The 255,652-nt window shown below is 40.2% G+C and overlaps 1 protein-coding gene, 1 long non-coding RNA gene, 1 other non-coding gene and 1 pseudogene across 7 annotated transcripts; 1 reads left to right on the top strand and 3 right to left on the bottom strand.

Annotated features, from left to right (window-relative positions):
* Positions 1-29,157: 29,157 nt before the first annotated feature.
* Positions 29,158-203,110, top strand: PLD1 (phospholipase D1). Of its 5 annotated transcripts, none has more exons than XM_043594900.1 (27): positions 29,160-29,275; positions 72,487-72,677; positions 72,938-73,065; positions 77,717-77,862; positions 78,114-78,219; positions 79,719-79,784; positions 87,882-87,940; positions 89,412-89,504; positions 97,722-97,874; positions 98,900-99,049; positions 99,756-99,839; positions 114,025-114,106; positions 122,561-122,671; positions 124,794-124,994; positions 126,011-126,224; positions 126,808-126,921; positions 132,127-132,255; positions 133,001-133,119; positions 134,751-134,864; positions 145,073-145,183; positions 147,609-147,697; positions 159,737-159,850; positions 162,090-162,139; positions 180,173-180,307; positions 187,886-188,039; positions 195,934-196,051; positions 197,949-203,110. In XM_043594900.1, exons 1-27 carry the CDS (start codon positions 29,214-29,216, stop codon positions 198,171-198,173), a joined length of 3,318 nt encoding a protein of 1,105 aa, XP_043450835.1. In that variant the 5' UTR covers positions 29,160-29,213; the 3' UTR covers positions 198,174-203,110. The 5 variants fall into 5 exon arrangements, with proteins under 5 accessions (XP_043450838.1, XP_043450835.1, XP_043450837.1 ...); XM_043594901.1 differs by lacking the exon at positions 29,160-29,275 and adding an exon at positions 34,355-34,493; XM_043594903.1 differs by lacking the exon at positions 195,934-196,051 and having other exon boundaries at positions 29,158-29,275; positions 197,949-198,106.
* Positions 56,753-56,825, bottom strand: TRNAK-CUU. Its single transcript has one exon. It is a non-coding gene; the product is annotated as a tRNA-Lys (tRNA).
* On the bottom strand, positions 105,348-108,513 carry LOC122492226 (annotated as a pseudogene).
* LOC122491731 lies at positions 180,106-182,428 on the bottom strand. The gene is made up of 2 exons (XR_006299427.1): positions 181,746-182,428; positions 180,106-180,479 (listed from the first exon to the last, which is right to left on the bottom strand). It is a non-coding gene; the product is annotated as an uncharacterized LOC122491731 (long non-coding RNA).
* Positions 203,111-255,652: the final 52,542 nt, after the last annotated feature.

The raw sequence follows: 255,652 nt of genomic DNA on the forward strand, positions 1-255,652 counted from the left end.
CTGACGCACAAAAGAGAATCAGCCAAGAGCAATATGGAAATAAAAATAACTTCATTTAGTCTGTTCTTTTGTTGACACACACACACACACACACACACACACACACACACACATCTAAGGGCATAAACTGACAAACTTTGTACTAAGAACAGGAAAATCAAAGTTCAGTATTCAACAGGGATTTTTTTTCAAAGTGAGCTTTTATAGACAGTACATCTGGATGAAGGAGAATAAGGAATAAACATGGGAAAAGAAAAGTGGTGGGCAGGGAGGGAGAAACAAATGTAGAGAGGAGGAAGCGAAAGAGGGGGCACAGAAGGACAGTGCTAAAACCTTGTCAGTTCCTACACAAGGCTGTGTTTTGGTGTGTTACCTCTTCATGCCCTTGGAGATGCCAGACGGAGTTGAAATTTATCTTTCCTTTGGTTTATCGTGAAGTGACTTCAATGTTGTTTAAAACCATTACTGATCGACAGAGGATGGGGAGGAGATACCCGGGGATACTTTAGCACTTGCTTGGGATCTTCATACCGATCCAGTCTGTTTTTCTCTATAGCACTTTGGTATGCGTGGACTTTATATAGAGCATGATCACTAGGAATCACTAGGTTTGCAATCTTTTTCTTTATTTCCTGTGTTTCCCATGAGAAGGTAAGATCCTTGGGGCCCTAGACTATATATTTTTTTCATTTTTGTCTCTCCAGTGTCCATTATGGTGAACAATAGTTGTGAACCGAATGAAAAGGTGCATTTAATAGATGAATGAAGATGGTATGATTCATTTCATTCAAAATGTATAGATATTTCCAGAAAAGAAGGTTTTTATGGCTAGCGTTTTACTTCGTTATTTGTTCTCCTGTGCCGTTGAACCACTCTTACAAATACGTTTGTAGATGTGGAGCGAGCCGTCTGTGGAATTTAGCAACTGTGCTCAATTTTTTGGCCTTTAAAGTTTTTTTTTTCAGTGTTCTGTACCCAAGTTTTGATGAAAGAGTCCTTTGAAATGAGATTGGAGAGGTAGCAATGGATTGGGATGGAGGTTCCATGGCTTGGAGCAGGAAAACACTTCCAGATGTATGAGGGAGAGGGGATGTGACAATGCAGAACCCAAAGTGGGAAATTTGATAAATGGGGCTAAGAGTAGGAAAAACAGCAAATTGAAGGTGAAATTTGACATTGTTTAAAAAATCTCACCATTGTTCCCACTTTGGAGTAAAAACCTGTAAGCTAAGCTAAGGGTAGAGGATTTGGAGATGAAGTATATTTGGGATGCTAACATGATTGTGATGCCAAAAAGAACAACAACAATAAAAATAGAGAAGGGAGGGGGGGAAATCCAGCCAGAATCCTATATCCTAAGGAAAAACCCACCTGTTGGGATACTTAAATATTTCAAAGCTAGGAACATGGAGCAAAGACTAACCCCAACTCTTACCTCCCCTCAATCCCAACACCGAGCTGCTACTCTTGTGACTGGAAGTGCAGGGTGATGGGGCAGTGACTAAGCAAAGTAGGTCTCTGAGGCTTCTGAGGCACAGTTGGGCTCCACAAAGTCCTCACTGGGAAAGATAATGACTAGGGGCCTCAGCCTAGTGCCAGAGAGCTGGGATTCACAGCTGAGGACTCCAGCACCCTGTGGCCTAAGACAACTAACATAAAAATCTTCTATGCCTTGGGGCGCCTGGGTGGCGCAGTCGGTTGAGCGTCCGACTTCGGCCAGGTCCCGATCTCGTCGTCTGTGAGTTCGAGCCCCGCGTTGGGCTCTGGGCTGATGGCTCAGAGCCTGGAGCCTGTTTCCGATTCTGTGTCTCCCTCTCTCTCTGCCCCTCCCCCGCTCATGCTCTGTCTCTCTCTGTCCCAAAAATAAATAAAAACGTTGAAAAAAAAAATTGAAAAAAAAAATCTTCTATGCCTTAATTTCTCCACTTGTAGAACAGGGATAAAAATAGTACCTATCTCATAGGATTGTTGTGAAGACAGCAAAACAACGCCTATAAAATGTTTAGCGTAGAGCCTGTAACATAGAAATGGCACAGTAAATGTTAGGCTCCCTTCTTTCACACATTTCCCTCCCCTCCCTCCCAAATTGTGTAAGAGTGACATCCATAAAAAACCGTGCAAATGGGAATTGCTGCTAGGACAGACATGGAGATGTAGCCCTATGGGAATACGACTGAGGGACTGAGGGAGAAATTAATTTTTCCTGGGAGGAAATCTTGAATGAGAGTGGATTTCCATGAGACCCAGTGATGAGAAAGCAGTGGACAGATTTCTGGCTACAAAGCTGGTTACAACTAGAGAGAATGAACTGTATGCCTTTGATAATTATTCTTTTGGGGTGTATGTTTAAAAAAATTTTTTTTAATGTTTGCTTATGAGAGAGAGAGAGAGAATGAACAGAGGAGGGGCAGAGAGAGGGAGACACAGACTCTGAAGCAGGCTCCAGGCTCTGGGATGTCAGCACAGAGCCCGACATGGGGCTTGAACTCATGAGGCATGAGATCATAACCTGAGCTGAAGTCAGATGTTCAACAAATTGAGCCACCCAGGTGCCCCTATTGGGGTGTATGTTTTGATGTTAGCTAGAAAATGTGATTTTTCTTTTTTTCTTTTATAAAAATTTTTTAAAAATGTTTCATTTATTTGAGAGAGAGAGAGAGAGAGAGAGAGAGAGCGAGCACATGAGCAGGGGAGGAGCAGAGAGAGAGGGAGACACAGAATCTGAAACAGTTTCCAGGCTCCAAGCTGTCCGCACAGAGCCTGATGCAGCACTCAAACACTGGAATGGCGAGATCATGACCTAGGCCGAAGTCGCTCACTTAACCAACTTAACCACCCAGGCACCCTGAAAATTTGATTTTTATTAATCCATTAGTGTAGCATGGCATGTAATAGAGGAACCCTGATTCATTTAGTAGAAGCATAGCATTTAATAGAAGCGTGATTCATTGCTCTTTACCAATGAGTATATGTATAGAGGTGTGATTTTTATTTTTATTTTTTTAAGTTTATTTATTTATTTTGAGAGAGAGAGGCAGAGAGAGCTGGCACAGGAGTAGGGGAGGGGCAGAGAGAGAGAGAGAGAGAGAGAGAGAGAGAGAATCCCAAGTAGGCTCCATGTTCAGCACAGAGCCTGACATGGGGCCCAATCCCACAAACTGAGTCATGAGATCATGACCTGAGTCATTTAACTGACTGAGCCACCCAGGCGCCCCTAGGGGTGTGTTTTTAAAATATATTTACAATTAAGAAGAACAATATACTTTCAAGATAAGAGTGAACTAGCTCATGCTATGTTGGCAAAACACCCTTCTTATCACATTCTCTTTTTTTTCCCCATCACGTTCTTTAGCTTCCCATTGTATGTGAGGAGGGCATTGCTGGCAGTGTAATGTTTATAGGGGTGTGGGTAATGCGTATCCACACAAATCATGAATGGAAGCAGAGACTGTCAATAATTTTGACCAGAAATTTTCACACTTAAAAAAAATGATGGGTACCATTCCCCACTCCCCAAGAACCACTTTTCTGAATGAGCTCTTCTGTGAAATCCCAGTATGTAAAATACCCAAAAGGAGAGCTGTTCTTATTGACAGTTCCTATGTGGGAACAGTGAGCTGGCTGCTTCTTCCAGCCTTCCCTCCCTGACTGCCACCTGGCACCAGCTGGCCCTCAGTCTGGAACCCCAGGGCTCCTAGGAGTAGATGTGAAGGCACTGCCATATCTTTATGGTAGGGAAGAGAAGACTAAGACACAAAAAGAGGAATGGAAAGGAAAGGCACTGGACTGCTCTTTCAAAGCTCTTGCCAGAGGTGTGCTAGAACTGGCTCATATGAAGAGGTGATTTTTAAATGTCCCAGGATTTTGTGAGCCCGTTGTTAAAGGTGCCATGATGATGATGATGATGATGATGATGATGATTTTAGAGAGAGAGAGAGCACAAGTGTGGGAAAGGGGCAGAGGGAGAGATTGAGAGAGAGAGAGAGAGAGAGAGAGAGAGAGAGAGAGAGAATCTTAAGTAGGATCCTCACTCAGCACAGAGCCCAAAGCAGAGTTTCATCTCACGACCCTGGGATCATGACCTGAGCTGAAATCAAGAGTTAGACACTCAACTGATTGAGCCACCCAGGCACCCCTAAAGATGCTATTATTAAAAATAAAATTATCTAAGATTTAGGTTTTATTGCATTAAATAAGTTATACTGAAAGCAAAGGCAATAAACACCACAAGTCCTCACTTACTGATTATATTCTACTGAATCTGTTATTTATGTCCTTGAAGTTGTTTACATCTGTTGGTTCCGTATGGCAAAAATGCTGTAACTATTGCCCATCTTTTCTCAAAATGCGTGTTCAGTGACATCATGTTAGGAGCTTGAAACTGGCCATGGTTTGAATATTTACACCATGGAGATAGGCAGCAGTACAGTTAGGGCTTCTCCCCTGCCCTCAGCACACCATTGTCTTTACCCCTGTGGAATATTAAAGTTTCTTTACTCCCTCCTTCTTTCTTACTGTGACCAAAGAGACTTGCTCAGTTTTTTTCTGCTGTGATAGTTCTCAATTGGATATGCGGTTGGAGGGAAAGAAATACACCGACTTATACAATGTGCTTATCTGTCTTTTTTCTATTACGTGGTACGATTGTGATTGGTTCCAAACATTTTAGATCACAACTGCATTCAATGTAATCCTTGACTCTATTCTTTTGCATAGGTAGGATTTTTCTGACTCTACCCTATTCATACCCTAGTCTTCCCTCCCCCCTCCCACGCCCCCACCCCCCAATGCCCTCTCCCTACCCTCCATCACAGTCATTCTAAGGTCTGCCTAAACAAAATCACCTGGGAACTATTTAAACTCAGATTCCCAGGTTCTATCACATACCTACTAAATTGGGATGCTTGGGGAAGGGGGCTACTTGGTGAGTTCCCATTCCATGCACCTGCTTGGCCCTGTGGGCCCTTGCTGCCCAACTCTGGTGTCTCATGTACTCTGTTTAGTGTCAGGCCAGTTGGGCCACTGGGCCCTGGTCACATGGGAGCTTTGATTTTTATGTTTGGCCTCAAATTCTCATTCCATGAAACTGCATTCAAAGGGTGACTCTTTGACCCATAAATCTATTTGTCAGAATTCAGTTCTGTTAAGTCCTGGATTCCTGGCTAGGGGGAAAGCTCTGTGTAGCACAGGAAGGCTAACAGGGGAGTCGCGGGTGCCGGGTCTATCTGTTAGCCTTCGTGTTTGCCTTTCTGAACTGCAGTTGCCCATCCCTTGGGGTTGCCAGGAGGGTTCTGTTTCTGGAACATACCACATTGGGTTCCACCTGGAGGCCTTTGCATGACGCCATTCCCTCTGCCTGGAACACCCTTCTCCTAAGTCCTTGCATGGCTTGTGTCTTTTTAACATTTAGGTCCAAGACAAGATGTTCAAATGTTACCTCCCTACAAAAGCTTTCCCTGACCATGAAATCTGCTTCCTCACTCAGTCTGCATTGCTTTGCCCACAGACTCATCCCTCTGAGCCCTTATTATGGGTTACTTTCATCCCAGCACTTAGCCCTATCTGAATTCTTCCTTGTGTCTTGTTTTCTTGAATTCAGAGTTTTCTACAAAAGAATGTAAACTCTGTGACATCAGGGTCTTGCCCGGCATGTAGTAGGTGCTCATTAATTACTTGTTGGCTGGATGCCTCTCCAAACTGCTATGTGAGTATATAATGGTAGCATGAACCCTGGCTTCTCAGATGGCTCAACTGCTTTCCTAATTGTTCTTTTCTGAACTTGCAGATGTTATCATATCTGTGGCAATGATTCTTTGTGGGGATATGACTGCCATTTGGAACAAGGGTCACTCTTGACCAATGGGAAATAAAATCTGTAGCTTTCTACGCGAAGGTCACCTTTCATTTTCGGAGAGCTTATAAAGATTTGATTCAGCTGCACCCATTTGCCCTGTGGGTGAATGATCTATGACAGAATGGAGCAACAAAAACATAAAAGTGATGTAAAGTAAGTCTGATTAATTTTGGGAAACTCCTGTTTCCCCTAAAGTCTTTTTGAGTTCTACCAGGAGCCATTTGGGCAGGGTGATGAGAATTAGGGGGTGTGCATCCCTCTGTAAGACACCAAGAGACCACAAATGCATGTGGGGGAGGTTTGTCCCATCCCATCTCACCAGGCTTGACTAATGGTGAGGTAATTTTTGCAGATCTGTTGCCAAGAAGGCTAACAGAGTTGACAGTGAAAGCCATCACCCTGTGTTTGCAATGGCTCTTGCTCATGCTGGCATTGGAGAATTTATTAAGCAAAGTCCTTTGAGTGCTCAGCATGTGCTTGTGGGGGTAAGATGTGGTTCGGCCTGCCTGGAGCTTGTGGTCCAAGTCATTCAGTCCGCTGGAGTCAGGACTATCCCACCATCTGGAATGGGCTGGCACTTGGTAATGATAACATGTTCCAGTTTTTCCACATAGTGGTTTTCAAACCGCTCTGTGTTTCAGGGGCAGGCTAGGATTGGAACTGGGGTGGGTTTGGAATGCAGAGAGCAGAGTTCTGGAACTTCTCTAAACCCCACTTTCTATAAAAGCATCTCATTAAAAACTAATTTTGTGTATTTTCCATTCAAAAAATAAGCTTTTTGTTCCAGATTTACAGAAAAGTTGCAAAGTTCCTCTGTTATTAACATCTTACATTGGAACGGTACATTTGTTAAAATTAACGAACTAATATTACTGCATTATTGTTAACTTAAAGTCCATACCTTACTCAGATTTCCTTAGTTTTCCCCTAACATCCTTTCTTTTCCGCCTTCTCTTGGCGATGATTGTTTCTCAGACTTTTCTGTGTTTTTGATGTCTTTGGCCGTTTGAAGGGGTACTGGTGTTTTGTAGAACGTCCCTCAGTCGTAACTTTTATGATGTTTTTCTCCTGATTAGACTGGCATCATGGCTTTTGAGAGGAAAACCACAGAGGTAAAATACCACTCTCATCGCATTGTATCAAGGACAAGAACAAATTGTCACTTAGATTTTTCTTTATTTTTTGCAGGAGTAAAGTTAAAATGTAGGTATTTCAGGTGTTTTTTGGAGTGGTGGAGGTCAAAAGGCACCTTTTTCCCCTATTGTATACTGACTTTGCACTCAGTACTTTAAATTATTGCTGAGATCAGCTATAGGGAAAGTTGTAGTCATTTGTTTTTTAAAAATTCTTTAGGATGTGGAATAACGTACAGGGGTTTAAGAATAACGTTTGGCTTTTCCATCTCTTTTTCTTTAAATTCTCCTTAAATAGAAACTTTGAAAATGCTACTCAGCATCTTCTTACCCTTCTTACTGCTGGAAGAATGGTAGACTTGTTACAGGAAGCCTCACGCCAATCTTGCATGTTTTCTGTTTTCTAAAACAAATTTCCTATGTATAGCATTTTTCTCTGCTGAAGAATAAAATTAAATAAATTGTATATAAACCTATATATCACCTTTTTTTAAAAGCATCTAAAAGCCTATCATATCCTAACATGCTTACGGACCTGGCTTAAAATAAAGGAAAAGCATCCTAAAAATATTTCATTCCCTTTACTTCTTTTACTGTTACAGATTTTCTTTTGTATTTCATTAGTCAATTTTGTTCTAAAATTCAGGGCTTTGACGTATTCTTGTTTCTGTGCCAGTTCACACATATAGAAATACTTTAGAGAGTGGTTTTAGTCATAGGCAAGTTCTCCTTTTTTAAAATCAAATTGGGGGCAATTATATGTGGAGACCAGATGACCTGGCCATTTGGGCCAGGTATTGGTTAGTGTTTCGGGGGGAGTGGGTTACCCATGTGGCCCCAGTGCTCTGATGCCCCATTGAGGACTCAGTCTTCCTACAGAGAGTATGAGGCCCATCTCAGCATGGCTGACCCCATAAGTGGCCAAGTGAACTCAGGCCTATGAGTCAGTTCCCAGCAGGATCAAGCAATAGGCCCAGAGCTGGACCTTGACATCTGGCTAGAGAGGCATGATGGGTTTACTGCTGCAATCAAATAAAGAGTAACAGTATTAATTTTGAACATGTTGAGAAGTCATTGTATTGCATGATAATTAAGCACAAGTTAAGCATAAAGGATAAACACTTCACTTGATTGACTATAATTAGAATTATTTTAACATAATGGGGCACCTGGGTGGCTCAATTGGTTAAGTGTCCGATTCTCAATTCTTGGTTTCAACTCAGGTCATGATCTCACGGTTTTGTGCGTTCGAATCCCACATCAGTCTCTGTGCTGACAGTGTGGAGCCTGCTTGGGTTTCTCTCTCTCTCTCCCTCTCTCTTTACCCCTCCCTCACTCACACTCTCTCAAAGTAAATAAATAAACTTAAAAAAATATTTTAACACAGCCAGATCAGACATTCAATTCTCATTATTTCTAATCAAACTGGTGCCTATATTCATACTGTCTTTTGATTCCACCCAGGATTTTTTTTTCTCCATTTATTTGTTTTTTCACTAAGTCATAGACTTACTGATTCATCTGATTACTTCTAGGTAGTAAAATTTTCCTTACACGGTGATTTCCTAGGGCCAAGGACCTAGAGAGGCTATGAAATTTGTCCATAACTAAAATGACCATGTGTTCAATGAGCAGGAATGACCAGAAACAATGAATATAATTTCTCTTCTTCATCATAGCACACAGATCAAGCTGGGTGTGGGGCAGGGATGGAGAGACACGGTTTTACATAAGGCCTAGGCTTCTTTAGCTTTGGAGTCTCTTCACCACAGCCCTCAGAGCTGATGTGCAAGGGAGGTGTCACTGCCCCAGGGCAGGGAGGATGGTGACACCCCCCACCCCCTCAACTGAGGGTCTTTAGGCCCTGAATTAACCTGTAGCCTCACCAGCTACCCTGAAACCTCTTCTCCTCAGAGGTTAGGCTTGAGGACATAGTTTCTCAAAACAGAGGCTTGGTTTTCTTCAAAATGTAGATCCACTGCTTAATGCTGCCAAAATGAGTTTAGAATTACATTAGCAGAGGATGTTTAAGTGATGGTAATTCACTGAGCACACTCTTCTCAGCTCTGCAATGCCTCCTATAGCATTGACCCGTCCTCTTTGATCTTATCCAGCCCACTTTCCTGTCTTTGCTGATTATATAACAAGAGGACAATCTTACTCGTGTGTGGGTGAGGTTACCTGGACTCAGTAGCCTGAGCACTTTCCCCTTCTCTTTAAAGTTTCTTTAGGTTTCACATTTTAAGGGGTCAGTGATACTTCCATTTATCTATCGTTTTACAAGTGAGTCATGAAAAAAATGGAAAATGGGTTTTCCCACGTGATGGCTCGCATGACAGCCATCACGAAACATAAGGAAGAATGGCACTTGAGGAGAAATCAGCCTTTAAGGATTCTAAAGATTGAAAGAGAAAGAATAAGCTCTCAAAAAATGTAGCCAACTTCAGGGTGCCTGGGTGGCTCAGTTGGTTAAGCGTCCAACTTTGGCTCGGGTCATGATCTCGCAGTTTGTGAATTTGAGCCCTGCATCGGGCTCTGTGCTAATAGCTCAGAGCCTGGAGCCAGCTTCAGATTCTGTGTCTCTCTCTTTCTCTGCCCTTCCCCCGTTCACTCTTTGTCTGTCTCATTCTCAAAAATAAACATTAAAAAAAAATGTAGCCAACTTTAGTCAATTTTAAATACGAGGCCCAAAATAAATAAGTGAGAAATTTAAAAACTTATTCATATTAGTAAATGCCAGCTTTTTTTTCACATTATTAAGATATTTGCAGATGTTTTGGTCAAAAGCTGCTTACTTGAAAAATGCATTTAAAAGAAAGATAGCTACAATAGGGTACGTTTTTAAAAAGACAGCCTCCTGAGTCTGCCTCTAAAGCCATTTGGTGAGCATAATTTACTTTTTCAGTCCTGCGAGACGTTTGAGGAACACAGATTCAGTGGCTGATTATTCTTCAGTTCCTGCAGGATCTCTCCTTTCATACAAGCAGGACATCTCTAAGTCAGCCTTCTTGACTAGCTCCACTAACTCATCCTTTTGAAGTTACAGACCAAAAATGACCTTATTTGTACAATTTGTCATTCTTAGGTAATTTAAGTGCATTTTCTACAACACGTGGGTGTTTATGCGTGAACTTAAATGGTCTATACTCACAATTAGAGACTGTGGCCATGCTGGAAAGAACCATGGTCTGATATTCACGATACCCCCGAGTTCTTGTTTTGTCTCTGCAACTGACTTAGTGTGACCCTGGGCAATTTATTTCCGGAAATTCCACTAGTGCTCTTGTCTGTTTCAGGCCCTTCCTCCAGAGCTGGGATAAATGAACTGTAGTCCTAGTCACTACCCTCGGGGGATTTACGGTCTAGTTCAGTGGTTCTCACACTCCACTGCGCATCAGAATCCCCTGGAGGGCTCATCAGAACGGAGTGCTGAGCCTCACCCTAGAGTTTCTGATTCAGTAGGTCTGGGCTGGGCAGAAAATTTGCATTTCTAACAAGTTCCCAGATGATGCTGATGCTGCTGGTTTGGGGACCATGATTTGAGAACCACTGACCTAATGGTTTAGCTGACACATCAGTAACCACAATTCAAAGATTAATGCTGTGAAATAAGTACAAGTAATGTGGACAACAGGGTGTGGAGAAGTGGATCAAAAGATGAATGAACTGGAGATCTAAGAGGACCTAATGGAAGCAAGAGAGGCCAAGCAGGATCTTGGCAAGTGGATAAAGCCTTGACAGGTAGGGCATTTGGGGGATGGCACCATCCCAGTCCTTTGATGCGAGGATGTGTGTGGGAGCTAGGGAGAGTCTAGCATCGGTGGGCTGAGTGTTGGTGTGGGGGAACAACAACCAGAAACAGATGGAATTGTTTCTGAGAGAAATGAGAGAATGAGAGAATGAGAATGAGAGAGCTAGAAAGTTAAACTAAACATGTTTTTGGTTTTTGGATCTTGTCAGCAAGGGAACAGCATGATCAGAGCCATGCTTAAGAATGGCACCACCTCTGGCATTGTGATGAATGGCTTTGGAAGTGACAGTGGTTTCAGGAATTATTGGGGCAGCCCGATCTCCAAGCAGGAGTGGAGCTGAAGAAGAGCGTGAAGGTGGGAAAGATACAGTGGTGGGATGGATCTATGCACAAGTCATAGATGTGGGAGTTGATTGGCTGCTGGGGATGAGGGAGGTGGAAAGGTCAAGAGAGACTGAGGATTCAAGTCTGAGTTGTTGCAGAAGAAGGAGTGTGGACAGATAGATCCCTCAGGGAAAATAGATTGGATAAGAAAACGAACAGGTGAAACCTTGGTTTCTTTAGGAGGGTGCTGGACCAGATGCCTTTTTAAAGGTCTCTTTTTGTTTGATTGTAATCAATGTTTTGGTTGCTTATTGTCTGAACATCACAGAATGTATTTGTGTGAAAAGCAAATGGCCTGTATGTAATAGGCACTAATTAATATATTTGCTAATTGGTTGATCCTGGATAATCATTGACTCGAAAATATTTACATCTGTAAGTAGTCTTCTTTTTGAACTTATAGTTTTGCTTAAAGTTTTCTAAGTATGTCTTTCTCCTATTTTATATACTATGCATGTGGACATTTTCTTCTTGTAATTCTATGCATGTATTTTAAATAACTATAGTAGATATTTTAAATCTTTTTGGCTTGTTCTCCTATTATAATACTCACAGCATATACTGGTATATTTGTGCACAAGCCTCTTTTTCCTCTGGATCATACACTCCTTTTGAGTAAAGAACATGTCTGATTCATTTTTGTGTTTCTCACTGAACTCATCATGAGTGATTGTATAAAGGGGCCAGCAAATGTTTGAGGAACTGGACTGAATCACTGAGTAAAAGTCAATTACTATCTGTTTCTTTAGTGAGAGATAAAATGGCTCAGGCAATAAAAAGTAGTAGTTTAAAGGGAATGGAAACCCGTGTATTTTGGGAGGTTGAAAGAGGAAACGATTCAGTAGACTTTCAGGACTCGAACGTAGCTATTCATGGACACAGTAGGAACCAGAAGCAGAAGCCCATACAAACCAGGACAGCTTTCAGATCTGTCTTAAATTAGCCATTGAAAACCTTGGGCCAGACCTTTCTACTCTGGGTCTCAATTTCTTCATTTGTAAGGTTGTGGATATAGTAAACTACAGAATTTTATGCCTCTCTGCATGCCCCTAGAATTCTAAGCAGGGAACAGCATGAGCAAAGCATCAGAGATGGAAAAGAGTATGTGTATTCTTGTGACCAGGGTGTGACATGCTAGGAAATGAAGCTGGAGAGGTAGCTGGAGGCCCCGTTTCAGAAGGGCGTTACTGTTCAGATAAGGAGCGTGGGCTCTATCCTGTAGGAATGTCTGTGTGAAGCAGTTTAATTGGGAATGCTCTCTGGGAGCAGGAGTGAGGGACCAGGGAGAGTCATACCAGGAAGCAGGCATTATGGAGTTGGCTATTGCCAGGGGCAACTGATTGCTTGATTCCAGGGGATCATCTCAGGAGAAGTCTTATGAAATGTATGTCGGCGCAGCTCACCTGGAGAAGGTGAAGGGAGAAGCTCTTATCGATTTCTTGTCTCCCGTTGATTAAAGGCAGCTCCACTTTTTCACTGGCTACCCCTAGCCTGACTGCTAGGTGGGTTCCCCCGGACACCTCATGAGGCAGTATTGGAGAAGCCTGGGCTGGAGAGGCCCTGTCAGGTTGCACTTAAACGAAGCTGGCCAGATTCTTCATGGGACTGGCTGCCATCACAATGGCAGGAATACGAGGTGAGTTTGAGAGGATTTAAAGCAGAGCATGAAAGGCAGCCGACCTAGGGAGCTATCAAGGGATTTTAAACAAAGGAATCACCTAGTCAGATTTCTGCAGTGGTGTGCTGGTAAATGTTTAACAACCAGCTCTACAGAAAAATAAATGTGCGTGTGTGTATACATACGTATGTATATATGTCTGTTTTAAAATGTCCTCACATAAAGGTTGTGTAGCACACAATTTACAAATAAATAATAAAACATACAATTTTCTTGATCGTAAAGTCCGTTTAGCTAATTGAGTCTGACAGGTTTCTGTTGGGTTTATGCTAAACTCTTGTATTTATAGCCAACCTATGATTACAATTGATAAAAGAGGGTAGTTGATTTTTTCCTGTTACAGTATGGAGTAAGATCAAAGTGAAACAATGAAGGCATATCCCAGACCTTCACTTGTTCATTATGCATCTTGTGAATTGGATAGTATTAGAAGAATTATTTGCTTAACTTTTCATTTAATTCACAACATAGTTACTACAGGCACCACATATTAACATTTTCTCCATCAGTTTAAAAAAAATTGTTTTTAACATTTATTTATTTTTGAGAGACAGAGCGAGATAGAGCACGAGTCAGGGAGGGGCATAGAGAGGGAGGAACATAGAATCCAAGGCAGGCTCCAGGCTCTGAGCTGTCAGCACAGAGCCCAACGCGGGGCTCGAACTCACGGACCGTGAGCTCATGACCTGAGCCGAAATTGAACGCTTAACCGACTGAGCCACCCAGGTGCCCCACTCCACCAGTTTTTTTAAGGCTAGACAATCGACAAAACAAAAATCAGACTATGATTTATAGGGTTTGTCAGTGTCCATGTGAAAACCCTCCCATTACAGCCAACTTCAAGTTGCTGTAGCACATTTCATGGTATTTTCACATGTGGGCAACATAGATCTAAATAACCTCAAGGTCATAGATCTTAGTGAAATGAATTAAAGTAGTCAAGAAGTTATGCGTTTTAAGTACTTACTATCTTTGGGTTTAATATAATTTATTTCACTGAAGTTTATATAATTTAGTCTTTCATAAATGTTATATTTAACAACTGATTCATAACATTTTTGAAAATTTACCAATGAGTTCTCAGGAGCCGGGATGAGCCAGCCTAGCACATGACTGGAGTTATAATTTTAGAAGATCACTTTGGTAGCGATCTGTAGAAATACTTTGAAAGGGGGTGTAGGGAAAAAGCATCTGAGTTATAGTAGGTATGAAAAGCAGAACACAGACGGGGAGAATGTCTTCAGACTCTACCGGCATGAGGATTCAAATGAAGTCAGGTTAATAGAGACAATGCAAATTTTACTGGTCTGTGTTCAAATGTGGATATGTAGGACCTTTATTAAGTCTCCTCCAGGTACTCTGGGAATGTTAGAGATATTTTACCTGTGCTTACAGAGCTTGTGTCCTTGGCTGTCTTTGGCTTTGGCTTCTTTGTTGATGACCATGGGCCAAAAGGATTTGAGGGTGAATCCCTACCCCTGCCATAGCTGTGGGTGCCTTCCTGGAGCCTGGGATCCATGCCAAGGAAGCCATGTGCCAGGCCTTATTTTCCTGTTTGCAAATCTGGGGGAGGAGACGCTAGAAAGATTTTGGAACCTGGTGTGTGCCTCACATGCCTTGCATAAATTTGTGTCAAGGAGCCTGAAGTTGCTGGGTGTGTTTTTCCGTGACTCACAGAGGCAAGGGGGAAGATTCTGCATTTCTTCAAGCAGCTGCTGACTGCAGCCCCTTTTCCCTCTCCTGGTTTGGCCCCCAGAAGTCACAGCGGTCTCCCTGTCCAAAGGCCCCCTTCTCCCCTTGCAGATTAGCTGGTGCAGATGAAGGCCTGAAGGCCAGGATCCCCCTGATCCATCCACACAGACGGATGAATTTCATTTTTGGGTCATCCAGCCCCCACTACTCTTAGTAGAAAAGTAAGGTAGAGTAGATGCAAGTGTGGTAATGGCCTTTGGGTGCACGGTGGTGCCAGTAACTGAGGTGTGGAATATGGAGGGCGGTGCATGTGTGGCCGGGCTGTGGGAAAGGGAAAGAGGATGCAACTGAGGTGTGAGGCATATTTGAATTGTGCTCAGTTTTGAACTTGATAAACTAGGTGCCTCTGGAACAATAAGTTCAGTGGGTTGTGGACATTTGGGAGAAAGAGAGGAAAGAAATGGCGATATTGAGAGTAGTAAAGCGGGTGAAGCCATGATGGAGACAAACACCTCTCCTGTGAGAATGGTGAATGGGAGACATTGACAGGTAGACTAGCCAGAGCTCAGAACCCCAAGGAACACCAGTGTTCAGGAATGGTGTCAGGGGTGAGGGGCCCCAGAACCAGACAGGGAGGAATGTCCAGGCAACTCTGAACGGAAGGAAATGGCACAAAGGACCTGAGGCACCACCGTTGTGGCTCATGCTGGGAACAGTTTGGCCCATTGTGTTCACACTTACAGTTTCCCAAGTTTATCTATTCAGACTTATGATTATGTTAACTCAGCTCCTTTCCTCCCTCTGAAAAAAAGGAGTCAGAGACTCTGCAGTATCATAAACGACCCAGGGTCAGGAAGACCTCTGACACTTTTGCACCACGTCAATACTTTGATCCGGCCTTTTATAGTCCGTGTGAGGAGCAAACAAACTTACTTTAAGTTAAAGGGAAATGTCAACTTTTTCCTGTTTGATGTTTCTTGCTATGTTTTCCATATTAATCACTTCATTTTCCCTTTGGTCATGGGCCTGATATTTTTTTTTTCTCTCACATTTGTCATCTGTGTGGTATGTCAGGCAGTTTTTCACCCTGAGAGAGTGACATGGTAGAGCTCAAGCAGGCAAGGCCACCACCAAAAGTGTGTGCGACCCTTCGTGGTTATGTTCATGAACATCCCAAAAGCCCAGTGCTACTGAACGGAATTATAGGCTTTGAAATGACCGTGTGGTTTCCATTCAGCAAAGAATCGACTCCAGGCCTGTTCAAGGGTTGTTGGTTTGGGAGACGTTAGATGACTCCAACATGAAAAGGCAGAGCCTATCTAAAGGGATAGTAGAGTGAATTTTCTACATCACAAATGTGTCGAATAAGTGGATTTGGATGTGACCACAGGCTCGCCATATGAAATTCTACTCTATGGGAATGAAAGTTAGTGGCTTCGTGAAGACATTTAGTGCAGACTGTGAAAACGTTCTCGTATTCTTTTGCCAGAGCATAGAAGCACGGAGAAATAAAGATGGACCTGCACTGTAACTGTTTGTCCGCTCTAATCCTCTTAAACACTTTGTGTCTCCATGCACATAGCGGTGGAATTAAATATAGCTATTCCTTCTAATGCACCAGCATGAATGTGTTAGTTTACTGCTCTGGGAAGAGGAAAACTGGAGAAAAAAGTCCTTGGATCAGTTAGGTATTGTGTTTAGCTACAAGTATCAGAGACCCACCCCAGATAGTGGCTTTACGTGTCCTGTAAGAGCAACCTGGAAGCAGGCAGTTGTGAGCTGGCCTGATGGTTGTGGGCACCCCCGGCTGGTGGCTCTCTCCAGCTCTCCAGTCTGCTCTCTCCAGGTTATGGCCCTTGTCCAAGATGGCTGCTGGAGCGCCAAACCTCATGTTTACAGAGCAGGCAGAGGGTGAAGAGGGGGAAGATGGGCCTGCTGTCTCATGCCTCAGAGTTCCAGGACTCCTTACTGTATCTCATTGGCCAGAGCTGAGGCACACTGGCCTAGCTGTGGCATTGTGTTTAATTCACTCCATCTCTAAATTATTATAAAACTCATTTTTTAAAATTAATTCACCTCCAATCTTCTGTTCTCCCATTGCATGAGATTGGGAGAGAGCTTATGGAATAGTCAGATTCTTTAGTGACAGAGCTAGTGGGTTACATGGATTAAGGGATTTATTATAAGGAATTGGCTTACTCAGTTGTGGGACTTGCTAAGCATGCTTAAAATCCATAGGTCTTGAAATTCAGGCAGTCAAGAAGAGTGTATCATGACCAGACTGGAACCCCAAGAGCAGGAGCTAATGCTTGGAGTCTCTGAATTCAGGAAGGGTTTAAGTATTTTTTTTTTTTTTTTTAGAGCTTTCAGCTAATTACGTCAGTCCCACTCAGTATTTCCTTTGACTAAATTCAACTGATTACATACATCTGCAAAATCCCTTCACAGCAGCACTAAATTAGTAATTGACTGAATAACTGGGAAAAGGTGTGTGCTTGCTTTAAAAAGGCTGCTGCCTCGCTTCTTTCCTCTAGCACTGGTGAGAGAATATCCGTGGCCACCAGCTCATGCTGGAAACATACAAGAAAGGTAATTTGGGGGCATGTATTTAGGCTAGCCAAGTAGACACATCACAAAGTCATCGAATGCCACAATTTAATTGTCACCTAGAGCGAGAGAGCTGGGGTGTTTCCTCATTTCTGATATTCTGGAAGAAGGTGGACTGATACCATCATTGGTAGCCAATGAGAGCCTGGTTTTGTGCATTTTAATTATTTTCCCTCTCTGTTTATTATAGATAGTTAAGACTTTATTTTTGATGTTTTCATTAAGCAAGTAAAGGGCTTTGAGGCTCATCAGCCACTGTGAACTCATCAGAGTTAACAGAACTTAAAATTCGCTTTTAAAACTAATGGCAAGATGTCCAATTTTTTTTCATAGCACTAATTATTTTTCTCACCTGTACCTTTTTTGTCTTTTTGTAGATAGAGATACGAATGGTGCCTTTCATTCTTTATTCAAGCTAATAATAGCTTTTGTAACTATAGGAAAAATTAGCATTGCAGATTTGTTTTTACTGATCAGATTGAGATGCTCACTAATCTGTTATTGGAAGAGTCCTCTATATTGTTTTGCAAAATAATGGTTCTATTGATATATGGTTGACATATGATAAAGTTCACCTTTTTAGAGTGATTTTTAGTGTATTCACAAAGTTTTGTATTAATTACCACTAATTCCAGAACTGCCATATTCTTTTGTATTAAATATAGATGTGAGTATCTTTAGACAGTGAAGAATTTGAAAAACTTAGTTCTGTTATCTGATTTAAATTCACTTGAAAAAAGAAATTGGTGACTTTTGGGAAGAGCAGAGTGACAAATGTTTGGGCTTAATTTTGTGGAAAGAATACACATAAAGTCTTCATTATGGGATTTTTCTACCAAATTTAAGTATATTATTCCCTCAGATGTAATTCAGAATTGGGCCTTTCGTTCATTTGTTCAGCAAATATTTGTTGAACTTTACTCTGTGCCAAGATAGTGTCCAATGAGACTTTCTCATAAACCTTGTGGTCAGGTGGGTGGAGGGATTGGTAAAGTCCCTGCGAGCCCAGGAGGCACGAAATTGCCAGAGCTAGTATAACCCATGAGTGGAGATTTCATAACTGTGGATTTGCAGGAGGGAACGGACTACAGGTTTTGAGAACACATCTGAACATTCCATGAGGAACCCAGATCTTCTTGGGGGCTGGTTTAACAGCAGATGGGAACAAAATTACTAAGGTCATAGACCTTAGTGGACATAGATTCTGAGAAGGGCAGTGAATGTTGCTACAGTTAATGAGATATGAATTGAAGGGTTCCCACTGCGATGTGGTTTATATCCTTCCTCTCTGCTTAAACATAACCTACCAGAGAGGCCTTCCCTGGCCATCTTTCCAAAGTAGGACCTTGTCCTGCTCCATCACTTGCTCTGCTCTTTCTTCTGAGCTCTATGCTGTATGTTTGCTATTGCAGCCTCCCTCCCCACTGCTGCCAACAATGACAGCCCCCTTAGAGCAGGTGCTGTGCTTTGTTTGCTGTGCTGTCTCCAGTATAACGTCTAGTACCATGTCTGGCACATAGTGCTGATAAAGAATTGTTGCATGCATGAGTGATGGATCTAAAAAAAAGTGTGTGACTTAAGGTCCCACCTCCTACGTGCATTTATCTTTGGTGGTTATAAGTTCAACATCTGAGTTCTGGGGGGGACACAAACAATCAGATCATAGCAAGACCTTTCTTAATGTGGCAGTCACGTGGCTTTATACACACATCCTCTCTACTTTGCTCTTTCTCCGCTCTGTGCCAAGATTCTCAGGGCCAGACCATGCCATGTGCTCTCTAGCCTTAGGGCTCTTTGAATAAGATGCCCTTCCTCCCTTGTCCACTTACAGATAAAAATATCCCATGCTTTCCTGGAGTCTTCCCTGACCACCCATTTTTCCTGCATGCTGGATCACTTCTGCCCCCCTCTGTTGTTCACACAGCCCTTTCATGCACAGCTTTGTGGGTGCACAGCATACTTTTGTTGTTGGGCCCCATAGGCAGCCTCCTTCATGAGTTTGCCAGGTTTTGAGGACAGTGTCTGTCTTACTCATTTTTGAATCCCCAGTGCCTAGCAAAGTGCATAACAGAGAGCAGCTATTCAGTAGATACTGGATGGAAGAAATAAAATTCAAATAAGCAGTCTTACTAATGGATGCAAACCAACCTCTATAAATGGCCACAGAGAATTTAAGTGCAGACAGAACCTTGGACTTGGCAATAGAAGTATATAAATAGAACTCTAGAAAGTGGGAGCGTCCTCGGAGGTGATGTGTTTTTGTGTATGTGGAGAACCACAGATCAGCAAATGTGTCAAAGCTATTTTTGTCTAGGACTGAACTGAGTTTCATCCTCATTTTGATGGTACTTTCCCGGGTCAGTGTTCAGGAGACATGAAAAGTTTTTTTAGAACCATTCAAAGAATGTGTAATCAAAGTTTGTTGTTTTGTTCTGTTTGTTGCTATGTTGTTTGTGTCTGCCGGGTTTTGTTCTTATTTGGGAAGTTAGAAAAGCAGAGGCAAGCTGTTTGGTTTCTTGACTGAATGGATTCAGCTGTATGAGTGATCAGAGCCTCCTGTGCATTAAGGGAAAGTTCATCCGTGCCACCTCCCTGGTGTTGTCAGCCTGTGGGCCTGACCTGGTTTCTCAGCAGTTGGTAAACTGATAATCCTGTTTATGTCTATCACCCATCGGCATCCTTCTTTTAGTCCTCACACAGAGAAAACGCAGGCGCACTCACAAACACAAAGGTTCCTTTTGTTCTTCAGGCTGGCAGTGATAATAATTAAAAAAATTGTTTTCTCTTTTTTTAGTCCAAATTTGTTCTTGTATTATCGGAATTTCATTCGATAATGAAAGAAAAGGTATTCCCTTTTCCCAAATCAAAATTCAGGCCCAGTGAATTTGCTGCCTCATAGGAAGAGTCTGCCCTCACCCTGTATCAGCTTGTGCGGTTTATACTGGAAACACCACTGCCCCCTCCCTGAAATACACACCGTACCGTGAACGTCAACCACCACATCCATGAAGACCCTACCATGAACATTGAAAAGGGAAAAATATCCTTAATTTTTTTTTTCTGGGCATGTTGACATCAGATACATTATAGTATGCAAATAGACTTTAGGTTCCTTTCCTGGTGCTTATTAAATTCATCCCCTTCTCACTTAGGTTAATATTATGGTTGTGAAGTTTTTCTTGGTTGCTGCATTTCGTCCTCAGTTCTTACAGTGTGAGAGAAGCATCAGCCACTTGGGGGCACCCAGGTATTTATTTAATGGAAAAAAAAAAAACCCAGCAGGAATTGCCAACAGAAAGTCATTTGATCTTAAGAAAAAAGGGTAAAAATACTCAGTGCAGATAGGCCGTTTCAACATATCTAATTTGGAAAGTCAGTCTGTGTTGAACACAGATGACCATAGTCTAAGGAAGGAAATTCACCAGACAGCCTAGTTTACTGTATACAGAGTCCGTAAAACCTTAGCCAGGTTCCTGTTAGTAGGTACTTCTGCACAGACCTGCAGCCTTGGGCATCTCAGAGAGAGACTAGCAGTGGAAAAGCAGAATGAGCTGTGAGAATTCGACTGTGAGCTTCCCTGGGGCCAAGACCACATTTTCTTACTCTCTGTGGTGTACTGGGGATGTGCATTCCATGACTGCTTGTTCAGTGAAGGGCTAGATGGATGCCTTGGGTGAATGTATAAGGAACAAAGAATGGATGGACAGAGAATGGAAGATTTAAGGCAATGATAACTTATTAATAAAGGGTTTAATTAGCAGGAGACATAACCATAAGGCAATGCATGTATTGTAAGATATATTTGCCTGGCTAGAATATTTGCATGGGAGACCAGAATTGGTAGAGAAATTCCCATGTTACCTATTCCAGTTGAAATTTTGTCAGGTTGAGCTATTATATATGTGATATAGATATAGATATATATACCTATATCATATATATGTGATTTCAGATATATATATATATCTGATAGATATATCAGATATATATATATATATATATATATATATAATATATGCATTTGAGTATGTAATCAAAATCACAGAAGCTCAAACAACACGAATGTTTAAATCATAATTTTTATGGTACCATCAAACATAAATTTACGATTATAATGTTTTGAGGCATAAGAGATTCTGAAATGCCTTTTGAATTCTTAAATAATAATTAATTATGTTAAGCATTTTTAGCGTTTTTACTTCTTTGCTCTATTCTAATTCCTTGAGAATTCAAGGTCCAAGTAATGGCTTCTGTGGCTCAGTTGCTTTATAAATCCCCGACCCAGTAATGGAGGGTCGGTCTGACCAGCCGTTTGAGATTGGCTCCAGCCTGGTTCTCACTTCCTGAATCTTTTCTTTAGCTCTGCAGCTTCCGAAATGCACTATCATTAATTCAGCCAGGGGTGAATGAACCCTGCATATCTGCTGGAAATCAAACTCACTGGGACTGATGAAGACCAGGATACTATTTTATTTATTTAAGAAATTATTATTTCTGTGTAGTTGGGATCGTTTATTGGTAGCTAGAATATTCTTATATTAGGAACACATGCCCTGAAGCCACATTAAGGTTACAAGTGTCACAAGGGCAGAGCAAAGAGAGCTTGATGGCCTTAATCCTGAAGCACCATTTCCACGTTGGAAGCTCAATCTCAGAAGCATTTGAGTGTCTGTTGCATGTAAAGGAAAGGGAAACGCTGTTGAACCCTTTCTATGCAGCAAGCATTGTGCTTGGTGCTTTTCCACATTTGATTTTAGCATGCTTGTGGCACTTAAATCACTGTGGAATGTGTAGGGTTGAAGGAAGCAGCCTCTGTCCTCAAGGACATTCTAGACCTGTGTTGTCTAGTTTGATAAGGATATGTGTGGCTATCAAGCACTGGAAATGTGGCCAATCCAAGCTGAGGTGTGTTCTAAGTGTAAAATGTACACTGGGTTTCTAAAATTGAGCACAAAAGAAATGTAAAATATGTCCTTAATAATTTTTGTATTGATCATATGTTGAAATTACATAGTATATTGGATATAAATTAGGTTAATAAAATGTCATGAAATTATTTTCACTTGTTTATTTTTACTTTTTAAAAACTGTTTGTTTCTTTTGAGAGAGAGAGCGAGAACATGAGTGCAAGAGCGGGCAGAGAGAGGGAGAGAGAGAATCCCAAGCAGGCACCATGCTGTCAGCACGGAGCCCAATGCAGGGCTTAATCTCACCGAGCCACCCAGGTTCACATCTGTGACCCACACTGTATATCTGATGGACAGTGCTGTTGTATAGGTAAGGCACGTACATAAATTGTTGGAACCTCATCATGGGCATTTCGGTTGGGGTAAACTTTTTGAAGGATAATTTGGCAGTAGCCCACGATTAAAAAATCTGGATCTCTAAGTGTATTAACTTACTACTGGACACAGAATGCTGAGCTTAAAAATAGGCACACCCACCATTGTGTTGAACTTTCCCTTATTAGTCCCTCTGAAATGTATACTTGTATTGTCAACAGCTGTTTATTGATTAGGTATTATGCCAGGCACTGTGGGAAGCATTCGGAGTCCAATACAAAGATAAATCGTGAAGAGTTCCAGATTGAAATAGTAGATGATTCTGTGTCAGAAGGGAGATTCTATGGGTACCCAACAGCTATACCAGCTACAACTGGATAGCCATCTTAAGAGGTGCAGATGCAGAGTTTTGGCAGTTCCAGAGGACTGTGGTCACTGTTTGGCTTGGAGTCTGTGTTTGAGATGGAACCTGATGGATGGATAAGAGGATGTGCATAGGCAGAGACTGGGCAAGTGGAAGGGATGGCCCAGGTGGAGGGAACGGCAGGAGCAGAAGATCAGAGGTGAGGCAGGAGGGGTCTTGTAGGAGGAAGGGGGCAGTCACATGCCTGGAACATGATGTTTGTGCAGGGGGTGGTAAAGGCCTGGACTTGAATAGAAGGCCGGGCTGGGGAATCTGGACTTTTTCATGTAGAGCTTAAATGCCAGTGAGTGTGTGGTGTCTTAAAACAGTTTCTAAAATACCCAATTAGTAGTCCATCCAAAATTCTGAATGCCTGGGGGTGCCTGGGTGGCTCAGTTAGTTAAGCATTCTACTTCAGCTCTGGTCATGATCTTGTGATTTGTGAGGTGGAATCCTACATTGGGCTCTGCTCTTAGCACAGAGCCTGCTTCAGATCCTCTGTCTCCCTCTCTCTCTGCCCCTACCCGGCTCATGTTCTATCTCTCTCTGTCTCTCTCTCTCTCAAAAATAAATACATGTTAAAAAATCATTAAAATTCTGAATGCCTGAAACAGTGACAGCATTTTTTTTTTCCTTGAGAGTGAGGTGACTTAATACTTAAATGTTTTTTCAAAAAAAAATTCTTTTGAAGGAATGACTTCAAGTTTAGGTTCTTCAGATCCTTCTAATGTGGTATTTAAGTAATAAGTCATTCTCTTTAGGATTGGGAAATATAAGACCAGAAGGGATGTGTTAAGACATAGGAGAATAGATTTTTCTCTCATAGTTTGTTGAGATGAAAAATCATACCAACTCCTTTAAAATTTTTGTTTGTTTATTTATTTTTGAGAGAGAAAGAGAAAGAGAGAGTGTGATTGAGGAAGAGGCAGAGAGAGAGGGAGACACAGAATCTGAAGCAGGCTCCAGGCTCTGAGCTGTCAGCACAGAGCCTGACATGGAGCTTGAACCCATGGACCATGAGATGATGACCTGAGCTGAAATCAGATGCTCAACTGGCTGAGCCACCCAGGCGTCCCTGTTTCTCATTTTCTTATTGATGGACATCTGAGCTTTTTCCAGTTCAGGTTATTATGAATAAACTTGCCATGAACAAACACAAAAGTCCTTTGTGGGTATGTGTTTTCTTTTCTCTTGACTAAACACTTAGGCCTGAAATTATTGAGTTATGGGTGTATGGGTGTATGTATAATATATATATATATATATATATATATATATATATATATATATATGTTTAGTTCTATAAGAAACTGCCAGAACTTTTTCTAAAATGGTTGTATTGTTTTACACTCAGATAAACAGTATATGAGAATTGATTGTTCTACATTCTTGCCAGCATTTGATTTTGTCCATTCTGGGGCATGTATATGTATATATATATATATATATATATATATATATATATATATATATACATATATATATAGTGATATTTCATTGTACTTTTTATTTAAATTTCTTTGATGAATATTAACATTAAGCACTCTTTCATGTGCTTACTAATCATTAGTTTATCTTCCTCTGTGAAATGTCCCATCAAATATTTAGCTCTCTTTTTATTGAATTGTAGTCCTTTTTCAGATATATGATTTGCATATATTTTCTTCCAGCCTGTGATTTACCTATTCATTTTCTTACTGGTGTCTTTTTGATGAATAGGAATTTTTAACTTGGATGAAGTCTAATTTTTCTCCTTTTGTGTTTATTGCTTTCTGTGTCATATCTAAAAGCTTTATAGTTTTAGCTTTAACATTTAGGGCAGTAATCCATATGAAATTAATTTTTTGTATGTGGTGTGAGGTTGGAGCTGAGATTTATCTATTTTTGTCATGCAGGTATTTAGTTGTTTTAGCATCATTTGTTATAAATTCTTTCTTTTTCTATTGGATTTCTCTGTTGATTGGTGAAAGTTCAAATGCCCTTGTACGTGTGGATCTGTTACTGAGCTCTCTGTTCTGTCTCATTGGTCTATTTGCTAATCCCATGTGAGTATCACACTGTCTTGATTATTGTAGACTCACTTGTCAAAGTCTTAAAGTCAGGTAATTTAGGCCCTCCAATTTTGGTCTTATTTTTTATGATTGCTTTGCCTAGTCTAGGTCATTTGCTTTTCTATACATATTTTAGAATTCGCTTGTCAATTTCTACAGAAAAGTCCAGTGAGATGTTTGTGATTGGGATTGTTGAATCTATTAGATAAGTTTGTGAAGAACTGACAATAATATTTAATTTTAAAATCCATGAACATGGTATATCCACTTATTTAGATCTTTAATTCCTCTCAGCAAGGTCTTATAGCCACATTCTCATTTGAACTCACTCCATTTGGCTTTTGGGGCCCCGTTCCCCTGAAACCACTCTTGTCTAGTCACCAGTGACCTCCATGCTGCTGTATCCAATGGCAAGTTCAGGCATCCTCTTTCTTCATTTCTCAGCTGCCTTTGACATAATTGATCATCCTGTTCTTGAAGCATTTTGTTCACCTGGCTTCTGTTCCTCAAGCTTTCCTGATTTTCTTCCCATCTAACTATCTGCCCCTTTTTGGCCTCCTTTGCTGTATCCTTCTCTTCTTCCAAACATTTAGATGTTAAAGGGCCTGAGCCTCAGTCCTTAGACTTCTATGCTTTATCCATTCTCAGTTAAATGGTATAAATATGTTATTTAAAGCCAACTGACTCCCAATTTTATATCTCAGTTCAGAATCGCAGACTTATAGATGCAAACCCCAGAGTTACATATACAGTTTCTTACTTATCCTCATTTGGGCATCTAAAAGGTATATCAAACAAACTTAATCTATGCATAATGGAGCTCTTAATTTGCCTCTGAAATGTATTGTTCCTCCTTACTCTCTATTATCCACTGTGCTGCCAGCTCAACAATGGGCTTTTCTCCCTGTTGCTTAGATGCCAATCTTATAGTTTTCCTGGACACCTCTTTTTCTTTTACACCCCACACAGAAGACCGGCAACCCACACCAGAAAATGCTCTTGGTTCTATCTTCACAATATACCTTAGATCTCTCTGTGTGGCTGTCCTTCTAGTCCAAGCCACCAACATCTCTCACCTGGCTTACTGTAGGATTCTCCTAAGTAGTCTTTGTCCCAGTCTGTTCGTTAGCCACACAACTGGAGTTTTAAAATGTCACAGTGTTGGGGCGCCTGGGTGGCTCAGTCGGTTAAGCGGCTGACTTCGGCTCAGGTCATGATCTCGCGGTCCGTGAGTTCAAGCCCCGCATCGGGCTCTGGGCTGACAGCTCAGAGCCTGGAGCCTGTTTCAGATTCTGTGTCTCCCTCTCTCTGACCCTCCCCCGTTCATCCCCTCTCTCTCTCTCTGTCTCAAAAATAAATAAAACATTAAAAAAAATCTTAAAATGTCACAGCATTTCATTCCCCTGATGGCTTCAGTCCCCTGAAACTTTCAGGGCTTCCCATTGTATTTAGGGGGAAAAATTGTGCAACGGTTTACAGAGACTTATGTGATCAGACCTCCCTGTTTTCTCTCTGACTTCATTCTCTTCTGTTGCTCTTTCTTTCACAGCACTCTGACTACACTGGCCTTTCTGTTCTTGAACACTCCAAGCTTATTTTGTTCAGGGCCTCTGCTATTTCTGTTTCTTCTGCCTGGAATTTTTCTCTCAGATAATTACCTGGCTTATTACCTTACTCCATTCAGATCTCTGCTTAAGTATCATTTCACCAGAGAGGTTTTTTCTGACTACCCTACCTAAGGGCGTTATCTGGTTTGATATTTAATTGTTGATAGTCTTTCTCTCCTAATAGAATACAAGCTCCCTGAGGATAAGGAATTTATGCTTGGAATTGTTAATGCTCTTAGCCATGCCTGTCATATAATAGGTGCTCCATAAATATTTGCTAGATGGATGATTGTGGGCAAGTTAACCTTGCTGGTCCCGTTCTCTTCTGAGAAATGGGAAAGTAATGGTACCTACCTCATAGGGCAGTAAAATATTGGGTGTAGTAAGATAGTGTTGGCTGTTATTATAATTACTATTTAATAATATGAATGATTTAAGTCTCATAAAACAACACAGAAATATGAATGCCATATAAGGTAGTATTAATTTCCCTGGCATATGCTTTTTACAATGGTTGATTTTAGAGGTATAATCTATGATCCAGTTATTGATCACTTAGTTGGAGGAGATAGATATAACTACATGAAACGCTAAATGCCATAGGATATTTAAATAACCAAACCAGACAATAATAGAAAAGCCATCAGGTATGACTAGTTTCCTAATGCACTTGCTGCTGATTGTTCTAGGTGTAGTAAATAAAAAATGTTTTTTTCCTAAGCCAGGTGGATCTGAGAAGGCTTTGGGGAGGATGTGGGTTTGGGCTGCCCCAGGAAAAGCTGGGGAGGATTTTAATCTTTTACTGGTCGTCAAGGGAAGGGCATCACAGATGGGGGCAATGGCACAAACCCAAAGGGGAGGAAGAACTTAGGGGGTTGGAAAAATTGAATAAGCCATTGGGACTGGTGGAAGATGTCTAATGAAGAAGCTGTTTGAGAGCAATGTGAAGAAAATAGGGTAGGAACAGAAGTAAGTGGCTTGAGGCTACAGGAAGTGCCACCACACAGGAATCCTTCCGTAGATTGGGCAAGCTAGGCAGGAAGTGCTTCTGGGTGGTTAGGAAAGAAGGTAACCTATCAGGGGCTTGTTGCTGCCAGATTCAGTCCTTCCTTCCCCTGCAGGGGAGGTGGCCAGGGAGTTACCCTCCAGGGCACTCACAGTGGATGGCTGTGCTGACTCCATGTGCCATGGGCAGGCAGCAGCAGCAGGAGGGCTCCATTCTTCCTTTCCAGGGTCTGGAAACCAATTTTGAACTTTCTTTTTTACTCACAAGAATTCCCATTCTAGTTCTTAGGTGATGGGAGTAGAAGGCAAGTGATCATTTTTACTATGGCTCCTTATTGAAGAAAGAAAGAATAGGGAACTTAGAAATTAAAGGCCCATTAATAAATATAATAATTTATGTTTTTTAAAATGTTGTTTATTTTTTTCAACGTTTATTTATTTTTGGGACAGAGAGAGACAGAGCATGAACGGGGGAGGGGCAGAGAGAGAGGGAGACACAGAATCGGAAACAGGCTCCAGGCTCTGAGCCATCAGCCCAGAGCCCGATGCGGGGCTCGAACTCACGGACCGTGAGATTGTGACCTGGCTGAAGTCAGATGCTTAACCGACTGCGCCACTCAGGTGCCCCTAAATGTGGTTTATTTTTGAGAGAGAGAGAGAGAGAGAGAGAGAGAGACAGAGTGCAAGCAGGAGAGGGGCAAAGAGAAGAGACACAGAACCTGAAGGAGGCTCCAGGCTCTGAGCTGTCAGCACAGAACCCGACATGGGGCTTGAACTCCCGGACCGCGAGATCATGACCTGAGCTGAAGTCAGACACTTAGCTGACTGAGCCACCCAGGCTCCCCATAATAATTTTTTTTTAACACGCATGTTAAGAAATAACTTGTTTTTCAGAAGACCATACTATATTGGTCATATAAAGCCATATTCTAAAAAAATTTTTTTTAACGTTTATTCATTTTTTGATAGAGACAGAGCGTGAGTGGGGGAGGGGGAGAGAGAGAGGGAGACACAGAATCCGAAGCAGGCTCCAGGCTCTGAACTGACAGCACAGAGCCTGACGCAGGGGCTCGAACTCACAGACTGTGAGATCATGACCTGAGCCACAGTCGGACGCCCAACCAACTGAGCCATCCAGGTGCCCCAAAGCCACGTTCAAAAAGGAAATGCATACATTGTATGAGAAGGGGCCAAGTATTCTGTGAATTGATCAGGTTATTAAAAAATAAAGATAGGTTATTTAGTCAACCATGAGATTAAATATATCATAAAATATTAATGATACAATTTTGTGTAAATTGCAGTAATGTAAAAGGGTGTACCGACACCTTAAGTTTCTTCTTATTACCAAGTTACAAAATGTTGTTACCTTTTGGGGGGTTAGAATATATTATAAAGCAATTTGTGGCAGTTAAGAAAATGACCCTATAAAAGTAAAAGAAGGAAAATAAATAAAATATAGACATGAGCCACGACAGATGTTGCAGAGTAGGGAGTGGATGTGAAGACAAAAAGCGATGTTGTTAAATGCAGCCCTGGCAACACGCGTCACAGATTAAATAATGAACGCCAGTTAGTGGGCACAGTGAGGAGGGAACAGAGAGGGTATTGTTTCGGCTTGTCTATCTAATTTCAGACTAATTGCTTAAGTACAGGCTTCTGTTCTGGTTATAGCCAAAGGAAAATTGAACAGTTGAAATACTGTAAATTTTGTAACTCACCCTGGATCGCCAATCAGAACTAAACGAAAGAGCTTTGAGCAAAGAATGCAAATCAGTTGTTACCCTTGCCTGCAGATGGAAGCCTGGAGAGAAGCAGGATGCACTCAGTAAGCTCTGTACTCGCTATTCCTTCCTCTCTGGATCGGATTCTAGCTGATTTGATACAAGGGATGGACTCTCATGTACTCTTCTGTGCTCAGGGCTGCAGCCCCATAGAGCAGGTGGCGGATGCCAAGTCCTCCCCACACCCCCACGCCCACCCTGCCCGGGAGTGGTGTCTTCCTGGGCTGCGGCCTCTCTGAAGTTTCAGGCAGTTGGGGTAGACTTTTCCTACTCTGGGTCTTTGTGACGAGCTACTGAGCTGATAAATGTGAAAGCACTTTGCTGACACAAATGAAGGGATGACTATTTTTAGGGTGTGCAGTTGGTGGAGGAAAGAACACAAGTCAGAGGTCCTGGGTTGAATCCTGGGTCATCTCATACCATGTCCCCCCTTTTCTGAATTCCTTTTTGAAATATCTTCCTGTGGTTTTTTTCTTTTCCTCCTTAAATCGGATAGAGGTTCTTTACTTCTGTGTGTGTGTGTGTGTGTGTGTGTGTGTGCGCGCGCGCGCCCTACGGGACACCTTTGGCATTCTAGTGAAGTTAATGTATCCCTTTTCAGAATAATGTTTAATGCGTAACTCAAATGTCTAAACTTAAATGCTTAAAATTCAAATGCACGGGATTACAAAGGAAGCCAATGATATGATATACAGTTATCTGTAGAGCAAAAGATATGTGGTATTGTTACATACATCCTTTATTAATGCATTCCACACCAAGAACTAGTGGCAGGTCTGGGAACTACTGTCATTTGGAAGTAGAGATGGGTGGAAATGTTACTTTGAGGTACTTGTAATAACCGTAATGTGATATGTAGATATCTTTTGATTTCTACTTGTGATAAGTTACCAGTATGGCTAATTTTAGCATGGATTGTTGCCTGCATTTGTAAAAGAAGGAAACCCTCAGTTTCAGTTGGAGGTTCGTAAAAACTAAAATGAAAATTTTCTCCCACTCACATTTTGAATTCTGGTCGAGATCCTCCGAAACACCTTGCCTTAGACTTTACCCTTGGGGCGCCTGGGTGGCTCAGTTGGTTAAGCGTCTGACTTCGGCTCAAGTCATGATCTCGTGGTTCCTGAGTTCAAGCCCCACATTGGACTTTTGCTGTCAGCATAGAGCCTGCTTCAGATCCTCTGTCCCCCTCTCTGCCCTCCTCGCCACTGCCTCTCAAAAATAAACATTAAAAAAAAAACCCTTGGGGTGCCTGGGTTGAGCGGCCAACTTCGGCTCAGGTCATGATCTCGCGGTCCGTGAGTTCGATCCCCGCTTCGGGCTCTGTGCTGACAGCTCAGAGCCTGGAGCCTGTTTTGGATTCTGTGTCTCCCTCTCTCTGACCCTCCCCTGTTCATGCTCTGTCTCTCCCTGTCTCAAAAATACATAAAAACTTAAAAAAATAAATAAAAAAAACCCAAATCCTTTACCCTTTACTCTTGTGGCTGGTGCTCTTGGGGCAGACCCCCTGTTGCTGCCCTCCAGCTGCAGCCATCCTTTCTCTGCAGTGCCTACTAGATGTGCACCTCTATCCAGGCAGGGGACTGGAGCTCCAGACCTGTATCTCCTGCACATCCACCCTGGATGGCCCGAGGGACCTCCCACTCGGCCTCCAGAGTCCCAACTCCTGGGCCCTTCCGTGCCCCTCTGCTCCTCCTCCCGTGTTCCCAGCTCTGCAGATGGCCTCAACAACCTGCACCTGACTCAGGCTCCAAACCCGGCTTGAGCAAGGGAACTAACTAGCAAGTGACACTGCTGCCTGCGTTACTGACCCAGCGTCCTTGGGGAAGCTTGGGAAAGTGTAAACTTTTACATTTGAAAGCACTGGTCTGCCCTTCCTTCTACTCGGAATGTCTTAATTTCTACCCCACCCACCCACTCCAAAAGGCCTCGATCCTTACTTTGTCTTTCCAGTGCACACATCTGGTCATTTTACCATTGAACCTCTCTCTCTTTCTCTCTTTTTTTTCTAAGAATTTTTTTTTTAAGTTTATATATTTGTTTATTTTGAGAGAGAGAGTGCACGTCCAAACACATGGGTCCAGAGGAGGGGCAGAGAGAGGGAGACAGAGGTTCCAAAGTGGGCTCCACACTGACAGCAGAGAGCCCAACGTGGGGCAGCAGAGAGCCTGTTGTAGGGCTTGAACTCAAGACCAGCGAGATCCTTACCTGAGATGAAGTCAAAGCTTAATGGACTGAACCACCCAGGCGCCCTCTGGTTTAAACTCTTTTGATGTCTCTTAGCCTCTGTGATATGACATCAGAGGGCTCCTGCCTCTCTTGCAGCATTTTCTTCTGCTCCCTGTGGTCCCTTCAATGGCCTGTTCACCATTTCGCCCTTTTCTTTGGAAGGCTGAATGGGTGCTCTCTGCCTGGGGATCCCTTACCTGCCATGTGGCCTTCTGTTTTCAGCTCTGTGGCTGCTTCCCTGCAAAGCCTTGCCTGGTCTACACCATCATGAGGACTGTCTACAGAGCATTTCTCCTCTCCCAACTCCCCCTCCCTTGTGTCTGACCAGAGTCTGGCAGGGTTTCCCAAGTGGTATGCACCTAGAAGGACAGAATGATTCAAGTACGTGGTTAGGAACACTTACTTCAGAGCCAGACTGCTTGGGTTCTAATCCCAGCTCCACCAAGGGCAAGGTACTTACCCTTTAGGTGCCTTGGTTTTCTCATCTGTAAGGCTGGTATTATAAGATAGTGGTGGGGGGGAAAAAAAACAGTGGTGAGATTTAAATGAGTTAATACTTGTAGAGCAGTTTAGAACCATGCCTACCTTATAGCAAGAACTTAAATATTAGCTATTAGCTTCAGTTTCAGTGATGTAGCTTGGGCTTATTAAGAAGTCACATCCTGCTTGGGGTGCCTGGGTGGCTCAGTTGGTTGAGTGTCCTACCCTTGATTTTGGCTCAGGTCATGATCCCAGGGGTCGTGGCATCGAGGTTCTCTCTCTTCCTCTTCTTCTCCTCCTCTCCCTTGCTCATGCACTTTCTCTCTCCCTAAAATAAAATAAAAAATTTAAAAAAGTCACATCCTACTATACTGTTTTTTCTGGGTTTTTACTCTAGTGCAATTTGAAACCAAGTATTTTTTCTTCATCTCCATTGACGTTGATATTGTACATGGATTTTTGGCAGAAATAATTTGTATGAGACAAAAGGAAATACTTTTGACAGGAAAAATCTTAGGGATATAGCCTTTTAACACAGTGATGGACACTGTCCCACCAGTACTTAGCTGGTTAAGTTGGGGGTTTATCCATATTTATTCCATTTCAGAGATTACGTTGACTGGCATTTTACTTGCAGATTTTTGGGTAAAGGAGGGATCAGCATTATTTATCAGAGGATTTTTCTGGGAATGTAAATCATTGTATATATTTGCAAACCAGAACTACCGAAGAGATGGTTTTGAGTGTAATCACTTTTTTTCTTTTTTGCATGAGCATTTTCATATCTTCAAGAAATATTCTGCTCTTGTAGGGGGGACAAACTTTCCTTGAACCTCACCACACACTTATATTGTATGTGACATTAATGCACCCTTATAACAGATCGTCTTCTGCTTTTATTGTGTTTTCTTCCAGCATCAAAGTTGTATTTCCCCTGAAACTTAATTGTTCCAGCCTTTTCTTGGTTTTGCCACCAGGTGGGGTTCTGGCTCCTTCTTAAGGCAAGGGCCGCATATCTAGAGGCCAGTTTTCTCATGGAGGTGATTGTCTTGATCCCCTCATTCTAAAGTGACCCCAGGAGAAACCATTGAGCTCACCTGGGAGTGGGTGGGGGAAGCAGGTGGGGCACGTGTGAGGTCTCTGGGGGTCTCCAGGTTTTTCATGCCTGATCTTGTGCTTATGTGCTAACGTCTTCTGTTGCACCGGTTTTTGAGAAACTTGATTTTACCAGCAATACCTATATAAATCTGTTTGGCAGGAAATGAATCCAGTGTTCCTTGGAATATTTGGTCCGATGTTATGTCTTAGAAGAAACAATAGAATTAGAGAATCTTGACCGTGAAATAGGTCTTTTTTTTTTTTTTTTTTTTAAATCAAGGTGAAGTCGTGAAGTAAGCCATTACAACTGACACGGTTCTTGGAGTTGAAAACTAGGGGTAAACTATGTATACGGTACTGTGAACACGTCGTGTTAAAAAGCGGAGTGTGGATTTTCATTATTTCTTCAGCAATATACTGGAACTTTATGGACTGTTTGGAGATAGAAATGCCTTTAGGAAATTATCAATTGTACTTTTCTAGAATGAGAAATGAGTTCACATTTCTTTGTTTGAAACCTAGCGAGTCCTATTCAGTTCCATTTTAAACTGTAAAGAACTATAATATGAGCAAAAAATCTTTTATCTTGTAAACATAACCTAAATATAGATGGTAAAACTGAATTATGAGTGATTTTCAGATTTACAGACACCAAGAGGGAGTCATAAGTTAGAATGATCCTCAGAGGGTAGCTACATTTGAGGCAAGCATAGCATAATATACAGAAATACTGAATCACTCACTGTGCTGGTCACCTCAAACTCATGTGACATTGTATGTTAACTGTATTAAAAAATTAGGTTTTTTTAACACATACTCCTCTCAAACATAAGTTGATTTTTAGACTTTAGTGATTAATGAGATAGTAGGCTTATTTAACGCTACCCCTCAAAATTTGAAAATGGTATGTAACTTTGATTCTTAGCAATGGTCCCTTCATGTGTCCCTCTTATGCAAAGTGAAATTGCAGTGCTATATGTTACACCGTCACCACCATTGAACTTCATCTCATGACCCTAATGGGGAGCGGATCGCATTCCTCCTGTTTAAAATGAATGAGTCACTTTACTGCAGCGTCTGAGAGAGAAGGGAGTAAGGGTTCTCTTTGTTTAAGTTTGTGTGTTATGGTTTTCTTAGGCAGCAAGTTCAAAATTGAAGCCTGAAGTCTTTGCTCATGGTGTACGTGGTTTTTATTTCTCACAGCAGCCCAGTGTCTATTTAACATATGGGGAGTGGTTTCAAGTTCATTACTAAAGCTTATAGGCTAAAGTGCTTTGTGGGCTTGGCTATGACTTAAGTTGCCAAGTTCCGAACAAACTGCTTTCCTTGTGTTTGTGGATTCCCTGGGTAGTCCGAGTCCTCCCCTCTGGGCTGGATCAGCTGCTTTGGAGATTAGTTTCATAGTAAAGATTCTTTCTGTAAAGCAGTATGGAGGGACTGCTTTCACAGGGGCACCAGGTTAGTAAATAACATTTTGAACTTCTCTGCTGCATGTGTCAGACTTTCTCTCTACTGACTGTGGGCGATGACATGACAGCATAGCATTTGTGCCGTCGCTGTGTTCTTGTAGAAAATGATGTGAGTTCGTGGAGGTTTGGAGGTTATGATTCTCCTTATCACATATGCGTTGTTTGGCAATATTATATACACATGGGAGCTAGAATGAAATGGCATTTATGTGGTGGATTTGTAGTCCGGAGATTTGGACTTGTTTGTAAGCATTTTTAGTTGCTTTTTCCGAATTCCTTTCTTTCTGCCCTCCTGTTAAGTCTTCTAGGCATAAGTGTGATTTTTATACATGGCTGATTGTACTGTTTTTGAACATGAGGTGGCCTTGTGCTACCCTCCAGCTAGCGATGTCGTACCTCACACCGTTGTGCAAAATTGCCTGGTGCCCAGTTTTCCCTTGGGCCTACTTAGAGTTATCATGAACCAGAATGCCGTTTTCATTTTCTCTTTGAAGAGTCTGACATTTTTCTAGAATGCCTCCTAAAATACCCACATAACTATTGATGTGGGCACCGTGTAGAAGTGCATAGCTGTCACTGTGTTCATTCTCGAGCAATTCCTCACGATCCGAGACTCCTTCTGGAGTAAATCTGATGGCAAAAATGGAGCGTGCCTTGTATTGCTAATAGTAATAACACGAAATTCAGTACGTAAGTACCAAGAGAGTGTCTTCTTTAATTTCATTAACTTAAAGACCTAGAGAGCAGTTTTACCTCAATTAATTTGTCACCAAAGCAATCCAGCAAGAAATTGTTCTGCACGAGTAAATTGGATGATGTTTTAAAGTTTGTAACACTCTATAAAATATTCTTGTGTTTATGTTACTTTAAGTGTGCTTTGGTTGGAAGTAATGTGCGAGTGTTTTAAAATAATGCTAATATGGCCCTGTTATTGCCCTTTTCTTCTGCTCTTCCCCCCCCCCCCGCCGCTGGGAAATACAGTGTATTGGAAGGGATCTGTTCTTCCCTGTTCTCCTCTGTTCAAAAAAAAAAAAAATTGAGGGAGAAGAGAGACAGAAAAAAGAACTTTGAAAAAATCTTTGTGGTGACATGCTAAATTTTAAGGACCCTACTTCCTTGAGGATCACAGTTTCCATATCTGCTGAGGCTGAAGTTATACAGTTATGACTGCATGCCATTTCAGGATCACAAATTTGACTGTACTTTATACCTCCAAGATACAATTGTACAGCTAATGATTGCCCCTGCCTCTGCAGGTCTTTTCTTGACAGCAAATCCACTGGGTCATTTTAGCTTTCAAAACAAAATAAGACAACAAGGCAGATTGCTGTAACTTGCTTAATATACACTCTTACTGCATATATGTACTCTTTATTATACTGTTATTAATAATTAAATGCTCTGAATTTAAAATTTAAAGAAGGACTTCTGTCAGCATGATTATTGCTGCCCAGTGATTTTTCAAGAACAATGTTAAGAACATTTTGCTCACTGCTTACTTACTTGTGTTTAGTCGGCATAGATAGAAGTCTTCAAAAGCTCACAGGAAACTCATTTGTGTCTGGTGGATCTCAATTTCTGTGTTCCCAAGTGCTTCACAGCCTTTCCTCTAGAGAAGATACCCAAACAAAATACCACTGAGTAGAAACACAAATAAACAAATGTAGTAAAGTATAGGAGAAACTCCCTGAAGGCCAGATTTTAGGGTTTTCCCAAAGAATATCCATTACGTTTCCTTCAAACATGGGTAGAAAAAAAAGACCATACATACAGTAGGGTGTTCGAAATCTGTAATTTGAGGATAAAGTAAGCAAATCTTATTCCTGATTCTAGGTTTGAAACTTGCATTATAATTCTTGTTCTCATCTTGCTGGACTAGGTTGGTTTTGTTACAACTCTGCCTTTTGCCTAGAATCAAGTAGAGACGGGTATTTTTCTCATTCCATACCATTAATTTTAAGCGAAGCTCTGAGCTGATTAATTTATATCAAACTGCTTTCTTGTTGGAATTCAAAGTACTCTAGATGTCTCATAAATCTCAGATGGCTTGTGAACCTAGCTGATAATGCATAAGCGTGTGATCCTTATTTTCTTTTAAAACGATTCAGAGCTTCGAGGTTGGAGACAAATCCTCAGGCAAACCATTTCAGTATGAACTGGCCCACACACTGGGAGAACCGACTGGCGGTAGAAGATAGGCACTCAGAGGAAAGAAACGAATACATAGAAGTAACTGTGATATCAAGAGTCGGTTGGTTTTCTGACTGCTGAACCTTGATAAATCTATTCATGGCCCAGGTGGCTCTCATTCCCATCCCTAGTCAGGATCTTTTCGGTGCCCCTTTGGGGAGGTGTTAGTCTGTGGTTTCTGGCCTTGGGTTCATGGTCTTTCTTGTGCCTAACCCCCAGGTTCTGGCTCAGCCCTGCTCACTGACGGTGACGATGCGCAGAAGTCCTGTGCTTGCGTGTCAGAAAGTGGGGAGGACTGTGGTGCCACCCACCCCAGACATTCAGTATTTAATAGTGACAGGAAAACTGACTTCCTGGGCGGATTTTACTCCCGAGGCTGATCTGACTGACCACAGTCCTCTCCATCCAGTTCCCTCTTTCGTTTGGAAAAACCCAATTTAAGTTTTACAGTCTGGCATTTCTTTTCTTTTTTTTCTTTTTAATATATTTTTAAATGTTTATTTTTGAGAGAGAGAGAAAGACAGAGTATGAGCAGGGGAGGGGCAGAGAGAGAGAGAGAGAGACAGAGACAGAGACAGAGTCTAACGCAGGCTCCAGGCTCCGAGCTGTCAGCACAGAGCTGGACGCGGGGCTCGAACTCATGGACCATGAGATCATGACCTGAGCCAAAGTCGGACGCTTTACTGACTGAGCCACCCAGGCACTCCTAAAGTCTGGCATTTCCGGAGGTAGAGTGGAAATAATGGTCCTAGCAGGAACGGTAGAGGTAGTGGTGGCAATAATAACATAGTAATAACAACAACAACTAATACCAAAACCATTCCCTAAGGGCAGTCCCTGTTCTGAGCCTCTTCTCTGTTTCTCACAACAACCCCAAGAGGCCAGTTGTCCTTATCCTCATTTTATAGTTGAGGAAACTGTCCCAGGAAGATTCTGTCACTTATCCCAAGTCATAGCGGATAGCAGCATTAACAGTGCTGTGCCTCAGAGAAGTGCTCTGGTGGGAAGAAAATTTAGTACAAGAAGTTTATGTTCTGGGGGCTATAATCCAATATTTGTTATTAATGAGAAACAAACAGGTGAGCACCGATACCTGTGTCACTCTTCACACTCAGAGATGCTTCTGTTGACTCACTGTCAACCAGTAAGGCATGTCCTTTGTGTTCTTACTCTACTGGGTGGGAGGTGGGCTTGTACTGTTTTCTCACCTGTTCTGCTGGTGACCATTGGCAACATACAGAGTTTGCCCATGGTCAGTGAATGAGACCAATGGCGACCATGGAGAGTCATGACCATGGAGAGTCAGCCCACAGCATTGAAAATTGTCTTTTGACTACATACTTAAGCTCATCTTGGAACTTCTGAGACCTTTAAAGGCTAAAATAATAAAACTGCTAAGGCTAGGAACTTGGATCTTCTGATTGTTTAACTTAATTTGGCCTGTGTGAGTGTCCTCCTCATTCCTGCCCAGTATGATTTCCTGCTGATAATCAAAGCTCTGGTTATTTTGTCCGTCCTGGAGGCTTTCTGAGGCCTAGTGGAAAGCCAAGAATATGAGACAAGTGTTTCCTTTAAAAACGTAAATGTGCATTTGAAAATGTTGGGCAAATAGCTTACTTTAGCTTTTGCTAAAACTTAGACGTGTGACAAGTTTGGAGTCCTTTTTTTAAAAATCTTTTTTTTTGTGTGTTTATTTATCTTTGAGAGACAGAGAGAGACAGAGAGAGACCGAGTGTGAGAGGGGGAGAGGCAGAAAGAGAGGGAGACACAGAATGCAGAGCAGACTCCAGGCATGAGCTGTCAGCACAGAGCCCGACGCGAGCTTGAACTCACAAACTGTGAGATCATGACCTGAGCCGAAATCGGGCGCTTAACCAACTGAGCCATCCAGTGCCACAAGTTTGGAGTCTTTAACAGTATTTGAAAACATAGCCCATAGATTAAGGAACTATGTTTAAAGAGAAAAGAAGGAAAGAAAAGAAGTCAAACAATAAAGATTTGGATCTTTGGATGGGGAAGCACTTTCTCATTCTAAAACCAATAGACAAATCACAAAAGGAACAGGGTAATAGATTGGAATTTTCCAGGTAGGAGTATAAAACATTTTAAGTACAAAAATACTAACGGAAACATTACTTATTATCATAAAAAGTTGGAAGTACTCAAAACATACAGTAGAAGAAAATTGTATGATGGACCATTATGCAACTATTACAATTTTGCAATGGTATGAAAAAAGTGTAATAGCAAGTAGTGATGACAGATATTTAATTTAAAACACTTAAAATTAAACTATTTGTGCACTATGTACTTGGCCCTATTTAAAATCTACGTATCTCTGTCTGTACTATGCTTAAGGCGATAGCAGAAATGATGGTCACCTTAAGTTAATAGAGGTTTAGGGATTATTTTGAAGTTGAGACTTTCTGGTAGTTTGTATTTTCTTCTCTATATACTTTTCTGCATATTAATATTTTTAAACATTATAGTTGAAGAAAAAAAAGAAAACTACTTATGAAGAGAAAAAAATGAGAACAATATGTACCAAAATTTAATTGCAGGTTAACATCACCCATATTCTATTTAATTAAGATGGCGGCTTTAAGAATGATTTTAATTTTCCTCAGTTTGTAAATCTAAGATTTCCTTTCATAAGAAATTATAGTTTTTATAATAAAAATTAAAATAGATTAGGAGTGACAGGTTAGATGAGGCAAGATCAATTTTTATAAAGAACGAGATAATTTTACTTTGGAGAACAATTATTTCACTACGTTTATGCATTATTTTAGGAAATTGCCTTTTGATTTTTATCTATCAGGTTTAAAGTTTTAGTCAGTGGTTATAGCCAATGCAATTTTAAGGTAGAGAGTTTATTTAATAAGGGATATGGGAGGAAGCTCACTTAAATACTTGAAACATCAGTCTAGGAATGACACTTTCATGGATTTCCATTGTGTCTCGAGAACACTTGCCTCCTCATCTTATACTGAAGCCTAGAATGATTGAGTCCTCATTTTATACCGAAGCCTAGAATGATTGAGTCCCAGAGGCCACAAGGTTCCAGTTGAGTTGGAGTCTTTGGGCCCTTTGAGGTCTTTTGACTCCCCAGTTATTGCTATTTCTAATACTCCATTCTGTCTACTTAAAAACATTTTAGTAATGATGAATGAATATTTCCATTTTTTCTGGTTTGGTAAAAATCAAAAGCTAATACCATTCAGCACTTACCTAGTGACATTCGAGAAAGAGGCTGAAGGCCCGTTAACTGCTTCCAAGGAAAACTCACCAGCTTCATAGGCATGGTCTTCATTCTCCTCATTGTTGAACATTTTGTTCCTGGGTAAGGCTTATTTACTACACATCTGGTTTTCATGTTTATTCTGGAAGACAGCAGCCACATGGAATGACTAGAGATCACTTGATACTGAACCCTGGAAAAGTAGTTTCTAATAGCTTTCTTGACATTTATATATCACAAAGTTAACCCCTTTAAAGTGTACAGCCCAATGATTTTTGGCGTATTTACAGAGTTGTGTGACCATCACCATAATGTAATTTTAGAACATTTTTGTCATTCCAAGAAGAGGCCTCGTACTCATTCCCTTGCTCCCGTTTTTTCCTCCCCCAGCCCTAGGTAACCCATATTCTACCTTCTGCCTCTCTAGATTTGCCCACTCAGAATATTTCATGTGAATGGAATCATACGTTATGTGAGAAAGCTGGACATTTTAATTTGATGCTCAAAGACTGCTTAGGTGAATGTGACCTGGTCGCTGTGGGGGCCCTTTCTTCTTCTTCTTCTTTTTTTTTTTTTAACGTTTATTTATTTTTGAGACAGAGAGACAGAGCATGAACAGGGGAGGGGCAGAGAGAGAGGGAGACACAGAATCTGAAACGGGCTCCAGGCTCCGAGCTGTCAGCACAGAGCCCGACGCGGGGCTTGAACTCACGGACCGTGAGATCATGACCTGAGCCGAAGTCAGATGCTTAACCGACCGAGCCACCCAGGAGCCCCAGCCCTTTCTTCTTAATAGTGTCCTGAGGCATGAGATTGAGACAAAATGAACTCAGTGTTGTTACCTGTTTATTAGATTAAGTGGCTTATTTGTGTTTTCTTTCCCTATATTCAGATTCAAATTAAAATCTTCTGTAATCAGATTTAAAAACTATGTGGGAGTATATAGCCGTTGATATGAAATTGTTGTCGACTATGTTGCAAAATTGTGAGGTTATACTAGTTAATAGTTGGGACCTTGAGTGAATCACTTGACTTCACTAAGACTTATTTTTTTTTAATCTATAAAATATGGGTTAAAATATAAATACTTCCCTTGTAAGGTTCTTATGAGAATTAACTAAAATAATGCATATAAAAGGCCTACTGTAGTTTGATGCTTCATAGGTGTTAAGTGATGTTAGCTATTGTTATTAGTGTCACTTATAATAAATTGTAGAAAGTTATTTTCCTTTGCTTTAAAAAAAACTTGTTTATGTTTACCCATTTTTGATAGAGCATGAGGGGTGGTGGCAGAGAGAGAGAGAGAGAGAGAGAGAGAGAGAGAGAGAGAGAGAATCCAAAGTAGGCTCCAGGCTGTGAGCTGTCAGCACAGAGCTTGATGCAGGGCTTGAACTCACAAACTGTGAGATCATGACCTGAGCTGAAGTTGGATGCTTAGCCGACTGAGCCACCCAGGTGCCCCTATTTTCCTTTGTTTTTTAATGACTACATCTATGCCCTCCTAAGCATTTGAGTTGGCTTGCAAGAATATTTGCATACCATTAAACACACATACAGATATTCACAGGGATGAAAGAAAACCAGAGCTGATAAAGTTAGTGAAAAATAATATCAGAAGAAAGTACAATAAGAATAGTAATGGGGGCGCCCGGGAGGCTCAGTCAGTTGAGTGTCCAACTCTTGATTTCGGCTCAGGTCATGATCTTGTGGATTGTGAGATTGATCCCTGCGTTGGGCTCCATCCTGACAGCGTGGAGCCTGCTTGGGATTCTTTCTCCCTCTGCCCCTCCCCTGCATGCACACAAATGCACGCACTCTCTCTCTCTCTCTCTCTCTGTAAATAAATAATAGTAACGATAGCTAACATTTAGGTAGCAGGTTTTCAATGGGCATTTCTGTAGCATCTTTCCTGGCGAATAGTGCCAGGGAATAATGCCAGATCAGAAATGGGCAGAGATAATCCAGGAGAGCTTCAGGCTGGGAGGCACCTTGAATGTTCTCTACTCCACCTTCCTACCCCATACATGAGACATTACCATCGATGACAACTCGGTGTGGTGTTGGAACTCAGTGTAAAGGTGAGTGTATTGTCTCATAATGTGTATAGCAACTGTTTATTAAGCATTTCCCATGAGCTAAGCTCAAATTAGAACCCAAACTGACTCCAAAATGATATAATTATGATGTAAACTCGTCTGCTCAAGGCAACCAGTTTCCTTGTTAATCGTTCTTTTTTTACAAAGTTCTTATACATATTAAAGTGCAGCGTGTACTATCATAGTGCCCCCTGCTCCGATTTTCATAGTACCTTCTACATGGAGAAGCAGACACCTAATCAGACAGTTCTCCTGATATCGGAAGGTAACTATCATTCTCTTGCTCAAACATGCGGGGTTACTTTTCCATTGTTCTTTTAGATTACATAGTCTAACACACTGCAACCATTCCTTTTTCCTGGAATGTGCCTTCTTTTCCAGTAAGCACAGTGAACTCCGAAGCGGTTCTTCAAGATTCCTTTCCACTGTACCTTCCCGGCAGTTACTTTCCCCAGCCCCCAGATCGAGCACTTCCTCCTCTAGGCTCCCACCACACTACCCTTCACACTCTGAGAATTAGTTCTTAAAAGTCTGTCCCCTCCCCTAGACCGTGAGCCTCTGTCAGAGAGCTGTTGACCTTTGTGCTCCTAAACTCCATCCTGGCACCTGACACGTGATGATTGCTCCAGACAGTAGAAGAGAGAATTTTGATCTCACGTCCTATAGATTCCTAACTATATCTGACTTTACAGATGATAGATGTCTTTGGATCAAGGGTGTGCAGGTACACTTTGATTACCTGAGGGCTGAGGTAGAAAACCAAAAAGCCATAGCCTGTGGCTTCTCTTAGACCCAAAGTAGCATCATCTTGGGAAGCAGACTGAAGGTTGGTCTCATTTGGCTCCTGTGCCATTCATTTTCACTTGGTCAAATTCTCCACTGACTGCCTGATGTAAGCATGGTCCTTGCTTGTGCGTTGGGCAAGGCTGCTACCCACACCTTTGCTCAGAGAGCTTTAGATAAAATGATTATGACTTTGACAGTGGGGTTGAATCACAAAGTTCACAGTAAACTTAATACCAGTATTCAAGTAAATGCTGATAAGAAGATACAGAACATTCTGTTTCAATGTGAAAATTATAGTAGTTTTTCATAGAGTGTGGAGTTTTCCTTAAAGCATGGATAGAAGGTTAATTTAAGAAAAAAATTTGTAACTGGGGCAGTAAGGGCCTGTCACTGGAGGAACGAATGTGGATGTCACCAAGGGTGACTGTAATTCAGAAAACCGGTCTGAGTCTTAAATGGATTCATTAGGCCCTAACTAGAACATTCTACATGTGGTAGGCGAGGTGCGGGTGTTATCTGGTCTCAGGAGTTGTGGAGTGCCTACTCTGAGGGCTACTCTGAGGGCTAGACCCTGGGGCCCTACCTCTTGCCATCTGAGTCTGGATTTGCCAGCCTTCTTTATCCACAATGAGTCTTCACCTCCTGTGTGGATTGTTACGATACCAGGCACCCCGGTGAATGTACCTTCTCCTTTAACTTTTTGCCACTTTTGTGCTAGCTTTTCCCTGGAGCTAGCTGGAGCCCGTGCCCTTGGAGGCCGTTGCTGCTCTGAATGGTCCCCAGAGGTCTGGCCTAGGTCTGGAGGAGGAAGACTGAGGCATAGGATTCTAGAGTTGACGTGGACACAGGGTGCAGCCGTTAAGAGCATGAAGGAGGCTTTTCTGGAGAGTGCTGACGTGGTGCCATCCAGGTGCTGATGGTGCACTTCCTATTTTAGGAAGCTTTCCATTTCCCAAGCCCCTTCCGTCCTAGAGAGCCCAAAGTGTTATGAAGTCCTCCTGTATGCTGACGTGACAAAGTCCTCTCTAGAGTAACCATCCTCGTGTGCCAGCTCCATTCCCTGGAACCACAGAGGAAACATCTACTTACATCCACTGGGCTTGATAGGTTTGAAAGGCTTCTCATTTTTGTTCAGCCTAAAAACTTCAGATTCTTTCGACTATTTCTCATACCATGTTTTTCAGACTCTTCTCCACACTTGTCCCTATTCTCTGAATGTCTGTGATTTACCCTTGTTCTGTGGTCCTCAAATTGAATGTAGTACTCCCAACTGTAGGCTGACTAGCAGGCTGGGATTATCGGCTGCTTTCCTGGATACTGCTCTTCTGATAATGTGTCCTAGGAATGCATTAGATCTTAAAAACAGCAATATATCTTTTAAAGTGTTTATTTTGAGAGAGAGAGAGAGAGAGAGAGAGAGAGAGAGAATGCGCATGCACCCATATGAGCGGGGAAGGGGCAGAGAGACAGGGGACATCGCAGATCCGAAGCAGGCTCAGCACTTACCACAGACAGCCCAATGCGGGGCTTGAACTGCGAGATCATGACCTGAGCCAAAGTCAGATGTTGAACCCACTGAGCCACCCAGGCTCCCACAAATAGGAATATTGACATGTGCCATTTTTGGACAGTTATTATATTTGAAGGCAGTGTGCCAAAGTGCCTTAAATATGTCACTCAATCTCCCCCACACTAAGGCCAGCATTACTGTTGTATTTCCTTGATTTGAAGGCACTGTTAAGGGCTAAATATACCATCAATTAAATTCCAGCTTTTCAGGGGAAAAAGAGGAAAGAAAATGCCATCACGTTGAATGTAGATGTCAAGTCCAGTAGTCATGCCAATTTCGGAAAAGTTAAAATGCGTGTGTGTTGGGGAAAGGGGGCAGAAAGTACATGTTGGAATCAAGGAAATATGGTATTTTCAGGCTACAGGTAAGGAGACTGAGCTTAAGGAATTTGAGTAACGGGCCACAGGCTGTAGAAGGGAGAACTAGGGCTCGGGTCCAGGTCTGCCGACTGCAGTGTGCGTCCCTACCGTTCACCCTGTTCCTGCCCAAGGCCTGGAAGGTGAAGTTAGCTCATCTCCAGTTCCCGGGGGAGGGGGGGTTTCCTCACAAAACAGCTGTCAATCTAAGCAGCCCAGCCTGTGCTTATAAGTGTATTTCAACTTAAATGCAGATATCTGCATTTATCCTTGGCAGCAAACAACTTTCTATGCATTCCTTTCCCCATATTTTAGTGTGTTGACCACAGCAAAGCATATAAATGTTTTTGTGGCTCTACAAACATTTACTTAGGTATGCCTGAGAGTGGTACGTTCATTAATGCTACCGGCGATGAGGTTGGTTTAGCACAATTGTTGTAATTTTTTAATACAATCCACTACTGGTCTCATCGGGCCTGGGAATTTGGTTCTGTTTGGGGAAACTCATGCATTTGATGGTCCCATGGCTCCCTGAAGCCCCCATCCTAGGCCGACTCAGGCCTGCGGGCTACCCTGTCAGTGCTCCTTCATAGTTAATATGTGTGCTTCTGTTTCTGTGGCCTCTGGACTTGGCCCTGAGTCAGAATCCATGAGGGCCACACTGCGCTAAACTTTGCTCTGCTTCTCACTTGCCCTCTGACTGCACATGCTCACATCTTTCTGTTTTTGTTTTTTGTAAAATCCTGCGTTATTTGATGCAGTTTATAGAAAATCTGTGAATCATGATGAAAATCTCTGAATCAGGATGATCATGACAGTAACAGAATAAGTGAGTTGGGAATTAAAAACACTTCTTTTTATAGCTCCATTGTGGTTGAAGGAAGAATATCTTGCGAACTTTCTAAGAGATATCTGGATGATTAATTAACAAGAAATCCAATCCAGTTGTTCTAGTTCTTTCTAGACGAAGACGGGGAGAAGTAGAAAGTGTCAAGAATGTATAATTGAAGGTTTTAAGAAAAAGAACCTGCCTAGTAGCTTTCAATGACAGAAAGCATAGAACTAAAGAAGATATCTTCAGTGTAGTCTCAGCTCCTGGAAGTGTAGATTTGTCTTTTTTTTTTAAGTTTATTTATTTTGAGAGTGAGAGAGCATGAGCAGGGGAAGGACAGAGAGAGAGAGAGAGACAGAGAGAGAGGATACCAAGCAGGCTCCACACTGCCAGTACAGAGCCTGACACGGGCTCGAACCCACAAACTGTGAGATCATGACCTGAGCCAAAATCCAGAGTCAGACGCTTAACTGACTGAGCCACCCAGGTGCTCCCTGGAAGTGTAGATTTGTCACTGGCAAACAGATTTAGTGTATTTTTTTAAAATGGGAATAAAGAAAAAAGTCAAATATACTCCAAACCTTTTACAAAGACTACTTTTAGTTATGTGCATGGCTTTTATAATGTGGAGTTATCAGACCTTCATAACTCTGTTTAAACAGGTAAGAAATATTGAGTAAAAGTTAACTCCATCAGATGCCTCTTTAGATTTTGACTCGTAGCCCAACATAACTCACACCTCTGGTGAGAGGATAGTTACTGTCCTGTACTTCTTGGCTAAAAATAGAAGCCACTTTCTGTCTAAAAATGAAGGTGTATGGCTTAAAAAGAAAACCATGTTGAAATAACTCAAGTTGAAATCAAGTTTAAACTCAACTTTAAGTTGACTTTAGTGTCGTACTCCAAAAATGTGATAAAGTTGCCTTGATAAGAATTGCCTCCTGGATCGTGAATGAAGGTGGTAATAGTATACAGATCTGGAGGTTTATCAACCCACAGCAGAGCTCTACTCTTTGCCTGATAAGCGATTCAGTATTTGCCACAGCCTTGGTGTGTTTTTATTTGCTACGTGGTAGATACTTCTAAAGACATAAGTTTGGAAATTTTAGAAGGGAGTGGGACTGTAGATCTACCCCTTATAGATTCAGCTTTTGCCTCTATTATCAGTTCCCTAGGGATCTTTATAGGTCCTTTAGAATATCTGTGGGCCATTATGCAGGTGAATTAAGGTCTTGATAGAGCCATAGCAAGCTGGTTTTGTTCTCACTGAGTATAACCCTTCTGCCATATTTTCCTTCCCAGAACTTCATTCCTCCTATCATTAAAGTAAATACGTAGTTTTGGAGTAGTCTAAACCCATGTCTTTCAAACTGATGCCCATATGAATCCCCTGGGTATCTTGTTAAAATGCAAATTCTGTTTCTGGGGTATGGCAAAGATTCTGTGTTACCAGCCATCCAACAGACTACACTTTGAGAACCCCAAATCTGAAGGTTTTCACTGTCCGTGCTCCCAGGGAGACAGGTGGTGGGAAAGGGTCAGTGATAAAACACACATTACATGGAGGAGCCTCATATGTTCATTGCTATGATTACTCTGGCATGTGACCGGCTGAGTTCAGAGAGACAGCAGTGTACATATTGAGAACCTTAAGGGGCGCCTAGGTGGCTCAGTCGGTCGAGTGTCTGACTTTGGCTCAGGTCATGATCTTGGGGTCTGTGAGGTCAAGCCCCACATCGGGCTTTGTGCTGACAGCTCAGCCTGCTTTGGATTTCGTGTCTCCTTCTCTCTCTGCCTCTCCCCCACTTGTGTTCTGTCTCTGTCTCAAAAATACATAAATGTTAAAAAAAAAAGTTAAAAAAAAAAAACCAACAACTTTGGGACCTGCAGTCCTCCCTCTGCCCTCCAGCAGTTGGATCACATGAGCACATTACTAATCTCTCTACACCTCAGTTTCTGAATTTGTGGCAGGCAGTTAATATGAAAACCTAGGTTTAAGGTTAAAAGATATAATGCATATAAAGTACTTAGTAAGTGCTTGCTATTCATAGCTATTGGTGGTAATAATTCAGAAAACATTTACTGAACACTTACTACATTCCTGGCGTGTTAAGATAGGTATGTAAGGATCAAAAGGCACCTCTTTCAACTGGGATTGAATTGGTTTATTTGGAGTCCCTGGAGGTGAGATTAGATCTAAAACTTTTAACTCTAAGTCCAAAGCCCTTCCTGTCTCATTCTTTCTGTGTGCTCACTGGCTGTTTCTTATGATGTGAAGCCACATTAAAACAAACCTGGTTTCAGACAACTTTAAGTAAGTAGAACCCATATACTGACTCTCCGTGAATTCAACATGATCTAACTTTTAAAACCAAAAGTGAGTCCTGTTTGGTTGCTTGGGTTTGCACGAGTTATCTGGGTGGGGGGGGGGGGGTTGAGACTGAAGTGTAGGTTTTTGTTTTGTTTCTTATCAGCTGAATTGTTTTGCTTGATCAGCGGGAAAGGAGTAATACCAGAGAATAGGTGTTATCGATTTCTATTCTGGTGGATCCTAAGCATTCATCTGCCTTCCATTTGCCATCCACTTTTTCAAGTGATTTCAAAAGGACTCTGTCTTTGCATGAACTAACTTGTTTTTCTCATACAGACTTAAAAAATATGCACCCTGCCTCTTTTGCAACAAGGCAGCGCAAATGCTGGGTTGCTGGGAGCTGGGTGTTTTCATTTGTCTTTGGTACCTTTCTTTGCAAAGGAAATGATCACTGCCTCAGAATTTATCTTTTCTTTATCTAATAGGTTTTTTAGTTATTGAGAAATGCGAGCTTTTTTCTGAGCTTACAATAGTTTGTGTGTATATGTGTGTGTGTGTGTGTTACATACCTTTGTAATTTTTTAAAAAGATACTGGTTTGGCAGAAACTTAAGTGTGACTATTGTGTTTGTTACAGCATGATAATCTCACTGAGCAGTCTATAGATAATGAAAACAATGGAATTTGAAAATGTTCATTGTAGGCATTGACAGATTGCTTTCTTTTAGTGCTTTGACAATGTCTTTTTCCTTTGTGCCTTTCTGTTTATAAGTTTATCTTATAACAAAAATTTGTCTAGTTTTGTTATAGAAACTGTAGAAGTGATTTTGGTACTGGCTAACTCTATAGGATCGTTGAAAATTACCTGCTCTTCTTTGAGTGTTGGTATATGTCGATCGATTTTTTTTTTTTTTACAACTTATTATTCCTGTGTCTTTGTAGATTTTTAAAAAATAACCACTTCATTGGGCTATAATTCACAAACCATAGAATTCACCCACTTGAAGTGTACAGTTCCAAGTTTTAAGTATATTCACAAAATTGTCTTTGCAGATTTTTGCCAGTCCATGTTTCTTTCCTCTTTGTCCTGTGTAGCCCAACCCCCTTCATTTTACCATTCCTTTAATGACTCTTCTTGCCACTTATAGTTTTGGGCATATATAGGTACCCTGACAATGCTAAGAAGCTACATACTTCCTGATTACACTGTGGTTTTTTATTAACTTTATATTAGTGCCATTTTAATGATGAATCATAATCTGTCAACCGTGTCCGTGCGTTGTTAAGCCTGGCATGTTTCTCGTTACTCCTCTATCCTTCCTTCCTGCAAACCTCACCCTCCACCATATCCAGTTTGGCTTGTTTACTTTAAATATTGCATTGATTCTAAAATGTGACAGAACTGAACTGGGATGGTTCCATTAAGACTTCACACAGTGGAGACTCCTCTGGAAATGGTTGTTCACTATAGTAACTGTATAAGCAGAGCCAGCTTTCTGTTCAGCTCAGTATCTTTTTTTATTTGTGAAAGAACACCGTTGGCTGGCTAATAAAAAAGCAACCAATTGAAAGCAATGTTACTTATCTGACAAAATTCTATTTGGGGCAGTCCACCTTATTATTATTGAATGCTTTTTAGCTCCAGGCCTTCAGCATCTAGAGGAGGGGATAGGGGATGGTGGGTAGAGACTTTGAGATAAAGTCTAAATGCGTTAATCACCTGCCTAGACCCTATGCTCATCTACATGGCACCTTTTTTCATTTCCTTATACCTGCCATGGTTTTGGATGTGAAATATAGTCATCATGTTGAAGAGATATTTAGAATCTGGCAGGACTTATTAATTGATTGGATATAGAGAATTAAGGAGAGATAATTGCTAAGGATGAGTTCCAGGATTCAGTTTTTCAGGGTAGATGATATTTGCAGTTCATTCAGAAAGGAAATACAAGATGAAGAAATGTTCTGGGATTTGGAAGATGATGGATTCTTTATTATAAACTTTTTTTAAATTTTTACTTATTTTTGAAGGAGAAAGAGAGAACATGAGCAGGGGAGGAGCAGAGAAAGAGGGAGACACAGAATCCAAAGCAGGCTCCAGGCTCTGAGCTGTCAGCACAGAGCCTGACGTGGGGCTCAAACTCACGAACCATGAGATCATGACCTGAGCTAAAGTCGGACGCTTAACCGACTGAGCCACCCAGGCGCCCCAAGATGATGAATTCTTTAAAAAAATGTTTATTTATTTTTGAGAGGGAGCGAGAGAGGGAGCGAGAGAGGGAGCGAGAGAGGCAGGCAGAGCATGAGCCAGGGAGGGGCAGAGAGAGAGAGGGAGACAGAATCTGAAGCAGGTTCCAGGCTCTGAGCATTAGCACAGAGCCTGACGTGGGGCTTGCACTCATAAACTGCGAGATCATGATCTGAGCCTAAGCCTGATGCTTAACCGACTGAGCCACCCAAGTGCCCTGGAAGATGATGAATTCTAATTTGATCATATTGAGTTCATCCAACGGGGAAGTTCTTAGGCAGATGGATATATAGTTCTGAAGCTTAGGAGAAAGAACAAGGCTGGAAACAGATATTGAGGGCCCAGTAGACACTGGTGACTAGGAATACAGAGATGGCTTCTGCCTTCAGGAAGCTTCCAGTCTTCCAGAAGAGGCAGAGGCATGGACTCTGTGAAGAGGAATGTACTCAATGGTGTTTTCCCCCATTAGCCATTGAAATACCAAAGAAAGGAAATCTCAGCATGCATTGTAACTGAGAGGTGGGTAGAGTGGAAAAGCATGATCCCAGGACTCTGGAAAAATACTAGCATATAAAATTGAGCAGAAGAATAGCCTCCAAGAAAATTCCATCTCAGTGGCTGGAGAAGGAGGAGGACCCCTGGAAGAATGTGGGAGCATGAAAGCCAAGAGAAGACATGGAGTCAAGAAGAATGGAGTGCAGGGTTATGCAACAGGAAGTTAGCAGAAAACAAGCACGGGGAGGTGACCTTTGGGTGGCACAGTATACGGGTGGTTCCGGACTTTGGTGAAAGCTGGCAGAGTATAGAGGTAGAAGCCAGGTGCAGTGGGTTGAAGGATGAAGGAGGAGGGAGGAGTGATGAAATACAAGGAGTAAGTAGACAACTTTCTGAAGCAGTTTGCCTCTAAACGGGGTGGGGGGGGGGGAGCTAGTAGGATAGAGTCAGCTGAGGTTGGAGTCCAGCTGAATGCTTCTTCTGCACCCATGTTTGAAAACCCCAGGGAGGGGGACACCTGGGTGACTCAGTCAGGTAAGCATCCAACTTTGGCTCAGGTCAGGATCTCCTAGTTCATGAGTTCGAGTCCTGCATCAGGCTCTCTGCCATCGGTGCAGAGCCCGCTTCAGATCCCCTGTCCCCCTCTGTCTGCACCTACCCTGCTTGCACGCGCTCTCTCTCTCTCTCTCTCTCTCAAAAAAAAAAATATATATATATGTGTGTGTATATATACGTGTGTGTATATATACGTGTGTGTATATATGTGTATATATATACGTGTGTGTGTATATATATGTATGTGTATGTATATATATATATGTATATATATGTATGTATACATGTATATATGTATGTGTATGTATGTATATGTATGTGTATATATATACATGTGTATATATATATGTGTATATATATATACACACACACGTATATATATACACATATAATCGTATATACATATACATATACGTATATATATTAAAAAAAAACAAACCTTGGGGAGGGGGCCAAGAAGTCAGAGAGTTGAATTGGCCCAGGGTTCGGTTTTTCAGGTGATTGCAACGGAAGGAAGGACAGTGGGACCATCAAGGAGAGGTTTTCAGCAAGAGAGGAGTTAGAGTCGTGGACCATGTGCTCTCAGCTAGATGAACAGGGGCATAAGGGCTGGCACGGGCTGTGGGAGCAGGAACAGCTTGTCTGAGGTGCAGTCGTTGCTGGGTGTCAAAGGTGTGTTTGGATACAAGTTGGATACAGGCACCTGTGAGGAGCCTGAATGCAAAGAGTTAATCAGGCAGTCTTGCTGCTATTCCACCAAAATAGATGGTGGTCTCCTGGTTTTAAGAATGAAAGAGTCACAGGGCAGATCTGTAGCCATTTCATCATGAGCCCTAAATTTGAGATGTTTTGTGGGCTTGGTGGGAGAATACGATGTCACTAATCATATGTGTTCGTCCATCCCACCAGAGGAAGATGGAAATGGTACCTCTATTGTCCTGGCTATGTTAGTTCTTTTTCTAGACTGACTTCTTTTGTTAAAAATTAAGTAAAATCTGTTTATGTCCCTTTTAATAAGTAGTTTGGTTAGGCACAAAGCATGTAGAACAGTTTCCAGCTATCAGGTTTTGATGAGGAGAGTTTATAGAGTATTGTGTCCCTCTGAATATGAAGATAGTAGCTTACAGGGAATGGACAGAGCAGGGAATGTGATGTTTAGGAGTCATGATATGATTCTCAGACCTAATACTTACACAGTATGACCCTGGTCGGACCTCTTGATCATTTTAAATCTTTGCTTCTTCAGCTGAAAAGAAGGTGAAAAATAATAGTTTGCCCGCAGAATGAGGAAAATCGGATATGATGTACATGTGAAAAATACTTTGTAATCTGGAAAGCAGTATGCTCACGTTCTCTGTTTTGCCCATATTGTGAGCTGTTCTAAGTCTTAATCCACATTTATTCATTCCTCCTTTGGTCTATAGTTACTGAGAGTCCAGAAGACACTAGGAACTGGGAATCTAGAGATGACCTCTCCCTTCAGGGAACTGAGAATCTTCTAGAGGAGGCAGAGGCCAAGCAGAAAGAGTGTTCTCAGTGGACTCCCCTAAATGCTGTAGAAGCAGTGAGGAGAGGCATCTAAAACAGCCTGGGAGGTCAGGGGAGGCTTCCTGGAGGAGGTGGCACCTGTGAGGAGCCTAAATACAAAGAGTTAATCAGGAAAAGAAGGAGGGTGGAAGCAGGCAAAGCTACAGAGGGAGCAGCCTTTTGGGAGGCTGAGAGGTCGGAGAGCATGGAGCATGTTTGGCTCAGTCCGGCTGAGCAGGGAAACATAATACCTTCCAAAGCTTGACTGTGAAATCACAGCAAAAGAGAAGCAAGAAGTACAGGTGACCATACATATAAATGAGGTGCTTTGAGGATGTTTTAAGTGGTAATAGGAAGAAACATGAGAGCAGGGAGGTTGATAAGGGAGTTGATTAATGGAAAGGAGGGTTTGAAAGAAGCCCGGGCTTGAGAGCTGGGCCAAGTGGGAAGAGGGGCCATCTTCTGGGGCTTTGGTGGGAAGGAGGCAAATACATGGAGTAAGGTGAGGAGCAACGAGAGGGTTCCTTCCTTAAAGTGCCTCTTCTCACAGTGTAGGAAGATACGTGAGGTATTTCCGGAGCCCAGCACGGTGGGTGCTCAGGACATTGTGGTTGCTCAGTAAATAGCTGCTGATTGAATTACCATCATCCTGGCCGCTTGAGAAGCCCCACAGACAGAGTGGCGTGACTGGAGAGCACAGTGATGTGCCAGTCTGGCTGGCACGTACTGCCTGTCTCCAGTGCACTGAAGTTGGGCAGCCTCTCTTGCAGTTTGCCATTGCTTGTTAGCGCCGATACGGTCCTTGTGCTTTTGATCCCCAGGGATGTTGCAGAGTCGGGTGTCGCTAGAAAATTCTGTTCCTTAGCGACAGTCACAGGAGTGACGGTTTCTTGAGCAATCCCACACTAGTTTTTTCCAGTGAGGCTGGCAGCCTGTCCACACCTACTGAGCAGAGTCTGGCTGCAGCCGAGACAAAAGCGGTTCATCCTGCCTATCTGGTCGTCCTTCTTACACATACTGGACGTGGTTCAGAGCTGCATTATGTGGAAACAAGCAGGCCACAAAACAGACTTGTGTGAGCATGCAGGGGACAAAAGAGGCCTGAGTTCTAGACTTGCCTCTGTTTTCTCTGCATGACCCTGGGCCTCTGTCTTCTCAGTGCATTGAAGGAGGTTGGACCAATGGATTGCACAGATCATCATCATCACTGACCAAGTTTTGTATCTGTTGGTTTCATTAGTCCGGAGATTGTATCCTCATTTCTTACTTCGTGTCTGCCACGAAATATATGTGCCACAGGTATATTGAATCAGATTGCATTAGCTTTCTTTCTTCTCAGATATGTGCAGATGCGCAAAGTAAAATAGTGCCCGTTGATCATGTAATTTACTTGTTCGTTCAGTTCATTTCTTCTCAACAAGTGCTAAAGATCTGAGACAGATCATACTTGACGTCTTTCAGAAATGGCAAGGAGCTTGAAACCCCTGAAGAGAGAGTTCAGAGGAATTGAGAAACTTTCCTGAGGCTCAGAGAAGACAGTGGCTATGCTCCCATAGTGGGGCTGGCCATGGGGATATGTCTAGAGAGTCTGTTACACAAGTTTGACACATGGTCATTCGGGGTCTCCAAGGAGCTTACAGCTCAGGAAGAATGAAACAGACACAAACAGATGACTTCACCTTAGCAAAAGACGTTGCATTTGTATGATGGCCACCAAAGGAACAGCAGATTTGCTAAGTTTTCTACTTTCCACAATTTGTTTGGCATTTAGGAAACATGTCTGTTACCAGGTTTTGTTTTTTCACTTCTCTTGGCTAGAATGTCAGTGGTTGATTGATGTACCTTTCCCATTAATGTGACTAATAGAGAACAGTAATATTTATAATATCAATTATGTATTGAGTTCTTACTCTGTGCCAGGTACCAGATTAAGTACTTTATTAGATCCTATTAGATAAGATCAGTCTCATTTAATAGATGATAGAACTGAGGCTCAGAGAGGCCCAGAGTAATGTAAGTAAAGCAAGAGGCTACTGGTTCTAAGACTCATAAGTGGCAGAACCAGGTAAGAGGCTCTGTCCTTTTTTTTTTTTTTTTTTTTTAATATTTCTTTAAGTTTATTTATTTTGAGAGAGAATGTGAGCAGGGGAGGGGCAGAGAGGGAGAGAGAATCCCAAGTAGGCTCCATGCTGTCAGCGCAGAGCCTGATGTGGGCTTGAACCCACACATGGTGAGATCATGGCCTGAGCCAAAAACAGGAGTCGGATGCTTAACCAAGTGAGCCACCCAGGTGCCCCAAGAACCTCTGTTTTTAAGCCAACTGGGCTCACTCAGCGTCTGTACATTGTTTTCAGATAGGCCAAAGGAATGAGTGAGGATAGATCATGGAAAATTAAGGAAGATGGGGGTCTTGTGACAGGCTAACCCTGGTGGATTCAAAGTTCTCACCTAATTTTTAATTTTTATTGACTGGGTTTGTTTTTGTTGTTGTTATTGTTGTTTGCTCAGAAAAGAGTTTTGAGTGCTTACTGTGCACTGTGGGGATGACCCAGTTGCCTGTCCCCAAGAGTTTACAACATCACAGAGGACATGAGGCGTGCCCCCAAACCTCTGAGATATAAGCGCCACCGAAAACTTAGAAACCAGATGATGCAAAGCTTAGTCAAGAGAGATGTTGTCTCTACCTGCAGGGGATGGGTTGGGGAGAGTCGGCAAAGTTTCAGTAAGAGGAAATGTGGAAAGTCTCAGCAGGCGAAGACGTGGAGGATGGGAGGGTATTTAAAGTGACAGAAGATGCCTGGGTGGGGAAAAGACCAGGGCCAAATGTAGAGTTATGTGCATAATTATAATTCAAACACTCAGGTAACCACTACTGAGATCAAGAAAAAGAACTGTGCCAGCCACTTCAGAAGCCGGCCTCATATGCCCCATCTCAGTGCCAACCTCTCAATCCCCAAAATTATCACTATCTTTGTATTTCTTGATAGTTTTATCACCTCAGTGTGCAGCCCTAGACACTAGGGTTTAATCTTGCTTGTTTTATCATTTTCTTACTTGGTATGTATTTTGAGCCCATTTTAATCTACAGATTCTCTTGCATCCTTTTCTTTTCCTTGTAATTTTTCTTGAATAAAATCTCAGGCTGTTTGACCTATAGACTTGCCCATGGTCTGAGTTTTGCTGGTTGTATCCTTATGGTACAGTTCAGTATGCCCCTCTGTATTTCCTTCTATAAATTGGGAGTTGGCTTCAGAGGCCTGATCAGATGGCGGCTCAATCCCTAGGACCCATTTGACCAGACAAATGAGTAGCAAGTGAGTATAACTTGAGTAGGAGCTTGGGCCAAAAAGGCATTTTGAGTAGAGATCAGAAATCCAAATGCTATAATCGTGATCTTGGGCTATGTATGGTCCAACTCTCTCTCTCTCTCTCTCTCTCTCTCTCTCTCTCTCTCTCTCTCTGTGTGTGTGTGTGTGTGTGTGTGTGTGTGTGTGTGTGTGTGTGTGTAGGGGGCAGGGAAACTAGAAGGGCCACTTTGTAGGTTTTGGAACCAGGGGACCGCATCTTCACAGGTATCTTTTCCAGCCACATATCTACATGGAAGTGACTCTATTGGTCACAATGTTAAAATGGTGGACTAAGGAGTGTCTGAGGTCTTGAAATATTATGCAGATGGTTGGTTGTCCTTTTCTTTAGTACTGTGCTATAAAGTTGCTAAGAATTTCCTATAAATGCTTTCTAAGTAAAACTATGTGATAGGGAATGGTAAGTTCATAGTATACATACTTTTGTGACTAGCATACAAATATCCTGAGTCTAGACAGAAATATGAGTCTTAAATCAAGAAGAATAAAAAGAACAAATCTAAGTAAAAGGAAGAAATCTAAGAAGGTTATATGTTGAAAGAGAGGGAGATTTGTACTTAAGAAAATCTGAAAATACTCACTTTTTCCAGATGGCTTATTGAAAACTGCTACCATAAGTAGAATTTATTCATTTTTATTATTTTTTAAAGTTTATTTATTTATTTATGTAATCTCTATACCCAACATGGGGCTTGAACCCATGACCCTGAGATCAAGAGTCACATGCTCTTCCGACTGAGCCAGCCAGGTGTCCCTACCATGAGTAAAATTTAAATAAGGCAGTGGTCTCACAAGTATTATTTCTTTATTTTTTTTTAAGTTTATTTACTTATCTTTGTGAGAGACAAGAGAGAGTGTGAGCAGGGAAGGGGCAGAGAGAGAGGGAAAGTCCCAAGCAGGCTCCGGGCTGTCAGTGCAGAGCCCGACATGGGGCTTGAACTCCTGAAACTGAGATCATGACCTGAGCTGAAATCAAGAGTTGGACGCTCAACCAGTTGGGCCACCCAGGTGTCCCTCACAAGTATTATTCCTTAGAGGAACTTCTCGGTGTCCTTATTCCCCTTGTGTTGCATTTGAAAAGTAAGAAGGCTAGTTTATAATAATGGCAACTAATATGCACATGGCACTTACTTTGGGCCAGATATTCCATTTTTAGCATTTTATATGTTAACTAATTTAATCTTAACAACAACCCAATAAGGTAGGCATTATGACTCTTCCCATTGTATGGACTGGGAATTGAGGCACAGAGAGGTTAAGTTACTTGTTTAAGTTTATACAGCCAGTAAGTGGGGAATGGACATACAAACTTAGGTAGCTGTATCATTCTAGAGCACTACCCCTAGGCTAGAATCCAGGTGGGAGCTGGGGCCAGTGGCTCAGGTATTTCTCTAATAGGGAGGCTACATATCTGTTTTCAGTCTGATATATCTGTTCTTAGTTTCAGGAGAGCTCAGAAGTAAGTCCTGGCCCCACTGCACACTGCAGACAAATGACCCAATACGTGGTCCCTCTTCTTTTTCTTTGAGCCTTGATTTACTCACCTCTGCTGTAGAAGGAATAATAATACTTCCCTTATAGAGTATTCTGAAGATCAGTGAGATTGAGTATTGGAGAATGTGTTAAAAGAAGTAAAATGCTTTGTTGGCTATAATTTTAATAATATGCATTATCATCATCACTTCTCTATTTTTGAGGAACTTGTGAAAAGAGCTTCATTTTATTTGAAATATGTGGACTTCTAGAATAAAGAGAGGGGACTTCCTAATTTGAAGTGTTAGACTACTTTGGTGTTAAGGAGAGGAAATTTTCAAATGAACATATTAAGGCTTTCCTGTTTTAAAAGTTTAATTGAAACAACTTTAATAACTCCTTCAAGAAGGCAAAAGCAAATTTAGCTTCAGTTTTGATGATTGTTTTCCCTCACCTGAGCATCACTATCATTAATAGTGGAAGCTCCAACGTTATAGATAAGAGCCATGGATCATCAAGGCTCCACTCGGAAGGTTTAGTTGCCTGAAAAGAGGCCAGGTTTGGGGTGCCTGAGTGGCTCAGTTGGTTGAGCGTTCAAGTCTTGATTTTGGCTCACGTCATGATCCTAGGGTTGTGGGATTGAGCCCCATGTTGAACTCTGTGCTGAACATGGAGCCTGCTTACGATTCTCTCTCTCTCTGTCTCTCTCTCTCTCTTTCTCTCCCCACCTCTCTCTCCCTCCCTCTGTCCCTTCCCCTCCGCCCCCACTCACACATGCGTTTTCTCTCTCTCTCTTCCCCCCCCTCCCCGCCTCTCAATAAAATAAAATAAAGGCCAGATTTGCTTTCAGTTCCAGTACAGGCCCATTTAACTTTATCTTTTTAGCATTGGTGTTGAACCAGTCCCCAAACATGGCCAACATTTGTGCATGCCAACTGTTGATTTTTAGGGTAAATCAGATTAGAGCTTACAAATATACAAGCATTCCCGAGGGTGGGTGAGGGATGTTGTGGAACAAAGCACTTCACAGTATTTTACATATTACCTTGTCAGTGGGTCCCCGGTATCGGCTGAATATAGAAAGAATAGTGAATTTCATTTTTGCAAAGAATGTAACAATAATTAACCAAGATTGGATTTAAAGACATCAGTAAAATGTCACTTATATTTGATAGTTTTTAAATTTGTCTTAAATGAAATGTTTCAAAAGTACAGATTAACATTTAGGAAACAAAAACCTATGTACCTATGACATCCAGATAGACCTATATCCTTCTGAATTGAAATAAGAAGCAAAGAAAATGTTACGGGTATATTAAATCCTCTCAGTACCCCTTCCTAATTGCACCCTTTCCCATCCTTGCTCTCTAAAGGTGACTACTCTTCTGAAGTTGTTGCATATTATTTCCTCAATTCCTTTTATGTCCTACTTCTACATATGCCAGTGGACAACATACAGGATTGTGCTGTGTATTTTTCAATCTTAAACAAAAATTCTAAGATGTCTTTGTTTTTCACCAAACTTTGTGTTGAGATTTATTCATGTTGATACATGTAGTTCTGATCCATTTATTTTCTCTGTTGTATAGTATTTCATTAAAAACATTATCTATTCATTCTCTGATAAATGGACACTCTCGTCCAGTTTTCTTTACCGTGAACAGTGCTTCAGTGCTCATTCACAATACATTTTCTTATGTAAACTCACCCATCGTTGAGTTTCTTGGGGAATATATTTAGGGGGAGAATTGCTGGCAGTAGTTGATGCCTTCTTCAAGTTTATTGCCAAATATCTTTCCAATGGGTTATTTTTTTTTTTAATTTTTTTTTTTTCAACGTTTATTTATTTTTGGGACAGAGAGAGACAGAGCATGAACGGGGGAGGGGCAGAGAGAGAGGGAGACACAGAATCTGAAACAGGCTCCAGGCTCTGAGCCATCAGCCCAGAGCCCGACGCGGGGCTCGAACTCACGGACCGCGAGATCGTGACCTGGCTGAAGTCGGACGCTTAACCGACTGCGCCACCCAGGCGCCCCTCCAATGGGTTATTTTAACTCCCATTTCTATCAAGCAGTGCATGAGAGTTCCATTACCTTACTGATACATTATAATTTCTGACTTGCAAAAATTTTCCTAATTCAATGGATATGAAAAAGTATCTTACTGTTTTAATATGACTTCTCTGATTACTGGAAAGGTTAAACATTTATAAAGATTCACTGTAAATTTAGAATTCTTCCTCTGTGAGTTGCCTGTGTATATTCCTGGTTTATTTCCTGTTGGCCTTTGGATCTTCTTCTTTATGTATTTATAGGAGTACTTTGTATATTCTATGTATATCTTCTCCAAACTTGGATTTGTTGTTTAATTTTGCCATTTGTGTAACAAGTTTTAAATTTTAGTGTAGTTAAATTTATTAGCTTTTCCTTCATGGTTTATGCCTTTTATGTCTTGTTAAGATTCTTTTGTGACCCTGAGGTCACAAAGACATTCTTCTGTAGGTTAATATTTTCCTTATTCATATTTAGGACATTAATCAACATAGAAATTATTCTTATGGGAGCTGTGAGATAGAGAACTAATTTTATTGTGTATTTCTTTGTGAATTGCTGGTAGTGCTAGCATTATTTATTGAGGGTTTATTCTTTCTTTACTAATTGTTTTCCATGCCACTCTCGTCATAAACCAAGACCTGTATATGCATAGGTTTGTTTTGGGGGTCACTATTTGGTTCTCTGTATCTCTTTCTCTGTTAGTACCATACCATTTTAATCTCTCCAGCTTTTTTTTTTTTAAGTTTATTTGTTGAGAGGAGAGAGAGAGAGAAAGAACTAGGGAGGGACAGAGAGAGAGAGAGAGAGAGAACTGGGGAGGGACAGAGAGAGAGAGAGAGAGAGAGAGCTGGGGAGGGACAGAGAGAGAGGAAGAAAGAACTGGAGAGGGACAGAGAGAGAGAGAGAGAGAGAGAGAGAGAGAGAGAGAACTGGGGAGGGACAGAGAGAGAGAGAGAGAGAGAGAGAGAGAGAGAGAGAACTGGGGAGGGACAGAGAGAGGGAGAGAGAATCCCAAACAGGCTCTTCCTTGTCAGTGCAGAGCCCAGTGTGGGGTTTGAACTCACAAAGTAAGATTGTGACCTGAGCCAAAACCAAGAGTTGGATGCTTAACTGACTGAGCCACCCAGGCACCCCTATAATAATTCTTGATATCTGGTTGGACAAGGCTTATTTGCCTATTCTTAATTCTCTTCTGTTATGAATTTTAGGGTCATATTGTCAAGTTCTCTGAGAAATTCTTTGAAATTTGAATTAGTAGATTAGTTTCAGGAAAAATAACATATATTCATTTATTTGGTTCCATATTTATCAAGTTTGGGGATATAATTTTATTGTCTTATAGCCTCCATTTGTTTCTGATGAGAGATGAGTGGTCCTTAGTATGGTTCTCTTAAATTTTGTAAGTCATTTTTGTCTGGCTGCTTTTGACATTCTCTTTTCTTTATATGCTAGCAGCTTGGCTTTATTGTGCATAGATGTGATTTTCTTTGTATTTATTCCTGCTTGGGATTCACCAAATTTCCTCAATCTGTAAATTTATTTTGTTTACCAAATTTGATAAAATTTGTGGCCATTATTTCTTTAAACTTTTTTTTTGCCCTCATTTTTTCTCTAGCCCAACTTTCTGGGCCTGAAATTACATGTATGTTGGATCTTTTGATGTTATCACATAAGTCACTGGGACTTTGCTCATTTATTAGAAACCTTCCCCTCCCCTTCATTTGTTCTTCAGATTGGATAATTTCTAGTGATCTGTCTTCAATTTCACGGATTCTTTCTTCTGTCATTGCTATTCTGTTAAGCCCATCCAATGAATTTTTCTTTTATTGAGATTCCCTTTACATTCTTGAGCTTATTATAATAGTTGCTTTAAAATCCTTATCAGTTGATTTTAACATCTTAGAATGAGTCTTCATTAACAATAGCCTTTTCTCTTCAGGATGAGTCACGTTTTTCTGTTTCTATATCCATGTCCAATAGTTTTAGGTGACATTATGACTGAGATATTGTAGAAGCTCAATTCAGTTCTGTTCAAGAGGTTTTTTTTTTTTTTGTTTGTTTGTTTGTTTTTGGTTTTTGAGTGGGCAGTTGATTTGGCTGGACTTAAACTCCAAACTCTGCCTTTCCTGTGGTGGGCAGCTGCAGAAACCTCTGTTGAAGTCACTTTGGTACTGAGTTGCTTTGGAGTGTACCCACGCCTGCATGGTTCAAAGTCAGCCTGTGCAGAATTTGACACTCCTCCTCTGTGGCTCTCCTTTCCAAGGTTTCCCACTTCAGTTTTCAGCTGCTGTGAAAGCCAGGAAGCCTGTTATCTGGTTCACCAAGCCAGCAGGATTATGGATTTTCTGAGTTTTAGTCACCCAACCTGGCTTGGACTTAGTCTGCCTTTAGACAAAAGCGGTGCCATTCTTTTCTTCCAAATGTAGATTACTTTCCATTTCCTGCTTCTTTCTGGTTGTTCTGTAGCCAGTTATTTTTTTTTATAATTGAGTTGGTAGTCCTCATCTGCGGGATGGCTGGCAGATCTAATAGGGGCTAGCTACACCACCATCAGTGAAAGCCAGAAATTGGAATCCTAGATCAGTTTTATATAAAGTTTCTCATTTTGTAGTTACCTCAGTTCCATGCAGTTTCTGCCCAGGGCTGCTGGGTACAGTTCTTCTAGTCTCTTTTAAACAGTGTAACTCTTTGAGGCTCTAGGTTATTCGGGGAGTCCAGCTTCCAGGCACCTGCCTCCTATCGTCCTGGGGTCATGTCTGCCAACATTCATGTGGGGACAGACCTGTAATCTCAGCTCTTTCATCCAAGACCAAAACCCCTGGGCGCCTTCAGCTTCAGTTCCAGTATACTCATCTGACTTTCATTTGTTTCTTCATCCTTGCAAATTGAAGGTTTTCCTTCATGATTGCTTTTGTTGTTGCTGCCTTAGCTTTTATCCTTAACTAAGTATTTTTAAAATATGATTACAGTTTATTCAGCAATTCTGTGTTTGTACTGGGAAAGAGACAGCTACATTAGCTTAATCCATTTTGTTTTCAGACATTTGTGGCAGTGTTTTCTTTTTAAAAATTTTTTTTTCAACGTTTATTTATTTTTGAGACAGAGAGAGACAGAGCATGAACGGGGGAGGGGCAGAGAGAGAGGGAGACACAGAATCGGAAACAGGCTCCAGGCTCTGAGCCATCAGCCCAGAGCCTGACGCGGGGCTCGAACTCACGGACTGCGAGATCGTGACCTGGCTGAAGTCGGACGCTTAACCGACTGCGCCCCCCAGGCGCCCCGTGGCAGTGTTTTCTATAGTGTGTGACATCAGACCATCCTCAGAATTCAATTCTGACTGCTAGTTCTTGTCCTCAGGAGAGGACTGGGCTCCGATGTGGGTACCAGGGACTCGGTCAGAGGCATAACTAACATTATTTCAGCATCTGTTAGAGCCCCAACTCCAAGCCACTCACTTTATATCATTTAATTCTTCCAATTCTTTACTTCCAACAGCATTACCCATTTATAGATTAGGAGACTGAGACTTAGAGATGTAGAGATTTAGAGACTTGTTTCAGCATAAGGAGATTCAGAATTCAAGCTGTTTGACTCAAAATCACATACCTTCAGTGATAGTCTGCTGCCTCCACAGACATTTTTTCTAAGTATGTGAATGGGTAAAAAAAAATAAGACTTTGCTGTGTTTATCAGCAGCCATGACAAAATTTGAGGGCTCATTAGCACGGGGGAATGTCTGGAGGAGTCTACACATGTGTTTGCCAGCTCCATTCTTCTCATTGGCGAGATTTGTGGGATATCACAGAAAATGCTCAGTTTTGCCTCAACTCACTCAGAAGGAAGTTGTTTCTTCCTTTGGAGAGAAGTGAAAGGGAGGATTCATAAGAAGTTTAGACAGCTGGAAAGAACTTTAATGACAAAGTCTACATGAGGGAATGCAGGTTCTTCCTGAATGGGGCTGCCATCATAAGATGCAAAGATCAGTTTTAAGAAAAAAGAAAGCAATTATAGTAGAAAATGATAAAGTCAAACCTTTGAATTCACAGTTTAGCTTCTTAATCAACATGTGTTCTTATCAAAACCAACATGCACCCACTAAAACTAATATTTAATATTTTGAGCCAGTGAAAGAAAAATGTTCTTAAAACCATTTTTATTTTGGAAAAAGTATGTATTTTTTTCATGTGCATGCACTGAATCATTGGTGGTCTAAGTCTACCTTACTGAGAAAAAGGTTTACTTAGTTTTTCAAGGAGCACATTATTTGTTCCTATAAATTCATGTATAGTTAGCTTCCTCTCCTATAGACCCAGCACAATACATAGGTATTCTGCTCTTGGCCATAAAAAAATTGCCCATAAACACAAGATGATGTTATTTTCAGAAGTCTGATCACAGTTTTTAAGCCGTGTTAATTACCTTTTTATTTTAATAAATAATATACCTTTATATTTTAATAAAGAATTTTCCCTGTGGGATTCTTATTGATTTAAGTCAATCTAGTGCTTATACAAAGTCTCTCACATACACTTAATAAACTTTGGAATTAAGAGGGGGCCCTCCCCTCCAAATACAATTGTTTATATGTATTGCCATTAATAGAAGCAGGAGCAAATCTTACTTAGCTGTTTGCTCAGAACATCTAAATTCCCTTGACATTTGGGGTAGGTTTTTATCTCCTGGATGGGGTTGCTTAGAATGTATTGTTTTCTCTGGCATTTAGTGATGCTGAAAGGGGAGTCTTTTTTCCAATAATGTCTCTGTTGTATTCATTTCAGTGTTTAGGTGAGGAAACTGAGCACTAAAGTGACTTTGTCCAGGTTAGTCAAGGCAACAATAGGAGCAAACGAGGCAGTTGTCTCCCGTCAGGTTTCTGTGTGACCTTGAGCTAGTCATTTAGCCTGTCTGTGCCCTCAGTTGCCTTGTCTGTCAAAAGGGGCTAGGAATAGTAAAGGCGGTGGAGTTAATGCAGGCGAACCTCCTAGATCAGTGTCTGACACAAAAGCGCCATGCAAGTTTTCTTTTTATTATTACCAGTAACTTCACAGAATGGATGTCTGCAGGAGGCAGGATGGTTCATGGTTCCTGTTGGTTTCAACACTACCCTAGTCCGAGTTTCCTGGATAATAGAGTCTGAGCTAAGGTTGCATGGTGGGCTTTATCCAGCAGCAAGAGTGAGGGTTGAAGGGAAGAGACAGGGAAGGAGCATGAAAGGTGGTGCATTGCCTGGCTGCCATAGCTTCACAAGAAAATCACCCCGTTGCTCAGTCACATAGAAAGCTTCTAGCTTGGCTGTGCTCAGTGCAGTCAGGCAGGGAGGGGAGGGTCATGTGTCCACCAGCACCTTAACTCCCCTGATCTCATAGGCTGTGTAACTCAGTTCCCCATGCTCCCTCTGCCCATACACACAACTCTGGAGGTGACTGGGTTCCAGCTCTAGTGTAGCACTGCTGCCTCAGAATCCAGAAGCCTGAGGATGAGCCAGTGTCTCTGTGGGTCTGGCCAGAGGTGGGTGGAGCTGGGGTGCTGGAGCCACACCAGTTTCTGCTGGACCATGTGCTGTGCATGCTGTGCAGGAGCCCTGCCCTCAGCCTGAAGGAGGCAGAGATGGATGGTGGTGTGAGGAGAAGAGGGGACAGTGGCAGTGATGTGTATCTCCGTGGAGCCCAATGGCAGAGGCTGGGGAGGCGGGCAGTGTGGAACCATCAGTGTGGCCTCTGCCCCGGGACCAGCCTTGCCACTCACCTCTGTGCAGCCTCAGTAAGCTTCTGTCCTCAATTCTAAGTGAGATTATCACGCGAATTAGAAGAAATATACGTAACGTGCCTTTAGTGCTTGGCCCAGAATAGGCAATAAATGACAGGGAATACTCTCCTATCTACCTATATTTGAAATAGAGATCACTTTCCCTTAACACTTGTATTTGCCTCTGGAAATAAAACATCCACTTGAATTCAAAGTTATGACTGAGATGAACCAAAGGAGGCTGGTACTACAGCAAAGGGGAATATTTAACCCTAGGGCATGTCAACGGAAATGGCTAAGAAAGCTTATGGCAGAGAAGAGAGGCCATCCAAGGAGGTTAAAGGATTCAGGGAAAATCATGAGAATCAAGAAATGATTCCACTCTAAAATTTGTTTTGTGTAATTATAGATTCTGTTTTTCTTTTTAACTAGGGAAAAGGGAGAACGCATGGTTTCCAACTCTTGTCCCGTGGGCACAGTGAGTCTAGGTTATTTAGCACCATCATCTGCAATCTTGACCCTCAGGGAGGATAGCAGTGTCAGTGTTAGACCAAATGGAGGCTGTGATAGGAAACCAGGAAGGAAGGATAAGCAAACGGGAGATTGCTAGGCTCTGGGGGCCCTAAGGTCAGATCAGATCTGAAACTCAGAGGGGGAGGATAGTGTTTGGGAATCATACTTATAGTTCCTGGAACCATAGAAGTGACAGCAAGTCTGAGTTCAAAGGCTATGCACAGAAGGGACTATGATTCCACAGAGCATCTCCTTTTCCTGATATGGGTACAAGCAGAACACGGAAGCAGAACAGGGGGATGGCTTTCGAGTCAGCCAGAGCTGTGCTGAGAGCTGACTTACTGACCTTCGGACTTGTCACCTTGGTCAGCCTGTCTTGTTATCTGTAAAGGGGGAATAGCAGCCATACCTCCATCATGACCTTGTTGTGAGGACACGTGAAAAGCTCTTGGTGGAAGCCTGGCACACAGTTAGCTCTGATAGCAGTTCACTGTCTTATTTGCTACTGCTTCAGCAGCCTGTGTATTTCTTGCAGGTTATATTCCTCTTGGAGTTCTTTCAACCAGATGGCTTTTCCATCTGAGAGTATCTGTGGTATATGAAGGAAATGTCTTTGTGGCATTCACTGGATAACCTGGAGCTGACTGGTTTCTCAGTAGATAGCTCACTGATGAAGTCATTTAATCAATAAATATTGATTGAGCAGGTGCTCAGCAAGGTGTCAGGAGTAAACAGTCTGGCTCTCACCCTCCCCCACCTTAGAGTGTCCTCATCTGGTGGGACGAGGGATGCATCAGCACCTCAGCTCATGATTACTGCTCAGTGGAAGGGCTTCTTAAACTAAGGTTTTGAAAGGGACATCCGTGAACCTATGAAAATATATGCAAAATACTGTGTGTCAGGATATATTCATTTTTTTTCTGGGGTTGGGGGTCCATAAATCTCATCAAAGCCACAAAGGGTACTGGACCTAAAAGGGAGCAGGAGTCACTGCCACAGACACAAGGGACACTGTAATGCCTTACCAGCCAGGGAGAGGAAGATGAGGCCAGGGAGATGTGCAGAGAATGGGAAATGCATTAACTGGGCTTGACTGCTTAATGCCTGGTGATTGTTTTTTTCACTCAAAGTCTTGGTGGCTTCTCTCCAAATGGGGGAATTGAGTCCAGAAAATTTCAGGACTGGTTAAATGGGAGAGCCCTAGTCTTAGAGGAGCCCATCCAGGAAGACAGTTGCTAGATGGTACATTAATTTGGGAGCTAACTAAGAGATGAAAGGCAGGATATTTCCTAGCCTGTCAGCCCTGAAAAATACTGAAATGAAAGAAACTTTCCTAAGGTTAATTTTCAGGGGCCACCTGTTAATAGAATTCAAGGGAATATTAGCAACCTAGATTACTTGGGCCTGCAGATGTGTGTGCATTATGACACTGGTTCCTCAAGCTTCCTGAGGTGGGAAGTATAGGTGGCACTGTTTACATTTTACAGATGAGATGCTGAAACCCTGGAGGCTGCGGGTTGCCCAGGTTACACTGATAAAAAGGGTAGAACAACCATGGTCATCTGGCCTGTCCCCTCCACCACGGACATTTAATTATCTGCCCAAGGTGCATAATAAGCCCTCCATTGATATTTGTGGAACTAATGTTCTTTTATTAAAAAAAAAAAATCAAAGATCCAAGTAAACACCAAGAATTTTTTTTTAAATTTTTTTGATGTGTTATTTTTCTCAAAATATATCATCTGGAATGTAAACTATGATAATATCATTTACTTTATCCAAAGTCAGCTCAACTAAAAAAATATTTATCCAAGGTTTACTGTGTCACCAGAGATTGAGTTCAGTACTTGAATCCACATTTACGATGTTTGCATTTCAAGGAACATCGAGTCAGTTCTGTACAAATCATTGCTATATAATGTGTTTGGGGGAGGTTATGTAGTATGGGTCCACCAATTAATTTCATCATAATGAAAAATGGGAAAACAAGAAATCCCCATGACTCAGTTTGGTTTTAAATGATCTAATTATAATTCATTTCACGTTCAAACATGATTCTTGGTTTGGAAATCCATTCCATTTATTTCTCTAGGTAAGCACAAATAATGTATTGGAAAAAAAAATGGGGAACTCTGCATGTTCTGTTAGAAAGGGAAACAAGAAGTAAATCGGTTACCTTCACAAAATGAGTGTTAAGTTTTGGGTTACTGTTGTTCCTTTTTGAACTGTTTTTATTCTATGAGCATGTAAAATGGGAGTGAAAGTCTTCAGTGTCTGTCCCTCCTGCTAGCCCCAGTTCTACTTCTGGCTGGTTAAGTAGCTGGACTTTGGAGCCAGATCGACCAGGGTTGGGTCCAGCTCCATCACTTCCCAGCTGCACGGCTCTGGGCAAGTTGCCCATCTAAGCTTCTCATCTTAAAAATGGGGGTAAGAATAGGACTCAGCTCCTAAGGTTATTGTGAGGATTCAAGGAGATCATGCGATTAATCTTTTTGAATAGTGGCTGGCATTTAGTATGTACTCAGCTAATATTGAGTAATGTTAATATTTATTTTAATATTAGTAGTTATATTTGATAGTCTGATTGTATTTTAGTGAAGGCATTGCATATATATATTATATATAGTGTCTTATTGTATTTTAGCGAAGGCATTGCATATATATATTATATATATATATTATTGTATATATATATGCATTGCCTTTGCTAAAATACAATAAGACTATCAAATATATATATATTTACTAATATATATACAAATATATATACATATATATATACATATATATACACATACATATGTATATACATACATATATATATGTGTGTGTGTATATATATATACACTATCAGATAGGAAAATATCTGCTTCCTTTGATGTCCTATTTTCCAGTGATGTTGAAAATGAAGATCAGAAAAAACTCTAGAGTTCTCTGATTTCACCCCTGAATGACGGGAAGTAATTAAATGTTCCCTGCAAAAAATTTTAATTCTAGTATTCGATACCAGAAAAGAAAAAAAACAACCCTATTTACTTTCCAGATAGAGATGCAAACAAAAATAAAACACAGCTGCCGTTACTGCTCCATGGGCACCATCTCTACTTGGTACCAAGAGAGATAATGATCTTGCAGTATAATTTTATAAGGAGATAATGAAATCAATTACATTATCTCAAGGGTAAACACTGAAGGCCTCATCCCATTGCTGGTTAAGATGGACTATAACTGTGGCAGCTGCTCACCCACCGTTATAGATTATTTTGGATGAGAGAAAACATCGGCTAATAAATTAAGATTTGACAACATAGGAGTGTCGATGGCCTTACAGTTTGATATTCAAGAATGAAAGCAGCAATACAATTGATGGATAAAAATTCAACACAAAGCAACCACGGACATGAGTGAAGGCAGTGATAGACAAACAATTTGGTTCATTTTGATTATTAAATTGTAAAGTTTTCACAAAAGCTTAGAAAAAAAATCTGCAAACCGTTTGGGTCCACTGAAACTCCATGTGATCTTATAAAATATTATGAACCACAAAAATAGGAGGCTGAGAAGAAATAGAAGAGACTTTGGGGTATGTTTCTATTAATTATAATGACTATAGAGTTAGTAGGATTCCTTCCAAGGTATAGTGGTTGAAGTAGATAACATCTTTTGTTGTTATGATACTTAAACTTTATAGAAAAGATTAATTTATAGACATTCAACCCATTAAATAAAATCAATAATTATGAACTTCTATAACCAAGTCCGTGAGATTTCAGGGCCAGAAAATCTGCTTTATAAATAAGTGAATTCAACACTGACACAAGTTGCGTGACCTTGGGCAAGTTCCTTATCTAACTCTTTCAGAATAATCATAAATACCAGGTAGTATTGTATTAAATAAGTGTGCTAAAATTGTGCTTATTAGCACATAGTAAAAACTTGAATATAAATGATAAGAGGCTTGCTTTCTGCTTCTTTTCTCACTCTTAAATTTTTTACAAGTTTATATGCTTTTCTTTCTTTTTGAAAAATGATTTTTATTTTAGCTTGATCTAGTGACTCTGTACTATTTATTCCAGTTATCTTGCAGTGTATAATTATTCTAGTCTCTATATCTTAAATTTAACATGCATTTTAACAGACACTCTGTCCAAGAGAAAAGTCATTGGAATAACCCTTGTTTTCCTTTGCTGTGCTAGGAAAGTTGGCAAAGTTAACCATAAGACAGTTTAATCAATAGAAAAGGGCTTACAAATTAATGAGTAGCAACGATATGATGTAATTTCTTACTTGTTTTTCCTTGTCTCATTTCCTTTAAGTTTCTCATTACCTTGTATTTTAAATAAAGCAAAACCTGGCTCACAGTTGGCATCTAGTAAGTGTTTGTTGAATCGAGAAGGAAGGAAATTAATATTTTAATTGTGACCAGAGGCAACAAGCTCCTCGATGGAAGCCGAACAGACAGTCATTAAATTATGCAGATTAGGAAACATCTGCCACCTGCTTCTCGTATTCATATGAAGAACTACTTGGGTTAATTTCTTAGGTTAAAGTAAGTACATTATAAGGGGAAGCTGAGTAATATATATAGCATTTTTTTGTCTATAGTTAAGGTTCCAGTGTTAAAAGGACCTTAGAGGAGATGGCTCAACCTCCTTAGTTTATTACCAAGAGGAGTTACCAAGGCCCTGAGAGTGTAAATGGGCCCATCCCGAGGTGCTGAGCATCAAGAGGAGGTCATTTCCTATTCTTCCCATTTGAATCTTGCCCAGAGCACTTGTTTTACTGAAACTTCCATCTGTTCCAGGGGCATTTACTTATCTACCAAAACTATATGGAAAGGTAAAGACTGTGGTTGAGAAGATCAGCTTTTGGGTCAGAGAGACCTGGTTTTTAAATCCATTCACTACTTACTAGCTCTGTGACTTTGGACGCAAATTACGTAATCTCTCTATGCCTCAGTGTTTTTATCTGTAAAGAGGGGTTGATAAACTTCCGTCATCTTCGATGGAAATAACAAAACTTCATAGATTATTATTGATGATAAACATGATAATGTATAAAAAGGAGTTATCACCAAGCCAGGTACATATGAAGTGATTGGTACACGTAAACTGTTATTATAATATAAATGAGAAGTGGAGAAGAAAGTTGAAGGGAAGTGATGTAGGCAAGGATAGGCCTGTGTTTTGCTAATAGTGGGCCATCGATACGGCTGCAAGCTTCCTTACAGCCAACGTGGAGAAAGAAACATGATTGATTACATACTTCACAGAGAACTTTGTCATATTAATTATGTATCTCTGGCCAAACCAGAGCCACATTCCTCCAGCCCAATCTTCTGAATTTCCAAACAAAATCTCTTTCTACCAGACACGGCAGTATAGGTTCCTGAGACTTGACGGATTACAGTAAGGGCTGTCCAAGTTTGGCCAAGACTCTCTTAGCGTTTCCCACAGAGACCCCCAGCTTCTTGATCACACCTGTAGGAGAGAACCTGGCCAAGGGTCTTCCACTCAGCACATGTCGTTCTCAGGAAGGCTTTGGACCTTGGAGGAGGCCAGGAATGAATTTGGGGTTATGTAGCTTATTCCTCTCACCCATGTCAGGAGCTCCTTAACTGCAGGGACCAGCCTTATTCATCTTTACAGATTTCCTCATTGCCTCTCACAGTGAATGGCAGACGCTCAGTAAATGTTTGTGATTTGCAGGAATGAATGGACATGTGTGGTGGAATTGCTGGTATGAAAAACCTGCTGTTTTAGGGCCGGGCTGTAACAGAGCGATTCTTTCCAGCAGTATGAATTTGTCACTCAGCTCTGAGGATGGCGCTCAAGGTTTAAATCTTAGTATTTTAAAGGAAAAATAAAATCTATATGAATATGAACTCTTCTTCCCTGGGTACTGATGTGTAAAGACTTGTGTTATTAAATGTCGAAATGAGATAGAACTGGTTTTCTTCAAAAAGGAGAGAAGTACGATTTGAGCACCTCCAGTATCTTTCAGAATAGGTAGACTAATCATTACCTTTCAAGACACGTACATTATTATAAGTCATGGAAAGTCACGGCCCGAACCTCATGTTTCGAAAAAATAGTATTTACACTTTGCTTGGGATATCACCTACAGAGGAAATGTGGAAAAGGTTATGCTGTCATGAAAATGTCTTAAATCTGCTTATTGAAATTGTTGTAAAATGCCCTAAAATGTCTTTAGAAAATATTTAAAGTTGCTTAATTTCACGTGATATTTTTCCGTGTGTTTGTTAGAGTTAAGTATCAATTTATTTTCTCTGAATAACCATGACCAAACCAGTCACCCTGGAGTCTCCTCATTTATCCGACTTAATGAAATTGGGTGAAAGCTATGCTGGCATTTATTCAATGTAGTGTTTCTCTTTCGTACTTGCTTGTGATTAAGGATCTCACTCCAATTTAATTTACAGGCTAGGAATCTTTTAAATGTTAAAGAGGAAAATAAATGAAAACATTGTTTGACTAAACTGGGGCTCACACAGAGCTAGTTGACTTGTTTCCATATGCTGTATCTAAGCCTGGATTCATATTGTAGAATAGGGTTTTATTTGACCAAAATAATAAATCCTTGTAACCCCCCTTTTTTTTTCCCAGCCCCTTTGCTCTTACCCTGTCTGAAGCCAACATGTCACTGAAAAATGAGCCAAGAGTAAATACCTCTGCACTGCAGAAAATCGCTGCTGACATGAGTAATTTGATAGAAAATCTGGACACACGGGAGCTGCACTTTGAGGGAGAAGAGGTGGATTATGATGTGTCTCCCAGCGATCCCAAGATACAGGAAGGTAAAGACTGGTGGTCTGAGCGAGAAGAGAGTTTCTCAGAGTTGCCTGGCAGAGAGCAGATTTGAAATAACCAGCAAATGATTGATCATCCTTGCTGATGTCCTACCCTGGGCTGAGACCATTTCACTAGCTGTATTCTTGTTGTAGCAGGTTATGATTCTTAAACAGATGCCCATAAAAGGCAAGTTATGCTAATATCGTGTATTCTTACAATATCATTGTGTCCTTGCAATAACTTTATTTACTTGTTTATTTTTTAGTGTGTATTCCTTTCTCTGCTATTTATAAGACTCAAGGATTTAAGGAGCCTAATATACAGACGTATCTCACCGGCTGTCCAATAAAAGCCCAAGTTCTGGAAGTGGAGCGCTTTACATCTACAACAAGGGTCAGAGCATTTATGGACTCACCTTGTATTGGTCCACGTATACCAATTAACACACTGACTTCCATTTTCCTTCCTCATAGCTATGATATGTTTTTAGCTTTTTTTTTTTTTTTTCCAAATCTCTTGTCAGTCCTATTCATCTCTCAAGAATTTGCTTTCCATTTAGTCTTGATTCTCATATGCCTTTTTCCTCATTCTGGAAAATGCTTTTTTTTTTTTTTAAATACACACCTAAGGCAATTTATAACTTTGATAAATTGCTGAGTGCCACTCCTAGTCCTCCTCTCTCCTCGATTTTCTGTTTAACGTGGGCTCTTGGGGCATCACCATTCCATCTAGACCGTCACATAGAAGCCAAGGAAGAGTTTAGCTTTCCTAATGCTGGTTTAGCAAGAAAATAATGATGCTGCCTGGCTCTTGAAAGAAAAAGAAAAAAAGCCAGGGTGTTGGACCGACCAGTGTCATTACCCAGAGATGGTGCTGAGAGAATACTGCTGGCATCTTCTACTGCTCTCTGATCTGCTCCTGGCACCTGTCCTTTAGGTCTGTTCGTGGGGCCTGAATGCTGGAAGGCGGCTTCCATGAAGATGACTTCATCAAGCAAAGCATCACTCTTTGGTGTGGATTAGACTAGGTTGTGAGGGGAGCCACCATTGCTCTGTTACTGACTGTACATCACAGTTGTCAGTCTGATAAGTAGAGGGCATTGCCACAGGCAGGTGGCCTTTGTCCCCTCAGGTTGAGCTCTGGCCATGGCAGACTAAGGCCACCTTTGCTCCTGCCTCAGGGGAAGTGTAGAACAGCCTTTCTCCAGAGACAGGTTCTGTCTGCCTTTCCTCCTTGTCTTTTGCAGAGTGGCATGTGTTACCTGGGTCCTGATAGTTTTGCTTAGTGGCCTGTCCTGACCTACCTGTGTGTATGTTCTGACTCCGAACACCCACCTTTGTGTGCAGCCTTTCCTTTAGGCCCTTTATATGAAGGGGGGTCTCTACCTCCCTGATATACCACTGAGCACAATGCACTCAGAAATGTCTCTAATGTGGCCTTTGCCTTCTTAGTTTGCCTACCAGCTTTTAGCTTCAGAGGGGGTACGCATGCTCAGAGGGTGAAATGCACAGACTTCAGAGCCAGACTGCATGGTTGAAATCCTGTCTTTGCTTTGTGATCTCCAACAAGTTACTTAATCTTTCTGTTTGTCAGTTTTCACATGTGAATAATGCTAAATAATGGATATAACGGTGCCCACCGTATAGGTTTCTTATGAGGACTTAATAATACACAGCATTATGCAAGGGTATTGCGTATTGTATTGTTAGGGTCAAGAATGTTCTGTCTGTTTCCAAGATCCTCCTAGCTGGACTAAGACTCAAATTGACATGAGACCCATTAACATGGGTCAAATTTGCTTTCGTTAAGTATGGGCAATCCACACAGACGTGGAAATTCCAAAGACAGGCACGTCTGGGACTTCAAAGAGAAGGAATGCAATTCACAGGGAGATGACAAAGAGCAAATGTTTGGTAACAAATGTTTACCAGGCCACTTGGAAATAGTGGGACATATGGAGGACTTTGATCAAACAGGCTTTGATAGTTCTTCCCTGTCTACCATAGCTGGTTCATCATATAATCTGTGATGGTGGCTCTCCTCCTGGAGCAGGTCCTCTAGCTCAATTCTTTCTAGGCGCTTGAGGGGGAGGTAAAGAGCTTTTCCTGGATCTGCTGGGTTTCGACTGGTTTTTAACTCAAAGTAGTCTTCATGACAAAGTGGCCCATCTTGGGGTGGCCCATCCTTGGCCCTTATAGTATTACATAAGCATACACTAATAGTACATATTATTATTAATAGTAGGTGTCTCCTAAGGTTTTTCACAAAGATAAATAAATATTCAAGACCCCCAAACCAGGGACTTCTCTGTGCTTGGACTCTTCTTCTGTTAGGTGAATTTGGTTTAGTCCTATTCTAATCTGAGTCTGTGTGAGAAAGCTAAGGATCATCTTTTTAATTTCTTTTTAATGTTTACTTATTTTGAGAGAAAACGAGAGACAGCACACACGTGCATGCAGGAGATGGGCAGAGAGAGAATCCTAAGCAGGTTCCGCACTCTTACTGCAGAGCCCGATGTGGGGCTTGATCTCACACTGTGAGATCCTGACCTGAGCTGAAATTAAGAGTCGGATGCTTAATTGACTGAGTCACTGAGGCGCCCCGCTAAGGATCATCGTTATCCTACTTCGTGTTTAGTTTACTAAGAAATATGAACTAAAGTCATGCAGTATAAATGTGATTCCAGGAAAATAAAAACACACTTTTTCGAATTACTGAACACATTCTATGTGCTAGCTCAAGGCAAGGCCCTTCTCTTTTCATTTCTGTGACAGCCCAATGAGGTAGGTGTTCTTCAGGCCCTCTCAGGCTGGAGATCTTCCATTTGCCCTCCAGTGCCTCCTCCTACCTTTTTCTACCATGTGCTCTGCCCCTCAGGGCTCTCTGCTTTTGTCCTCTGGTAGGGCTCAGACAGTGAAGAGCCCAGATAGGAGATTGGGGTTGCCTTGGGCTGACTGTGTCCCTTGACCAAAGGCACCCCTTTCCCCAAGGCAGCCATCCTTACATGGTTCTCCCCTTCTTGTTCCAGTACCTGGCCCTGCATCTTGTTCCTTCAGGACTAGGAATGCCTTCAGAGTCCCAGGTTACTGTCCTTCCTTTATGGTTTCCTTACCCCTATCACATCTTTATAAGCGGTCCCTTTATTAAAACTCTTCAGATTATTCCAATTCCAGAGAATTCCAATAATTCGGCTGGGATGTTGTCTGACAGAAGTGACGCTTGGCTGAGGCATCACAGCTGGTAGGCTGCACCACAGATTTCAGACCTTTAAAATCTTCAAGAAGGATGCGGCAGCTTGTTTTCATCGTATCATACCACCTCACAATTGCTAAGAAGTTTGGTGTACAAAGTCTTGGATTTATATGTGAGGGATAAAACTTGGCATTTGAAAAAGTTTTAAAGTATTCAGTTTTTGTAGATATAATCCTTGGAAATGTAGTAGCTTTCCTAAATTGTATAATTTTTCTTATTTATTTGGTTCATCTTAAATTGAGCATTTTTCACTTGAATGCAAAGTTTCTGGCCACTCCGATTTTTCCTGCATTCTTCTCTGTGACACATGATGGAGGATGACACCTGTAGTAATGTAAAAGTAAAAGTGAACGTAAAGTAAAAGGCAACATATAATATTGAACCCCAGAACTGTTTTTTTTTCTACTTCCAGTTGTAGTAATTGTCATGAATCCTAACTAGAACCGAAGCAAATGCTACATTTGAATATTTACCAGTGATATGGCCGGATTTCAGACTTAAGAGCACAAGTTGCATTGATACTCTTGCTCATATTTTATATAGTAAAGCATGGCCACTCTGTGTAGATGTAGAAGTTAGCAAAATAGGACTGTGGGGGACGCCTGGGTGGCTCAGTTGGTTAAGCATCCGACTTCAGCTCAGGTCATGATCTCGTGGTTCATGAGTTTGAGCCCCTCATCAGGCTCTGTGCAGACAGCTCAGAGCCTAGAGCCTGCTTTGGATTCTGTGTCTCCCTCTCTCTCTGCCCTCCCCAACTTGCTCTCTGTCTCGGTCTCTCTCTGTCTCTCTCAAAAACAAATGAACATTAAAAAAATTTTTTAAAGATTAAAAAAAAATAGGACTGAGGGCCAGGAATCACGCATGTGGTTGCTGACACCAGAGCCTGGATAAATAAAGTAGCAGAAGAGACATTTATTTTCTCCTATCCCCAACATCTTTGGTGCCTAAATCTTCCAGGAAGGGCCAGTGTCCTTTGGGTAGTCCAGAGTGCCCACTGCCTAGCCACCCTACACACCATCCCCCTGTTCATGGAACTTCCTTCAAGATCTCCTCTGCTTTATAAACATCCCTCAGTCTCCTAACACTTTGTACTATATCAAAACTATCCCCCAGGCCTGTTAGTTCTGATTGAAATCATTACCAAGATATATTTGCATTTTAATAAGAAATATTTTTTAAAATTTTAAATGGGGATTCATTTTAGTTAAGTAATTGGGAAAAATATTTTGTGCGTAGTCTTTCACTTTTTCCCTCTAATCATCCTGTACCTTGTTGCCCACTGGTGGTCCTTCAGAGCAAGGAGATGTTGTAGACAGGGGTGGACCTTGGAATATGTTTCAGAAGGAGAAGGCATTAATGTCATCTGTGAAGGACAAGTCGCTGGCTAAGATCATACTCCTGGAATCCATTTCCTCCAGCTTTCCTCTCACCCGCTCCAGTGGTCTGTTCACTGTTTATACTTTGGGACAAGCAAAATCACCGCTGATATCTAATTAGGGTCTTCACTCATTGTCTCCTTTACCTGATTTCTTGTTTCAGGGCTGTGTGTGTGTGTATTTAGAGCAATACGATTTGTGGAAGTTTATCTTTGGTGTGATTCAGAGTTTGTCTTATGTATATTATATACATTATACATATATATAATATATATATAATATATATATAATATATATATGGAAATTTTATTTCTGTAACCACTTGTTTTAGGAAACATTTTGTCTGAGCTATTGTTCATTGAAAGACTTTAGACTTTGTTATCTAAAATATCAATCATTTTTATTGATCACTGTAGGTACCAAGTATCAATCTTTACACTATTGAATTAACACATGGGGAATTTAAATGGCAAGTTAAGAGGAAATTCAAACACTTTCAAGAATTTCATAGAGAGCTGCTCAAGTACAAAGCTTTTATCCGAATCCCCATTCCCACCAGAAGGTAACTGTTTCAGAATTAATTATAAAGTTATCCCAGTATGCAAGCTGGATGGAAAGAGTATTTTATCTATATTATGGGCTAACTTGTCCGTTGTTGGTGGATATTTCTATTAAACAGGCTCTTCTAAAAACAAACATAAAATGCTTTTATGCTCATATTTATGCTTTCATTTAAATGAGAGTAATACTCAAAGAATAATAAATGTTTCCATTGTGTGTGTGTGTGTGTGTGTGTGTGTGTGTGTGTGTTAGGCACACGTTTAGAAGACAGAATGTCAAAGAAGAGCCTCGAGAGATGCCAAGTTTGCCCCGTTCATCTGAAAACATGATCAGAGAAGAACAATTCTTCGGTAGAAGGGTAAGCCCTTTCAGTCTTCTGTTGTTCAAAATATAATTTTGCAGTGCTGTAGAAACATGGCGGCTCCTGGGAGGTGAGGGGGACCTGGCTGCAACTTTTCTTTCCCCCTGATCCCTCACACAGGCTAGCTTAGCATCTTTGGAACTTGTTAGGCAGCCTTCTTCTCCAGGTCAGAATGGCTGCACTCAGAATGGTTGCATTTCCCAGAAGAGGAAGAGTGTTCTATGAAGAAGTTTTCCTCTGCAGGAACCTCTTTGGTCTGGTTGTGAGTCAAGCTTGAGCTCACCATTGAGGGTTTTGAGATATACTCCTTTAAAAGCATTTATTTCTACCCGTTTGCTCCAGACTTCATAGTAGCTTGTCCCAAGTATATGTGAAGTCTAATTACCAAACTATAAGTGGGCCCTTAGGGTCAGAGAAGAGTAGGGCAGAAGCCCCAGGAGCAGGTGCTCTGCCTCAGTGATATGGTGCCGCACAGGGTAGAAGATGAATTGTTTTTCAGTAGAAAATTAACAAGGAGGGGCGCCTGGGTGGCTCAGTCAGTTAAGCGGCTGACTTCGGCTCAGGTCATGATCTTGCGGTCCGTGAGTTCAAGCCCCGTGTCGGGCTCTGTGCTGACAGCTCAGAGCCTGGAGCCTGCTTCGGATTCTGTGTCTCCCCCTCTCTCTGACCCTCCCCTGTCATGTTCTGTCTCTCTCTGTCTCAAAAATAAATAAAAGTTAAAAAAAAAAAGAAAATTAACAAGGAAATATCAGCTCTGTTTTGTAATCTGAAACTTTTATCCTGAAAAGGATATTTGACTTCTCCTTTGTATAGTTGTCATCTTGTTTAAAATCCTTTTAGGGATCTAGAATACATATTGTCCATGTATCATGGAAAATGATACAGTTTGGGGTTACTGTGTGCACTTACATGAAAATGCAGCTGCAAATGAGAAGCTGTGGCTTTAACAGTGCATCCACACATCATCATAGTCGATGTGATTGTCATTAACCTCTCACATTTGACCATATTTGAAATCAAAATATAAGTACTAGAAAGTGTGTCTCTCTCTCTCTTTTTAAACTTCCCCCCTTTGCCCCTGAAGAGATGTTAAAAAAAACTGCAGTATATCTACCAGTAGTAAATTCAGTGTTGAAATTAAGGAAATCGAGGTTTTTGATAAAATCAACAAATGCCTTAAAACAGTCTACTATGGGCAAGTCCTGTGCTAGTAATTATGGAAGATTGAACGAATATACAGCTTGGGCCTCTTCAACAGTTTGTAAAAGACCTAAGCACATGAAAAGTTGAATAGCAGGAAGCAATTTAAATAAAAGTTCAGGGAAACTATGGAAATAACTCCTTAGTGCTCTTCAAGATTCCTTGTCCACTGACAATATGAACAAATAATTGAATAAATTGCAGAAGTAAAGATTGGATAATGGTCACACCACTGTCACTGTTTAAAATTTTAAGTATGAGGACATTATCTCTTATCTCCTATATTTGTGTTACAGAAACAACTGGAAGATTATTTGACAAAGCTACTGAAAATGCCCATGTATAGAAACTACCATGCAACAGTAAGTACCGTTCAGTGACTTAAATTTTGAAGTACTTTATAAAAGCATAAATCGGCTGCTAAATTTTGGATCATTTTATCAACACAAGTGCTTGTATCCACTTGTGTATTCCTCGGGTTAAAATTAGTGAAATGAATGCAAAGTTGATTTGACAGCAATAATCTAGTTCACAGTGATGCTGTTTTTAAAAATATCAACTATAGGGGCGCCTGGGTGGCGCAGTAGGTTAAGCGTCCGACTTCAGCCAGGTCACGATCTCGCGGTCCGTGAGTTCGAGCCCCGCGTCGGGCTCTGGGCTGATGGCTCAGAGCCTGGAGCCTGTTTCCGAGTCTGTGTCTCCCTCTCTCTCTCTGCCCCTTGCCCGTTCATGCTCTGTCTCTCTCTGTCCCAAAAATAAATAAACGTTGAAAAAAAATTAAAAAAAAAATATCAACTATAAATTGATGTGTCTAGATGAACTTGTAACACTGGTCTAGGCTAGATTATCTAGAAATCAATGCCCTTCTCTTCTCAGGTTTCCAGAATAATGCCCCCAAGCATTTCTAACCCTGAAGAAAAAAACCAAAAAAACACTGAGTATAAGTGATGAAAACAGCTGAGCCGAGTTGAATACCCAAAGATTAGACAGAGCGTACTGCTTGGTTGGCCATCTGATTGGCCTGCGATGCTTATAAAGGGCCTGTCTTTTCATGTGAAAGTGAGAAGCATGGGAAAAGCTAGGGAGAGAAAAAACTCCCGAGAAATAAGAGAAAAGAGGTGGTGGGGCTTAGAAGCAGCTGGGAGGCACACAGCTGGCAAACAGAAGGGGGTGGGCTTTTATAGAAGTTTTCAGAAAACAATAAGCTCAGCCCTTTTAGAGGCCTTGGAGGTGGGGTGTTTTTAAAGGGTTCACCTTCAATTATCAAAAGTCCAGGTAACTGAGACAATATTGGATTATTGTGTTTTTGTGTCTGTGTCTTATAAACTGTACGGCTGTGGGGTTGAACATACGCATGTGGTGTATGTGGAACTTAAGGACAGACACGGATATGTCCTACAAGATGTGGCCTCCAGTTTAGAGAGTGGTGTCACATAAGGGAAGTTGTCTGTGTATTGAGGAAAGGGAGCAAGAGCACCTGGACTCTTTGGAGTTTTCCGGTGACTTGCTGCCCGCCAGGGTATTATTTGGAGGCCGGGACATGTACCCGGCTGGTCCCCTTTACACACAAAGGATCCGGGGCCGAGCCACAGTCCCCCTTCTACAGCAGTTTGCTGTATGTCTGTTTGATGGACTTGAAGGAGCGTATGTGGTTTCGTAATCCTGGAGAAGTATTTTCCCAGGGAGACTGCCAACATGGGTCCAACCAGAGGATCTCAAGAGGAGGAGGGTGGGAGGGATTTCTTCCCTCCTAGGACTCAGGAATGTGCATCTTTGAAAGAGTATAACGAATAAGGATATCACTGCTATTATTTACAATTAGTTAACTGCTATTTCTCCTGCTAAAAATGCTGCTTCCTGTTGTGCTCTCTGAAATCACATATGCTGTTTTCTTTAATAGAGATTTATTTAAATGTGTACTAGTACCAGTATGCAATAATTTTCTATTTGTTTTACTGTTCTGCCTGCCTGTGACTTTACTTGTACTATTTCTTGTGGCTTTGAAACAGTGATTGCTGAGTTTAGTCTTCTCTTTCTATGGATAGTACTACATTTTGGATTCTAATGCTGATTAAATGATGATTACCTTTTTTTAAATGTTCATTTTAATTTATTTTCCAATCATAAAACATTTTCCAAAGTTGAGCCATAGTGTATCTAGAAATTCTAGAATGTCTTCTAAACATTTCCTTGGAGAGGGAAAAGCTGGTTACAGCTCACCTAATTTATGTTACTCCACATTTTTGATGGCAACTTATTTACCCCAAGAACAGAATTCTCCAAAATGATTCAAACTTTTGTAAGATACAGTTTGATTTATCTTAATTTTCTTTCTTTCTTTCTTTCTTTCTTTCTTTCTTTCTTTCTTTCTTTCTTTCTTTCTTTCTTTCTTTCTTTCTTTCTTTCTTTTTTTATCTTCTAACAGTATTTAACTTTCCTGTGAGGCACTCTGGCCTGGAGACTAGATTTATAGGCTTTTGCCTCATATTTGTCAAATTAGATTGGCATCTTTGTGTCTCCTTTGATAACTGTGAGAAATATTAAAACTCTTGTCTATAAAATCATATTAAAAGTTATTTTTATACAATCATATATAATTAACTTATTTTTATAAGTGTAAAGCAAACCTATTAGAAATTAATTTGGGTTTTTAGGCCAGAGGTCATGGATCATAGGTCAAGGGATCAGATAGGATCATATCTCAAATTTCAATAAAATTTCAGTGAAATTAGACATGGACAACTTCTCTTATATTCATATGGTCATTGGTTAAGTCGGTATTTAGATAAGTAACTTTTTTTTTTTTTTAATTTTTTTTCAACGTTTATTTATTTTTGGGACAGAGAGAGACAGAGCATGAACGGGGGAGGGGCAGAGAGAGAGGGAGACACAGAATCGGAAACAGGCTCCAGGCTCCGAGCCATCAGCCCAGAGCCTGATGCGGGGCTCAAACTCCCGGACCGCGAGATCGTGACCTGGCTGAAGTCAGACGCTTAACCGACTGCGCCACCCAGGCGCCCCTAGATAAGTAACTTTTTATTCAGGAGAATGACTTAAAAAAATTTTTTTAATGTTTGTTTATTTTTGAGAGACAGAATGTGAGTGGGGGCGGGGGCAGAGAGAGAGGGAGACACAGAATCTGAAACAGGCTCCAGGCTCTGAGCTGTCAGCACAGAACCTGATGTGGGGCTTGAACTCACGAACTGTGAGATCATGGCCTAGGCTGAAGTCAGACTGAGCCACCTAGGCACCCCAGAGAATGACTTTTTAAAAATTTCTTTTGATGGAAACCAATTTGACAATAAATTTCATATTAAAAAATAATAATAAAATAAAAGAAAATATTAAGTACATAAAAATAAAATAAAATTTCTTTTATACTCTTTGAGGTTCTGAAAAACAGAACATCTTAGTGTTTTAGTGGATTTAACATTAGATAGTTCCCTCAGAGATTATTGGTAATTCATTCTGTTTTCTTTACTCATTTATAAAATAGGGATAAATGTATTTTGACTCTCTTCAAGGCATAATATGCTAAAAAAAAAGAGAGTGATGTATTTACTCAATTAACATACAAAATCTCAAGCAGAATTCCTTTTGTGTTCTAAATTTTATTAGTGCTAGCTCTAGTATTGAACCTACTAGCTGGGCATTTTAATTAATAACTGGAAAATGCTTAGATTCCAGGGAATTTAAAGGAAGAGTCATTAGAAACAGTAAATGCACTATTTTTGTAGCTGAAGATTAAAATCTAGAAATGGAACAAAGTGCATAATTTCCAAGAGAAGGGTCCTAGGTTGATATGATGATGTTGCTAACTTCCGGTAAGTCATTTGACTGTCGTAACTCAGATTCCTTACCTCTGAGAGGCTAATTTCAAGCTAATTCCCCTGTTGGAAGGAAGGAATCTGAAGATAAACATCCTGTAGGTTAATAATACTGAGTTCACCCCTCCCGTGTTTTGTGAGGTGAATGAATTTAGTTTGAGGGGAAGAATGGGTAGAGATGAATAAAGGTGTTTCCATGCCAACAAAGAAGCTACTGTTAAACAGCTGCGCCTGCAAATTAAGGGAGGTGTTGTCATTCTCATGATTGAGTCTTGAGAGTTGGGAGAGTCCAGCCTCTCAGTTTCCTCCACAGATGAGCCATCTTCTCTTCTCTCTGGTGTGGTGTTAACCGTCTGACCGTGAAGGCAGTCTTTCCTGGCATAGTTGAGCCTACCTCCCAGCCTCACCATAAAGGCCCTGCCCAACCCAATGCTCTTGTGTCCCGTCTGAGAATTTCCTACTTTGGCACTTGCTAGAATTTTTGTTACCTCAGGCTTAAAGGGGACTGCTGAACACCTCCCTTCTCTTCTAGTACAAAGATGAGGTAGGACAGTAGTGTATATATGACTGCCAGGTAATTTCCAGGGTTTACTGTTACCCCTTGGGTTACTTGCTTGTCCCTTGTCATATACTTTCCTGTTTCTCTAATATTTAATTGTATTTTTCACAAGTTTCTTTGAAAAAAAACATTGATTAATGCATTATTCAAAAGATCAATAAGCCCAGTGGAATACTGTCCAGCTAAATTGATCATTAATTCATGTTCTTGAGTATCACTTGTGCAAATAGAAAATGGAATTATTATCACTAAAGATACACTGAAAAGTTTGGACAACACAATCTTTGTTAAATTTCAAAATGTATTATTGGGGTTTGCTTTTTTTATGTTTATTTTTGAGAGAAAGACAGAGACAGAGAGAGAGAGACAGAGAGACAGACAGAGAGAGAGACAGACAGAGAGACAGACAGAGAGAGAGAGAGAGAGAGAGAGAGAGAGAGAGAGAAGGGGAGGGACAGAAACAGAGGGAGACACAGAATCCAAAGCAGGCTTCAGGCTCCAAGCTGTCAGTAAAGAGCCCCACGTGGGGCTCGAACTCACAAACTGCAAGATCATGACCCAAGCTGAAGTCGGATGCTTAATTGACTGAGCCACGCAGGTGGCTATTGGGGTTTGCTTCTAAATTGACCTTGCCACATTCACTTTTAATCTGATAAATCTATTTTAGAGCATGCATAGCCAGAGATTTTTTTTTTTTTTTGTCTATAATAGAGCTAGTTTTTTTTCTTGAAATCTCACCCAGGTGCCCCTGGACAATTAACGTCTTTCTCCACACTAGGGGTTTCTAAAAAATATATATATATATTAGAGCATGCATGGCCAGAGATTTTTTTTTTTTTTGTCTATAATAGAGCTAGTTTTTTTTTTTTCTTGAAATCTCTCCCTAGTGAAACTAAAGTGATGAAGATCATTTTTCATTTTATATTGGTGCACAACTTTACATTTTCTGTATTACTAATACATATATTTTTAATTTACACTTAGCAGTTTTATTATGATATCTCAAGTTATGATTTTGGAATTATTTCAAAGAATACTTCCGGTGTTAACTCTATGATAAGAGCTATATGAATAAGAAATTATCCAGGTATTAGATAAATGGTTTCCTTGATTTCTGCTTTTCATTTCCTGTTCTACCATTTATCTGTTCTGTAGCTTTGCATAAATTAGTTACACCTCTGTCATAGTTTCTTCCAGTATAAACCAGGATTGATATTTTCTCTCTGCTCCCTAGAGATGAAATGAGAAGTTGTGGTTTAGGGTTTTGAAACAGTTTGGATTCCATGCTCAAAGTCTGTGATGTCACTTCTAATAAGTCATGCATTACTACATTCTCTAATTTGAAGCATTTCCACAAATCAGATAAAAAAATATGATACCAAATCGCCATCTTTTATGTAAGAAATGAAACATAAAGACTTTATATAAAATCTTTATGAAAAATTTAATTTGAGGATATGTTTGATTTGGGGTTTCTAAGTCTTTCTGAATTTTATTTTATTTTATTTTATTTTTTTAATTTTTTTAACGTTTTTTATTTATTTTTGAGGCAGAGAGAGACAGAGCATGAACGGGGGAGGGGCAGAGAGAGAGGGAGACACAGAATCGGAAGCAGGCTTCAGGCTCTGAGCCATCAGCCCAGAGCCCGACGCGGGGTTCGAACTCAGGGACCGCGAGATCGTGACCTGAGCTGAAGTCGGCTTAACCGACTGAGCCACCCAGGCGCCCCAGTCTTTCTGAATTTTAAATACTTCCTCAAACAACCCTAAGAAAGATATGGAAACAATTGGATAAAGACTGACAGCAGTGAAAGATTTGTAATTTTTTTCTTCCAAGGTTAATATTAGATTATTTTCCATCACATATACAAAACTTTAAAGGAAAACTGTTATGTTTCATTTTATTAATCCTGTTTACAAGCCTAGATCAAATGCCATTTCGTCTGAAGTGTCACATCAGCAAGGAAGTAGTCCCCTTTCCTCTATAACTACTTTGACATGTAATTGTTGTGGTTCTTCCCACAGAACTTTGTGGATATGGAGTGTTTTCCGTGTCTGGTCTCCCCTCTGCTTCTTGACCCCAGGAGCATATCTTTTTTGACTTCGAATTTTCTGTTAATGCTGTTACTGCATGGTTTGCAACCTCTGGTAGATCTGGGCTTACTGTGGCTGCTTTTAAAGAAAATACTGTAATTTAGGAACAAAATAATGTGTAACTCTAGTTGTTGCAAGGAATACATGAGATAAAACTCCTGCGTGTGCTGAGAATCACGTAATGTTCTTGGTTTTCCCCTCTGCACTTTCATATTTTCATCTAACACTCATGGGGAATGGCTTACAGCTTTTGCAGCTTTGTTTTGAGGAAACTGACTAGTCTGACCTAATTCTGAGTCTATCCCTTGCTAATTATTGATATTGGACAGTTTATTTAGCTTCTTTTTTTTAAGTTTATTTATTTTTTTTGAGACAAATAGAGCACAAGCAGAAAAGGGGCAGAGAGAGAAGGGGACAGAAGATCCAAAACGGGCTCTGTGCTGACAGCAGAGTGCCTGATGTGGGGCTCAATCTCACAAACTGTGAGATCATGACCTGAGCTGAAGTCAGACACTCAACCGACTGAGCCACCCAGGTGCCCCTGGACAATTAATGTCTTTCTCCACACTAGGGGTTTCTAAAAAAAAAAAAAAAAAAAAAAAAAAAAAATTAATGTTTATTTTTGAGAGAGAGAGACAGAGTGTGAGTGGGAGAGGGGCAGAGAGAGGGAGACACAGAATCTGAAGCAGGCTCCAGGCTCAGCTGTTAGCACAGAGCCTGATGCAGGGCTCGAACTCAAGAACTGTGAGATCATGACCTGAGTCATGAGTTGGATGAGCATGAGTTGGATGCTCAACCAACTGAGCCACCCAGGTGCCCCTCTACACCCGGGGCTTTTAAACTATGACCCATGGACCAAATCAAGCTCACTGCCTGTTTTTGTATGGTCCATGAGCTGAGAATAGTTTTTACATTTTAAATGTTTGAAAAAAATTTAAAAAGAGTAATATTTTGTGACATAAAAATTATATTAAATTTTGTATTTTAGTATGCATAAATTAAGTTTTAATGTAATGCGGTCATGCTTATTCATTTATGTATTGTCTATGGATGCTTTTATATTACAATAGTTAAAGTATATGATTCACAGAGCCTAAATTTTTTGTTGACTCTTTGCAGAGAAAGTTTACCTATTCCTGTTCTAATCCTCAGTTTCTTCTTCTGTACAATGGGAAAAATAGCACCTATTTCAGAGAGATTTGAGACAGTGTGTGAAAAATGCTTAGTAGGGGGCCAACGGATAGATACTAAGTACTTAGTAAATGTTAGCTATTGGTGTCATTATTATAATATTTGTAGTTTTTATCTTATAATTTGTATAGGAAAGATGGGCCTAAAATTCGCTTCCTTTGCTACTCAATAAAAATAGAATGACTTTTATATTATTGTTACATAAAATCATTTTATTTCATTTGTATTAAAATATTCTGGTATTCCTGATGTTCAAAGACCTCCCCAAACTCGCCTCAACCTACTCTGCCATTTAATTTCACGTAACTATCTTCATCTTCCTCACTCTAGCCCAAATGTACATCCCAAGAGCTCTTTACACCTTCCCTGTTCTGTTTCCCCCTTCATCTCCCACTTCCACATGCCAAGTCTAGCCCACCTTTCAGAAGCTGGCCCCAACATTGCCGCCTTCACACACCACTATTATTTGTGTGCACACTATGTGACACAGTCCCTCTTCTCCAGCAAAGAAAACACAGAAGAGTTTTGGGAGTAAATCCTCTCTCCTCAACTTTCTTCAACATTCTGTCTCTACGTGTGAGAGCAGACATCACTTTCTAGGTTGTGTTTGAATTATGTACACACTTCTGTTCTCTCGCAGAGGCGAAAACAGGGCAATGCCATTGTTCTGTGTAGTCCCCCAGATATGTTTACACATAGCGGTATCTAATGCATGTTTTTTTTCAAATGTGTACGTTTATCTTTTTTCCTTCTGACTTTCTAAAGTATGAATTTCTGGCCTCTTTTCAGACAGAATTCCTTGACATAAGCCAGCTGTCTTTCATCCATGATTTGGGACCAAAGGGCATGTAAGTTCCGTGTTGCATCTTAAAGAGAAGTGTGAAAGTTGATAAGCATTACCATTTGATTTGCCAGCATGCCATGGTGACAAAGCCTACCTGGCTTTCCTGCTACCTTCTTTTCTCCTCAACAGAGTCAGAGCCTCTCAGGGACTCTATTTATACACAGCGGTACCTTGCTATGTTGAACAAGGGAATCAACTGCTCCACTCTCTTATTACAGCCCAGATTTCCTCTGGCCCAGTAGTAGGAATGTTTAATACATGCGGCAAATATGAAATACGGGAGAAAGCATTAGAAATAAATATACACTATTGTATATTGGAAAGTGGCAAGAGAACAGATCTTAAAAGTCCTCATCACAAGGAAAAAATGTAGAACTGCATGTGGCGATGGAGGCTAACTAGACTTGCCGTGGTGATCATTTTGCAATATATACACATATTGAATCAATGTGTTGTATACCTGAAACTAGTATAATGTATGTGAATTGAAAAAAAAAATCAAATATGCCAGATCCCTTCTTTTAACAAGTTACAAAAGTTAGCTATTTCTCACTCATTTTCATGATTAAAAATAATACTGTGTAAAATTTGTTAGGTAACAAGATTGGAATTTACTTATTATTTTCCTTCATAATGAGAGAGCTTGATGTTATTTATATAGAGCCTACTTAGCTTCTTGAGTTAAGAGCATTGTTAGTAATTGTTTTAATTTTTTTCTTTCATTAAACCATTAGTATTTTTTTAATGTTTATTTATTTTTGAGAGAGAGAGAGAGAGAGATTGAGATCATAACTGGGGGAGGACAGAAAGAGAGGGAGAGAAAGCATCCTAAGCAGGCTCTGAGCTGTCAGTGCAGGGACCCACACAGAGCTCGATCTCATGAACCATGAAATCATGACCTGAGCTGAAGTCAAGAGTTGGTTGCTTAACCTCTCAGCCACCCAGGTGCCCCAAGCCATTATTATCATTATTTCTTGTCCTATCTTTCAAAATCAAGATATTTCTCTTTCCAAAGCTCTCATAGCTGTGCTCTACTCCTTTGGTATGACTTGGTCCTAGAACTGTAGGTGAAAAGATGCAGAAATCCCTGGGAACATGTGGGCGAGCACCTCCAGTGGTCTCAATGTGAGCTGAACCATTCCTTTGCAGGCATTTGGCAATGTGTGGGGTCTTTTTCAGCTTGTCACAATGACTAGAGGGTACAGTCAGCATTTGGAGCCAGAAGCAAGTATGCTTAAGGTCTGCAGTGTGAGTAAGAGAATGTTGCTGGCTTCAATCCGGCCAGGTGCATTTAGAGATCAGCTGCTAGAATATCCAGACTAGCGAATGTGACATTAAGCAATTTGAGAGTGAAGGAGGAAAGGGTGGGGAGGAGAGTTATGTAACAGTTTATTTAGTCCCAAGTTGCGGGGCTGTATCAGCTAAGTGTGAGCTGGAAATTTGAAGACGCCGGGTTAACTTGATGTGTCTTTCAGAGAAGGTATGATAATGAAGAGATCCGGGGGACACAGAATACCAGGCTTGAATTGCTGTGGTCAGGGAAGAGCCTGCTACCGCTGGTCAAAAAGGTAGGACTTGGCAGCTTTGTGTATTCGTTTTAACAGACTGGGTATTTGGGAAGTTTTCACCTACTAGTTTTCAATTATGAATCAATTATATATCCTTTGAAAGTCACAGCAGATCAAATTTTAAATTATTTTACGTTCCAGTCTTCAGCATCCATTTAACCATTAAAACTCAAACGTGGACTTGTAGGTAGAGGTTGCAAACTTTATTATATACATAAAGACCTGGTGGGCCACAGAACTCCACAACTGGTCGGCCAAAGGACACATACAAGTGGCCAATGAGCACAAGTAGATATCTCAACATCACTAGTCCTTAGGGGAATGTAAATCAAAACCAGAGCGAAGTTCAACTTCATACCCAGAAGGATGGCTGTCACGAGAAAGATGCACAAGAACAAGTGTTGACAAAGATGTAGGGAAATTGGAATACTCCTACGTTGCTGGTAGAAATATAAAATGGTGCAGCCACTGCAGAAAACAGTGCAGCAGTTCCTCAAAATATTAAACATAGGAAGTGAGATTACTGGGGCATATGGTAACTCTAGGTATTTACCCAAAAGCATTGAAAAAAATATGTCTGTACCAAAACTTGCAGATGAATGTTCATAGCAGCATTATTCAGAAGAGCCAAAAAGTAGGGACAACCCAAATGTCCATCACCTGATGTATGGTTAAATAAAACGTGGTTTATGCATACAGTGGAATATTTTGTGGCCATACAAAGGAGTGAAGAAGATTAATGGATATGGGGTTTCTTTCTGGGTTGATGAAAATATATAGTTGTACAACTTTTTTGAATATATTACAAACTGGTGAATAGATACAATTTTAAAGGGTTTTAAAGTATGTGAATAGATGTCTAAAAATTTTTAGTGGAAAAAAAGAGAAGTACTAATACATGCTATATTATGAATGAATCTTGAAAACATTATGCTAGGTGAAGAAAGCCAGACACAAAAGGCCACATATTGTATGATTCCATTCATATGCAATGTCCAGAACAAACAAATCTATAGAGATAGAGTCGGTGAGTGGCTTCCAGGGGCTGGGACGAACGGACAGTAGAAAGTGACTGCTAATGGATATGGGGTTTCTTTTGGGGGAGTGACAATATTCTGAAATTAGATATTAATGGTGATGGTGCACAACTTTATGAATATACTAAAAAGCCACTGAACTGTACACTTAAAAACTAAAAAAAGAAAAGAAAAATTGGTCAGACTTCAGGGATGATCATTTTAGATCTACATTTGTGAGGATGTGTATTATGGTAAGTGTGATATAGACAGAGAACTTTAATTCATACCCTACCCAACCAAAGACTCCTGTGGGTCAGTATTCTCATCTGATTCTGCTTTGTGTTCTCAAAGCATTTATCACAATGTTTTGGATATAATAGACAATAGTTACTGGTTACAATAATAATCTACTGGAGTTTTGGAAAAATATTAAGAACTATATATTATTTCTCCAATTTTGAAAAAGATCTATGAGCTCATGTGTAATTACGAAATTGAGCTAAGTGTGTATTAAAAATATATAAACCCTAAGATTTACTTTTATACATATTTACACTACCAACAAAAAATACTGCTAAGTCAGGCTCTTATTTTCTCAGTTTTGAAAGGATGGAAGAAGTTACACGGGAAAGATCAGGAGATTAGACTAGATAAAAATGGAAGATTCCTATGTTCTGACTAAACGATTATACTAAAATAAAAAAGGGAGTAATATACTAGAAAACACTTGTTTTCAAATAAACTGCTGTAACTTGCATAATCGCCCAGTAGGGGGCCCTGGTACAGATTCCTCCTGAGCAGTCCTCCCCGCTCACCAGCTTTGGTTGGGGCCAACCTCAAGGTTGCAGAGGGCAAGCCCTTGGGAATCTTTGAAGACACTCTGGGCAGTTAGGGTCTGCGTGCAGAGCAGAGTGGAAGCGTTCACAGCCCCCAGAAGCAGCCATTGCCAAGAGCTGGCAGGAGTCCGGTCCCCTCCACCCTCTGGTGGCATGACACTGCAGCAAGCCCTGCACTGTCTCCAGAGTCCCCTGGCAGGTTTGCAGCCCAGCTGCCCACAGTAAAGTACATGCAGACACAACAAAACACGACACATCCTTGATAGCTCCTTTCTTGCTCTACCTTCCCGTCCTTCCCTGCCAGGGCTCCTAACAACTCCCTAAGATGCCCCTCTTATAAACCACTTTTACTCACATCCTTTTCACAGAGTGGACGCGTGGGCCAGCCCAACCTGAGAGATCTACTCAGGAAATAGAAGCCTTGGTCTGGTCCATGCAGTCATTTAGTGAGTGCCTAACGTTGGCCGGATGTGCTCTAGCTCTTGTAACAGAGCATGCCCCCACAGAGCATTACCAGAGGAGCAGTGAAGGCAGTGACAAAGTGGACAGGCCGTGTAAACGGTATCTGTGCAGCAGGGGGCCGGAGCTTTGAAGGAAATCGAAGGCAACAGGATGGTGACGGACTTGAGGATGGGAGAGGGTGACTTTAGTTCCAGATGTCAAGGAACTGCTGTTGGAGTTGTCACCTCCATGAGAAAGGGCAGCCAGAAAAGATGGGGGCCAGACTTGATTATATAAAAGAATATACCTCCCTTACATCTTAAACTTTGTCTTGGTTGAAGCCTGATTTAATCCAATCTAAAGAGATATGATCCACTCTGGAAGGAAATGTGTCATCATTTTAAAATTGTGTAAATCTTTCCATGAAGATTGAAGCCTTGGTTCCTCCATTAATAAGTATTTCCTGAATCACATTTGTGGGATATAAAATATCAGTACCAAATAAAATGATAAGATAGAGCTGACAAAATTAGTTGAGAGATTTTCTCATGGTAGAAGCTATTGGCATCTAAATAGGAGTTACTTTTAAGGATGATACGCTCATGACTTGCTCTTTTTTATATTTAGACCCATAAAAAGCATTCTGACCACTTTCTCATTTATGCTATATTGACAAACCAGATAAAGCAAACCGGGCAATTAAACTTGCAATCAAGTCTCACGACGACCTTCTCTCAGGGACAAGTAAAAAGAAAAAGAAAGAAAGACAAACAGGGCAAACATTTCTTCCCACAATTTAAAACATCTGCTTTAACAGCTTATCTAGGGAGCAACTCCTCTGCATCTGGTAGTGGAGTAGATGAGAATCTTCTTACCTCAAATAATGTCTGAAGAGAGGGAGAGGTATAGATTTTACGAAATAAATGTAGGACTTATTTTGCTGAACTTTGAGCTATACCAAGAATTCAATGGACACTAACGAAGCAGAGAAATAATTTGAGGTAAGTGTTAGGAGGAAGCTAAACATGATGGAGCAGTGGACTGGGGTGGGCTGGGCTGGGTCGGGGACAGCTTTTTAAGATTGAGTAGCTTGGGAAGGCCTCCCTGTGGAGAAATGTTGAAGCAGGGAGTTGAGTAACAGGAAAGGACTGCCCATCGGAGGATCTAGAAGAAATCATATGTAGGGAGAGGGATAACAAATGTAGAAGGCCCAAAGAATAACCTTGGCAAGTCTGAGGAACAGCCAGACCTAGGAGGTGGGAGGGAACGGTAGAAGGTGAGGCTGAGAAGGTCATGGCTGGTTCCTGTGGTTTGGCCACATTTTAAAGCCCCAGCAAGTAGTGGCCCAGGCAGGAGGCATCTTGTTAGAACAGACTATGATCTCACCTACTTTGGAACAAGAATGTTTGTAAAAGTGCATATTTATTAGTGGGAGGCACGGTGCTGAGCTACTAGATGAATCATCTGTTACTTCTCACAAACGTGTCCGAGCTGCGCACTGCTGTTATCCCCATTGTATGGATTTAGACCTCAGGCTCAGTTACCCAAGTTCACACAGTCAGGCGGGTGGCAGAGCTGGGATCAGAGCCCAGGGAGCTGGGATCGGACTCCCAAAGGCTGGCTGACGAACTCCTTTCTTGCTGCATATCCTCCTATTGAGGAAAAAAATCAGTTGACGAAAGAGAAAGGAAAGAAATCAGGAGAGTTTTAATGAATGGCATAATTAAGAAGAGCTTTATATAAAGGCCAGGAGTCAATTTACCCTGATATCTAATGACTATTAAAGAGAATTTGTTACCAGAATAGAAATTACTATCTTTTGCACTCAGCGTTCAAAATCCAGCCGTCACTGCTACGCAGTTCTCTATTTCCAGGCTGCCGCCTCTTGGAGGGGTAGGGCAGGAATGCACGTAGGATGCCTGCACACGTGTGGCACCCCCAGCGCTGACCAGGGCTCTGGCCCTGCAGTCCACCAGCTGTCATTGCCATTGCTGAGGAACGCTGTTTACAGCCTGTACAGAGCCTCTGCAAATTAAAGAAAAGTACCCATTTCTGCAGGAAGACACAGCCTACCTCGGAGCCCCCCTTCCCCGGGGTATCCTGGTGCAGGCTACATCTGCACAGTGGTACCTGGTGGCCTGTTCCTATGGACGTGTTTTGCAGCCTTTGCCCTGGTGGTTGTGCCACCAGCCTCTGCTCCCAGAAGCATTTCTGAGATGTGTTTTGTCATGCCGACCATGGGAGCTGGTACACCTGGATAGGGGTCATCCCATCGTCATCCCACACTGTTGTCCGTGGCATGGAGCTCTGGCGAGAGCCAGCTCTGATGCCATTTGCGTATTCTGGACTTCCAGGTAGACAGGTTCACGGGTCTGCTGCGGGTCTTTCTTCTCAGATTGGCAAACCTGACAGCCGAGGGGTTCAAAGCCTCTGTGGCTCCTTCCCAGTCATCAGCATAGCACAGCAGTCCCATGGGGCTGTGGCGTGCCATGTGCCCACCAACTTGTACCACGAGTCAAGCCGGGACAAGGGACTGCCTTTAAAGAAGGAACTTTAACAGATATGTGATCCATCCACTCTCTTTTATCGCTAACCGAGTTTTATCAACAGGCAAGCTACATGTCTGCACTCATAACTCAGGCCCTCAGAACCACCGAGTCCTTGTTTATATCATGGCCTGGGCATTTTTATTGAGCAGTGCTATGAGAATTCTTATAAAGTGTATAATTTCTGCATTTGCTGACAGTTATTGAAAACGTTATCCATTATACTATTCAGTTGCCTTCTCTTAAGTCCCACATGAGAAACTTCTTTGGAATTTAATTTTTGAGGGATACTTTTTATTTCTTTAATTTATTCACTGGGTAAGAAAAACCGGGAAGCTCAGACCCACCCTGACATGCCATCACCATAATAATGTTGATGTTGTGGTTTGGTATTTGCTTTCTGTGACCTTGATGCTTTTCCTTTTTTTAACCATATCACATGTATGCCCTTTACTGTACATTATCCAAGATCCATCCCACCCACTTTTATTGGGTAGGAGTCAGCCTATATTAAAACACAAATGAATGAAATGAAACTACATGGAGATTAATGTAGATCTGTCTGTATTAAATCCCAAATTATAAAGCCACTAAATCGTAATGTGGTTAGCAAGTTCAGTAACAATTTATTATAGATTTACAGCATTGCTTAACCTGTGTTCCAGTGTTCTGGCCTTTCCTGTTCCACAATGTGCTTTACTTTGTCTAATATTTGATATAATATGCCCATTGATATTTTATTCAGTTATGAACTGATTTATTTGATCAGTATACAGTTGCAAGTAAACGTGATTATACGGTGGTGTATGCAGTGTGAGACAGTTGCCATCTGCATTCACTTTATTTAAAGTTTATTTATTTATTTTGAGAGAGACAGAGACAATGTGAGTAGGAGAGGGACAGAGAGAGAGGGAGAGAGAGAATCCCAAGCAGGCTCTGTGCTGTCAGTGCAGAGCCCAGTGTGGGGCTCAATTTCACAGATTGTGAGATCATGACCTGAACCGAAATCAAGAGTCGGATGCTTAACTGACCGAGCCACCCAGGCACCCCGTATAGTTGCCATCTGTCACATGCAAAGTTATTACAATATTATTGACTATATGCCTTATGCTGTATTTTGCATCCCTATGACTTATTTATTTTATAACTTGAAGCTTGTACCTCTTAATCCCCTTCACCTATTTTGCCTGTCCTTTCACCCCTCCTTGCTCTGGTAACTAATAGCTTGTTCTCTGTATTTATGAGTCTATTTCTATTTTGATTGTTTGGGTTTTTTTAGATTTCACATATAAGTGAAATCATATGGTATTTGTCTTTCTCTGACTTCTACTACTTAGTGTAATATCCTCTCTAGTTCCATCCATGTTGTCACAAATTGCAGGATCCCTTTTTTATGGCTGAGTAATAGTCTGCCACATTTTCTTTATTCTTTCATTGATAGACACTTAAGTTCCTTCCATATCTCAGCTATTGTAAATAATGCTGCAGTAAACTTGGGGTGCAGACATCTTTTCGAATTAGTGTTTTTGTTTTCTTCAGGCAAATACCTAGAAGTGGAAATGCTGGATCATTTGGTATTTCTGTTTTTATTTTTTAGAGGAATCTCCATACCGTTTTCCAGAGTGGCTGCACCAATTTACAGTCCCATTAGTAGTGCTCCAGGGGTCCCTTTTCTCCGCATCCTCACCAACACTTGTTATTTCTTGTCATTTTGATAAGACAAAGAATTTGTAGCCACAGAGTCTGCATTTTAACAGGATACCCACGTGATGCATATTCACAGCCAAGTAGAAGAATTCTTTTATGTTACTCTAGTAGCTTGCTAACCTGCACATTACATCTCTCTTTATCCTTCATACCTTTCTTTCTGAAACATAGTTATAATGATATTATCATCCTATTTCTTGCCTGGGCATGAGGATTCTCTTATTTAATAAGAACCCTGGTGGTGTGGTTTTTTTTTGTTTGTTTGTTTTTTGTTTCTTGTTTTTTTTTTTTTCTTTTTTTAAACACAGATTGTTAGGCCTTTTTAATGGATCTGTGGTGGGGCTTGGGAATCTATTATTTTTTTGAACAAACATCTCCAGATACTCTGATGGCAAAGCAGGTTTAGGAAACACTGGTTCAATGATATAAAATCAGCCTCCTGAGCATTTCCATCAGACCCTCCTTAATATGGCCTTTGTCCATTTTCCCCTTTCTCCACTCATTTGCTCATTTTTCTTTACTATACTCCGAGACCCTGGCCTCACCAAACTCTCTTCCAACACATGCTGCATTTCCACACCTCAGTGCCTTTTCCAACTCTTCCCTCAGTGTGGGATGCACACCTTGCCACCCTGCTTTGGGCTTTATTTAATAGGATCCTTTCTGGCCTTGCTGCGATCCATGTCTTTGGGAGAGTGCCTCTAGCCCTTTCTCTTAGAACTAAGGACTCCCTCCTCCTTACACCCATTACCTTTTCATTTTCTAGTACCTTGTTTGCACCCCACTAGCCTAGTAAGCTCTCTGGAAACCTCTGTGCTGTTTCCACCTCTGCCCTAACTCCCAGCTTATCACTGTATTTTTCCACTACGAAACTTTCAAATATATATCAAATTGAATACATACATACTTTGGAGAGATCATGTCCTATTGAATATCATTTATGAATAGTGCTTAAAACCACAAGTAATTTGAATTTTTTTGTGTTTATTTGTTTTTGAAAGAGAGAGAGAGAGAGAGAGCAGAAGCAGGGGCGGGGCAGAGAGACAGGGAGAGAGAGAATCCTAAGCAAGTTTTGAGCTATCGGCATGGAGCCTGATGCGAGGCTCGAACTCGCAAACTGTGAGATCATGAGCTGAGCCGAAACCAAGAGTCAGATGCTTACCTGACTGAGCCACCCAGGCGCCCCAAACCACAAGTAATTTGAAATGAAAAACAGAATATGTGGAGTATTCGATGCTCATTGGGTTATTTTCAAAGGATAATTTTTATCTACTGAGAGGCTTATTTACCTCTTTTATGATAGTTTATTTTAGTAAACATTTTTCCAGTGCATTTCCATTTTTCGAACAGCTTGGGCTCCTGCTGTACTTCCTGCAAGCATCACCTGCCGATGTTGGGGACATTCTTTCAGGCTTTGCCGTTAGTGTATAAAAAGCTAATGAATTACTTTGAATTGCTTGGTCCGAGTCCTTCTTAGGAAACTATGATAGACTTCTTATTAGTTTTCGTTGTTGTTTCATGGTGATTTTTAAAAAAAGAAATCCTCTGTGTAAAAAAAAACAATATTGCATCTACAGTCTGCTGGAATGTTTACCTAGCTTGTCATAATTTGTTGTTTTTGTTTCAGTAATTCAATACAGCTCTAAAATACTTATTACCTTCTTACAGGTGGTTGATAGTGAAAGATTCCTTTTTACTGTATATGAAACCAGACAGTGGTGCCATCGCCTTCGTCCTGCTGGTAGATAAAGAATTCAAAATCAAGGTGGGGAAGAAGGAGACAGAGACAAAATATGGGCTCCGAATTGATAATCTCTCAAGGTAGAAATTTCAAGTATTTTAAAAAGATTTCTCTCAAAAACAAAGTTTTTCTCCCAACCTTAAGTGAAGGAGGAGGTAAAATAATTTAAATGTTAGAACATTGTTATTTAGAACTCATCTTTGATCAAAAATTATGAAACTACTTTTCTTTATATAAATTTTTAAGAATTAAATATTCAGTGTGCAACAGAATAATCACATGTATTGATTTGTGTTTGTTTTAACAAAATGTATGCCTATTAATAAAATTAGCTACTCAATGGAACCAGTTTACCAAACAGATAAGCTAAGGAGTGATAGTTTCACATTTTTAAGAAACAAAACTTTATAAATTGATATCCTTTAGTTAACATAAAAATGTGATTTGATTTACAAAAATTCTATTTACACATAGATTTTAAGAAAGATCTCTTGAAAGGATACTCAAGCATACATTTACTATAGATTTTATTAGTGAGTGTGTGTGTTGATAAATGTTTCTTTCTGGAAGGCTATAGTTATGCAATACGTGTTGTCATTTTCTCCATATATACATTCGGCCTCATGTATATGAATATATTATAAATTTTTCTCTTTTTCACACATTGACTATATATGTGTATACATACACACACACACATGCACATCCTTTCTAATACACATTGGCATGTGTTTTGTGTGTCTGTGCATGTATGTATGTGAAAAGATGTTGACCTTCCTGATTTTCTCTGATGGTAAAAGGTTCAAGATTATCCCCCTCACAGTCTGGTACAGTTCTAGGTCATAGTAAATACCTTTATGCATGTTAGCTTGAAGGAGTGAGTAAATAACCTGAAAATTTATTTTTGTTATATTGCCATATATTGCTCTATATATACAGTTTAAAAGCTTGCTGAAAATGTTCAGAAGTCTGCTTTCTTGATAAAAGTAAGATGCTCTTTGCTTAAAATTTTCAACAATATGGCATGTGTTTAGTTGTTAATTTTTTTTTAAAGAGACAGAACACAGAGTGATCATTCTTTTCCACATTTTGCTTTTCTTTGAAGGACTCTTATTTTAAAATGCAACAGCTATAGACATGCTCGGTGGTGGGGAGGGGCTATAGAAGAATTCATCCAGAAATATGGTACCAACTTTCTCAAAGACCATCGATTCGGGTCCTATGCTGCTATCCAAGAGAATACATTAGCCAAATGGTAAGATCATTTTGCTCTAAGACTGTTGAGGTAGTCATAGTATCTAATATAATAGTAGGTATAAATTCATCTGGAATCAATTTTTGAGGCTGTGGTAAGATAATATGCATTATACTTAACAAGGGCCTTTCTTTATAGGACTACCTGAGCATAGATTAGTTTTCCAACTTTTGTTTTTAAGATTTTTACAGTGAGCTTGAGACAGCTAGCTTTAGATTTTGAAGTTTGGCTTTAAAAGCTTAACATCATACATTTTTTAATGATGCAAAGAAAATGTTTATTTAAGTTATTAGCCATAATCTAAGGACGAGAATTTACTTGCTAGGTATTTCTTTGAAATAAAAAGCATTGCGTGGTTTTCTGCCCATGGATTGGAAACTGGTCTGTTTTCAGTCTCAGAAGAACAATGGTGTGAGTTCAACAGGATGAGAGAATTCATCTGACTCATGTGATGATGAGACCAATTTGTTGTGCTCTCGGCAGAATCGGGTCACTTGCTTCCGTCTACTTACTGTGCTTCCTGCTAGTTCGTAGACAGAAGATGGTATTTTCAATCCTTGGTTTTCAGTTATGCAAAGTAAACTGGCGGCTTTGTAGAAACTCAGGCAGTGGCTTCGGTCTTTCACTTTGCCGTAAGATATGTTTGCTTTCTTTCTTTCTGTAAAACAGAAATAAATGACACACACACAAAACCCTTGTTTTTTAGGTACGTTAATGCCAAAGGATATTTTGAAGATGTGGCAAATGCAATGGAAGAGGCACAAGAAGAGATTTTTATCACGGATTGGTGGTTAGTATTTGTCTAGGGGGATTTGGTTCGGAGGCCTCTCTGTTTAGAAACGTAAAACAGTTGTGCTGTTCCAGAATCATACGTTATGAAAACCAGCAGTACCTGTAGATGGTCTGGCCAGAGTCTCAACCAATTAACTGGAATAGCCTTCAGTGAAAGGTCTTTTCAAAAAACTTGGCATCCAAATATATCCTTAAAATATTTAGTTTTAACAATTTTGGTTTGTCTTTCCAGTTGGAAGTAGACACTCAAATATTCATTTCAGTAAAGATTATTTTGCAGTGCAAACACAATTGTACAAGTGAGAGAAAATAATCTTCCTTGGGTGCCTTCCTCATTTGGCATTTCAGTCACCAGATTCAGTGAATATCGTTCTGGATTGTCCCTTTGAAGCTGGAAGAGTTCCATTTGCCAATTACTATTAAAATGTCCTTGGTATTGACTAGGCCTGTTCAGCTTTTTTGGAGATACATCAGATTTCAGCTTTTTGGCCCCCTTTACAAATCTCCATGAGAGCTATGATGCTTCACAGAGCCACTGGAAATCTTGTACCAAAAACTCATTTAGCTCTTGAGAAGTTGTTCTCTTGGAGTTGGTATATGCTTGATAGTTTGACTTTAGTTCCAGTTACCCATCTGCCTGGACAGTTAAAACCCACTGCAGATGCCAGAATTGACTGCAGTGGAAATGAACCTGTCTTGAATCTGTTTTCCTTCTAAGAACTTAGTTGTTGAAATACTCCTTATTTTTCCCTGTCCTGTTTCCTTCCAAATCCTACCTTTCACATCTAAGCTGTGAAAATATCATCATAATTTATTTCCTCCTCATTCTAGATTTTGCGGGGGAGGAAAGAAGAATTAGGAATATGAACTTATCCTCTTCTACTCTTTTGTCTTAGTGATGTGGAAATCTATAATTCTACAGCATGCTTTCCCAATCTGAGCACTATTGATATTTTAGACCAGATAATTCTCTTTGTTATGGGAGGTTTTTCTGTGCATTGTGGGATGGTTAGCACCATCAGCAGCCCTGGCTTTTATGGATTAGATGCCAAGTAGGCTCCTAGTCTGTGATAATGTCTTCAGACATTGCCAAATGTCTCCCTGAGGGCAGAGTCCTTCTTAGTTGAGAACCATTGATCTAGGGTCGATAGATGAGGTATGTGGGGGTGCCTGGGTCACTCAGTTGGTTAAGTGTCCAACTCTTGATTTTGGCTCAGGTCATGATCTCACAGTCCTCAAGTTTGAGCCCTGCATCGGACTCTGTGCTGGCAGTGCGGAGCCTGCTTGGGATTTTCTCCCTCCCTCTCTCTCTCTGACCCTCCCCTGCTCGTTTTCTCTCTCCCTCTCTCTCTCAAAATAAATAAACTTAAAAAAGATAAAGTATATGATGGTCAGTATCATGTCTGTGATGTTTATTCTCGTGTGCACGGAGGAGCTTAATCTTGGCCTTTATAGTCACATTTTGTCTCTCTACTCAGTTACCGGGAATAAAAGAAAGTTTCATACTTAAGAGCTATTTCTTTGGTTGAATACTTTATAAGCACTTATGTGAATAAATTCAAGCTTAAAATAGTACTATATTCCTTCAGAAAATATTTCTGAAAGTTTGATGAAGACATGAGAGAGACTGAAAATAGTGTTTCCATTGAGCCCATATTTTCATGTTTTATGCAAGAAAATAATATTCTTTTGAAGGTTCTGAACACTAAAATACAGGCTCTCATTTAAACATCTAAAGAGTTGGAGCCTTGAATGTTTTCTACTGTCGGCGAGAAAATAAACCAGGTTATTTCTTTTCTATGGCTGTCTAGGATAACATCTTATTACCACACTACCTTTGAAATAAAACCTTCGTTGTAACTTCCCTCGTGACAAGTGAAGAAAATTCTTGTCGTGCAAGTATATTGCAAAAGAGAGCATCAGAAACTGAACCAGTGCTGATATGTCCAGATCTGAGAGAGTGAAAAGCATAAGTAGAAGATGCACATGTCCTATAGCAGCTTCTGATCTAATTCAAGAGTTGCCACAAGCTTAAATGAAAACTGTACTAATAGGTTTATAAAATAATTCATGTGCAAACAAAGGGGGATATAGTGAAATGAGAAGCAACCTGGGACCTTTTAGTGCTTAGTTCCTTTGTTCATTAATTCATTTAACCACCCAGCCATTCACTCATTAACTTATTCACTCATTCATTCTAGATCTATTTAGTGAGCACCCACTCTGTGACAGGTACCTAACTAGGCTGTGCATATATAAAGATGACTGAGAAGCAGCCCCTACTCTGGAACAAGATAGAGTAAGGAAGTCCTATGGAAGACAACAGATTGGGGAAAACTGAGTGATGAGCATTAAGATAGCAGGAGGCTGTGAAGAAGGAGGGAGCCCTGAGGCAGGGCGATAACTGAGCCTACAAAGCTTCACCTAAGAGAAGGCTGGCCTGCGGCTTAGTGCTGGAGTTGACCAGATGGAGATAGGCAAATGTTTTCGGCAGAGGGATAGCCAGGACCAAGGCATAGAAGGGTGAGAGTGCACAGCAACTTTGGAGGAGGGTGGAGGTTGTGTGGAGCTGAAGCATAGCATCCTTTGGAATGGTGGGTGGAGATGGCCCCCAAAAGATGGTTCAGGGGAAAACTGTGAAGGGTGCTGGCTGAGCTGCTAAGGAGTTTGCACTTAGTCCTGTGAACACTGGGAACCACTGACAATTTTTAAGCATGGGGATTTTAATCAAATTTGTTTTCTAAAAGGGATCATTCTGGTAATAGTGTAGAAGAGGAATTAAACACTGGTTCTAGAGACCACTTGGCACGCTCTTGCTATAGTCCAGGAGAGAAATGGCAACGGTCTTTGCTCAGACCACCTTAGGGACCTGACGATTACAGACTTGGGACAAGTCCTGTTTATCTTTCTCAGGGGTAGTTTCTAAGGCACAAAGTAACATTGACAATAATAGTGATTATTTGTTAAATTCTTACAAGTGCCAGGGGCTATGTTATAGTTGAGAAAAGTGAGACCCATAAGGGGGAGGGGAAGGAAACTGCCCACAGTCACCCAGTTGGCAAGTGCCAGTGCCGGCTGGGCTCCAGGTGTGTCTGCTGTAGCGTCCCTGTGTCATGAAGCCACCTCTCAGGGGAGCCTGCCACTCGGATGGTGTCTGAAGTGCCTTTTATTTTTATTTATTTGTTTTTTTGAAGCTCCTTTTAGATCTAAGATTCTTTAAGTGCAGATTGAACTATTTTGAGGTACTAAATAAATTTGTAATCAGATTGGGATAGATTTAGTTAGGAAAAATTTTCTTTTTTTTTTAATTTTTAAAAAATGTTTTATTTATTTTTGAGACAGAGAGAGACAGGGCATGAGCAGGGGAGGGGCAGAGAGAGAGGGAGACACAGAATCTGAAGCAGGCTCCAGGGCCGTCAGCACAGAGCCCGACATGGGGCTCGAACTCACAAACCGCGAGATCATGACCTGAGCCGAAGTTGCACGCTTAACCGACTGAGCCACCCAGGCGCCCCAGGAGAAATTTTCTAAAGAGGTAAATTCTGAGGTAGGCTGTCCAGTTAGAAGAGGTAATGACTCATTAAACAGCCCAGACTATCTAAAAACTAAGAAGAGTACATTTCAGCTGGATGTGAAGGTGTCTTAAGAGATAGTTTCCATATAAAGATCAGTGAGCATTCTCTACTTCGTGTGTCTGGATTAACCACAAGAACATTTGTTTTCTGTCTTTTCTGTGCTTGGTGCTATTTCAAGGACTTAGCTCTTCAGTGTTCATTGAAGTATGTCCTTAAATGAGGTTGGACACCAAGAGGTAGCTCCGAGCTCCATTGGTACATGGCTAATTGCTCTTAGGACAGATCTGGAGAGTGTGGCTTAGCTCAGATTTCTTCTTGATGGTGGTGATTATAATTCATCAGGCATGTATCAGCAGGCACTTGTACGGTAGCATGTGGAATCTTCGCCGTGGTGGGTTCTCTCCCCAGCCTGTCAAGGTGAGGAGTGCAAGCCGCGTCTGCCGCAGCCTCTGTCCTGAGCCTATGCATGAACCATGTCAGAAATTGACAGGATTAGTAAAACTGAAGAGTTTTAAAGACCAGATTTTCTTTTTTTTTATTTATTTTTTTTAACGTTTTATTTATTTTTGAGACAGAGAGAGACAGAGCATGAATGGGGGAGGGGCAGAAAGAGAGGGAGACACAGAATCGGAAGCAGGCTCCAGGCTCTGAGCCATCAGCCCAGAGCCTGACGCGGGGCTCAAACTCATGGACCGCGAGATCGTGACCTGAGCTGAAGTCGGACGCCCAACCGACTGAGCCACCCAGGCGCCCAAGACCAGATTTTCTTAAGGTTTTAACTTTAATTCCAGTATAGGTAACATACAGTGTTACATTAGTTTCAAGTACACAATATAGCGACTCAACAGTTCTGTACATTACTCAGTGCTCATCATGGTAAGTGTCCTCTTTAATCTCTATCACCTATTTCATTCCTACCCCCCCTTCCCTCTGGTAACCATCAGGGTGTTCTCTGTAGTTAAGAGTCCGTGTTTTGGTTTATCTCTTTTTTTTTTTTTCCTTTACTCATTTGTTTTGTTTCTCAAATTCAACATATGAGTGAGATCATATGGTAGCTGGCTTTCTCTGGCTGATTTATTTCACTTAGCATTATACTCTCTAGCTCCATCCATGTTGTCGCAAATGGCAAGATTTCATTCTTTTTTATGGCTGAATAATATTCAATCACACACACACACACACACACACACACACACACACACACACACCATCCCACATCTTATCTACCCATTTATCTATAGATGGACACTTGGGCTGTTTCCATAATTTACCTATTGTCAATAATGCTGCTATAAACATAGGGTTGCATGTTTCCCTTTGAATTAGTGTTTTTGTATTTCTTGAGTAAATACCCAGTCGTATGATTACTGCATTGTAGGATAGTTCTATTTTTAACTTTTAAAAAAATTTTTGTTTATTTTTGAGAGAGAGAAAAATGGAGGCATAGGAGTTGAAGCAGGTTCTGTGCTGATTGAGAGCAGAGAGCTGGTGTGGGGCTCAAACTTATGAACCGTGAGATCATCACCTGAGCCAAAACCAAGAGTGGGACACTTAACTGACTGAGCCACCCAGGTGTCCGTAGTTTTAACATTTTGAGAAACCTCCATACTGTTTTCCACAGTGGCTACACCAGTTTGCATTCCCACCAACAGTGCTCGAGGGTTCTCCCTGCCAACACTTGTTACCTCTTATGTTTTTTTATTTTAGCCATTCTGACCATTGTGAGGTAATATCTCATTGTACTTTTGATTTGCATTCCCCTGATAATGAATGATATTGAACATCTTTTCATGTGTCTGTTGGTCATTTGTATGTCTTTTTTGGAGAAATGTCTGTTCATGTCTTCTGCCCATTTTTTAAAACTGGATTATTTGTTTTTTGGGTGTTGAGTTTTTCAGTTCTTTATTTTAGTTACTAAACCTTTATCATCAGATATGTCATTTGAAAATATCTTCTCCCATGCAGTAGGTTGCCTTTTAGGCTTTTTGTTTTGTTTTGTTTTTTACTTAGAAATAGTTGTATTTATATTCTACAATGTACTCAAATACTGGTTTTCTTACAAACTTTCTACAGGATGTTTTTTGAACAGATTCTTCACATTGTGTCTTGACTGTGTTCTTATGGAATTGCAGGGAAATAGTTTTGTGTGTTTCTATAGCTTAATTTGTACTAAAGGGATGACAGATGGTCACATGCAGTCCATGAAGGATTCTGACATGACGAATAGTCAGTTTTTTGACATAGGCCATCCATCTCTTTGATGCTGAAGGTAATGCATCTGTTGAAAGAAGTAATTATAGATTTGGATTACTGATCTCTGCCTCTTCCAGTTTTTCTATATTGTCTTCCCATATAATGTGAACTCTCGTGACTCTAGGATTAGATGCCAAAATGTTCCTTTGAAGCTTAGGAAAGTCTGGTTTTCCTGGCAAATTTTCCCATACTTCTGTCTCAATATATTCATTATTTACATAGCAGCCAACTCTAATAAATTCTTGCCCTCAATAGGTGCATGTAATTAGCACAACTGTTATACCTACTGCATCTACATCTGGAATGAGTCTTGGATTAGGTGCCTCAGCTGGAAATAAAACATGCCGTCCTGCAGAAACAGGGCCCACTAAGAGTCTAAAACTTAATCATATTCTTCACTTTCTGCAGAGCCCACATAGAAAATTTTCAATTCCAAGTCTTCAGACAGGTCCTCGATGCACTTGAAGGAGTTCTTGAACTGGAATGGGTTGTAGGAAGGAGAAGGATTATCCAGCACCACTACATTGTTCATTTGAACCTTTGGAAAAAAGCAAACAAACAATGGGAACAAGGGTCTTCTTGTGGCACAGTAAAGTCCAGTGTGCGGCTGCTAGAGACAGCGTAGACCCTGACCCTCGAAGCATCTGCCCCGTGTGGTGCAGCAGTGATTTGAGAAACTTTTTTCCTCTTTTTATTTATACCCAAGAACTCCACAGTGTTTTGTAGCTTTCCTGTTTTACTAAACTACAGCCCCCGATTGACTGCACCCAAGCTCTGACCCTCCTCCTCCAGCGAGGGCCTCACTGGGGAGCAAGATGGAGTCCCTCTCCCAGAATGGGTCACTTCAGCTCCACCTGCTGGTGTGGATTAGGACTGGTTACCTTTTCCTTTTGTTGATGATTTCCTTTGCTGTGGGGAAACTTTATTTTGATGTAGTCCTAACAGTTTATTTTTATTTTTATTTCCCTTGCCTCAGGAGACATATCTAGAAAAATGCTGCTAGGATTAATGTCAAAGAGATTACTGCCTGTGCTCTCTTTTAGGATTTTTATGGTTTCAGGTCTCACATTTAGGTCTTTAATCCATTTTGAGTTTATTCTGGTATAAAAGTGGTCCAGTTTCTTTCTTTTGCATGTGGCTGTCCAGTTTTCCCAACACCATTTACTAAAGACTGTCTCTTCCCATTTTATATTCTTGCCCCTTTGTCATAGATTAATTAATTCATTATATAAGTGTGGGTTTATTTCTGGACTCTATCCTGTTTTTCTGTGTCAGTACCATACTGTTTTGATTACTATAGCTTTGCAGTATAGCTTGAAATCTGGGGTTGTGATACCTCCAGCTTTGTTATTCTTTCTCAAGATTGCTTTGGCTATTTGGGGTCTTTCATGGTTCCATACAAATTTTAGGATTGTTTGTTCTAGCTTTGTGAAAAATGCTGTTGGTACTTTGATAGGAATAGTATAGACTTTTGACCATATTTATTCTTCTAATTCATGAACATGGAATGTCTTTGCATTTCTTTTTGTCATCTTGAATTTATTTTATCAATGTGTTACAGTTTTCAGAGTACAAGTCTTTTACCTTTTTGGTTAAGTTTATTCCTAGGTATTATATTATTTTTGGTAGAATTGTAAATGGGATTGTTTTCTTAATTTCTCTTTCTGCTGCTCCATTATTAGTGTATATAAAGGCAACAAATTTCTGTACATTGATTTTGTATCCTGTGACTTCACTGTACTTATTCATTAGTTCTAGTAGTTTTTCAATGGAGTCTTTAGGGTTTTCTATACGTAGTATCAGGTCATCTGCAAATAACGAAAATTTTGCTTCTTCCTTTCTGATTTGGATGCCTTTTATTTCATTTTCTTGTCTGATTGCTGTGGCTAGGACTTCTAATCTATGTTGAATAAAAGTAATGAGAGTAGACATCTTTATGTTGTTCCTGATCTAGAGGAAAAGCTCTGTTTTTCTCCACTGAGTGTGATGTTAGCTGCAAATTTTTCACAGATGATCTTTATTATGCTGAGGTATGTTGCCTCTAAACCTACTTGGTTGATGGGGTGCCTGGGTAGTGCAGTCGGTTAAGCGTCCGACTTCAGCCAGGTCACGATCTCGCGGTCCGGGAGTTCAAGCCCCGCGTCAGGCTCTGGGCTGATGGCTCAGAGCCTGGAGCCTGTTTCCGATTCTGTGTCTCCCTGTCTCTCTGCCCCTCCCTCGTTCATGCTCTGTCTCTCTCTGTCCCAAAAATAAATAAACATTGAAAAAAAAATTAAAAAAAAAATAAACCTACTTGGTTGAGTTTTTCTTTTTTTTAATCATGAAGGATGTTGAACTTTGTCAAATGCTTTTCTGCCCTATTGAAATGATTATATGGTTTTTATCCTTTCTGTTGTTAGTGTGATGTATCACACTGATTGATTTGCAAATATTGAATCATCCTTGCATGTTTGGAATAAGTCTCATTTGATTGTGGTGAATGATTTTTTAAAAAATATGTTGTTAGATTTGGCTTGCTAATATTTTTGTTAAGGATTTTTGCATTCTGTGTTCATCAGAGATATTAGCTTGTAGTTCTCTTTTTTAGTGGTATCTTTGTCTGGTTTTGGTATCAGGGTAATGCTGACTTCATTGAATGTATTTGGAAGCTTTCCTTCCTCTTACATTTTTTGGAATAGTTTGAGGAGAATGGGTATTAACTAATTTTTAAGTTTGGTAGTGTTCACGTATGAATCCATCTGGACTTTCATTTTTTGGTAGTTTTTTGATTACCAGTTCAAATTTGTTGCTTGTAATTGGTCTGTTCAGATTTTCTTCCTGGTTCAGTTTTAGAAGGCTATACATTTCTAAAAATGTATCCTTTTCTTCTAGGTTATCCATTTTGTTGCCATATAATTTTTCATAGTATTTTCTTGTAATCATTTGTATTTCTGTGGTATTATTTTCTTTCTTCTACTCATCTTAGGCTTTTTTTTTTCTAGTTCCTTTTGGTATAAGGTTAGTTTGTTTATTTGGGCTTTTTCTTATTTCTTGAGGTAGGCCTATATCACTATAATCTTTCCTCTTAGAACTGCTTTCACTGAGTGCCAAAGATTTTGTACCACTGCATTTTCATTTGCATTTGTCTCCATTTATTTATTTTTTTAATTTCTTCTTTGATTGCTTCATTGACCCATTGGTTGTTTAGTCTCCATGTGTTTGTGTTTTTTCCAGGTTTTTTTCTTGTGATTTATTTCTAGTTTAATGCCATGGTGATTAGAAAAGATGTATCATATGCTTTCAATCTTCTTAAATTTATTGAGACTTGTTTTCCGTCTAATATGTGATCTATTCTAGAGAATATTCCATATTCATTGAAAAGAATATGTATTCTGTTGTTTTTTCATGGAATGTCCTGTATGTATCTGTTATGTCTCTCAGGTCCAATGTTTCATTCAAATATATTCTTTCTTTATTGATCTTCTGTTCAAAGGATCAATCCATTGATGTGAATAGAGTGTTAAAGTCCCCTACCCTTTGTGTTACCATCAGTTTCTCTCTTTAAGTCCATTAATACTTGCTTTATGTATCTAGGTGCTCCGGTATTGGGTGTGTAGGATTGGTCCCTTTATTATGTAATGCCCTTCTCTGTTTCCTTGTTATAATCTTTGTTTGAATGTCTGTTTTGTCTGATATAAGATTGGTACCCTGGTTTTTTTGTTTTTGTTTTTGTTTTTTCCACTTCCGTTTGCCTGGTGAGTGTTTACTCATCTCTTGGCTGTGGTTTAATTCTCAGTTCAGTTCTCAAACTTTGGTATAATGTTTAGGATCAAATCCATGGAAGGGCAGCTTGGGAGTGAGCTAGAAGTTCATAATCTACTTAATAGGGTTGCTTTCCTAAGCTCTGCTTTCTTGAAGATCTCTCTACTACGTTTGGGTTTGCTGTAGCTTCCCTCTACCCCCCCGCCCAGTTCTCTAGAAAGGTGGGGCTTTATTTGCCCTGCCCTACTGCACACTTTCTGCAATGATACTTGTGTCTGGAGCCAAGCAATGGATATTTATTTACGTTGTCCTCTTGGAACACCAGCTCTTCTAGTTGGAGAAAAAAGTTCTAATCCCTCAGTGTTGTGGTGCCTGTGAGCCCCTGGCTGTCATCTGAATTCATTCTTTCTCTTGAAGCCTGAGGTAGAGAACTTCTACCTGAGTTCTCTGTACCTGTGCCAAACCCCATTTCTGGGTTCTCCTTCAGGTTGATGAATCAGATGGGGAAAAAAATGGTAAAGTCCCCATTGTTTAGATGGTACATCAGATTCTGTTCTTCCTGAATTCATGAACATCTCTCCTTTTGTTCAGATCTTAATTTTTTTCAACAACATTTTATACTTTCTACATCCAGTAGTCTCCCTTTGTCCATAGTTTTGCTTTCTGCAGTTTCAGTTACCTGAGATCAACCATGATCTAGCAGCAGATGATTCTCCTTCTTATCCATTGTCAGAGGGTGATAGTGGCCTAATGCTGCATCACAATGCCTACATCATTCGCCTCACTTTATCTCATCATTTAGGCATTTTATCATCTCATATCATCATCAGAAGGGGGAAAGAGTACAATAACATATTTTGAGAGAGGGAGAAACCACATTCACATAACTTTTATTACCATTTTATGTACAGTTTTACTTATTTTATTTTTTTATTACAGTTTTATCACAGTGTTGTAATTGCATTATTTTATTAGTACTATTGTTAATTTTTACTGTCCCTAATTTATAAATTAAACTTTATCATTGGCATGTGTGTATGGGATAAAACTTTGCTTATCTAATGAACTTTGCTTATCTAATAGTTGCTTAGTGAAGATCCTGAGATAATGATGCTTGTAAGTCATAACTCATATAGCTGCTTTTTCCTCATCAGTGAGACCATTGTTTATACTTTGTTTAAAGCATGAACGCTTGTTTTTTTACCTTCTTATGCATTATCCCCAAACTGAGGGTTCCTTGAGATCTATCTTAAGATTCTCCAGAGCATCTAATAGAATGTTCTACATCCAGGGTACACAAATGCTTGTAGGTTAAATAAAGAATGGTAAAGACTTAACTGCAGGGTATAGCATTACAAGTGGCCCCCAAATAGAAGGCCTCTGAATTTATAATTAATGTGCACATCAAAAAAATTTCAAGAATCTATGTTGTTTGGTATCTCTCACCTTCAGTGAACAAGCAGTGCATAGCAATGCACATTTCTACCTAAAACAGACCTTTTTTTTAATTTTTAAATTTTTAAAAATTTTATTTTTTATTTTTTAAAATTTACATCCAAATTAGTTAGCATATAGTGCAACAATGATTTCAGGGGTAGATTCCTTAGTGCCCCTTACCCACATAGCCCATCCCCCCTCCCACACTCCCTCCAGTAACCCTCTGTTTGTTCTTCATATTTATGAATCTCTTATGTTTTGTCCCCCTCCCTGTTTTTATATGATTTTTGTTTCCCTTCCCTTATGTTCATCTGTTTTGTCTCTTAAAGTCCTCATATGAGTGAAGTCATATGATTTTTGTCTTTGTCTGACTAATTTCACTTAGCATAAAACCCTCCAATTCCATCCATATAGTTGCAAATGGCAAGCTTTCATTCTTTTTGATTGCTGAGTCATACTCCATTGTATATATATGCCACATCTTCTTTATCCACTCATCCATCAATGGGCATTTGGGCTCTTTCCATGCTTTGGCTATTGTTGATAGTGCTGCTATAAACACGGGGGTGCGTGTGTCCCTTCGAAACAGCACACCTGTATCCCTTGGATAAATGCCTAGTAGTGCAATTTCTGGGTCATAGGGTAGTTCTATTTCTAGCTTTTTGAGGAACCTCCATACTATTTTCCAGAGTGGCTGCACCAGCTTGCATTCCCACCAGCAATGGAAACGAGATCCTCTTTCTCCGTATCCTCACCAATATCTGTTGTTGCCTGAGTTGTTAATGTGAGCCATTCTGACAGGTGTAAGGTGGCATCTCATTGTGGTTTTGATTTGTATTTCCCTGATGATGAGTGATGTGGAGCATTTTTTCATGTGTCGGTTGGCCATCTGGATGTCTTCTTTGGAGAAGTGTCTATTCATGTCTTTTGCCCATTTCTTCACCGGATTATTTGTTTTTTGGGTGTTGAGTTTGATAAATTCTTTATAGATTTTGGATACTAACCCTTTATCTGATATGTTGTTTGCAAATATCTTCTCCCATCCCGTCGGTTGCCTTTTAGTTTTGCTGATTGTTTCCTTCTCTGTGCAGAAGCTTTTTATTTTGATGAGGTCCCAGTAGTTCATTTTTGTTTTTGTTTCCCTTGCCTCCAGAGACGTGCTGAGTAAGAAGTTGCTGCGGCCAAGATCAAAGAGGTTTTTGCCTGCTTTCTCCATTTTGATGGCTTCCTGTAACAGACCTCTTTTTAATTCATTTTAGATCCTTTGCTAGCAATTGCTGCATTTTTTGTTTTTTTGTTTGGACATAGATTGCCTCTGTGTTCCTTTCCTACACTAAATTAAGTACTGCACACACCCCACCATTTGTCTGTTTTCTTATTTATCTTACACAGTATGTATTTCCTTAGGGTATTTTATCTTTGGGGCTTTATTTTTCTTTAGCTGAATAAAATAGAGCATAAAAAGAGTTTAAAAATATCTTTAGCTCCTTAGGCTAAATGCTCAGAGGCCTCTCTGGCAAGGCAGTTCTCCAGCCTGGTACTCTATAAGGCTTTAATCCTTGCAGTCTACTCCTGCTCCTCCAGGTCTAGCATTTCAGCAGATAAAGTTTCCTTTATTGTACATATTTTGTTCTGTTTTTCCTCGTCATAGAGTAGTTACATCATATATAGATTTAACTCAAACACTGACTTCAGATCTCACCCCATTTTTACATTGGAAAAAAAATGTCATCCATCAGCAAACCTGCCTTCTTCCCTGCTCAGAAAGCCCCAGGTCCTATGGACACTGCTCCTTGGTATAGAAAGTCAGTGTTTATGTTTATCAATTAGAATACGCTTGGCTTGGATTAACAGAATTCTCAACTAAAGGTGGCTTAAACAGTGAGGATTTATTTGTCTTGTTTAATGAGAAATCCAAAGTTAAGCAGTCCTAAAGTTGGCAAAATGGTCTAGTGATTTCAGGGTTCTGGTTTTCCCTTTAGAATTTCAATATAGCTATACCTGCCTAAGCATCATATCCCCAAACAACATCTGTTGTACAGCTACTTTTCCTGGTGTGTGTGTGTGTGTGTGTGTGTGTGCGTGCGTGTGTGTGTGTGTATATAAGAAAGAGAGATCAAAGAGGAAAAACTTTCCCATTAAACCCGTGTGTGCCTCCTCATATATCTCATTGTGGGAGGTAGACTCTGACTGAAGAAAGAAGGTGGAAAATGGCTGTTGTCTGGGCAATCACCAGTATCTGCATATGCGTATATATTTGCATGTGTGAGTAAGAGAGAGAGAGAAATCATAGTGATTTTTTTTTTTAATGGCTCAAGGCTGTTGTTCCCAGGTAAAGTTATATGTGAACTCCTAGCAGAGCTTTCAATGACCCGCCACACTGGAGGAGGAGGATGGTGGCATTTGTGCTAAAATTGCCTTTGCTTCCGATGGCACAATCAGAATTTTATATTTTGTCTTTTGATTGGAGCATTTAGTCTATTTACATTCAGAGTGATTACTGAAAGATATGAATTTAGTGCCATTGTGTTACCTGTAAAGCTGGTGTTTCTGGTGATGTTCTCTGTTCCTTTCTAGTCTGTTGCTTTTGGTATTTCTTTCTCACTCAAAGAGTCTCCTTTAATATTTCTTGCAGGGCTGGTTTAGTGGTCATGAAGTCCTTTAGTTTTTGTTTGTCTGGGAACTCTTTGTCTCAGTTTCCATTCTGAATGACAGCCTTGTTGGATAAAGAATCCTTGGCTGCCTGTTTTTCCCATCTAGCACGTTGACTATTTCTTGCCACTCCCTCTGACCTGACAGGTTTCTGTGGACAGATCTGCTGCAAGCCTGATCTATCTTCCCTTGTAAGTTAAGGACTTTTTTCCCTTGCTGCTTTCAGGATTCTTTCCTTGTCTGTGCGTTTTGTGAATTTGACTATATGATATGTCTAGGTGATGGCTGGCTTTTGTTGAATTTAATGGGAGTTTCCTGTGCTTCTTGGGTTTCGATGCCAGTGATCTTCTCCAGAGTAGGGAAGTTTTCAGTTATAATTTGCTCAGATAAACCTTCTTCCCCCTTTCTCTCTTTTCTTCTTCTGGGACTCCTGTGACATGCATGTTATTACATTTTAAGAAGTCACTGAGTTCTCTAAGTCTACCTTCATTTTACTTTTTAAAACTCTTGCTTTTGTGATTTCAGGTTGAGTCCAGAAATCTTCCTGAAACGCCCGGTGGTTGAAGGAAATCGTTGGAGGTTGGACTGCATTCTTAAACGAAAAGCAGTACGTATTCCAAACCTTGGCTGATATAATTTTTTCAATGTTTATTGTTTCTGAAATACCTTTTCTTTTTCAAAGCCCTTCATATGTAAGCATAGCTTTTTTCTTTAGAGTTTGATAAAAAGTGGAATATTTGTGGTTTTCAAGTTTATTTGGTTCTTTTTTTCCTGTTACTCTTGACTGCATAAATATGTTAGCCTAATTCACAGCATGGATTATATCAGGAACTCTAAGTTTTGATTTTTAATCAGTTATAGGCAGTTAATTTTATAGGCAAAAAAACTGTAACAAGATTTTATCATTGAATAATAAAGGGTGAAATGAAATGTAGCATTTTCTTTTTTATTCATTATTCTGCCATTTGATCAAAATACAAAGTCATTAGGAGAATGATTTCATTCAGTTAGGGCCAAGATAATGTAGAAGAATATCAAAAAGAAGGGCAGTAAGAATTGGTGTTGCTTTGGTTCCAGTTTTGAGACAGTTCATGGTAAAAATGTGGAATTGTCTCCTCTCCAGTTGACCCAGTAGATTCTGGGTAAGCATTGAGTGTATTCTTTTTGGTATAAAAAGTAACTGAAACAGTATAGGCTCATCAATGACTACTTTACATTCTTATTTCTAATGAATGTTTTTATATAGTTGGCTCTCAACCAAGGTAAATTAAGTAAAATTAGAATAGATCTGGATTTGTTATTAATCATGTCCAAATTAGCAAGTGCCAGCATTTTTCTACTATTACTTGAAATTGTCTTAAGCTTTTTTATTCTATCATTTTTTAAATGTTTATTTATTTTTTTTCATTTTTGAGAGAGAGTGCGTGTGAGTGAGAGAGAGTGAGTGCAAGTGGGTAAGCGCAGAGAGAGAGGGAGACACAGAATCCGAAGCAGGCTCCAGGCTCTGAGCCATCAGCACAGAGCCTGACGCGGGGCTCAGACTCACGAACCAGGAGATCATGACCTGAGCCGAAGTCAGATGCTTAAGTGAGCCACGCAGGCACCCCTTTATTATTCTATCATTAAACATTCTAACATAATTTGTAGATCCTGGGTAATTGGGTAAAAACAAGAATTTTTGTTTCTTATAGTTGTGACTCATTTCTTCTTTCCCATTCTCCACATTCTCTTATTGCTTTCCCCATTTACCCATCCTCCCTCTTTCAGTGTCTTTCCCCATGCCTTTAAGATTTCTAAAGATAATCCATAGATATAGTCAGACCTCACTAATACTGATGGAAAAAGAAGTTGATAAGCTTTATTTCAGACACATGTTCTGCCAAACAGCATTATTTTCACGGCTAGTCTAATTCATTGCCTCAAAAGAATTCCATTCACAAAATGGGAAATTCTGTCTTCAAAAGCGTTATTTGTATGTTCATTAAATAAATAATTCAGCATAAAGTTACTGAGTGTCTCCTAGGAGCCAAGTACTACACTAATTACTAAAGATGCCATGAATGTGAGTAGGACTCCATCCCTGCCCACGGAAGGCTTGCTGAAGGACTCGTGTCCCAGGTTTAGTCCTAGCCTTATCAAACTTCCTTCCACATATTGAATGGGCTATAGCCTTCTCCACGTTTCTCTCCACGAAACAGCGTTTTTTCCCATCTCTCCTCAAGATTCCATTTTAGTTAAGTTGTTCCAGTCTGGCCTAGCAATTGTCAACCATACTAGTAAATCCTCTCTTCATAGTACGTATCCAACACTTTACTTTGTAGGTTTCAATCAATATGTATTTGTTGAGTGCCTACTATGGGAAGCTCTGGTGGGGAAGTCCCTCACAATATGAGGAATTTAGGGCATTTAGGATGGGCAAAAAAATTTAAATGAAAGGAAGAAGTTTCTAGGTGTAGAAACTGTGGTGAGGAAACATTCCAGAGGCAGGAATTCCCAAGGCTTTGTCAGTCACAGTAAAGTGACAAGGCTAATTATAGCTGAGTGTTAGCGTAAGTACGATGAGGGATCAAGCTGGAAAGGCCATTGCAGCCAGATGTGGAGGCTTGCGAGCCAAGTCAGTCGTTTGGACTTTATGGAAGAAAGTAGGAAGTGACTGGGGAAGGTTCAAGTCTGGTAGAGGAGTCTGGTGATCTGATCAAATGGTGTATTAGGAAAGTGAGTCTGGCAATGGGAAGACGTGGAAAGAAGTCGGGTTCGATGAACTGAATTCCAGCTGACTTGAGTGTGAGGTGCCTACAGGACATCTTAGTAAATTCCAGAAAGCTAGCAAATGCATGAGCAGGGCTTAGGAGAAAGATTCTAAAGATCCTGCAGGCCTGGCCCTCGATGTTGTGTTAGCTCTCATATGTTTGTTTTCCCCTCAGGCTACTCTCTAGTTGACTTTTCTATCACTAGTGTGGGCTTTCTTTGCTTTTATGGCCCATGAACCCTGGTGAGGTCCTAGGTGAACACCATGGCCAAGTAAATACTATTGCCTGATAATGGTGCTTCATTTCAATTCCATCTGCTTTGTGAAACTTGGAATTTTTAAATTGCACGTAATGATTTTAAAAATTTCCTAAGGAGGGGTACCTGGGTGTCTCAGTTGGTTGAGTATCCTACTTGATTTCAGCTCAGGTTATGATCCCAGGGTCATAAGATCGAGCCCTATATCACTTTTTGAGCTGAGCATGGAGCCTTCTTGGGATTCTCTCTCTCCCTCTCCCTCTGGCCCTCTCTCCTGCTCTTGTGCTCGCTCTCTCTCTCTCTCTCTCAAAAAAACAACTTCCTAAGGAAATAGTAATATTATTAAATATTAATTTCTTAGTGGTACATTTGGCAGAATTGCTCTTCCTTAATTTAGCTATACCATATTATTTTGGTCATAAATTTTTAATACCCAGATCATTGTAAATTGTTATTTTCTATGCCTACAAACACTGTCTCACCTAAATTATTTAGTTTCTGAAAGCCACTACTTTCACAGAGTACTGGGTTGAAAAAATAACATTTATTCTTACATTAATGGATCCCAGAGATCCACAAGGTTGATTAAAATAAATACATTTTTTTCTTCTCATTGTGTAGATTTGGGGGGAGGAATTTTGTGTCTCTGCCTCATAGCCAAGATACAGGCAAACATCTCTTACAATGGCTGTTTTTATGGAAGAAATACAGTATTTTGTTTCTCTGGTGATAGCCAAACTGGTAATTTCCTATTTCTTTTGCCTTTTGAATAGCAGTGTTATCATTTAAAATAGCATAAGCCAACCTTGACTTAGAGGCTGATTATGGCTCAAGTCAGCATCGCAGGGTTTCCCACAGGTCTGCACGGACTGCCCCAAGAGTTGAAATAAAGTGCATCATAGTTATGGCAACTGTATTCATGTACCCAATGTGTATATTTCAATCTTAGAAATGTGATGATTCTTTTTTTTAAATTTTTAATGTTTATTTATTTTTGAGAGAGAAACACACGCACAGAGTGCGAGAGAGAGGGGGGGTCAGAGAGAGAGAGAGAGAGAGAGAGAGAGAGAGAGGGAGACATAGAATCCGAAGCAGGCTGTAGGCTCTGAGCTGTCAGCACAGAGCCCAACACAGGGCTCAAACTCACAAACGGTGAGATCATGACCTGAGCTGAAGCCAGACGATTAACTAGCTGAACCACCCAGGCGCCCTAGGAACATGATATTTCTGATGGGACTTGCACTGAAAAAAATCTTCAAATGCAGCCACCTGGAGACCTACAGAAAAGGGTTTAGGTCCTCAGGGGTGATTTTGTTGTGAGGTAGTTTCTTTCTGTCCTGGACCACAAGCCACATTCTAGAGCTGCAATCAGTGATCATTTAGGAGGAAAAGATGTTCAGGTTTGTCAAATGAGATAATCACATCTCCACACAGGAAAATAAAACAGGATCTTATCAAAGTGGTGGGCTAGAAGGGCATGTGTGGGAAAGGAAAAATAGATCTTCAACCTTGAAGACTATGCTTCAAATAGAACTGGTTCAAAAAAAAAAAAAAGGAGCATTTGTACTTTTTCACATTGCTTACATTGAATGGTGAGGATGTGATCTCCTGTCCTTTATTTTTCATTTTCCCCAAATATTGCACACTCTGCAGAAGTCCTTGACAAATGATAAAGTTGGTGATTATCCTGGGGATACATAAGTTAAGCTGTCTCGAGGCAGGAGACAAACCTGGCTGCATTTAGAAAATATTTTGACCACAGTATTTTGAGTAATCAGAGAGAAAACAATGGACTCAAAAAAGTCTCTTTGATGTCAACTATAAAATTTTTTTACTTTTTGTTGTCTTCACATGTATTTTGTATATGTGAAGTTCCTAAAAATTCCTACTATGTATACTCTGATGTCTGCTCTACTTGATTCAAAACTAATTAGAAAAGAGGTCAGAACTTTCAACTTTTGAAACGCCGGTTTTACGAAGTTTATACTGTGTTTATAGTGTGACATGTGTTCCGTTAACCTTTGGGTTACGTGACTTCAGCAGAGATGAGAAAGATGACATTGTGTAATCCCCTCCAGGCCATTCATTTTTCTACTTGGCCTATTAATACTTTACTTCCTCCTCTGTAATAAAAAGTAATTTCCCCTAGGGTCATGAAAAGGTATTGGTAAAACATTGGATGCTTCAGATGTGTATTCCTTAAATTACAGAATTCACATCAGTCCTTTTTTCTTTTCTAATTTGGCTTTCATTTTGCACAGTTATTTCTCACATTTTGTGTAAGTCTGCACTATTATGACCGGGAAAATGCCTTCATTGTCAGGAAACATTTTTCCTTTGCCCTTTGTAGTTTAGGGTTTATGATAGTGTTGTAATACTTTGACCAAAGAAGAGGAATTTATTGCTTTATGATCACAGAAACCTTGTCACTAATTAACTGTTCATTCTGATACAGATATAAGTAAATAATTGTAAACCAGATTACCTAAAATGAACTGGTTTCTTACTTCCTTATTAGTCTTTTGTATATAAGCTAAAAAGACTTAAAAGTCTCTACCCTATTTCCTTTGGAGTTAATTTATTTCAATGAGAAAAGACAAAATATAGAAGAAAGTGTAAGGTATTAATAAATGGAGGGTAATAATGTAATCCATTAGTGTTAACATCTCTATTATTTCAAAAATCCATTAGTTATGCAGGTCAGTAGAAAACTGTAAGAATCAGGCCAGGGTCTGGAACTAGAAGGTAGTATGCTAAGCAAAATTAGAGAAAGACAAATATCATATGACTTCACTCATATGAGGACTTTAAGAGACAAAACAGATGAACATAGGGGAAGGGAAGCAAAAATAATATAAAAACAGGGAGGGAGACAAAACATAAGAGACTCTTAAATATGGAGAACAAACAGAGGGTTACTGGAGGGGTTGTGGGAGGGGGGATGGGCTAAATGGGTAAGGGGCATAAAAGAATCTACTTGTAAAATCATTGTTGCACTATATACTAACTTGGATATAAATTAAAAAATTAATTAATTAAAAAATAAATAAATAAAAAATAAGAAAAAAAAAAGAATCAGGCCAGGGTCTAAATTGCAACTACTATCCTTCAAGAATGGTAATTTCATAAGCTGAAGAAGCACAATTTCATTCATTTAAAATAAACGTGACGAAAGATGTCAGGTATAATGTTTTATAATTTGGGTTGCAATTTTGGGTTTTAGACTTTATACTATATCTTTAAATGGGATGCTATTTTGTGTTACTATTATTCAGTACCGAATCCTAAAATACCCAAAGAGCAGAGTGTATATGAACACTAGAGGGAAAAAATAATGTTCTAGTTTGCATTTAGAGCTCTCCACCAGTGGTTCATTGCAGAGCACTAAGTGACTGAACTATTAGAAGCTAATCTGTTCATGTCTTGCCTACACTTTCACTTCCTTATTTCTTTATCTGGTCTGTCCTTATGCACTTGGTTGCAGTAATAGTTGCATAATTTTAATTACTAATAAGAAAATTCCAAAAGTCAGCTATTAACCAGAGAAATAGGATGACATATATTTTTTTTTATCCTATTTTTTTTCAGGGTCAGAATGCATTTTACTTTTCACATTCAAATTTAAATTTTAGTTAACATACTCTGCAATATTGGTTTCAGGAGTAGAATTTAGTGATTCTTCACTTACATACAATACCCAGTCTCATTACTACAGGTGCCCTCCTTAATATCCATCGCCCGTTTGACTTTCCTTAATGCAGCTCAGAACATATATTTAAGTATATTCCTCCAAAAATGTATGCACTTTTCAGATGTTACACCAAGAAATATAGAGTGTTAGTATTTTGAAATTTTTTTGAATGCTTATTTATTTGAGAGAGAGAGAGAGAGAGAGAGAGAGAGACAGAGTACAAGCGGGGGAGGGGCAAAGAGAGAGACAGAGACCCAGATTCCAAAACAGGCTCCAGGCTCTGAGCTGTCAGCAGAGCCTGATGTCGGGCTCAAACTCACAAGCCATGAGACCATGACCTGAGCCAAAGTCAGATGCTTCTCCTACTGAGTTACTCAGGCACACTGAGAGTGTTAGTATTTTGAAGGGATGTGTTCTTATAAGGATTTAATGGCCAAAATATGCTTCTTAATATTGGCAGACCAATATTGGGGAACTATATGTATATATATATATAGTTGGAGTACACCAAATTTTATATATATATTATATATATATATATATATAATTATATATATAACATATATATATATATATTTGGTGTATGTATGTATACATGTATACATATATGTATATGTATATATGTATATATATGTATTTTATATATATATAATATATATATTTGGTGTATATATGTATACATGTATACATATATGTATATGTATATATGTATATATGTATTTTATATATATATACATACATATATATATATATAATTTATATATCTTATAAGTTAGTTGCGTTCGACCCAGTTGGCTTCTTAATGACTCAAATTTCCATTATGAAGTATATCTAATTACCATGGATTGTTAATTTAAATTGTAATTAAATTACTCTTTGTCACTATAGTTTATTTCATATGCCAGTATCTCTAATGCTTTATAAAGTGCTGTACTGTGTACAAGTTCTTACCTTTTATCTCTAGGATTTTAAATGCCTAGGTGTAGATACATTATCCAATATGTATGCAGTATGCTTCAAAATGGCTTCAGAGCTGCTGGATATAGAGAATGCAAATTCAAATGTTGCAAATTGCACAGCAGTACTGAGGATAAAAACCTAAAAAGTAAAAAGGTCATATAAGAAGTGGGGGTAAATAAGATAAGAGTTTCCTGGAGGAATACATTCTTAACTGTATGTTGGTGAGGGGACTGTGTGACTAGACAGGGAGAAGAGGAAGGACATTCAGGTGTGGGGCAATTTAGCTAAAACCTTATCACTATCCAAACTAGCGGAGAAAATACTATTTTTTTTTGTACTACCAGCTATTAGACATTGTCTTTTTTTTTAAAGAATATTGCATTTATTTGTTTATTATAAAGTTGATTTATTTATTTTTGAGAGAGAGTGACAGAACCTGAGTGAGGGAGGGGCAGAGAGAGAGGGAGACACAGAATTCAAAGCAGGCTCCAGACTCTGAGCTGTCAGCACAGAGCCCAATGCAGGGCTCAAACCTGTGAACTGCAAGATCATGACCTGAGCAGAAGTTGGGCACTTAACCAACTGAACCACCCAGGCACCCCAACATTGTCTTTTTAATAGTTAATACTAATACAAATATTACTAACATAGCATGTTCAAGTTTATCAGGCACTTTTGATTTAATTTGACCTTCACAATGGCCTTATTTGTCTTCTTTTAAGTCCAAGGTCTAAGGTTGAATCGATGTTAATTTTGTGCTGCTGCTAAATCTTAGGGATTTTTGAACCTTAGAGAAAGTTCCAAAGAAGTCATGTCACAAATAGACATTAATGATGTAATTATGAGTTCCAAATGTGAATCACTATATTCATCTTTGAAGATAAAGAAATGTTTTTTTTTTACTTAAGTAATTTTTAATCAAGAAAAATTCTATTAAAATACTCCAGAAACATTTAAGGGATATTTAGTGTGATTTATTGCCATCAGAGTTTTTTGTCACTGCTATTTTAACTAATGGAAGTGTAATAAAAACAAACCAAAAACCCTAATCCTGCAACCTGAATCAGGCCAACACTTTCCTTAATGTTGTGTAAGTGTTTGAAGATGTTCACAGGTATAAGACCATCACTTTTCGCTGGTAAGTTTACCATTTCAGCCTTTTCAAATATTGACACTCTGTCTTGGCATGACAAGTCCTAAGAATGGAAGGGAGATACATTTTTGTTATATTTGTATCTTAATATATACTTATGTTTCACCTTCTCGTATTGCATTTTTCATTAAATATCTTATTATACTTGTTTATAGAAGAAACTTTATAATACACAGGCAAGAAAAAGACAAGAAAAAGCATAACCTACTTTCAGAAATTCTCATTCCTCCTTGTGTTCTCTCTTGTGACAGCAAGAGGGGGTGCGAATCTTCATAATGCTCTACAAAGAGGTGGAACTCGCTCTTGGCATCAACAGTGAATACAGCAAGAGGACTTTAATGCGTCTACACCCCAACATAAAGGTAATAGGTTCATCCTTCTGAACAACCTTTCTTCTGTATTATTCTGTAGTCTTTCAGGCGTGCTTTGCTTTGAGCAGTGGTAATTTGTAGAATTCCCTAATGTACAATTTTGAGTGAATAGCATTGGATCCTTCTCAGAAATAAAAACAAAAATACTTTCTTATACTTCTGATATCGATGGGGTCCGCAGAGTTCACATTTCTGTTTCTCCTAACCTGATAATTTAGCCAAGAACACACCTTCTACAATTGTTTCAATACTCAGGAGCTTCGTCAAGTTCCCTTGCTCCTCGTTGAGATTATCCTGGAATGTCTTAGATGTGGTCTCCTTGTGATGTCCCTTGAATGTTCATAGCAACAGAGAGCTCATCTAGGATTTAAAAAGCTTTTTCTTAATAGTGTGTTATATACAAAACTAATTAAAATAAATAAATACAATAAGCAATAAAAAAGAGCAATTTGATATTTACTAAAGACTGAAAAAGCTATCAATAATTATTGCCAAGTCCTTGAGATACACCAAGACATATGAATTAATAAATCTCCAGCAGGCTTACAGTATATAACAATTATGTGTTTTTATTTGGCTAAAAGAAGATGTTCCATGTAAATACTAATCAAAAGAGAGCAGCAGTGGCTATACTAGTATCAGATGATATTATAATAGAAAAAGTTTATAATATATAAGGAAGGACATTATATATTATTAAAAGTTTTAATGTAGCAAAAAGATACAGCAATTGTAAACATGTACATACCTGATAATGACTATCAAAATATAGAAAACAAACACCGACAGAATTGAAGGACCAAATAGACAATTGTACAATCAATTGTATAATAGTTGGACACTTTAATATCCCAATCTCAATAATGATTTGTATATACATACAGTGGAGTATATTTAAGTCTTAAAAAGAGATGAAATTCTGATGTATGCTAAAACATAGGTAAACCTTGAACACCTTATTCTAGATGAAATAAGCCAATCACAAAAAGGCAAATAGTAAGATACTTAGTCAAATTCATAGAGACATAGAATGGTGTTTGCCAGGGGTTACAGGGAGGAGGGAATGGGAAGTTATCGTTCATTGGATACAGCGTTCCAGTTTTGCAAAATGAAGCGTTCTGGAGATACATAATGGTGATGATTGAACAATATGCATGTATGTAATGCCACTGAACCGTCCATTTAAAAATGGTCAAAATGGTAAATTTTGTGTTACGTGTATTTTACTACACACAACAAATGTAGGTTACTAAGAACTTTAGTAGTCTCCAAAGTTTTTGGAATGCTTTACTTAAAGATATACAAAAATAGGATAGGTCAGTCTGGGATCATCTAAAGAGATTTCTCTTTAGGGGTGCCTGGGTGGCTCAGTCAGTTAAGCCTCCAACTTCAGCTCAGAACAGTTCGTGAGCTCGAGCTCTGCATCAGGCGCTGTGCTGACAGCTCAGAGCCTGGAGCCTGCTTTGGATTCTCTGTCTCCCTCGCTCTCTGCCCCTCTCCCACTTGCACTCTTTCTGTGTCTTTCAAAAAATAAATGAGCATTAAATTAAAAAAAAAATAAAGAGAATTCTCTTTGAAAGCAGGAGAATAATAACTCCTCAAAATATTTTTCAAATCAAGAGCTGCCAAAGTATGTATATCCCTATATCCATATGCTTGCAATTTCAACTCAGTGGCTGCCAAAATATCAATATACCTATTAAAAATTTTCTCAGAGGTAGATGTTGGTTAAACATTTTCAGAGTTTTTTGTTGTTTTTAAAATAAGATCAGGTATAGCATAAGCCTTTTAGGTGGAAAAAAGGAATCAGCTCTTACATTACAAAAGGTATTACAGCTTTTACTGAAATATGTGACCACATTTCTAGTTAAATGGCAGCTTCCCCCAAATGTGGTATGGGGCAGGGCTGGTGGGGAGGCTTAAAAAAGTAACCAGGAATCTTCCTCTTGTAAGCACTGAGAATGAAATTAGAAGTTTGGTGTATACAGAGCATATTCTGGTATTTGAATTATAGAAAATGCTATTCAGGGGATAAAACAGATATATTTTATTATAACATGAAGAACTTTTTAAAAAGTACATTACTCGTGGGTTTTTTCTTTTCCCTCCCAAGGTGATGAGGCACCCAGATCATGTATCATCCAGCGTGTATCTGTGGGCTCATCATGAGAAAATTGTTGTCATTGACCAGTCAGTGGCTTTTGTGGGTGGGATCGACCTGGCCTATGGAAGGTGGGATGACAACGAACACAGACTCACGGACGTGGGCAGCGTGAAGCGTGTCACTGTAGGACCATCTCTGAGTTCCTTCACAGTAAGTAAATCTCACCTTTATGGAACTGCATAGAAGGGACATGATTTGTATAAGTATGTGTTAATAGCATGACTGATTGATTGGTTCACTGGGGGGCAGCATATTCCTGGATGGACAGACCTGGTTTCAAAGACCACCTAGCAAGTCTGTAACTTTGCATCTCTTAATCTCTTTCTTCTCTTGTAAGAGAAAACAGATCCAACAGAGCATTTGCCAGCTCATAATTAACTCCTGTTTTCCATTTAAACGAGAGATTCATTTCCTATTTGGAAAAAAAAATGTTCATAAACAAAAATGTGCATCAGTTGAGCTTTAAGTTAAATAAGCAGCCTTACTACAAGTACCTGCAAAGGTTTTTGAAATATTCCTACTTAAAAACGTGCAAAAATAGGATAAGTCAGTCTGGAGTCATGGAGGGACTTCTTTTTGAAGGCAGGAGTTTAATAACTTCTCAAAGTACCTTTTAAATCAAGCGCTGCCAAAATACCCATATGGCCATATCCATAAACAGTGCTTAGTGGTTTAACTCTAATGGTTGCCAAAATATCAATACACTCATTAAAAATTTTGATGGTCTCCATTTTATCTTGCTGCTGTATATGCTGGTGACTTTTCTGGAAAAAATAGAGATTTAGTGAATACGTAGCAAGAAAAACAGTTGACAGAAAAAGCACTATTCACGTTTATCAGAGGAAGAAATTCAGTAGCTCAACGGTGAATATAACTCATGTAATTGTATTTGACGTAAAAAGGTTAACTGGTATGAAATTTCAAGAATTTAATCTACTGCAGGGGGATGTACAATGGAACGCCTGGTATTCCTTTGCCAGTATTTAAGCAGCTCACAAGAATCCTCCACTGCCCTGTGGCTGACCTCACACATTGTTGTGTGTCTATTAGACCATCATGTGTGAACTTTACACGTCAGCTCAACTAGAATTAAAGGGTCACATTGCAGCATATCCTATGTGGTATCTTTTTTCTTTCTTTTTTTTTTTTTTTAATAACTCTCTCAGGCTGAAACAACAGAGTCCATGGAATCCTTAAGCCTTCAAGATAAAAACAAAGCTAGTAACAATCCACCCACCCTGAGGAGCGTTGATGATATGGATTCAAAACTGAAAGGAGTAGGAAAATCCAGAAAGTTCTCCAAATTTAGCCTCTACAGACATCTCCACAGGCACCACCTGCACGATGCAGACAGCATCAGCAGCATCGACAGTGCCTCCAGTAAGTCTTCGTCTTTGCTAGGATTTATCTTGATGATGTGCTGTTCTTTCACAGCCGGACACTGTGGACCAGGTTTTAAACCTGTCTTTTTGTAATGGAGTAGTATGAGTAATGCTGAAAGGTGGCTATCACCTATTCAATATCATGCCGTTTTGTGGCTTTGTTTGCCTCATTTTAGAACAGAGTTATTGTTGTAGTCGCACAAGTAGCTGTGACAACCACAATTCATACTTCTGATGGTAGCAGGATGTCTAAGCATTTCTAAAATAATGCCAAGTTATAAAGAAAAAAAGAAAAGTATTAAGCATCCTTAACTTCTCATAGAAGAGATTTCCTGTCTCTTCCTCGCCAGAAATATATGAAGTTTTATCTTCAAACATTAGATTTTTCTACATCTTGTAAATTTACTCTTCTTTTCAAATTTGTCTTAAAGCTCTACAGTTTTCTGTAGCACAGAATTTGTGACTGGTTTTATAGCCTTGCCTAGTTTTAAAAATGATCGAGCCTGCTTTTCAGGGTAGCAAATTTGGTATATATCTATTTCTTTGTTTAAAAAAAAAAAAGAACTCTCAACTTTCTCCAGGTTATTGTAATCACTGTAGAAGTCGTCAGAATTTAATCCATGGTTTAAAACCCCACCTGAAACTCTTTCACTCTTCCAGTAAGTCTGAGCAGGGACTCACTAGACCTAATGTTGGTAAGTGATGTGTGAAGCCGCAGAATGTCCTTAGGCTTCAGCTTTTGCTGCATGAGCAGAGTGAGTGTGTTTCTGGATTGGCTTTCTGTTTGCACAGTTTTTACGCCACATGTATTATTTGAAATTGTTACCTGAGGAGCTTTTGTAAGAACTAGGTATTTGAATAAATAGGGCCTAAAATGTGGTGGTGGGGATGAAGAGGAATTTGGCAACGGATCAGGGGACAAGTAAAGGGACAAGTAATGTTCGTAATGAATGGCAACCATAGTAAAATCATAAGCTAGAGTTTATTGTGTGCAGACTTCCTGTTACTACCCTAAGCGCTGGTGGTGCTCGGCCATAATAGTGTTACAGATTGACTCCCTTTTACAGATGAGGAAACTCAGGGTTAGAGATCAAAAGTAACCTGCATAGTGCTGTTCCAGTTTATCAGCCTTCCAGAGCTCATAATTCAGGTTTGTGATTTAGCAAAAATGCAGATTACTACATCATGAGGTTTTGGCTGGATTCCGAGGCCACAGTTCTAGGGCACTACTTAGAAGACTTAGCTAGAGCCCAGCTACCATGGCTGGATATGAGTCACTCACTTGTGGACCCTGGTGTTTCTCAGGGGCTCTGAGGGGGTATGCCAAGCAGGTGAGCCCTGGATACTCCCGTCTCTATTGGTACTTGCTTCAACCAGAAAAATTCTGTGAGTGTGTGTATATATGTTTCTGTGTGTATATATGTTTCAGAAATATATATATACACACACACACATATACACACATATACACACACATATATACATATATACACACATATACACACATATATACACATATACACACATACACACACATATATACACATATACACACATACACACATATATACACATATACACATATATACACATATATACACATATACATATATATACATATATATACATATATACACACACAGAAACATATACACACATATATATACACATATATACATATATACATATATATATGTATATATATATATATATATATAAAAGCTTCATGTGAATTTGTGTTGAAAAAAAAAAGCAAGGTTCTGCTATTAATGAAAGGAGTTTAAAGAGCACAGCTCTACATTTAAATTATGTAATGATGGGGCGCCTGGGTGGCGCAGTCGGTTAAGCATCCGACTTCAGCCAGGTCACGATCTCGTGGTCCATGAGTTCGAGCCCCACATCAGGCTCTGGGCTGATGGCTCAGAGCCTGGAGCCTGTTTCCGATTCTGTGTCTCCCTCTCTCTCTGCCCCTCCCCCGTTCATGCTCTGTCTCTCTGTCCCCCCCCCCCAAAAAAAAAAGTTGAAAAAAAATATTAAAAAAAAAATAAAAAAATTATGTAATGATTTAAACATAGTGTCTCATAGGACTTGAAACCTGATTTAAGCACAGAGTAACTCTTCATAAGAAATCTGAAACTGAATATTTGCTTGAGTTAATAACTTCCTTTCCTGAGGCTACAAACTGGGTTAGCTTCTTAGTTCAAATCAGTTTTACTTGAACGTAAAAGACCACGATGACCTGGGCTCCTAGTGAACCTTACTGGCTGTGGACAGAAATTAGCGTGGAGCCATGTGCAAGATCACTATGGGTTAATTAGATAATGCACTAACAGGAGGATCCAAAGAGGGCTCTGTGCTGAGAACAAAGAGCTCAGTGTGGGGCTCCATCTCAAGAACCTTGAGATTGTGACTTGAGCTGAGGTCAGAAGCTTAACTGATTGAGCCACCCAGGTGCCCTGGTAGATGTTATATCTTAGGACATATATGTGGGAAGTGCCAAAAGTGTTTATTTCGTCATGTCAGATGTAGGTGTGGAATGAGGTAGATGCATAGAGGTCTATAATTTCTTATTCAAAATTCTAGGGGTCAGATGTGCTTCAGAAATTAGAAGATTGCAGATTTTAGAAAGGTAATGCAATACCTATACTCTATATTATGTTATACTGCTTGCAGGGTCTGGGAAACACCTAAACAGATCATTTATATTTGTGCAACACCAGGTGGGTTAAATAAAGATTATAACTTCTTGTCAGTTCAGGTCAGATTTTGCTAGCAAATGAGCTATGAGGAAACATTTGAATTTTCAGAGCTTTTGGGTTTTGGAATTATGGATAAGAGTTAGTAAATTTTGTGTATAGATTGGATTGGTGGGATAGATCTGTACCTGTAATGGAAGGTTTTGAAGGTCAGGCTGTGACCTTGAACTTCATCTATCAAATGTTGGAGAATCCCTGGTGGGTGAGGAATGGAGGTGGGATTTGGAGAAGACAGGTGGTGGGGAGTGGGTGGAGAGTTAAGGGTGGTGTTTTACTAAGTTACACTACAGACACAGAGAGTCTGACTAGCTTGTCCCAGGAATGAAGTGAATGGGTGAAACTTTTTCCAAAGGAAGAATCTGCAGAATTTCAATAGGATTTGGGAAGTGGCGACTGGGAGGTAGGTGGAGAAGAGATCAAGGAAAAGAAAGGAGCCAAAGTTGATCCTGAGGTTTGAGCTTGAGTAACTGTGAACAGAAAGCAGAAATCTCAAGGAAGACTTGATTTTGTGGGAATAATAATGATTCTAGTGTTAAGCACGTGGTTTTAAGGCCTGGTGGGACAACTGGGTGGAGAAGGTTGAGGGAGGCTTTGGAAGGGGCTGTGGATCTGAGAGCCAAAGGAGAAGCCAGAGCTCGAAGAGCACATTTAGAAGAAGATTAGGGAGAACTTTGTGAAGGAGGAGGGACTAGGAAAGAAGGTCAAGAAGCGGGGGTTGCAGTCATGGTGTAGGGGATGCAGCCTTGGCAGTCAAGAGACCATAAAAAGAAGAGAGGAAGAAGCAAAACCAGAAGACATGGGTGAAGGGCAGGAAGACACCCTTTCTGTGAACTTTACAGCCTGTGTCTGGGCCACTGAGGGATGAGGATTGCAGAAAACTGGCATAAAACCTATGCCAAAGACAAGGCCGGTGCAATTATGAAATCAGCCGGAAGCCAAATGCAGACTGAGGAGGACCCCTCAGATCAGCATGGCTGATGTAAAAAGCCTCTCTTCCTGCTCGTAGGTGCTCATGCACTTCTGGGCAGCAGTCACACTAACTATGAGTCCTTGGCTGTATTGCCTTAATATTTAATTTGTTCTGGGGAAGACTGACTTATTTGGAATAATTTAGGCCATGACTGAAACCAAAAACAAATTTGAATTATGAGCAGGTTGAATCCAATCAGTACCAACACAATTTTCTGAGATGAGAATTTGCTTTGTTTTGTTTTTCTTATCATAACTGATTGTTAGGTGAAAGTTAATTTTTAAACACATGTATGCATATAAATGTTAAGCTTTGGCTTATGTATATATTACCATATATATGTATATATTTTTTTTTTTTTGAATTTGACCCATGATTTACCTCATTCTTTGTTCCTTTTTCCTTTCTATCTCTCTTTAAAAAAAAAAATAAAATGCCATGCTTATTCTAAAGATTTTACAGGTGAGCAACCAGATTGCCAGTACTTTGGCCTTTCAGTCTCAACAGAGCAGGAAAATAAATCACTGGGAGAAGTCAATAGAATGCTATTTTTAACATTATTTAGTTTTGTTAATATTTAGCCCTTTTAAGACATTTTTCTTTTATAGATTATGTCAATAACCTTTGAAGGTTAATTATTCAGTTTAAGTTAGAATATAGCAGTGTGTGTGTGTGGTGATTGTTTAAAAACCTTTGTTCTGCAAGTACGTATTGATTGCCTACTGAATGCCAGGAGCTACACCACGCAGTGAAGGCACACTCTCCACCCCGAAGAGCTTCCAGATTCGTGGGGAGCATCCGTGCACAATTGTGTCACAGAGTCTGAGGCACCAGGGTGTGCAGCTACTGATGGTTCTACGGCAGTGCTGGTGGTAGCCTCACCCTTCTGGGATCTGGGAGGTACCTGTAGGGCAGGTGACAGCTATTGTAGCTCTAGAAAGATGTGGAGTTGAGGATGAGAGGGAGGGAAGGACATTCCGGACGGGAAGGAATAATGTGCCAACTGTACCAAGGCATAACAAACCACGCCTGTCGAAACACTGGGAGAAAGGTGGTGTGCACGGGGCCTGGGTTGGGGAAGAACAAAGGCCAGAAAGGGAGATTGGCATCAGTTTGGGAAGAACCTTCTATGCACACTCAACTTTTAGGACCTGACTCCCCGTGGGCAGGCAGCAGGTGATCTTAGAATGCTTTTAAGCCAATGGTATGCGTTTTAGAAAGACCATTCTGGGACATGTGGTGGTAGGGGGCTGGTCTGCTCCTCTCACTGGTATGTGCTACCATTTATTCATTCAATGAATAGTTTTGTACCCAGCATGTTTGTTAAGTGCCTCTTTTGTGCCAAGCGCTGCTTTGTGATTTGTAGCTCTGCTTGTCTTCCTGCTTAGTTGTTTATGTGGCTACCATATCCCATAAATGTACAAACTATTTAAGTCAGAATTAAGTAAAGTGGTCCCGACAAAGCTCTTTGTGAAATGCTGCGGTGGGTTGCTGCTTTTGCGCCTTATGTGATCATAAGCTCTGTGTGTTCTTGTGATATTTATTATGGATGTCATTTATGATGTTGGGAGTATGGAGTGTTAGAGCCAAAGATCTTAGATGCCATCTAGGCCAAATTCTTCCTTTTACATGTAAAGAATTTCTGACCCAAAAAGATGAAGCTCGGTGTCAGTCAGCTTGACAATCCCAGGGCAGGAACAGGGGCTGTGTGCTGATTTGAGGTTCTTGATTCTGAGATGCAAAAGACAAAATTATGTATTGGGCATGCGCCCTGTTGGTTGAAGAGAGCCAAGGGGATGACTTCTTCATGGCGTCTCCCATTCATGTTTCTCTGCCTGACCTGGCTTTATTGCTCTCTCATAGTCCCTCTCAGCAAGTTCTTTATTCATGGTTAACTTTGTGATCTGTTCTTCAGTCACCCAGTAGATGGGGAGAAGAACATTGAATTTCATTGTCAAGTAATGAACCTGGTTATAGCCCCCACTACTCACTAATGGTAAACTCATATGGATTATGAAACATCACCAGCCCACAGCCTCAGATAGAATGAACACATGCTACCCTAGTTCCAAGGCTTAAAGATAACAGTTCGGAAGTCTCTAGCCATTCAATAAATGAGACGTGAGCCTCCCTCCCTGGGGCCCACCTGAACACAGTCTCTGCTGCCTTCACAGACACCAGCTCCCTCCGCAGTTTACAGACAGGCATGGGAGAGCTCCATGGGGAAACCAGGTTCTGGCATGGAAAGGACTACTGCAATTTTGTCTTCAAAGACTGGGTTCAACTTGATAAACCTTTTGCTGGTGAGTACCATGGTCGTGGGTGGCTGCTTGTGTTTTGTCTTTTACTTGTCAGCATCTCAGCAAGTATGCATGTACAGGATATAATGTCCTTTATTCTGCTTTGTTTTGTTTTGAATATTTGGTAAAACTTTGGGGACTATGATCCAGTCATATACACAAGGACATTTCCTTGTAAGTATAATAAGAAAAGAGCATGAAACATAGCTTACTGTTTGAAACCTCCAGGTTCCATCAAGGCATATTTGGGGGGTAATAATCTGTAATTCTGCAAGAGGTGACTTCCTTTGATCTCCTTTTCTGCTTATCATCTTCATCTTCCAGCATTAAAATGACCCATTTTCAGATTATCACTGTGCTTATGTGTCTAAGAGAAGAGAAAGACAGAACTGTATATACAGCCTGAGGTTATTTCAACAGGATTTAGAAGAAAAATGTAATATTAACTACACAGCCTTAGATAATTTACACCAATTCACATCTTGCCTTGACTAGTGATTATGTTGTACTAAGTGAAATGGAAACCTGTTGGGGGAGGAACTTGGGGGACTGTGCTCCTCAATGTAATAGATAGCTATGTTTTTCTTGGCTATAAAGGTATTGCTCTACCCAAGCCAAGTAATATACGCATAGTGAACATTACCATGTTTCCTTTTACATATCATGGTTGGGGTGAGTGCTGGAATCAGATGGCTGTGTCTGTGGCACAGAAGTTAGTGATGATCCTTGCCCCGGGACACCTGGGCAGATTTCATTGACAGGCACTCCACTCCCCGGATGCCATGGCATGACATTGCCTCTGCAGTTCACGGGAAGGCAGCTCGTGACGTAGCACGTCACTTCATCCAGCGCTGGAACTTCACGAAGGTACGTGGATGGTTTTATCATGATTCAGTCCATGTGAAGAGAAATAGCCTGGAAGAGGAGGAGCCCAGAGGGTTGGCAAGAAGGGGCTGTGGTGGCCCGTCTGCTCTTCAGTGCCCGGTTGCCAGAGCGCCGGGGTCTGTGGGCAAAAGAAAAAGAAAATGTCCCTAAACTTTCACACCACAGGCAATTCGAGGCACGGAGAGATAGATGCTACTTTCAGGGCCTATTGTGATCTTTTTAACATTTTGGATGCTCAGTGTTGATTAAGCATCTGGTTTGGACTGATGGTCACCTAGAAGGCTGTTGTAGGGGGCAAGGGCCTTGTTTGGAGGAAAGAGCTCGAGCTTTCAAGTCCTTCCCGTCCTGGCGTTGTACTGGGTTCACACTGGTCCAGGCTTCTGGAAGGAGATTCTGAGCAAAGGGAAGCAGCGTGAGAAGATAGAGCCATTTTCCTTTTGTCCAGACTGTGACGTCTTTAGTACACCTTCATTACATAGAGGAAGAACTTAAGTGCCTACCATCCTGGTGTCATTAAGCTTCCGTTTTATTTACTATGAATTATGACAAGGCATTAGCGTCCTTGATAATTTGGGACAAAATTATTTTATCAACAGCTTAGAGTCTCCCCTTATTTTTCATTAATGTGAGCTTTCGTTTACATAAACTTGATAACCTCTTAGAAATGATGGAAATATTTTTAACCAAAATTAAGGGAGTATGAATGAATAAATGAAGGGACATTACTTTTAACCTGCTAGTAGCTGTGATTGGTTTGGGGATTTCTGTTGCTTGTATACTCTGTTCCTGGCAGGATAAATTGGTAAGCCCCAAAAAACTTTTTAAAAAGTATACAACCTTTATCTCAGAAAATCTTTTTTGGGTACTTATGTTAAAAAGTAATTCAACAAGGTAATTTATTTGGACATTGCTTCTAATAATTCTGATAAAATGGGAAATAACTGAAATGCACATTAATAGGAATTTATGACATATGGTTCTTCTATATAATTTTCTTGTGAAATTATTAAAATATAGGGGCGCCTGGGTGGCGCAGTCGGTTAAGCGTCCGACTTCAGCCAGGTCACGATCTCGCGGTCCGGGAGTTCGAGCCCCGCGTCAGGCTCTGGGCTGATGGCTCAGAGCCTGGAGCCTGTTTCCGATTCTGTGTTTCCCTCTCTCTCTGCCCCTCCCCCGTTCATGCTCTGTCTCTCTCTGTCCCAAAAATAAATAAACGTTGAGAAAAAAAAAATTTTAAAATATAGTATACAGTTATACATTGCTGTGGCAGGATAGTAAGAAATCAGTTTACAAAAAAATACAATTTTTGGAATTATATACCTCTATAACTCTAGATGACACTTAGGCTTTCTTTAAAAATATAAAACAGTACATGCCTTACTCCAAAAGGTAAAGGAAGAAGGGAAAAAGGAGTTCTCTGCCACTGGAAAATGGAAAGAGCACAAAAATAAATCATCTATTGCCTCTTCAACTAGAAACATTCACTGTTAACATTTTTCTTTTTCAAATGAATCTTAATTTCTTTTATAATCACAAAAGTAGGGAGGAATGGAGCTATTTTCTCATCTGGATCTGTTTTTTTTTTTTTTTTAATCTGTTTTTCTTCATTTTAGATAATGAAATCAAAGTATCGGTCCCTTTCGTACCCTTTTCTGCTTCCAAAATCTCAAACAACAGCCCATGAGCTGAAATATCAAGTGCCTGGGTCTGTCCATGCCAATGTACAGGTAAGTCTGGCTTTTCTTTTACACCAAATGCTCCTGGGTAGACTTACTCTTATTAGATCAAGTGCCTAATACATTGGCTTCATATGTTTCAGTGAGTGCCACTCCAAAACATATCTGAATGGTCTTGTAAAACTTAGTATTATATTTCCTGTTTAAAAATCTATTCCATTTATCCTCTTTTTAGAGCTCTTTTATAAATATGATCAATGCACATTTTTCCTTCCTCAGCACGTGTTACATCTGTCACTCGTCTTTTATTCTATACTGTAGGGTGTTCATCATTATCTTTACATGTCTATCTTATTTCATCTGTATTATCAGTTTCTTTAGTGACACACTCATGTCCTTTATGCCTCTGTTCCTCCTACTGTAGCTGTCATAGAGTCTTACACATGGTAGGTGATTGATAATTTTCTCAGCTGATATAAAACAATCATTAGGAAGCATGTCCCTTATGAGAGTGTCTCACAGAAAGCATAGTCATTCTTTTTTTGATTATTTTTTTAATGTTTATTTAACTTTGAGAGGAAGAGAGAGCATGAGCTGGGGAGGGGCAGAGAGAGAAGGAGACACAGAATCTGAGGCAGGCTCCAGGCTCTGAGCTGTCCGCACAGAGCCCGATGCGGGGCTTGAACCCGTGAACCGTGAGATCATGACCCGAGCTGAAGTCAGATGCTTAACTGACTGAGCCACCCAGGTGCCCCAAAAGCATGTGCATTCTTAATCTATATAATCTTTCATACATAAACTGTAAAAACATCAAATGCTCAAAAAAATTTATATTTCTGTCTTTTTGCTTCTTTTTTTTAAAATATGTTTGATATTATCACTGGTGGGTTGCAGAATGACTTAAAAGGGTTAATCAATCTGGAATAACTCACCTACTTTTACAAAATATGTTTAAAAGTTTCTTTGTCCTCCATTTATAACATTTGCTATAAAGGGCCTGGTTTTGGTTCCCTCAAAAATGTTTTAAGTTTACATGTAAATGAAGAAATCTTTATGTCACAAGGATTCTAATAAATGTGTTCATAATTGGAAAATGAGGAAATAAATAGCCGTAGAAAAGGCCAGTCAAGGAAAGGCTTGTCCTGTAATTCCTCCTGAAGTGACTCTAGCAACCTGACATGCAGTAAACCTGGGACTGATACCAGTTAAGCACCAGGAATGTGGCTGATCCTTCATATCTAAGAAGCTAATTATAGGTCAGTCTAATTTTAGTTCCCTCATTAACCAAAAGCCTTTTAGAGGCGTTTTTAATAGAACATGGAATTTGCTTATTGGAGTCGCATAATTTTACCATATCCCATCTAGCCATCTCAAACTACAAATTGGAAAATTAGGACCCAGTGGGGCTAGGGGACTTGTCTAGGGTCACCAGCTAGTTGGTCGCCAGTAGAGTCGGAGCTTGAAATCCTGTTATGGTCCATTGTTACCCCAGCTCAAGTAAATGAGATCATCAGGGGCAGAGCTCGGATGGGCCACCTTTGGCATTGCTTTTTGTTCAAGGTCATCACTATCAGCATCAAAAGTATTGTTTAAGTAAAGATCCAACAGTCTGCTCCTGGCATCGCTAATGTGGATTTATAGAATCTGGCCATGGACTCTAGTGAATATGATTATATATATGAATGAAATGCCTAAATTAGTTACTTTGTACTATATACAAGTAGAGGTATTTGTATTTAAGAAGTAAAAAGACTTTCAGGCCATAGATCAAATAATAGAACCATCAAAAAGATAAGCCACTTGAGAGAATATTTAGTTATCCCAGGCTATAGGAGACAACTAATTTAAACTTAGAGGCACAGATATATATATATATATACATTCATATGTAAGTTAATGAATATTTTATGAACCTGTTTAATTTTATTCTACTTGGAGGGAAGAATTACCCATGCTATAAGATAAAATAAGAGCCTTCATGTTAAGAAAATAAGATAATTTAAGATTTGAGACGGCATTAAAATTGACTCAGTGATCAACTTATCAAAGTCAGCAGATGCTAATTAAGCATCTGTTAAAAAGGAGTTTCTGGGAATTGTACATTTTTGTGATCACCAAAGGAAGTTTTATCCAATGTTGCATGTACCTACATCTTCTACTATCCCTCGTTAAAGCCCTGTTTTACATATTCTCATCTGGTCCCCCCAGCAAGGTAGATAGTTACTCTGCATGGTCTAGTCTATAAAATGTCTCCCTTAAGTCACTTCTCTGCATCACTGGATATGGTGTTAGAGGTGGGGCTGGATCTGTGATATCTCCTGATACGCTTGTATGTTCATCCTCAATCTGCTCTGGTTGGCCTGGACTCAGAAACCCGTAAAGCCAATTGATTTGAAAGGAAGTCCACCAAGACTTACTCATTAATGCATTTATTCAGGCAACATATGTTTATTAAGTGCCATCTGTTTGCACAGTGAAGTCGTCAATGCATACTTGAGTGCTGAGGAAGACAAAAGTTCTCTGCCTCTGGAAACATAGTTAGCTGAGGGAGAGAAAGCTGCCACGTGGAAATATTCAGTTAACAATGCTAGGTGTGGCCTAGGACTAAATGCCAGCCTGAGAGTTAGGCAGTAAGAGTGAGAGAACCACGTGGGTGTCTCCTGTATGGGATAAGCCTGCCTGCTCATCCATGGGGGAACTGACTGCCACAGGCCATTTGCTCTTGAAGAGGGAGTAGATGAAGTTGAGGTGGCATAAGGCCAGATTAGGGATGCCCTGGACTACTGACATGGTAAATTTGGACCCGATCCTGGAGGCATAAATGAACTTTGGAACATATTTTTCATCCAGGGAGAAGCACGATACAGGAATGCTTTATGAAAATTAACTTAGATCAGAATCTTACAAACCCAGTTTTACTCGTGAAATGCTAATAGCTCTTCCACAAAAAAAGATTCCACGGACAGATAAGTTTTTGCAGATTTTTCAAACCCAGGATTTCTTAATGCCTTTGTTATGCTAATATGCAGCATGGAATCACTAGGAATGAATGTGCTGTGAGAAACTTCCCAAGCTAAATTGACAGAGGATCTCTCTCATTTTGTCGCATGTCTATTTCCATCTCTGAACAAACACACTTTGGGACCTAAAGTTTTTACATGGGAAGAACTTAGATTAGAAAGAGAGCGGAAGCAAGGAGACCAGGAAGGAGGCTGTGACTTTCATTCTAGCATCTACAAAGTTTGCATTTATAAATTCGTGTTCCTTTTCTTAAAGAGGACTCCCCCCACAATTTCAAGTGTTAGAACTCACAAAACCTGGGTCTCTACTGGCTGCCAGGAGTTGTTTTTCAGACCTGCCAAAATAAGTTCAATTGTGAAAACAGTGGGCACAGCCAGACAGTGCAACTTTTTGAAGTCAGGAAAGTCTGAGATGACCAGAAACCAAAAAAAAAGAAAAGAAGTGACCCTGCTCCGTTTCTCCTTTCCCGTAAAGTTCTGACCACGGTGTTGTTTCACTTCACATTTACTGTCTCTAAATGGTATTCATCTTGTCTAGACATTATTGTTTTCAAGTCATGAGTGTATGGAGCTTAGAGGCCAAAGGCAATAATCTGGCTGAATCCCTGGTTTTCCAGAGAACCCAGGAGGGAGCCAGGAGATAGGACCTGGTTGTGAAGTAGGCAACTTGATTTTTTTTTTTTAATTGAAAAAAATTTTTTAAATGTTTATTTATTTTTGATAGAAAGAGAGAGAGGGACACAGAGCAGGAGCGGGGGAGGGGCAGAGAGAGAGGGAGACACAGAATCCAAAGCAGGCTCCAGGTTCTGAGCTGTCCACACAGAGCCCGATGTGGGGCTCGAACCCATGAACTGTGAGATCATGACCTGAGCCAAAGTCAGACGCTTAACTGACTGAACCACCCAGGCACCCCCGCAACTTGATTTTTAAAGGGTTTGTTGTCCTATTTCTAGACCCTCCACTCTCTCAGCTATTGTGTGGCAGTAGCCATATAACTCTTACATACTCTTGGTTGAGAAATTTAACACTGTTTAGTAAAGTTCTGTCTTAGGGCTATTCTTTTTAAACTTTTTATTTAATGTTTGTTTCTGAGAGAGAGGGAGAGAAGAGACTGAGCATGAGCAGGGGAGGGGCAGAGAGGGAGGGAGATAGGGAATCTGAAGCACGCTCCAGGCCCTGAGCTGTCAGCACAGAGCCCAACACACAGCTCAAACTCGTGAGCTGCGAGAGCATGACCTGAGCTGAGGTTGGATGCTTAACTGACCGAGCCATAGGGCTATTCTTTTTAACAAATTTTAATATGATTTCTAACATAGTTTATTGTTCATAATATAATTTAGAGACCACAAGGTTAATTAACTCAAAGGGAGCAAGGGGCTGGAGCAAGGGGAAGAGGTGGAATCTAGAGTCAGACTGTGTGCAAAGCCTAGATTTGCTACATGCTAGCTGTGCAACCTTGGGAAAATACTTCCCATCTCTGTTTGCATTTTCTTCATCAATAAAACAGAGACCATAATAGTCTCTGCTTCATAGGGTTGTGGTGATGGCTAAATAAGCAAACCCATGCAAACTACTTAGAGGAAGTGCACTCATTGTGGATTATATCGATACTACCTTCAGTCTTCAAGCTTTCCCTAGTGTTTTCAAGACTTTGGAACAAAGAAGTTGACATTTTTCTGGATGGGTCGCTAGGCTACTTCTGGATACAAAGTCTTTATACCATGTATTTATTGAAGGGGAGAGAAGCATTTGACATAATAAAGTAGATAAATCATAGGGGCAATTTGTGTTTTTTATTGGAAAAAGGGAACCCGATTATTTAATTTTTTTGACACACAACCATTGGGTCCAACCATCCTTGGTGATTCCACACCAGCCCTGACACATAGCCGTTACAGAAGGCTTGCCACAGCCTGCCCGGGAGACTGGAGCCAGGCCTACCCCCACCAACACAGATTTCTGCTACTGAAAAAAAGAAAGGGGAGGCGAGGCGAGGCGAGGGGAGGGGAGGGAAGGGGAGGGAAGGGAAGGGGAGGGAAGGGAAGGGAAGGAAGAAAAGAATTCATGCTGACTTCAGCAACTTCCACCAGCACTTTTAGAATAATTTTGGGTGTTTCCCCTCAGAGCTGGGCATTCTCAGAAGCCTGCCAAGAGCATTGAGAGAAGACAAAGCAGGACAAAGGCATGGGGCAGAGAATTGGAGGAAAGACAGTTCTGAAACTGCTTATGCATAGACTGTATAAAAGAACTTGTTTTCCCCCTAAAAAGAACAAACTAGATTCCTGAATGCTATCACTGCCACTTCAGGTAAATGACCTAGACAGAAGACATTCGACATGTCTATTAAGGTAAAAGAAAAAGCCTGATGCCAAATTGGCATCAATATGGAATCAATATAGGGAACAATCTTTTTTTATTAAGTTGGGCAGCTTCGTGCAGAAAAGCTATCCCTTAGACAGTCACTGTTGGGAAGTGTTGCCAAATTGAGGGAAATAATTCCACTGGAGTTAGGTCTTTGATCTCTTTGTCTGTTAAAAAATACATTAAACAGAAAAGAAACTAAACAGGCAAGTGTGAATGACATCCAAATTATATTACTGGAAAAATGTGTTTCTGCACTTGGGGAGAATGGCCAAATGACTCTCCAAAGGCTGTCAGTGTAGGAATCAGTGTAGATTTCAAAGGACCACAAGATGTTTTGTATTGTGAAAAAATAAAGTAGGTAGGTGAGGATAAAAAGAAAGCCACTTAAATTACTTCTAAGGCAGTTTCCTAACATGGAAGCTGTTTTCCATTTATGGACTGGGTCTTCATGCAGTAGCATTTCTGTACTTGCTACTTGGCTGGAGAAGCCCCGTGAGAGGGGAATGTTTACTCCCTGTCCAGCACTGCATTGAGCTTTTTGAGGATTATCTCCTTCAATACCAGAAGGAAGAGCCTGATAGTATGAGGCAAATTCTTGAACTAATTCCTATTTCTTGGTGCTCCTGGCCTGCTGTGCCCTCAGTATGGACTGGCAGAGTGAGGGCCAACAGTCTGAGTGCCTCCCTGGTCTCCTGGCCCAGGCCACCAGTGACCTCTGCTTGAGAGACATATGAAAAGTGCTCTGGTCCTAGCAGTCTCTGGTCCATGATTGACCTGGGAGTTTAGGGAAATAAAAAGAAATTAAGATATGTGCTGAATTTGTAGGGAAGCAAAGCATAATAGTAAGAGAAAAGCAACTTGGGACAAATACTAAGGAAGTTTTGAAAGTTTTCCTTCAAGAAGAGACTTCTGTATATTCAGCTTAGACCCACTGTATATAAGGGGATCAGGGCTTGTGGATAAAGAGAAGGTTATCTGTCTGTCTGTCTGTTTGTCTGTCTTTACAAAGTGATTCCACCATTCTGTACATTACTCAGTACTCACCGTGATAACTATGGTCACCATGTATCGCTGAACAACATTATTACAGTATCATTGACCATATGTGACTTATTTATTTTATAATTAGAAGTTTGACCTCTTAATCCCCTTCACCTATTTCACCTGAGAAGGCTATCTTTAAAGCTAAAAAAATAGGACATGGTACAATGGAAAATAACTGGGTCTAGTTACGGTTTTGAGGCTAAAACATAACATTAGAAATATGCTCTTTTTATATACTTTAAAATTGTGTATTCAAACTTGAGGTTTCAAAAGTGAGGGTTAGATTTGATTCTCAGTATATACTTGGGGTGGGGAGTAAGATGAGGCCCATTTCTGCATGTGTGAGCAAGGGTTTGAGGCTTGTCTCCATTACATTGGTTTAAAACAAAAATGCAGGCCAAGTTGGTCAGATCAGTTAAGAAAAAGGGGAGAGTAAATCTTAAATTTAAAAAGAGTAAATCTTAAATTTAAAAAATTGGTCAGTCACAATGTGTTTGACCTATGTGGCTCTTTATAAGCTTTCTAGACCATCAAGCGTTTCAAGCGGTCAAGCTGATTTATAGATCACCTCAGGGTCCCTGGTTCAGGGGTAGAGGCAGGACCAAAGGGAAATCTGTGTTTTTAGTATTTTTGTGGTGATAGATTTTAACTAATTAGGATAATAGTAAATGAATAGTAATCCCAAGTTATTTTTTCTTTGTGTCACTTGAAAGATATGTTCAAGTTTAATACAAAATGATGACTTGTTAAAGTTAGATGAGTTTTCAGGGTGAGAAAACAATGCAGGTCTGGACTCCGACAATCGAATTGGTAATGTGGAACCCCCCTGTATAGGGGGGCAGCCTCCACATGCTGAGGTTTAATAGGCATTAGGGGGCTCCCCTCCACCTTGCTTATGCTGTCCTTCACGTTCTTCTTTTGGCTTACAAACATACTTATTTTCGGGGCGCCTGGGTGGCTCAGTCGGTTGAGCATCGAACTTTGGCTCAGGTCATGATCTCATAATTTGTGAGTTCGAGCCCCGCGTCGGGCTTTCTGCTGTCAGTGTGGACCTGCCTTGGATCCTCTGTCCCCCTTCCTCTCTTGGCACCCCCTCTCAAAAAGAAATGAACATTACAAAAAACAAATATGTTTATTTTAAACATTTAAAGGCTTCCATGAACGGAAACATTTACCATTACTTTCACAGGAAAGATGGTAAATACATGACCTGCATATACATTGCCTTCATGGCAGCCATTGGCCATCAACCTTAGCTTCCCTCCCCAGTGTCTCTGGTTCCAAGGGAGACTCTTTTCAGCATAATTGTCCAGGAAGCCACTTTAATTAGACTTGAACCCTATTTGGCACTCCCAATTTATATCTTATGTTAATGGTTTGTTAAATCTTTGAATCGGGGCAAATTTTGAGAGTGAGAAAGGAAAGAAAAGTATAAGGTTTCAGGATTTGAGGGGAAGACTGAGAAGTTACCACCAAGGATGGTATATAAATTTTGCCTGGAAGTTTTTAGAGGTAGAAATCCCATACATCAAATAAATACTATGTGCCACATACCTACTTCTTTTTGTGTTTGTTATGACATTTATTTTTTTACCCAGTAGCTGTGGGGTGTGGGGGTGGGAGGAAGGGACTGGGAGAGAGAGAAAGAGAGAGAGAGAGAGAGAGGGATCTCATATCTCAGTTGTACAGTGGAGGAAACCGAGTCTCCCTGATATTAAAATGACTTGTTCAAGGGGAAAGAGCTAGTAAGGGCAGAGGTGTAACACAGATCTCCAGATTTCCTATCTGTCCAGTATACTCTGCAATTTCATACATTGTTCCCAGAGTTATATAGAATCAAATCATTATGTGTAGTGTAAGAATCTTGTCAAGGTGGCCTGCATTTTCAGGGCTATGCCCCTTAGCAATAAGATTCAACATAAATTTGAGTGGACTAACAATGGAAACTTCCATTTGTTCAACACTGTGTTATTTCTACTGATGGACAATAATGCAGTTCCTTAGAGGTTATGAATCAAGGTATTTTCCCCGTGTGGATCATATTTATTTAAATTTTCCTTAGGAGTTTTTTTTTTTTAAGAGAGAAAGAGAGAAAGCAAGTGGGCAGGGGCAGAGAGACAGGCAGAGAGAGAGAGAATTCCAAGCAGGTTCCACTGTCAGTGCAGAGCCTTTGCAGGGCTTGAACTCACGAACCATGAGATCATGACCTGAGCTGAAATCAAGAGTGGGATGCTTCACTGACTGAGCCACTCAGGTGTCCCCATTATGAGTTTTCTTTTGAGATATTTGCCTATTGCTGTTCACAATTAAATTTTCCAACTGTACATATTCATCTGATAAAATTAAGTAAATGTTTCGAGGAAAACTATTTTGTAATAAATACCTCATAGTAAATAAAGGAATAACATTTTGAGGATAACATAATCGATGATGTTAGTAAGTACTAGTTTGAATTTAATTAGTGTTATAGAGGCAATTTTTAAAGCTATTGATTAGATCAAGAATTTTACCAACTTTTATATATAACAGACATAAAACCAATTATGTACTAGATTGCTTTATACATTCCTAATAATGTGGAGCCATTCTTTTATTTTCAATTTCAGTTGACCTCATGAGAGACAGTTTCAATATTCATTTCAAATCAGGAGGAGCAAATAGTGATTCTTCTGCAATGTCATGCTACTGCTCAAGGAAGTAGTAATAAGTATCTATTTACTGAGCACCTACTGTATGCTTAACATAATATTTATTGAGCACCTACTGTATGCCTAACATTGTACTGAAGTCATAGTTAGAATGCTGGAAAAGTGACCAACAGTGGTTCTTAGTGCTGCAGGTTTGCATGTCCTCCAGACCACCCTCCTGTGCACAGCCCCAGTGTACTGTCCAGCGTCTCTGACATGATCTGCCAGAGCTCAAATGCATCCTCTAACGTTCTAATTAATAATAGCAATACCACATACTAGGTAACAGGCCTCCTGCACACTTCTCAGAGATTCATTTCATCCTCTCCACAACCCTATAAAATAGATATTCAACTTAATAAAACAGAAATATGAGGCACCAGGAGGTTGAGAAACTTGACCAGAATCAAAGCTACAAAGTGGTTGGGCTAAGCTTTGAACTAGCTGATCCCACTAGGTATCAGCGTACTTAACACATACTCAGGCACCTGAGCTGGAAGCTCTTGATGTAATCCAGGTGGGAGCAAGTGAGTGTCTGAATAGAGGGAGGCAGTAGGACTGAGAAAGATGAACAATGAAGAAGCACACCAAGAATCAGACAACCGATTAAAGCCACAGTCAAGATTATATATCTAAATGAATCTATTGGCATTTTAAAAGGTATTAATCTGAGCACTATTTGGGGAAAAAGGAATCAGCACATTATCACGTCAGAGCTAGGGTGACTATATCACGTGACTCAAACCAGGACACTTTGGAGAGTAACGGTGGTACTATTAATAAATAGTAATTGTGGAACCATCATGGAAAAAGAATACCAATGGTCACCCTACTCATAGCCCCCAAAAGAGCTACTTTTGAAAGACTCTTGGTAGAAACCACACTTTGTGGTTTGTAGTGTTGACAAAATAATTCTGGGTGGAGGAGGATATTTTCAGGATTTGATTTCTAGCTGGGCTCCTTCCTTATGGATTATGTCCAAGGACCAGTTTCCCACCCATCTACTCTACTTGGCCCACACATGACACCCACACCACTCACACACAATCATTCGGTTGTGTAGAAGAAAAAGGATTGATTTCATTGTATTAACACATCTGGTGTCATCTCAATTGTTTACTCATTTCTGATTGCTGCCTTACAGTTGCTCCGCTCTGCTGCTGATTGGTCAGCTGGTATAAAGTACCATGAAGAGTCCATCCATACTGCTTATATCCATGTGATAGAGAACAGCAAGCACTACATCTACATAGAGGTAAGTCCTGCTCATGTAAACTAGTAGGACAACCTGCCTTCCCATAAATAGCTCACAGACACTGCAGGGTCCCCAAACTCAGGATCTGCTACATTAATCAGCCTATGTTGAGATATGAATTCAGGTAACCTGAATTTTTACCTCCCCGGCATACCTGACACTCACTTTGTGTTTTCATTAACTCAGGACTCTAATAGGAGTCCCCCAAGTTCTTGTTATTAAAATGTATCAACTCACTATGATATTATTAGCCAGAAATACCATAACATGGATGAGTGCATTTTTTACTTGTCTTGAGTTGGAGGGTCCAAGTGTAAGCTGTGTGCTGCTTCAGGAGAGCACATACAAGGGTAATTTGCAAAAATGGAGACCACTGGATGCCTCTGGTTTGGCGATATTGGAATAGGGAGAGTATAAGGAAAGGAACATAGAAAAGGAAGATGTGAGAATATTGAAGGCATGTACCACTTTCTTCAATCCTCTATGAACCATTTAAAACTTTTGTCAGATGCCAGAGTTTGTGTTCAGAGAATAGGAGAAAATCTAGAGACACTGGGTTTAGACTGGGAACCTTAACTCAACTTCAAAGTAGATATAAAGCTAGCTCAGAGCATGTAGAAAATCCTGAAAAAAAAAGTCACGATAATGTAAAAGTAAGTCAGAGCACATCTTTTGTCTTTATTTTAGTCTTGTCTTTCCCATTGAACTTTTTTTTTCTTTTGTAATATGTGGAGGGAGATGAGTTTCCTGGAGAAAATCATCCTAACCCTATATTCCTTCCCATTGAGTCTGGGCCTCTGCCTTCCATGCAGTGACTACTCACTAAGGGTGAGTAGGAGAGAATTAGACCTCTATTTATTTCATAGTCCTGGAGAAAGAGAAGTTGATTACAAATATTAGCAGGCCGAATGCAATACAGTATTCTGGATGGGACTATGCAACAAAAAAAGGACTCTGAATATCAAAGTCTGGAGCTTTGTATTAATACTAATACAATTAGTATTATTAATTTCAACAATTATACCATAACAATATAAGATATTAATGGCTGCCTCATCCATTACCCAGAATCCTTTTGCTTTATCTCTTTTTAGTAGCATTAAGTCAGCCTTTCTTATTAATGCTACCACAGTCTTAAATGAGGTCAGTAATGCCATGTGGATACACATGGCTGTGGACACAAACCTTGTGGTTAACACCTCTAGCAGAGGTAAGTGGTTGGCATTTACCCTGCTCTCCCCAAAAAGGAAGAACAGGCCATGGCATGTGGCCATGTTTACAGCTGAGGAATGCTGAGCCTCTCTGTAATATGAATTCAGAAAAACAAACATGGTTTGGTTGCCGCTGAAATTTTTATTTGATGCCTTAAGGGGAAACGGATTCTCAAATGAATTCCTGCACAATGTCTTCTGGTAAGTTTGTCTTATGGAGGCAGTTTACAGACTTCTGTACTTAAGTATAAAAACACGTAAACTAGTAAAAGTGATGATGTTGCAAAGGGATGATAACCATAGTTTGAGTCATTGCTTATATGTCTCTTTAAGATGATTAGCAAAGATTACTTTGTGACGATGAGACTTATAAATCACAAATATATTACAACAGTGTATATAAATATGTAGTAGTGATAATATTTGTACCTAATTACTAACATCCCCTTTATGCAGCAACTAAATCTTTTATACCAATAATATGATGATAATGTCTTGCCCTAGTTTTTTGGTAAAAATTTTAAAGAATATTTTATAGGTAAATGAATAGTATAGATTACTTAAGCAAAAAGGAAAAATATTTCTTTTTCCGTTTTATTGGTTTATTTATATATATGAAATGTACTTGTGAAAGAGATTTGAAGCTACTTAAAATAGATGTTCAGAAATAATAAGAGAGCCAAACAAATGAGACAAGGCAAGATACTAGGAGATAATAGAGGATGGACGGAGAAAATTAGACCAGGATTCTGCCGTCTACCCTGCTAGAAAGGTAAACTTAGCACGAAACAGAATGCTTACCAATATAGGATTTTAAATCGTGAGCATTTACACAATACATGTATCTGTAAACCTAATATCCCTATTGATTAAATTTGGAATGTTCCTCCCTTTCTCAAAATGTAAGTGACAAAGAATTCACATGATGAAATACTAGTGCAGCCTCCCATTTGACTAAGGTATTAGATGTGGTGTTACATAGACGTGCATGAGACCCAGAGTTGAGAAGAGGCTTCTCTTATTCTCGGTGTCATTTACTTTTCTAAATGATTTTAGTAATAAGAACATGTCTGCTATGTGAAAAAATTTTTTGTAATATCAATGTAGTGTTCGTAATATAGCACACTGTCCATATATATATATATATGTATATATATATATATATATATTTACTAAGATAAGAAAGACTTATAGGATCACTCTATTTCTCGTAGAACCAGTTTTTCATAAGTTGTGCTGATGACAAAGTTGTGTTCAACAAGATAGGTGATGCCATTGCTCAGAGGATCCTGAAAGCTCACAGGTAACATTTTGGCATTTTGGTAAAAGTGGTTACTGCAAATGATTCTTGCGCTTACTACTAAAATGACTTTTGAAAGCCCATTTTAAAATACTGTCTTTTCCTAGCAGGCATAAATTGGGGTCAGCTAGCAGTAGGTTATTGGTTCCTTCAGTCTGATTTCAGTGGCTGAGAATTTTGAGTCCATTTTTGAAGGAATCTGAATTCTTCCAGGGCACAGTCATTTTTTCCTGGCCAGTCTCTTTCCCACGCCATTAGACTTGTGATTTGATTTATTTAATGGCACACAGTTACTGTGTTCACTTAAAAATCAAAGCAAGGGGCGCCTGGGTGGCGCAGTCGGTTAAGCGTCCGACTTCAGCCAGGTCACGATCTCGCGGTCCGTGAGTTTGTGCCCCGCGTCGGGCTCTGGGCTGATGGCTCAGAGCCTGGAGCCTGTTTCCGATTCTGTGTCTCCTTCTCTCTCTGCCCCTCCCCCGTTCATGCTCTGTCTCTCTCTGTCCCCCAAAAAATAAATAAACGTTGAAAAAAAATATATAAAAAAAAAATCAAAGCAAAATAGTCATCATATTTTTCCATGAGTTATATTTAAATTCTGGCTACCCTCTGTCCTATTTCTTCAGCTCATGGGACTATTTTTAAAATAGCAGTGTTTTTAAGATATGACCACACAATCCACCCACTTAAAGTGTACAATTCAGTGATTTTTAGTATACTTTTAGTATACTTAGTTTTAGAACATTTCATCACCCCAGAAAGAAACCCTTTATTTATTAGCAGTCGCTACCTAATTCCCCTTATCTTATCCCCTTGCAACCACTAAACTATTTTCTTTCCCCATAGATTTGCCTGGTCTGGGCATTTCATATTAAATGGAATCATACAGTATATGGTCTTTGTGACTGACTTCTTTCACTTAATTTAATGTTTCCAAGACTCATCTATGTTATAGAATGTTACCAGTATTTCATTTATATTTATTGCCAGGTAATATTCCATTTTCTGGATATACCACATTCTATTTATCCATTTGGGATGTTTCCACTGTTTGGCAATTGTGATTAATGCCGCTATAAACATCGTGTATTAGTTTTTATGCAGATATATCTTTATTATTCTAGGGGTAGAATTGCAGGGTTATATGGAAATTCTATGCTGAACATTTTGAGAAACTGCCAGGATATTTTCAAAAACAGCTACACCACTTTATATTTCCATAGTGTATGAGGGCACCAATTTCTGTATCACTGCCAGTAATTACTGTCCTCTCTGTTTTTTTATTATAACCATCTTAATAGGTGTGAAATGATATCTCATTGTGTGTTTGGTTTGAATTTACCTAATGACTAATGAATGATGTTGAGTATTTTTGTTTGTTTGTTGGCCATTCCGTGTATTATCTCTGGATAAATAGATGTTCAGATTTCTTGGCCATTTTTTAATTAGGTTGTCTTTTTATTGTTGAGTTGTGAGAGTTCTCTTATGTATTCTAGATACAAGTGTCCTATCAGATTTATGATTTGCAAGTATTTTCTCCTATTCAGGCTGTTTTCTTTTCTACTTTCTTCATACTACCTTTTTTTTTTTTCATACTACCTTTTGAAACACAAGTTTTTCATTTTGATAAAGTCTAGTTGATCTGTTTTTTCTTTTGTCACTTCTGCTTTGGTGCCAGGGCTACAAAATCACTGCCTAATCCAAGACCATGAAGACTTAACACCCCTTTTCTTCTGAGAATTTTGTAATTTTAGCCCTTACACTTAGGTCTTTGATTCATTTTGAGTTACTTTTCATACATGATGTGAGGTAGGTGTCCAACTTCATTCTTTTGCACAGGAATATTCACTTGTTCCAGGGCCGTTTGTTGAAAAGACTGTTCTTTCCCCACTGAATTGTCTTGGCTCCCAGGGTACTTCTTTTTACGGCTGATTTTAATTCTGTGTAGAAGCAGCAAAATACACAAACAATACCATTACATTTTATTATTTCAACTCATTAAACACAGGCAGTAGAGAATGGTAAGTACATACCCATTTGGGAATTCAAACATTTTTGTACTTTGAGCATAACATGGTACTTTAATATCCTCTTTTTAAACATAGTATGTGGGGGTTTTTAGATCTAAGAACATTTTATAACAGTAACTACCAGTATTTTATGTGATTTATGGTTTATATTTATACTGTTACTGAATCTTCACAAATACTCTTCAAAGTAGATCATATAGTCTTGTTGTTATTGTTGTTGCCGTCCCCATATGTAGAGTTAAAAACTAAGATTCAAGAGGTGATGTGGCTGGACTAAGCCACTAACAACAATAGGCAAACATGGCTTTAAGCTCAAATCTTTGGACTGCCAAGCCAGTGCCTTCTCCCATACCACGTAACTTCAGTTCATTGCCAGATAGATTTGAGACCCCTTCAGGGTTGCCACCTAAGTGGGTTGGGCCTTTATGTCCCCTCTTCCCATTGAACCAGTCATCAGGTACAGGCCCACTCGAGGAACATGACCTTGGGTGAGGCAGGTCGCTTTGACCAAGGAGTGCAAATCCGGGAGAAGGACTTCACTGTGAGTGAGTAGCCAGCAGCCAGCACTCTCCATAAGGGAGTGCTATCTTGAGCCCATGGTGAGGGCATTTAGGCAGCACACCACAGTACCCACCACATCCTGCAAGGTATACCATAGATCTCGCCATTTACTACACGTCAAAATCACCATTTGACTTTTACAAAAATCCAGGGAGCTGGACTCCATCCAGACTTGCTGGGTCAGAATTTCCTGGAGTGGGGCCCAGGCACTTGTATTTCATAATGGTCCACAGGTAACTCCAGGGCAAAGTCAAGACGGCTCAGTACTCACCTAGAACAGCACGTATAGCCATAAACATTGATGATCTGTGCTTTTACAGGTGACTTCTATCTTTTGCCTTCTCATATACTTTTTTTTTTAAAGACAGTTACCATGGCATCTGTTTCTGAGATAACTTAAAATCGGCTTGTTTACAGTTAAACGTAACCGCATACACCAAGATTTCTTGCATCGTGCCAGTCTCTCAATTCTGTGGGTCAATTTATGTCTAATTTACAAAATTAAATTATTCTCTTAACTCTTGCATTTCATTGATGCAGGGGTATCCGCTTTATCTATAAAGCACATTTGACAAAAGAGAAAAATATTTTTTTTTTCATGAAATTGATGTAAGTCGCAGAAATCCATTAAGTTGACAAATGAGCTCACTGGGCCGAGCAGTGAGTGGTAAATATTGTAACGGTGATCAGTTAATAAGGAGACTGGGCTGAATCTCAGCTTCACTCATCTGAGTTATTAGTTCCCTACAGTACATGTGTTAATAAGTACCTGCAAGATTTGTTTTCAAAGGCTTTGGGAGCCTGAAAGAACATTTTTCTTTACCATATTAATTTGTCTTTAAAAATCTGGACTTCTTCTAAAATCACAGTATTTCAGGACTGTAAAGAACTTGCAGTTATTTTCTGATTGACTATTTCCCAGTGATCCTATGAGCTGCTTCTGAAAGGAATGGGGATCTGTAGTGAGAGAGCATGGTAGGGTAGCATCTGCTGCAGATTGTATCTCACACTTGGAAGTTCACAGAGCACGTTAAAGATGCAATTTCAAGCCTACTCTGTAGAAAACGAGCAGCGAGTCCGTTGAATTGCATATTAACTGTGTGTTATTTAGCTCTGATGTCTCAGTGGTCTCCCTTTCTTTGACAGTCACATTTTAAAGGGCATGGATGTTGCACATAAAATTTTTCGTGGCGATCCATATGTATCCTGGAAATATATTTTACGTTTCCCCCCTTCTCTGCATCTCCACATTATTGTTCATCTCCTGTGTTCATTGTAGCTATAGAATATGTTTTAATAATTCCAAGTCTGTGACCTTGTATTCTTAGGAAAGGGAGGGGTGGGATTAAAAGGCTCATCTTGCAGCCTGCCTGCAACGGGGCTCCCTGCTTTCACTGAGGGCCGTGGTGTACCATGCCCAAGTTCACCCCCTTTCTTCCTTCATTGACTTCTCTGTGCTCCACTCTTCTGAGACTCCGAACTTCCCTGCCAAGGTCACATGCCTAGCAACAAGTATAATTTTGGCTGTTGGAAAAAGAATAGAATAAAGCACAAAGCAGATGGAGGGAAATGACAGTCAGCATTCAGCCAGGCCTGACCAAGGAACACAGGCTCTCTTCCAGGTCCCTCCCACCCTGGAAAGATCAGAGTCTTTGAATTGCCAACTCCCTCAACTGAGCTGAGACTTTATTTTTCTGCCAGTGCTGGACTCCAGGGAACACCAATTCCCTGTTGTGAGTTCTCTGCTTTCCTCACTTCCTCCTGGTTCCTTCTCAACAGCCATAATTCTTTGCAGAAATAGGTTTTTGCAAAGCTTTCACGCTCTGATCCATGACCTAGAGCCTCAGAACATTGCTCATTCCATGGTGAACTGAGAGTAGCTATGGGAATCTCTGCAGAAATCAAAAGGTCTGCTCTAATTAGTAAAACTGTCTTGGCTCCCAACCCGCTGGAAGCCCGTCTTTAACAACTCAAATCTGACTGGAGGTCAGGGAGAAGAAATCATTATTCGTTGTCTAGAGTCAACGGGTTTATGCCATATTTGAAGAAGCCAAGAGAAAGAGCTGGAACTGACTGATCCAGGTAGAAATTTTACGTGCCCTGAATGAATTGTTCCTGAGGATGAAACAGTTTTGCTTACGGAAACTTGACATGAATAATCCTGCTGCCTTGACAAACAGGAAGCGAGGGAGTGCATTTTGCACTGTTATCAACAGAGTTGATACATACAGTGAAGACAGGCAATGGATTTAACGCCTCAGCATTTTCATATTAAACTGCAGTGAGAGATACAATCTTACACTACGTTGAAAAATACCCAATTTTGAAAACTGTTCAAATTCTTCATGCTTCCTCTAACTGTAGAGTAGTGCCAGATAGTGCTTGCAGTTTGCCCACGAGTGAGTGGTATGGAAAATGTTCCTCTGGGGAATCTGAAATTATTTGGGGACCAGGTGTCTTGGGACTTGGCTTCTTTTCAACTCTGTTGTCTCCAGGTATGTGACCTTTTGAGCAATGTCCGTTTAACTTCCGGACGCTCTGTTCTTTTCACTAACAAAGAAAACAATACCTGTTCTGCCCAGCTTTGAAAACCATAGCACATCAATTTGTGGAAGAAACTCTTACATTATTTCCAGGAAATTCATCTTCTGGAAATATGCTAGCTCACCGTACAGTTGAACAAGGATCTAGAAGCACTATATTCAAATCAGCTGTTTCAGAAATACTATTTATGGTAGAAACAGAAATGTTTTAATTAAAGAGATGTTTAAAGTGACTTATTTTAAATTGTTAGATAGCAACTACTGGACAGGTAAGCTTTACTTTGGTTTTCTACCTCCGGTGCTTCATTATTGATGCAATAAACTTCCTCCCCCAGATATAAAATAAGGCACTCAGTAGCATAACATGAATTCAGTTCTGCTTTGTTTTAATTTCAGGTACTATTTCTTTATTACTCTTTGAAGGCGTGCAGGCTTTCTCATTGAAATCGGTGGTTGTAGATTGAATTAACGATGTTGCCCGGTAATTCTTGAGTCTCTCTACATCGGAGGTACTTTACATGCATTGCTTCATTTAATTCACACACCTACCTTATGAAGTGGATGCGTAAGCTTTCCCATTCTACAGATGAGGCAGTGGAGCCCAGTGAAGTGAGGTAACCCGCGTGAATCCGTCACACAGCTGTCGATGACGGGAACAGAGACTGAGACCTGAGACCGTGTCTCTAGGAACTTTACCTTGTACTCTCCACCACTCAGCTACAAAGCTTCCCTCATTTCAAGGGAAGTAGAAATGTTCGAGTACTAAGCCTCCCAGAAATCTATGAGAAACTTTATTTTAAAAATAAAGAAATCAGATGAACGTTTAATTTTTTTTAAGTAATTGCATGATAGATAAAAAGTTATTTGGCTTAAAGAAAAGTCTGCCTCCTACAATTACCCTGTCCTATAATTTGTGTACCATGCTGGGTATGTTTCAGAAGCACTGTCTTAAAGAAATTTAAACCGTGGTTCTAATAAAAAGAACACAAACCATGTAGAATAAGTATGCCGATGGCTGGTTTCACATTTTTTTTTTCTTGTAGGCTAACCTCCAAGCTTTGTAAAATACCTGGATGAGAGGTTACACTGGGGCAGAGATGACAGTCAATCATGGCAGGAGAACATTTGATTTAGATTATTTAACTGCTTTTATTTGATTCCAAGAATTATATAAATGGCAACCTCAGAAGATAGAGAGATGTAACGATTAGCACAGGGCAGAGGCCAGCCATCATTTTGTAGGATCTTATTTGGGGGCAACTGAAGGACCTGCCTGACAAAGCTTATCAAGTTGAGAGTGAAGTCTTAGTCAGACGTGCTGGGCTAACCTTCAGCGTCCTTACATTTAAAAGCTTTTGTTTCCAAAAGATAAGCAATGAAAATAATTATATGTGTGTGTGTGCACAATATGTATTATGCCATAATCTATAAAGTTGAACATGTAATATGCAAAGTCACTGCTAAATAGGGCCAGCATTTCTAGTGGACCAGCAGCGATTTTAGCCAACTCCCTCATTTACAGATAAGAAAACTAAAGCCTGGAAAGGGCTACTGCGCTTTATAAGATTTGCCAAACACACAATAAAATGGTTTATGTCCCAAACCACAGAGAAGGCTACGGATCCAGTTGTCACATAACCAATGCCACTACGGTATAATGTTCTCTCCACAAAAATACTACGCCCCGAGCACAGTCCTTAGTTCTGGCAGCATTCACTGCTGCAAAATCTACAATGATAGGATTTATACCAGCTGTCGAAGCTTATAGCAATGAAATATGATCTATAAATTCCAAATTCTCAAAAAGCAAAGCATCTCATCACTGGAGAAGCATGACGAGCTCCTTAAGGGCCTTCTTACGGATCCTGATACCCCGCTCCAGGCAACCCCACTTCTGCCGATGGCCCTCTGTGGTGAGGAGGGAAGTGGGGATGAAGGAGGGAGGGGGTTTTTCCTGAGAAGAACAAGGAGGGAAATGTAGAGGAGCACCATGACCATACACATGGTGAATTAGCACTCTGATTTTAAAGGTGCAGGCAACATTACAGCAATCAGAAAAATGGAAAATATTAAAGCTCTCACACTCTCACCACCCTAAAAATTCACTTTTTACCTATTTCCTTTTTGTCCATATTAATATACGTATATTTTCTGTTGAGTTGTGATTTATTTCCTTTTTCTGTAGCTCACCTGGATTTTGGTTTCAAATCCCATTTCCACACGATAGAACTAAATTTAGTTTAGTCACATCCTGATAAATGTGGACAAATTCAGTGATTCCTTGCTATTTCTGCTCCATACACCATCAGTCAGGTGTTACCTGGCCTCTCCTCCCCCCCTCTCTGCCCCGACACACCCCACCCTTGGTATGGATGGTAAGGGGTCCTAGATCCTTGGGAAGAGGCTTCCAGCCCTCAGTGTTGATGTGCCTTGGGCCCATTCTGGAGCCTGCTGACTGTGACATAGGGGCCTCCACCTTCTCCTTTCAGATCTGCCTTTCCTCTGCTCCTCTGTTGCTGCCACATCATGTGGGCTGGTGGACCTTTCTCTGGGGTTGTCTGAGAAGCAAAATTATATTTCACACTCAGATCCTCATGGCTCCCCTATCCTGCTGACAGGTGATGAGGTCTATCCTGTTCTCCCTGGAATTCTGCTTAAGGGTGAAGGGTAGGATACCATCACTCTTATTTCTGTATACTCTTGGCTGAGCTCAAAGGATCTCTACCTGGTCAATAGAAGTCGATATCTTGTGTCCTGTTTCCTTTGTGAGAGTGCCATCCTGGGGGCAGTACCTGCTTCATATCTGTAGTCACAGGGTGGGGGAAAGGTAATTCATTTAAGGGACAAGTTATTTCCTATTTCATGGTATCAGCCTGCACATCTGTAATTGTCTTGTAATTGTAACTTTGCATTCGGGCCATTTTAACACAGTACTGGAAGTATTTTGCTATTAAGTCATGATGGTGGTCATTTTTAGTGGCTGCAAAATGTTCACTCTTTGAGTGGCTATAACATAATTTAGTTAACCACCCCCCATTATTGGACATTGATTTCCAATTTTAAGATATACATAGCACTGCTATAAGAGTTTGTGAGTTTTGAAAGAAAACTTATTTTAACCAAAAGCCCAAGAATACAATTTTATAAAATTGTTCTGAACTGCAGTGGATGAAATGATTGCTTCATACATGATGGCTTGGAGCCCATTAGCTCTTACCTTGTTTTTAAGATCATAAGTAATTCTGCCCATTAGGGGTTCAGGTTCTTGCCCTAACCTGATGCCTATCCTTTGCACCACCCCAACTTTATGAGGATGCAGTGTTTCCCTGGCAGCTGAGAACTATTGTCTTCTGGGGATTGGATCCAGGAAGGAGAGTGGACATAATATCGAGTAGAATTTTCTCTTCATTGGCTTAAACTTAGCCACGATTTTATGGTTTGAAATTCAAGAGCCCCTTTTTTTCTACAACAGTGAAAATCTAAGTCATTTCTCCTAACTTGCTGAACACAGTTTAAAAATTTCATCATTCAGGAAATTGAAGAACTACTGCATTGGAAAAAGGCAAAGACCCAGATAGGGAGCTAACAGAGTCCTAAGAACAAGAAAATGTGGTTTGAAATTCAAGAGCCCCTTTTTTTCTACAACAGTGAAAATCTAAGTCATTTCTCCTAACTTGCTGAACACAGTTTAAAAATTTCATCATTCAGGAAATTGAAGAACTACTGCATTGGAAAAAGGCAAAGACCCAGAGAGGGAGCTAACAGAGTCCTAAGAACAAGAAAATGTGAACCTTCTGATTCTCACAAACTAAATTGGCAAGAATATTTTATCTGAAGATAAAGAGTTTTATAGGACACTTCTCAGTATCCTACTGAAATCTCTAATTGATATGGGTATGATATGAGATCTCCATTTTGAGGTCATCTCAAAATAATAATCTCAAAATAATAAAACACAATGATAAAAGGGAACCATGTTTACAAACAGAGTCACAAACCCATGATGTTCAAGACCAGCAATCCCACTCCTAAGTGATATTCATGTTTCACAAATGTGAAAAATGATTTATGGGGGTCAGAAGACATAGCAAAATAGATACTTTGAAATAATAAAAAAAAAATTGGAAACAATTTAAATGCCCACCAATAGAGAGCTGCTTTAAATATTATGGAAAAGAGGTACGGGGAGTACTGTATCACTATAATTAAAAAACGGACAAATCTCTATGTACAGATATATAAATAAAAATAACATTCATAAAAGTGTTTATAGTAGTCTAGCATTTGAATAGAAGAAAAATACATATACTTATAAATTCATAGACTATTTCTGAAAGAAGATGGAAGGTAGTAGGAGTTGCCCTCAGGGAGGGGAAACAGCACCTGGGGACAATGGAGAGAAAGAGAATTTTTTTTCCATCATATAATCTTCTACCTCTTCTATTTTGTACTATGAGCATGTGTTACCCAGTGGAAATATCATTTATTTGATGATTCCTCAAAAAGTTAAGCATAAAATAACCACATGACTAGGCAATGCCATTCCTGGGGATATTTCAGAAGAACTGAAAACAGGGACTGAGATCTATATACCTGTGTTCACTGCAACATGATTCACAATAGCCTAAAGGTGGAAACAACCCCGGTGCCCATCAACCGATGCCTGGATAAACAAAATGTGCATTGCATATCCAATGCAAGATTATTCAGCCACAAGAAGGAAGGAAATTCTGACAATCTTGAGGATCTTATGCTAAGTGAAATAACTCATACATGAAGGACAAATATTGTATGATTCCCCCTAGAGGAAACATCTAGAATGGCAAATTCATAGAGACAGAAAGTAGATTGGAGGTTATCAGGGCTTTTCAGGGAGGGAAAATGTGGGAGTTATTGCTTAACAATCACAGTTTCTGTTTAGAGTCATGACAAAGTTTTAGAAATAGAATTGTGATGGTTGCACAACATGTGACACTCATTACTATCACTGTATGGTATACTTAAAAATGGTTAAAATGGCTAATTATGTGTTATATATATTTAGCATGATAAAAATTCACATAACATGTAATTTAAAGAGAAACTTATTGTAAGTTTCGCAGCTTGATCTCTTCTGTGCCCGAGGCTTCCCAGAAACAAACATTCTTCCAACCCGACCCTAGTCTCCCAAAGCATAGAGTACTGAGTGCATAACATGTGCAGGGATCCTCTGTGGGGCACTGCCCCAAATAGAAAGATATGTGGACGTACGTCCTGTGTTTCAAAAGAGCTTATCACATAGCCTAGGCAGCAGATCCGTGTGTCACTATCGTGTAAAGCAAAAAAAGCTGAATAGACAAAAGCTGAATAGACATCTGTGCCGTGTGCCTTGGGAGTCCAGAGGCAGGAGCAAACCAGCTTTGACTGGAAGATTCAGGATGACTTGACCAAGGAAAGTGCCTTTTAGCTGCCTTGGAGGGAGAAGTGGGAGTCTGTGGGCTGAAAGGGTATTCCTGACTCAGAAAGCAGATGAGCCAACCTTCCTTAGTAGGGAGGTGCACGTCTGAGCAAAGGGCAGTGGTCTGGCACTGGACAATGGGTCTGTGAGGATCCAATGGAAGGCGATTCTGGAAAGGCAGTTGAGGCCAGATAGTGTCAGTTTTTAACTGTCTGGTTTAACTCATTTTGACTTTTAAATGCTGGTGATGGGGGAAATGGCTTAGGTATGTTTTCTGTTCTTTCCCACTATCTCATTTACCATTTAAGGCTGTGAGCCTCTTACCCTTATCAGGCAGAGAGCTTGAGGAGTTTACATTCTTGAAAATTCATTTTTTCCAACTCAAACTATGTTTGCCATCTAGTGATTAATCCGTGCCATTGCAACAACCTACTTGTGATGCCTTGGTCCTCAGCGCTGCGGTTAAGCTCAGGGGCCCACAGACTCCATTGTGTTGGCTATCACTTCTGCCCTGAACTTCACCTTCCACGAGCCCTGATACATACATTGGTGTTTGGAGACATTGTAATGACATCCGACCCCTCAAAGAGTAGTAGTAATACTCACATGAAAGAAAAATGTAGTTGTTTTGAAGAAAATGAACCTTAGAAATTAAGTATTAAGAGAAGTTTAAATAGCAGCACCTTTGTGTGAATATGGATGTCTCAGATCTCTGGACAAGATTTTTCGACCCCAACAGATACCACAATCATTTCCAGCTTCCACTTCTTCCTCTGTATCCCATAAATGGAGGCAAGGACTTTAACAGCTTTGCCTCCAAATAGTGATACCTGTTTGAATATGATTCTCCAAATTTTGTACTTTCTGAATGGAGTCTAAGTAAGTAGCCCCACTTCCTTCTTTTATTTGTTACATTATGGAGTAGCAAAGGCTACTCAAAGACTATTCTTTCAAAGGCTGGCCTCAATCAGTTGGAACAGTCGGCCAAGAAATGATGCGTTCTATATGCAGAGGATTTAAAATCATCAGTCACTCAGGATTCTTGAAGGGCGCAGGATAACATTTTGCAGCAGAACCAGTTTTCAGAGCTGGATCAGAGTTTCTAAGCAATGATGACACGACTTGTCATACATAAAATTATTACGATGATGTCTTTTTCAAAACTTTGTTGCAAGCCCCACCCCACCTTCCGTGGGTCCACGCATGGGTTGCTTTCAGTGGATTTTGTCCTAGGAAAAATTATGCTGTAGAAAGAGTAGACTTCCCACTCTACTGCCAAGTTCAGCTGGTTTTTTTAGGTTGTTATGAATTGTTACCTGGATGACAGCTTCTGGCCTCCAATCCAACGGCACCTTCCAAGCCCGGAAATGTGATAGAATGTATTGTAGGAAGCCATTAGCTCAATCTCTAAAACCATGTGAACTGCCTACCTATATCATTTTTTGGTGAATCGCTCTGCATCTGACTTTTGTAGGGAAAACCAGAGATACCGGGTGTATGTTGTGATACCGCTGCTGCCAGGATTTGAAGGAGACATTTCAACGGGTGGAGGAAATGCCCTGCAGGCAATAATGCACTTCAACTACAGGTGCCAAAGTTCTAAAGTCGTCTGTTTTCAGCTTTCTATCAGTCACGCGTGTAAGCTGGTGAAAGGAATGGAAATATTTCCCCACATCTATTCAGGGAGTGTTGAACAGATGAACGCTTTATTTTACTTTTGAATCTTGGCCTGTTTACTAGTTGATAAAATTCAAATAGAGCCTAAAATCATAAATGGCAGGCCTGGGACACATGGCGAATATAAAAAGAACTAAAATATAAAGCTGTCTTTTATACTCATTGCCTATACACAAGACATACATATACATAGATCTTATAAATGAAGACAAAGACTTTATATATATATACATATATATGTATGTATATATGTATAGGCATATTATAATATTGATTTAAAAATTATCTTTAAGCCACCAGAGAGTTATTGAGCTTTCCATATTATTTGAAGAAAAAAATTAAATTTCCATGTGTTTGTTTATGGTTCTTTAGGTAGCAAGTTTTTTCACCAAGCTTGGGAATGGTAGACTTTGACAGAAAATGAAGGATGAAGGTTCTTTCCTATCTTCTGGAATTTTAATTCTATTTTCTCTACCACATCTTTGTTAAACTTTTAAGGAAAGTATTAAATCCTATTCTCGATATTCTAAAAAGCAGAATTGCCATATTCACTTGAAAAAGACCCGTGAAGCTTCAGACTTGGCCAGTAGAGCGATATGAAGAGGGTTAAGAGGTATGTCTGGTGAGCAGACAGAGAGGTAGTGTAGAAAGTGATAGGAAGGCACCCCTAACATTCTGTCTTGGTCACATAGCTGGAAAAGAGAATGGGAGTGAAGAGGTAAGTGAACAGACCTGGGCATGAGTCCCAGCGCCCAGTTACAAGCTCTGGGACCTAAGATACAAAAGAACCCTGCTGAGCATCACAGTTGTATGAAGTCAAAGCAAGGACGGGAACCTGGATGTTTTCTTTTAATATCCCTTGTTTTTCAGAACCACCTGTAATTTCCCACCTTTCTGATCAAACCCTATTGTGAGGGAGGAGACAATGAGGCCTGGCTCAAAACCCCCAGTGTGTAAAGCAGATAAGGTCTCAGGAGCTTGGTCAAATTAGGGGTAGGGGCTTACATGCCTTCCTGCTGCCCTCCCCCATAATACCCCCTGCAGGATCTGAGGGTCCTCTAGGCACAATTGTGGTCACCACTGTGGTGATTTTTTTTAATCCTCTTGTTTCTTACTGACTGAGTTATTTCTATCAACCAGGATTTCAAGTAAAGATTTTTTTTGTTTCTTCTGGGGTAATTTTGCCTGGTTATGGTAAGAGAGAACTTTAACTATGCTTTGGGATATACACTTTGATTGAAGATTTGCCCATTTCTAATATTACCTGATTTATAACATGACAAACAAAGCTTTTCAAGTATTTAAGGCACTGACATAATGTTTAATTGGATTTTATCCACTTCATTTGCCATTCTAATATTATTTTTGGAATATTGTCAGTTGTAATTATTTTCTATGACTTTTCCTGGGTTTGAACCAGCTGAATGAAATAACATGCTTGGCTTTTGTTCAGCAGCTAAAATTCTAACCTTTTATTATGCAAAAACATCTCTATTTGCTGGCATCATCTTTAAGAATATCAGTATTTCCCAGGGATAACTATATTTTTAATTACTTCTACAGAACAAGCAGATGGAGCATAGAATTTTTTGTTTTGTCAGTCTTTATAATTCATTGACTATTATCAGAGTTGTGAAAAACAAAGTCATTAGCGGAGTCAGTTATCTGCAACTACATTTTTCACTTTCAAGGCGTTTGCCGACTTTGCAGGGACAGCCAAGGTGTATAGTTTCTTTAACTCAGAAATTATTCTGCTAAGTGTTTGCCCTTTTTACCTCTGAAAGTAACGTGAGTCTGTAAGTGTTCTCATCTATTGAGTTATTCTAAATTTATCTGAGCTGTCACCAAATTTTCTAAGAGAGAAAGTTCATTCATAGCCCATCTTTTGAAAATAGAATCTCTTTCTGAAATCTAATGTCAGTTTTATGACTTTTCCATTTACTTGCCTCAAAACAACCTGTCCCAGCAGTACCATTACAAAAGTGATATCCCAGGTGGTTTTTTAGCTTCCTAAAAGTCCATGTAGCATCTTCTCTTAAAAGCACTCGTTCTGCTTTTGCTTGGGTTAGGACCATACTTCACAGATACTGCAGTTGGGATTGGTTCCTTTGAAACCTCTGTAATTATTTCTTTCCTTTCCATGTGTTCAGAACCATGTGCAGAGGAGAAAATTCTATCCTTGGGCAGTTAAAAGCAAAGCGTAAGTAACAGCTTTTATTTTCCTCCACAGTTGTCTTTGGTGACATATCCATAATCATTGTGAAACTCTCTTCACAAGAGGTAGCCCACAAACGTTTAACTGAGATCAGTCACTTATTCTCACTAAATTGTCCAAAGCAATGTTCAAATGAGGACATCACAACTTCAGATGCATAGATAATTAAAAAATAAGAGCATTTTCATTATTTACTTTTATTTCTTTATAATAGTTATCTTGATAATAAATGGGATTTATAAGGCACTTCACAAGGACCCTTCATGTATCTTCTTCTACGATCCTTCACCACAATCCTGGGAAGGAAGCGGGACAAGTGTCATTTCTGCTTTAAAGCTAAGGACACAGATGCTGCAAGGTCAACAGGTATTTATGCGGCCTCTTGTTATACAGAGGTCCCCAGGTTGTCACAACACTGTCTTATATTTAGGGAAGAAAACCAATTCTATTTATGTTATTTTGCCACCATACACTGACTAAACCTTTGAAGGTATTGTACTAGAGGCAAATAAATCAGAAAAAAAGCTCACAGTAATACCTTTCACTTGTACAGTTCTTCACATTTTCAAAGGCACTTTCTCAGATATTTTTTATTTATTATTTTATTGTATTTTATTTTATTTTATTTTATTTATTTTGAGTGAGAGAAAGAGAAAGCGAGCAGGGGATGGGCAGAGGGAGAGGAAGAGAGAGAGAATCTTAAGCAGGTTCCATGCCCAGCGTGGAGCCCGATGTGGGGCTCCATCTCACTACAATGAGATTATGATCTGAGCTGAAATCAAGAGTCTGATGTTTAACCAACTGAGTCACCCAAGCACCTAGATATCTTCTTACTCGACCCTTCTTTAAACTCCCACCTACCACATATTGTAACTGTGGGTTTACTTGTCTATTTGTCCTGATGCTAGGTTTAGCACATAGTAGGTCCTCGATAGTCTTCTATATCTTGTACAGTAGGTACAGGAAGTCCCACAAAAGTTAAGCTAGAGTCAGAACCCAAATTATCTGACTTCCAGTTCAGATGGGATACAGATTGTGAAAACTTGGAGGGCCACATTAAAAAGAACTAGATTTTATCCTGAAGAAGACAAGGTTGGTGGAAGCCTCTGCTTCCTGGAGTGAAGCTGTCAAGGTGGTGTTTTTATGGAAAGATTCACTTACTGTTGGTAAGCAAAGAAGAGAGACACTGGTGGCAGGCATGAGATAATGGCACACTGGCAAAGGAAAGAAAGGGTATGTATGAGTACAGCTGGGAAAGAAGACTTGAGGGGATGTGGGAGTAGGAAAGTGAAAGGAATATCAGATAATCCTGAGAGTTTCCACCAGCTGACCTGGAGAATGGAGCTGCCACAGGGAGGTCTGCAAAAGTCATGAGGAGAAGTCACAATTATATGAGGCCTTGTGTTATGGCCTTCACATATGCTATAAACCTCAACTGAGGTTTTTGAAGATTTTATTTACATTGGTAACCTCCTAAATGGAGTGCACTGGGTGATGTACCAGAATGTGGGGAGAAAATATTAGTCTTTCCATGTATGTATATTTTTCACTTAAAAATAAAGAATTGGAACATGAGCAGAAATGACATAGTAAGGATCTCCAAAGATCCACTCCTTCAAAAAATCAACAAAAATACAGACAGAAATTGTTAAAATGAACTTTTCTTGAGAGAGAGAGAGAGAGAGAGAGAATGAGGGAGAGTGCGAGTGGGCAGAGAGAGAGAGAGAATCCCAAGCAGGCTCTGTGCTCAGCACAGAGCCCTACACAGGGCTCTATCCCATGACCCTGGGATCATGACCCAAGCCAAAATCAAGATTCAAATGGTCAACTAACTGAGCCACCCAGGCACACCAAAATAAACTTTCTTAGAACTCTAGAAATTAACCAGTCTTATAACAATATGAGGAGTTTTTATTCAAGAAAAACAACACAATCTTGGTAAAAGCAGCAAGCTTTGTAGCCGTTTAATTTGCTATATACCCATCATCCTCTTCTCAGTTCCACAGTAGCCTTGAACATCAACTCCTCATCACTGTGAAAACTAGCAGCCTATCAGCCCCCAGAGGGAGGCATGGGTTTGAAGCTCCCATCCTCTGACAGTTCTCAGAAAATTGTCATAATTTGACCTATCTGACAGTTTAAAAGACTTTAAAACACCTAGTTTAATATTTGAATATTCTTTGAATATTCAAAGAACTAAAGGAAATAATATCCAAAGAACTAAAGAGAACTATAAAAACTGTATCTCCCCAAATAGAGAATATTTTCTTAAAAATAGAACTTTTTTTTTTTATTTTTTTTTTCAATGTTTATTTTTTATTTTTGGGACAGAGAGAGACAGAGCATGAACGGGCGAGGGGCAGAGAGAGAGGGAGACACAGAATCGGAAACAGGCTCCAGGCTCTGAGCCATCAGCCCAGAGCCCGACGCGGGGCTCGAACTCACGGACCGCGAGGTCGTGACCTGGCTGAAGTCGGACGCTCAACCGACTGCGCCACCCAGGCGCCCCTAAAAATAGAACTTTTTTATTAGAAAGTTTCCATAAAAGTTCTTAAAAAAACAGAAATAAATTCTGGAGTTGAAAAGTATAATAACCAAAATGAAATATATGTTAGAGAGGCTCAGTAGCAGATTGGAATAGGCAGAAAAATCAACAAACTTGAAGATAGATCAATTGAAATTATATAGCCAGAGGAACAGGAAGGAAAAAGAATAAAGACAAATGAACAGAACCTTGGAGACCTGTGAAATGCTATCAGACATACCAACATACACATAATGGGAGTCCCAAAAGAAGAGGAGAGAAAAGTGTAGGTAGAATATTTAAAGAAATAACGACTGAAAACTTCCTAAATGTAATGGAAAATATGAATCTACACATCAAAGCTCAACAAAATCCAACAAGGATAAAGTGTTTCATACCAAAACACATCATAATCAAACTATCCAAAGATGAAGACAAAAAGAGAATCTTGAAAGCAGCAAGAGAGAAGCAAATCATCAAACACAAGGCATCCTCTATAAGATTAATAGGCAATTTATCATCAGAAACCGTGGTGTTCTGAATGCACTGTGATGACATATTCAACATGCTGAAAGAAAAGACTATCAACCAAGAATTCTGTGTCCAGCAAAACATCCTTCAAAATGAAGGAGAGGTGGAAGTTAAGATGGCAGAGAAGTAGGGAGACACTGGGATTTCCTGGTCCTTCAAACACAGCTGTATTGAGGTCATATTGCTTGGAACACCCAGGGAATTGATCTGCAGAGTGGTGGAAGGATCTCCACAGTTGGAGGGAGACAGCCTGGCAAGTGTGAGGAGTGTGGATGTGAATTGGGGGAGAGATAAACGCTAGTACCGTGAAAGGGAGGGAACCCTTTCTGTGGACAGATGAAAGGAAGATTGAGAGGTGTTGAGAGAGTGCAGCATCGAGTTAGCATAAAAGGAAAACCTCTCTGGACCACTGACTAAGGAGTGAGAAGTACTGAGTGTCCCAGTTCTTTTTTTCCAAACAGCTCTTGGAACTCAGACTCTGAGGTTTTGGAAGTATATGACTTTCTCTGGAGTGGAACTTTGGCAAGTGCTGCTGGGGAGAAGGAACATGGCCCCTGAGTGCATAGCATGGCGTAGTGATCTCCAGGGTGCACTGGGAGAGAAGAGTCCCCTTCCTGGAGTACTTTTGGAAGAGGGTTTATTGCCTTCCCAAAGACAAAAGACCCTGCAGGTGCTAGCCAAAGGCCTTTCATCAGCAGGATGGAGACGCTCTACTCCAGAGGAAGGGAATGGATCTATGCTGTGCTGCATCCTTGAAGACTTTGGGTTTTGAGTCCCAGCCACATGCCAAAGAAAAAATGCAGGAAAGTTGTGGTGCAGGGTGAGGTGAGCTGACCACCCTCACTATTTTGTGAGGGCTGCCTGAAGAGTGGGGGTTGAGATCTCTGATCTGGGGATCAGAAATTGGAGTGGCACCATTTTCTCCCCAACACCAACATGGTAGAACCTCAGAGAGCAACATAGCAGTCCCCAGTGGAGGTGGGACCCACTTAGACCAAACCCTGCCCCTCTGTGCCTAGCAACTGCTTGTTTACTGGGGCAAGAGTGACTCTGAGCCAGTGCAGCCGACCTCCCCCCAGACCACCACAGCCACCATCCTCAGGCACCAACAGACAACTCTTTTTCTTTCTTTACTCTTTTTTTTTTCATCCTCCTTCTTTTTGAATCAGGCTATAGTTTCTTACTTTTTTTTTGTCATTTACTTTTCTCTCTCCCTCTCTCTTTTTTTTTTTTTTTGAAATCAGCCTTTTTATTATTTTCTTTTTCCTTCTTTTTTCTTCTGCTTTTTTTGTTTGTTTCTTTTTCTTTGGAATCAGCCTTATAGTTTTTTGACTTTATTTTTTTTCTTTTCTCGTTTTATGGGATTCCTTTCCTTTCCTCTTCTCTTTTTATGGGATCAAGCTTCCCCCCCCCAACACACACACCCCTTTTTCCCCCCAGGGTTACATCAATAAACAAATAAAAGCACACCTAGTTAAAGGTCCAAACACTCAACCACTGCCAAGTAAGGAGGAACTCTGTAGAGGACTAACCAGTGAGATAGAGCAGCCAAAACGCAACAACAGAGGGCACAAAGAATACACCAGAAATGCTTTCTGAAGTGCCAGGACCTGGACAGTGTATGACCCCTTAATATAGCAGTACTCTCAGGTGTGGGAAACATAACAAGCTTTTAAAACATGCAAAAGACAGAAATGTAGCCGAAGTGATAAGATGGAGGAATTCTCCCCAAAAGAAGGGTCAAGAAGAAATCACAGCCAGGGACTTGCTCAAAACAGATGTAAACAATATATCTGAACAAGAATTTAAAATTTTTTTTTTTTCAACGTTTATTTATTTTTGGGACAGAGAGAGACAGAGCATGAACGGGGGAGGGGCAGAGAGAGAAGGAGACACAGAATCGGAAACAGGCTCCAGGCTCTGAGCCATCAGCCCAGAGCCTGACGTGGGGCTCGAACTCACGGACTGTGAGATCGTGACCTGGCTGAAGTCGGATGCTTAACCGACTGCGCCACCCAGGCGCCCCATGAATTTAGAACAACACTCATAAGACTACTAGCTGGCCTTTAAAAAAGCATAAAAGACACCAGAGAAACCCTTGCTGCAGAGATCAAAGATTTAAGAACTCATCAGTACAAACTTTAAAAATGCCATAACTGAGATGCAAAATAAACTAGATACAGTAACAGAAGGATTGAAGAAGCAGAGGAGAAGAATAAGTGAAATAGAAGATAAAATTATGGAAGATAATGAAGTTGAAAAAAATAGGAAATGGAAATTACTAGTCACAAGGGGAGACTTAGAAAAGTAAGTGATTCCATGAAATGAAACAATATCCATATCATAGGAGTTCCAGAAGAAGAAGAGCAAGAAAAAGGGGCAGCTGGCTTATTTGAAAAAATTATAACTAAGAACTTCCTTAATCTGGAGAAGGAAACGGGCATCCACGTCCAAGAGGCACAGAGAACTCCCTTCAAAATCAACAAAAACAGGTCAACACCACAACATATCAAGGTTGAAACTGGCAAAATACAAAGCTAAAGAGAGGATCCTGAAAGCAGCTAGGGACAAAAAGTCCTTAACCTACAAGATAGACACATAAAGTTAGTAGCAGACCAGTCCACTGAAATTTGGCAGGCCAGAGGGAGTGGCACAAATATTCAGTGCACTGAATAGGAAAAATATGCAGCCACAAATCCTTTATCCAGCAAGGCTGTCATTCAGAATAGAAGGAAAGATGAAGACTTTCCAGACAAACAAAAACTAAAGGAGTTCGTGACCACTAAACCAGCCCTGAAAGAAATTTTAAGGGGGACTCTATGGTAACAAACAAACAAACAAGACAAAAAGCAACAAAGACTAGAAAGGACCAGAGAACATCACCAGAAACATCACCTCTACAGGTAACAAAAAGGCACTAAGTTCATATCTTTCAATAATCACTAAATGATCCAATCAAAAGACATAGGGTATCATAATGGATAAAAAACAAGATCCACTACATACTGCCTACAGGAGATTCATTTTAGACCTAAAGACACCTGCAGATTGAAAGTGAGGGGAAGGAAACCATCTACCATGCTAATAGAGGTCAAAAGAAAGCCAGAGTATGCATACTTATATCAGAAAACGAGATTTTAGAAAAAAACTGTAACAAGAGATGAAGAAGGGCATTATATCATAATTAAGGGGTCTTATCCATCAAGAAGATCCAACAATTGTAAATATTTATGCCCCCAACTTGATAGAACCCAAATACATAAGTCAGTTAATCACAATCATAAAGAAACTCATTGTTAATAATACCATAATAATAGAAGACTTTAATATCTCACTTATAGCAAAGGACAGATCATCTAAGCAGAAAATCAACAAGGAAACAATGGCTTTGAGTAATACACTGGACCAGATAGACTTAACAGATATATTTAGAACATTTCGTCCTAAAGCAGCAGAATACACATTCTTGTCAAGTGCACATGAAACATTCTCCAGAATAGATAACCTACTGGGTCACAAATCAGCCCTCCACGGGTACAAAAAGACTGAGATTATACCATGCATATTTTCAGGTCACAACTCTATGAAACTTGAAATCAACTACAAGAAAAAATTTGGAAAGCTCTCAAATACATGGAGATTAAAGAATGAATGGGTTGACCAGGAAATTAAAGAAGAAATAAAAAATACATGGAAGCAAATGAAAATGAAAGCATGACAGTCCACATCCTTTGGGATACAGCAAAGGCGGTCCTAAGAAAAAAATACATTGCAATTCAGGCCTATGTCAAGAAGCCAGAAGAGTCCCAAATACACAACATAACCTTATACCTAAAGAAGATAGAAAAGGAGCAGGAAGTAAAACCCAAAGCCAGCAGAAGAGAAATAATAAAGATTAGAGCAGAAGTAAATGATATAGAAACAAACAAAAAAAAACCAGTAAAACGATCAATCTAAAAGCTAGTTTTTTTGAAAAATAAACAAAATTGATAAACCCCTAGCCAGACTTCTCAAAAAGAAAAGAGAGAAGACCCAAATCACTAAAATCATGAAAGAAAGAGAAGAGATCACAACCAACACCACAGACATGCAAACAATTGTAAGAGCATACTATGAAAAATTATATGCCAACAAACTGGACAATCTGGAAGAGTGGAAAAATTCCTAGAAACTCACACACTACCAAAACTCAAACAGGAAGAAACAGAAATTGCAACAGGCCATACCAGCAAAGAATTAAATCATTTATCAAAAATCTCCCCAACAAATAAGATTCCTGGGCCAGATGGCTTCCCAGGGGAATTCTACCAGACATTTAAAGAAGCGTTAATACCTATTCTTCTCAAACTATTCCAAAAAATAGAAATGGAAGGAAACCTTCCAAACTTATTCTATGAAGCCAGCATTACCTTGATTCCCAAACCAGACAAAGACCCCACTAAAAAGGAGAATTACAGGTCAATATCCCTAATGAAACTGGATGTTAAAATTCTCAACAAGATACTAGCAAATTGAATTCAAGTATGCATTAAAAAAAATTACTCACCATGATCAAGTAGAATTTATTCCTGGGCTATAGGACTGGTTCAATATTTGCAAATCAATCAATGTGATACACCACGTTAATGAAAGAAAAGATAAGAACCATATTGTCCTCAATAGATGCAGAAAAATCATTTGACAAAACACAGCATTTTTTTCTTGATAAAAGCCCTAAAGAAAGTAGGTATAGAATAAACATACGTCAACATCATAAAAACCATATATGAAAAGCCCACAGTCATATCATCCTCAGTGGGGAAAAACTGAGAGCTTTTCCCCTAAGGTCAGGAACACGACAGGGAGGTCCACTGTCACCATTATTGTTCAACATAGTACTGGAAGTCCTAGCCTCAGCAATCAGACAACAGAAAAGAAATACAAGGCACACAAATTGGCAAAGAAGTCAAACTTTCACTCTTCGCAGATGACATGATACTCTACACGGAAAACCCGAAAGACCACCAAAATACTGTTAGAACTGATACCTGAATTCAGGAGTCACAGGATATAAGATCAACATACACAAATGGGTTGCATTTCTATATACCGATAATAAAGCAGCAGAAAGAGAAATTAAGGAATCTATCCCATTTATGGTTTCACCAAAGACCATAAGATACATAGGAATAAACCTAACCAAAGAGGTAACAGATAAGATGTATGCTGAAAACTATAGAAAACTATGGACTCCATCATCAACTTATGAATGGATAAAGAAGATGTGGTATATATGTATATAAAATGGAATATAAAAGAATGAAATCTTGCCATTTGCAATCACATTGATGGAACTAGAGTGTGTGATGCTAAAGCGAAATAAGTCAGTCAGAGAAAGACCAATACCATTGGATTTCACTCATATATGGAATTTTAATAAACAAGAGACAAGCAAAGAAAAAGGGGTGGGGTGCAAATCAAGAAATAGACTCTTAACTATAGAGAACAAACTGATGGTTACCAGAGAGGAGGTTGGTGGGAGTATTGATGAAATAGGTGATGGGGATTAAAGAGTGAAACTTGTACACTTGAAGCTAATATTACACCATATGCTAACTAACTGGAATTTAAATAAAAGCTTTAAAAAAATGGCACAGGCTCTTTGGAAAGCAAATTAGTAGTTCCTTATAAATTAAACATAGAGTTACCATGTAACCCAGCATCTCTGCTCCATAGTATATCCTGAAGAGAACTGAAAACATATGTCCACATAAAAACTTGTACGTAAACCTTTATAGTAGCATTATTCATAATAGTGAAAAAGTTGAAATTACCGAAATATCCATTAACCAACAAATGTAGAAACAGAATGTTTATATCCGTGCAATGGAATATTATTTATATATAAAGAGAAATGGACTGATACAGGGTACAACATGGATGAACCTTGAAAATGTTATGGTAAATACAAAGAAGCCAGACACAAAAAGGCCACAATTGTATAATTCCATTTTTATGAAATGTTTTTAATAGGCAAATCTATACAGTCAGGAAAGTAAATTAGTCATTGCTAGGGTATGGAGAGAGTGGAATGGGGAGTGACTCCTAATGGGGATGGCATTTCTTTTTGGTGTAATAAAAATATCTTACCCCCCTCTCTGCCCCTTCCCCACTCATGCTCTGTGTCTCTCTGTCTCTCAATAGTAAATAAACATTTTTTAAAAAGTGGGGGGAGGTGCCTGGGTGGCACAGTCAGTTGGGCATCTGACTTCGGCTCAGGTCATGGTATTAGAGTTTGTGAGTTCGAGCCCCGCTCAGAGGCTCAGAGCCTGGAGCCTGTCTCAGATTCTGTGTCTCCCTCTCTCTGCCCCTCCCCCACTCATGCTCTGTGTCTCTCTGTCTCTCAATAATAAACGTTTTTAAAAAATGTCTTAAGGGGTGCCTGGGTGGCGCAGCTGGTTAAGCGTCCAACTTCAGCCAGGTCACGATCTCGCGGTCTGTGAGTTCGAGCCCCGCATCAGGCTCTGGGCTGATGGCTCAGAGCCTGGAGCCTGTTTCAGATTCTCTGTCTCCCTCTCTCTCTGCCCCTCCCCCGTTCATGCTCTGTCTGTCTCTGTTCCAAAAAATAAATAAACGTTGAAAAAAAAAGTCTTAAAATGAGATAGTGGTGGTGATTGTACAACTTTGTGAAGGTACTGAAAAAAAAACACTGAATGATCTGAATGATATACTTTAAAGGAGTGATTGTTTGGTATATGGATTTATAAATGATTTGGAAGCTTTGAAAATAAGGAGTTAAGCTTTTAGTATATGATAAATTTAAATATATACTCTGTGTGTGTGTGTGTGTGTGTGTGTGTGTGTTGGCTCTTTCATAATTTTTCACTAATGATATGCTAGTCAACTCTCTGGAAACATGAGACATGTTTAGACATGGGGCATGTACATTACCAATAATAAATACTTTCAAAGTTGTATCTCATTGCATCTAGGACAGGGAAGATTTACTAGAGTATTATCCCTGTCTCTGCTTCTAATGGCTTAAAATGAAGATGATAATGAATGAATAAGTCTCTAAAAGAAATATTGTCAAAAACAAAATCAGGAAAGCCATTCAGTGCTGACAGTGACTAGTAAAAAATGCAAAGGTGAAGTTATAGGAAAATAAAAAGTCAGAATAAGCCTATTATTTAGTTTCTCGACCATAAAAATGCCTGAGCTTATTATAAAGCATTCTTTTGGCTCTGGCCCCTTTTCCTGTCTTTGGCTATTCAGGGGAAAAATTGGATTTTAACACAAGAAGTAATTTCAATGCTAAGCCCTCTTATGAAAAGATTTCCAAGTACCCTGGGAACAAGTCAAAATCAGGCATCTCAGTGGGAAAAATGTTCACACTCTAAACTTAGGAACAGATTAATTACATAACGCCCCTTTCTGAGGCACAATGTTGTATTGTTCGTTTTGTTTTCGTAAATGTGTAGTGGGTTTTAAATACATGAACTAGCTAATCTCTAACTGTATAGATAACTGTAGTTCTGTACTGTTTCAATTCTTTAGAAATAACAAAACTGCTATGAATATGTTAAAATTCCTGAAAAGAAAACCAGCAGCTATTAGTGTACTATAATCATCATATATACCAATCTTCAGGGATTTAGTGTTTAATTTAAAGAATTTCTTTATCATTTTTATAATTTTTCTGTATTCTGGCATGTCAGCAGCCAATTTAGTATAATTTATCACAAGGTCTAGAGGTTTTCAGTCAGGATTAGAAGTATGCCTGTATGAAGTGCTACTTTAAAAAAAAATGTATTTATTAATTTTGAGACAGAGAGTGGGGAAGGGTCACAGAGAGAGGGAGAAAGAGAGAATCCTGAGCAGGCTCCATGCTAATAGCACAAAGCCCAATGCGGGACTCAAATTCACAAAAGTCATGAGATCGTGACCTGAGCCAAAGTCCAGTGCTTAACTGATTGAGCCACCCAGGAGCCCCACAAGAACTACAGCTTTTTAAGTAGCAAAAGATTGTAACAACTCTTGAAATCCTTTCACAAAACTTTCTCACAAACATCAAGAGTCTGTTGTATTGAATTCCCATCTTTTTTTTTAATTTTTTTTTTTAACGTTTATTTATTTTTGAGACAGAGAGAGACAGAGCATGAACGGGGGAGGGGCAGAGATAGAGGGAGACACAGAATCGGAAGCAGGCTCCAGGCTCCGAGCCATCAGCCCAGAGCCCGACACGGGGCTCGAACTCACGGACCGCGAGATCATGACCTGAGCCGAAGTCGGCCGCTTAACCGACTGAGCCACCCAGGCGCCCCTGAATTCCCATCTTTTGATGGTACATCTATAAACCAAACTTCCTAACAGATATGTCCTAGGGGTCTATATAAAACCTCCAGATCCTCACATACCTCCATGACATATAATTTGGAAATCTCCTGATACTTTTCTATTAATGGCTTTATATTAATGCTTCTACATGCCCCAGGCTTTCTCATACTTTCTTCAAAAGGTACTTGTTTCCTCAGCATATCCCCACACTTCAAGTAAACATTGTGAACTCCCCTGTCGTGCGAGCAGGGGAGAGGGGCAGAGAGAAAGAATCTTAAGCAGGCTATGCACTCAGTGCAGAGCCCAACGTGGGGCTCGATCCTACAACCCTGGGATAATGACCTGAGCCAAAATCAAGAGTCAGAGGCTTAGCTGACTGAGCCACCGAGTGTCCCAAGCCAGTTTTCTTTATAGAACACAGTACTGACCAAAATAGCTTTTTCTTTTTTTCACAAAGCATGTATGATGGGATAATTCACATATTAGATGGGTGCCCCCACTTTACCTGACAGGCTACACTGTATTGATCTCAAATGTCCTAGGCTCCTGGGTGGCTCACTTGGTTAAGCAGCCAACTCTTGATTTTGGCTCAGGTCATGATCGTACAGTTCATGGGTTTGAGTCCCACGTCGGGCTCCGTGCTGACAGTGTGAACCCTGCTTGGGATTCTGTCTCTCTCCCTCTCTGCCGCTGCCCTGCTCATGCCCTCTCTCTCTTTCTCTCTCAAAATAAATAAATAAACTTAGAAAAACATAAAATGTCCACATTCTGGCTAGGACCCTGATCTTTCCTTTTGGGTTCTGTTACTGGTCCTAACCTTTAGTTTTTTTATTCCATGAGAGGCATTTTTTGCAAAGAAACAAAGTTTTTATCACTTCACAGGAGTTATTTCATAGGCAAGGAAGAATGGAAAGTAGTATGGATCGTGGGCTGCAAGGCTGTCCTGCTAATTGATACATTGCAGATACTCTCCAGCCTTGCTATGGAATGACACAAATCTGCGCCTTCAAAAATTCCATTTATTACATGTCTTAAACCTTCAGGCTGCTAAGCTAGTCAGTATCACTAATCTTTTTAAAAAATTATTTTAAAATAATTTCAGACTTACAGAAGGCCTTCTAGAACTGCCGTATACCCTTCATCCTGATTACCCAAATGTTAACCTTTTACCTTCTTTGTTTTGTCATTCTTTGATAATAGTTAGATTCGTAGACAGATGGGTTTTTCTCTTAAGAACCATTTCTTATTATATATATATGTATGTATATATATGTGTGTATATATATATAATAAAATATGATATGATACCATATCATATATATCTTAGGATATGTAAGTTGCAGCTATAATGCCCATTTACCCCTAAATACTTGAGTATGTGTTTCTGAAAAGAAAAAAAAAGACATTAAAAAAAGCAGGGAGAATTCCATTATCAAATTAATGAAATTAACATTGATATAATATTATTATCTTATTTGTACACCTTATTGAAATTTTGCCAATTGAATTACTGGTGTCCTTTATAGCAAAAATGCATGTATTTATGTATTTGCATTGGTATGGACTTATGGATTCTTATTTTATTTAGTGAATATAATTTTAATGCCCAGCCTGCACAGGTTTGGCCAGTGAGTACCTTTATAAGTTGGCTCATCTGTGCTTTTGATATGTTCCCATCAGCCTTTTTTTCTTGGTGGCACAAGAAGAGTTCTATACTCTTCTTGTATATTCCCAGAATTAGCCCTAGAATCAGCCATTCCTCCAAGAAACCTAGATTCTTCTAGTGGAAAGTGACATTTAGAAACCCAAATCCTGGTGTTAGAAATGATCATTGCTACCGGGATGTCATTGCTTTAAGACCTATGGTATACACATTACCTATCTATCACCCATAAATATACCTGTTTGTCCATCTGTCTGTCTCCACGCTAAGGCTTCCAGTTCCAGTCCCACACCACAGAGTTCTTTCTGGATATCTCTCTTTCTATTTTTAAAACTCCTTTCTCTCAGAGTGAGAAACCTGGCTCCTTTTGTCTACAATGTATGTATTTCCTCAATCCTATAATACACAGAAAATAGTTTTAGAATTGCTAGCCCATACTACTATGAAAAATGAATCTATTCCCCAAAATTCAATATTTGTTTATAGTTCTTTTTGTCTTTAGCCTAATGGTATATACTCAAATATTAGTGTTCAAAATTTACTTGGATTATATTATTAATTTGAAATACAGTTAGATTCATTTGCTTTAGTCTGCTCTATTTTAGAGGTTTTTTTCTATATTTTTCTTGATTTTTTTGAGTGTGTGCAATATACTTTCAATAATCAGAACAATAAAAATGACATACTAAGATAAATATCACTTCCCTATACTTTGTGTCAGTTTCCTCCCCACCCATCTTCTCTACCCTATTTCCCTTACATCTGCTATCTGTAGCCAATTTTGTCAGTTTCTAGAATATTCTTACAGTGTTTCTTTTTGTACAAATGAGCAGATATAATGCATATATTCTTACTTTTCCCATATCAATTCATGGAACTCTTCATTTATTTTGACATCTGCATGGTCTTCCACATATAGATTTGCCATAGTCGTTCAATCATTCCCCTCTGGGTGGACATTTAGATTGTTTTCAGTATGTTTCAATTACAGTTATGCAATGAATAACCTTGTCCATATATATTCTTTTTTGTTGGAAGTGTATATTTATGGTAAATTTCTAGGGTGGGATTGTTAATCCTAAGTGAAATAAGTCAGCCAGAGAAAAACAAATGCCCATATGATCTCACTCATGGTGGAATTTAAGAAATAAAACAAATGAGCAAAGGAAAAAAAAAGCAACAAACCAAGAAACAGACTCTTAACTATAGAGAACAAACTGATAGTTACCAAAGAGGAGGCGGATAGGAGGATGGGTAAAATATGTGATGGGGATTAAAGAGTACACTTTATCATGATGGAAAAATAAATAAAATAAAATAATTTTTAAAATATACTTTTTGTTAAATATTGCCAAATCCTCCCCCCCCACACCAATTTGTATCAATTTGGTTTTGCGCCACCAGTATATGAGAGAACCTGCTTCAACCCAGTCTCACTGACAGAATGTGTTGTTTTTTGCCAACACCATAGGTAAGAAATGGTTTCTCAGTATAGTTTTGTATATCTGTTATGAGGAAGAATATCTTTTCAAGTGTATCTTTTTGTGTGTGTGAATTGTCTGTTTATGTCTTTTGCACATTTTTTCCATCAAGATTTTGATCTTTTCATCCCTTAAGTTATTAGGAGTTCATTATAGGTTTGGACTTCTTAGCTCTTTATCTGTGATATATACTTACCGCAAATACCTTCTCCTGCTTTGTCACTTGTCTTTTTTTTTTTTTTTTTTTTTTTTTTTTGCTTGTGGTGTTTTGTGTCATGTGGTTTTTTTTGTTTTTTTTTAATCTAGCCAAAGTTATTGATGTTTTTCTTTTATTGTCTCTAGGTAGTTATAAGACTTCTTTACACTCAGGTTATATAAGAATTCACTCTGTTTTCTTCTAACACTTGTATCGTTTCATATGCTTGCATTTCTATTTCTGGTCCATTTGGGGTTTATTCTTGTGATTGGTATGAGGTATGTATATAATTTTTCTTTTCCAAAGAGCTATGCAATGATACTAGACTTTTTATTTATAAGCTATGGATCTTTATGTAAAAGTCTTTATCATTTGAGATGCCACCTTTTATCATATGCAAAAATTTTTGTATGTGTTTTTGTATGTGCTTTCTATTGAATTCAGTGGTTTTAATTGTCTTTTCATATGCTGGTGCAGCATTGTTTTAATTATACAGATTTTATAGTATGTGTTAATATCAGATAGTGTTAATGCCCCCTCATAGTTTTTCTTTTCCAGCTTTTATCATAGCCATTCTTGGATGTTTCTTTTTCTGTATGAATTATAATATTAAGTTTTCTAGGTCCATAAAAACAGGTTGGTATTTCTACTGAGATTATGTTAAATTTATAAATTAAGATGGAGAGAGTTGGCATCTTTTTAATGTTGAATTGTTCTATCACAGAACAAGGGTGTCTTTATTTGCTCAAATCTATTCTTGTGTCTTTTGATAGTGTTTTAATTTTTTCTTCATAAAGATTTCAGACACCTGATGATAAGCTTATTGTTTATCTTTGTGTTTTATCTTTTTTCCTGCCATTGTGAACAACAGTTTCTCTGATTTTTATCCTCTAAATGGTCATTGTTTGTATGTATGAAGGCTATTGATTTCTATATGTTAATTTATATCCTATTGTCATATTTAATTTTTTCATCATTTGAGATATTTTTATCATTGATTCTCCAGGTATACTATCATATTATCTGGAAATGGAGATGGTTATACTTATGTGATTTTTCTTATCTAAATACATTAGCTGATACCTCCAAGGCAATGTTAAATAGTATTGAAAATATTATACACATGCACACATATTATATGTGTATAATACATATATATATATTATATAGTTTTAAGCATGTTAAGAAAGGATTCATTTTCTGTTTTCTTCATTATTTTTATCCAGAATGGGTGCTGAATTGTGTAAAAAGCTCTTCAGCATCTGTTATAATAATCGTATGATTTTTCTCCCCAGATTGATCAATATCATGTTTTATATTAATGGATGTCCTCATACTGAGCAGACTTGCACCACTGGAATGCATCTCACTTTGGCATGGTGTATCATTTTCTGAATGTGTACCACTAGTGTTAAATCCATAAATGCCAAAGCTCTGCAACAGTGTCATTCAGAGAATGATATCCCCCAAAAACCAAAACAAAAACCCCCATAAGAATGATATCCCCTAAGGCACTTATTGGATTATAGATTTCTACTGACTCAGAGCCTCTGGGGAGGGTTTCCAGATTCCATTTCTGAGAGGTCCTCACAGAAGCAGTCTTTATGCACACTGAGAACCATTGACCTACCATATAGCTTAATGTGGATTTTTTATGGGAAGTTACTGCAAAACCTTATTTACTCTAGCAAGGAATTTTCTCCATGATTCCTTTAAAAACCTGCTTTATATCTTAAAATTTTAGATCATGAGCCAGCTTCAGGAAAACAAATTGACGATACCAAAAGCTAAAATATTAGCTGTCACCTGACTGTCCATTTATCCATTTATCCATTCACTCATTTATTCACCTTCCTTTAGCACTATGCAATGATAGGGGTACAAAAATGTATAAGACCTCCATAAGAGTAGAAGAAATGGAGGATTAAATGAATGTAAAATAATATATTAGGTGTTATGTTAGAAATATTTTCCAGGAATTTTATGGGTATGATAGGCTTAAAAGAGGAAATACTTCTTTCTCCTGGATCAGAGATTTCAGGAGTTGATGCTTTAGATGAGCCATCTTTCCAATATAACATTAACAAATAGGGAAGAAACTTATTTACAAAATCTTATGTACGTGAAACTTTTTAGGAACGAATCTCTTACACATCATGTACTAGTACATCAACACATCAACTCTTGGCAAACAAAGCTACAATATTATTTACATATATAAGGGAAGGGTTATCTGTAAATGGACCAATCTCTCTATATAACCTATGAATGAATTTCTTTCCAAGACCCTCATATTTAATAGAAATACCGAGTAACACCAACAGGATAATAGAAAGCATCAGTAATACATGGAAATTTCAGTAAACAGAACATGAACTGCCATTGTTTCTGTTAGAATGCTTCAGAGTCTCTTAAAGGAGAAAAATTATATTCTCTTTCTATTAGAATTCGTGATGGTTTTGCTCTGCTCCATTTATTCTTAGTATAAGACTTTCCTTATGCAGGACAACTGCTGTGTGGGAGAAGGACCATAAAATTGTGTGACTGGCATTCATGCCAGGATAATGGTTATGGGTTGGCTTGGTATGGAATGCATTTCTTCTTATCACACGAATGGCCTTCATGTGATGAGAGGGCAGCATTTTAAAGTACAAACCTGGTACTGCTTGCTCTGGAGAAAATTCTCCAAAGTCAAATGTAGTTAGGTTCTTTCATTTCCTGATTTTAATGATTTAGAAGGAGTGTTATTCAATTGCCAACATTTTTGTTTACACAAAGTCTATAAAATTTAACTGCTGCTGTGTGTTGAAAATGCTGCAAACTATGTCTATATCAAGTAGTTTAGGCATTAATATTTTTGCATCTGATTTAAGCTGCAGCAAGTGTGAACCAAGGTAGATGCAAATGTGACACTGATGTCTTGGTTATCTACTCTGGCTCTGCTTTAATTATCACTCGTTAGTAGTTGCTCATCCAATCATTAAAATACATGTTCACATTTGATATGTTTTTGATTGCCTCAGAAAAAGTAATTCATAGCAAACACTCCAGTATGGTTTTTTAATGTGTATCCATCCATATTAATAGTACAAGATTCTTCTGATAGCAAAAATAGATCCTGGGTGAGTTCTGATATTATACACATGCGCGCGCACACACACACACACACACACACACACACACACACTATAATCTATTCTTAACCACCTATTTAATGAGTATATTTGTTTTGAAAAACAGTAAAATGTAATGTGCCTTTATTGAGCTAGGTCATATTCATTTGAATACTTTCTTTTTTACTTTATAGTTGGCAATCAGTGGATAAATTACATATCATTCTGTGGCCTTAGAACACATGCAGAGCTTGAAGGAAACCTAGTCACTGAGCTCATCTATGTCCACAGCAAGTTGCTAATTGCTGATGACAACACTGTTATTATTGGTAAGTACATGGTCTCTAATTGTGTTGCTTGCTGGTTGACTTCATGCAAAAATCCTTCTTTCTCTTCCTCCCAAGATTCCTTTGCAGTTGAGAGGGACTGTAACATGTTATCTAAAACATTTCTGGAGCAGTCTTTTTCACTTGTGTCCTTTCTAATAATCTCTGTTTTCATCTGTGAAGAAACAAGGCACAGAGCAACTAAATAACCATTGTGCAAATTACAGTATCCAGAACAGTGGTTTAACCCAGCAGTATAGTAATCAGTTGTTCTCATTAATTCTTTATTACCTCCTTATTTTTATTTTGAATCTAAGTACCTAGATTTTGGGGGCTGGAGGAGAAGACATGGGGAGGGAAAATGAACAGCCCAACTGTCCATTGTCTGATGCATGGATAAAGAAGTACTGTATGTATGTGTGTATATATATATATATATATATATATATATATACACACACACACACACATATATAGTATATATATATAAGTACTGTATATATTGTATATATATACATATATAGTATATATATAAGTGTATATATATATACTATATATATAGTATATATATATATACAGTACTTCTTTATCCATGCATCAGACAATGGACAATATAGTGTGTGTGTGTGTGTGTGTGTGTGTGTGTGTGTGTATATATATATATTTAAAGAAGTGCTAGCTCTCTCTCTGTCTCTCTCTCTCATGTATATCTATATGTGTATATATATGTATATATATATGTATACACACACACACACATATATATATATGTACTAAGTGAAATAAATCAGAGAAGGAAAATGCCATATGATTTCACTCATGTGTGGAATTTAAGAAATAAAACAAATGAGCAAAGGGGAAAAACAAGAGAGAGGCAGAGAGACAGAGAGGCAAACCTAGAAACAGATTCTTAACTGTAGAGAACAAACTGATGATTACCCCAGGGGAGGTGGGTGGGGGCACGGGTTAAATAGGTGATGGGATCAAGGAATTCACTTGTCATGAGCATTGGGTGATGTATGGAAGTGTTGAGTCATTAAACTGTATACCTGAAACTAATATTATACTGTATGTTAACTAACTGGAACTTAAATAAAAACTCAAGAAACTAAATTTCCAGGAAAAAATGTATAAAATGTATTTTCTCCACTATAATAAGGTACTTCCCTATTCTTTGAGAAACTAAATGTTGTAGAGTGTTTTGAAATCTTTTGGAAGTAAATATGCCTTTTCCATCCCTATCCTCCACTGATAAAAAACAAAACTTCATATCTAGGAATAATGAGATTGTCTTCTCTGGAATATGAGTTGAAAAAACAGAAAAAGTAATTCTGAAACCAGAAAATGTATAGACCACAGTGTGGTGATACATATATATGTGTAGACATACACACACACACACACACACACACACACACACACACATTCTTTTAATACTTACCCAGGGCATTTGGAAAAATATCTGTGTCTTCTGTCTGTTGCTCTATTAGGATCAAAGCTCGTCAGGGATTTATTGACTTTCCCATTCCCCCAATAAACAAGGTTTCTCTTATTTTCCCCAAACGACTCAGGCCTTGCTCTTCAGAAGTCAATCTCAGAATATTTTCATATTAAATTTGTCAATGACAGTTGGAGAGGAGGAGTACTGATGTTTGCTGAAATGGAAAAACAAACAAACAAAGCCAAATAAAATTCAGTTGATTTCTCCAGCAAGATTTCAGAAGTCTGGAAGTTAAAATTGACAGATGTACATTTTTTCCTTTTAAAGCTCATTTTGGCTTTCAGCCTGCTGTACTTTAAATAAAAGTATAGATGAAGAGTACTTTGCAGCAACAGAGCTAATGATTAAATAGATTTGTTGAGTTTTTTAACTGACTTATTTTCTAGAAAGTTCTGTGAATTTTCCAAGGCTACCGTTTATTTAGGCTAGCAATAATCCGTCTTGCACATAATTCTTACCCATTTTCTTGAAACCAAAGTAGTGGCCTTGGGAGTCTGAAGAGGTCTTACTTGCTAGTCTTTAGGGGCTGGATTTTTCTCTTTCCCCAAGGGCAAAACAGATTTCCCCACAGAAAATCCAAAGATACTTTTGTGTTCTCTGTCTCAGGGGAAACTCTAAGAGAAGCAGGTTTGTTGCTGCTCTAAATTCATAACACAGAGAACAGTATTTCAAATTCTCAGAGAGGAGTTTGAGAAGTTAGGTTGAAAATAACTTATAGGTGTTGAGCAAGTATTTAAAAGCTTAAAAGAGGTTAAAGTAGCCTGTGGCTAAAGTTTCTAACATGGCAAAAGTACGCCAGGGTTATTGAACAATTGACAGAAGAAAAACATCTAATTTTTATTCTCACATTTTCCTCACAAGGAAATACTTGTTTTCCTGCACTACAGATCTCTTCTGTGCGGAGTTTTAATTATCCCTTGCCCTAAGTGCCCCTGCTGCTCATGAAATCTGTGACCAAGTCCACTTTTCTAATCCATCTTAATATTGGCACTTAACCAAACTAACATTTTGTTTGCTTTCCTAAACAAAACAAGGCTCTCCTTAACTAGAATTAGAGTATCGTGTTGACTAAATGAAATGATGTGTGTGTGTGTGTGTGTGTGTGTGTGTGTGTGTGTAATCCACTACAGAGCACAATGGGGAGACATAAGACTTGAATCAAACAATGCCACTGCCCCACAGGGCTCAAGGTCTAGAGGGGAGGGAGGTGTTCTTTCTACCTAACACCAGAAACGTCAGAGTGGGTATTGCCGAGCGGGAGTCAGAGGGTCCAGAGGCGTCAATGAGATTGGTAGGTGGGAAAGTATGTAGAAGTAATGAGTATCAGTCTTGAGAGGACAGGCTTGAGAGTGGCTGAGGAAAGTGTGTAGTTGAACGGCTGCCTACACTTAGCCTAATCCCACAGATCCCAACAGATCCCAACCCTGGCTCCCCTGGCTGGGGAGCTTTAAAAATACAGATCAGTGGGGTGCCTGGGTGGTTCAGTCGGTTGAGACTCCTGATTTCAGCTCAGGTCACGATCCCAGGGTCATGGGATCAAGCTTTGTGTCGGGCTCTGCACTGAGCGTGGAGCCTGCTTAAGATTCTCTCTCTCCCCTATTCTCTCTCAAATAAAATCTATGTATAAAATTTGGGAGGACGTTTATCCATATCTACAATTTACTGTAAAATGGATCCCCTAAAAAAGGTGCCTTAGTGGATAAAGGGATGGAGGGGTACTGGGGGAAAACTGGTTCCTATTTCTGGAAATTCCAGGATTAATTGGTCTGGTTGGGGTGCAGGCATCAAGGTATTTTTTTTTGGCACCAGTATTTTTAAAAGCCTTGTGGGTGCCACTCACATGCAGTCCAAGCTGAGAAATTCTGAACTGGAAGAACAGAGAACACAAGTGGGTAAAAAGTACTGAGTAGTGCATGTGGACTCCGTAGAAGAATCAGGTTTCCTTTAAAACAAGCTAGGGGCACTGGAGTGGCTCAGTCGGTTAAGCATCCGACTTCAGCTCAGGTCATGATCTCACGGTTTGTGGGTTTGAGCCCCGTGTTGGGCTCTGTGCTGACAGCTCAGAGCCTGGAGCCTGCTTCAGATTCTGTGTCTCCCCCTCTCTTTGCCCCTCCCCTGCTCACACTCTGTCTTTCTCTGTCTCTCAAAGATGAATAAACATTAAAAAAGAGAGATAAAACAAATCAGCTAAAACAGAGTAGAATTGGTGAATTAGTTGTCTGTGACTGCTAAAACAAATGACTACAAACTTAGTGGTCATTTATTACCCAACAGTTCTGTAGATGAGAAGTCCAACGTGGGTCTCACTGGGCTACAATGAGGATGTCAGCAGGGCTACATTCCTTCCTGGAGGCTCCAAGAGAGAAGCTAATTCCTTGCCTTTTCCAGTGCTAGAGTCTGTCAGTGGCCCTCTTCCTCTATCCTTGGAAGCAGCAACTTTGTTTCTCTCTGAGAGTTCCCAAAAGTCTCAGCCCAAACTTCTCTAATTACATGTCCCTCTGAATCCTCTTCACTTTTAAAGACCCTTGTGAGGGGCGCCTGGGTGGCTCAATCGGTTGAGCGTCTGACTTCGGCTCAGGTCATGATCTTGTGGTTCATGGGTTCGAGCCCCACGTTGTGCTCTGTGCTGACAACTCAGAGCCTGGAGCCTGCTTCGGATTCTGCGTCTCTCTCTCTTTCTCTGCCCCTCACTCACACATGCTCTCTCTCTCTCACACTCAAAAATAAACATTAAAAACAGAAAGAATTAAAAAAAAAAAAAAAACTCTTGTGACTGTGTTGGGCCCACCTGGATAATCCAGGTTCATCACCCTGCTTTAAGGCCAGCTGATTAACAACCTTATTTCCCCTTTTCTGTGTAACATTACATATTCCTAGGCTTTGGGGATTAGAACACAGTCATCTTTGGGGGCCATTTTTCTGCCTCCCATAGAAAGATCCACAATTTCTCAAACAAGACACTTTTTATTTATTTTATTTTTTAAAAAATGTTTATTATTTATTGGGAGACAGTGAGAGATAGAGCATGAACATGGGAGGGGCAGAGAGAGGAGGAAACACAGAATCTGAAGTAAGCTCCAGGCTCTGAGCTGTCAGCACAGAGCCCGACGCGGGGCTCGAACCCACAAACCGTGAGACCATGACCTGAGCTAAAGTCGGACGCTCAACCGACTGAGCCACCCGGCTGCCCTAAGACACTTTTTAAAACACAAACCAAGGGGCGCCTGGGTGGCACAGTCGGTTAAGCATCCGACTTCAGCCAGGTCACGATCTCGCGGTCCGTGGGTTCGAGCCCCGCGTCAGGCTCTGGGCTGATGGCTCAGAGCCCGGAGCCTGTTTCCGATTCTGTGTCTCCCTCTCTCTCTGCCCCTCCCCCGTTTATGCTCTGTCTCTCTCTGTCCCAAAAATAAATAAAAAAAACGAAAAAAAAACCCCACAAACCAAAAAGGAAAAGACAGGTAAACCCAACTGCATTAAAATTCAGAACCTTATTCATTAAAAGGCACTATTAAAGAGAATAAAAACATAAACCATAAACTGAAAAAAGGATAATGGCAACACAATATTCAAAACCTACAAAATACTACCATAAATCAATAAGAAAAAACATCCAAAGGAAAACGGGCAAAGGAATTGTATAGGCATGTCACCAAAGAGGACATACCTGAGGCCCATAAACATAGGAAAAGACGTTCATCTGCATTAATATGACACAAAGAACAGCTTTTAAAAATACCACTTGGCAAAAATGTAAAAGTTGGACAATCCAGGTATTGACCAAGCTGTAGCACCAGGGACGCCACTCCTATGGAGCACTGGTAAACTCCCACGTGTGCACAACAGGAAACAGATCGCTATGTAGAGTGTTTGCGCATCATAGAAAAACACTAAAAATAACCCAAAACATCCATCAACAGTAGAATGAATAAATAAGTCCTGCTGTGCTCGTTCAAGGAAAATAATGCATTACTATTAGACGCAGATAAATCCCAAAGACATAAAACTGAATGAAAGAAGCAAATCTTAAAAGATTATCTACATATGGATACATTTAAATTGTGCATATATGCATATTTAACTTGTACATACATGTTTGCATATATTCTTTTGTATTTTGCTATATATCACAATGTTTAAAATGTTTTCTAAAAAGCAGACGTAGAAAAAGGTCATTCTCTAAAAATTGAATGGTTTTGGGCACCTGGGTGGCTCAGTCGGTTAAGCGGCCGACGCTTGATTTCAGCTCAGGTCATGATCTCACGGTTCGTGAGATCAAGCCCCGAGTCGGACTCTGTGCTGACCGTGCAGAGCCTACTTGGGATTCTGTCTCTCTCCCTCTCTGTTTGCTCCTCCCTCACTCATGCTTTCTCTCTGTCTCTCTCTCTCTCAAAATAAACAAACATAAAAAACCATTGTAGAGCAGTTTATAGATTACTGAATTCTTTCACATAGTCTTACTTAGTTCTCACAAGAACCCTACAAGATCTGTATTATGATCTCGATTTATGAAAGATCAAATTAAAGCTGGAAAAGGTTAAATGACTCTGTCCAAATTAATGCTGGGCCAACTGTGAAGCCCAAGGATATGGCTACAAATTTTACAGAAAAATCAAAATGTAAGTACATGCATAAAAGACTATTTGTTGCTAACAAAACAAAGTGTGTCGATGGTTCCCACCTTACAGAGCTCCATAGTGCTCCCAAATTTCTGTGAACTACTTGCTCCATCCTTTCTTTGTCACCCAGGGTCCCCATGGGACCACCATTCACCTCCGTAGTTATCATAGATTTCTGTATTAACTATGTGATGATATTGTGGCAAATGGCAGTAAAATCTCTTTAGGAAGGGTCCAGCTTTTCCTCACGTACAACATGCTGCCATTTGGTCTCAGGGCAGGGCTGCTATCACCTTATACCCTGACTGTCCCCATCACAGAGGGTAGCCTCTGCTCCTGTTCAGTCCAACCCTTCTGCTCCGTGTCTGCAGAAGCAGTGGCATGTGTGACTAGGGGAAGAGGAAGAGAAAAGGTCAGGTTCCTTCTGTAGTTTGTAGGACATCTCAAGGATTCAAAAACATGAATCCATAGTGATGAATGCAGAAAAACGTGCTGGGGTTTCTGAATACACAGCAGAGGAGTGGAGAAAGCACAGGTTGAACTAATATTAAAATACTTGCCCTTCACATGTGAAAGTCAACATTCTCAGCTCCTTTGGATTTCAAAATAGCATGGAAGGAAGTTGATAGAAGCTGTTCGCATACCACACAAGTTAGGCAAGAGAATGTTAAATCCAAAGCCACTAATGATAATCCGTATTTGAGAGTGGACTCTCTCAGTTGTGAGGCTACTCTGGGGTTTGACATTCATAAGTATATGACCATGAGTTAAGTAATCAGACTCTACAGAGTCTGATTCTTAAGTCTAAAAGCTGACTGGGCTGAACTCTGAACTGGTGTGTCTTTTCTCTTTGTGTGCTTAATGATTACATCAGTTAGAATCCTTTGAGCCACCAGATGAAAACTCAGCTAGAATTGTGTGAGACAATAAGGAAAATGTATTACTCTACACACTAAAAGGTAAGAAAGTTGGCTAGTTCAGTGGCTTGAAGACCCAGAGTTTTTCTTCATTCTGCTCTGCTCTCTTCAACTTGTCTTCTTGTCCCCTCTTGGTTATAAAATGGCTGCAGCAGCTCCTGGCATCATGTCTTCATCCAACATTCAAACCAGAATATCCAAAGGCTGGAAGAGACCACATTCCAGGCTGGTGTCTGTTTATAAGAAGGAGATGAACTTTCTCAGAAGCCCCTGCAGACTTTTCTTCATGTCACACTGGCTACAATTGTGTCAAGTGCTCATTCCTAAACCAGTCACGGGCAAAAATCATGAAATTACCATGGCTGGCTTAGACTGATCAAGACTCATGCCTGGGTTAGGGCGGGCCTCCTCTTCCTAAAACTCAGCATCTCTTGATAACCTGAACAAAAGTAAGGTTTTCTTAGCAAGGAAGAATTGAGTGGGGAGGACAACCAACCGTGTCTGCTATGACGAGAATATTGTCCCATGTCACTGGTTCTCCTTATAGGCTCTGCCAACATAAACGACCGAAGCATGCTGGGGAAGCGTGACAGTGAAATGGCTGTCATTGTACAGGACACAGAGACAGTCCCGTCAGTAATGGATGGGGAAGAATACCAAGCTGGCCGGTTCGCCCAAGGACTTCGGCTGCAGAGCTTCAGGTGGGCCGTCCAAAGCTGTGTCCTTCTTACATGGTTTCACTGTGGTGTTTGCTGAAACCCAGCCCCACCTCCTGCCCTTAGCAGTCATATCATCCTCCAGATTCTTTGTCTAAAACAGCATCTCCCAGAATATGAGATGTGAATCGACAGTAGTGTTAGAAATTACTTTATCTGGGGCATAAACATTCTCCATTTTAATCGTTTTTTATTATTATCTTTTGAGAGATAGAAGATGAGTAGGGGAGGGGCAGAGGGAGGGAGAGAACACCCAGCGTGGAACCTGACACAGGGCTTGAACTCACGACCCTGGGATCATGACCTGAGCCAAACTCAAGAGTCAGACGCTCAACTGACTGAGCCACCCAGGTACCCCTGTTTTTATTATTTTTATGTGTAATTGAGACAAATAGCATTTTAAATTTATTCATTGATTTAGGACCAGGTTGGGTCAACCCATCCATGTCTATTTAAGGTTTTTAAAGTAAGTCCATTTTTAAAAATTGTAATAGTCCCAATAATACGGGGATGTAAGAAAAATTATTAAAGGAGGGTGTCAGTGACTACTGATAGTGAAGTGTGGAAACTTCAGCTGCAGACATGAAAGATTCCTCATCTCCTCCAAGAAGATGTGAGTTTTAAACTAATCTGTGGTCAAGCTAAGAGAACACTGGGCTGGGAAGCAAGGGCCGTATGCCCCTAAAGGAGTCTTTTCGTTGGGTTAATGTTTCTGAGAACTTTCTGGTGCTGGGCTCTAACTAGTCTCACCCCAGCCCCTTTAGTCTAGGTGGTCTGAGCGATCCTTCTGGAGCCTAGCTCAGATCCCGTCACTCTGCTCATGGTCAATAGAAGATCCTGACCACACTTCCATCCCAAGGCCTTTACAGTAAGCCCACGTTTCCATGATTCTAGAGCTGTATCTGCCGAGATGGGTTTTCACCGTGGCTTCCACAGCGAGGGGCAGCGAGTGTCCCTGATTAAGCTTTAAGCTATTTGGGGAAAGCGTACTATGCTTCACAGCACTGCTGTTTTAAGTTTTTCTGGCATGAGTGGTTGAGCTTGGAAACGGGTTCACTTGTAGATAGGCGCATAATGAGTCCTTCGCTCCCTGAAAATGCTGCCAGCCACTCCCTTGGTACCTCGCCGTCCAGATTCTGGCTTTTGAGAAGCGAGATAAGCTTCAGTTCCAGAGAGGGGTCATTCTGCTCCTCTCTGCCCCAGGAGCTCAGCGAATCCATCCCTCAAAATCTGACTGTCAATACTACTTAACAGTTTTTATTGCTTTTGTTACTAATTGTTTTGCCAGTAAGATTTTTTTTCCCAAACCATTGATATTTCAATTAGCTTCTAATGTTAATTTGTTTTGTTTCGTGCAGAAGGGATTAAAATTAGTACCCTGTTAATTAACCCATTGATTGCCTACTGCAGCATATATGAGGAAGCAAATATTTCTTCGTGTAAGCTAGAAACAAATGTCTTTTCAGTTCCATGAGAACTGAAGTATTCTCTTTAGAGTGGTGAGTTTCTTTATAACTTTCTAAAGGTATAATTAAAAAGGTGTAGGTGGTTTTGATTACAACGTATTTTTGTTGTGGAAGATTTGGCAAATACAGGTGAGCAATGAGAAAATTAAATTCATCGGGTCGCCTGGGTGGCTCAGTCCGTTAAGTGTTCGACTTTGGCTCAGGTCATGATCCCATGGTTTGTGAGTTCGGGCCTCACATTGGGCTGTCAGCACAGAGCCCGCGACGCATCCTCTGTCCCCTTCTCTCTCTGCCCCTCCCCCACTCGTGCTCACTCTCTCTCTCTCTCAAAAATAAATAAACAGTAAAAAAAAAAAAAAGTAAAGGAAAGAAAATTAAATTATCTGTAATCCCACTGCCCAGAGCTAGCAATTTTAACATCTGCTGTATATCATTCCACTTTGTTCTGTACATATATATTACTATTGTGTATTTCTTTTTTAAAACACAATTAGAATCTTACAGTCCTATGAAGTTCTTTATTATTTAAGTAATGTTACACACACTTTTCTGTGTCATTACGTATTCCTCTATAACATTTAATGATGCATTGTGTTACATGATATGAGTATGCTGTAATTCTTGTACATAATAAGACCTCATTGATAGGCAGGTTTTTCAGCCAGGGATGCCTGGCTGGCTCAGTTGTGGACTCTGCGACCCTTGATCTCAGGACTGCGAGCTCAAGCCTCACATTGGGTGTAGAGATCACTTAAAAATAAAATCTTTAAAATAAATAAATGAGGTGGGTATTTTCGTAGACAAACTCGGATTTACTTTCTTAATTGTTTCCTTAACTAGATCCTTACTGTGGAATTTCAAATCAAAGGAAGTGTGCTGTTTCCTTTATCCTCTAACTTCTTGCTGTTATCAATAGTAATGCTTTAGAGGGCTCATTGCTCCTGTCTCTACCATCACTGGGTTCTATTATTTTATTTTATCTTTGCCAATTTGCTGGATTTCAAATGGAAGTTCATTATTTTAGTCTGCATTTTTTGAGGGTTTTTTAAAAAAAATGTTCATTAGCCATATTGTTCTTGTAATTGTTCCACTGGAAATTACCTAGCCTATTCGTGTCCTTTGCCCATTTTGTTGAAATGTTTCCCTTTCTTTGAATGATTTATAAGTAATGTAAGTATATAAGAGGCTAATTCTTTTGTCACACTGGTTGCAAATCTGATCTGTCAGTTGCCTTCAAATCATATTGAGAGTATTTGTGGGAAACTTCAATTCTTACTAATTAAATCTAACAGGTTTTCTCCCCCTCCTTTTCTTGCATGCTTCGTATGGTTTCCCCAACCCAAGATCAAATACTATATGTTCTTCTAGTTCTTCTTTGATATTGCTTTTTACATTTAACCTCGGTAGCTTATTTTCATGTAAGAAATGAGGTAGCGACTCTTAACTTTTCCTCCCAACCTACCAGTTGATCCAGAACTAATTGATCTGCAGTATTCTCTGCCTCTCTGACATGCAGTGCCTCCTTATGACACATCACAAGGCTATAAATCCTCACTTTACCTGTAGTCTCTCCACTACATGATAATGTAGTTTGCTTACTTGTCCCAGCGTGACACCGCTTTAATTGTAGCTGGGCACTTGAATACTGCCTCTTGCCACCCCACTTCCCAAATCAATATTCTTTGGCAGAATAATCTTGGCTGCTCTTAAACATTCACTCTTCAGCATGAACTTGAGAATACTTATTCACATTCTCTTCAAGTTTTTTGTTGTTGTTGAGGACACAATAGATTTATAGATTAATATAAAAAGAATGGACATATTCATAGTGTTGAGTCATCCTGTTGAAGAACAATGCATAAGCTTCAGTTTTTTCAAATTCTTTTCGGATTTTTCTTTAATAAAGCTCTATGCTCTTCAGTAATCATTAGAGTTTTATTTTAACTTTTTAGTGCTGATCCTATGCATTTCGTGTTAAATATATTCTTAGGTGCTTTTATTTTTCTGACAATTTTCAAAGCGTCTTAGAGAAGCAGTTGTCCTTGAACAATCATTTTCACGTTGTCCCAGTGGCAAACACAGATAATATAGTATAAAGCACCACCAAAAAACCTTGATTGATTTTATTAGGAAATGTTCTCAAAGATAATATTGGGGCCTAGAGCACAGCCATTTTCTCACACACACACACACACACACAAAATTGCAGCTTCCATCCATTTTCCATCTGGGTTATTTTTGAATAGAAATAGAGAGACACATTTCAATGTGAAATCAATTCTAAATAGAGCCAAACATCAGGGTACTGCACTTAATGTCACAGCCATGTGCTGAACAGTTCATTAAGTCCTAGAAAATTATCCAACTTTACAGATGTAACCATCACTCAACAGGAACCATTATCCACACAAGTAGAGCTCAGAATCATTTAAAGTGATAGACGTGAGGAATGGAAAGAACAGGAACTATTTTCTGCGGTTTTCTTCCTGTCCCACTGATGCATAAACAAACATTAAATAATTCCCATGATACACACCAGCATTAAATCAGACTAGATTTCTGTCAAACCTTAGTCCTCAAAAGAATATCCAGAAGACTTCATAGTGTTTTTACTGTGCATTGTAATATGAATCTCTTATAATTAAAAAACTGACAGGACAAATAATTTGTTACTAAAAACAATCTGTTATAGGAGCCTGGGTGGCTCAGCTGGTTATGATTTCAGCTCAGGTCATGATCTCAGGGTTGTGAGATCAAGCCCTGTGTCAGGCTCTGTGCTGAGTATGGAGCCTACTTGAGATTCTCTCTCTCTCTCTCTCTCTCTCTCTCTCTCTCTCTCTCTCTCTCCCTCTCCCTCTCCCTCTCCCTCTCCCTCTCCCCCTCCCTTTCTTTCTCTCTCCCTCTCTCTGCCCTTCTCCCACTTGTATGCATCTGCACGTGCACTCTCTCTCAAAATAAAATAAAACAAAAAAATCGTTAAAAATGATCTATTGTAGACTTACTTAAATATGTATTCTACAAACAAGCTCTTAACGGATACCTTGGTGGACACATTGTGTCACCTCTTGTTTTCATTTAAAAGCAAAGTCACAGAGATATTCTTTTGGCCAAGTTTTCAGCTGGTTGTATCTGATCCCCATCAAAGGTATTGTTATAAGTGATACATTGTCATAACTTGCACTGGCTTTCAAATGTGGTGCAGTCGCATTTTGCTTTGGGTCTTAGGAACAGCCGGCATCTGTGTGCAAACATCACCCCTTAGATCCTTTTTTTCAAAAGTTATTCCTATGTAGTTTGAAGGAGACATTATTTGAAGTAGACATCAAATTTTGAGGTTGTAAAACCCTAAAAATCCTAGTGAGCCCATAGTGCCAAATCCATTTATTTTACAGAATTTTTATACAGTGGGAAAAGTGCAGACTGAAACTAAAAAGAGATGTCCTTTTATCCCTGTAAACCTGGCTGAGCTTTTTCAGAAGTTAATAAAGTTGGAGATGACTGGGGAACATATGCACAGTTACAGTGTATGTGCCAGAACAGCCTTTCTGGAAGTAAATTTTAATTCTAAAATTTCTCCTGGTGAAGTAATCATACAAATTCACAAAGGATTCTACATGATGAATAAATTATGTTCATTGTAAAGTTGCTCCCAATGATGAAAAGTTGGAAACCATCCAAAAGGTCATAATAAAATAATCGGTTAAAGAAATTTCACATTATGGGATTTTGCAACCATTAAAAATGATGATATACGGGTGCCTGGGTGGCTCAGTTGGTTAATTAAGCATCTGACTGTTGACTTCAGCTCAGGTCATGATCTCCTGGTTCGTGAGCTCGAGCCCTGCATCGGGCTCTGCGCTGACAGCATGGAGCCTGCTTGGAATTCTGTTTCACTGGCTCCTGCCCCTCCCCGGCTTGCTCTCTGTCTCTCTCAAAATTAAAAAAAAATAAAATAAAATTTTAAAAAATGACGATGTAAATCTACATATATTTAAATACAGAGAGGGTGACAATAGAATGACCTCCACAGTGTTGAATCCAACAGTCAATTCTCCTCTGAAGTTGACATGACATCGTGGCTTTTCTCCAGGCTCCCTGGATGCTCCTCCTCTTCCCCACCGTTGAGGCATACCAGGTCCTATACTCACTCCTTTGGTAAACTCAGTTAAGGTCCCACGGCTTTATGAACATAAATATGGGGACAATTCTCAAATTTCTATCTCCAGCCAGGCCCTCTCTCCCAAACTCCAGATTTGTTTCTCCAGCTGCCTACTTTGCATTACCACATGAATGTTTAATGGGAGTCGCAACAGGTTCAAAATCCAATTCCTGGTCTTCTCCCACTAGCTGGCCCTACCAACAGAAGTCCCCATGTCGGCCAATGGCAACTACATTCATCTGTTACTCAAGCCAAAACCCTTTTTTTAAAAAAAAAAAAAAAATTTAATATTTGTTTATTTTTTGAGAGAGAGAGACACAGAGAGATGAGCAGGGGAGGGGCAGAGAGAGGGAGACACAGACTCCAAAGCAGGCTCCAGGCTGTGAGCTGTCAGCACAGAGCCTGACATGGGGCTCGAACTCACAACCTGCAAGATCGTGACCTGAGCTGAAGTTGGACGCTTTACCGACTAAGCCATCCAGGCTACCCCAAGCCAAACCCCTTTAGTCATCCCTGATGCTTCACTTGTTCCCGCATCATACGTCTACTTTATCAGTAAAACCTGGTGGCTCTGCCTGCCTCTCCACCGCCCAGGCCACCATCATCTGTCACCAAGATTACTGCAGGAAGTCCTAAGTGTCCTCCCTGCTGCAACCCTTGCCCTGCTCTCTCAATACAGCAGCCATGTTTTCATATGTCAATCAGGTCCTGCCACTCCTCTGCTCCAGTGTTTGCAATCTGTCCCAGTTTCACTCAGTGTAAAATACAAAGTCCTTCTAAGACCTATTTCCTTACTTCTGTTTTCAATGTAACACTAGCCTTTTTGATCTTCTTTGAACCTATCAGGCATGTGAGAAAGGGCTTTAGACTCCGTTTGAAATCTCGCTCTGTTAGTAGTATGTCTCCAAACTTTAGCTTCCCGTCTGCAAAATGGGAACCCTGTACCGTCTGCCTCACAGGATTGAGGTGTAAATGTTTTTTGTTTGTTCGTTTGTTTTTGTTTTTTACTCCAGGGCCTTCTATGAACACAGGGGCTTTTATCATTTTCAAATACATCCTCTAAAACTTAGCTTGCTTTGCTTGAGAATTTCTTGTTATTTCTAGACCACTGCTTATATAGGATCAAGTCAGACAACATCTAGTATGTGGTTTCTTTTTTGCCAGGCACTCTGGGGATATGAGAGTAGCCAAGTCATGCTCTCTTAAAGAATTCACATGCTAGAAGTGGTACAGAGAGCTGCTAAAAACAAAAAGTGTATAAAGGACTGCAGGTGTTCTGATAAAACAAAGCATAGGTAAAGTGCAGTGGGGGAGCAGAAGAAGAAGATTCACGTTTCTGGGGACTGAAAGAGAAAAATGGGAGATGAGAGAAGGGGAAGCCAGGAATCAAGGGGGAGACTTGCACCAAATCCTAAAAGACAGGAGGTGGGGTCAGGTAAACAGGAAGGGTGGGGGAACACCGCCTGACTACTCCCATCTCATGCTTTTAAAGCACAGTCAGTATTTTCATTCATTCTTTTTAAGGATGACTATTTATTCATTGTTGGTCTTCCCCATTAAATTTAACTTTACCCAAAAAGGCTCCACATCTTTTGTATTCATTTCTGTACCCTAGAGTTTGGCATTGTTCTTGGCCCAAGAGAAGGGAGGAAGGGAGGAAGGGGAGAAGGGAGGGAAAAGGGGAGGGAGGGAGGAGAAAGGGATACATCCTTGTGGTTAAGAGCACAGGTTTTGGAGTCAGATGGTCTGGAGTCCCAGATCTGCAGCTTACCAGCTGTATGACCTTGAACAAATTACTTATCCTCTCTGTGCCTTAGTTCCCTTATTTGTAAAATGAAGATAATAATAGTTGCTTCCTTATGAGATTATTGAGGATTTACTGAGACAGTTCTTGGAAAGGGTTTAGCACATTTGCTGGCCCATGTCTTGAATGCTAACCCTATTCTCCAAGGTTCTCACCCCCATAAGCCAAATTCCAAGGATTCTCTTGGAACTAAATTAAGGTCTTTCTGTCTATCCAATAGTTAAGACTTTCAAGCATCAACTTAGGTTTTGTTTTGTTTTGTTTTGTTTTGCAGCTAAGGTTTTACACACACACACACACACACACAGTTTTAATGGCTTCTTTGATTTTCTTTAAAAAAAAAAATGGACTTCTCTGGTTGAGTGCCTGAATTGCATTACTATTTGAAACAATACCTGCTGCAAACTTCTTTATGTCAGTTACTCATTTCACAGGGTGCTTGTATTTCAGGGTTGTCCTTGGCTATCTTTCTGACCCAAGCGAAAACATTCAGGATCCAGTGAGTGACAAATTCTTCAAGGAGGTATGGGTTGCAACGGCAGCTCGAAATGCTACAATTTATGATAAGGTGAGGTTTGCATATCACCGCCACCTTTTTTAATTGAATCACGTCACAAAAGCACGTCATTATTTCTGCATATTATTGGGACAGAGTATTCTTAATGAGTGTAAAAAACTGGTACATTTCCAAGTTGTAATAAAATACCTCTTTGTAGACATTGAAAAACAAAGCCAAAAAGTATCATGGATTATGGTTTCAAAGAGACATTAGTGACATTCTGATCTCTGATCTGACGCTGGGATCCCATCATGAGCATCCTTAGCAGGTGGTTATCCAGCCTTTGGACATGTCTGGCGACAAAGAGAAAAGAAGCAGATGGGATCCTAAAATGAGTCAGACTGGGGTACAACCCAGCTCGCCCACTTGCTGGTGATACAATTTTGTGTGTAGTGATTTGACTTTCTGAGCCCTCCGTTCTTCTATAAACTGAGAGGGATAGGTCGGTTATGAAAATAAAGAATAGTCTTTTAAATGCAGTTAGCACATAGTGCATAGTAAATGGCATCCATCCTTATGATGAAATGTATTAATAATGAAACACTTCCTCTGTTGGACAGCTCTCATTTTGGAAGGGCGTTTTAAAAACAGCTCCATATGTTAGGGAAGCCAAATGTATCTTTTGGTAAGTTTTGTCCATGGTTATGATAAAAAAATGTAGAAGAGTCAAGTGGTGTCCAACAGTGGAACAGGTTACTTCATGAAGTAGTCAGTTTTCTGTCACAGAAAATATTCAAGCTGAGATCCACTGACCATCTTTCAGAAGTTGCATAAGAATGTGTTTTTCTTCTTCATGACTGCCAGAGTCCCTTCCAGGATGGAGAATTCATCATTCCTAATGAAACATGACAATCTACATAGCCTTATTTCATACTGAGGACTCAAGGCCATGATCAAATAGGTCATGTGCATGGAATATTTTAAAATGTAATTTTAGGGGTGCCTGGGTGGCTCAGTCGGTTAAGCGTCCGACTTCGGCTCAGGTCATAATCTCACAGTTTGTGAGTTTGAGCCCCGCATCAGGCTCTGTGCTGACAGCTCCAAGCCTGGAGCCTGCTTCAGATTCCATGTCTCCCTCTCTCTCTGGCCCTTCCCCTCTCGAGCTCTGTCTCTCTCTCTCTCTCTCTCTCTCTCTCTCTCTCTCTTTCTCTCTCTCTCTCTCTCAAAAATAAACATTAAAAAAATTTTTTTAATGTAATTTTAAAAATTCAGTGCACAGCCTTGTTTGGATCCTTGGGGGGAGGGTGGGATAGCAGCTATAGAAAGCATTTAGGGAATAATAATAGGGGAAATCTGAATATGGACTATCTCTTAAATGACTTGGAATTGATTTTCTGAGGTGTGAGAATGGTATTGTGGTTATATAGGTGCATCCTTATCCTTAATACATGCTGAAGTGTTCAGGAGGGAAGTATTCTGATATATGAAGCTCATTTTCAATTAGCAAAATAAGTGTACAATTGATAACTTTAATACAGGTACAGATATGAACATTTTTGAAAATAAAAAGCTAAGAGAAAATATAACATGCAACTTTCCTCTTAGAGCAGAACCTCCAGTGAAATTGGGGGAATTATTATCCATATTATCCAAAAACTTAACCTTAGTGTGGAATAACATCAGTGGAATTCCTGTACCACTAGCTTGACTTTATCCTGAAGTCAATGACTTGTGTAGATCATATAGAAGGATCTATCTATGACTTTTTTTTTTGATGGAAACAAATCTAGTAGTTTCTTTGGAGCAAATAAGACAAGCAATTCTTCAGTGAGGTCTGTGCTATAGCATAAAACTAATACGTGTTTCAAGCAAAGATTTTGTCTGTTGGAATTAGCATTTTTCCATAAGGGGATATCTTTCCTTTTAGACTTATGACCTAGTTTCTTCCCATTTGTGTTTTAATCAGGTGTTCCGGTGCCTTCCCAATGATGAAGTACACAATTTAATTCAATTGAGAGACTTCATTAGCAAGCCCATATTAGCAAAGGAGGATCCCATTAGAGCCGAGGAAGAACTGAAAAAGATCCGTGGGTTCTTGGTGCAATTCCCCTTTTATTTCTTGTCTGAAGAAAGCCTACTGCCTTCCGTTGGAACCAAAGAAGCCATGGTGCCCACAGAGGTTTGGACTTAAGGGTTCTATTCATTTTCAGCTCAAGGACTCCCACCTTGAAAGGTACACTGCACACACAGTGACTTTCTGGAGACCCTCACAGCCAAAGCCAGCCCCGATGCACTATTGTATCCAACCCGCAGACCCTTTGGATTGGCTGGGCAGGGCTGTGGTCCTACTGATAGAAGGATGCTGAACATCAGGTGGGCTTTATAATTCCTCGTGCTTATCCTTGTAAAAAGGGACTGCATTCTTAATGGTAGCGTATGCTCAACAACTTAAACACATACTCAAATTCCATGATGTACATCAAAATGCATTTCCTTTACTAACAAGAATTTACCTGTACCTGTGATCCAGGTGGCCAGAAATTGTCTAAACCTTTTTGTTCTCCTCTGACCTTCATTTATGCAGCTGGTGACTGCTGGACCTGCCCTCATTTCATAGTGCATACAGACACCGTTTGAGACATCGTTTAATAATAGAAGATGTGAGGCTGCTTCCAGGTTCTTCAAGGTTACTTGAGATACCCGTGCCCATCTGATCCTGAAGTCATAGTGTTTACCCACCCAAGATGTGGGCCTTATTCCTTTTCAGTGACTGAAGGCACAGGGCAGATGCTATGTACATAGCAGCCCATGTTAGGCACTTCTGATAACATTGACACTATAGATCTTAACACCACAGAGGAATAGGAAGGAATTAAATTTGGTTATTGAGGCAGAGATTTCACTTTGCCTCCAAAGGCAGTGACAAGATATGTTCTTTTGATAGGGCCCACCTGATCAAATTTGAAAACATGTAGGATATTTCATTACACAGCAACTGATAAAACTCAGAGCATGCAGCCTTCAGAAACCTCCAAGGTGTCAGCAGGGATCTGATTCAGACAAGAAGAGGAGATTTCTTATAGTCCTGGAAAATGTCCTATCATCCTTAGCTGCTGGACTGATTGAAATTTGAGTTTCTGCATTTGAAAATCAGACCAGTGAATGCATTTTGCCTTTCAAGAGAATCAGAGGCTTCGTAACTCCTACCACATTAATAAGTTAGGAGCCTAACCTTAGTTGACATTCAGCTCTCCAGCTATGTTATCTTCTTTAAGAAAAATTAATTGATTGCAAAAGATGTGCTACTTAACTTGCATTATTCAATATACATTAACATTCCACCAGGCTTCTAAAGAGGTTAGGATCTTTATTAATTCACATCGTCCTGGTCTATGAATTGTTCTGGAAACCCGTTTTTCCTTTTTGAATTCTAGCATACCCTTTGGTACACCATAGCTCTAATTTTACAAAGCAGAACTATTCTTCTAGCCTAAAGAGCTGATGAAGGTTCCCAAAAGGCCTGTGCTCATAAAACATGGTGTGGGGGCATTGATCACACACGTATGGATTACCTGGGCAGAACCTCATTTGAGCCATTCTTCAAAGAGGCAAGGACCCAATCCATTTTCGTGGAGCTAATAGGCCAATGGAAAAGGTTAAACAGGAGCACAAAGTCAATAATCTGGGTGGGTAGGAGAGAGTGTCACACTCACAAAAGGATTTCACAGCCAGAGAACATTTCAGACCAATGAGGTAGAACTGTGCTTTATGAATAAATAGTTTCTCAGATAGCTGAAGATGGTGAAAATTACTTCATTCTATAGCAGCTGTACATAAGACATTTGCTATTTATGAAGTTTAGATTGGCATTGAAAGTGCTGAGTGTATATGGAATACCTAAGGATGTCTTATAGTTTACTTTTAAATATTTTGTAAACTGTAGAACAGTCAACATGCTGGCTTTTGATTTTGTGCAAGATGCTCCTTTAACACCATGAAAAATAAAAGCCTAAAAGCACCCCTTCTCTTTTAAAAAAAAATCACATAAGCCAACCTCTCCCCATTTTATAGATGAGGAAACTGAGGCCCAGATTGTTTGAAGGACTCACTTGAGTTTCACTCAACTGAGAGATGGTGGAGGCAGGACTAATGAAATTACTGGCCTCTCCCTTGACTTCAACATTGTCCAAATGCAAGGAGATGCAGTAAACAGATTTCAGGCAGGATATGTCGTGTGATGTACTCATGTGCTCATCTGTCTCCCCCTGCTTGAATGTAAGCTCCACGGGGCAGGGACTTTGCTGTGTTTTGTTCCTAGTGTATCTGCAGAGCTGAAACAGTACCTGGCACATAGGAGGGGCTTAGTAACTCTTTGTTAAGTGCATCAACGAAGTCGAGGGGAGAGCTAATGAAATGACAGATTTATGGAGTCTCAGACAAGAAATCTTACTGTTGGTTTCAGTGGCAAGTTTTCTTTCCCCTGCATCTCCTCAAAGGCAAGATGTTTATCTGCAAAGATGGGAGGCTACCGGCTTTACTTGGCGGATCTTGTGGAACATTTCACGCAATAGTTGCCTATTTGCAATAGCAGCTTACATAGCGCAGCATTCTGCAGAAGTCACATGGGATGTGGACACGAGGTGTACTGCACGGCCTAATTACCCATCATCCCGACACCGCTACTACCTAATAGAAGTTCAAATACTTTAACATTGCAATACCTGAGATCAACTTTAAAATACAAAGGATTCAAAGCTTTGCAAAGGCTCAACATTTTATGAATCTGCTCAACATTTTAAATTGACTGTAATCCTCTGAAGCACCTATAAATGCTGTACCCAATACTTTGATCATCTCTGTAATAATTTTTGTTTTCAAGAAGGAAAAAAATCCTCTGATCATACGAAACGAATGGTAGAAAGTAGGGTGGTAGCTAGCAAAGCTATTCAGGTTATCCAAGCTTAGTTGTTGGAGGATACTCAACATAGCAGGTCTGATGCAGGCATTTGCTCTGTATTAAGTGTCCACTCAGTGATTCACCCTTCCTTGGAATGTTCTTAACTCTCAGCTCTGATGCGTCATGCAGAGGCTTGGAGAGGTGGCCATTAGATAATTGAGGGACACATTGTAATACAAAATAATGGTTTTATTTTACTAACACCTTTGGAAGAAAATTTCATCTGTAGGTAGGCAAAAACATGAAGAGTTAATCTCTTATGTAATAACTTGAGCAATTGTAATATATCACGAACGAACAGTCTCCCAGAGGAAAACGGCAAGCTGAGAAGCCTTTCTGCAGATTAAGACCATCTGCGAACAAATTTGTGTAGACTTGAAGAACCTACACTTCTTTCTGCATCTCCCGACTCCTTCTTCCTTCAGCCTCTGGCCCCATGCAGAGCACCTCCTTATTATGTAAAACGTTTTAGAGGACAAGGAAAGAGTTTCCGGAAAAAAAAAAAATTAGGCCTCCACAACGAATCTTCAGTTTAACTTCTACTTTTAAGTGACTGACAAAATATTATTATTTTTTTAACAGAGGTAATCGTTCTTTTTAACATCCCCAATCTGATGTGGCACTTGAGCCTTTTCTGATGTCTGTCACCCTCTATAGCAGGGTAAAGAGGATCCTTCACATCTTTTCATCCCTCTCTACTCTCTCTTGTATAAAACGAGCAAATGCTAAAGGACTTTAAGTGTGCTTAGGAATATATTTTTTATTTCCTTGCAAGATCCTCTGAGACCAATTACTACTGGCAGCTTGGAAATTTAAAATGGATGAGCGTTGAGAAATTCTTGAATCTAGAAATTCACTGGAAAAGGAGTTCATCAACATCTCTCAAAAAGTTGCAGGTGAAAAGTCAGGGAATTTACATTATTTTTAGGGGGGGGGCAGGTACCATAAAATGATTCCTAATGGCATTCAATTCACATGTGAGATAGTACAGACGCTGACTTGAGATTGGAAGCATTCATGAAAGGAGCCAAACATTTTATCGCTTAATTTCTTACACGTTATTTTTTTCCCCTAATACTATTTTTAATTTTTAACTTAAAAAAAGTCATCAAACACAAGATAAATGAAAATTTGTCATGCTGATCATTTGGAAGGTGTAAAGTCAGAGACTAGCATGGCAATTCAACCAAAATCCAGGCTTAGTTACTCTTTCCTATCCCCAAGCAACTATAATTGCTCGCTTTATTCTAGAGAAATGCACATAAGTGAATGTCACCCTAATTCTGCTCCCCACTAGGGAATAGAACATCATGCCCTCCTAATGTATATCTACTTGGATCCTTCACACAAAATAGTCTGGGCCAAAGGTACAGATCTTCTCCTAAACTGTTCTAAAACCTCATAACGAAGTATTGCAGTTGGAGCACATGTTACTGACACAGAAAACATACTTGGCAATGGACATCCATTCAGAACATTTAGATATTCTGGACAGAACTCAGGCTCCGAGCCTCACCTCTACTGCAGCACTTGGCAAACCAAGCGGGTCCTCCTGTTTTTGTAAGTAAAGCTCTATTTGAACACAGCCATGTCCGTTCATTTACATGCATTCATGACCAAATGATCCACAAATCTTAAAATATTCACGATCTTAAGAAGAGCCTGCTGAGCCTTCCTCCAGAGAGAGCAGAGAATGTCCAGACAGAGTACCTCAACCAAGCAGATTTGGATGAGTTTTAACCTCTTCCATAAGAAGGTTTTCAAGTCTCCCTATCCCAGAGCCCAACATATGACAATGGATTTATTCTAAGAACAAGGTCAAGTCCTTCCAGGAATAAAATCACATGGTTTTTGGTTCTGGAAAGAGATGTTGTCAGCTAAAGCAGGCCTCTCCCAGCTGAGGACTTATAGTCATACGTGGGTGACAATGTTTGTAACTCAAGTGTTCAAAAACAAAAAAAAGACGATGGATAGGCTGAAGGATTTGTATTGAATGAGAACCATGAACTCAGGAGACTCAATTTCCCCTGAATTTTCCATCTGTGAAGCATTGGAAATGATATGTGTATCCATTCCCTGCCTCACAATCAATGCTCTCTACGCCTGGTCCCTTAACTGCTTTTTTAAAAATGTAAATACTCATTAATTAAATAATTAAAAGTGTGAAATCAGCAGTGTCCCTTCATTTGCAAACCAGATTCCTCATTCTGCACAGAGGTTTTTGTCTCAAGTCTGAGCTTGAGACAGAAATGTGTGTCTGTGGAGTCCTACCCCACACAACAGTCATGGGTCCCCATGAAGGTGAGCCTCAGAGTCTCAGCATCCTCTGCAACTCCCAGGCCTCTGTCACCTATGAGGTATGATGATGTAGTGATGTGGCGAATTTCTTTTAAAAGACCAAGACAGGGGTGCCTGTGTGGCTCAGGTCACGATCTCACGGTTTATAGGTTCAAGCCCTACATCAGGTTCTGGGCTAGTAGCTCGGAGCCTGGAGCTTGCTTTGCATTCTGTGTCTCCCTCCCTCTCTCTCTGCCCACCCCCCTGCTCGCTCTCTCTCTCAAAAATAAACATTAAAAAACATTTTTTAATTAAAAAAATAAAAGACCAAGCCAGCTTCTAATCACATATTTGAGCAAAGCCAGTGGGAGTGCTGGGGTGCATCAGTGAACAGACCAGGTGGCCCTTGATGGTGCCCACATTCTAGTGAGTTGGGAGTGCCCAACAACTGTCTTGGCCGGGGCCTCTTCTAAACACTTTACATGTTTTAGCTTATTCTGTAGCTTTGTAGTTCCATATTCAGGATGTCGTCATGGCCTTAAGACTGCCTTTCCCCCCAGTTCAAGACTCTGGAGGCTTACATACAACTCCCATGTGCATGAGGTATAGCTGTGGGACTGAAGCAAACACCAGTGGGAAAAGCATGGGCTTCAGCATTCAAGAGCTCACCCCAAAGCTCTACCCTGCCACTTGCCAGCAGTGGGACTCTGCGAGCAAATCATCCTCTCTGAAGTCTTCAAATGCAGTAATAAGGACTCAGCCAGGGAGGCCAAGGAGTTACCTGGGTAAAAGCACAATGCCCCTCACACAGTAGGTGTTTTTGATCAAGCTGCAGCAGATGCCTTTCATCCACTTTCTGAAAGTTGAGACAGGCCATCTTGAATGGAGAGGACAACACACCCCATGCCCACATCCATAGTCTGAACTTCTTTCACACTTCCAGAAGGCAAGAAAATGATAGTAATGTCTAGATCATTTTATAATTTATAAAAATGTTGAATCACTATGTTGTATATCTGAAAGTAATAGGGTATTATATGCCAACTATACTTCAATTTGAAAAAATAACTAAGCCTAAATGTCCATCAACTGATGAATGGATAAAGAAGATGTGGTTTATATAATACAGTGGAATACTACTTGGCCATGAGAAAGAATGAAATTCTGCTATTTGCAGCAACATGGATGGAACTGGAGGCTATTATGCTAAGTGAAATAAATCATTCAGAGAAAAACATATATGTTTTCACTCATATGTGGAACTTGAGAAACTTAATAGAAGACCTGGGGGAAGGGAAGAGGAAAAAAATAGTTTCAGAGAGGGAGGTAGGCAAACAACAAGAGACTTAAATACAGAGAACAAACTGAGGGTTGATGGGGGCAGGGGAGAGAGAGGAAAATGGGTGATGGACATTGAGGAGGGACTTGTTGGGATGAGCACTGGGTGTTGTATGTTAAGTGATGAATCATGGAATTTACCCCCAAAACCAAGAGCACACTGTATATACCGTATGTTAGCCAACTTGACAATAAATTATATTTAAAAAAATAAAAAATAGATAAATAAACCCAGAAAAAAATAAAATAGATAAATAAAAATAATACTAATCTCTAAGTGGCAGTTCTAAGCTGGAGGGAGGGCAGAGAGAGGTGTCTAAGGGGAGGAAATAATGGGTGGCTTTCTCCAAATTCCTATCATGCTTGCATTGTTGGTCTCCTACATGGCAGAAATAAACCAAAAGTTACAAACTGATGCCCTACAGGCCAAAGAGAGAGTGTAGATTTCTTAAATCTGTTTCCACTTTTATTTGGAGAATGATGGTCTTTCCTATTCTAAATCTTGCTATAATCCAAGGCAGAGGTTATAAGCTCAAGGCTCACAGGCTGCATCAAGCTCATGGGCATATTTATTTGGACCACATAATGTTGTTTAAGATTGTGAATTAGTTGCTATGTATAAAAATTGAGAGATTTCACAGAACGTTTTAGGTTTCTGACTTTCATGCAAAATCAGAATATCTAGGAACAGTGGGCCACATGGCATCCAATCTTGTTGGTGCCAAACAGCTGTCCCCTTCAGACGAGGCATGTGCTGTCTAGGTCCCCATTGTCCCCACCATTCCCTATTGTTAAACCAGGGCTGGGCTTATGATTTGCTTTGACCAATAGAACACGGCAGCAGTGACACTGTGCAACATTCAAGCCTATGCCCCAGGAAGACTATAGCTTCCACTCTTATCCTTCTAAAATGCTCTTACCAAGTGAGGAGAGACCAAGCCAAAAGAGAGGACCAGATTACAGCCAGCACCAACTACCTGACATGGGGGTGAGGCCAGGCTAGATCACCCTGACCCAGTCGAACCACCAAGGAAACAAGCAGAACTACTCAGCTGAGCCCAGCCAAAATGGCTGACCCACAGAATTATAAGCAAGCAAAACAGTCACTGTCATAAGCCCCTAAGTTTTGGGATAGTTTGTGACCCAGCAATAGACAATTGATAGCCAAGCTTCTTCGGGGTATTCTGTTTTTCTTTTTCACATTGTAGTTGCTCTTTGACCTACTGCCATCTGGTTTCCAGCCCCTCTACCTAAAATGACCTACCTATGGTTCTTTTACAATTTTTATTACGATATAACATACCTACAGAAAGTGCCTATGTGATAAATAGGCAGCTTGATGTTTCTTCACGAACTTAACGTACACAGCTCAGCAGCACCCAAATCAAGAAAGGGAAGGGCCCTTCTGCCTGTTCTAGTCACCACCAATTCCTTGACTTCTTGAACCATAGGTTAGTTTTGCCTTTTTTTGTATCTCACTGGTCTTTTTCAACAAAGACACATTCCGTCTTTATCTCACTAGGCCTCTCTGAAGCTTTCCTTGGCTTCCAGGTGACTGGTCACTCTTTAAAATCACTATGGCTCCCCTTTCTCCATTTCGCATCTCCAGTTTAATGCTCCTAAGTCTTCTGGTTGTACACAATGCTCAGGTGATCCCACCAACTCCTGCAGCTTCCCTGGCACCTGTGTGCTCACCTGTAGCCCGGTTTACTTAGAACTCACTCTCAAGAGTGGGTAAAGCAAACAGGGACGGGCAAAGCCAATCAAGAGTGGATTAAAGAGGGAGTAACCACTGAAGGCAGCAGGGCCTGATCCTGCTGGGACCCCTGAAGGCTGGGGAGGCTGGGGTTCTTATCCACAAGCTTCCACTTCTCATTGGTCGAATGTTTCCCGGGTGGTGCCCCAAACCCGGTGTTTCTGGCGCTTTCCTGCAGACAGGTTCAGCAAGCTGCTGTGGGTCAGAGAGCCAGTGGAGAAGCAGCAAGAATCCCATGGAGCAGAGCTGCAGCATGAGGAAGTCCTCAGAGACAGGCTGAGGACTTTTAGAGTGGGGCATCAACAGCGCCCCTCACACGGGCCTCTGCGTTTTTGTGATGTAGTCATTTTCATCCTTTTTTTTAGAAGCATGTAACTTCCCTGAAGGCAGGGATCATCTGACTTTTTTCATGCTCTTTAATCACCATGCAAAGCACATTATTCAGATTATGTGAAAAGTGGGTCGAAAAGTTGCAGTCTCTACCTTCTTCCCCCGAGTCTAAGGGAGTTTATGATATATGGGATGCCTTGGGCCAATCCAGAAAGCACCAAGGAGGACCCAGAGGAATGAGTTGGTTTTATGTGCTGTGGTAAGATCTGGATTTCTAAATTTTTCTTTAGTATTTGTTAAGTCTCATTTAAAAAAATGTAGTTAAAGCTGTCATAAGGGAACTTAAACATGAGGTCAAAATCTCATTTGAAAGATCATGGAAAATTAAAATTCAATAGTTTTCCCCATGATATTTGACTATTCACTTGCTGGATAGTAGCTTAAAGGACTAGTTAAGAATTACACCAGATAACTCAGTAGGCAAACACTTGGTAATTTGTGAAAAACAACAGAAGGAGTCCTTTTTAAGTGTCTTTAAAAACACACACACACACACACACACACATACATTTCTGGAGCCTCGTTTTCATAACCCTTCTTAAAATACTTACATGACAATGCACTCCCCTAGATAAAGACACAGGAACCCCAAAGTGAAGTGAAAATCAGGAAGTTCTTGATTGGCAGTTTATATCATCTTCCCTTCACCTGGCAACTTACCTGCTTTTTTGCCTAGAACCCAGCTCTATCACAGACTCTTTTTTTGTTTCCAAACTCGATTGAAGGGTCCCTGGATACAACTCTTCTTTTTCTATCACTGTTTCAATGCCCTCTCTTTTTAAGGTCTGTGTTGGGGGGGGGGGGGAGCTCAGAGGCGCCATAGTAGGAAAACCCTAGGCTTCTCTCATCCCATGAACACAACTAGATAACTATCCAGTCATTCTGAATATCCCAGAAATCACCCCGAAGACTGGCAGAACAAACTCCACAACGAAAGAGAGAGAAGAAACCGCATCAAGGAAGGTAGGAAGTATGGAGACATGGTTTGGGGGAGAAAGAGATTGAGGGTGTTGTAGAGGGGAGGCAGCCCTGGTCGCAGAGAAAGGCAAGAGAGGAGCACCCAGGGGAATGCACAAGGAGAACATTTCCCCAAAGCCATTGGTTGGGAAAATGAGAGAGGTTGATTTGGGGGAGTTCTTGAAACAGGTGGGGCTCCAAGACTGGAATTTTAGAGGTCAGGGACTAGGTCGGGTTAGAACCTTGAGGGCGCTGCACTGCACCTGGGAGAAGGCAGGCAAACACCCCCGGGGCAGGCAATGTGGAAACACATCGGGCATACAGTGGGGAGGTTACTGGCTCTTCTCGCAGTGTGTCCATGGGAGGTTGTGTTCATAGAGGCACCTCTCTGGGGACAAAGAAGCCAGCGGGTGTCATTTCCCTCCCCTCCACGCTCAGCGTAGGCGCAGAGCCATCTGCAGCGGGCAGCCGGGACTGACACTGGCTGCCTAGCCTCCTTGTTCCAAGTCCCACATCCCTGTGCTCTGGCATGACTGCCCTTCTCTTTCAAACCCGCATCCATCCCAGTGTGGCAAGATGCTCCCCCGGAAGACCAGCGCAGGTCCCTGCCACACCATGTCCCTAAAGTCTGGAGCTTTAAAAGTCAGCGGCCTGGCTGGGGTAGAGCCCCAAGGCACAGCACTGCTCCTGGAAAGAAGGCAGGCAAAAAATCCGGAGGCAGACCGCATGGAAACAGCAATCTGAAAAACACCTGGGATACTCACCACACTCTGGCCAAGGACCAAACATGGCCCACAGCAGGGAAGGAGACTAGCAGATGACTAGCCTGAAAGAGCAGCTAAAATCACAGCAGCAGAGTGCATGCAGCACACATCAGAGACATTCCTTGAAGCACCAGGCCCTGGACACTATATGACTTCTTCTTCATAAAGCCATTACTCTCAGGAGCAGGAAACATAACAGGCTTTTCTAACACAGAAGAAGACAGAGGTTAGACAATTGCCAATATGGAGGAATTCGTCCCAAATGGGACAACAAGATAAGGTCACAGCCAGAGATCTAAGCCAAACAGATCTAAGTAATATGCCTGATGGAGAATATAAAGCAACAATCATAGGGATACTTGCTGCGCTTGAGAAAAGAATGGAAGTCTTCAAGACTTCCTTAGCACAGAGATAAAGGAGCTAAAAACAATCTGTCAGAAATGAAAAATGTAATAACTAAGATTTGAAACAGACTTGATGCAATGAACACAAGGATGGAAGAAGTAGAGAAATAAATGATATGGGAGATAAAATAATGAAAAATAATGAAGCTGAACAAAACAGAGAAAGAAGAATTATGGAACACAAGAATAAGGGAACTCAGCAACTCCATCAAACATGATAACATTCTTATCATAGGAGTCCCAGAAGAAGAAGTGAGAGGGAAAGGGGCAGAAAATTTGAGGAAATTTCCTAATCTGTGGAAGGAAACAGACATCCAGACCCAGGAGGCACAGAGAACTCTCATCAAAATCAACAAAAGTAAAAAAAAAAAAAAAAAACAAAGGCCAGCCAACAACAAGACATATTATAATTAAATTTGCAAAATATAGTAATAAAGAAAAAATCCTAAAAGCAGCAAGATGAAAGAAGCCCCTAATTTACAAGGGAAGACTCAAAAGGCCAACTGCAGATCTGTCCACAGAAACAAGCCAGAAGAGAGTGGCATGGTATATTCAACATGCTGAATGGGAAAAAATATGCAGCCAAGAGTATTCTATCCAGCAAGGCTATCATTCAGAATAGAAGAAGAGAGAGTTTCACAGACAAAAACTAATGGTGAGTTCATGACCACTAAATGAGCCCTGCAAGAAATATTAAAGGAGACTCTTTGAGTGGAAAAGAAAGACCAAAAGTAACAAAGTCAAGAATGGAATAGAGAAAATCTCCAGAAACAATGACGAAACAAGTAATAAAATGGCACTAAATACATATCAATAATTACTCTAAATATAAATAGACTAAATGTCAACTGTGCTGACAGCTCAGAGGCTGGAGCCTGCTTCGGATTCTGTGTCTCCCTCTCTGTCTCTACCCCTCTCCCACTTGTGCTCTGTCTCTCTCTCTCTCTCTCAAAAATAAATAAAAATTTTTAAAAAATTGAAAGTGAGGGAATGGAGGAACATTTATCGTGTGAATGGACTTCAAAGAAAGATGGAGTAACAGTGCTTATATCAGACAAACTATATTTTAAACCAAAGACTATAACAAGAGATGAAAAAGGTCACTATATCATAATAAAGAGGACAATCCAACAAGCAGATCTAACATTGTAAATATTTATGCACCCCAAAATATAAAAACAATAACAAATATAAAGGAACTCACTGATAATAATACAATGATAGTAGGGATCTTAACACCCCCTTACAGCAATGGACAGATAATCTAAGCAGAAAATCAACAAGGAAACAGCGGCTTTGACACACTGGACCAGATGGACTTAACATATATATTCAGGAAATTCCATCATAAAGCAATAGAATACGTATTCTTTTCCAGTGCACATGGGACATTCTCCAGAATAGGTCACAAATCAGCCCTTGACAAATACAAAAAGACTGAGATCATACCACACATATTTTCTGAACACAACACTATGAAACTTGAAGTCAACCACAATAAAAAATTTGGAAAGACCACAAATATATGGAGGTTAAACAACATCCTACTAAACAATGAATGGGTCAACCAGGAAAGCAAAGAAGAAATTTAAAAATACGTGGAAACAAATAAAAATGAAAACACAACAGTCCAAAACCTTTGGAATGCAGCAAAAGCAGTCCTAAAAGAGAAGTACATGGCAATTATAGGCCAACCTTAAGAAACAAAAAAAAATCTCAAAGAAACAATCTAAACTTACACCTAAAGGAGCTGGAAAAAGAACAACAAACAAAGCCTAAAGCCAGCAGGAGGAAGGAAATAATAAAAATTAGAGCAGAGGGGAGCCTGGGTGGCGCAGTCGGTTAAGCGTCCGACTTCAGCCAGGTCACGATCTCGCGGTCCGTGAGTTCGAGCCCCGCGTCAGGCTCTGGGCTGATGGCTCAGAGTCTGGAGCCTGTTTCCGATTCTGTGTCTCCCTCTCTCTCTGCCCCTCCCCCGTTCATGTTCTGTCTCTCTCTGTCCCAAAAATAAATAAACGTTGAAAAAAAAATTAAAAAAAAAAATTAGAGCAGAAATAAATGATATAGAAACTAAAAAAAAACAATAGAACATATCAATGAAATCAAGGTTGGTCCTTTAAAAAAAATTAATACAATGGATAAACCCCTATCCAGACTTGTCAAAAAGAAAACAGGACCCAAATAAATAAAATCACAAATAAGAAAGGAGAAATAACAATCAGCAGTACATAAGTTCGAACATTTTAAAAGAATATTATTAAAAACTATATGGCAACACATTGGACAACCTGGAAGAAATGGATAAACTTCTAAAGCATAAAAACTACCAAAACTGAAACAGGAAGAAATAGAAAACCTGAAAAACTGATAACAAGAGAAATTGAACCAGTAATCAAAAATTTTCCAACATATCAAAAACTCAGGACCAGGACCAGGTGAATTCTACCAAACGTGTAAAGAAGAGTTAATACCTATTTTTCTCAAACTATTCCAAAATATAGAAATGGAAAGAAAACTTCCAAGTTCATTCCATGAGGCCAGCATTACCCTGATACCAGAACCAGACAAAGACTCCACTAAAAAAGAGAACTACAGGTCAATATCCCTGATGAACATGGCTGCAAAAATTCTCCATAAAATACTAGCAAACAAAATCCAACAGTACATTCTATGATCAAGTGGTATTTTTTCCTGGGCTTTAAGGGTGGTTCAGTATTCACAAATTAATCAACAAGATGTATAACAATAAAAGAAAGGATAAAAGCCATACAATCCTTTCAATAGATGCAGAAAAAGCATTGGAAAAAGTACAACATCGATTCATGATAAAAACCCTCAACAAAGTAGGGTTAGAGGGAACATACCTCTAACACAAAATACCCACAGCTAATATCCTCAATGGGGAAAAACTGAGAGCTTTCCTCTATGGTTAGGAACAAGACAGGGATGTCCACTCACCACTGTTATTTAACATAGTTTGGAAGTCCTAGCCACAGCAATCAGACAACAAAAAGAAATAAAAGGCATCCAAATCAGCAAGGAAGAAGTCAAACTTCCACTATTTGAAGATAACATGATACTATTTGAAGAGAACATGAAACTCCACCAAAAAATGGCTAAAACTGATACACAAATTCCATAAAGTCGCAGGATACAAAATCAATGTACAGAAGTCTGTTGCATTTCTATACACTAATAATGAAGCAGTAGAAAGAGAAATCAAGGAATCAATCCCATTGCCACTTGCACTCAAAACCATAAGATACTTTGAAATAAATCTAACCAAAGAGATAAAAGATCTCTACTCTGAAAACTATAGGACACTTACGAAATAAATTGAAGATGATGCAAAAAAAAACGGAAAGACATTCCCTGCTCTCAGATTAGAAGAAAAAAATATTGTTAAAATGTCTATATTACTCAAACGAATCTGCATATTTAATGCAATCCCTATCAAAATACCAACAGCATTTTTCATGGAGCTAGAACAAACAATGGAAACAATGTGGTTCCAAGATTTGTACGGAACCACAAAAGACTCTGAATAGCCAAGGCAACCTTGAAAAAGAACGGCAAAGCTGGAGGCATCACATTTCTGGACTTCAAGTTACATTACAAGCTGTAGTGATCAAGACAGTATGGTACTGGCACAAAAATAGATGCTTAGATCAGTAACACAGAATAGAAAACCCAGAAATGAATCCACAACTAAACAACCAATTGATCTTTGACAAAGCAGGAAAGATATTTTTTCCATTGGAGAAAAGACAGTCTCTTCTACAAATGGTGTTGGGAAAACTGGACAATGACATGCAAAAGAATGAAAATGGACCACTTTCTTACACTATTCACAAAAATAAGTTAAAAATGGATGAAAGACCTAAATGTGAGACAGAAAACCATTAAAATCCTAGAGAAGAACATAGGCAATGATCTCCTTGATCTTGACCATAACAACTTCTTACTAGGTAAATCTCCTGAGGCAAGAGAAACAAAAGCAAAAATAAACTATGGGGACTTCATAAAAGTAAAAAGCTTGTACACAGCAAAGGAAACCATCAACAAAATGAAAAGACAACCTTCAGAATGGGAGAAGATATTTGCAAATGACCTATCTGATAAAGAGTTAGTATCCAAAATATATAAAGAACTTATCAAACTCAACACCCAAAACACAAATAATCCAGTCAAGAAATGGGAAAAAGACATGAATACGTTTAAAGAAGACATACAGATGGCCAGACATACAGATGGCCAACAGACACATGAAAAGATGGTCATTGCCACTCATCATCAGGGAAATACAAATCAAAATTGCAATGAGATATCACCTCACACCAGTCAGAATGGCTAGCATTAACAACACAGGATACAAGAGGTGTTTGTGAGAATGTGGAGAAAGGAGAACGCTCTTATACTGTTGGTGGGAATGCAACTGATGTAGCCACTCTGGGAAACAGTATGGAGATTCCTCAAAAAGTTAAATATAGAACTACCCTACAGTTCAGCAATTGCACCACTAGGTATTTACCCAAAGGATACAAAAATACTAATTTGAAGGGATACATAAATCCTGATGTTTATAACAGCATTAACAACAATAGCCAAATTATGGAAAGAGACCAAATGTCCATTGAATGATGGATAAAAAGGAAGTGCTATATAAATATAATGGAATATTACTCTTCCATAAAAAAGAACGAAATAATGCCATTTGCAAAAATGTGGATGGAGCTAGAGAGTATTATGCTAAGCAAAATAAGTCAGTCAGAGAAAGACAAATACCACGTGATTTCACTCATGCAGAATTTAAGAAACAAACCAAAAGATCATGGTGGGGCGGGGGAGAGACAGAAAGGCAAACCAAGAAACTTAACTATAGAAAACAAATTGATGGTTATCAGAGGAGAGATGAGTGGGGGGTGGGTTAAATAGGTGATGTGGATTAAAGAGTGCACTTGCTGTGATGAGCACCAGGTGTTGTATGGAAGTGTTGAATCACTAAATTGTATATCTGAAACTAATATTATGCTGTATGTTAACTAACTGGAATTTAAATAAAAAGGCAGGTGGAAGGAAGGAAGGAAGGAAGAAAGGAAGGAAAGAAAGAAAGAAAGAAAGAAAGAAAGAAAGAAAGAAAGAAAGAAAGAAGAAGGAAAGAAAGAAAGAAAGAAAGAAAGAAAGAAAGAAAGAAAGAAAGAAAGAAAGAAAGAAAGAGGGAGGAAGGGAGGGAGGGAGGGAGGAAGGGAGGGAAATGAAAATCCTCATACCATAGGACTGCTTGAGCGATCTCACAACATGGCAGCTGGCTTCCCCCAGAATGAATGATCCAAGAGTGAGCAAAACAGAAGTCATACATCTTTTATGACCTAGTCTTGGAAATCATAAGCCATCATTGCAACAATATCCTATTGATTACACCAGTCAGCCTTATTCAGTAGGGGAGAAGACTACACACAGCAAGAATATCAGGAGGCAGGTATTACTGGTGTCATCTTAGAGGCTAGCTACCACACACATTGGCCATTATGCTCCTTTCCCCACCCCCACTCCCACCGGATTTCTTGTTTTCCCAGGTAGATATTTGGTTATTGCTCTATTTTTTTAAAGTTTTTTTTTTCCATCATTTATTTATTTTGAGACAGAGAGAACATGCACAAGCTGGGGATGGGCAGAGAGAGAGAGGGAGAGATAGAATCCCAAGCAGGCTCCATGCTGTCAGCACAGAGCCTGATGCGGGGCCTGCAATCACAAACTCGTGAGATCATGACCTGAGCCGAAATCAAGAGTTGGACCCTCAACCTACTGAGTCACCCAGGCGCCCCACTCTATTATTTTCATGAGTTGGTTATTTGGTGATAACTCTGCATCCTAGAAGATGGACATTACCTTCCTGGCAAAAATTCCAAAGCCTTTGTCTTCATAATCACACTGAGTTCTATTATACGAATTGTTAAACGGTTGTCAAAAGCTGCCATGATAGATTTCTATCATGATAGATTTCCAATACCTGGAAAAGAAGTCCATTGTATTCAGGAACCTGAATTCTGATTAAGCCATGGTATTTCTTGTTCACTGAAGCCAACCTCAACTCTTCTTTCTATTCTTGTAAGTAGTGGGATCTGTTTCACTTGACCTCATTTTTCAAATATACTTGCAAATAACATATTAGTAAGATACCTTGCCTTTTTAGAGGTTAAGAGAGTTAAAGAAGAGAGAAGCATCTTCTTTGATATTTTAATAGGTCGGAGAAAGCTACAAGTACAGTGGTTTCTAAAAGGAATGTTGTATTACAAACAGAAAATGGCCATTATAACAGCTCTGAAATGATACTATATGAAAAGCTTAAATGATAAGTATTCTTTTTGCTTCTGTGGCCCTTGCATTTTTTACACATGAAGACACGGATGCACATCAAATAAAATATTAATGATCATAAATAATAGCAATACAATAGAGAACCAAATATTCAGTTCTCATTAGGAAAAATGAAAAGAAAGAATTTAAATTTACCCCTGCCATTTTTTATTTATTGAAGCAAAGATGCTGTTCAACACAAATGCATCCATTACCATCCAAAGCGAGATACAGATAAGCACGGAGCATCTAAAGGGAAAGTAAAGTCACTCAGCCTGAGAGTTTCTCCCATCATGTTGGCCAGAGAAATAAATTATTGAACCTTACCTGAGTTTGTATAGTTACCACTATTGAGGGCCTCAGTACAGAAGCAAACTACTTCAACATAATTTTTATCTTGGCTACTCCTTTTATTTTGAGGTGCCCAGAGTATCTGAGGGAGTGTCTGAGACCTCAAAGAGCTCTTTGTTCCTATCCAAAATAAGCACATGAGGAATGTTAACAACCTCCTTTGAGGCTGTATGCACTACTCAACTTGTGTCCAACTTAAGGCAGACACAAGCCAAATGACCATCAATTTATTCCTTTGGCAAATGGCACCAAAATCATTAAACTGCAAGATTTTTTTTTTTTTTGCCTTGTTTGATCTCTCCAGAGATTTGTAGTTGGGAATAAATATTTGAAGGAATTAAAGACAGGTAATGTTAGTTGAACATCCATTGTAAACTAAACTTCTGATTTTACTGTGGAAGGTAGGACTTGTAATAGAGAGTACATAAGACAATAAGTGAAAATGCTGTGCAAATTGTAAAAGACCGTATAAACATAAATCATGTGCCCACAGCCAGATATTCGTTCAGAATTACTTCAGGATTTCCGAGACCATGCACCCAACCCAAGACTCCTGCACTTTCTCTGATAAAATAGATCTCTCCAACTTGATACAAGGAGTCACGACCAGGAAAAAAATTGGGGCCTCGGATGATTTGGAGTGTATGTGTGGGTATTTTCCCCATAGACTATGCTGCTATTTCATTCACCACTTGAGAACGTTCATTCATTAGAGTGTGATATTGACCAGGTAAATGTACAGAAGAGCAGTGTAATGCCATCAAATAGTTTACCCTTCTCCAGAGAGCTTAAAACATTTCCAAATATGATCCCAGAATAGCTGGGCATGCTCATGGTAGATCAGAGCAGCTGTTACTTTTTCACACTTTATGGAGCAGAGAACTGAGAGATTAAATGACCTGGATAAAGTCTAAATAATGGGTAGAGAGAAAGGAACAGACCTCCCAAATATTTAGAGTTGACCCCACAAGGTTGAGGGAGTAAGTCCAGTTGAAGCAGCCTATAAACTGTGCTGTTTCCTTTCACTCCCCCACACTATCAGGCTACAAAGAATAACAACTTCAGCCCAGGTTTAAATGCTTCACTGACCTTTCTTGACCTTCTCCTTCCCATTTTCAAAAATCCCAATGATCTGTTTGATTCTTGAATCTTATCCTCAAAGTATTTGGGGAGTTTTAAAAACATATACAGTTGTAACTCTGAAGGAAAACATAGGTCTAGTTGCTAAAACAGTCTTTAGACAAAGGCAATGTTGTTTAATAATTGAGAGAATGGACGCTGAAGTTAAATCCTAGCTCTGTCAATATTTTATTGGGCAGTATCTTTGGGCAAATAACACAATCATTCTAAACCTCAGTTTCTTTTACTACACAAATATTTATTGAGCACTTACTTCGTGTGAATCCCTGTGCTATGTTTGAAAGAGACTATTATGGGAAACAATGTAAGGGAATCTATAAGAAATGAACAATAGGATTATTGAGTTCTTTTGGAATTAATACAATAACAGATATGGAGGGGATTTTTGAGAATCCTAAAAAACACACATTCAACAAATGCCTTAATATTATATTTCATTACTCTCTACCTATCATCTACCAATCCTCTGTTCACTCCCACCTAAACCACAGAGATTTTTCATTGTTTTTTACTGTTAACTAGGGTCATCCCATTGTCCAGATAGGTAGCTCTTCTAACACCTTGACCTCTCAGTATCTTGACCTCTACTCCAATGCTTGTGAAGTTCACCTTTACTCCACCTTAGTCATCCCTACTATGACTCATAGACATGGTCGGAAGTGATTTTCAGGTTTTTAAACTATATGTGTTTTTATAATTATTTATTTATTCATCAAATATTGAACAAGGGTCTTCAATGTCTTGAGCACTATTCTGAGTCCTGAGAATACAGTGGTGATCAATACATATCTGGAGGCAGAGGGAAAGGAGACAGACAATCAGGAAGTAAAAGAAAAAGAAGAGAATTTCAGATAGTCGGAAGTCCTAAAAGAAAAGCAGAGGTGTTGTGAAGTGAATAATAGATTTGCAAGTCTTAGAAGAAAGAATGTTATGTTAGTAGAATGATTAAGGGAAGGTCTCTCTAAGAAAGTGGCATTTCAGAAAGATCTGAGTGGTGAAAGGAGTCATCCATGTGAAAACAGGTGGAAATGTTTCAGGCAATGGGGATAGCAAATGCAAAGTGTCAGGCAGAATGACTCTGGTGTGATTAAGGAGCAAGCAGAAGGCCAGCATAGCCGAAAGTGAATGAGGAGATAGTAGGAAATGACATTGGAATCACAGCAAGGGCAGGCCAGGTTGAAATTTTACGTCTTAGTTAAGAGGTTGAATTCTGTCCTAATTGTTAAGAATCCATTGGAGGATTCTAAGTGGGTTGGAGGGGTACTGATACAATAAATTTTTAAGAGATCATTTTGGCTGGTATAGAGACAGGAAGGCATAAAATGGAGTGGATGATGATACTTACTTGTCATAATTGGTGTTTCCCCAATGGTGGACCCTGCACAATGGACTAGGGTGCAGTTAATTTGCTGGGGGTAACCCCAGAAAGCACAAGGGGAGAAGAAGGAAAAGTGAGGCAGGGAAGGGGAAGCACCAATATGAGAGCATTTGTGAGTAGGCTGTGGCCGTGAGCAGCAGGCTCAGTCCTGCTTCACAGGTATCACATGGAACATAACTCTTGTAAACCCTCAAGCAAAGCAGCAGAGATGCATGAACACTTGAGAAGCTCTCAGTGCATACAGCTCTCTATCACAGCTTTGGGGGAAGTCAAAGGTAGGCTGTGATTGTCAGGTGTTTTTTTTTTTTAATGTTTATTTATTTATTTTGAGAGAGACAGAGAGAGAGAACAGGGAAGGGGCAGAGAGAGATGGTGGGAGAGAATCTTAAGCAGGCTCCACACTACCAGCATGGAGCCCAATGTGGGGCTTGAACCCATGAACCATGAGATCATGACCTGAGCTGAAACCAAGAGTCTGACACTTAACCGACTGAGTCACCCAGGTGCCCCTGTGATTGTCAGTTTTATGTGTCAACAAAGCTAGTTAGTCCCCAGTTATTTGAACAAGCATTCATCCAAATGTGGCTGTGAAGGTATTTTGTAGATATAATTAAACTTCATAACTAGTTGACTTTCAGTAAGGGAAATTATCCTGGATACTCTAGCTGGGCCTGAGTCCACCAGTTGAACGGCTCTAAGAGCAAAACTGATGCTTTCCTCAGGAAGAAGAAATTCTGCCTGCAGAGACAAGAGTTTGTACCTAACAGTTCCAGTCCATCATTCCTGATGGCCTGCTCTACAGACTTCAGCCTTGCCCTGCCAGTCCCCACAGTTGCATAAAGTAATTTTTTGCAATCTCTTAATATATAATCCCCTAGGGTTTTGAACCCCGACTGATAGGAAGAAAGAAAGAAGAGAAGGAGCCACATTGGTCATTTTAACAGAGAGCATTGAATGTAAGTATTAACTGAACAGTCATTGGAGGATTGTTGATAACAAAGACCAAAGGTTAATACTGAGGTACCAATTCAGCACATTGAATATGTCCTGCCACTCCTTTCTGACCTGCCAAGTTTCTGTGGATAGGTCTGTGGCAAACCTGATCTGTCTTCCCTTGTAGGTTAAGGACTTTTTTTCCCTTGCTGCTTTCATGATTCTTTCCTTGCCTGAGTATTTTGTGAATTTGACTATAGTGTGCCTTGTTGATGGCTGGTTTTTGTTGAATCTAATGGGAGTCCTCTTGCTTCCTGGATTTTGATGTCTGTGTCTTTCCCCAGGTTAGGAAAGTTTTCCGCTATGATTGCTCAAATAATCCTTCTACGCCTTCTTCTCTCTCTTCGTCTTTTGGGACCCCTATGATTCTGACATTGTTCCTTTTTATTGAGTTACTGATTTCTCTAATTCTTAAATCTCCCTCTTTGTTTCCGCTTCATTGTTCTCCATAAGTTTGTCCTCTATATCACTGATATAGCCTTTGCCTCATCCATCCTTGCCACTGTGGCATCCACTCGAGATTGCAGCTCAGTTATAGCATTTTTTATTTCATCCTGATTTCCCTTTTATCTCTGCAGAAAGGGGTTCTACTCTGTTTTCAACCCCAGCTATATTCTTATTATCGTGATTCTAAATTCTGGTTCAGACATCTTGCTTGTATCTGTGTTGATTAGGTACCTGGCTGTCATTACTTCCTGTTCTTTCTTTTGGGGTGAATTCCTTCATTTCGTCATTTTGAAGGAAGAAAAGGAATTAATAAGGTAAGAAAAATTAAAATTAAAAAAATTAAAATCAAAAATTAAAAACAACCCCCCAAAAACCAAATAAAGGATGCTAGATCCTAGGTGTATTCTGGTCTGGTTGTTTCAAGGAGCTTGATAGAATAGAGAAAAAAGGGAAAGATAAGAAAAGAAAAAGAAAAAAAAGGAAAATGTTTGAAAATTTGAAAAAATGAATATAATGAAATAGAATAAAATGAAATGATGGAAGTAAAAAAATAGAATTTGAAAATTTTACAAAAAAGTAAAAAAATATAGTAGGAAAAAAATTGAAGAAAAATATCTTTAATGGATATGGAAAATAAATGTTTTTCTCTTTCTGTATTCAAGAATAAGAAAAAAAAATTGAATAGATAGACCAGCAAACAGTGAAGTACGATTGAAATTACATCGGTTTCCCCTAGAAGTCGAACTATGAAGCACTTAATAGTCCGTAAACTAAGCCGGCGGAGAGACTTGTGTTCCTGAAGAGCGAGATTGGCCCAGTTGGGTGGGGCTTAGTGTAATGGCTCCGTTCTCCACTAGATGGCGCTGCTTAGCTTACTGGGTCGATTGCTGTAGGTGTGCATGCGCATGCGCCGGAGGGGTGAAAATGGCGTCACCCAGATAACAAGTATCTAGTGTGAGAACTATGTGCTCTCCCCGACCAGCAATCGCGTACCCATCTTTTGTCTCCGGCTTCTGTCCCCTCCCCGCTTTTATACTGTCAGTGACCAAGCCGTCACGTTGCCAGGCGGCACCTCCCTCCTGAGTTTTATCTCAGATGCGGCTGTGTTTCCCAACCCGTCTCTTCTGAGGGACTGCGGCTTTGACCCTCCCAGACCTTCAGGGGAAGGGTCTCACTGAGCAATGACCAGGTTCCAGCCGCACCCAGGAATGTTCGCGGGACTGTGCTGCCTCTGATGCCCAGAGACTGTGGCCGGGTGCCAGCCCGCCCCAGAAAAAGTTCACGCGATCGTGTAGCAGCAGCATTTCAGGGATTATGGAAAATCACCACACACATCTGGCGCCAGGCTTCACCCTTAACGTTTTTGCTCCAGCACCAGTGAATGTGGTTGTTCTCCTGGGTCCCCTGGGGCCTTTGCCTATGGGGAAGCTGCGCACAGCCTTTACCAAATGTCCTCCCAGCGGGGGAACCGCCTCTCCCCTGTGGCCTGAGGGCTCCGAGGACCGCACTCTCTGCTCCTAGGGATTCGCCCTTCCCACCAGCGCACTGCCAGGTAGAGCTGCTGAGTTTCAGACTCTGCACTGTTTATAGAGTCCTAATGGAATTTAAACCCTCTCCTTTATCCTTTCTCCCTTTTTTGTTCAGTCCCTTGCATACTCTTGTTTTTTCTCTCCAGCTGCTTTCAGGCAGGATGGATGTTTTCCATACTTTCCCCCCACCCCGTCTCAGTCCTCTCTCCTCAGGCAAAAGCAGCTCCCTGCCCTCCGGGGCTTTCTCCCCCAGTTCACTTCTCCCCGCTGCATACCTGCTGAGTTCTCTGGTTCAGGTTGTGCAGATTGTTGTGTTAATCCTCAAATCAGTTTTCTAGATGTGCAGGATGGTTTAGTGTTGATCCGGCTGTATTTCAGGGATGGGAGACACAAAAAAAAACTTCCATGCTGTTCCGCCATCTTGGCCCCTCCCTCTGTTCTTGAACTTCAGGTAACTTGTTGGGCTTCTTTTGCTTGACATGGTTATCTGTAAGATTCATCCAGCAGTGGTGGTTCATTATTTTTTTATTGCTCTGCGGTTTTCTACTGTATAAATAAACTATACTTTATCCATTCTTCTGTTAACGGACATTTGGGTTGTTTACATCTTGGGGCTATTCTTAATAAAACTTCGATGAACATTCTTGTATTTAAACAGCATATGTGAAACAAACCATGATCGGACAGCGGTTGGCATTGCCAGCTTCCTCGCGTGGAGCTGAGCCAGATCCTGTGGCTGAGCAGCAGAGCAACATGGGTGCTAAAGGTAAGCAGGTGCATGGGGACCATTCACTATGGCTGTAGGCGGATTTGGAAGTGTAGCGAGGGACATTTGGAAGGTACATCAACAGCATTGCTATACTACTCGATAGGGGCATTTGGAGGTTTAAATGTGGTAACGTATATAGAGCATATAGAGATAGTGATTACTCAATAAAAAAGGTCGTTTTTATTATTATACTAAACTTATAACCTTAGACTTTTAAAGCAGCAGGGCTCAGGTGGTACAGTACAGTTATTTAGAAAAACCTTTCCAAAATAATACCACATCTGCTACCCTATCCCATCACTCTTCTCTTGTGCTGTGAAGCCTTTATACTCAAAAAATAATTCACAGACCAACAGCTTCAGCATCAACTAGGAAGATGCTAGAAATGCAGGATCTTGGGCCCCACTGATCAGAATCTGTATTTTAAGAAGTCCCTGATTGATTCTATGGAAAACTGCATTTTGATAAGCACGAGCTTTAGGCAGCACATTGGAATCACACAGAGAGTTTTAAAACTTACGTGTTTCAAATTTAGTGGACAATTGAACTGTCACAGAATTTTTAACCATGGCATGAAATACACTTTAGGAAATGCTGATTTTTACTTAAAAATCAACTTTAAGATTAGAATTAAAGATACAAAATGTAAGTAGAGTTTATCTTTGGGTGGTGGTCTTATTTCTTCTTTTATTTTTCTTTTTTATGTTCTTCTTTCTTTCCAAAGTTTGTGTTTAAATTTTTTTGAATTTTTTTAACGTTTATTTATTTTTGAGAGAGAGACAGTATGCGAGTGGGAGAAGGGCAGAGAGAGAGGGAGACACAGAATCTGAAGCAGGCTCCAGGCTCTGAGCTGTCAGCACAGAGCCTGATGCAGGGTTTGAACTCACAGATGATGAGATCATGACCTGAGCTGAAGTCAGATGCTTAACTGACTGAGCCACACAGGCACCCCTCTTTCCAAAGTTGTTATAACACTTACAGAATCGAAATTAAAAGGTTTAGTAGTTATGTTAGATGACAGAAATATCAGAGCTGCGTGTGACATATTTAAGAATGAAGTATCATTATATTCTTTTAAAAGATACAGTTAAATATATAAACTTATAGAAAAAGAGTACATATCACAGAATGAACCTAGGTGGAGAGTATATGAAGACTAATGCTTTTTCAACTTTCCATATGTTTGAAAGCTTTTATAATAAAAAGTTGGGGAGATAAAAAGTAAAAGATTCATTTTGGAATAACACAACCATTATGTAAAGTGTTTATAAGTACCTAAGTATATGTGGTTCCCTTTGGGAATGAAACTGAGATTGGGGGCTATCATAGAGAAGATTTTAGCTTTGTCTCTAATGTGTCAGATTTTTTAAGACTGACTTTGTGTATTATCTTGAAAAGAAACAAGTTTTCATGGGCAAATGGTGTTCAAGATACATGGTGTCAGAACCACACAAGTCCACGTCCTTACTGACATCAGAGTAATACCTCAAGTCTAGGATTCCATTAGGTCCTTTTTGCCAGCACTTAAGACAAGTACACCTACGTCTGTTGCAAGATCCAATGGAGGACGTCTAATGGTGCTTTAGGCTAAAAAGAAGAAAATCCTACTGTCAGAATATCGAAGCCTTCAGCCATGCAAGAGGCCATAGTCTTTTTTCTGAGCTTCAGGAACAGGCATGACTCCTGTGTGCCTATTTGTTAACATATGCTTTTATGAAAGAATCCCGTTTGAGATTCCTTTAGCTATAGCATACCACCCAGTAGGAAGGTTGTGGGGGAAACCTACAGCTCTCACGAACTCTAGTCATGGGAGGCTAGCAATGCCCACCAACACAGAACCTACATGAAAGACCAAGTTGGTTTAAAGTAATACACCACCTAATCTTAATGTTTAAAAAAAATTATTATTGAATCCAGGTAATAACAGAGAAAGAAGAACACCATGCTTCCTTTTCCTGCTTTATTCTCTTAACCACTTTCTCCTCTCCCTCCTTTATTCAGAATATATGTTCAATCCAAAGTTTTCATTACTTTTTTTCATAATTTCTCACTTAAAGCTCTGTGCTTTCATTCTGTTTAGCCCATGATGCAGATAGTTCAGTGCCATTTATGACTGCAATTATTAGGAGTTTGGGTGTTGGCATAAATGATTCTTGTCTGCTGGAATCTATCCAGTTTGAATATGGAACTGTAAAGAAAAGCCTAAAAAGAGATTTTCCAGGGGTGATGGTGGTGTGAAAATGTGCAACAAGTGTTATGATTTCAAATTATAAAGATCCCAGTAAAAATACACAGCATAAAGTTACTGCTCGAACCTCTTATGCTTTGTTTTTTCTAAGTCAAACTTAGAAATTCAGACTTGCCAACGTACTGAGAGGTCCAATGTCAGCTGTTATTAAGAAGATCCCTCCCTCTACCTAGAGCCATTTTTTTAAAATGTTTATTTATTTTTGAAAGAGAGAGAGAGATAAAGAGTGTGATCCGGGGAGGGGCAGAGAGAGAGGCAGACACAGAATCCGAAGAAGGCTCCAGGCTCCGAGCTGTCATCACAGAGCCCGGCGCAGGGCTCGAACCCACAAACTGTGAGATCATGACCTGAGCTGAAGTTGGACGCTTAACTGACTGAGCTACCCAGGCACCCCCCGAGGGCCATTTATGAAACCCATGAACCTCAGTCCAGAAAACTTGGGGACAGTCCTCTCATCTTGAGAACTTTGTAGCTGTTTTTGCCATGTGTGCTGTATGGTCTTCCTGTTCCACTAGTGATAGGTAACTATTGGCCCTCCTTCCAAACCTGAGCAAGAGGAGTTTTGACTGCATCTCCCAATGCCATTGTGGTGGCTGGTTCCAGGAACGACCCCCAATGAATCACATCTCCTCTATTTATGCCCTTCTGTAGATCCCTCCCATATTGACTCCAGCTTTTTCCAGAGGACTTGCTTTGGCCAATGAGATATTCACAAATGTGATGCAAGCTTGAAAATAACTTGCACACCAAGGCTTGTTCTCTCTTGTTACTGTGGGGCTGCCATGTGAAGAAGCCCAGGTCATTCTACTAGAGGAGGAGACCATGTGGAGCCATGTCAAGCTGAGACCTCCTAGACTAATATGCTCCCAACCAACCTGTCAGCTATCTGTAATCACATGAGTGACCTCAAGCGTCATCAGCAGAATGGCCCTGCTAAACCTAGCCCAAACTACTGGCCTATGGAATCATGAGGAAATAATTTTTTTTTAATGTTGTTTCAGCCCCTATGTTTTGAGATGGTTTGCATGACAACGGTTTGTAGGATGGCCCCTACGATTCCTGATCCCAGGTGTTCACATCTTTAAGTGTAGGCAGGACCTGTGACTTGCTTCTGGACAATAGGATATGGCAAAGGTGAAGGGATTTTGCAGATATAATTAAGGTCAGTTGATTCTGAGTTAATCAGAAGAGAGAGTATCCTGGGTGACCTTGACTTAATCAAGTGAAAGTCCTTAAAGCAGGAACTAGGTCCTCTCTGAGTCCAGTGACTCTTTCTCTGTTATTATACAAGCAAGCCATCATGAGTTCTGTAGATGCAAGAAGATGAATCCTGCCAACAACCTGAATGAATTTGGAAGCAGATTTTTTTTCCCCAGACAAGCCTTTATATGAAAATGCAGCCCAGCTGATACCTTGATTACAGCCTTGTGTGACCCTCAGCAGAGACCCAGCTGAGCCATACCCAGACTCCTAACTCAGAGAAATTGTGAGATAATACATGTGTGCTGATTAAGCCACTACATTTGTAGTCATTTGTCATGAGGCAATAGAAAGCTAATAAAATTTGTTACTTGGCAGTGTATAACCTATACAGCCACATTACCAAGCATTCTGTCCCTTTGCATCCATATGCTAACCCTTTAAAAAGTCTGTCACCTTCTAGAGCATAAATCCAGTGACTGGCCCAGTATTAATACTGAAAGTCTTATGTCCTAGGAAATCCCTCAGTTCAAAGCAACTGGATGTCACCCCAACAGCATGGTAGGTCAGAACCACATGCAGACAGCCATCTACATCTTTCCTCCCTTCAAGAGAAGCTAAAGTTCTTTTTCTGAAGATCATGCCCATCTCCTCTTTAGCGTCTATCTTCAGCTCTCAGTGAGACATTGACTTAATCCCCTTCAAGGAGGTAGAACGCTGTCATTTCCTGGCAGGAAAATAAAGTAGTGGGGGCACGTAGCAGTAGGGAGTGGAATAAGTTACATGTTAGGAGCACAGACATTTTTGAAGTACAAAATTCCTGGTTGGCAGCGGAAGAAAGACTGTTCGCTAGAGAGTTCTAAGCAGTTCTAAAAAGTTGGAATATACTAGGTGATTTTTGTCTTCATTCCTTTCTTTATAATTCATCTTGTTCAGACAGAGATAAGGATTCAGGAAGGAAAGCCAGCATGAAGGAAGGGCTCCCTGCTACTTATGATTGGCAGACTCAGACCCGTACAACTCTCCCATCTCATTCTCAGTGAGCCTCATTCCAAACTAGCCCGGAGCTCTAGCCAGGCAAAGCTAGTAGCACCTACCCAAATGCCCCCAGACAGGTACTGGGGCCCAGAGTGTCTCTTCAGGCCCTGGTCCTACCTGCTGTTCTGGCATGTTCCAGCTGTTCCAGTCTGGTTCTGACTCTATTGCCTCTTATTGGTGTCTTTCTGTCCAGTCCCTTCACACTGGTGCTTAGGACTGGCCCTTGCCTCATATCTCTGCTGTCTACCGGCCCACTTCAACCTCATACCCAACTCAGGCTTCTGGAATTCCAGCCTGGAATCTGAGCCCTAGCCCTCCATTTATCCAAGATGGAGTAAACATGTATGAAATAGAAAACTTGGAATTGTTGGTCTCAAAACAATTAGGAACAAAATTCCAACGTGGACCTGACCCCAAGCTTTGTCCCAATTCCTGTGTCCAGTCAGCTCCATCATGGATTCCCTGGGCTGCCACCATGGCTCTGACACCTGCTCCACTCTTACTTTAAGCCAGAAACCTTTCGCCAGCTCTTAGATGTACCTGGGTTATTCGAGAAGGCTGACAAATGAGAATTCATGCTGCACAAAACCCAACTAGATTTGAAAAGAGAAGATTTCAAGGAGAGACACAGAAAACTGACAAGTCTTCTGGCATTTGGGGAGGGAGGGTGTGAAAAGAGGAGTGTCTTCAGAGTGGGCTGCATGAGGTAGAATTAGTTATCTAACGTTTATTTATTTTTGAGACAGAGAGAGACAGAGCATGAATGGGGGAGGGGCAGAGAGAGAGGGAGACACAGAATCGGAAACAGGCTCCAGGCTCTGAACAGTCAGCACAGAGCCCGACGCAGGGCTCGGACTCACAGACCGCGAGATTGTGACCTGAGCCGAAGTCGGATGCTTAACCAACTGAGCCACCCAGGAGCCCCTAGAATTAGTTATCTAAACAAAAGTCCAAGCACACTTGTCCCCAACCCCTATCCTACATAAATCTGTACAGAAATTGTTTTCTCGGTTCTCGAATGGCCCAACTATCAATTTTTGATATAGGAAACGCTCAGGTTTCTGTTGAAAATTTAACTTTCTATTATCCATACGGAATAAATGTGAAGATGAAGATCTGATAGTTCTCAGATTAATAGTCTCTCAGCTTTTCTGTCAACTAGCCCTATAAAATAGCCATTTATATCAGTAAATTAGTGTCACAATAATGCTGCTTGACAGCTATAAAATCCTACGGCTTTGAACAATGATTACTTACTCTTGCTTGTACATCTGTGGGTTGGCCGGGGAGTAGCTAATCTAGACTGAGTGTGCGTCCAGACCTGCTTCATGTGTCTCTCTTCCTCCTACTTGGGCCACTGGGCTGGCCACAACATTTTCTTCTCATGACAACGGCAGAGGCACAATAGGGCACCGAAAGCACAAATGCTTCCTAAATACTGAGCGGAACTGGCACGTGGCCACCCTGCCCACAATCCATTGGCTGCAGCAAACCTCATGTTCCAACACAACACCCATGCCTCTAGTGAGAATTGCAAAGTCACAGGGTAAAGGGTGTGGCTGCAAGGCGACAGAAACTGGTGCCAATAAGTCAATGTGCCAAAATAACCTGCTAGGATCGCTATCCTTCATACTTGTATCTCACCAAGTCGGTACTGTCTGATGTTTCCCTAAGTAGGCCTATAGCATATCTGTGTTTGTTTCTGTGCCTGACTGAACTGTGTTCTTCTGGTGTCAGATAAGTGCATCCAGTGGCTTTCCCTCCTCAGATTTTGGCTTATTCAGCAAAAAGATTTCTGGAACGCATGGTTACTTTGGCCTCTCAAATTTACACTCCAGTGAATGTAAAGGTGTGTGCAGCTCACGGAAGTCTCACCTGCCCTGCCCCACATGAAATAAGAGTCTTCAAATTTTCTTGGAGGAAAGTCTCTTGATTTAGCCATTTTTGAATATGCTGCCTTATCATTTTAAAGATTATGGTTTTGTTGAATCTTGGACATATTTCCTGCTACAGAATATGTATTTCATTCCTTTGTTTTCCCAGAGACTTAATATGGCTCTGGCCATGTTTTCCTAACTACAGATCAGGTGCACAGTCTACAAGGGGAGGAACAGCAAAAAGGACTATTTTAAAACTGGCACTTACCTGCATTTGACATATTGCCTATTACTGAGAATTTGTATTCTTCATATTTCCCCTCACAGGGTATTAAATTTTGATTAAACCCAAGAACCTCTGACTGGTTTCCATAAATAGAAAAAAACTCTGTAGAGCCTTAGCAATGTTTTTATATGCAAAATGAGTTGCTAACTTATCATGCTAATTGTTCTGGTATTTATCCCCCTAAGTCCTAAGCACTCCCTTCAGATTTTCACTACATCTTCCTACCAGCCTATATGGCATTCTGGGTGATATGCAATATTTTTTTAATGAGGTTCCACTTCCACAAACATTGTATTACCTCTAAAATAAATTTATACCTCTGTTTGCCTGGATCTCAAGCCAGAAACATCCAATGAAAGCACATGAAACATTCGCTGGAGTAAACATCAGTCAATGTCATTATTTCTGGGTATCTAGAGCACAATCCAACCCTACAAAAATAACATCAGTACTCACTGTGTGCCAGGCTCTGTGCTAAGATTTGGAAAGACTTGGAAGATTTACATTCACCATCTTAACGAGTCTTCGCATGGATATCTTCATGATGAGGAAGGATTATAATGGAACCCCCAACCTCAGATGCATTAACAAAGTCTGTATCTGTTACATATTGCATTGACTCAACAAGAAAAAATTTCTTTTTTTTTTAAATTTTTTTTTTTCAACATTTATTTATTTTTGGGACAGAGAGAGACAGAGCATGAACGGGGGAGGGGCAGAGAGAGAGGGAGACACAGAATCGGAAACAGGCTCCAGGCTCTGAGCCATCAGCCCAGAGCCTGACGCGGGGCTCGAACTCACGGGCCGCGAGATCGTGACCTGGCTGAAGTCGGCCGCTTAACCGACTGCGCCACCCAGGCGCCCCAACAAGAAAAAATTTCTTACGAATGGTGTTTGAAGGGTGCCTGGCTGGCTCTATGGGAAAAGCATGCAACTCATGATCTTGGGGTAATAAATTTAAGCCCCATGTTGGGCATAGAGCTTACTTAACAACAACAATAACAACAACAACAACAACAACAACAACAAAGACTGTCTTTGAATCCTGTTAATCCATCAAAGCAAATCTTCAATTATTTCCCTACACTTTGCTTTCCCAAGAGTATATTCCCAAGAGCCCCTTGGTTCCTGGGTGTGTGTGTGTGTGTGTGTGTGTGTGTGTGTGCATGTATTGAACGTGAGACCCAAATGTTTTCTCTTGGGCATCTCCAGAGAGTTTATCCTAATTTTCCCCCAATACACATAGTTTATGTAATCAATCTCCTACTACACATTTTATTCACTTCCTTTTAAAAATTGTTTTTATTACAAAAATGTTTAAACACTTATTCATTTTTGAGAGATGGAGAGAGAGACAGAGTATGAGTGGGGAAGGGGCAGAGAGAGAGGAGAGACACAGACTCTGAAGCAGGCTCCAGGCTCTGAGCTGTCAGCACAGAGCCCGATGCAGGGCTTGAACCCACAAACCATGAGATCGTGACCTGAGCCCAAGCTGGATGCTTAACTGAGCCACCCAGGTGTCCCCACAACCCTTTTAAGTAACGAAAGACTCTTGCTTAAAAAGATGACTTTCACACAAATGTTATTCATAATAGAAGAAACTGGAAATGACCCTATATGTCCACCAACTGGTTAATGGACAAGTAAAATGTGGTCTATTGATACAATAGAACATTATTCAGCAATAAGAAGGAATGAAATCCTGATAAAGGCTGAGCCTGGATAAACCTCAAACAGATCATGCTAAGTGGAAGAAGCCAATTGCAAAAGAGAACGTGTTGTATCTATGGAATCTCCAGGAATGGCAAATTTATGGAGACAGAAAGCAGAGTGGTGATTGCCTGGGGCAGGGGTGAGAAGGGGGATTCAGTGTGAAAGAGGCTGGAGGGATCTTGCTGTGCTAATGAAAATGTTCCAAAACTGCATTATAGTGATGGCTACACAGCTCAGTAAATTTACTAAAAAATTATTGACTTGTGTATATTTAAAATTAGTGAATTTCATGGTATGTAAATTATACTCAAATACCATTGCTAAAAAAAAATTAATTCATGGAGAATGCTTGGTCACATGAAAAAGTGGTCAAATTCTTTGTACAGTAAGCTGCTGAGAGATTAATTTCTTCATCCATACAGTGAATATAGGAAATCCTATCTCGAAGAAAATTACCTAAATATCAAATGAGATATTAAGATGCAAATGCCTTGAAAACTGCAAAATGGTTAACAGAGAGAGGAAAGATTCTTGTGACTCAGCGGTGGGCGGGAATTATTTCATTCTCTCCTCTAGGTGGTGCTAGAATCTAAAAATGAGCAGGCCCCTGGTGGACACGGAGGCTTGGCACAAAATTACCTTTCCCTTTAAGGTTACATCTCTGAAGGGAATTTTTAGTCCCAGCGTCCTTGAGTCTGGAGCCTTCCCCCGAATTATTCTTAGGATAATAGAAATCCAACGTCAGTGCTTCTTACCACTCACAAACTTTCAGTTGCGTATTCCATGTTATAGGTTTCCCTCTTTGTCCTGTGGAATTATTCCTATGACTGAACCACGTTCATCTTCCCTTTCTTTTCATTTTCATGGAAACTTCCGTTTTCATAATAGCTGCACACACTGATTCGACTGCATTTTCAGTTCTCTCGGTACTTTAATATTTAATTAAATAGTTAATATTTAGTAATTTGAAATGTAATTAGTGTAATCAATTCATCAAACCATTTGTAAAGTGTCTCAAAACCTACACCTAGCACACACGGCCACAACAATGAAGAAATGCGACCGAGAGCCTGTGCTGGAAGCATGTGTTGGTGGCAGTAACAGCTGATGTGCTATTTGTTACTTTGCTGAGTGCCATGTGGCTTTATATATGAGAAAGTTCAAGCTTTGATAGTTGTAAGGTGACCTTCTGTAGCAGGTTCAGGACTCAATATGAGTTCTACCCCCTATCTCTCTTTAAAAAAAAAATAGGTTTATAGATTATCTTTTTGCTCTTCATCTGATGGTTTCTAAAAGCATTTGGATCAAGTAGGAGAGCTAAGAGCTCACAGCCTAAGGCACTGGGCAGCAAGGGCACACGGTGCTGTTATCTGAACCCCTGTACAACTGTTTTACTCAGTTCCGATGGGTGCAGGGCTGGTCCTTTAAGGAGATATGAAAGCTGAAGCTTGCACCCCATGATGTGTCTTGCAAAAGAAAGAATACGGAAGCAGCATAAAAACATATACACAGGAGCTATGCAAACAGACAGCTCACTACCAAAAATTCCTCACTGGCAAAACTACTTTCTCACAAGGGGAAGGGTTTGAAAAACAGCTCTTGCCTCTTGGAGCCCTCTCTTTGGTGGAAACAAATCAGCTTTTAAAATACAATACCATACAAGCTTTAAAAAGTGGTATTTAAGCAGCATTGAAATAGCCTACGAGAAATTAATGCAAAATCAATTCAGGCACACAATTTACATCTGCTGCGTTACCCAGAATGGCTCTCTTCTATAACTGGAAATCTATGGACCTAATTCTGGGATGACTGGAAGGAGTTTTATGTCTTCTGGGATGTAGCTGTGCAATCTGTCACTGGGAGGGAAAATCTGTAACCCTTTAAGGATAGCAGAACCTGGGGCCCTATTGTGAGGAAATGCACATTTAAAAATAACACTCAGTGAAATAAGTGTTTCTCATGGGTCTAGGCCTTTAAAACCCCGCCCTCTGCCCAAACCTGCAGTCTTTCCATACTCAGCAGGCTTTGTCTTTCCTAAATATAGTTCATAGCAAACAATGAGCTGCTCCTGCTTTGAAGGTTGACAGTAAATGCTCAGAAGAGACACAGCCAAGCTCATGGCCGTGCTGGAGCTGGGAATCCAGCTTCTCCCTGAATCACTGGGCACCTCAAGGCTTTCCCCTCCAGGTTTTCTCATTCTTCCAGTGGACGTGATGCTGATCAATTTGGTCAAAACCATTGTAGGTTACTGATGCACAAAGTAGGTTTAAAGTTCCAAGTTTTGAAATTAATTGTACTGAAAAAAACCATGAAGTAGCATCAGAGGGGTGGGAGGGGTATGGGAAACAGGGTGGTTTCTGAAAGTAAAACTAGAGTTGCAAGAAAAATTAGTTTCCAGGAAGTGGAAGTTGGTAAGAGTGTCAAATGCCACAGAGAGGAGTTACATGAGGTCTCGGGCCTTCAGGACAGCGTTGTTCACCTTGGGCAGCATTTCACGAAGCTGGAAGGGAAACCCTGAGTTGAGTAGATGAACAGAAAGTGGGTGCCCACTTGCCACCTTCTCCTGGGAGCAGAAATGGGAGGGTTATTGCTGCATGAAAGCATTAAATAAGAGAGAGATTTTTTTTTCATATTACAAAGGACTTTCTTATGACCTTGAATGCCTCTATCCAGTGCTGACATCAATTCCTAGACATCAGACGAGGAATTCTAATCCTGCCCAAGGCACCATCCTTCTCTGAATGGCTCACAGTAGGGTTTCAGTAAATGTTTGTGGAAGGAAGCAAGGCTACACTCTTGAGAACTGCCTATATGCAGCTTGTATTGAGAGCAGATGTCCTTTTTAACCATAATGAAAAATGTCCACTCTTTTGTTATGTAAAGTTTTGCACTACTTAGTTGTATGACCTCAGACAAAGTAATGGACCTTCTCTGGACCTCAGTTCTTCATGTATGAAAGTCTAAAGTGCATGGCTCATGTATAAGAGGGCATGGCTCAGAGTAAGCAGATTTTACTGTTTGCTGTTGTTGTTATAACTATTATATATAACTATTATTATAACTAAATATAACTGTTTGTCATCCTGGAAGAAAGGGAAGGCATGAAACATCTGTACTATGCATCCAAGTCACTCAGAATATTTTCGTACAAGGGGAAAGGCATGAAAAACAGCTCTTGCCTTCTAAAGTCCTCCCTTTGGTAGAAACAAAATGGTTTTTAAAATACAATCCTGTAGAAGTTCTTTATAAAAATATCAAGTATAATTCCAAAAAAAGTTCATAAAAAAAATAAAAAAAACCCTCATCACCAAGAGTAAACCTTAACGTAAATGACGGACTTTGGGTGATTGTGATGTGTCTATGTGGGTTCATCAACGGTAACAAATGTACCCTCTATACTGCTAATGGCAGCAGGTTGTGCCTGTGTGGAGGTAGGGGTGTATGAAAAATCTCTGGGCCTTCTGCTCAATTTCACTATGAATCTAAAACTCTTCTAAAAAGAAGAGTCTCAAAAACAAGTTGTGGATGGGGATGCCTGGATGACTCAGTTGGTTAAGTATCCGTCTTCGACTGAGGTCATGATCTCACAGTTCACGAGTTTGAGCCCCATGTCAGGTTCTGTGCTGACAGCACGGAGCCTGCTTGAGACTCTCTCCCTCTCTCTGTCAAAATAAATAACCTTAAAAAAACAATTTTAAAAATAACTCAAATGTGGGTGAAAATTACAGCATAGAGAATATAGTCAATAATATATAATAACATTATATGGTGACAGTTGGTCACTACACTTATCTATAGAATTGTAGAATCCCTATGCTTTACACATAAAACTAATGTAACATTGTATGTCAAACTATACTTTAATAATGGAAAAAAACATTTTAAAGTCTGACAGAGATGCCCTAATTGTGTTTGTGAAAGACAGGAACTGGAGTGGCTCAGTTGGTTGAGCATCTGACTTCGGCTCAGGTCATGATCTCACAGTTCATGGGTTCGAGCCCCGTGTTAGGCTCTGTGCTGATTGCTCAAAGCCTGGAGCCTGCTTCAGATTCTGTGTCTCCATCTCTCTGCCCCTCCCCCATTCATGCTCTGTCTCTCCATCTCTCTCAAAGATGAATAAACATAGAAAGAAAGGAAGGAAGAAAGACAGGAACCAAAGCACTTTCCAGGAACATGGCTGGTCAGCCACGCCAGAGCAGCTATGGCTCTGGGGGGCTAGATATCCTCTGTGTTCTGTGAAAGGCAGCCAGAGGAAGGTACAAACCCAGGACTGGGATTCTGACAGCACCTTATGAGATATATTCTGTTCATTTTCCTGCACAGTTAGGATGTGGGTGAGCACTCTGGGGGAGCTTCCAGATTAGACTCCTCTGTTACAGGCAGTGCCCAATACTCTTGTCCGTGTCCATGATGAAGTGAACTGTGGGGTTTCTGAGAAAACATTCTAAAATGAGACAAAATGGCAATCTTAGAGGAGTAGGCTTTGTCAATAGAGGCAGGGATGCTAAGAGGTTACTGTCCTGCCTTGAGAATTGTGCAGGCCTGGTCTTTGTCTCTTCACTTAGTGTGTGATCTGGGACATGTTACCTAACTTCTGGCTCTCAGCTGGTCATCTGTAAAATAATAACAGGACCCAGCTGAAAGGGCTGATGTGAGGTTTCAGAGAGATAATGTGTGAGGCACTTGATAGTGTTTGGTGCATAATGACTTTTTTCTTTTCTTAATTTTTAGAGGGGAAGAGAGAAAGAGAGCATGCATGAGCACATGAGCAGGGGAAAGGCAGAGTGAGAGAGAATGAGAGAGAGAGAGAGAGAGAGAGAGAGAGAAACAGAGAATCCCAAGCAGGCTCCACACTCAGCATGGAGCCTGATTTGGGGCCCAATCCCATGACTCCAGGACCAGAACCCAAGCTGAAACCAAGAGTTGGATGTTCAACCAACTGAGCCACCCAGGTGCCCATGACTTCTTTTTAATTTAAATCAGGGAATCTAACTCTTAACAGTTTTCTGCTTTTTATTCTTCATAGGAAGAAAAATTCTGTTACTACCATTCCTGATGTTGCATCAGCTACTAGGTAGAATGGAAATTGCTTTCCTTTTCTCACAAAGATCCAGGATTGAAGTGAGCAGGGATTAGTGACGAAATTGTTTTTCTTCTTTCTAAAGGTCAGAGCCTAAGTTCATGTTTCTCTTACTGGTTTCTCTCTGACTCATCTTAGTCCCCAAAGCAAATTATATATTTCCAGTCTTATTTTCTTTATCTGAAAAATGGGCTTTATCTAATAATTTCCCTTCCCTGCCTTGCAGCATAACCTTATGGTTTTGGGATAATGTCTAAAATGCATTCAAATGTTTTGCTTCCAATTTCCTCTTTCAGCAGATATTTTAGATTCTTTTCCATCAATAAGGAGAGGGTGGGGGCTGTATTTCTCCAGTGGTTTCGGTGGAGAACAATACCATAAAGTAGTGGTTCTAAACTCGGGCTGATATGCTTCCCAGGGGACATTTGGCAAGGTCTGGAAATGTTTTCGGTTGTCACAACTTGGGCAGAGGGTGCTACTGATGTCTAGTGGGTAGGAGGCAAGGAACACTGTGTAACATCCTACAATGCAGAGGACAGCGCCCTGCAACAAAGAATCATCTGGCTCCAAAGGCCAGTAGTGCCAAGGTTGGGAACCCCTGCTGTAAATGGTCTCAATATGTTAGCTTTTCTCATTGCTTTTTCTTTTTCCTTTTATGTTGCTATTGTTGGTCTGTCCTCTCCCTCTCCCCTTAAGTAAACGTGCCTTCCCTTTGTCCCATTAATCCTTCTGTTCCTTCCCCCTCCTACCACCAAATCTTTTTTCATTCTCTCTTTCTATCATTTAGTGTATCACGATCCTCCAAAGTTCCCAGTCCTTGGAAAATATTCAAAGTTGCTTTTCCAGCCAGGTCACAATTAACCGTGTGCCCTAGGGCGGGTCCTGTCACTTCTCTGGGCCTCAACTTCCTCCCTGTAAACAGACATAGGACTGAGTGTCTTTGACAACTGTCTTGGCAATTCAAATGCCTAACAATCTTACAAGAAAGTCTTAGTGTAAGAGTCCTTATAAGAAAATTAAGAGTTTATCGCTATATAATGAAAAAGGTGTTGATGCACTTGCGTGAGTATGTGGAAATACAATCCTTCCAAGGCAATTAGGGGCAAGATAAAATCAGCAGGTGACTAGTTTTCAAAGATAAGTATGGGGAAGTTACGCTAAAAAGATATTGATTGTAGCATTATTGTAATAATAAAAAGTTGGAAACAACAAATAGCCAACAACTGGGGACTGAGACAAAAATGTATGATATATTTATATGATAAAATACTATGCAGCTGTTAAAAATAATACTGTGGGGGCACCTGGGTGGCTCAGTCGGTTGAGCATTCGACTTTGATTCAAGTTATGATCTCGCAGTTCAAGAATTTGAGCCCCGCATCAGGCTCTGCAATGTCAGCACAGAGCTCACTTTGGATTCTCTGTCCCACTCTCTCTGCTCCTCCCCACTTATGCTCGCTCTCTCTCTCAAAAACAAACATTAAGAAAATAACAATGCTTTGCAGTTTTTTTTTAACAACATGGAAAATGCTTAAATACAGGTCACAAATTGTATATAGTTTATATTCACATAGAACTTTTTTTGTTTTAGTTCCAGTATAGTTAACATACAGTTTTATATTAGCTTTTATATTCACTAGTTTATATTCATTAGTTTTTATATTTTTATAAATATGTTATATTTTATATTATTTTATTGAATATTTTATATCCATTAGTTTATATTCACATTTAGTAAAAGAGAGCACCATTTTCTATACTGGATGTATTTTTTTAATTAAATAATTTTGTCTTTTCTTACTTCAAAAGTAATACATGGTTACTTGTAAATAATTTTTAAAAACTCAGATAAGAAAAAGGGAAAAAAGTTATCTGTACCACCAGAGTCACCCCTGAGACATCTTTCTAGTCTTTGATTCATTCTAGTTTTTAAAAAAAAAAAATAATGTTTATTTTTCAGAGACAGAGAGAGACAGCACGAGTAGGGGAGGGGCAGAGAGAGAGGTAGACACAGAATCCGAAGCAGGCTCCAGACTCTGAGCTGTCAGTACAGAGCCCGACATGGGGCTCAAACCCACAAACTGCGAGATCATGACCTGAGCTGAAGTTGGACACTTAACCAACTGAGCCACCCAAGCACCCCACGTCGGGCTGTCATTCTATTTTTTAACTGACAGCGGGGTTATCCTGCTTTTGTGGCTTGCCTTGCCATCCCTTGTCATTACAGAGCGTTCTGCAGAGGTACTTATGTTACTTGTGTAGTATTCCTTTGTATCCGTACTGCATCTATTTTGGAGGAAAGGAAATAAACTTTACAAAAAATTTAATTAAAAAAAATTTTTTTTAATTTTTTTTCAACGTTTATTTATTTTTGGGACAGAGAGAGACAGAGCATGAACGGGGGGGGGGCAGAGAGAGAGGGAGACACAGAATCGGAAACAGGCTCCAGGCTCTGAGCCATCAGCCCAGAGCCCGACGCGGGGCTTGAACTCACGGACTGCGAGATCGTGACCTGGCTGAAGTCGGATGCTTAACCGACTGCGCCACCCAGGCGCCCCTTAAAAAAACTTTTTAAGTTTATTTATTTATTTTGAGAGAGAGAGTGCACCAAGTGGGAGAGGAACAGAGAAAGGGAGAGAGAGAATCCCAAGCAGGCTCCACATTGTCAGTGCAGAGGCTCAAAGTCACGAACCGTGACTTGCACTGCTCATTTTTAAAGTTTATTTCCTGGGGCGCCTGGGTGGCTCGATCAGTTGAGCATCCAACTTTTGATTTTGGCTCAGGTCATGATTCCACGGTCATGAGACAGAGCCCTGCATCAGGCTCTGCACTGCTTGAGTTTCATTCTGTCTGTCTGTCTGTCTCTCTCTCTCTCTCTCTGTCTCTCCCCACACACACTTCTGCCCCTCTCCTTCTCTCACATGCTCTCTCTCTCTCTCAAATTAAAAAAAGAAAGAAAAATAGAAGAAAAGAAAAATAGAAAGAAAGAAAGAAAGAAAGAAAGAAAGAAAGAAAGAAAGAGAGGGAGGGAGGGAGGAAGGGTGCCGATTCACAGCTAGGGACCTGATGGACCTGAATTATTGGTGTTCCCCTTCATTACTCATCACTTGGAAGGTGTGTCAAGTGGAGGCTTGGCTCAGGTCAGGCTTGTTCGTTCCTATCACAAAATCCTAAAATGGCAAGTGGGGTCATTTAGTGAAGCCATTTAGTGAAACCCCTTGCTTTCTCTCTCTCTCCCTCGCCACTAAACGGATAGGTAGGGCCCTAACCTTCTGGTGTCCTTGGTGTGACCAGCCCAGAGCAGGGGAACCACATCTGTAACATTTCATTCTCCTCCAGCCCTCCTCCGACTCATCTGGCTGAAATGACGGAGCCGCCTGTTTCCCAAACCCTTTCTCCCAGGGTGGGGTGTGGGGCCTCAGGCTCTCTTATTTGTCATCAAGTTCCCGTGAAACAGGGCTCAGTGAGACGTCCTTCCCCCTGTGATTCACTGTCCAGTCTACATTCTGCTTTCCTGTCTGGGGATGTTGTGACATCAGATTTATCTGGTTAAAGGAAAAAAAAATGCTTACCCGCTCATTTCTTTCCCAGGCACTCTTAAAGTCTTGTAAGGTTCACAGGGGTCTCACTGTGAGGATCAAAGCCTCAAGAGGCCCTAAGGGATACTGCTCTGGCCAAGACCTGCCCGGCCTGAACAAAATTTTAAAGGAGACAAAACTGTCCTTTCTTCCAGCGACTCCTCCCTCTGTGTCCTTGTCTCATCGCAGATATCCCTTCCCTGTCCTTCGCCGTGCTCTCCCAGCAGACCAAAGATACCCAACAAATTGGTTTTCCCATATGTTTTAGGGAGTCAACATGCTGGCGTTTGCAAAGAGAGCTACGCTGTCGTGAGGCTTAATCCAAAGGTGTGACCAGGTCACAGGGGCCTCCGGTCTCTGAGGGGCTGTTTGACCCAGAGGTGCTTCTAAGGCTTTCACCACGGGCAATACCCACTTCCCTCACACTTGCTTGCAGGGTGGGAGTAGGGGGGAAACCAAAATCCGCAGAGTGTGCTGGGCACGGTGCCAAGTGCTTCCCGTGGACTTCCACACTTACTCCTCCCAGCACTGTGTGCTGGCATTGTTATCCCAAAAACACAGGGTAACGGAGACTTCAGGAAGTTAAATCGTTGGCACAAGGGGCAGACTCAGGGATGTTGGTTCTACCGTTATAACACTGCCTCCCCATCAGATCAGAGCCTGTATATTTTCGAAGGAAAACAAAATGCCTGAGCCCTAGATGAATGTCCTTCTGTACGCCAGCTTAGAGGTGAATACAAATGTCTTTGTGTACAGTAAACATCTGTAGGCCCTTTTGCTCCAGACATCTGGGAGGCTCTAGGTTCAAAGGACAAGTCCCCTCCAATTCACTTATACTGACTCGAATCATTGCTTCCCCTCCCCACACCCTTGTCCCTTTGCAGTTGCTTCCCCAGAGTCACAAAGGTGAGCCACAGAGGACTTGTAGCAGTGGTTCTCAAAGAATGGTCCCCAGACCAGCAACACCAGCATCCCCTGGGAACTTGCGAGGAATGCCAGTTTCTGGGGACCCATGCCAGGCCGAAATCACAAATTCTGAGGATGGGGCCCACGGTCTGTAGTTTCACGAGCCCCCCAGGTGATTCTGATGTGCTGAAGCTAGAGAACCACTGACCTAAAGAATGTCATTGTCAGAAGTCCTTGGCTCCACCCCTATAGCTGGTTGCTAAGCCCTGTGAATTCTGCCTCTGCCTTCTTATTTGTCTCTATCCCAGTTCAGGCCCTGTTAACTCCTGCCTCCATCATAGCAACAGCAGTCTCACCTCTCACCCCTCACCATCTTCCAGTCACTCATACCACATTATTTCTCTGCTCTGATGATGTCATGCAGCTATTGGAATAAAATCCAAAGCTTCTTAGCTTGATATTCAACATCCTCCAAAATATTCATCGAACTTTCACTTTTAATCTTGTTCCCTCCTTGCCCCTCCCTTTATGCATCCTATACTCAACTCATACAAAGCTCCTCACTGTTTCCTACAGATCCATACTTTCTTACTTCTCTTCCTTTGCTTATGCTGTTCCTTCTGCCTGGAATTGCCTCCCACCCATTCTCACATACCTGTTGGGGTCCAGCTCAAACGTCATCTCGTCTATGAAGTCTTCTTCCATCCTTCCAACTACTTCCTTCCCTTTCTTGAACTCTCATAAAATGTATCTTTACTTCTCTTGTAGCACTGATTAAATTATATATACTATATGCTTGCTTGTGAACATGTTTGATCTCCCCACTAGAAGGTAAGGGGACAGAGCTGTGCCTTTTTTCATCTTTGCATCTTCCACAGCACCCAGAACAGTGGCAGGCTTAATACATGGTTGTTGAATGAATAAGTGAATGTTGGATCCACATAAATAAAACTGAAAGATTTTCCATCCCTTATTTGTCTAAAAATGCCTGTCAAAACCAATGATATTATTATGTTGCTTTTCTAACAAAGTAGTGTGCATTTAATCTCCTTTCAAAACTGGGGCCAGCTAGAAAGCATGGATTATAACACAAAGTTATCAGGGATAGCAATGTCGGTACGAACCAGATCGTTCCCACAGTTATCTGGCTTGAGTTACAATATAGGAGAATGAAATTACAAATTTTGTTGCTAACCTTAACCTTGAACAACATAATGGACAGCCAAGCCCTAGTAGTTTTTCTTGCTAAGCAAAGTAAAAATAAAGCAGAAATGACTCTCAGGCCATTTCTGAGATAATTGCCAGAACCTTGGAAGTCCCCAGTAATACTGCTGGCCTGGCTTGATTCCAAAGTTGGGAAAGAGAACTTCTGCTCAGACAAAATGAGTTATGTGTAACACAATACTCTGCTCCATATGAGGTCCCCACTCATAGAAGACCCCTGTTCTGTGTGGGCTATAAAGGATGACCAAGGAAAGTTTTCAGGTCCTCAGCCATGAAGCACCAGCAGCAGTGCATTAAACAGTGAACAGAAACCAGAACAGAAAAGAAAACCCTATGGGGTGCCTGGGGGGCTCAGTGGGTTAGGCATCCAGCACCTGATTTTGGTTCAGGTCATGATCTCATGGTTTGTGAGGTCGAATGTTGGGCTTTGCACTGACAGAGTGGAGCCTGCTTGGGATTCTCTCTCTCCCCTTCTCTCTCTGCCCCTCCTCTGCTCACGCTCACTCTCTCAAAAATAAATAAACATTTTCAAAAAGAAAAGAAAAGAAACCCCTGGATCCCCAGGTTTACTTTTCATTGGGAAGGTCTATCACTGTGGAGAAGCAGAAGTGCCTGGCGTACTTCAAGATTTTGACAGGTTTTTAAATTTTCCTGAAAATCCAAGTGTTAGAGATGCAACCTCTCCTTTCATGGGTTCTGGCTTCTAGCTCGGTATGGTACCTGACTTAACAATTGTCATCTCTTGTTAAAGACTTTGTAATCTGTCTAAGCCTCACTTTTCAAGAGGGCAGGATGCCCTTTCTCCCTGACTTCTACTTGGGCAGAAGGAAGAGTTAGGGAAATGGCCCAAAGCCAAAGTCCTCTCAGGCTGGCAAGAATCCACCTGAAGGAAAATGCCTCTTCTTCTCCCACGTTGCTAAGCAGGATGACTCCTCAGCAATGAGCAGCCCCCTTTACTGTCATCTCAGCCCTGCACTTCTGTTGTGTGTGGTGGCTTCAGGTGACTAGTCTCTGGGTGATCCTCTGTCATTCTTGCTTGGTGTCTGCCTTGTAAGAAGCAGGTGCATTTCCTTGGTCCATATTCATTTGTGTCTATCTGTAAGACTTTTCTTTAAATGTTTTGAGGTGCCTGCACATCTGTCCTTAGCAGAAGGTTCAATAATCTTCCCTATCTCTCCAGAGAGTTATAGACAGGCAGTCCATGTTGGAGTTGGGTGTTACTGTGAGGTAGCCATCTGGCAATGTCAAAAAGTGCAAATACAGAGGCATCTGGGTTGCTCAGTTGGTTAAGTATCCGACTCTTGGCTTCAGCTTAGGTCAGGATCTCACAGTGTGTGAGTTCGAACTTCGCATCAGGCTCTGTGCTGAAATCACATTGCCTGATTGGGATTCTCTCTCTCCCTCTCCCTCTCCCTCTTCCCCTCCCCTGCTTGCTCACTCTCTCTCTCTCTCACACAAAATAAATAAATTTTTTAAAAGTGAAGTTATTGAGGACTGAATATTTAATGACATGGAAAGATGATCACCATATTCCAAGTATAAAATACAAGTTATAAAGCAATGAACATTATAATATACGTACTCGCATACAAATATGTGTAACAAGGATAGATATTAGATAGTAAATGTAGTTATCTCTAGTAAATGGGTGGGGGTTTTTCTTTCCCTTGTTTTTTTTTTTCCTCCTGGTACATATTTTATATTCCAAATTTTCTACAATGAACAGATTTTGTTTTGGTGATAAGAAAAGACAAGTAAAAATATTTACAATTTTCTAAATACATAAGACTTCAGGGAAAAGACGTTTCCAGGAGAAGCCCTGAATGGGTACATCTAGGGGTTCAGGTAGACAGCATGAGCTCTGCTCTTATCAATAGGGGGCAGCTGGGCAGGGGCTGCTGGCACTTTGCACAAGCCCACCCCCTGAGGGAGGTGACACTCAGGTTCCAACGCGTTATAGCTATCATTGACAACAACGGAACCAGTAAGGCAGCAGGCAAGCCTCAAAAGTCAGGCAGGTGGGCTTTCTGCCTAAATCAGATTTGGCAACTGAAACTACAGGGTGGGAGCAGCACCTGCCTTCCCTCGGCCCTTTCCTTACCATGGGGAGTGTGTTCTGTTCATATTTCAGCAAAGCTCTCAAGCCTTAATGCTCCCAGAGTATCATGCCCATCTAGTAACTGCTAGTTTCAGACACATCGCTTGTTTTCCAAAGCCTGAGTAAATTAGGTGGTAGAATTTTGAAAGATGTCATTTACCTGAGCCATTTGGGAAGGTCACATCATTGTGTTGAATGCTCCCTTCCTGATAGAGCAGCTTTTGCATTTCATTTTCTCTACCTCCTGATTACAGTTGAAGAGTTGAGGGGGTCAATGACGCTCATCTGTGTAACAACCCCCACTGAAAGGCAGTCATCACTGTGGTTCTGGTGGATGTTTTAATCAGAGACAAAGAGCTCTGAGCACATAGCAACCTTGGAAACTGCCTTGTATGGCAGCCTCAGGGGTCTCTATGCCCTAAATCTGGGACTGGCCAGGGTGGGGCAAAATAGGAGCCCTTCCTCCTAGTACTGTTGCAATTCCATTTCGTCAAGTCCCTCAAGTACTGTTCATCTTGGCGAACCTGCACCTTGCAGATGCGTATAACAAGGGAAATGAGTTTATGGGGGTACTGGTTCTCTTTCTGAGCTCATGTTTTGTAGGTAGAGCTACAAATCTGTTTAAAGTTTGAGGCTTTACAGAAACTTTGTAAAAAAAAAATTAACACTGAAATCACACTTAGTAGCTCTCCTTCCCTTAGGTATACCCTCTCTCCCTCTCCATATAGCCTATGTGTTTATGCTCCCAGGGCAAAACCCTTGGGGTGTGGGGTACACTGGGATTCTCGCAAGGCTGCCTTAAAATCTAGTGGTTCTAAGTCAAGTCTCTGAGGTTTGTTAGGAGATAATACTAGGAATAGAATAACAGAGTTATTGCCCCATTTTTATAATGGTGAATTTCAGTAAATGCCTAGGAGTCCCATGGAAGATGCGTGTGGGCAAGAATTTGAGATTTAGTCTCCACAGCTTCAGTCCAGAAAAACTATAACCTATGGCATTTTTTAGGAAGTATTGGATCTGCTTTCTTGGTGGCTAAAATTCTGCTGCCCTGGACTTGGGCTTCCATCTCTTCTGAACCCTTGAACATCTTACTCCAAAGAAATTAAGTAACATAAACCTTCCATCTACACTGAGAGAAATTTCACAATGTCCTTAGAAGTATGACTTTAAGCGACGAGACTAGTATGATCTCAACTTCATTTAAAGAAATATTCCTCTGCATAGAAATTCTCTAGAAAATATGTTAACATGAAATCTTTGGGTGGTGAGGTTATGGGAGATTGTTATTTGCTCCCTTTGTTTTCCACAGTGAGTACGATTGACTTTAATTATGAAGAAGACAATTAACCACTTAATAAAGGAGAGTTGATTGCTAAACCACAATTGTTCTATGGCTCATGGAATCAGCTTCTTGATTTTCGCCTGTAGTTGGGTCCTTTTCCCCTGGCATATCCCTTATCTGTTTGGCCAACGGATCCTTTGGGACACACAACTGCCTGGGCTGTGTTTAAGAGAACTATGTTTTTTCAGCTATAAGAGAAAATTCCAAGTTGTCCGGGGCAGGGAGTCAGGGAGCGGGGAGGGGAGGGGGGGGCAAAGAGTATAAAAAGAAAGCTTTTGAAATAGAAGGCTTTTTCTCCACCCTTTGTGCATTCCACCCCATGACCCAGACCGCATTAATGACAAAACTCCTGTATGCGGACATGTGTGGAGAAGTTTCTACAACAGGGCTGCATTGTACAGAGATCCTGTGTCCCGCAGGCCCGCGGCAGCTGTGTGCCCTCAGGTCAACATGAACAAATTTCCCTGCAGAAAGGGAGCTGAGCCAGAGGGCTCAGTGAAACCTGCCCAACTTGGAAAGAACTCAGTAAGGGTTGGAGCTGTTGAAACAGTCATGAAGTTTGGGAATCTGCAGAAGATAATCCTAAATAACTACCCTGCCTTTGTGACTCCGTTCTAACTGAAATGTGGGGGGGAAACTCTCCCATAGCACTGACTTTTTCTTTCTCAGCTCTCTTTCCTCCATCATTGCTCAAAGCCTGGCTCCCCACAAGAGCTTTTTGCCCTGTGGGTAATTCCCTTAGCTGGCCTCCAAGAGTGGAAGAGAGAGAATTAGAAAAAAAAAAAAATAGCACATCTAAGCTGTGTGCTATTACTTGCTGTGAACAAGAGCTAGAAAGGCTAAGTGTGTGACTACAATGGAGAGCTTGGCTGTTGGAGATCTATGGGAAGAGGCCTAGGAGATTATATCATCAGCTTGCAGATAGAAGAGTCTAGAAAGTATATATATATTAAAAAATATGAAGGAGGAGGAGGAGGAAGGGGAAGGGGAAGAGGAAGAAGAAGAAGAAGAAGAAGAAGAAGAAGAAGAAGAAGAAGAAGAAGAAGAAGAGGAGGAAGAGGAAGAAGAAGAAGAAGAAGAAGAAGAAGAAGAAGAACAAGAACAACAACAACAACAACAACAACAACAACTCCAAAGCTTCATAGTCCTGTAATTCTGACTGCTAAAGCTTAGTAACCTCCCAGGGCCTAGACTACTGGGTATCAGGGTTGGAAGTAACATCAGAGATCATCTGACCCAAGGATTACAACCTCGGATGCCTACAGGGGCCAGGAAAGGGACATAAATGAATGAAGAAGACTGGGTTGAAGGTCACAAGGAATGGTGGGGGCTGAGGCAAACCAGAAGTACATGCATTTTAAAAAACACTGTGTGAGCCAAAGAAAACAGGGCTGCCAGCCAATGTTGTCACATAGGCTGCCCATTTGTGACATATGGCTTTAAACTAATCCAAACTAATTTTGTGGGTGAAGAAATAAGGACTCAGAGAGGTAAAGTGTCTCACTCCAGGTCACACAGCCAAGCAGTAGTGGAACAAATACTGCAGCCCAGTCCCTGGACTCCTGTGCCAGTCTCTTTCCCTCTGTATCACAGCCTGCATGGTATGTGGAGTTGGATCATGGGAGAGAGTACCTCTCTCTTATTATGAATGGTGATGTTGGGCATTTTAGAGAGACTCAGGGACATTTTTCCTGTAACTCCACATCGGTTCTGTTTTTCCCAACAGGTCATGCCAGCTATAAATGCCACAACCATTTATGGTCTTTCCCACACCCTGAATGTCTTCCTTTAACAGCACATGAAGAATTTCCCTCTGTTGGGTTCCCTTCTGGGTACAATTTGGGAACCTGCTGCTCCTCATTCTGAGGCTTCAGGCAACAAAACCATGGCCTGGTTCTCAAAGTTCTGAGTAAGGTGTTCTGAGCATCAGTGCAAGTTTTGCTGAAAGCTCCTTTTAAATTTGTCTCTAGGATGTTGGAGGAATTAATTACTAGTTGTAAAGCACTTTGAAAATTAGGGATGAAAGGATCCGTGGATCTAAAAAATATTATTATAATTAATGAACACCTATCAATAAGCTGTGACTAAGAATAATGGGCATCTTTCACAGGGTATCAAGCTGAGGCATCTTTCACATAAATACTTTGAACCTCATCTATTTTGCCGGAAACATTCCCTTGCCAATTTGTTCATGGAAGTTTTGTCCAACACAAAAAGTACATTTTGTGCTTTTAAGAGAACATCACTGATACTTTTATACACCATAAGTTAGTAAGAATGGATACTACACTTAATTTCCATTTCTAATTTCTCACTCTTGAGAAAATTTTTCAGATTTTCACAAGCTTGGTTTCAGGAAGTATCACAGGTATTTTTAAGTTTTCTCCTGACTGGTCTTCTGTCCAAGAACTCAACACCCTTCTGGTTTTTCAACCAGGAGAGATTCTTTTGATGGGTAAATAAATATCAAATACCATGCAGAGCTCAGGGGCCACACATATTAAATGCAGAATAAACATTTGATGAGTGAGTGAGTGACAGGCCACAGTTGCCTGAGTCTAGGTGGGAAGCATGGATAATATTAGTGCTCTCAGTTGGGAGACTACATTGGCTCTTCAGGTAAATATGACAGAATGTTCTCTGGTAATAGGACTTGGCTGCAATTCTTGATTTCTGAGACTGGGTTTGTATTTCCAGTCAATTGCTCAAGCCATATAGTGACTGGAAGTGGTCTTTCTGCTCACTGGTGATGGAGACTGTGTTCATAACTTCATGTGCCTGTGGACCGTATGTAAAAATTCCAAAGTTATTAGGCCTGAGAACAGAACAAAGAAATTAATTGCAGTAATTCCTGTGAGACTCACAAGACACATAGGTGCTGCTTTGAAACAGACATACTTAGTAAGTTCAACTCCTAGCCAATAATAACAGCAAATGTTTAAGCAGCAATTACATTATGCCAGGCACTGCACAAGGCACTTTTCACGTATTACCTCATTTAATCCTCATAATTACCTTAATGAAGGAGATACAGTAATTACATATCATATATGCATATATATGCATACACACATATATATAGTAAACATAAATATAACCCATATTTAGGTGGAGAAATCAGAGGCAGAGAAGTAAAGTAATTCATCCCAGACTACTACAGGTAGGTAGCAAAGCTGGGATTTGGGCTCAGATCTATCTAATGTTGGAATCTGAGCTCCTATCCCTATAACATATTGCCTCTCATCAATCACAGCTTTGCACATATTACCTCTAAGATACTTAAAGGAGTCACTTGCCCTCTCTGAGATGTGGCTATCTCATCTTTAAAATAGAAATAGTCATAATTGCTTTGCAGAGTGGGTGCCTGAACGTTACTTCTTTTGTTCCTTCCTCTGACTTGAACCCTAAAGTCCAGAGAAAGCTTTTCTCTTCTCACAGTAACCATTCCTGACCCCAATGGATTGGCAAAAGGGTGAGCATGTGGGCCAAAAGGCCCAGTAAGAGTAGTCGATCCCTTTGGCCATACTCATTTGATCAGGGAGTGGACACCTGACCCAAATCAGGTCAATCAAACCCCTCTCTGGAATGTTTTTCACTTGGCACCAGAAAAGGTGAGCTTCTACCCTTTGGCAGTGGTAAAGCAGAGAGATGGGAGCCAAGCTATGCTTCCAGGCAAGTGGAGAAGACCTGTCATGGAGAATAAATCAACATAAAGATTGGAGCAGAGGGAATTGGTGGAGAACAGGCTCAAGTCTAAACACCAAGTCTTAGCAATGACTCTGTCATTTCTCCAGTGTAGTTATGGAACCCATAAATCCCCATTTATGAGTTAATATGAGTTAAGTTTGCTGTTACTGGCAAAGAAAGAAAGAAAGAAAGAAAGAAAGAAAAGGAAATGAAGGGAAGGGAAAGGAAGGGAAGGGGGGAAGAAGATACTGACAAATACTTTGCATTGGGCCTGTATAAGCCTATGTGGGTCTGTAGGGAAACCCTTTCACAAAGGGTCCAGATTTTAGATATACCATTAGTGGGTTTAAGAAGAGGCTTTGGTAAGTTATATCAATACTGGGAATTGTACCCACTGGAATTTTAGTGCATAACCTTGACACTGCAGTGCAAAGGATATGATCACTACATCACCCAACACTTGATACCTAGCCTATCTCCTCCCAGGGAAAACTTTTGCTCATTATTGACCTTTGGAATCTTGGCTTTTACTAGCAGTTCTATATCAGAGAAGAAATTAAATACATGCAAAATGCTCAAAAAAACAGGCAACAATGACTTTTCAAGATTACAAGCATCAGTGCCTTTTTGGAATCTAAACTTCTTAAAGATGCTATCAGGATACCTTTTAATTTCTATCTTATCAGAACCTGGAACTTAAACATACATAAAAAATAATGAAATGTTTTCAAGTGTCAAGTAAAATTCAGAAGTAGTTCTTTTCATCTCATCACTTGGCATGTTGTTATAACTTTTCCCGCTGGAGCTAGGAAACATGCCTTTTGGGGTTTTTAAAATTTTATAAATGGGGAATTTGACACAGAAAGCTGGTTACAGTCACAGAAGTAACATTAAGGGTATGATCCATGCTGTTATATGATGGTTATTAGTATAGTAAATGTTAATTGCATACATATACACACACATACAGATATGTCTTTCTTTCCAAAATATCATTATATGAACTCAGGAACCAAATGAACATGTATAAAATTTTGGATCTATTCCTGCTGTCCTAATTATGCTACTTTTGTTCTCCGGATCCATTTCTACCCTCCCAGCACCTAATTTATAACTCAGGAGACTGATGCTTAAGGCCTGCATCATGGGTTTCCCTGCCCACTAGCTTCTAGTTGGTTATGGCCAGTGAGAGAGCAATGGGTATGTGTTTGTGGTATTTATTTCCCTCTTCCCTGTGGTGGACACTGTTGGTGTTATGCCCAGATGACTGCTTCTGTATTTCCATTTCTAAACTTCTGTCCCTTTTGCTTCTGTTGGCTGACAGCTATACCTTCAGAAAACCACCTTTGAACCACTAAAGCCACTTCACTTCATCCAGTATAGGTAGAGAGCTGGGAGTGTCTAGGAAATCATGTGTTCCAGAGATTAGCCAATAACTAGTGAGAGAAGATGGAAGCCCCACACCCTCGCCATGAGGTGAGACAAACTCAGGTATCACAACTCTGGGGTGTGATTTCACTCCAGAAAAATCTATGAGGTTAGGCTAGGACTAGGCCTTTGCTTGAATCTTCACTCTTGCAAATCTTTTTTCCCTTCCTTATTTTGGCTCAAGAGATGTCTCCAGAGGGCACTTTTTCAATAATTCACTTACACATGAGTTCTCACCTCAGAGTCTGCTTTTAGAGAACCCCAACTAAGACCTCCCCCACATGCATTCACCCAGAACCTCATCATGACAACAGTGGCTGAGCCCCATCTATACCTACAGATCCTGTTGGGTGGCCCCTCTTCCAGGACTCCAGTTGTCATGGAGGCCCTGAAAACACCATTCCTTCTCCTTGTCCTTCAGGTCTGGAACATTAACTGCTTCCCATTGGTGCTAGTCCTTGGATTCTTACTGGTTCTCTTAAACATTCCCACAGATCTGTAAACAGTATCTTCCTTTATTCCTCTTTCATTAAACACTTTGACTATACCATCTGTTTTCATTTGAAACCCCAGCTGAGAAGCCTCTCTTTTCCAGCTCTGCTACTCACTAGCTCAAAGGTGAGAACCAAATTGGTCCAGATAGCAAGGTATCCCTTGCTATCCAAGAGATTTTCCATCTGGGGACACCTGGGTGCTTAGTCAGTTAAGTGTCTGACCCTTGATTTCGGTGGGGGTAATGATCTCACAGTTTGTGAGTTTGACCCCTGTATAGGACTCTGTGTTGACAGTGAAGAGCCTGCTTCCCATCCTCTGTCTCCCTCTCTCTGCCCCTCCCCAGTTTGCAAACTCTTTTTCTCTCGCAAATAAAAAAATCTTAAAAATCTTTCCATCTGAATTTAGAATCTAACAGATTATGAACAGTGAGAATAATCACACACATATACACACAAACATATGCACACACATCACACCTCATATAATTATTTTGAATGTTACTCAAAAGTGACTAAAAGGCCACTTTGAAGAAAAGTTGTAGAATATGACTTAAAAAGGCTAAGTAGATTTCTGATTCTGTCCATGAATTATTAATGGTAATAGGAATTGGCCCTTTGACATATGCAACTGGAAAACAGATGAAATATATGAAACAACTGTTTGCAGACTTTAAACAGAAGGCAAAGCAGGACCATAAACTCTGAAGAAGAGAAACATACAACATGAGCCCTCTCCATGATTACCCCAGTCAGTTCTGCCGGGAGTTACTTTCCAGATTCAATGCATTCCCACAGAAGTGAGAAGATAGAGATCAGATTTCAGAGAGGCCAAGGCAACTAGAGTCAGTGTGTCAAAGTACCAGAAATGAGGGAAATACACAAAGAAAGAGCCCTGGAGATCTACAGACAGACCCATTTGAATCTTCAGCTGAATACTAACGTGTGACAGAATGGAGTGAAAATCATTAGGCTAGAAAAAGGAAAACAAAAAACAAACAAACAAAAAAAGAGGTAAGCTGAGCAATTCCTGGAGTTCACACTGGGCTGGGAAATGTTCACATTCCTATTAAAGCAGGAAGATCATATAATACACAGCACATTCAGTAGAACCCTCAGAAGATGTTGCCTTCTCAGTGGGACTAAATTATCCTAAAGCAAAGACTTCTTTGGACCCAGCCAAACAAAGCTTAAAAGAAAGCCTTGAGAGAATCAAACTGCTTCCAGGTAAGTCAATTGCATGTCAGAACAAAGTCCACAATTATTTAAAAGAATGAAACAAAACTCAGCACCCATAAACAAAAAAAATTCACGTCTGTTATCTAATTTTAAAAAATTGCCATGCATGAAAAAAAGCAGAAAAATGATAATAATAAATCAATACAAACAAGCCCAGAAATGACATAGAGGGTGGAATTCAAAGAAAAAAACTAAAATAGTTACTAGAAATATACTTCATGTGCTCAATAATGTAAAGGAAAGGAAAACATGAATATAATGATTAGAGGAATGGAAGATATAAAAAGAAGAGTTTAGCAGAACTTCTAGAGAAAAAAATATGATATTAAAAAAAACCACTCTGGGTATATTAGATACTACAAAATGAAAAAAATAGCAAACATGAATACCTAAGACTATAAATTAATCTAAATGAAACACAAAAAGCAAAGGATTTTTGGGGGCACTTGGCTGGCTCATTTGGTAGAGAATGCAACTATTGACTTTGGGGTTGTAAGTTTGAGCCTCATGTTGGGTGTATAGATTACTTAAAAAGTTGTTTAAAAAATTTTAAAAACTAAAAAAATAATTAAAAAAAGAAAAATGATTTTAAAAAAATGAACAGAGACCTTTGCAAAAATACCAAGTGGCCTAGCATATTGTAAGTGGAGTTCCAAGAAGAGAGGAGAGAGGGAAAACTTAAGGTATTTGAAGAAATAATGGTTGAAAATCTCTAAAATTTAGTAAAAACAGCAAACATACAGATTCAAAAATCTCAATGAACTTTGAACAGAATAAACAGAAAGAAAACTATACAGGGCACGTTATAATTAACTCGCTGAAAAACAGTGATAAAGAGCAGCCAGAGAAAAGAAACAAGCTAGAATAAGAACACATGTCCTGTTGGAAACTATGCAGCCAGAAGACCATGGAGTAACATCTTTAAAGCACTAAGGGAAAGCACAACAGTCAACCTAGACTTTTATACCTATTGAAAAAAATCTTTCAAAAACAAAGGCAAAATACATGCTTTTTCATACAAACAAAAGCCAGAAGAGCTCTACTACAAGAAATGTTAAAGGAAATTCTTTGGGCAGAAGGAAACTGATGCCATGTGACAATTTAACATAATGAAGGAATAAAGAACAGTGGAAATGGAAAATGTGTGGGTAATCTAAAAAGCACCTTTTTTCATTCTTTAATTGTAGGGCTTCTACCATATGTAGAATTAAAATGAATGGCATTAGGGGTACCTGGGTGCCTCAGTCAGTTAAGCGTCTCACATTGGCTCAGGTCATGATCTCACGGTCTGTGAGTTAGAGCCCCACATCAGGCTCTGTGCTGACAGCTCAGGGCCTGGAGCCTGCTTCAGATTCTGTGTCTCCCTCTCTCTCTCTGCCCCTCCCCTGCTCATGCTCTGTCTCTCTCTGTCTTGGGAATAAATAAACATTAAAAAAATAAAAATAAATAAATAAAATGAATGGTATCAAGGACTAACAGGGAAATAGATGAAAGATTTTATACTATAGGTAAAGTTGAAGGTAGACCGTGATAAGTTAAAGATGTATAATGTAAATCCTTGAACGATCACTAAAAATAAATAACAACAATAAAAATCAAAGAAACTGAAGAGATACAACTAATAAACTGTCAGTGAAGCTAAAATGAGGTCATAAAACATAAAGTAAAAGAAAGGAGTAGGGACATATGGGTGTGTCAGTTGGTTAAGTGTCAGACTCTTGATTTAGGCTCAGGTCATGATCTCACCTGTGGTTCATGAGATTGAGCCCCGTGTTGGACTGTGTGCTGACAGAGTGGAGCCTGCTTGGGATTTTCTCCCTTGCCCCCTCTCTCTGCCCCTGTCCTGCTCGCTCGCTCTCTCTCTCTCTCTCTCTCTCAAAACAAATAAATAAACTTTTAAAAAAAATGAGTAAAAGAGGAAGAAAGAAACAAAGAACATATGGAATAATGAAAAACCACCAGCAATATGGTGGATTTAAACATAACCATATCAGTTATTACATCAAATATAAATAGTCTAAACATTCCAATTAAAAGGCGGAGATTGTCAGCTAGGAAACCAAAGCAAGACCAACTATATATTGTCTGGAAGAAACCTACTTTAAATAAAACAACATAGCTAGATTGAAGGAAGCAAGTGGCAAAACATAACTATGCAAGCACTAATTAAAAAGAAAACTAGAGTGGGGTGCCTGGATGGCTGAGTTAGTGGAGCATGTGATTCTTGATCTCAGGGCCATGAGTGTGAGCTCCATATTGGGTGTAGAGCTTACTTAAAAAAGAAAAGAGGGCGCCTGGGTGGCTCAGTCAGTTGAGGGTCTGACTTCAGCTCAGGTCACGATCTCACACTCTGTGGGTTCAAGCCCCACGTTGGGCTCTGTGCTATACAGCTCAGAGCCTGGAGCCTGCTTCGGATTCTGTGTCTCCCTCTTTCTCTGCCCTCTGCTCATGCTCTGTCTCTCTCTCTCTCAAAAATGAATAGATGTTAAAAAAAATTTAAAAAAAAGAAAAGAAAAGAAAACTAGAGTGACATTATTAATATCAAACAAAGATTTCAGAACAAGGAACATTACTGGAGATGAAAAGGAACATTATACAGTTATAAAGAGATCAATTCACTAAAATGTCATTACAATTCTCAACATGTATGCACCTAATAATACAGCTTCAAAATTCATGAAACAAAAACTGAAAAAAGAAATAAATTCACAATTATTTTTGGAAATTTCAATATGCCTCCCTTGTGAACTGATAGAAAAACTTGGCAGAAATCGGTAATCACATAAAAGACTTGACCAACACTATCAATCAACCTGACATAATTGAGTGTTTCTGGGAATTGGACTCTAATGATAGAATTCTGGAATGGTTTACTCACTCACCAGATGACAATGAAGACCTCATTGCTAGTGGTAGATATTGATAGTTCCTGGCATGCTGTAACAGAGCAAGTGCTAAAACTTTCACTTGTAGAGAATGGAGATGGAATCCAAGGGAAAGGGATGCACTGGCTTGTACAATGTGTCTGGCATTTGAGAAGTATAAAGGAAATAACTCCAAGGACCATGGAATTGAGTGGCCAACTTAAGATTAAGTGTGAGTGCTAAAGGGGTCCCTGGACAACATTTAAAGAGACCCTCATTTCTTTCTCCCAGAGGGTGGCAGGAACTGAATGTCAGGTACAACAATTAATCATAAAAAGGGAGAACTTAAGACAAGTTGAATTCCCAGATAGGCAAATCCTATGCTGAAGTCAGAACTTCTCTGTGAACTGTATCAACACACACTTCAGCAGACGAGAGGCCCACGAAAGAGGGTAGGAAGGGCGGCGAGGCGGTGCGGTGCACGCTCCATGGACTGGCGGGAGGGAGCCGGGGTGGAGGGGCGGCTCGCTGGCCAAGCAGAGCCCCCGAGTCTGGCTTGCAAAAGCGGAGGGGCCTGACGGACTGTTTTCTGACAGCAAGCGCGACTTAGCGTCTGGGAGGTCATAAGTGAACAGCTCTGCTCGGAGAGCGGGAAGGTTGGAGGACAAAGGGAGGGAGAGCTGCTGAGCCCCCGGACGACAGAGCTCAGTTTGGCGGGGAACAAAGGCTCTCGCCAGCGCCATCTCCCCCGCCCATCCCCCAGCCAAAATCCCAAAGAGAACCAGTTCCTGCCAGGGAACTTGCTCGCTCTGCGCAAACACCCAACTCTGCGCTTCTGCGGAGCCAAACCTCCGGCAGTGGATCTGACTCCCTCCCGCTGCCACAGGGCCCCTCCTGAAGTGGATCACCTAAGGAGAAGCGAGCTAAGCCTGCCCCTCCTGCCCCTGTGCACCTTGCCTACCCACCCCAGCTAAGACGCCAAATCCCCAGCACCACAAGCCTGGCAGTGTGCAAGTAGCCCAGACAGGCCATGCCACCCCACAGTGAATCCCGCCCCTAGGAGAGGGGAAGAGAAGGCACATGTCAGTCTGACTGTGGCCCCAGCGGTGGGCTGGGAGCAGACATCAGGTCTGACTGCGGCTCCACCCACCAACTCCAGTTATACACCACAGCACAGGGGAAGTGCCCTGCAGGTCCTCACCACGCCAGGGACTATCCAAAATGACCAAGCGGAAGAATTCCCCTCAGAAGAATCTCCAGGAAATAACAACAGCTAATGAGCTGATCAAAAAGGATTTAAATAATATAACAGAAAGTGAATTTAGAATAATCGTCATAAAACTAATCGCTGGGCTTGAAAACAGTATAGAGGACAGCAGAGAATCTCTTGCTACAGAGATCAAGGGACTAAGGAACAGTCACGAGGAGCTGAAAAATGCTTTAAACGAAATGCATAACAAAATGGAAACCACCACGGCTCGGATTGAAGAGGCAGAGGAGAGAATAGGTGAACTAGAAGATAAAGTTATGGAAAAAGAGGAAGCTGAGAGAAAGAGAGATAAAA

The sequence above is a fragment of the Prionailurus bengalensis genome, chromosome C2, assembly GCF_016509475.1.
Source record: "Prionailurus bengalensis isolate Pbe53 chromosome C2, Fcat_Pben_1.1_paternal_pri, whole genome shotgun sequence".
In the NCBI taxonomy this organism is placed as follows: domain Eukaryota; kingdom Metazoa; phylum Chordata; class Mammalia; order Carnivora; family Felidae; genus Prionailurus; species Prionailurus bengalensis.

What these genes read in the sequence shown, in the direction of transcription:
- PLD1 (XM_043594900.1), top strand. Translation starts at nt 29,214, where the DNA reads ATGCAAATCAGTTGTTACCCTTGCCTGCAGATGGAAGCCTGGAGAGAA. An exon ending in AGGATCCTGAAAGCTCACAG is followed by an intron (nt 147,698 to 159,736) that starts GTAACATTTTGG and finishes TGACTTTTGTAG; the next exon opens with GGAAAACCAGAGATACCGGG. An exon ending in ATAATGCACTTCAACTACAG is followed by an intron (nt 159,851 to 162,089) that starts GTGCCAAAGTTC and finishes CCATGTGTTCAG; the next exon opens with AACCATGTGCAGAGGAGAAA.